The sequence below is a fragment of the Leptonotus elevatus genome, chromosome 7, assembly GCF_054856555.1.
Source record: "Leptonotus elevatus isolate MCC_2025b chromosome 7, RoL_Lele_1.0, whole genome shotgun sequence".
In the NCBI taxonomy this organism is placed as follows: domain Eukaryota; kingdom Metazoa; phylum Chordata; class Actinopteri; order Syngnathiformes; family Syngnathidae; genus Leptonotus; species Leptonotus elevatus.
Genome location: NC_141245.1, coordinates 10,249,112 through 10,468,203, shown reverse-complemented (window position 1 = coordinate 10,468,203; position 219,092 = coordinate 10,249,112). Strand labels below are relative to the sequence as shown.

Here is a 219,092-nt window from a genome sequence, read left to right as displayed (position 1 = left end):
ACTGCACATGAGTATATCATGTACTGGCAGGGCTTGTCAGCACACGTATGTACACATGCACACGTCTCATTTGATCTTCAATAAATCCATCTCCCACCATCCTCCTCTCATTCATCACTCAGCACACTCCATTTCATTTGTCTCCACCAAGCCGAGGCCTCGTCACAGCAGTGCAACTGATCACTTTTCTCCCCGTAGTTTTTTATTTATTTTTGCTTGATGGTTGACTTCAATTCTCCACGGGCTCACGTGTATCGTCACGTGAGGCGTGACCATCTCTCGGTGAAAACTGCGAGCGCAGACGAGTTGATGTCTGACGGGCGATAATCCGCATGTCCTCCCCCGGCTCTGATATTTTCCATCAGGGTTGCCTGGGTGCAAAAGAGATGAGCAGGATTGAGGATTAGATGTGATCCATGCAAATTAAAAGCTTGTGGAGGAGACCTTGCACGGCCGTGTGAGGACGCCCTTTGCGGGATTTTTAAGTGTGTGTGTGTGTGCGCGCGCTTGACATCACTCATTAAAAACATCCCATTTTCAGCTGTGTTTATTTTTTTTATTTTTACCCATATACATACAGTTGCATTCTATATTATATTTGAACAGTTAAAGTGTTGTTGTTTTTTGGGTTCTTTATTCCTTGAGGTCTCCCATGGCAAAATCCTGAGTAATCTCAGATCAGAATATGATATCTGCAGGGCAAATGTTTTGAACGGCGGGATTACCCAAAACACACTGCGAGCATCACCGCTGCATTCGGGTTTGGCTTCATAATCTGTCCTGAGTGACGGACAGCAGGCTTATTTTGTGAGAGATTTGCAACAACCAGGCCCAGTGTTTGTGTGAGAGCTCTTGACTTGTCTCTCATTTACATGAGAACTCGGTTATGTAAATATATGTAAACATGGCTCCTTCAAACCTCTGCATACTCACTGTAGACAAGCATCTGAAGAAGAACCTGTGTGTATGCGTGCTCTCGCACTTCCTGGAACATCCTTTAACTTCATTACAACGCTCCCATTAGATACTCATTTAGAATGGTATTGCGCTATAATCTAATCATGCTGCATTAATTATGAGATGAATCTATTATTAGTGCAAACAGCATGCATGTGACGTGTTTATACTTGCACTGAAGTATTTTCTTGTTTGTGGAGAGGGTGTGAATGACATGTAGGCAATTATAGCTTTATTAACAAACCTCTGTCAGGGCGATGTCACAGAATTGGGATCTAAGGGTCTCAAAGAACAAGTAGATTTCTGCGACTATGTTTACATGTAGTCAATAACCCTTTCAAAACATGCAGAGGTGGCAAATCCGGGTCCAGAAAGTAAAAACCCTGCCACAGTTTGGGAGCCCTAGGTGCTAGCTAGCTACCTCCCTAGCTAGTTCCCATCGTGCTTGTTTACCTGCTAGTGAGCTAGCGAGCTAGCTAGCATCAGGGGCTAAAGCCAAACTGTGGCAGGGTTTTTACTTTCTGGACCTGGATTTGCCATCTGAAAACATGAATATGCTCTTATGCAAATGTTTAAAATTCCAAATAAGATCTCTTGCGTATCCCTTTTCTAACCCCTCATATAAGTGTGGTCGGGGAACGCAACATTGGTTGTGTGTGCCCATGCGCCCAAGGAATCTTCTTTTGACTTGTATGTGTGACGGCCATCTTATGTTGCCACTCACTTGGCTACTTAACTTGAATGGCCTACATTGATTTTTCCGTGGCGTTTTCACATTATTTTCTGTCTCTATGGTGAAAATGCTACAGTGTGTATAAATACACACAAGGGATTTTGGCAGGTATCTCTATAGGAGAAGAAGCAAATAGCAGACCGGAGCAAGGACAAGAACAATATTTCAGCGCGAGGGCAGTCTGCATTTCTCCGATAAACAGGCAAAATTACAGCTAACATTCCATTTATGCACTCGGCTGCAGAACGAGGATTTATTTTACAACAAGAACGGCATGGTGGGTCACTGGTTATCACACCCGCCTCCCAGTGCTGAGGGCGTGAAATCGAGTCCGGGCTTTGGCCTTCCTGGGTGGAGTTTGCATGTTCTCCCCGTGCCTGTGTGGGTTTTCTCCGGGTATTTTTTTTTCTTGTGCTTATAAATGTTTCACTGTTTAATATCTTCATTGGTGACACGAAATTGCCCATAGGTGTGAATGTGATTCAGAACGGTTGTTTGTCTAGACGTGCCCTACGACATTTGACTGGTGACCAGTCCAGGCTGTACTCTGCCTTAAATTAGCTGAGGAGAGACTCCAGCTGACCTGTGACCCAAATGGGCAGACGAGGTATTCATCCCTATCCACTTATATGTTTGTTTTATGTTGTGTTTCTATAAAGCGCTTTGTGTCAGCTAAGACTGTTGATTGACTGATTACATTCCTCATAGTAAACATGTTTGAGTCTCACTTTTGCGATTTTGCTCTTAGCTATGCATAGATGAGTGATTTTAAAAATAACAAAATGCAATGATTTATTGTTAGATCACTCTAAGGCATACCCTAACTTTTTGCCCAAAAAATGATGAGATAGGCTCAAACTCACCCATGACCTTGGTGAGGATTAGCGAAATGTAATATGGATGGATGGAAAATAGAGTGTAGGAATGTTCAGCCTTCTGTCTATTCTGTTCCATCCTTTTTATCGCTCCCTCGCCACAAACTCATCCCTGTACACACACACACACACACACGCACACGCACACAGGTTTGTTTTACTATATTTGTGGGGCCATCTTATTGACTGCATTTCCTAGCCCCTTCCCCTAACCCCAACCATCAAAAAATGATTGCCCACCCCTATTCCTTACCCTAACCTCAACCATAACCCAATTCAAACCTAAACTCTAAAACCAAGTCTTGACCCTCAAAAAGAGGTCTATAGCTGTGGGGCCCAGCAAAATGGCCTCACATGGACAGGTGGGCCCCACAACTCTGTGACATGCCGAAATGTTGGCCCCACTATGTGACAAAAACAAGACCACACACACACACACACACACAGTGCTTTCATGCTGCACAAGATTGTAAACTTGAAATTTAAATATGCTCTCGCAGTAAACATTCCCCCGGCCTGTTTGACTTCTGACTTTTGTGAACTCGCTCTATTCGTCTTCCTCTTTCAGCTGCAAAAACAATCTATCAGCACTTTGCTTGTGTATCTCACCACACGCCTGAGAAGAAAGTGATGGGAATATATTGGTGTTTTGATAATTTTTCAACCTTTAGCGGGAAGTAAAGCGAAGAATGCATTTTGTGTGTTTGCAGGCTGAAGAAAGTTTGTCAACAGAACATTGGCCTGCATGGAGACATTGTGTGTAATCTTGACCATGTTTTGATAACCGCTAGCCTGACATGTAGATGAAAACGTGTCATTGAAGCAGTGAGAAAAAATGCTTGCAATTACAGAACTTCCTGATAAAAGCCACAGGGACAAACAACTTGATGTCACGTGTAATATTTCCCATTACTGTAAGTCACATTCCTTCTCAGTGTGGCCAAAAATGTCAAGGTCTTCAAACTTTTCAATGAAATTTTTGAACGAGTCATCTTTGTGGCACTATGTTATGTGTGATATCTGATAACAAACCGCTGGTGAATTGCTTGGCTTTACTGAGACTTTGAGTATAAAAAGACAAAACCTTTTGAAGGCAACAAATAGCTCTTGCAGAATTCTACAGCACCCAAGTAGCATCTAACTCAGGGGGTCACAAATATTTTCAAAACTGAGAGCTAATTCCTGGCTACTGATAAATGGGGTTACCAGTTATATATAAAATAGCTTACATTATTTTATTTATTGTCTTTTTCGTTACTTTTAATGTCCCTCCAACTAGGTTGTACTAAACAGCTGGGACAGAGATACGCTTACCATTTTGTCCACCTATATCTTTTTTGGGTCAATTTGACCCAACATTTTGGGTTGTTTTAACCCAAATTATTTGTATCAAAAAGTGAGCGACCTGCTACTTGGATCAATTTGACCTAATTTTTGGGGGATTGAAATAACCCAGAAAGTTGGGTCAAAGTCACCCAAGGTCAGTCCTTTTTTTTTTTTAAATATCCAAATTGGGTTGCTGTTGTTCTAAACCAAACAACTCAGAAAGTTTGGTCAGACTGACCGAAGTATAGCGGGTTAGACCCTTTTTAACCCAAACCCAGTGTACAGGTCCCCTTTGGACCCAAACTGGGTTGTTGTTGTTTTAACCCAAACAACTCAGAAAGTTAGATCAGACTGGCCCAAGTATAGTGGGTTGGCCCCCCTTTTTTATTTTAAATTATTTTATTTTTTTAACCCAAATTGAGTTGTTAGTTTACAACCCCCATATTGGGTCAAATTAACCCAAGTAGTGAATAGGTCCCTTGTTGTCCCATCCATCCATCCATTTTCTCTACCGCTTGTCCTCACAAGGGTCGCGGGGGTTGCTGGAGCCTATCCCAGCTGGCTTCGGGCAGTAGGCGGGGTACACCCTGAACTGGTTGCCAGCCAATCGCAGGGCACACAGAGACGAACAACCATACTCACAATCACACCTATGGACAATTTGGAGTGTCCAATTCACCTGCCATGCATGTTTTTGGAAAGTGGGAGGAAACCGGAGTACCCGGAGAAAACCCACGCAAGCACGGGGAGAACATGCAAACTCCACCCAGGAAGGCCAAAGCCCGGACTTGATCTCACAACCTTTGCACTGGGAGGCGGACGTGCTAACCAGTCAGCCACCGTGCCACCCCCTTGTTGTCCCAATTTTGTTTTTTACCTAACTGGTTTTGGAGTACATATTTCCCAACATCAGTGTCACTGCACCCCCCCCCCCCCAAAAAACAACAACAACAACAACAAAAAGGTTCGTCCTTTTTACATGCTCACCAAAATGAAGTTAGACTATCTCATCTTTCCTTATTGAATGTTTCACTCACTGTGGTGTTGCATTCGATCCCTCAAGACATTCATTTGGTCAAAGGAAATCAATAAGTGTGGTTACTGTGTGCCCAGTGATGGATAGCAGTTTAATAATGGGTTAGCGTGTATCAGTGTTCGCGCAGGGAAGGAAAGGTGATCGCGTTCCTCCTGCACGAAGAAGAATTTGAATGAAAACTGCACAAGTTGTATATTTTTCTAATTTTGTAATTATGTGTTAAAAACTAAAATGTGGGGTTGTCTTTAGTAGTTAAAAAAAAAAAAAGTTTATACCCTTCAAGGTCTTGATTTATTAATAGGTTGGTCCCAATACTTTTTTTAAATGTAATTTTTGTATCTTCTGTAAAAAAATTTGTACCAAATATCCTCCAAGGGAAATTCAACTAACACTCTGCTGTACACCGTTGATGTTACTCCACTTGGCTCAGTGGCAGAGTGGTCATCTCCCAGCCCAGAGGTTGTGGGTTCAATCCCCTGCCATTGTGACCATGTCAAAGTACCGATATCCTTGAGCAAGATGCTGAACCCCCAGTTGCTCCCGATGCTGCGTCATCAGTAGGTGAATGAAAATGTAAAGCGCTTTGAGGGTGGAAAAAATGTGCTATATAAATGAAGTACCATTGCAGCCCTTGAGCTGTGGGGTTGCTCAAGGGCACGTCGACAGTAGTCAAGAAGCAGAATAGCATCTCAGTAAAAACTATTTGCCAAAATCACAACCTAGAAAAATCTCACAAAAAAGTACTGTCATGAATTTACTCACAATTTTGCTTAGTAAGTGTGAATCTAGACCTTTTTAAATTGAACACCAAGCGATTATTCTGTTGTACGCAACGTGACCCGACACTTGGCGTGTTTCTGCACTAATCAAGCGTTTCAATGCGTAGCAGTGACTTTGATTAGGAGGAGGTGAGAACTGGCACAGGTTGAGTTGGAGCAGAGGCCGCCTTCCTTCTCCTCATCCTTCGGCCCTCTTGCCTGCTCTCTTCAAGCTACCAAGCTCAATTTGACATTTGATGAACCTGTTCATCCTAACTCAAGTCCACATCGCTATAAGGTTCTCACAAAACATCAAATACCAGCATCAAATATCAAATAGATTCTTGTCTGAATAGATAAAAAATATTGTGAAACGTGACCACTGTACGACTTTTTGGTAAAAAATTTGGAGGATTTATGTATTGTACTCATGTGTCCTCATTCTTGTGTCTAATCCTCAAAGTATTTGCTTCTTGTGTGACTCTCCATTTCTGCCCTTTCCCACCCTATTCCTCCATCCCGTGGTCTTCCTGATGGATCCCTCTGCCTCCGCCGGCAGCACTGGATTACCTCGGTGCACATGCGCACACACATGCACGCATGCATGCTCTCCGTCACACACTCATCATTTTTTCTTTTGCATTAGTGCAGCTGGCTGGACGTAGATGCCCCAGTTTCACATGGAAAAAAAAAGGGCCATGGCTGTGCATGTGTTTGTCTCGAGGTATCGGCTCTGGTTGGCAGTTAGCTCGCAAATGCACGAGATAGAAGTGTGGTATAAGCAAAGCAATGGCAAAAAAAAAAAAAGAGGCATTATCTCATAAATTAGGCTCAGCAAAAGGTTGCTTTTTACGTAGACTTGCTCATGTTAGCATTTGTGTTGAGCAAGCTTGTTGATATGTGTGCATTTTATTTCATGCAACCCTGACTGTAAATCTAATAGATCGATACGAGCTCTTTGGTATCGATATGATACGGATATTTACGTTAATACTACTTGGATCAATTTAAACAGTATCAAGTTAATTCCGTGGCCATTTTTGACTTGTCTATCTTTAATGGACGGGTTCCAAACTTCCAACAATTTGTAATACTGTATATGGCTCGGTCTCTTGTGACAGACAACAGATGTTGTTTCTAAAATTTCCAGCTTTATTCTTTATTTGGCCTAAAATGTTGTTTAGTAAAATGTTAGTGGCCATATGGTCATAGATGTCAAGTTCACTTGACTTAGACCATTTTGTTTTGAACTTAACTGCTAAAAATGTCACAGTAAAGTGCTGATCTCCATCCCAGTGGAGGTTGTGGGTTTACTGGTATTTTTTTTGTTCATTTTTAACTGACATAATGTAACAGCCAACAAGTATTACTAATGTTTACTGTGGCACATATATATATATATATATATATATATATATATATATATATACAGTGCTCAGCGTAAATGAGTACGCCCTTGTTTGAGTAAAATAAAAAAAATAAAAATAAAATGTTTTGATTGTAAAATGCTTTTGTTTTATTTGAGTAAAACTGAAAAATCAAATTTGTATTATTAACCTTACTTTCATGTTATAAGTTAACCAGATGTATATTAAACTATATATATATATTGTATGTATATATATATATATATATATATATATTAGTGATGGGAAAATGAAGCTTCATGAAGCACTTGTGATATTTTTTGACTCCCCTAGATGGTGCTCTTGGTTTAAATATAAAGGCTAGTGCAAAGGAAATTGATTACATTTCCACTGCATCTTTCAACCAAGAGTGGCATCGAGAGCAGTCAAAAATAGTACAAGTGCTTCATGAAGCTTCATTTTCCCATCACTAATATATATGATACGAAGAAGAAGAATTGGACACGTTTAAATCTGTTTAACTTACTTTTTAATGAATTGTAGGCTACAGTGTTTTTTTCCATTCAAAAAGACACAGTGCTAGTTTAGTAGAAATTATGTGAACATGTGGCTATATTTTCAATTGATGTTATGCTAGTAATATTATAGTGTGCGTGTGTGTTTTGATTATGCCAAATGTGGCGTGACATTCTAATCACTGCACAGCGTATGTTTCAGAAGCAGGAGAAACAAACAGTGATGGTTGATGGCATACACATACAGCTCGACGAGGCCCAAATAATGAAGTGGAGCTGCATAGCGAATGATTGTAGTTCCAATTGTGTTATGTTGGGACTGCTGTTTTACTACGAGGATAGGAGAAGGACGGAAAGGGAATATTTTGGATCAGTGAAAAATTAACTGAGGCATCTATGAAAGTGTAAATAAGCCGAGTGAGCAACAGAGCTTTAGAATTGCCACGTGAAATCCATTTCAGTCCACTCAGTGGGCGTAGCAGTATTTAACAAGAGACGACGTCACTGAAAACCCCCCTTCTGAATTCCACTTGATCAAAGAAGCCCTAAACGCATAGTTTCAATTGAGGAAATGGTGTACAACATTTTGAATGTTTCCCAGCTAAACAGAAGTAACCAAATCTGCTCCTGAAATGAAAATGAAACAAAAATAATTACAGATACGAGAGCTTTATTACCTATGCTGTATGATTCAGTGGGATTTGTTACACATTGAATTTTGACCTTGATCCTTAGTAACCAAAATGTAATCAACTGCTGAGAAAAAACGGTGTTGACAATCACAAATGTTAATTAAACATGTTCAATTTTATGATTGCATGTCTTTATTAATGTGGTGAACACCAAGGTAGGCCGATCCACGGACTGACTGTAAAGTGAAATGGAACAAACACCAATTAGAAACCGACTTGAAGCTGGCGGTGTTGCTGGATGGACACAAATGTTGTCCTTCTACCCTAGGGTGGATTTTCTCCCCCTACCCTTGTCGTCATATAGAAAAAAAGATTCATCTGGTCTGATAAGCCTTGTAAACCCGAGGCTACTAAATATGTTCTCTACCAAGTGTGACTCCGGCCTGACCTCGCTGCAAGATTTAAGATGGCCGAGAGGCAAACAAATTCAGGCCAGCTGGAGGCAATGACTGCAAGTGCGTGTGTGTGTGTGGTTTCAACCTCTATTTCTTTCACGGCAGTAAAGAGGAGTGCATTTGCACACTTAGCTACTCATGTACTATAAATAGAAACACAATTATTTCGGTCTGAGACGATTTCGGGGGGAATGGCTGTAATCCCCATTTCAGTACGGCTTCTGACCTGGATGATTGTCTGAACATAGGAGGGGAAAAAATGGCTGAAAACGCCTCCCCCCCTCAAAAGTAGACTCTTGGCTTGTTGAGTGTGAAGATTTTTGGGCTATCTTGGTGGACTGGACAATAGCAACACGTTAGCCCATTTTGCAGCAGCCACTAAAAAAAGTGCTCCGGTGAGTGAACCCCCCCATTTATCGGGGGACACGTTCCGGACCCACCAGCAAACTCCAGAGACTCAGTGAGCATCTGCAGTTGCTAAAAGTGTGTTTTGTTTGATCTGATTCTTCCTTTTGGCTACCGGACTCATGAACACGAAATGATTTGGCATCACTAAGCTATAACGTCACGCCTACTCGTGATGTCTATTGTAGGCTACATTGTTTATTTATTACTACAATATTATTTATTGTCTATTTGTTTATATTTCATGTTTACCAATAGATTGAGTCGTGTTTTCAAATGAATATAAGTGAGAAGGATTTTCAAATCATTAATCAAACATCCCAATTTCATTACAATTGGGGTTTGTAGAACTCTTGTATTCGATCGTATTCAATTGTACCCGCATTAGGCCTTGAGAGTGTTCCAAGTGTTTCTATAGAAAAGGGGAGCAGGAAAAGACAAGCAGTGCAACCTTGTTCAAGCACATTTATCAAATCATTTCAAGCTTAGAGAACATCTCTGGAGCTACTTAGCATTTCCTTGTCTGCTCTCCAGTATCTATTGCATAACCCTCGACTGAGGGTGTTTCATCAGGTTATATATTAATAATTCATTGCTTCAAGTCGTATGTTTTTGTTTTTATACGCTTTACTGTACCAGGTTCTTGCAATATTGCGTTTCAAAAGGCTGCAAGAAGTCAACGACAACAGTGTGATATACTTGCACCGTATTTACTTCAATTACTTTAAAAAAACTTTAAAGATAATAATGCCTGACTTTGACGATATAAGATCGGCAATAATTAGCAATACAATATGTTTATTATTGTGGTTGTAGTTTAGGTGGTATGATGTACAAGCTAACTGTTAGCTTGAATGATATGTTACGGTTGCAAACTCTTGCCATTTTCATTGCAGTAAATATGATTCCATTTCTATTATCTGAGACTTTGTTGTCATTTTCAATCACGGCATGCTGAGAGCTACGTCGAATGATTTGGTTTAGTTGGTTACCTCATTTAGCTAAATGACACAATCAAAATCTGGAGTTGTCAAGGAGACCGACTCCTTTTCATAAAATTAAAAAAACGATTAAATTGTTTTTCTTCATCCATTCCGTAATCATGTAAATGATTGCTTTTCTTTTAAAGGGGGAGGTGTGTGTAATCTGATATCCGTCAGAACAGGTTTACTGACGTCACTTAATTATGATCATATTTACGCAAGCAGACACACCATCTATCTATGAGAGAGGTCATAAAAATGACTGACATAACTGTGAGAGGCAGCATGAAAGAGTAGTAGACAAAGAAGTTTTATGGCTGTAAACTCTCTTTGCTATTTTGATTGCGGTAAATATCGTTCCATTACCACATCAAAATCACAGAAACCTTTTTGATGAACGTCACATAACCAAACCCAGAAGACCTAGAAAATAGGAGAGCCGTGATGGTTAGTACCTGTTTGAGTATTTAAGGCACTATGATGTCATTTTCAGTCAACAACAAGTGACAAAATGGCCACCCCCTATTCCAATGCAGTGATTGTTAAAAAAATAAAATAAAATAAAAAGGCCACCAAAAATGGGTGGATTGTTCTGCATAATTTATATTCCACAAATGCAGAGTTAAACACGAATGTCTTGTTTAGACTTAGGGGCGCATCGAACACATTGTAAAGTTTTTGACTTGACTCAGCCCATACAGATATGTAAAAATAAATATATATTCTTTTATACGCCTCCACTGTAAGTAAAAGCACTGCTGCCATAAACTACTTCTCACAAGTAAAATGTAGAGGTTCAACAAACGTTTACTGTCAATCAACTATAAACAATACCTGTTGATAAATTGTTACAATGAAAATAACACCAGCACACAATATACAGTATTCTTTTATTTACTTGCATACTGCTCAAGTGATGAATCATTTAAAATTAGCTCACTATAATGATTCAATTAGAAAGCGGTAGCTCGCTACCACCGAGGTCTGAAAAATCTGAGGTCACAATTTTTTGCAGCAGGCAGCAGACTACTACACAACTATGGCTACATGCTACTCTCGCCAGTAAAGGGGAGGAACACACAAGCTAAAATCCGCAACTGGAGATTTTGAAAATGTGATCGCAGTCTCCATTTCTGCAGTGACATTATGGTAAGGTTATAATTCATTTCAATTGGAGCCATGAATCCACAATGGAAGAATTCGTTCTGACTTGAATCCATTTAAGTCTGTCCCATAATGGGCAAAGTCTAGTATCTTCCATTGCTTCAAGGACACCTCACACGTCATAAGAGGAAATCATTTCGAAGTGGTTTCTTGAATATGGAAGCACATAGTGTACTCAATGCCATGAATTATTTAAAAACACTTCTGAAGGCGTTTAAGCAGGCATAAGTCAGGTATCATTAATGAAGTCTAGTGTGTATAGTTAAATAACAGAACTCATGAAATGATAATATATATTGCTAAAAAAAATGAAAGGAACAAAGTGTTCCCTTGTTTTGAGTAGTGTATAATGCATATATGTACTGCTAAAAACAATTCAAAACTATTAAGGGATCACTTTGTTCCTTTCATTTTTTGGAGCAGTGTATTAGTGATAATGAATGTGCAGAGAATCTGTGCTGTTAATTAAGAAAATGTCCATATTAATATTTTTTTTTGTAAGAGCTTGTTTATTTACATCCTGAGATGAGATTGGAGGTAATGTTTTGGTTTATTTGGGGGGAAAAATGTATTAACATTTTGAAAGTACATTTTCACTAAACATATTAATACCTCATAAGTCTTCATCGCAGCATAGGTAATAGGTAGTGATGGGAAAATTAAGCTTCATGAAGCACTTGTAATATTTTTTGACTCCTCTAGATGGCACTCTTGGTTGAAAGATGCAGTGGAAATGTAATTGATTTCCTTTGCACTAGCCTTTATATTTAAACCAAGAGCGCTATCTAGTGGAGTCAAAAAATATTACAAGTGCTTCATGAAGCTTCATTTTCCCATCACTAGTAATAGGTGCAAATACATAAAATCAGGCATGAAAATGGGTTGAAAGAGGAGAGAAGAAAATATTTCATATTCAAAAGCACCAATCTGACGCAATTTGAGAGAAAAATGAAGCAGAATGAAAAAAGAAAACGAATCAATGTATAATAAAGTGCTCTATCTATATATGGTCACATTATATGCCACGTGGGATTTTTAACTACATTGTTGCAATATGCCTGGCGGAAAAAGAGATGACAAAATTGAGGAGATAAAATCTTCTCTTGCAAAACTCAAAGAAATGGACACCGAAATACTTGAAATGAAAAAGAGCATCGAGCCACTTCTGCAGGAAATTCAGCAGTTGAAGAAAGAGACACAAGAAAAAGATTGACACATTGTCACCTTGGAACAAAAAGTGGATGATTTGGAACAGAATCTTCGAATCAACCATGTGATAGTTACAGGTAGTGATGGGAAAATGAAGCTTCATGAAGCACTTGTGATATTTTTTGACTCCCCTAGATGGTGCTCTTGGTTTAAATATAAAGGCTAGTGCAAAGGAAATTGATTACATTTCCCCTGTATCTTTCAACCAAGAGTGGCATCTAGAGGAGTAAAAAAATATTACAAGTGCTTCACAAAGTTTCATTTTCCCATCACTAATTACAGGTATCCAGATTAGACCGCGCCGGCAGTTCTGACCAGGTTTGTTGACAGGAAGAAAAAGATTGCTCTTTTGAGTGATAGCTACAAGCTTAAAGATAAACATGTCTACGTCAATGAAAATCTCACAAAACGAAATGCTGATATTGCCAGAAGGGCGCGACAATTGAGAAAGAATGGATTTATCAAGAACACATGGACAAAAGACTGTCGGATCTTCATCCAAACAAAAGAAGACCCATCTTCTCAGAAGAAAATACGGATCGTGAAAAGAGTGGAAGAATTGGCGGAGTTTGAGAGACAATAACTGCTATCGCTAACTCACATCATTAAACTGTGGTTTATGTCTCACCCAAATAAAATTACTGTAATATATAACTAATTAACCCAAACCTGGAGCTGTCGTGATTTGAATCATGTAAATATAGCACATAATTACTTGCTGACACTGCCAAGGTTAACTCTTGTTTATACACCTGCATTGATAACATGTATTGCTGTTCCGGTAAGAATGTAAACATTGTCTGGCTCTATTTCTTGTTTGGACATTTGCTGTAACATGCAAGGCTGTTTCCGGGATGCGGCTAGCGGGGGCTGGCCTTGGTGAGCGCTCAGGAATACCAAGATCTAAGCATCATCGGATGCTGGCTGAACTGACCAGAATGGAGTGAGCATTGCTGTGGACGCAGTGGGCAGAATGCAAGCCCATCTATTCTTCTGGCGTGAAAGCTGATCCAAGGTCAGCGAAGACGCGACTGGTGAACGAGCATGCGCCAGCCTTGGCTGCTCGCCTGGTTGGGTGGGCCTGCTGTGAACCGATTTACCAATTCCAAACGATTGGTACTCGCTGCAATTTACACACAGACATGACTCAAGATAAACTGAGCGAGGAGTGTGCAGACTTAAGTCTGGGATTGATAACAATATGAATCAATGACTATCATAATCAATGTATATGACTGATGCGTATAGTTAGAATCGATGGGGACGGGTTACTAATAAGCCAAGGCTTCTACCCGTCAGCCCTTCTTTCGGATGTCAATGTTGCAAATGATATTATGTGATCGATGTAACCTGTAAGAATGTGTCCGAAAAGAAAACAATTATGATTAATGATAACCACTGGTATATTTCCATGTCCTGTCCATACTGCTGGGTCCCTCACAATTGTTTTCCTCATCGGAGCTCCACAATTCACATAGGTCACCTATTTTGATTTAAAAAAAATGTCATGCCTATAAATTGATTAACTAAACATTCAAATTGTAAATTTGTGTGTAGTCGTCCAGGGGAACACTGTAATTGTTCAAATGTGATAATATTATGCTGAGGACGTCACAGAAAGGTGTCAAAGTGAACGGGATTGCGCGTCTCTCTGTCTCAAAGGTGCTTCGGCTTTCATTTTGAAGCTTTCCCAGTAGGCGGGGTCTTCCTCTGTCAGAGGTGAGGCCGCCGCGACGAGGTCATTGAACGTCAGCAGAGTGAAAGCAGTGGGTGGAGGAAGAGACGAGGTAGGATTCTAAAAGGGAACAACAGGAATTATGTGCACGGCATTTTGACCACAATATAATGATATCCAACACCAGGTTATAATTTGGAAACTGCTGGCTGCTCATCAATAATAACAACTTCAAAATCAAACAGCGATACTTACTGCAGAGTGTCCCAGTGCTACAGCAACATGATGATCGGCGTCAAGTAAACTCTCCTGTTCGCACAAACACCATAAAAGTCCAATCACAAGTCCAGCCATGATAATGTTAATGACAGTTAACTAGACAATAAGCAATTTTTTGAAGAAATTGCATGTGAAGGCTGTGAGGCTGAATGACAAACAAGAATTATCTGGAATGATATCGAATGATGTGAAGCATAATAAGTGACATGGAATGATATACAATGAGCTGGAAATAGCTGAGCACATTGAAATGGTTTGAATCAATCAAGAAATGTTCAAGTCGTCAGCAGGTAAACGCTGAAACAGTTGAAAGTTGGAACGGTTTGAATTGGTGAATAAATTGTCGTGGGAAAAGCAGAAAGGGGTAAGGTTTGAAGAAACAAGTAGGGAATGGACTAATAATCGTCCCTAAAGTCAAATGAATGAGTTAAATGAAATAATGTAAATGTGTAATGTTGAATCTGCCATTAAGAATGAATTAATGGTAAATGAGGGTACAAAATCGAGAATTGTGGCTAAGACGTGAATATTTGGAATAAGAAAAATGGAAGCAAGGATGGCCGAAATATTTGAAATATGTTAAAATTGGAATGACGAGAATTGGATGAATGATGTGGAAGTAGATAGATGCCAAACAATGGGAGGAATAAAAGAAAGAAATAACATGTGTGTGAAGGTCACAGCCTTCACACAAAAATAAATAAATAAATCCACACATCTAAAAATACTGTCAGTGGTTGAAAAAAAATGCACCAACCATACTATTATCAATTGCTAACTCTCTTGTGAGAAAACCTTGACACTAGAACTGCATTAGCCCTCGGCGACCTCTCGGGGGAAAGGACGTGACGAAAGAAACGCGCCGCTCTTTTTAGACGGCTCGTAACCTTTTAGCGGTCACATGTTAATTCTTCTGCCGGTGTGCATGTTGGCGAGGAGCGAGAAGAGGGGGAAGGATAACATCAGAGGGGGCAATATTGGAGGAGGACTTCAAAGGGAGGAGAGGACAGATGACGAGAAAAGAAAAGAGTATGAGGACGTGGAATAAAAAAAAGAAAGAAAAAAAGAAAGAGGAGCGAAGAACAATCAAAAAGTGAGGTTTTCTCTGCTTTGATGGAGCACGTCTCATCCCCTCGGACCTTGCTCTCAATCTCAGCTGTGTGAGACCACCTGGGATTCGCAGTGGACACTTCCATTAAGAAAACCACTGAGGTGTAGGTGTTACGTTTAGTTGACCTCCTGCCAAGCGTTGCACTGCATGTAATTGGTTGCGCCTCCGCCATGTTTGCAACAATAACATTTTAATACAGGACCTTCTTAGTGCTAATTCATGTTCTTAGCACCAACTGTTACAAACTACAAATACTTTTCATAAACAGCTTATGCCAAAAAAAAAAATCGCATTTTCAATCAATTTAGTAGGAAACGAAGGACGGCCATACAAGCGACTAGTGTGTCTACCACTCGGGTCTGAGGTTCTGGGTTTGAATCTCCACTCTGACATGTGGAGTTTGCATGTTTGCATATTGACGGTCAGGAAGTAAAAGCTAAAATTGTTATTTTGCATTTTTTGACCGCCGCAGGGAACTCCGGTAAGAAAGCACTTAAGTCTTCAAATGTACTCAACAATTTAACCCATTAAGGCCGGGTTTCATTTATTTATAAATATTTTTTTAATTAATTTTATTGCTCTATGCAAAATGACTTTTATGAGCAAATTGAAAAAATTAAATTGCAATAATTTCAAGCAATTTTAAGAAAATTTGCTATAATTGGGATATATAGGTCTTTTATTTTTATTTATTTGTATCTGTCATTGTTTTTTTAGGGGAAATTGTATGTATCATAATTAAGTGCTAATGGTATTGGCACTTGGTATCGCTGAGTACTGAAGTTTTAAGCATCGGTATCTGTCTCAAGACAAGTGGTATTGAACATCCCTAATGAGGAGATGATCTAGACAAACAAATAATTTTTGCACACAAAAAAAAAAGACTTAGGCAATTGTTTTAAGAGGGTGACGACGATATGTGGATTTTAGCTAAGTACTCGAGCATCCTCCCACATAAACAAAACATTTGTGTTAAAAACAATCAAAATGGGAGAGTGAATGGTTAAAAAAAATTTAAAGCCACAATTTGTGCTTACTTCCAGCATTTTGTTGCCGCTGTACACAGTATATATAATAATTTGAGTTAGTCCTGTCCAAACTCCTGGAAAATACGTATGAATGGGTATATAAAATAGTTTATTTGTTTATAATGATAACTCACAAAATCATTAGTACAACTGCATTCTATACATGCAAATTATACAGCAATCACAAAATCAATATTTACCATATTTTCAGCCTAGAATAAAAGTCACATTTCTTGGGGGGAATTTATTTATATATAATAAAAAAAAACTGAGACCAAAAACATTAGAGCTCGGACTCTCAAAATCTTTGTTCCCTAATTGTGTTGCCGCATGCATCCCAGCTAGCTTGCAAGCAAAAGCTGCGGGAAAAAAAGAGAAAGCTGGGTCTTCTCAATTAGCTCGCTATTTTAGCATGTGGTGTGTTGTCAAATATAGATCGCAATTATCTACCAAATATCTTTTGAACGTTTTGAGCAATGTTACCCATGATTCTTTTTTAAAATAGACGGTAGTGTTGAGTGATTTCTGTAACAAAATATGGACAATCTGTAACAGTTGTCAGCTCTGTAAATAGAAATCGAGTTATGTCCTTCCAAAGGCAAATATTTGAATAAACTGTCAGCTTCACATCTTGACATGAAACATGACAGCTTCTAGTTTTTTTTAACGCCGCCGCACAGGGGACATATGCAGCCGCAGGCATTTTGTGCTCCAGTGGTTCTTAGTTGCAACAATAACAAAACAGTTTGCAAGTTAGTACAAATGTCAAGACTAAATTAAGTACTTGTGACATTTTACATCTCAAAAGTCAATTCGTCCAGTTCTTACCCAACACACATACTCACTTCAAACAGCCAGTCTTCCTCGTCCTCTTCATCCAGGTGCATTCTGGTCTGGCAGAGCGCACGGGACTGCGTGAGGGCTTCAGACGACAGATGAAACTCCAATCTTTGCAGATTGAAGCCCAGCCCTGTGCCGATGGCCTTGATGAAACTCTCCTTCAAGGCCTTGACAAGAAAGAAAAATCTCAAGTCAGCTCAATGAAAGTTGCAGTTAAGATTATTTGCTAAATGTGTGCATCACTATGACTATAATAATAATAATAAAAAATAATAATGATAACACTGATTAAAAGTGTATTTATAGAGATATCCAAAAGATGAATTGTTTCTATGGCTCTGTGTGTGTGTGCCAATGAGCCACAACAGAATTACAGGCCTAATTGCCATGGCAACCATTGAGCTCTGACATTAGTCAAAGGTGTGATGATGACAGCAGAGCTTGACGTCGCTGTGCCACCCTCTCAATCTCACAGCTTTGCTTACCATTGCTGTTCCATCTGTGTGTGTATGTGAGTGTGTGAATAAGGGGGGGGGGCAGCGTTATGCTTCTCACACACAGTGAACACCCCCTTGCGCGACGTAGCAGCCATGCAATGTGACAACAAGGTTGTATGGTCGCCATGGTTACCCAGTGGCGGTAGAACATGGCGAGCTGCTGCTGCTCGGAGCCGGCTGACTGGATGACTCGCCACTCGTACGGCGTGAACTGGCGAGTCATGATGCGGAAGAACTCGGTCACGGTGCTGCTACCTGAAGGGCGGAAGAAATGGAGGGAAAAGACGGATGGGATCAAAAACAACAGAGGGGGTAAAAAGGACAGGAATCAAGTGAGATGAGTTTTGGATCAGATGCGAAGAGGCAGACAAACATTACTGCACTCTCACTAAAAGATTTGCCCTGTATTTTTTTCCAACGGTACAACAGTGACACCCAGTGGCCAAACTTAAAGACAAGTGCAATCCATTGCTAAATGCTGTAATATAATTATTATGTGTTGAAATATGTAGAGGGTTCTGGAAAGCTTTTAGATCAAGCGTCAAGTTACCAACAGCTATGAAGTAACATTAGTTCAAATTTGACTGCTGGCTTCCTTACATACCAGGCATCGATGTCTTCATGATGTCAACCCCAACTTGCATCCCCTTCTCAGCAGCAAGCACCGCATAGTCCCCCTGGTGGGAGATGTTGAAGCTCCAGGTCTGTGTAAATAGAACATCTATGTTTTCTCTAATTGTATGTACCTTCAATGATAACAACAGAGGACCATGCATTAAAGAGAAGGTATGTATCCAACTCCATACACACCTCTGTTGGTTGCGTAATAACTTCAACAGCTATTATGCAACCACTCGCCACAACATGACCATTTCCACAATATAATGCTATACAATGCGTTTACTAAGAAATAAGGTTCAGTGTCAGGCTAGTCGAGGTACACCCTGCACTGCTTGTCGATCAACCGCAGATATTCACCATTCACACTCATGGACAATTAAGAGCAGGACTGGAAAAAGTTTAGCGCTCAAGAGCCACATTCAAGTTTTAAAACCGAACAATTAGGCCAGGTCATTCGTAGATTAGGTAGAAAAAAGAAAAGAAAAAGAAAAGTTAAAAAAGGTATGTAAAATATTAATGTACATGTAATGAGCTTAATGAATGAAAACCAGAAGGCATACATTTGTATTAGCCATTTTAAATATATGCTAATATGCAACAAATATTACAGGAGTCTTGATATTGTAAATGCTTAGTGGGCCGGATTAAACAATGTAGACAGCTGTTGAGATCCTGATTGAAATCTTGGGGACTTGAACCCATAAGGCGGAAAAATAAAGGGACAACAAAGAAGAAGGGATCATTAATGATGAGGATGCCACGCAGAAGAAAAAGATATTCCCCTTGAATGACCAAATTTAAGAGAATCAGTTAATAGCTATAAACAACAATTCTTGGCAAATGTGTCGTGTCTTGTGATGGCCTAAAACTACAAGCTTCTAATATTCAAAACAAAACATGTCAATCTAACATGGAAGAAACAAGCAGGTAAGATGTACTTTTTTCAGTTGCTATAATTAGATAATTTTGCTTTTTTTGGGTTTGTTAGTGAGTCCTAATGAAACACGTCTTGCAACTAAAATCCTGAGCCAATACTAGCTAGATTTTCTTTTCTTTTTCTTCTCAGTACTGCAATTATTCAAGTAAATACAGCAATACTAAAATACTAAGATTTTTTTATTGTTCCAAGCTGATTTGATATTGTATATAATGGACAGTAAAAAATAATTTTGTACTTCGGTACTGTACATTTTCAGAATCTGAGTTTGGACACTACTGACTTAAGTAGTTGATTCAGCAATTGTCTTTGTACTAGATTTTTTTTTGTTTTACGTTTACTTCTACATAAGTACATAGAAGAAGAAGAAGAAGAAGAAGAAGAGTGTGAGTATTTTTGCCACCTGTGCATCACTCCACATTCCAACAACTGCAACACAATATCCCATACATAGCATGCAAGTAGTCACCAACTTGAAGCGGTGCGGCCAGGTAAGGCTTGCCTCTCGGAGACCGTTCCAGGCGGATTTGTGCCCATGGAATGTGCATCTTCTCGCAGACAAAACTCCTCAGCAGCAACCTGCCAGCCTGACACATGGACGCTTTGATTAGACTAGTAAAACTCAAAACGGTGGCAGCCCAATTACTTTGGCACGCGCTCACCATGGCTGATTTGGCATCTCTAGCGAACACAAACTTTGCTATACGGTCTTTCTCCTCCGGCTGAACACAGCGAGCAGCAAAGAGCCAGTCAGCCCTGCCAGGAGTCCACGATCCGCAGCGAAAAGCCCAGCGAACAGAACCCATCCGCTCGCCAGCCTCTGACATCTGGGCTATCAAGCAGAAGTTGTGGCCGTAAGATGTGAGCTTGCTAACGTTAGCATTACGAGTGTGTTACATGTGATCTCTGTGAATAATAATTAAAGTATCGTCGATATTCACAGCGGAGAAAAACGCTACGCGTTTCAAATAATATTGAAACGTAAAAATTAGCAGTAGGCGCTTTGTTTACATTTGAGCTTCACACATGCCCGGAAGAGAACAGGGAGATTTGATGATGTCATAGGAGGTTCTTGGTCGCTTGACCAATAGGACGCATTAAAACTAAGCACTGTTAATGATGCTTTCACTTGCTGGGGAAAAGTCGTAAATATTAAGCTCTGGTAAAAATAGCCAACAATCGACGTTGGTTGGTGAGTAATCACTCAGTCAGCCTTCGTGCTACTACTGCTAGTACTAGTACAGTAGTTACCCAGGGTCAGAATTAAATGGTTGGTCAAAAATCCATAGACGTAGCTAAAACAGTTCAAGCTAAAACGGCTTGTTTTGGCTCAAAAGACTTAAAATCTACACCAGAAATACAGGACTAGTATCCACGGTGATAGAAAATGTTGACACGGGTTAGGGCTCTCCACTAACGTTTGCACTGGTAGCATTGGTGCTGTCATTTTTTTCAGTTGGTCGCACCATGGCATCCACACAGGATTTGGTCGCATCCTTTTTTGGGGAGGTGAAGCATGAACATATTTGCCGATGTATAGTCTCAATTTGCATACAGTAGTTTCTTATGACGTAAAGACTGACAGCGACTTAAGATACGATATTTAAGAAAAACTCTCTGCATCAAGCAGCGGCTGTCAAAACAAGTTCATTATTTTACATAACTCTAAAAGAAGGCATTGGTGAAAAAAAGGCTTTTCTTTTATGTGAACATTATTTTGTTTAACACAGAGGGCCCAGCTCTGAGGCCTCCCAAACTTGTCCAAGTTCTTCCTGGTGGTTGGTTAAATCACTGCTGAGAGATAGAGCAATGTACATACAATACTTATTTCTTGTTAAACTTCATAGCTAGATTGAGCAAAGGCCAACATTTTTAACTAACATGCTTTAATTCCCATCGAAAGACCGTGTTCACTGACCCACTTCCTTGTTGTCCGTGTTAACTTTTGCTTCTGTCTTTTCTTTGTTATTTGTTCATTGAAAAGCCACACGTTGCGAGGCTTAATTCACGCCATCAAATATATTTCTAATAAGTTACTTATTGTTTATAACATCAGCGTACTGCGACTGGCTGGTGACTGGTTATGGGTCTACCCCGCCCCTTGCAAAAGACAGCTGGGATAGGCTCCAGCACGCCCGTGACCCTTGTGAGGATAAGAGGTTCAGAGAATGGATGGATCATGGAACATTAGTATTATCACTCAATGATGCAGTGTTTTTGCTGAGGTCATGTAGATTCGCAAAGGTCAAACTAAAATAAATTCAAAATACATTTTTATATCAAGACTACTATTCTACCACCTGAGCAAAGGTGCTGTGAAGTTAACAGTCCAGTATTGTATGCCAAAATGTTTAAATCGTGTGAGAGTTTTTTTCTGGATACTCCAGTTTCCTCTCACATTACAAAAACATGCATGGTAGGTTTATTGAAGACTCTGATGGCGACCACTCCAGAGTGTTCACTTTCACTGCTTTTCGCCCAGTCAGTTGGGTTAGGCTGTTCCCGCAACCCAAGTGAAGAGAAGTGGGATAGAGAATGGATGTGTTTATGGAAATCACATTCAGACTTAGAAAATGCCTATTAATTGCACAGACATTTGGTGAAGACAGCACAAGTAAAACAAAAAAATTGAGATTGTGAAATATTATGGGATGCAATCTCTAAAGGCCAAAATAACCAAGACCATGTTTTTCTTTTTCGGAAAGAAAATTTACTTGGATCCATCCATTTTCTTAACCGCTTATTCCTCACAAGGGTCGTGGGGATGCTGGAGCCTATCCCAGCTGGCTTCGGGCAGTAGACACGGAGTACACCCTGAACTGGTTACCAGCCAATCTAGGAGTTAACTTAGATATTGAAGTATTTTATTCGTCTTGTGCATGTTTATTTTTGCCATTTTATGTTCAAGATATAATAGACATATAAATGATAAAAAAGACAAGCACTCTAAATCTGTTTTTGTCTTCTTCTGAATATTGGATAATCGGAACACATAAACGTGTATTAAGAAACAAAACATGCTGATTTAGTATGCAAAACCTTTCAAAAACAAGCTTTTTGAAAGAGATTTCAACTGGTTAAGTGGAAACAATTTAACATGGAGCTCCAAGGGTTTTAAAGGGCATTTGGTCATCCCATTTAGTAAGATCGATGTGGATGCAATATTTTAAGGGTTCTAGATTTTCACAAGATAGCATTCTGTGAATGTTGTCTTTAAAGCAATCAGCAAAGTCATCAGAATTAAATGGCAATGTTGAGGTCACGAAGCATTGGATTTAAGATTTTATCAGCAAATGATGCCTGGCTGCATGAGGAGAAATGGTGTGTCCACAATAAACTCTATTCAGCTATAGACCAGCAGATGGCACTAGTAATTAAGACCCATCTATTCTGAAGCTTGGATGACTGCAGAAAAAAGAAAAGTAATAAAGTACAGCCATTTTTTCCCTTCCATCTTTATTGAAGACTGGAAGCAAACTTCCACAATACAACAACTTTTGTATTAATTATTTAGCAAATGCTAAATCCTCAAACAGGTGACTAGTTATTTAGTTTGTGACTTAAATGGGTCCTCACATTCATAGGACAACGTTCAAATTCTTTCTATGACTAATCCAGAGTGTACCCCGCCTTTCTTCCAAAGTCAGCTGGTATAGGAAAAAGATCTACGTCCACGCAAACAGTGGTTTTAAAGAGAGAGAGGGGAAAAAATTATCTACATGAGAACATTTGCCGGGGCTTCTCAAATGCATTTTGGCCAATCAGAAGCCTGAAAAATGTCAGCTGACTTGGTTGTGCTTTCTTATACTTGTGCTCCCTAATATTTGGAGAAATTCGCTTGTCATTGTTGGCAGTTTACACCAATGTCAAAAAACACTGTTACTCCTCACACACAGTAAATTCTGTGGAGTAAATTTGACTCTAAACAGAGTCTATTTGGTCCTACTCTATACAGTATTTGTGTGTATGAGAGAATTTGCCTATCCTATGAAAAAAATATATATATTCAAAAAATTTTCACTCAAAAATTCTAAATACATTTTGCAAGGAGAGATTTTAACAAAAATTTGACTAGTTTATTTAAAAACAAACAAAAAAAGTTACAAAACTTTCCGTTTTGGGAGACTGCCACACACACGTTAGCTTAGACCCAAAAGGAGACCAAAAATATGTCATAGGCGTCAACGAAGATTCCATCGGACACGAGCAATATACAAACACACTGCACGGCTCAGAGCGTAAGTAAGTTGAAGATGTGGGTTTGATCCTCAACCCTTGAGTGACTTTTGTTTTTTACTCTCTTCCAAGTGTAACTTTTGCTCTCTGTTTAGAGTGGGACCAAATAGACTCTGTTAGAGTAAAATTTGCTCTACAGAACTTACTGTGCAACACTGCATGCTCCCTCAGCTATATTTATTATTACTTTAGCACCCTTTATCTGTCTAGATAGGGTATTCACAATTAAGACGAGAGTAAAACAAAGCCAAATAAAAGCAAATACAAATACATATTTATGTAATATGTGATTTCCATGTGACAAAGTATGTATATTTAAACTAAAATAGCCAAAGAATGCTGAATACAAAAGAGGAACCATTTAAGTCCGTCTCCGTTTACAATCCAGATGGTACGTAATACGAACATTTATGTCCTTAATGCGGCGGCATGCGAGCAGCTCCTGAGTTGCGGTAGAAGCATCGAGGAGTGAGGATCGAGCTATGAGTGCTGCAATTCACAGGCACTCGATCCACCCCAAGTGTTAGCCTAGAGGTTTTTTTGTAGGGTGATTGTAGTGCAGCAGAGAAATAAACACGCAAAGACACTGTTCAGCTTTAATGTTTACTAGAAAAAAATAAAGGCAAAAACTAAAGAACTGCCATGCTGACATGTTGTCAGCCCGGCAGACACTTTTTTTTTGGGGTTGAAGCATGAAATGAATTAGTTTATTGATCTAGTATCAATATATAGAATATCTATTGTAAAATTATTTTTCTCGCATACATACAGTACAATTCCAGGCTGAAAATCTTCCGTCCCCTTTAATTATGTGTAAACACAAACATTTCTTTTTTTCAGAATCACTTTCATCTGTGCCTGACTGAATTCGGCTCACATGTTTTTGATGCAGGACTGCTACATTGTGACATACAAGTTAACAATGTGAAAGCCAGTTTTTTTTTTTTTAAATGAATTACTAAATGTGTACGGTCGACAGGCATAGAGAGGGAGAAGGAACTTTGCCTTAAAATATCAATTCACTTGTAAGCTCTTATTTTGTGCTAATAGCGTTATTTGTCACTTTTCAAAAGTGTTTTGTGTGGGGAATTGGGGATACAGCAGTTGTGTCAAAGTGACGCAACAAGAGGGCCAGTCAAAGTTGAAATATGGGGCAGAGGAAAGTCATGTGAAGTCATTCAAGACTATCATCAATCATTTTGCCTAAAGATGCTGGATTTTGTTGTAACGTCAACAATTTCAGAAGCTGACGTTTAGGGGGGTCTTTTTGGGTGTATTCTCCTAAATATCATATTTGATAAGGATGGGCATGAGAATCGATAATAATTGATCATTAAGAATTTGGTCTGATCGTGTGGAAATGTTTAATTGGCAATTGAGGCTAAATGGACTGCCCGGAGTGGCTCATTTTCTCGGTGCTCCCATTTCTCGTTGATGCCTCTGTTGAAACTTGGAGCTTTCATTATTCATGAGCCTGTTGTGACCAACCTCTCATTTTAGAGTAAGAACATGAAAACGATGCAGAGCCACAAGGAACAGATCAAATCCTTGTAACCCTTTTTGCTGTGCTCGGGCGCTCAACAACCCTTTATCTCTCTATCTGTATGTTTGCGTGTCCATCTAATGTATGTGTGTCGGTGGCGGTGCCAGATGAGCTTTCGATGTTGGGTGGGTCACACAAAGACTGTGGCATATTAATATTGTCAAGTTATCAAAAAAGCCATATAACAGAGTGTATGACATGGCCTCTGACAATCTGATCCATATTCTCTATAGATCTCTATAGACATATATATATATATATATTTATATTGATTTGTTTTTGTTTATAGCTATATATTTACATATATAATATGTAGATTTATAAAAACGATTTGATTTTACTTACAAGTAGTGGCAATTTTAGTTTGTACTCATTATTGCAATGAAATTATTATCTAACATGTTTAAAAAAGAGCGTGTGAGTTTTGCTACATGTTATTTACAACAGTTTTAAAAAGCAAGCTTTCTGATATGATGCTTTCATAATGCCTTGAACTGCCTTCTTATTACCCGAGATAATTTTTTTTAGACTACGTGTTAATATGGTTCAGATTACGGTAATCAAAGCGTTCACATTATCGATGCCACATTACTGACGAATGATTTGACACCAGGGCGACTACATTGGGACACTCGGTTGTTTGCAAATGTGCAAAGATTAATTTGTATATTTATCGAGCATGACTTTCGTATGACACACTTGAGCACTCTGTAGTCCACTCACAATCGTTTGCGACCAATTTAGCACAGTGTTTATGTTGACTGATTTGCTGTTTTTCTTCTCAGAAGAGTGGAGCCACTGAATTGGACATACATGATTCCACTGGCTGCTGAAGATTGTCGAGTTGTGGTCGTCACACTCTGAATTGCAGCATTGAAAGTTTGTGGATCAAATTTGATAATTGCTTTGGTCATTTGCAAACATGCTTAAGGTCCCACTGTGGAGTCTTGTGAGCTCATTTGACATCTTCCCATGTTTAGTTTTTCTTTCCATCTCTGTACATACAACCAAACCGTCAATATTGTTTTTAGCAAAAAAAAAAGTATTAACCACCTAATTAATATTTCTAGGTCATTAAGCAATTTGTGAAAGACGACTGATTTGTTACATGGCAATATGTACAAACCCCAATTCCAATGAAGTTAGGACATTGTGTAAAACATAAATAAATACCGAATACAATGATTTGCAAACTCTTTTCAACCTATATTCTAATGAATGCACCAAAAAACAATACATTAAATGTTCAAACCGCTGAATATTATTATTATTGTTTTTTTTCTGTACAAATATTCTCATTTTTAATTCGATGCCTTCAACACGCTGGGACGGGCAACAAAAGACTGGGAAAGCTATATTAATTACACGTTTGGAACGTTCCACAGGTAAAGTGCAAACAGGTGTGTGTCATAATTGGGTGTGATACAAGCATCCCCGAAAGGTTCAGTTGTTGACAAGCAAGGTTGGGGCGACCACTTTGTGAACTTCTTGAGTAAGGAGATAGTCCCCAACAGTTTAAGAACAACCTTTCGAAAACACACAATTACAAGGATTTCGGGGATTTCATTATCTACGGTCCATAATGTCATCAAAAGAACTGGAAAAATCTCTGCACGGTAACCAACATTGAATGCCTGTGACCTTTGAGCCCTCCGGCCGTACTGCATTAAAAACTGTCGTTGTTGTGCAAAAGATACACGCGCTCAGGAACACTGGGGAAAAACATTGTCATTTAACACAGTCTGTTGGTACATCTACATATGCAAGATAAAATTATATCCGTGGTCTGACGAGTGCATATATTTAGATTGTTTTTGGAAATCATGGATATCGTATCCTCTGGGCCAAAGAAGAAAAAGGATCACCTGGATTGTTATCAGTGCTAAATTCAAAAGCCAGCATCTGTGATGCTATGGGTGTCCCATCATTTCACCGGTAACTTGCACATCTGTGAGGGCACCATTAATGCTAAAAGATACATGATACAAATTTTTGTGTAACATATGTTGCAACAACGGATGCACCAAAAGGAACATTTTGCCAATTTTTACTATCATTGCATTTATTATAATTAGTTACAATTCTGATATTATTATCAAATATTTATTTAGCACTGGCATTTTAACAAAGCACAATATAAATTGAAATCCGCCCACGCCGCAGACATGTTGGCTAATGGTACGGGGTTAAAATTTTCTGGCGATGTTATTGCACTTTATAGTCAATGTAGTTCGCACGAGCGGGCACGGACGCGTGCAGTGCGGATGACGCGTTTGTATTTGGAGCGGGCCACGGTGCGGTATGGGGAGAGATTTGTCGAAAAAATATTCACACAAATAAGTTTGTGATTTTCAAGTTTTTCAGATCCACAATTTTTTTTTCGATTTTCACGTGTTTTTCAGATCCACAAATGTATCCGTGATTTTCACATGTCTTTTAAAATTTTTCTGTGTGCATTTTCCATGACTTTTGCTTGCGAGTACTCGAAAGTGCGTTTGTGGATCGTTGCGCACGCAAATTATATTTGAGACAAACATCACATGTTTCGAGACATTCACACGCTCACAAGCGCTCAGATATTCACATGTGTCTAAAGCCTGTTCCTCCGCCGTCCACGGGGAGGCAGTGTTACTGTCTTCATTGAACGGGTACGAGCCGTTTCTGTTTCTCGTTTAAAATTGGACATTGAAAAACAGAAATCGAGTCTTTATCTGACCTGTTATTATGTGTTTATTTAGTTTGTTTGCCTTGAGCTTGTTTTGCTTTCACTCGAAAGATACTCTTCTTCGGCTGTTACATTTTCTTCTTCTACGCCAATAAACTGTAGCTTGTGGCGGGGTGGTCACTATTTTTTAACAAGTAGACGGCACGGTATATGCTGCTTTGAAGACCCCCTTTTTCTTTTATCGCCCAGTTCATTAGACCCATTTATTTGTGTGAATATTTTTTAGACAAATCTATCCCCATAGTGCGGCACACTTAAAATTTGCACATTCACATATTGACCAACGTTTAAAAATAAACAAATAAATACATTTCTTATACGCATCAGCCAATCGGCTTCGGGAACGGATTGCAACGTCACACAGCGTCCTGTACAGGTCTGTAGTAACTCGGAGATAGTGGTATGTGTTAACTTGTTTAGAACTGTTGATAGCAATTGTGCTAGCATTAGCTAAAGTATTTAGCACAGCCACGGCCACCGTAATGCCAGCCAAATAGTGGAAGCGCTCGAGGGTTTCTAATCAGAGGCAAAAAGCAAGGTGCTGCAGGCGAAAGAGTGGCTCACCTGCTCTCTTTTTTTCGACCCGCTGAAGTGCTGTACAGTAGTTAACCAAGCGACGCCCCTCTCCTCCGGTGAGCGTAATGAAGCTGTTGCGACCGACCGGTACAAACTCACATGGTGAAATGCCAGCGAGGCTGACCCCGTCCGCCCCCCTCACGGGTTTGATTATGAAGTCAAACAGGCCCGAGGTTGCAGCGGATTTTTGTTTGCGTCACCACAACATCCTATTTCAGCCATATTCTTTCGGCTTTAATTTTATTTCGGTCGAATGCCGAAAATGCCAAATTTTGCCATTTTTGGTTGAATATTTTTGGTGGCCGAAAATTCGGTGCATCACTAGTTGCAATGTCTTTTTCAGGGACGTCCATGTTATTTAAGCAAGACAATGCCAAGCCACCTTCTGCACGTGTTACAACAGCGTGGCTTTGTAATAAAAGAGTGCGAGTACCAGACTGGCCTGCAGTCCAGACCTGTCACCCATTGGAAATGTTTGGCAACAACCGATTTCAACCAGGCTGTTGAGCTACCAAACTTGTACATCAAGCAATAATGGGAAAACAATTCCACCTACAGAGCTTTAACAATTAGTGTGCTTGGTTCTGAAACGCTCACTGAGTGTTGTTAAAAGGAAATGTGATGTAGCACGGTGGTAAACACACCCCTGTTGCATCTTGTTTGGAACGTGTTGCGGGCATGAAAAATGAGGGAATATTTGCAAAAAACAAACAACCAAACACAAAAACAAATTTGACCATTAAATAGTTAGTTTGTTGTGTATTCGTTCGAGTGTGAGTTTGGAAATCAGCGTATTCTGTTATTTATGTTTCACACAGCATCCCGACTTCATTTCAATTGGGGTTTGTATTCTAGAGCCCGCGTAGGCCACGCGTACAGCAACGTGGAGGTGTTGTCTGTACCGTAGTGGCTGTCTGCCCTGCTGCATGGGCCAAGAACTCATCCTGCATGAAAAGTAACAAAGCTTTGTCTTTCATATTTCAATTTCCATGGAAAAGTCTGTATTGTCCAAAAACAAATTCAGGCTTACAGTTTTGTGGTCTTCTACGAGCATACACCTGGCACTTTGCAGGCAAGATGACAGCCGTGATAATATGATCAACATAAATGTTTGTCTTTGTAAGGCGTTGTTGAGGGCTGTTGTTTACTGGCCGAGACTGTCCCATGAAGACAAGATGGGAGGCTTTTCTTCATCATCATGATGGTGGTTACAGCTCAGCGTTTTACTATCAGTTTGTTTGTATGAATCCCCCAAAACTTTTGAAAAAAAAAAAGTTTGCTGCAGCCAACTATTTCCATGATTCCACTTTCTCAAGTAAAACACGTCAGAGGCAGCGGGGAAAGATGTAAAAATGTATGGCATCTGAGGACAAAGTCGTGAATATGGACGCGATCCTTCAATGTGAGTCTGCATGTTGGTGTGTCACTAAGGCACAGCGGATCTTTTTTGGTTTTCAGGGCAGTCCGGAGGAGACCACTGCAAGGCCAGGGTGTCGGAGGGTGGCGTGGCCAGTGTGCACGGCTTTAGGGCAGTCTGGCATTAGAACGCGGCCGTTCTCCCCCACACTTCCTGTGATGGACAGACGGGCCTTGTTTCGCATGGCTTCAGAAAAAGACAGCTAAAGGTGGGGAAGAAGAGGAAAGAGGTTGGTCAAATTACGTGTGGAAAATGCCTTCTGTACATAAACAACTGCACCATAAGTGCACCCATTTCTTTAAACACGCACATGCATGCATTTGATATAATCATGCATGGGTCTTCACAGCTTGGAACCCACACAAGTACAACGTTGGGATGGTGCATTCACATCAAGTTGCCTCGGCTTCACTTGCATTAACCCCATAACGCCAAATGTATCATATTAAATAGAAGACATTCTGAGCACTCTATTTCACGAGTATAATATTTTGTTCCCATTAAAACCCTGCCGTATATGATTTGACACATGCATTGCACGAATAATCCATTAGAGGACAGTATCACTTATCTGATGGCTTTGCCAGCGACCTTGCAAGGTCGCCCCAATTGAGAAAGGTGAGACACCTTAATACTTATTAATAGTTGTTTATGTTCTTTCTGATTTTTGAAAATACTAATATGTTTGATATGTCTGTTTATTATTATTTTTTGACAGTTATAAATGTACGAATTTAAAGCATTGTGACCGGATGTATCAAATATGACACAAATCAAAAGTCATATGTGGAAGTTGATTTTAAAAAAAAAGTTTGTTCAAAAGGACCTATAAATACTATATTTACAAATAATCAGAATTGTCTTATATATTTCATGGTTCAGGCTTTATAAGGTTAATGTGATATTTGTTTTTCTATTTAATAGTTTTAGAGCAGTCCCCCAATCAATTTTAGAATTCCTGGTGTGAATGCACCCTCAAAATGGATCACACAGAAGGGCCATCACTACATTTGATGCTGACATAGTTGATTAAGGCAAAAGGTAAAAACAGGCAAAAAAAAAATCAACAAACAGACGGTTTGTGTTGTAGACATCTGCATTTTGTAGTGACCATGCTGTTTTGGGTGAGGTGAGGGAGGTTTGGTAGTGTGCGGGTTTAAGTGATTCCAAAACTAAGCAGGCTGTATTTTAAAAGATCATTTTTGGTAGGGTGAGGATTTGAGAAAGACAAAGGAAAACAGGAACGTGAAACTTGATTTGAAGGATTCCGATTTATAGAGAGGGAGTAAGTGACTATACTGCTCGGAGTAGGGGGGGACACTTCACATGGACAGGCTACTCCATGATGTTTCTGGACATGCTATGTTGCTAACTGTACACAACCCAAATAAGGTAGCTTACACTGTGCACTTATTAAATCAGCTTTACTTCATTTAATTGGCCTTTTTCAACATCATCAAGTAGCTGTGCTCATGAAGTGTTTGATGATCAGTTTTTCCCCTGCAGCGACGCTAGGCGGTTTTGAAGTTGCCAGGGCTGGATTAAATGAAAGCACCTCTTTGCTTCATCCACAACAGGGATGCACAGCTCCACTATATGAACATCTAACGTCAGTTGTTTTTGCAGATTCGCTTGAATGGGGATCACACGTTACGTTATCTTGTCAAAATGTGTAAACATTCCCGTTACGACTTCGCTGTTTTAATGTACTTTAATATTTTTACATAGTCTGGTGATACCCGTGGAGCGCGTGGAGTCGTTTGAAATGTGAAGAATGTCTCACATGGGTTTCCTTGGTGTGATTTCTATCACATTAGTGCTGAAAGTGAGAAAATAACTGATGAAAGCTGGTGTCTACACTGAAGATAATTAATTTGTAGCTGGAAGCCGTCATAGTTTAATGAGGAAATATGTGTGAAACAGTCGAGATCTGTCTAAAACCTTTAAACATGTTGTGTAAAGAAACTACATTGTCTCGCAGTTGAGACTCTAAGGGTTCCAAAGTTGGCTTTGTGGAGTTTGCATTGTCTCCTGCTGCTTGCATAGAGCATTCCAGAAACATATTATGCTCAGTTAACCCATGGGTTTGCAACCTGTGGCTCTGGAGCCACATGTGGCTCTTTAGTCCCTTTAATGTCATTCCCTATAGAACTCTAAAATAATTTGTAGAAACTATAATTATTATTTTACATATTCATTTTTATTTTTATTATATAAAATATTCATTTAATTATTTTTTAATATAAAAAAATGCCAGAGTCCAAAATGTTAATTGGTCAGAAAAAGAGAGACAGAGGTCTATGATTTTTTTTAAATGACCTAAAAATGTCCAAAAATAACCATAAAATGGCCCAAAAAACAAAACAAAAATGCAGAAAAGAAAATGTTGAAAACATAACTAGAAAATGTCCAAATACAAAAGAAGAAATCCTGAAAATTATTGTAAAATGTATATAAAATTGCCCCAAAAAAGTCAGTAAATTTATTTTAAAAACGGCAGTAAAGAAAATGTTTAAAAAGTAACAATAAAATGTTGAAACACAAAAGAAAAAAATCCTGAAAATTACTGTAAAATGTAAAAATAAAAAAATAAAAAAAGCTGGAAAAGTTGGGAAAAAATGTTGAAAGAGAAACTATAAAATGTCCCAAAATAAAAAAAAATGCCCCAGATTACCATAAAATGCACATAAAATTGCCAAAAATGTCAAATTGGACAGAAAGGCAAAAAAGTTAAAAAAGCTATGACAATTACAAAAACAAATCCAAAAACGGAAGACAAAAGGTAGAAGAAAAATAATCTCTACGTTTTGGATGCTGCAGATTTTTCTGTTCTGGTGGTCTGTGCAGATCTAATTAGCTCTTGGGCTTTTGACTAACACTAACACACTGTTTCCGTCATCACAATCTTCAAATGTTTTGCAGCTCCTGACAGATTTTTGGTTAATTGGCCTAAAATGGCTCTTTTGACAGGAAAGGTTTCCGAACCCTGGGATAACCGAAAATACCAAATTGTCTACAAGTGTCAATGTAAGTGTGATCTTATTTTCTTTTATTTATTGTTTATATGTATTTCGATTTTTTCCCTCCATTATAATCACCATATTTCTTCACTGATTGACGGGAAGAAATATTATGATTGTACTGCCTTCTTGAGGGGTGCTAAGAGCCAGTTTCAACTTTAAATTGGCGCCTTAAACAAAACATGCACTTCCATTGTACCACAATGATCTACAAGACAAGTGATGTTTTAACAAAACGACTGCATGTGTAGATGGAGTTGTGCATCCCTGCTCCATTGTTTTAATTATTGGCTAAGAGTACAATGCAGTTGTCTATTTATGTCATTAGCTATGAGCATCACCATTATTGTCACGTCATCATTTTCATCCTTATTTTGCAGCCAAAGACGGTGGAACCAAATCTAGCGGGATAACAACAAAATAAATGTACTTTAAATTTTTAGGCCAATAATAAACAAATATCCGAAAGAAGGTTTCATTAAAATTATAATAATAATTAAAAAATAATCGTCATTGGTTCCACAATGCTTGACCACGCGTACTCATGACCACATGAAGAACAACACGCTTCCGCATCGACAGGCTCTGGCATGAACATAAACCACAGACTACAGCACCACCATGACGACCACCACCACCATCATGACCCCACCTAGACGGCAGCCTCTAAATCCTACCCCTAGATCTTGACCCCCTCGGAGCCGTACACGTTGTACCCCTCCCTATAAGTGGCTAGATTCTGGGTGCTTGGGGAGGGGCTGGGGCAGTGGGGGGGACTAAGGTCCACCTTCATGCGTTTGGCTTCGGCCCGCGACTTGTAGCAGAACTCGACCAACGCCACAAGCATGGCGAGGCCCAGGCCGCCCACGAGGATGTAGAAGACCCCGGCCACGTTAGACAGGCTCAGGGCCTGAGACGACTTGTCCTGTGGAGAGCGGGGGGGGGGGGGGGGGGGGGGTGTTGGGTAAGGGGGTGAAGTAGAAGTCAATGGGGGATGTTGTCGATGGTTATCAGAGTGAAAGAAAGTCAAAGAAGGTGAAAACGGGGGGAACAAAATTGAAGAGAATCAAGGTGATATGGAGAGAGTAACAAAAAAGAGAAGGAATAGTAGCAGGGATGGGCAGAAGAGAGACAAGAAGGCACAGAGGGTTAGAGACCTTCAGTTGTGATTGATTTCTAGTCAATTCATATGCCAAAATCATGTCATGCATCTGGAATGATTCTGCATTATTTGCTAAATCATAAACAATTCTAAATACTTTCTACATCTACAATTACAGTTAGTACTTTTGCTGCTGTTAGCAATTCTATATGCTTGCATGCATTCAACATATCATTGTGTCAGAGCAGCTAAGAGTCTTTTAAATAAATGAGCCGGCATTTATCTTAGCAATGAAAACATTTCACACACCTCCAAAACATTCAAAGCAGCTAGCTTGCATCTTTTTACGATTTTGAAATGCAATCATTGGTATGAACTACATGTTGTAATGTTCATATGTTCATATTCTATCCGGTGGGTCAATAATTCTCCCTAAATTAATGTGTGTTTTTTTTTATTTATATTAAATCAGTTGTAAAAAAATATATATCTGAACTGTTGTTTTATGGTGCTGGTTTGTATGACAACAGTTTTGCAGAGCAAATTGACTAACTATAGGGGCTCGAGGAGTTATTTTAAGTATTTGTATCACTTTGTAACACAATTGAGTGTGTTTATACAGAAAATGACATTTGCTAAATTGTTACCTTTCCAAATATGACAATGAGATGAACGTGACCATAATCTAATGATAATCAGTAGTGCGTCGTCACCATTGTATTTCTGAATCTAAGTGCAATGAAAATGAGTTTGCCACAGATTGCTACAGAAACTGAACAGAAAGCGATGATCTGTTTTGTAATCTATGATGCTTTTTGCTAAATGTGATTGACCTTTAGCAATGATATTCAAAAGTAAGTAGTTTTTTCCCCCTATAGAGCACAATATTTTTGTTTGTCGATAAAGCAAACTGAGGTGTTTACTAGGACAGTAGTTGCAGTAATCTGGAGCATGTTGAGGATGAAAATTTCAGGCTAGCATTCTTGGCTGTAGCAGCGTGAGACTGACCTTACTTCCAGAGTCCTTGGGTCCACATTCTCCCTTGTCATACCACCATTTGTTTTTCAGTTTGTCTAAGACGCCCGCCTCGCTCAGTTTCAAAACGGCAAGGTTTACCGGGGTTCTTTGCGTGTAAAAATAACATAAATAACATCATAGGTCATGTTATTTTATGTTATTAAAGTCTTTCACATATGCATTGCACAGCTCAGTCACAACGTTAGCAAGTATTTCATCAGTTGACAGCAAGTGACCTAGCATGGATCCCACTGAGTACATGTGTGTATGCCCGTTGAGGAGGGGCTGGGGGGGGGGGGGGGGTGGAGCTACGCGAGCTACAGACATATGAGTGGGACCCACCTTTGTCACTTCATGTAACACAACCATACTACCCCGGGTGGTACTTTAGTAAACCACACGCAAGTACTGTCCAGCCAGGAATATTGCGCCCTGTATTACCTGTCAATTGGTAGCTGTGCGCTACGGCTGGGAACGACTGTGAAAGTGGAATGTCCGACATGCCACGATTAAAAATGCACATCAGGTAGGCATTGCCTTTGGCTTGTGGCGGTGTCAAATAATTTAACACTGTAATTCAACATTTCACACTTAGACTAATTTAAAAGGACCATTTTACTATTGTAACCATTATAATAGTATCATATTATATTATAATTACACTTCCACTGAGCTTCACCCCCCCCCCCTCCTTCTTAAAAATGTTCACACCTAAAGAGAGCTTGGAGTGCATTTAGCTTTTATGACTTTGTGTTCGTGTAACCATGTTTCATTAGCCATAATTCTGATATATTTTATTCGTATTTCCTCAATAGTATATCTATAATTTGATCTGATTGGTAGAAAGGATTATTCTGCTGCTCCTTTTTAGGTGGCAAATATGCCACAGAAACGCTTATATCTCACCATAATTCAAAAGTATTCAGGGCATATTGTTTTACAAAATTAATGGAAAACATTTTGAAAAACTAAACTCAAATCAGATTTTTTTAATACTTTAATTTCACTGTGCCAGTGTTAATCATCCCAGCTGCCAAGTTAACCTCTGATTGAAACAGCTTTCTATGATAGACTTTAATGCTTGTTTTAACTGCTACTTGAGTTTTCTACTTGAGCAGCAGCTATGCCAATTTGGCCTCTCTGATAAACGGTCTCTGCTTCTTCCGTCTGCCTTTCATTTGTTGCCTTCGTCTCTCCCCAGAGCACCGCTAGGGGGCGACCATTCCTGCCTTTACAGTACTTGCAAATTGTCCTCTTGAATCTATTCAACACAGAACCTCCTCATCACCTTGCTCTTTACTTTCAGAAAGAAATGCCAAATATGTTGGTTTTGGTACAGTCCTCTGTTCAAGTTTACAGCCACCGGATAAAAATTGAAAATGTTTATCTGGTAATAAGCTGAAATTTTGTAGCTATGTCAAAGGCTCTGAACCTTTTCGTGAGGAAACGGTGCACACTGTTCTCAGCTGCAACCTTGAGTCTACATTCAAAGCAGAAGGTCTCTCAGGAGGTTTTGGACATCACTTTTGCACTCTTCACCAGGGCAGATGCTTGCATTACAGCAGGATGAGGGCCATCGCAGGCTCCTCAGCCGGTGATTGACCCCCTTTCCCTCAGGGTGGATGGGGCTGACAGAGAGGGCTAACCTTGGAATCCCCTCCCCCGCTGCCACATTCTCCTTTGTCATACCACCACTTGTTTTTCAATTTGTCCAAGAGGCCCTGCTCGTTGAGCTTTAGCACGGCCAGGTTGACCGCATTTCTTAAAGTACAAAAAGGAGGAGGGGGGTGGGGGGGACATAAGATAGTTTGGTCAGAGCAAAGGATAGAAGGAAAGACAGACAAGCAGTGCCATGTGGAAGGAGGTGAGGGACGTGGGAGCAAAGGGAGGACAACTAAAGAAGGGGTTGGAAGGACGATGGGAAGCACCTCAGAAAAAACTCTCTTTCTCTGTTTTATTCTCTTTATGCAAATTCTTTTTATGCAAATTCAATCTGGATGTACTATCTGTGTCACACAGTGCCAGATTGCTGTTGTAAAGTGTTAACCAGGGCTGTAGCCTGCTGATGGAGCTCTTATCCCCTCCTGTGGCTTCACTACCCTCCAGCTAGTCTCAAATGTGTGTGTGTGTGTGTCTCTATGCACTTTCCCGCAAGCCTCCTGCTCACACCCCTGAAGGGATTGTGACCTCCAAACAAAATTCAGGGACATAGGCCTGGGTTTTGGATTTGAAAAATAGGTTTTAAAGTGGACGTTTTTGAAAAGTAGGCCTACTCTGGTGTTGTCCATAAGCACTGAACATGGTAGTCTGTTGAAGAGATGTGCATGGGTGGTTAGTGTGCAGTCACGGCAACTCAACCAAAATAATAATAATGTGGATCATAGCACGGTTGTAGAATTTATGCTTGTCCAGTAAAGTGTACATTTAACTACACTGATAACAGCATGATCATATTACGAGAACTTTAATTAATTATTATTTTTTTTTTTAAAACACACCTTCCTGTATTTATTTGGTTGGTCTCATGTAAGCATTTCCCTTAATCCCATCATACTGGCTGTGTGTTTTTGTGTCGTTTCTTGTCAGTACTCAACTATATGTTTGCAATTTTCAGCTGATCTTGCTTATAAATTCAAGGTTACCGAACCCCTAACTCTCTGATCCTTCTTGTTGAATTGAAGAATAATTTACAGTGGTGACGTGAGATTAGAGTTTATTTTGATCCACGACAATTTAAAACACATTTCCCCATTGAAATTAATGGAAATGTTATTAATCCGTTCCGGCCACCCCAACGAACTCAACAATTTAGTTTTTGTAGTGTTTTTCTTTTCAACGCGCAAAATCACTCTCTTTAATATTGTACTTTAAAGAAACATAGTGATAAAATAAATACATAGAAAGAAAATAATTAATTATTAATTTAATTACTAGTGATTCATTGTGGCTCCTACTGGCATGCAAAATTTGCATTTGGGGGTGTTTTGTAATGTTTGTTAGCATTAGGCTAAAACAAATTTGTCAGCTATGTGGCTGCCTTATTTTGTAAGTACATGTACAATTCTCTTAGTTTCACGTTTAGCTTGAAAATTCAACCGGGAGTGGCATCAAACAGCTTGAAGCCTCTTTATTAAAGAATTGTTTGCTACCTGCCAAACTGCTGCAAAGAAATGGCTGAACCACGGCTTGTATCAGGCCACTGGTTCCCCAAGGCACCATTGTATTTTGAAAAAAAGGAGTGAAATAGCTAAAGCAGCTGAGAACAAAAATCTTGTGAGGGTTTGAGGTCCTGGGAGAAATCAGAACACGTTTGTCCATGCTGTACCAGTTGCATCTTCTAACTTTTTGGGATTGCTTTGCGGTCAGCACAGCGGATGGAGCAGGAGCACTCCCAGGGGATTTTGGGACCCCTTGAAATGTCAACGCTGAAAATTGAAAATACCTAGTATTTTCTTGTGCCTGTCAGCCATGGGCTCTTATTGTCACTTTTCTTTCTCCCATTTTTGACAGTCTTGTGGTGAGGCATGACATCACCATATCTGCCTTAGAGCCAGAGGCTCTGTTTTCAAATTTCTTCTTGAGCCTTTCTGTGCGGGTATAGAATAAGTGCTAGAAATTGGATGCATTGTTATGTGAATTTTGGATCGTATCCGCCAAACTTTAGCTCATCAATTTAAGCGACAACCGGTAAAAGTACATCTTTTTTTTTTTTTTTTTTTTTTTACAAGGCATAATTATTGTGTTGTCTGTGTTGATTTTGAGGAAATAATTTAGCACAAGTAAAGAGAGTTTCAAGATATTGATCAAGACAGTGTTCTCTGGGGTGATCTAATCTACGAGCTATGATTAGATGATTAGAGCAATGGATGAAAAACAGTTCATAAACAGTCACATATCATTATTCAAAGCTTGGCTTCAAAATGAACATTTTGAACATGGGGAGAACATTCTTCCTCACCAACATGACACTTTGAGGAGAGGCAGCCTCACATTCAGGCTCCCAGACATGTTTTCACCTGCTAGTTCGTGTTTGGGTTGATTGAGAGAAACGAGACTCAACTGCAGATAGTCGTGGGAGGAAAGACCACACGCTCGCTGTCTGCCACCTCATAAAAAAATACATTATTTATTATTATAGGCAGAGGGCGTCAAACCCTAGCCACTGGTATTTGATTGACTTATTTGCACCACTCATGGGGAAAGTTATAGGACAGGCTTTTCTTTTTGTACAAAACGATAGTGAGAGAGAAATTGATTTGTCCAACCCCTTATTTCCCCCTCAGCAGACACATATCACATTGGGAACGCACTGCAAGAATATGTGTCAAATAAACAAGTGTCTCCTGAGGGGGAAACAACAACACATTTGTGACTTAAATTCCCTAAGTCAATCTCTGTTAAACTGTATCCACACTTCAAAGAAACAACAGTTGAAAGTTTGTGTTTGATCAAGTTGAAGTCCCCCGTTAGTCAAGCCCCTCCGGTCAGTTTCTTTTATTGCCGGTTCCTATCGTTTCCCCTTTTGGGTGTGGCTGCAGTGTGGCGTGAGGTGATTGCCCCTCCTCACAGTCACGTCACCAATCAACATCATCATCATTATAACGATCATCAATATTCACGACAGTGCTTTTGCTTGGAAGTGACACAAGCCAAGCAGACACATGGACAAGTGTTACCTGGAAGTTGACCCTGTGAAGAAACAAGTGTAAAGGAGGAGCAACATAAAGTGACACAGGACATAACAATGGCAAAAATATAAGTGACAAAGAGAGACACACAATGAGACAAACTAAGAAATTAGGACTCAAGGTGATCAAGACAAGCTATGATGATGTCTACACATTTAAACATGTCACTAAAGCTGCTGTTGGGTGAAAACTTTTTCTTTTTTTTTCGGGTGAGAAATAGTGGCATTGTTTTGATTTGTGGCATCCACTGATGAGGGTGTATCTTGCCCCCAAAAATAAAAAAAAATCAATTGTTATTAATTAATACACAAGTTTCCACCGGACAGCAGTGACAGTATTAGTTGTGTAAAAGGCACAGCAGGGTAGGTGGAATATCGCAGCAATAGCACAGTATCACTGTTGTTACTGTTTTCTATTGTTACACTATTCCACCTACCTTAACTGTGAGCCTTTGGGTGTAGCAATTCCATATCCTTTGGAGTCCAGGTTCCCCCCGACTTTCATGGTGTCACAAGGCTTGCGCTGCTCCGTGTACTCGTTCATGGTGGACTCCAGGAGGAAGGCGTACTTCCCCTTGGATTTGCGCACCCTGGCCACACCTTCCGCAGTGGTTTTGGTAAATACAGTTGGCTCGGCCGACTTCATATATGACCACATCTTCTCATATACAGCGATTTTGGACCTCTGGGTAGAAGAGGGCGGGAAAACAGAGCAATAATTAAGTCATGTGGACGATAATTGAACATTTCACGATACGACCCTAGTAAGGATAAGCAGTACAGAGAATGGATAATCTGTTGATTTTTATTTTTTTTTAGCAATCAGATGCAAATACATCATTTGGATTAAATAGGTAATCAGCATCCTTCACGAATGACTACAGAAATCAGATATATTTACTGTTGAGAGGTGTTAGATTTTTTGTTATAATGAGGATTACACACCTTTAACTCATTCACTCCCAGCCATTTTCACTGAAGCAACCCCCTTCACTCCCGGCTGTTTTACTGGATTTTAAATGATTTTGCAAGGCCCACAGAATATTGTGTTCTATTGCTATAAAAACATGGAACCTACCAAAATAAATATTAGAGTCTCTTCTTTCATCAGGAAAAAAAGTATATTTGTATCTGTTTCCATTTTGCAGCAATTAACAGCTAAGTTTCGTCAATATTCACATTCCTGGTGAAAATACCGACAAAAAGAGCTTGTTGCAACATGGCTCTGGCTGATCTCTTATACTCTGCTGCCATCTGCTGGCCATTTGTTTTTGTTTTTTTAATCAAATAACTGCCATTGCTTTAAGGCACTTCTTCATGTCAGAAACTGCATCAAAGCCTCCTGTATGCTCTTGCATTAAAAAACAAAAAACAAAATAAAATGTGTAAACACGCTTTTGGGAGGGGAGGTCAAAGTATTTAACCACTTTTTTTTTTTTTTTTTTTTTTTACACGTTTTTGGGATTAAATTAGTTCATGTCATTTCAACAAAGTAATTTAAAAAAAATTGACACTAATATTTTCTCTTTTACTGCTTGAAATATCGGTTATTGGCCTCCTTGACTACTAATCGGTATCGGCATTGGCCCTGGAAAAAACGTATCACTACATATGTTCCTTGTTCGTATGTTTAAGATTGTCCGACAAGTCTATTGACCGTTGCCCCCATTGTAAACAACTGGCAAACAGAAGTTGATTTTCATTTTAAAATGGTGGACTGCTACCCTGTGCTGGCAGTTTGGCTCATTACCACTCCTCAACGGCGGGAAATTCAAAGGGCCAGCGCATCAGACCCATATCAAGCCATCTCAGTGAGTTATCTTTTTGTGGCATGTATTGCATTATGCAAACTTCAAACATCACTCTCAAATCAGATGAAAGTTCCAAATGGCAGCCATGTTTGTTTGGTTTGCCGTTGCCCTTTGCCCATGCGGTTGTGAAGGAAGAGGGAAGGGGACGCTATACTGCACACAGACTGGTCTCTAGTTAGCTGAAATCGGCTAATAGATCAGAGCACCGCTACTACAAACATATATGTGTTTTTATTTTTTTGAGCAACACTGAAGAGTGATTAATTCTAGTGTAACTTAATCATTACATTACATTAGATTAGGGATCAGCCTGTAAAGCCACCTGAAGACGCACAGATGGCGCATTTTTTAAATTTAGTCTCAGTTTTAGCCTACTTTCAATCACGCTTGTTAGTTTTTAATCATACTTAGTCTCTTCCCATTTTTATTTAGTCAATTTTTAATTGACTACAAATCTAGCATTTTAGTCCAAGAAAACAATTGTATTCGTCTTGTTTTAGTCAACAAAAACTGTCACTGTTTTTAGTCTAGTTGTAGTCAGCACAATCATTTTACCCCTGTATTTTTTATTTAATTTATTTTTTTGTCACAAGATTATGTTGAACATTTTGGATCGAAAACTATTTCACATAAAATTTTCTCTCATCTTTTTGATGAAAAACAACTTCACACACAATTATAATAAATCAACAAGTGGCTACTATTGCGCCATGCTATGAGCTAGTAAGCCAGCATTAGTTACCGGTCAGATTAACATTATTGATGGAACGTTATAGTGACAGATTAGCAGAGACAAGATTTTACTAAATCAAATTTTTTTGTCTCGTTTTTTTGTTCATGAACTAAAATGTCCATACATTTTAGTAAAGTTTTTAAACATTTTCGCCTCGTCTTCATTAGTCGCATATTGATTTAGTCCCATTTATTGTTTATTAACGAGGGTTTTAGTCAAATCTAGTCTAGCTTTAGTACGGTGAAAAATGTGTGTTGACGAAATAATTTTGGTTTAGTAGACGAAATTAACACTAGCGTACAGCCCAGCTGTCTTCATAGATACAGCAAGCACAGGAGTCATGCTACACAAGCATTGCCTATTCCCGTGATTGTGTTATTCCCGACCAGACACCAATGAGGTGTGTGTTTGTGTCTGCGGCTTGTGCGTGACGGACACCTATCCCATAATAATGTCACTCACATCCAAGAGCACCAGCCGACCCCTCCCTTTACCTTTCTTTCTCTCTTCTCGTGTTATGATTTTGTTTACCATCCAAAGTCCACGATAGACGCAACCTTCATGCTAACAACCAAAAAATAAGAAATATCCTAACCTGAGCTGTATATCTTCCTATAAAGAAACTGAAAACTATATATAGCACATGTGGTTAACAAAGTGGGAAAGAAAAATGTGGCAACAAAACAAAAGCTTAAATGCAAGGGGAACACCCATGTCGTGTCATGGGACAAAGCGGCTCCATCCAAAATCTACTCGACTCGCTAATGCTAGTTAGCGCGCTACTCGCGGCACTTTTATCACTCAAAAGAACGGCTCCACGCTGCAAAAAAACCAACAACTTTTATTGGAATAACTTGATCGTGACTTTTTCCTTCTACTCTCTAATGTGGCTACAACTTAACAGTGTATCAGACCGTGTGGAACCACACTGCCCCTAGGTGGCCAAATCGGGTACAACATGAACAGCGCTCCAAATAAAGAAACATACAGACAAAGGCAAGACAGTATAAAATGATTTAAATAAAGTTGATTTTGGGACATTTAAAATCGATTCTGAATCGTACTAAATGAGAATCGATTTTTTGGCACACCCCTATTAATTATGCTTAAAATGACTTGTGTGATTAAAAACAAGTAGCAAACTAGGGCTGATTTGAATCGTGTCACAAATCTGATGCATAAGTGGTTAGAATTTTTTTGTGTGACATAGATACATCATTTAATTCATGATCTCAGGTTTTGGACAGGTGTGATACTGGTTTGGTCACCATGTGCATATTTGATGTTCTCAAGGGCTTACCTTAAATGTTTTGGTTTATGGTTTTATTGAACATATACACAAGAAGAAAACACAAAACACATTACAAGTATAAAATATTAGTTGAAGTAAAAAAAGAAATACAAAAATAGGAAGAAAGAAAAGAGTTTATATGTTCAAAAGGGGGAGGAGAAAGTAAAAAACGTATCTAGTCCTACCCCTTATTCGTTTTATGTTAATACAATGATAAGGTTAATGTATTTCAACAAAAGAAAAGTATAAACCTAGTCATATATACAAGTGCACTTTAACATACGCACATTGTTAAATTGTAAATGGACTAAGAGTTAGGTTGACATTTTACAGTTAATTTTGTCCTGATGGGCTTTGCTTTAATTTTCATTAATCATGGTTGCGGACAAATCTCACAGAGATATCTTATAAGAGAACATTTATAAATGCATTCTTACCAATGAAATGTGCATGTAGCATTTCTTGCAAACTTGACATGATAGCAATGTTAATTGTAAAAAATAAATAAAATAAAAATAAAATACTCTCACTATCTGTGAGGCAGATGTGCTCACCACTCGTCCACACTAATGTTGCCTATTCAGCAGTTTATTTATCAAAAATATTGAAGAGTGTTCAGAAGTAGACACATATTTTGATATCACTTCCTTATTGGATCTTATTACACATGTACAAGTGATTATAATGCGGCCCGTCGGTGTGTGCGTGAGGTTGATGCGGCAATGATGACTGTGCAAATATACAGCAACACGGAGGGGGAAGTCGTGCGACACCGTGATGTGGCTCTTTCCAGATTCTTGAACAATGAGTGAGGCGGTGAAGGAGGAAATGGATGCTGGAATTCACCTTCAAGCATCCACACTTTGAAAAACACATTTAATTATACACCGGCACACAAATGCGCTGAGAGGAGGGGATGAGGCTCGCACACAAACACTCACATGCATCCATAGGCCTGCGAATATGCTTATGTGCGCTCATTCATACACACACGTGTAGTCACACAAACAGACACAGATAATTAATGGTGGTGGTGAATCCCCCTCAGCTGTGGGGGAGTAAATTGCTTTTTCACCCTCCACAGATTTCAGCCTGCTCGTTATGTTGATGATGCCAGCGCTGTTCACAGAAGCACAAACTGTCTGCTTCGATAGCCCCCACCTACCCAACACCCTCACTACAGCTCATATCTTTTTAAATCTGCGACTTGGTGTATAAACACACACAATGAGCACAAGACTCTTTGGAATACAACGGGGCATGACTACACATGACGGAGCACATTTGAGTGTTTCCCCTCCAGACTCCGCTGCGAATATTATCATTACCAGCGAGTTGTGAATGAGCGAAGCCAAACTTGGGCTTCTCTCAGCCACTTGACTTCATGCCGCCACTCTCTACTGTGCCCTGTCTACTCTTATTATTACTCCACTAAGCTAATTATGTGCAAAGTGTATTGATGGGAAAATGAAGCTTCATGAAGCACTTGTAATATTTTTGACTCCTCTAGATGCCACTCTTGGTTGAAAGATGCAGTGGAAATGTAATCAATTTCCTTTGCACTAGCCTTTATATTTAAACCAAGAGCACCATCTAGGGGAGTCAAAAAACATCACAAGTGCTTCATGAAGCTTCATTTTCCCATCACTAGCAAAGTGCTCTCTCCCGCATTTGTGTGACTTTTGCCTGTGTGAATCACATACTACTTTTCACTAGTGGTGGGCGGATCGATCCAAATATCGATATTATTGATACCAAGTCAATATTGGTGTCGTTTCACCAATTAAATCGACCTTACTCCTATAAGTATGCCAAGACAATTTGTATAGAATAAAAACACGCTTTTGATTCGACCAAAATATTTGCATTTGGTGCATTTGATACTGATACCGTACGAAAGGTGTTTTTGCAGCTTCAGGTGTTTTTCCAGCTCTTGCTGTTGTCGTCTGTCAAAGTGAAGACACGCTCCCCTTTTTACTTCACTACACTGCTGACTTCCTTGTGTGCTTCCTGTGTCTGTTATGCAACTCAAGAGAAATAGTTATTCCCGGTGTTGTCAGCCTCATCTTTGTCAGTGAGTGTTGTGTTCTACCAGTTGTGTCGGAGACTGGATGGAAAACCCGGCCATGTTTAGTTTTGTGTTTGGTTGAATTATTCGATGCTTGCCACAATCAGGACGAATCGTATCGTTTCTTTCTGTTCCCTCCTTCTGCGTATGCCAGATTGAGAAAATAAATGTTTTTTAAATTCTCTGGGCGGCACTCTTTTTGCTTTCTTGCAGTTCCCTCCACAATTTGAGGCACGCGTGGTTTTATAGATAAGACCAGTAGTAAATTAGGTCACAGTGGTTTGTCGATCCACAGAAAGAAGCCAACAGTGCCATTAACACTTTAGCAACAATTTAGCTCTAAGCCAGGCACACTTCAGTGCCATTTCTACAAAGCTTTTCCCACTGAAATTTCTGGAAATGGCCGTTGATTTATTCTTCACCACCCACCTGGAGTGGAATAAATCAGTTTATACGCTCGTTTGTCATCGTCCTGCCTACAGTCAGAGCTGAATTCTTCTGCTCGGCTTTGTGTATAGCACTGCAAAGTCTGAAACCAGCTTTCTATACCAGGGCTACTGCTTTCTTCAATGCAGCTGTTGAATAGTGTGTTTTAAATCAAATCTTGCTGTGCACCATCACATAGCTTAATTTGTTTTGATAACACTTGTATAGCACTTTCTACCTGTTTAGGCTTTCAAAGCCTTCCACACTGACATCACATTCACCAACTGATGGTGCAGTCTCAAGGGTGGAGGATTGAACCCACAACCTCTGGGCTTGGGAGATGACCACTCTACCACTGAGCCATGCCGCCCCACATGCTTTTGTTGGGGTGCTGCAGTGCATAGTTAGACACACGGCCAAATCTGGTAAAGTGGCCATTTCAAAATACAATTGTTTACGGTAGAGAGAAGATTTTATTCCTGCGTTGCTTATTCATGGGTGAATTTGGCGAACACAAGACAACGCACTTGAGGTTTCCAAAATAGCATACCAAGTTGTGTTTTTTAACTCATTCACTGCCATTGACTATAGACGTCAAAAATTCATGTGAACTATTTCTATTAGTTTAACATTTTTTTCATTTCATTTTTTATGAAAACCTAGAAAACAATTTTTATTGTACATTTATAACAGATATAAAATTTGTGATTAACTATTGAAGTCATGCGATTAATTACGATTACAAATTTTAATCTGCATATTTTTAATTGTAACTAATCACATGACTTCACTAGTTAACTAACGATTAATCATACATTTTATATCTGTTCTAAATTTACAATAAAACAATTCTAGGTTTTTATATTCTTGTTAGCAAAAGTGGAAAAAAAATATAAATGTAAAAAAATAATTTTACCTATTTCTATTAGTTTAACTTTTTTTCCTACTTTTGTTAGCAAGAGTATGAAAACCTAGAATTTTTTTATTGGAAATAAACTAATAGAAATAGTTCAAATGAATTTTTGACGTCTATAGCCGTCAATGGCAGTGAATGAGTTACATGTAAATGATCAAGGGAATTAAGGCCGTACCCTGAAGAACTCCTTAGTAGAACCTGAGTCCAGCGTCCCATAGGCTATCTCTGTCTGTTTGGCCAAGTCTTCTGCACTCTCAATGGGGGAAACCATCCTCTCCACAGTCAGGAAGGCGGCGAGGTTGGCTGTGTAAGACGAGATGATGATAAGGGTAAAGAACCACCACACACCTCCCACAATACGTCCAGACAGAGACCTGGAGAGAAGACAGATGGAGATGGAGGTGGAGGAGGGAGAGAGAGAGAGAGAGAGAGAGAGAGAGAGAGAGAGAGAGAGAGAGGAAGTGTGGCGCAAAGGAAATGAGTGGGAAGGTTGAGGAAGAGAAGGACGTGCGCAACAGAAGGAAGAGATCAGGAAGGGGATTTGAGATAGATAGTTTGCAGGCAGATGATGAAGGACCAAGGAAGTGTGAAGGTTAAAGGGATAAAAAAAAATACATGAGAACAAGAGCGATGGGGATTAGCAGAGGAGAAAAACAGACAGGCTTAATTATTACTTTATTTTTGCAAAACATTTTCACCAACCGGGCACAGCATTATTGCCAAGTAAACGTCTTTCATCTCCAGAACCAGTTCAGTACGCACGATAACAAAGACTTCATGCAACTGATTGTCATCTCAGCCCCCTTCTAACCCACACACCCTCTCTTCCTCCATGTTTACTCTCTCTATCTCACAATTGAGAGCAAGCACATCCGCGTAAGTGGCAATTCTCTGTTTGTTTGCATGAAATTGTTTTTGCCACGTAAGGGGAGAGAAGGAGGAGTGAACACTGAACAAACTGACGTTCTTTTCATTTAAAGGCCTTGGAATTGTGTGCATGAAACGCCTCCGTAAAACTCGCACCCTTTACAAGCTGTCTATTCTCCGCGCGTTTGTCGACATGGAATGGAGGGACAAAATAAGGAGACAAGCACCATTGATTTCATCACTTATTTGGAAGTTTTGCCTCCTTACCATTTTTATATTTCCAAAAACTCGCTTAACCCATCAAGGCCTAAAGCAAGCGTCTGGCAAAACATGCCTCTAAAACCTAAGGGTGACTTTTGAGTTACTCCCGAAAACCTGAAGTTTTCCCGGAAATTCAACAATATTAAAAATAATTGATATCTCAGCTCCTGACGCAGATAGAAACATAATTCCAAAAGCTTTTCAGAGCTTACACTGAGGCGTTCACGCAAACCTAATTTATTATTATAAACCTTCAAAATATATTTTAAAAGAATCAACAAACAAATGTCGCATCTGCGGGTGTATAACTCCAAATCTATTTACCTTCAAGACTAAAGCGCAGTAATAACCTCGGGGATTTGAGTGGTAAATATTCATCACAAAGCCGTCAAAATTGACAACATCCTCATGATCTACAAACATATTTCTTAACAATATGTCACTGTCGACTCGTTACACTGATTTGAATTCCTCAATCGCGTCATTTATTTAATAACTCCCTCGAATCTGCATCAACCATGAACGCTCGAATAAAATTCCAGGACATGCTACGAGGCCCACGTCACCCTATCGTGCATATTCTGATGATTTTCATCGGCTAAGAGACCAAGAATTGGTTAAAACATAACAAAATGACATATCCGCTCTCCCAAGTTTAAAGGGAGAAGCGCGGTCACGCGCTCCAGGCCTTAATGGGTTAGAACGAATAAATTGAGTAAATTGTTTTTTGTACAATATTTCATCCACTCTATTTAGTAAAATAATATATACAAAACTACGGAAGCGTATTGCATTTACTTGAAACATTTTTTGGGGGGTTGCTTTGTTTTTTTGAGCATTTTTTTTTATTTTCTGTATTTCTGAATCTTTTTTTTCTGTTTTACAGATTTTTTTCTGTCAAAAAAATATAAAAAACCCCAGAAAAAATATTAATTTATAAAACAGGGAAAATTACTCAGAAAAACTGAAAAAAACCATTCAGAAAACAGAGGAAAATATATTTTTTTAAAACAGAAAAAAAATTATTCAAAAAACCAGAAAAAAATATTCAATTAAATGGGAAAAAAATACTTAAAAAAACAACGCTCCCCCCAAAAAATTAGTCAGTTTTTCAAGTGAATGCAATACCCTTTTATATGTATAAAAATGAAGTGGAGCCCTGTAGTTTTTGTCTTTTTTAATAGTTGCGAGAGCAGTTGAAACAGATGCTAAGGTCAACTAAATTGCTAAGTTGTCAACACTGACTGCTTTTGTAAACTACTGTAGCTCTTCGCAACCTTGTATGCACATCAGCAGAGATGTGCTTTAAGCTACAGAAGCTGTTGAACAGACACCCTTACATGACACACCCATACTCTCTCTGTCAGCAGTTGAATAAACCTTCATGAACAAGTCTTTAATTGTGTTTGATTGATGTGAAGCTCTGTCAGCTTCCAAAGATGAGTCAGCAGTACAGACCTGCAGAAATGTTTTTACTTATCAAGTCCTCCAAAGACAAGAAAATGTCTGGTTATAAAAATTGGAGGCAGCCGGAAGGGTCACGTCTGAAATGGAATGCGTACAACTGATACTCTCAACACTTCAAATGTGTCTCTATCTTGGAACGTGTACAATAAAAATGTTCTTTAGGAAAATAGATAAATGACTTGTCTAGCAGGGAATGCATTGCCCTTGACTTGTTTGTGTGTGCTGCCACAGAAGAGGAGAAGATGAAAAAAGAGGTGGTTATTAAACAGCATTTGGCCTTGCACCAAGTTAGAGATGACGTTTACCTCCTGGAGGTCGATGGAGTGTGCTTCATTCAGATAAGGCTGAGACGGAGAGTACACTTGCATGTGTGTGACCAAATGTGTGTGTGTGTGTTTCTGTTGCTGGGTGAGTCCTTGATTCCTCATGTGACACCGGCTTGAACACATTTATCTGACGGCGTAAAAGTGCGTGTTGGTATGCAACAGGCAACTTCTTCTACGGCAGGTCGTGTATCATCTATGATAGGCAACAGATTGCCTTCCCAATCGTCCGTTGTGAAAGATTAATGGCACGCACAGCGTTTGTTCCCCCCCACCCCCCCCTTCTCACACACATTTTCCTGCACATGACACTTTTTGAAGGAATGTTGTTTCTTTGCATGCAACACAAGAGTATTTTATCCCACGGTGCGGAACCAAGCAATTTAAATGTATACACTGCACGCATGGCCATGTGATCTCTTCCATTTTGTCTTTACCATTTGTCAATATTATTTCCCAACAGTCAACTGTGGTGTATTATTTTCTGTATATAAATGCATTTCTAAACATATGTTCCACACATCCTTATTTTAAAAGTTTATGGAGCTCCCAGGGTCATAAAATAAAGTTTTCCAAAATTTAAAAAATAACTGGATTGTTAAACTTTTTCTTAGGATTTACAGTGACAGTGTGTATAATTTAGTTCCATCGAGTGGTGAACTAATAGAATGCAACAACCTAGCGCACTACGGTGTCTCAGAGAGACCACACTTCACAAGACCACCACCCGTTACTACGTTCGTGAAGTTCTTCTCCTTCGGGTATCAGTCGCAGGAGGTAGAGCCGGCTGTCCAGTGACCGGAAGGTTGGCTGTTCGATCCCCACTCTCCCCGAGTCATGTGTCGTTGTGTCCTTGGGCAAGACACTTCACACGCATTGCATCCAGTGAGTGTCCAGAAAAGTGCTATATAAATCTGATGTATTATTATTATTATCCATCCATCCATCTTCTACCGCTTATCTGAGGTCGGGTCACGGGGGCAGCAGCTTTAGGAGGGATGCCTAGACTTCCCTCTCCCCAGCCACTTTAACCAGCTCCTCCGGCGGCATCCCAAGGCGTTCCCGGGCCAGCCGAGCGACATAGTCTGGAGAGACTATGTCTCTCGGCTGGCATGGGCGTCCTGGGTCGTCCCCGGGGCCTCCTGCCGGTGGGATATGCCCGGAACACCTCTCTAGGGAGGCGTCCAGGAGGCATCTGAACCAGATGCCCGAGCCACCTCAGCTGGCTCCTCTCAACGTGGAGGAGTAGCGGCTTACCCTGAGTCCCTCCCGGATGACCGAGCTTTTCACCCTAATATTATTATTATTATTATTATTATTATGTAATATAATTAGTGATTACTAAACCTATGATTATATTCAAAAAAATTACGTATAGGAATGTGCATTAAAAAATCGAAAAAAATGTAAACACTGTCGCTTTAACTCATTCACTGCCATTGACGACTAAAAACTTCAAAAATTCATTTGAACTATTTCTATTAGTTTAACATTTTTTTCCAAGAGTATAAAAACCTAGAAAAAAATATTGTACATTTAGAACAGATATAAAATTTGTGATGAATCGTGAGTTAACTATTGAAGTCATGCGATTAATTACAGTTTAAAAAAATTACTCGCCTGACGAGATGATTATTAAAAATTAGGAGCGTCGGGCGATTAAAATTTTTAATCGTAATCAAATGCATGACTTCACACGATTAAGCATAAATGTTATATCTGTTCTAAATGTACAATAAAAAAATTCTAGGTTTTCATACTCTTGCTAACAAAAGTAGGAAAAAAAGTTAAACTAATAGAAATAGGTAAAATGATTTTTTTACGTTTATAACCGAACAATGGCAGTGAATGAGTTAATATGTTTTAATTTCAAACAGAAACAAAAGTTGCAGAGAGTTCCCAATGTCAGCAGTATCTCTTACAAAGCTAACTGAAAATTTAAATAAATGGTTCTCTGAAGTTAACACAGTTTCAAATTGATCTCTTATCGGCCGTCAGATTTTTGAAAAAAGGTTGATGACAATATTTGCCAAAATAGGACAATGGCATCCCCACTTATTTACTACATTTGTGCATTTTGGTGACAGCGACTCTCATACTTTTCTTTTCTTTTTTTTTTTTATTATTATTATTTTTAGAATGGTCGTCCTGTCTGATCACGCGATTAGAATCATGTGTGTAAATTTGGGGTCAGATGAAAAAGTAAAAAAATAAATACATATTTATTACAATTTAAACGACAAAATAGAGGAATCTTGAGGAACAACGATATTACTAAATGGAACAGGAAATGCTTCCTTTTTATATTACACAATGTAATGTTTTGAGTTCCCCCGCGACCCTTGTGAGGACAAGCGGTTAAGAAAATGGATGGATGGGTGTTTTGAGTTCTTGTGGTGGAGTGAAAAAGACATCCACAAGTGCTGCAATTCCACACAAATTTTTAGTTTTTGTTTTAATTCAAGCTGCAATTGATTAAGCCCACTTGTACGTCACCTATTTGTTCATAAATAAATCCCCAAATATTAGACCAAACGTGACTTCGCATTACAAGATGAGTTGATTGACAAAAAATGGCAGTGAGTTGAGTTGCCGACCAAAACTGTGGCGCTGTGCAATGACAATACTTCTAGACAGCACACAGTAACAAAATTACCCAAACAACTGTTAAAACTATGTTCATTGTTACATAGAGAGGAAACAGTTGAAGTAAACTTAAAATAATATGCAGCAGATGGGGAACATTCAGGTAACATTAGTTGCAGTTTGCCTGCTGTAATTAGAGGATTGCGTAAACATGAAGTTGCCGCCTCGGGACGGGGATAATATCTGCAGTTTAGAAGTGTTTTAATTTGGAAAGCCACGGTAGTGCAACGACTTGTAATGTGCATAAATTGTATTGCATGGAACTGGGATTGCTATTCACTATATTACACACTATCCTGAAATGAGCTTTTATTATTTTTTTGTGACTAAATATGAAGCTACTGCTTAAGTACACTGCAAATGAGCTCTGTAATAAACTCCTGTGGTGACAAAATGCAGCTCTGTCTTTTCCAGTTTGGAAAAATTGTGTTATTCTACAAGCAGTGTTTACAGGACTTGCCCAAAGACATCGTCTTTGTAAAACTGCCTCCAAAGCTTCGAGCAGCAATTCGGAGAAAAGCTTTAATATATATATATATATATATATATATATATATATATATATATATATATATATATATATATATATCTTCTTACATCAACACAGTTTAAGTAGAAACTATCTAAACTTGTGTCATATGTGTATTTCCATCCATCCATTTTCTTAACCGCTTGTCCTCACAAGGGTCGCGGGGGTGCTGGAGCCTATCCCAGATGGCTTCGGGCAGGAGGCGGGGTACACCCTGAACTGGTTGCCAGCCAATCGCAGATATGTGTATTTGAGTTCTTTCAAAATCTGTCTTTGCCGTGACTGTAGTCCCTAATAAAGTCAGACACACGAGGGAAGTGTAAAGGCAATCTGCTTTGGGTCCATAAAGAAGCATGAAAAAAGCTCACGTTGTAATTGTAGGGCTTCTCAATGGTACGACTTCCCCAATCTTACCTTAACAGAAATGAATTTTGTCATGGGACCCGGCTTTGTCATCCAAATATTGGGCAAATTTTTAGTTATGAGATCTCTTTCTGTGAGTGAGTTAAATATTACTGGGAAATGTGTGCTTGCTTAAAACATTCTTGAATTTGGATGATGATGTGATGATGATGATGATGATGATGATAATATGCACATTGTTTGTTACTACAAATCGGAATTTCTGATCTATCACTATGTGGTCTGCTCGTTTTACTTCTTGCCCACTTAATATGACACACAGCACAATTATTTAATTACCAATGTTATTTATGAAATAATGTTGATAATGTGTTATATAGTCACTCGGGCCCGACCAATTCATTGGCCGGCTGATTTAATCAGATCTAACTAAACATTTTTTTAATTATTATTATTATTTTATATATATATATATATATATATATATATATATATATATATATATATATAATTATTTAATTATGTATTCATTTATTTTTTACATATTAACACAATACACCATAAGACATAACATGACATGCAAATAAGACCAAACACACATAAAGCAAAAATCGAGAGATTTTTGTCATTTTTTCATTCTTGTAACTAGTGAAACAGGACAAAGTATTGTCAAGCAATCAAACGTCTTGCCTGTAACTCATAACTTTATTGTTGCAAGTGTTAGGGGACCAAAGATCCTAAAAAGATCCAAACTGTTTAGGCTTTAACGGTCTATAAATTCTCCACAATAAAAACTAGAGCTTCTGACCATCTCACAAATGTCTTACCAAGCAGACGGGGAAGGCACGGGTACATTTACAGATTGGTTGCAATTAATTGTGTGATGGCTATTTAGAGGACTTCCCAAAAACTATTATTAGTGCATTGCAGTGACGTACAAGTGGATTTAAATTGCTGACTTTGTGACCAATCTGAATTGGTAAGCTTCAGTGCACCACTGTAGTTGGCTAGTCATTCCATTAGATGGATCTGTTACAATCATTAAGTATTCAGGCCACCCGGGGCCATTTAGTCAATACATCACACACGCACGCGCGCGCGCACACACACACACACACACACACACACACACACACACACACACACACACACACACACCAAACTGAAGATGTACCCGCAGCCAACAGCAGGCGCAGACGAGAAGCTGTAATTTCAGATGTTTATTGACAAAGACATCCAATTCCTCTGAGATGTTTTCTTCTGATCGGTTTACATCACTCTGCCGCACTTCTTCTCGACCCTCCTCCTCATCAGCATCACTTTCCCGCCTTTTATGCTAACAATTGCAGTCCCATCACCCAGCTGCCCATCATCGTTCTCGCTGCACCTTTTCTGCATTGACCTTGCCAATCAGTGACATGAACACCTCCCAAGTTCCCCACCAAAAAGATGACAGGCGTGTGGCGTAAATGTCTTCCTCAAGGTCACTCTGACAATGTGGGCCATTGTGTGTTAATGCTTTCATGTTTACTGCCACTCACCGCTGTGCATGTAAACACAAAGGCGCAGGAGTGTGCATATGTGCCACCACGCAGACACTTCTTGTCATGGGAAGTTAATTAATTAAGTTGAGGATTAGACAACGGATCAGCATGAGCGGCCTTGAAAAGGTCCGACGAGGGAAGATAAGGAAATCCTACGGAGAGATCGGATGCGATGGAATGTCGAATTGGAAAGGAGAGATCGTTCCCAAAGATAGATAAATATAGACGGCGCAGACTGTAGCGTGAGAGTAAAAGACCTGAATAGAAGTGAGTGTAATACTCAGACTGCAGAGATGACTGCAGCAGCAGAGCGCGAGGGACGCAAGCCGCATACCAATCATGGCGACTCAATACGCAGCACACACTGACTCGCGCGCGCGCACACACAGACGTATTCAAACAGCATGTGTCATATATTGTTTCCCCAAAGATGCTCATGAAGGTTACAAGAAAGAAAAAGTGCTGTATTAGAGAATATACAACAGAAGGTCAGGACATAGTTGAGCGAGCACAAGGCATTTTATTAAATAAAGATGTTTGCGTTCAAGCTATGAAAAGCTTTTACTTGTGAGGTCTTTTACCTTACATTATTTCCAGCTCCACCATAAATGTCAGCCTGAATATGCTGATCTCCACTGGCATGCCAGATAAGTGTCACCATGGTGATGGAGAGGGTAACATTTGAGAAAATATGAGCAGTTTTTTATTCTATGTGCTCATTCTGACCTCCTTGTACATTATCTTGACAGTGGATGCTGTGTGGTGGTGGAGGCATACAATTGGTTGCTATCATGGAATGGATGCAACTACTTGTTATTACCTCTGCCAAAGAGGTCGTGAAAGGTCAAGTTTGTTTATGTTTGGGCATGCATTTTGCATGCAGTATTGTACAAATATTGATTGGCTTAAAAAAGTTATGGAGAGGTCAAGGCATGAGGTTTTTAATTTTATTTCGAACATGTATATAATAGTACATATGTAAATAGAAAATATACAAATCATATAAAACAACAAACACAACATTAAAGCAACGAAAGCAACATAAGAAAGTTTCAGATTGGTTCACCCAGTCACGAGCTACACATTTACATATACATGTTCGAAAAGGAGTAGGAGGAAGTAAGAACTTATCAGATCCTACCCCTTTTAACATCCGTTACACAATAAATAGTAGGTATTGTATAGTAAACCAAAAAAAACTGCTAGTATACAGCTAATATATCTTGATTATTAACTAAGACATAAAAAATTAATTTGAACTATTTCTATTAGTTCAATTTTTTTTACCACTTTTGTTAACAAGAGTATGAAAACCTAGATTTTTTTTTATTGTATTAGAACAGATATAAAATGTGTGATTAATTGTGAGTTAACTAGTGAAGTCATGCGATTAATTACGATAAAAATCCATCTCAGGGGGCGGCCATTTTGCCACTTGCTGGTGACTGAAAATGACATCATAGTTGCTCATGCAGGGCTCAGGCAACGACCAATCGCAGCTCGGCTTAAACAGCTGAGCTGTGATTGGTCAACTTGAACTGCTGAGCTGTGGCTGGTCGTTGCCGCCTTCTGGGGTTCTGGGTGGCGGAGTGGTTACCGTCACGTGCCTTCGGTGCAGGTTGCCGCAAGTTCGCTTTCCCGCCTGGGAGACCATATATGTGTATGAGTGCACACAAAACAAAACAAAATGGCCGCCTTCTGATATTTATAAAAACGGTTGGATTTTGCTGCTTATCTCATATTCCATTAACACAATATTAACCAGAACACAGTATTTAGAAGAGTGGGGCTGCATAGAACATACTATTGTTAAGACATTTTTGGGGCGGTGACTTCCCCTTTAAGGAAAAATGCTATGTTGGGATGTATACATGTAGCTCTTTCTTAAAAATGATGTCATTGATTTTTGAAAAAATTATTATGGATCAAAAGTACTAGTTCTATTAGTACTTGGTATCAGTAGCGGTGACTAATCAAGAGTTGTGTACTCGTACTGGTATCGGTCTGAACAAAAGGGGTATCGCACATCACTAATCACATATCTAGTCTTGCTTTAAGGGCAGAACAAAAGAGTGCATTTTTAATGTGCAGTCAGTCTGCCTTCTTAATCAAGAAGTTCATCACATACAGTCCATCACCCTAAGCTGTTGCACAGCTCCTGTCGCTTAGCAACCATGAAAGCTAGTGGGCAGTCCTGAGTCGTGACATGTTTGACTCGTTGCAAGTAAATGTTTGCCAAGGTTAGACGTTTATAAACTTTCATGAAAACTTGCAGACTTAGCTGCATCTAATATTTTTTTTATAATCTTGGTAGTTCTCAGTACTGGGGCCAGAGCCAGGCTGCTTTTTATACAGACCCATTTTGACAAATTCTTAAAAATAACCAGTGGAACTTTGGGCTAGCGCAGCTTTCTGGCAGCTATTTGAATACAGACTAATTGCGTGCATTGTAACACCACCCACGTGACGAGAATTATACTCATAACAGCTTTAGAGAGTGGGTGTGTGCGAAGCAGGCGAGCGGTGAGGAGAGAGACAAAGGATGAAGAAAGTTCAGGATAAACAGTCTTTTTTTACAGTACAGCAGATGAAAACTGTTAATGCCTTAATATTAGATTGTTTATATAGTTGCCCATGTAGAATGAAGCAACTGGTCGTATTTAAAACACGCATTTTAGAAAGTATTCGTCTTTCAGCACAAAGTAATTTTAGAATGCAAAATAAGTACGGTATGTCTTTTTATTTTGTTTGGCAGTTGGTGATGACATGACAATTTCTCACGATTGTTGTTCTGGACTCATCTTAAAACCGTGTCCTGAACTAAACCTTTTCAACTTTTATTTCACTAACTTATGGTTGGGCAATCTAGCCTGAACATATTATAAAACATTGTTCACAAATATCCTATTATGAATTTTAAAGCCAAGCAAGTAACATGACATTATTCAAAACAAGTTTTGCTGTTTGGTTGTTTCCCTCTTCTGGTATTTCTCCTGATACCAAACAAGCTTTGAAACTGTTTTTTTCTCTCTACCAATTTTCCACCCCCAAGGTTTCACTTGCATCAACTGCTACAGAAATAATAGAAATAGATATTTCCTATTTACAGATAATATGAAAATAAGTTTATCCTATTGGGAAAAAAGTCAACATGTAAGCACATACACCCCCCCCCCCCACACACACACACACACACACACACACACACCCACACCCACACACACACACACACACACACACACACACACACACACACACACACACACACACACACACACACACACACACACACACACACACACACACACACACACACACACACACACACACACACACACACACACACACAGTCCCATTAAATTAACATTTTGAGCAATTTGTAGGCCTGCTGGTAGTGCAGTCTTTCATGCAGATGGCTTGGGTTCGTTTACTGACCAGTGGCCTAATATCTAGTCACTGCCAGTCCCGAGCTTGAATAAAAATTGGTGTATTGTGTCAGGAAAAGTATCTGACATTAAGAACTGTAAAAAATAAAATAAAAAACACCTTATGGGATGAGCCAACTGGTTAACGATTTAACTCCATGGATCGAAGTGTAACGCCACACAACCTCCTGCTCCCTCACGGTCTTTCCTCATGTAAAGTTGTACCGGTGAAGCAAATGACCTCCAAAAAATGTTTGCGGCTTAGAAGCACATTCATTCATTTCAATGCAAATTACGTATGTAAAGTAGCTCAGACCAACTATACTAATTTCAAGAGAGTTCAATGACAACATTGGAAAGTACTCTAGGTAGACAGCAACCCGGAAACAATTAGGCGGGCCAAACGAGCCGGATGGCTAGCTCAACTAAAGGTTAGCAAGCCTCGGATACCATCAGTCTTCCTAGCCAGCTTTGCTCAATGGACTATAAAATGGATTTACTTTGCCAGAGAGCTGGTTCCAGCGAGATGAGGAATTGTTCGGTGCTCTGTTAAATGGAAACGTGGCTAAACAACAAGATGCCGGACTCAGACTTTGAGATTGATGGACTACCGCTGTTTCGGGCCGACCGTGACTCCAGTTTGGGGAAGAAATGTGGGGTTGGAGTCTATATTTATATCAACAAAGGTTGTTGCACAAACAGTGAACTTATCAGCCATTGTTCCACAGAAATATATATATTTTTTTTTTACGCCACTGCTGTTTACATTAGTATGAACGCTAATGCTAATGCTAACACCAGTGTTGGGAAAGTTACTTTAAAAAAGTAATTAGTTATAGTTACTCATTACTTGCTTAAAAAAGTAACTGAGTTAGTAATTTAATTACTTCATAATAAAAGTAACTCGTTACCTGGCAAAGTAAATATTTTCACTACCTAATTTTTTTTATATCAAATAATTTGGATTTTTTAAAATATTATTATTATTATTATTATTATTATTATTATTATTATTATTATTATTATTATTATTATTATTATTATTATTATTACTATATTTTCATACAAGGAATTACAATTATGTCCAGGCTATAGTGTTATTTTTGTGAATATTTATGTTACACAAATGCCTCATTCCATAATGACATATCATATAATAATAATAATAATAATAATAATAATAATAATAATAATAATAATAATAATAATAATAATAATAATAATAATTCATTAAATTTGGAGTGGTAATGTATGTTCTACCACTGCCAATTACTACAGCAATCATAATAAGAATAAAAATAAAATACATACTGGATATATGGTGATTTGTGGCACATATGTCAACTATAGGTAATTTGTAGACAGTCCTAGCCAGTCCCTCCAGGATTTCACGGGCATTTTTTATGATTGTTGCGGGCTAAAATAATCAACAAGGTTGCCTATCTTGTTCTTTATTGCTGTTATGGTGCTTGCTTGTGGACAAATCGCTCCTCATGGCGGCCGTTTTTTGGCAAATCTCTACTGTTATTTTGATTAATGTCACTCACAAATGACTTCCAGGCGAGTGAGGTGGAATCTGCTAAAATGCTAAGCGAAGGTCCAAAAGGAAGACACGTCCGTCACGAGGTGAAACGCTTCCCGCGGCACCTCCAAAATAAAAGTCACCATACATTTCAGCTGTCAAGACACTTTTTTTGTGACGAGGTCCGACAACAACAGTGCCTCGAACTGTGCGCAAATGACATTTCAGAGCAAGAATGCCGCAAAAGAGCAACACACGATTGCACAACGTCTTGGAGCTTACTTCGAGCCTTGTAACTAATAAATGAATTGTAACGCAACGCATTTCACATACAATAACCGCGTTTCAAATATGGGGAGAATAATTAGATTAATTAATCCGTTTATGAAAAAAAAAATGGAGTTACCGAACGCCGTTAGTTTAAACGCCGTTATTCCAAACACTGGCTAACACTAACAAATTGCTACGGAGCTTCATGACACCATTAGCTCCACAGAGACATTTGATGTGATCACAGGTGATTTTAAACACGCGAAATTGACGGACACTCACAATGTGGGGGGATAACACGCCGGACTATGTGTACACAAATATACACGGGACATCCAGAGCTCATCTTGGCTTCTCCAACCATATTTCCACCATATACAGGCCCAAGCCTATAAACCAATTGGGAAATGTTCCAAGCACACAGTCAGGAGTGTCAAGATGTAGGTCATTTTTTTGGTGCACAAACTTGCAAATGGAAGCAGCTACTCAAGAAGGAGAAGTAGACCTGGAGGAATACACTGGGATTCATCTCAAAATGACCACCAAGACCATCACTAATACTATTTACCTGAACCAGAAGCCCCGGTTGAATGCTAAAGTCTAGGGATGCTGCCTTCAGGGCACACAAAGCATCAGCACACCGAGAAGCAAAATGATAACTGGCTGCTAAATTCTCATATGCTCAGAAAATTCAGGGCCACTTCACTCCAGTGACCCTCAGAGCATGTCGAAAAGCAATAAGTGCATCACAAACTACAACACCAAGGATTCACAATGTTCAAAAGAGTCCTCCCTGCCAGCTGCAGATGATGAAGCACTTTACGAAGCTGATCATTACGTAAATCAAAAACTCCATCGACGTCACTGTGGTCGATCCCAGTAGGCCTGCAGGAAGAATCGCTCCACTGAGGAAACCATCTCATCAGTGAGCATCATTCTATGTCTGTCACTGGGGAACTGAGTCTTGGACTCAACAGACCACATACGAACAGGATCCGCAACATCTATTCCTCCATCACCCTTGGCACGGATGGACAGCAGCCTCCAGGGCTGTGTTGAGCCCAATACACTACACTATGGAGCATCCGGAGCAGGGCACTATCTCTGCACATGCCCCCACCCCCAAAAAGTACAAAGATTTTGTTGTTTCTGCTGCATCCACACTTTGCTGCATTTGCATCTTTGCAAACATTGAAATTTCCCGGATCAAATTTTTTTGTACCTATTTATCTAAACTATTTTGTTGATCTACTTTTATTTGCACAACTCTTAGGACTTACTGGGCTAACCTTGGACATTGGGTATTGCATTTCATGCCATAACGTGGAAATGTGTGTTGGTATAACGATACCATTTTTTGAATTCTGCTTTTATTCGTTTTTAAATGTCTTAGTGGTCTTGGGCCATCTTATTTATCTGACCTGCTTTTACCGTATCACCCCTCGCGGCTCCTGAGGTCCTCTGGCAGCGGCCTTTTAACCGTTCCTAGGGTGAGGACCAAAACACACGGTGAGGCTGCATTCAGCCACGGTGGTCCTCACCTATGGAATAGCCTGCATCAGGTTCGCAGGGACATTTGATATATTTTATGAGGAGGCTCAAGACTCACCTTTTTAGTATGGCATTTAAATAATCTTTTTTTTTTTAACCCTTTTCTTTCTTTATTTCTTTATTTTTAATCATATTGTCTTTTAGCTTTTTTTTTTTTTAGCGTTTAACTGTTTTTATTTGGTTGTTACTAAGTTTTTAGCTCCAGTGTTTCCTCATGAGGGAGCCTCCGCACTGAGAGGGATGGCTCCTGCTCGATATGTTCGTTTAGTTGTGTGGCATTAAAAATTAACACGAATCTGAAGAAACAAACAAAAAAAGTCTGCCAAATATACTCAAATTAAACTGATAAATGTGATCAATCGCCCAGCTCTACTCCTGTGGTAACTAACCACAAAGATACTTTCAGTTGTATTTTTTTTATTGTTGTTTTATTCTTAGTGCTATTTTTCATTTTATGAAAAAAAACATCTGGTGGATGACAAAGGACATGGTAGAAAAATAAAAAAGCAGATATGTGACAGCTTTCTCTTTGCAAGATTATAATCAGGCATTTATAACTGCAGTAATCCTGTTTTTTATAGCAGTTGTGGTGTATTGGAGGTGACAAGGCCGTGCAATTTCGATGATGAACACCAACGTCATAATAAGTATTACATTATCGCAAGGACAGCTGCGCAAACAGGCACACGCACACTTGAGCTAAGAGAATGGAGAGTTTTTGTGTATATGTGGATAGTTGTGCAATTGCACAAAATCTATTCTGCATGTGTGTGCGTGTGAGGCCGGTGTGTGAAGTGTACTCTGTGTTGTCAGGCGCACTTCATGTTTGAATGTGAATGTTGATGCATGCAGATGGCACAAGTATTTTTTAGCATTGTGGTTGGAATTGACCTGTCATTTGCACAAAGTGGGATGGAGGGGGAGAAGACAGCTGTTGGTGAGCGAGGAATGAAAGACAATGAACAAAACTGAGGATGAGAGCAAAAGACTGGAAAAGTTATAGCAGAGCCAACTTTTACACAACATTACTCCAAATGTGAATTGCTGCTGTGGCTTGTTAAACCAGGTGTGAAAGCATAGCAGAGAAGAAAGAAGTCCTTAAGGTGAAAAAAGTTTGCAAAGACAGTTTGTTTTTTAGGAGTTGTTTTAGTGTGGCTATTAATGTTGAGTGAAGAAGTTTTTTTTTTGTCTAGAGGCAAGAACATTCTTTATATTCATCTGTTAAAGTCTGTGTCTAGGTTTCTTATGAATATTCAAATGAAAAGACTCAGAGCTGAATACTCAACATTGTCTAATCATTTTAGCATGACACACAAGGGAGATGTGTTAAAATTGATTTGTCAATTGATTCTCAAGAAATATTTTGGAAAGTTGTTGATCCATTTTTTGTTACATAAGGTAGATGGATGTAAAATGTGCAGCACAGTGGGTTAGTGGATCTGAGGTTTGGTGTTCGGGTTTGCATGTTTTCCCTGTACTTGTGTGTTTTTTCTGGATACTCCGGCTTTCCTTCTGCCCTCGTTCCAAAAACATGCGTTAGATTCATTGAAGACTGAATTTGCCCACAGGTGCAGGTAGAGTGTGAGTAGTTGTGATGCACCCTGTGTTTGGTTGCGACCAGTCCAGGGTGTATCCGGCCCCGCGCTCCAGCTCACCTGTGACCCTAATGAGGCTAAGCAGGATAGAAAAAGGATGGACGACAATGTGTACCCAATCATTTTATGAACGCACCCAAGTTTAAATTCCAATGAAGGATTACCTGTCACTGTCTCATTCTCTTCTTCTTTATTTTTTTTTATATTTTTTATTTTTTTGGAGAGCTCAGTTCATTAGGTAATTTTATTGATTTGACATGTCATCATCATTGCTCTCTTGATTTTTATGTATTTTAAAATTTTAAAATTTTTAATTTTTAATTTTGTAAATTTTGTAAATTTTGTAAATTTTTAAATTTTAAATTTTAAAATTTTTAAATTTTTAAATTTTTAAATTTTAAATTTTAAAATTTTTAAATTTTAAATTTTAAAATTTTTAAATTTAAAATTTTTAAATTTTTAATTTTTTAATTTTTTAATTTTTAATTTTTTTATTTTTTAATTTTTTTAATTTTTTAATTTTTTAATTGTTTTAAATGAATTTTTTTAATTTTTTAATTTTTTAATTTTTTAATTTTTTAATTGTTTTAAATGAATTTTTTTTTAATTTTTTTTATTTTTTAATTGTTTAAGTTTGTATTATTTTAATTTTTAAATTTATATATTTTTTATACATTTTTATCTCATTCTCTTCTGTCATCAATCTCTCCCTGCTGCTTATTTTCTTCTTTTGCTCTCTAAAGGTCTTCAGGATGACGTCCATGAATATTTCAATAAACTGCATTCTGAGGTTATCAATAATAGAATGCCATATTCGTATAAATATTCTAAAAATACAGCTGGACTCTGCCTCTTCAGTGGTTCATTCAACATTTATGGACACCTAGCAAACTGTGAAATCTCCCACCGTTGCTCACCCATATGGACACGGACGAGGGATTGTGTGCCCATGTTTCCTTTTGTACTTCCATATTTCACATTTACGGTGTGTGTGTATATTTGCACATATTCATACAGTGTCACGGAGCGGCAGCCCAGGTCAGTGCTAAAGTGAGAAAAGTGTTTGGCATTGTAAACAGTCTGTATCACAACATCATTCTACATGAGCACACATCCTGTACCTGCTCTGCCTGGATGCCTCAACACTTGGTACTTTGCCATTTGATGCACTTGTGTGCATTATTGTTTGTCTTTTGTGTTGCTGCCTTTAAACATTTCTGTTTTTGACAGATTTAGAAGCTGCAGTCATAAAACAAAAACCGAAGAAACAAAGATAAAACAAAAAAAACCTAGAATATAAATATCCCAATTGAAAACAACATGTACAGCTAGTGAGTAATAGGTTTGATTAATTTAAGTGAAATTTTGTTTTTTTTAAGCACAATTAACCGTATTAATATTTTAGGCCTGGTAGATGTACAAGAGTGTGCTTTATTATTGTGAAACACGGAGCTCCCTACTTTACTGTGTGTGTCTAATGCCCAAAGATTCTGAAGTTTTTCCCGTGCAGCCAGATGCGGCTCTCGTCTCAAATAGACATGTATTTTTAGCAGAGGATCCCATGGAGGAACCGGGAGGGGTTTTCCCTGACATGCACGCATGCACACTCAACGTCACGTATACCACATCTTCGGCACTCACCGCGGTGAGATGTCACAGCCTTGTTGCATGAAGGCCCCCAGTGAAAACCAGAGGGAGTTGAAGATGCCAAACTCATTTGGAGGTTGGTCATTGGGGCCCTGCTCTGTGGTGCCCTCCTCTGGTTCCTCAGCATGCCACTCGTATGGACTGAAGCGACTCACCTGACACAGCACAGGGGAAACAATGTCTTCAGTACCAATAGTGGGGAAACTAGATTAAGATTGCAGTAGATCTGTCAAAAAATATAGGATCACACTTTTGTTTGTGTTAGGGAACACATTTTGAGGAGCATCAGTTTAAGCAATCAACAGCACTTTGACAAGAACAAAGCCGTCCCCTTTATTGTGAACAGGATTGATATTTGACAAAAATCACATGAGTATAGTAAAAGTATTGTTTCACTGTTATTTAGTGCATTATTGATCACATTTCAGAAAAAAACAATTCAATTCCCGGTTAAGCATATTGAAATGCATTTTATCCTTATCCATCTTCTCATGGTCTCATAATGCCAAAATGTAAACAGCATGATAAAGAGGACTGCTTAAATACCAATTAGAATCGGACCAGGGATATATTTGGTAATTCATGGATCCTGTTGTGAATGTTCCTGTTAAGCTCCTTGCTAGGGAACAGCAAAAGACTTGAACAGATAGACACGTGCATTTAAAGTTCACTTAAGGTTATAGTACATTTTATGTTCATCCTAAAATTTTACCCAAAAGCTGGATATCCCTACCTTGTGATTAGTGTGAACAATGAATTCCTCTATTCACAATTGACATATTGCTTGGCATATGTGCCAACTGTCCAAAAAGTTTCACATAATTTCTCTAGTTTTTCTATAGTCTCTACTGTTAATAAATACATTCACTAAGGCTACATTCACACTGCAGCTCAAATCCGATTTATTTCACACATACTGTATCTGATTTTTTAATGCAGTGTGAACAGTACAATTCAGATTTTTTTTCAAACCCGACCTGGGCCTCTATCGTATGTGGATACAAATCGGAATACGTATGCGATGCGGCTGCACTGTGAATGCTCATCTGCGCACATCCGATCAATATGTCATCAAAAGCCTAATATGTGCTTTGCGTGGGCGACAGAGAGTGCTTGGAAGGGAGACTACTGACACGTCTGTGAATATATACCAAGCTGTTTTGAGTAAGTGTTACATTTTTATTTGTCTTTAATTTAACCACACTTGAAACATGAAGCATAAAGTTGACATTTGTGTCAATAGTAGAAATTCAGCCCTGCAGACGGTTCACCACGCACAGCAATGACGCAACGTCATCTTCCGTAGTCTCAATGAAATGAGGAGGTCGAGGAGTGTCCTTTCATTTCCCCAAAATATTTATACTTTTAAAAAAATGAGTCTGACGGATTTCTGTTGCTGTTTGTAAACAGTCCACCAACCAGGAGCGCAGGCGTTCGCACAGCTGAATTTGCATAATGTATGCAGACAAGACATATGAAACGAACTCCTAACACGTCCGTGAAACGAGTTAACCAGTCCACCAATCATTAGCACGCGTTGACACAGCTAAATTTGCTTATGGCACTGATAAAGGTCGCTTGCCTCGGTGACTTGGCTCGAGATAAAATGTTAAACACTGCAACGTGACGAGGTGTTTTGGGTTACACTTGTCACATTTGTTTTTGTAAAGTCAACGAGTACATAAAAAGATCGGATTTAACAAAAAATCTGAATTGGGCATCACACCCTGCAGTGTGTACGTAGCCTTAGTTGTATCCATAGAATCCAAGACGGCCTCACCATCGTCAACACTCACCAAAAAAAGCACCACGCTGACTCCGATGTAAGCAAAGACGATGCACATCCAAATTTCGTAGGCCAACGGGTCCAGGAAAGAGAAAACACCTGGTTTGGACTTCTGAGGCTTCTTAATCATGATGGAGATTCCCAGAGACATGAAGGGCTTTGAGAAGTCGATCACCTCTTCTCTTACCAAAGTGATGGTAAGTGGGGCCACTGCGATTTCCGCTTTCTGCAAAGAAAGAGGGGATTGGTTTTCTTTTGTATTTTAATGCAATTGATTTCCAGACAAGTACTTTTATCTGTCGTTTCCATTTATGCAAAAGTGAGAGAGGAAGAGGGGGATGATCATGCAAAGAGCAAGGACAATTGAATGGGCAGGTAAGATTAGTGGAGTTTGAAGTAGGAGAAAATGAGAAGCTGACTCAGTGCATAGAGATATAAAGAGGGAGAGAGTTTACAGTGCATTGAAGATTGATTCTAATAACCTAGTAGTGATGTGCAAACGGTATAAAGGAAGTGAGAGAGCGCAAACATGCAGAAACAATTGTGACACACACAAAGACAAAAAAAATGTTTTTTATATAAGTGGATGAGAAGATAAATCTTTTAAATGTGTTTCCCTTTGAATGCCTCATCTGGGAGCACACTGAGCACTCGGAACAAATCAAACCTGATTAGTCAACGTGCTGTTTCCTCAGTGTCACCTTCCATCAGGGATTGTGCAGACCAATTATTTCTGTTGCTGCTCTGCAACAATCTAAGCTTTCACACTTTTGCAAAGTGATGACTGACATTGTCTTGTCAATGCCGACAGCATAATTGGTCACCGAGCCAAATTCTTCAGGAATTACTGAACCCTTCAAGACCAATCTTGGCTGCGGGAAACATGCATGCAAAGCTTTTGATAAGCATATATAATGGGGCAGAGAGTGAGAGCCCAAGGTGGGGTCACAATGGCAGGATAAACTATTGTCCAAGTGGGACTGCAGTATCTTCTGTGCTGACTTTATGAACATTATTATTAAGTTGTATCTGTTTGTCATTTTTTATTATTGTTATTTATTTTTTTTAGCATTTGGAGTTGAAGTGCACTGAATAGCCTGAATATTGTCATTAGAAGATACCATTTAGAGATATGTATATACTAGTGATGGGAAAATTAAGCTTCATGAAGCACTTGAAAAATATCACAAGTGCTTCATGAAGCTTCATTTTCCCATCACTAGTATATACATGTACAGTATATACTGTATATATATATATATATATATATATATATATATATATATATATATATATATATATATATATATATATATAATACACAGAAACATTTGTAGAGAAATTGTCTCTAAAAAAGATTATATTCAGTCCCAGTCTAAACAGTATACTTTATATACTTGGAAGAGAGTAAAAATAATAATTGCCTATAAACCTATACAAGTATGCATAGTCACTCTTGTGTACTCACTCATACAGAGTACAGGTACCACTAGTGCTTTTGAAACATAAATGTGAACAAAGACATTTGTCTCTTTCCGACACACATGATGATTCCGCAATTTGTCAAACCGCCACAGTGTAGGAGGACTTACTCATTGTGAGATTGTTTAGTATCCGTGTCAGGTACAAGCAGCCTTCATGAGTACTTGATATTTTGAAATAAGATTACTATTGACCTGACACAGTAGTCAGCCATCCCGACTTATCATTTTCTGTTTTTTTTTTTTTTAATTGCATGCTATGGAAAATACATGTGGTCATATAATAGCATTTCTAAGCCTTCAAATCAAATGATGGCCCAAGACTTTTTCCACTTTGTGCTAATCAAAATATGATCCATCCAGCCTTACCCCATAAACAAGCTCGCCCACCATCCCGTTCCATATCTTCGTCTCTGGATCTCTGGCTCCGTATTTCCCATCAGGCACAATGGAGATCTTGTATTTGATTCCAATGTGTTTGGCGATCTCGGAGGCCAGATCCACACAGTAGCCCTCATACTGGTCATTGCCTTCATAGAGCTCCCAGTTCTTCTTCAGCATCACATAGGGGCCCTCCTACAAAAGCACCATAAGGCAAGAAAGACACCGTTTGGAGGTTGGTGATTGATGTAAAAAAGAAAAAGAAAAGACAAAAACAACAAAACAAAAGAAATGACAACATTTTCCAAAAGGGGAGAACAGATGGGAATACAAACAAAGTAGTATCAAGGACATTTATTTTAGCATAATGTAATCAATAACAACAAGACAAATACTATTTGATTGACTGGTTAATTGCTACATACGGATATTAGCTTCTGGTAAATATTGACCATCTTCACAACATAACATTTGATTGTGGTTATTTACAAGTTTGGCAACTATTGTACTGCAGCTAAAATACTGTACATAAAAAAAAACATTTGAGTGTACCTTTACGTGCAGAACAGGAGGCAAGGAGAAAGAGAAAGAACACTTTTTTTTCCCGAGGAAAAAACACTTAAGATTAAGATTATTATTTGATAAAACAGGATAAATGATTATTGTTTTTTGGATGCTTTATATGTGAAGTATTCACACTTTGTTGTGCCTTATGTCTCATTTGTATCTGCCTTGACGTGCCTCCCCTGGGGCGTGCACCTGCCTCAGTGCTACATTGAGAGGGAGAGATGTTCAACAGAAGGCAAAAATACAGGCGAGGGAAGAACACCGCTGCTTTGAAGGCGCTTTGTCAAAGGCAAAATGACTTTTTGAACGTACAGTTTGCAAGATGAAAGCAAAGCGTGAGTCGAATGGTTTGGTGGGGACCTTTTAAGAATTAGAAACACAGACGCACACACGCGGACCCACGTGCGCAGAGTGACGGCACATCTATCAGCAGTGGTGAATGATTGTATTATGGCAAAGGCTGCTGCCCTTGTAATCCAACTGAAGCAAGCCTATTAAATTGCTAATGAGCTCCTTTTAATCAAACACAAAACTCCTTTAATTTATCAAGTAGGTTTTATTTCAATTGTGTTGAAAATGACAAATTTTAGCCTTGAAATGTTCAAATGAGCAATGCAATGAAATGCGGAAAGGAAGAACTTAACTTAATGAAATTGCATTACAATTAGTAAGCTCAGAGGCAGACAGGGATTTACTAAAGCACAATAATCGTTTTTATATACAGTATAGTTACGTTAAGTTACAAACTTAATTGGTTCCGTGAGCTGAAACATTAATAAATCATTACCATTGAAATTTGTGGCAATTAATCTGTTCCAGCTCCAAAACTAAGTTATACTTATCTTTTTTTTCCTTCTCAATATGTAGTAACTTCCTGAGGACCCACAGCTCCTCCACTGAAAAAGTTTTCTTCTATTATGATGCAATTTTTTAAATGATTTAAAAAATATATGAATTCATTATTAATTAAATTAATATTGTTATTTTTAAAAATATATTTTATGTCTGCTTCTTTTCTAAATTATTGGTTGATGTTGGCATACCGATCCAGGGAAACTTATTTTTATGTGTTTTCTTTAAACAACAACAACAACAACAAAATTGTAAAGTGGGATGTCACTTAAAAGATTGTGCATTAAGCACGTTGCCAATGGTGGTGGTAATGGTTATGCAACAAACACAGCATAGATATGCGTATATCACAATTAGTATGTAAATAGAGGTATTTTTTCCCTATGGAAATTTTGTGCGTAATTGTTTGAATTGGGCGTAAAAAGGGACATTCTTATCTTGTGGTTGCACTTTAATGTAAATGTAATATATTCCTGCTTTATTTGCTATATAATTTACTCAAAACATCATCATTGGTAGGAAAAATATCAATGTATATACTGCATGTAAAGCATAAATTAATTAAGTAAATTAACCCTAAGTCTTTAGTTTTTTTATTTTGGATACATTCTTTGTAGGAAAGGTCAGAGGAAGAGATATTTTTTCTGTTCCAGCATGACTATGCCAAAGTACACAGAACAGTGTGATCTGGAAGAATTTGACATTTGGGATTAACTCGAACAGGCACGATCTCAGGTTCAGCATCACCTTTGACCTTTCAAATATTGTTCTGGATGAAAATCTCACCGGCACACTCCAACATCTTGTCGAGAGGCTTGCCAGAGGATTGAAAGTTATAGTTGCAAAAGGGGGCTAACAATATTTTATTACATTTTACTTCCCATACAATGGATGTGTAAAATACTTCTAGCATACGCATACTGCCTTCAGTTTTTTATTCTTCATTGGCTAAAATGTAACAAATAAAAGTTTGGACGATTATTTAAAAAAAAAAAATGGGAATGTAGTCTACTCCAAAGGTAAGCACACTGTTTTCTTAATTCAGTTTTGTTATTACATTACACTTTAATCAGCTTTAATATAACCATCACGTGAATATATTTGCCCATTGTATCAGAACACACAAAAATATTCATCCTCCAATGACATTAGCAAAAACATTAGTAGGTCCTCAGACACTCATTCCATTGACTCAACATGAATCATAAAATTAATGAACACCAGACGTGCGCCCTCAATCTAAGATGCTCACTGACTGGGAATATCACCCAAATGACATTTCGACAGCATATTATACTCATTCACAGTTTTATCTCATTTGCTGTTTATTTCAAATTAACATTCTTTACCAGCTTCACATCAAAATTGCACTGTTTTATTTGAAAGTTTTAACAATGCTAAAGGAACAACATGATCCTGTTACAAGTTGGCTAATTATATCCAGTATGTACAAAAAGCACAGTAGAACACAGACTAGTTTGACATTCTAGAAGATGTATGGAAGTTAGCATAAGATGAAATGCCACATCATACTAATTAATTAATACTTTATTTCCATGACTATACTATCAATTACATGACAATCCTGTGAAATCGCCGTCATTTTAAATCATTCTCTTCACCTACTGAATCATTTTATATTTTTAGTTTCTATATTTTCCTCTTCCGCGACCTTTGTGAGGAATAAGAAAATGGATGGATGGATGGATGGTTGGATATTTTCCTCTTGTCTCCTTTTCAAATTGCTCTCAAATTTATCATGTTACAAGGTTAAGTGGTTAAAGTTTAGTTAAGTGGTTTATCTATCTATCTCTCTATCTATCTATCTATCTATCTATCTATCTATCTATCTATCTATCTATCTATCTATCTATCTATCTATCTATCTATCTATCTATCTATCTATCTATCTATCTATCTATCTATCTATCTATCTATCTATCTATCTATCTATCTATCTATCTATCTATCTATCTATCTATCTATCTATCAGTTTGCCAGTTTGGTAATGTTTTGCTGCTCGAGGACAATATCATGCTTGGTAAGTGCAAAGTGCAAAGTCAGCATGTGACTCTAAAGAAGAAACAGTGATGTGTTGTTTGTTTAAATTTGGATAATAGTGTCCAATTCTGATTCCAATTATTGTTGACTGTAGATTTACATGTATTAGTGGGAGGGGTGGGGTGGGGACATCTTCTAACTCAACTATGTTGACCACAAAAACTGTCCCATACAAAAATGTCTGCCTCAAAACAATAAATAATAAAAAGAAGAACCATGGTTGGACACACGTACATTTGTTGCAGACACACGCACAAGTCTATAGGACATAGTGTAATGGCGGCCATTACGGAATAATGAGACATAGACAAGAGATGCCCAAGGTTTGGGGTCACTTTAAATAAAAAATGACATGGAAATAGATGAAAATAAAGTGTAACTACTTCCTAGCGGAGCTGGCGTGAACAAGACCTCGAGATATTTGAAGATTGACCGCGTCTGCAGTCATGTGGACTCTGTATTACTCCGTTATGGTGAAATAGAAGCTGAGCCGAAAGGCGACTCTCGATTTACTGATTGATCAACGTACTTTCCCCCCCTCATTAGCTAATATAATGAACCATCACTAGAAGGGTGTTTTTAGCATAGTCAATTTGCAAATGGCGATGTGTGTGAATGCTCCTGTCTCATGCCCTTCACCAAATGCAGCACACCGTGGTACATTTTAAGTACCCTAGTATTGAACAACAACCTCACAGTACGTACCATCTCTTCATTACCGGAGCAAAGCATTTCCCACTAAATCATTGTGCCTGATTTAAGTTGTCCTGCTGCAGTTTGAAGCTCAGCTAACCTAGCGTAGCTTGCTCCCCGCAGACAAAGTCCATCTCTATAAACACATTGCTAAGCAGTAGTGATGGGAAAATGAAGCTTCATGAAGCACTTGTAATATTTTTTGACTCCTCTAGATGTCACTCTTGGTTGAAAGATGCAGTGGAAATGTAATCAATTTCCTTTGCACTAGCCTTTATATTTAAACCAAGAGCACCATCTAGGGGAGTCAAAAAATATCACAAGTGCTTCATGAAGCTTCATTTTCCCATCACTACTAAGCAGTGTTTAAGTAAAGTGACCTAATTGTCATGAGTTTTTTTTGGTTTGTTATTGTATCTTTATTTGGAGGATATACATTATATCTGATATACTGCGTTGTGATCTGCAGTTACATTAGCAGACATCTGATTCATCAAGATTCAGATGCACATTTGAAAGAGACTGGATTCCAACCTGATTCCATGAGGTTTTTTTTCTCTTTTCCCTGAAATATGCAAGCATAGGGAAAAAAATGAGTTGAAAGATCTCACTTGAGCCTGCCTATGTAAATCCAGCCGGAATCATCATAGATTGAAAGATGAAGGGCTGGATCAATCCAAACAGGGCTGGACACTCTGAGAATTTGAAAACACGGAAAGGAGAGGAGGGAGCAACAAAACGAGTGACAGCAAATGATCTAAGCGGCTATGAAGTACAAAAAAGTTGGAGGGTTGAAATAGAGCCTTTGTAGGAGCAAACGGTTGAGACTGATAAAGCACAAAAGGTTCTCGATCCGTGCCAAAGAGAAAATTAAGACTTGCTGTTTGAGTCAGTATGCTCGATGGGGCAAACAGCTGGACATTCAAAGTCCAGTCATTCAAACAATCAGTTCAGCGTTACAAAACGCTAGACTGTCGCATAATGAATAACCAACGGCCGTGGCATTAAATCAGCCCGTGGGCCGTCCATTGCAACAGCCAGAGGGCCGAGCCAAATGGTCACAGCCTATTTCGGTCTGTCAGATGGATAATCAGTCCATTCATTCCTCAATTAGTCAAATTACAGCGCATAATCATGCACTCACTGATGTATTGGCCAAGTGAGTCAGCTTGATTGTCTCTGAGCTATCTAGACATAAAAAGGGCAAAACACTCCAACATGAACTCCTCTGTGTTGTGTCGCTTGGTCAAGTCAACTGTTTCTCTACCAGAGGGCCAAGTTAACATAATTATTTTCACCGAGAAAGTAACCTGTTTGTGCATGAATTGAAAGATTTGGCACAAAAACCTATTATTAGAACAATCAGAATAATGATGATGTTGCTGTGGGACAAATGCTGGTTCATGAATGCACTTACTGTAGTATAATAGTTTAGTAGTATGATAGTCAAAGTTGCAAAATCCTAACAAATTAGAGACCAACTAGCATGCTGTTGGATAGCTTTTGAGGTTCCACTATATACAGTGATTTTGTACATCCATCTGGTCATTTTCCCAAATGACCCGCACGAGGGTTGCTTTCTTATAAATCCTTGTGTGAATGTGTTCTGAACTTTTTTCAATAAAGTGCAAAATATGATTGCAGTAATCCAGTTGTTGTTTGTTGTAGAATAAAGCAGAATTACATCGTTTAATCTAATGTTATCAAATATTAAATTCTAAACACGCAAAACCCCAAACACAGCATTTTTATGAGCCATTAAAACAAAAGGCAGCATACAGCATTAATAAGACATTACAATGTATTTGTAATACAAACAGCAACTGCATGCTAAGCACTATGGGAAACGCCACACAACTTAACAATTGATCACTATTGCAGTGCATTTTGCCCTTCCTTGTAGTGTTTGTGATTTTAATTCGGTTGAAAGGCATGCATGCATGACTCACCTACGTGGAAGGGTTAGGCTAAGTGTGGAAATGGGCCCATATGGCAATTAATTTTTCAGGAGTCTATATGAAGTGTCAGTGTTGCAGTGATGGTGCTGAATAACAGCTGAAGAAGGTTTGACATCATTTCCGGTGGAAAAGTAAGGGGAAGGACTTTGTAGAAGTATGTTTAGATAAATTAAAAAGGATTTATTTATCGTATAATATAGTAGGCAACGAAGGAATTTTGGCCTTGGTTTAATGGCTCTCGGAGCTCAGGGATGGAGATGAAGGACGAGTAGTGCTGAAACGTAAGGCCTCTGTCAAGTTAACAAATGAAGGGCCGGCCTTTATGTGTTTCTACTTTGTCAATTACAGTCACAATTTCATCTGAGAGAGGACAGATTCAGTATTAGCCAGAGGTTATTTTATTTCATACACCCTCCAGCTTCCTGATCTTCTTGCAAAATCGGTTACTACCGGCAAATCATTGAAAACATCCATTTGTTCATTTTCTATAACGTTTATCTGTATGAAGGTCGCAAGTCAGCTGATTTTGGCCTCGTACATGCTGATTGGGGAGAAAATGGAAACTCTACTCAAGAGCACAGGAGCTGAAATCTTAACCTAGACCTGTGCGAACAAGTACTCCCCCATACTTTGCCCTCATTTAAAAACAATTTACTGTTATTGTTCTATTCAAGTAAGGAAGGCGTTACGTAACCCTTGAGTGCCTGTTGTTGAAAGCTACCATGCAGCAGGCTCTGTCATAAATCAGTATACTAAACTAATATGGGTCTGGACAAAACGCACAATAAAGTTAACAGTTCTCTAGTTAGTAGTAATGGGGTTGTTGTGATCAGTGATGAGTTTGTGCTTCCATGGTACGTGAAGTGCGTATGTGGGCTCACACCTCTCTGCACCATGGCACACAGACACATAAATGAAGTGAGAAATGTCGCAGATAGGATATTAACAAATACGCGTGAGATTCAATTTAACATCACTGCATTATTTGTTGGCTATTGTGGCAGTAACACTTTGCTTAATTAGATGGCCAAAAGCCGAATAATGCAGGCAAATGCAACCTAGCATCTAAGCATACAGTATTGCATAAGGATGTTTACATACAGTTGGAATTGCTGACAACATGCAGTCTTGATAAGATGCCGATGAGAAAGAGTGTTTTTACTTTGGCCGTCTTCATTGTTTTTTCTATGGCATCATCAAGGTATGGATTCTCACCAAAAGTACATTTGTACTGAGCAAAAGCCCATATTTATATAGTCATAAATGAATAACTATATTGAATATTGTGGATGTGAATAAAAAAAAAATCCAAATGAAATACACAACATTTGAATGCAGAGCTATCAGCCTTTGCGTCTTTCTCCATAGGTCGCGACTGAGTTGAGTTGCAGTGAGTTGCTGTTTCTTCAGTGTCGCAGCAGAAGCTTCTTCTTCATCAGAGGCTGCAAAGAGGAGGAGGTGGCTGAGCTAACGTTAGCCAAGGTCTGCTGAGGTATCCATCCACAGAGAGGTATGAAGGAGGCGTGAGAAACAGTGGGGCAGATGGAGTCAGGGGAGAGGAAGAGGACAGACGTGTTTGGGGAGAAAATGGGAAGACACATCGAAAAGACTTGTACAGTAATGCACCGACAATACCGTCCACCGCAAACCTTTTCTAAGCACATTTGAATTAAATGATGAGACAAATGATAAATTAACAATTCACACTCATCAGGCACACTCATCATGAAGTCAATTCAAGAGCTGCATGTTTTTTATCCTAAATAAGGTCACCAAAAATATTGGACATCTCCCAATATGATCCAGTGCAATTCTATATTACTTTAACTACAATTACAATTATAAAAAATAGCTAAGTTATTGCACCTGTCACCATGTCAATTAAAATGTAGAAAGGCAAAAAAATAAATAAAAAAAGTGTGTGTTATTATTGACTTTATGACAGAATGACACTTTGGAGTTTCTTTCCATTGAATCAGTTTGTCTGCCAAATTGAAGCGAACCCATTACAAGGAAAAGGGGTGGCCCCCACAAAGCGGCCCCAGATGGATGATGTCAAATCACTTTCACAAACACATTCAGCCCTCCTTTTTCTTGGATTGACACTGTGTCATGATTATTTAATTGGCAGTAGGCTGGCACGTGAAAGTCATTAGAAGCAACCAGACCGAGGTCACATCTGAATGGTGATCCGAGGTCGGTTTTAGATTTGCCTATTAATGAGACATTAGTATAATCAAGTGTCACTCCCTTGTGGCCACGCTCCGAGGGCTTGCTTAAACTTGTTCGGAGTTTTCTGAGGCATGAATACAAATTTGCTGCAGGACACTCACTCTTGTCTCCCTCGATTAGGCTGGATTTACACTACATGGTTCAAGTGACAGAATTGCGATGAACCGTGGCAGCCAAAAGAAGAAAACTAAAAACAAGAAATTGGATATCCTCAGAATGAAAATAGGCCACTTACAAACGTGGACAGAATTGCGAATATGTGCCTGCAGTGTAAGCAAACAAATCAGATATAATCTGTCAGAGTGAGTCTGATTCAAATACACCTGCAAACAATACAAATAGGCACATGAGCAAACACTTCCTGTAACTGTATTGTTATTGCTGGAAACCAGTGGTTCTTAACCTTGTTGGAGGTACTGAACGCCACCAGTTTCTCATGCGCTTTCACCGAACTCTTATTGTATTCTCTCTCCATGCAGCTTTACTCATTCACTCCCAGCCATTTTCACTGAAGCAACCCCCTTCGCTGCCGGCTGTTTTACTAGATTTTGACTGATTTTGCAAGGCCCACATATATATATATTGTGTTATATTTCTATAAAAAATATGGAACCTACCAAAAGAAAGATTAGAGTCTCTCCTGTGGGTAAATAAGATTGTTTTCAACATGGCCCTGGTTGATCTCTTATACTCTGCTGCCACTTGCTGGCCGTATTGGGAATTACTACCGTTGCTTCACCCATTCTCTGCAGTTCAGAGGCTGCATCAAACCCTTCTGTATGCTCTTTCATAAAAAAATGTAGAGATACGTCTTTGGGACACTTAAAACATTTAAAATAGAACATATTTCTATGTTTTTGGGAGCAAATGAGTTAAGGAAGTGTTCCTTTAGTGTTGATAGATAGCTAATTGTGCTGGACTAGAATTGCTCAACTTGCCATTGCAGTTAGGACGCTGACTCCCATTACTACAACACACAACTATATATTTATAGAGCACTTTAAAACAACCACTGGAACATAGGGGCAGCAGATACAATGAAAACAGCAGAGGCCCCAGAATTGAACCCTGTGGAACGCAATATGTGAGTTTCTTTGACGAAGGAAAAGAAGAAGAAGAAGATATGCTACGTTCACACTGCAGGCAAATGCGACCCAAAAGTAATTATTTTTTCCCCAAATGCGACCTGTATCTGACTTTTTTTATGTCAGTTTGAATGGTTCAATTTAGATTTTTTCATATCTGACCTGGGTCGCTTTCATATGTGGTCCTAGATTGGATATGTATCCGAATTTTTGCAATTTGACTGCAGTCTGAACGGCCCGGTCGCATATATCCGACCTTGACATCATGAAAAGTCCAATATGCGCTCCGCGCGGGGGCACGACTCGGGAGACGTCGGCAAAGTTGTTTTGAGTATTAGTTGTGACTTTATATTTGACTTTAATTTAATCCCACTTGAAACATGAAGCACAAAGTTGACATTTGTGGTGATATTAGTAATTTAGTCACGCAGACGGCTCATTTATTATGTGCAGCAAAGACGTAACGTCATCATAAGGGGGGAAAAAAAAGGAGAGGGATCCGTGAGATGAGGCGCTTGAACAGGCTCGCCTCATTTTCACAAAATATTATTTCGACCTCCTCCTGCATCACTCCTTTGTAGACTTACAAAAGTCTGTGGCCCTGACACACTGGACCATATGTATTTACTTCCGCAAACACAGAGTTGTGAGTGACATTGTATCTTCTTCTGTGCATGCGGGTCACTTTAGGGACGTATACGTTCACAAAGCAGACAGACTGAGGTCCCAATTAATAAGTAATATGAACGCTTACTCCAAAAAATGGGATTTCACCCAAAAATCGGAATTGAGCATTAAGACTTGCAATGTGAACAAAACCATAGTTAGTATGAAGGGATTCAAATGATAAAGCCACGACGTACAATCACAACAGCCACAAGTCGATTACTGAGCACATTAAATTCCCTGCAGCATAGATAGGCCAAGCAATGTATGCGTGATCACCTGCAGCCAATGATGGCCAAGCACAGTGTGTCATCACGAATCATATGATTTGGGTGTGTTTTTTTACCTCAACACGAACCCCTGAGATTGACTCACCAAACCCGTGAGATCTTTTATTTTATTTTATTTTTTCCCTTTTTATTTTATTATTTTTTTTCTGAGTTCAATCAAACCCGGATTAAGAACCACTGCTGTAAACAACAACAATGAAATGTTCCAGTACATTAGAGCCATGAAGATCATTGCCGAAGGAAAATAATTGCAGACGGTGGCCAACAGAGTAATGTTGACGTTAGCCTCATCAAAATTGATCAGGAAGAAAAATCAATCCAACGAAATAGATTACAACCTTTTTAGTTATTATGTATGATTTGGCCGAATGTGTGAACGTTCACTTCTGTTTTGCAGCAGCCCTATGTTTACATTTGTGTCAATGTTTCAGTGCATTTTGAGAAAAAAAAAGAAGTTTTGTGTTAATTGTCAAAAAATATATATTATGAGCTCTAAATTGTAGTAATGGGAAAATGAAGCTTCATGAAGCACTTGTGATATTTTTTGACTCCCCTAGATGGCGCTCTTGGTTTAAATATCAAGGCTAGTGCAAAGGAAATTGATTACATTTCCACTGCATCTTTCAACCAAGAGTGGCCATCTAGAGGAGTCAAAAATATTACAAGTGCTTCATGAAGCTTCATTTTCCCATTATTACTAAATTGGATAAAGGCACATGCAGTGTAAATCCAGCCATCTAAGCAAATGTTTCCTTGCTATTATAGTGTTGTGTATTTCATGTTATGTGGTTAGATATGATCCAGATTTGAGTAATACAAATACAACAGTTGTCCACTCCTTAAAAGTAGCACCATAATTATGCAGAAACATTACCATGATAGTCGTCACAATTACAGTCCGGTTCTCCATCGCTGAGCTGTCATTGGACAAGGAATTTTCATTCTGGACCAAGACAAGTTTGTCGATGTCATTCCAGTAACCAATCTGACCCCGGCAAGTGAGGGAGAAGAGTGACAAAGAAGAAATCATTCAATTAGTCAGTTTTATAGCTCAACTCAACCGAAAACACAATTACAATAAAGACAAGGAACAAACATGAATAAAACTAATAAAAACAGATAGAAAAAGTAAAAAGCTAACCAACAGAATGAGTCCGGCCACAAATTTCCCCCTGGAACTGATGGTATTGAGTGCGAGCGAAGAACTTTCAATAAAACGCACTACACTGTCGGAGGAACTGAAATGAGATGCTGTTTTATTTGTTGTCTTTATTGTAGGACTCCGTGTTTCGTCCAGTAAGAAAATATTAGTAGTAAGATCATTGTGATGAATGGATCTCGCTCGATGTTTTACGTCTTTGCAGACTTTTATGTACGGCAAGGTTAACTGTGCCGAGATGCTCCCAAATGTACACATCCAAGGAAGCTCTGATAACGTCGACGGGAGCGTTTCTTCACCAAACGCCTGTCACAGATTTTTTTGTTCTATGCTTCCTTAGACTCTTTCTGCATCTCCCCTATACTGCTTGCTTCCGTATGAGTCGCTGTTTGTTTAGTGAGGAAGGAGGATATGTTCCTACATTGGTTGGTTGTCACTTGTACAATGCTTAATTTGATCTCGCTATGCAATTGAAGTGCTCTGTAGTACTGTATGCAGGACTTTGTTTACTTTCCAGGGACAAAGGGTAATTATGTTTGAAAGCAGCATCTTTTATTCACGGCAGAGCAGCCAAATGTTACAGCTCATTTGTATTTTTGGTAGAGAAAGTCTGAGCACTATCTTCTTGTCTCTGTCACACTGATTGTTCTAGATAATTAAGAAAATCCTGGGTCAGATTGTTCAAACAGGTTGAAAATGAGCAAAATCATTGGTAGATATTAGCAACATGTGTCGTGCTGTCCACCTGGCCAATCCCCTTGCAGCAGATCAAGCCAGAGAGCCCTGATGCTAAGTGAGCTTGTCCGGATTGAAGCATATCACAACGACGTACATATCAAGCGTCGATGGTCAATGTGTCTTGCAATTCACATGAGTTCTCTCGGCTAATAGCTGCCTTTTCATCAATGAACAAGTGCTAATCACACTTTGGTTGGCTAGCCCACAGCTCTAGCTAGTCATTTGAGAGCCCAAGGTTAACACAGTGAGGATCCCCTCCCCTTTCACCTATTTGTCGAAAGGTGAGTTTTGTGATTTAGGCCACTATGTCCTCCTTTTGAAATCTGTTACAATGATCTAGCATCTTAAGTTAGACGACTAATATTTACTACCAAAGCTTTTGATTATTAATGTATATCATCATCTAAAAAACGTGAATTTGAGAAAATTCTCCTTTTCCTTGAGCTCGATAATTAAATTAAAATTAAAATCGGAAATCAGATTTTTTTCAGGCTGAAAGACATGACGTCATAAAGTAACCCAAAACGGTCATTGTAACAATACATTTTGACCTTTAATGCCTTTTAATTTGCTTGTTTTGTGCCTGTCCTTGACTTAATGTTTTCCCTGAGATTGTTTTTAAATGCCAGGGTTTATGACACCAGAGAGGCAAAACACGCATACCTAAGACACAGCCTTTGTTCCTCTGATCCTTAAGTTTTTTTGTTGGCTCCTTTGCCTAGTGTGACCTTGTGTTTCCTGCTTGCCAGCTTTTGCATTTTGACTTGAGTTGGAGGATACATCAACATTTCCCAAGCTTTCTGACAGCCTTTGTTGTTTTGTTCCTCTTTTCTCCAGCAACGCGTCATCTAACACTGTCAGGCTTTATTTTCAGAGTAATATATCATTCTAAAATGATGACCGATAAAAAAAGCCTACCTTGCGTGGTCCGTTGCTTTTCAGCTCAAACACATCCATGGTATAATTGATTCTCCGACCAAAATGATCAAACTGGATATTGCCAGTCAGGCCCTGAATGCGCACCTGGATTTAGAGTACAAAAAGAGACATGTCAATCCAAAAGACAACTAATGTAAAGTTGTTCATGTTGTAAATGTATGTACTGTAAGGATGGCTCATATAATGAATTCCCAACACTGAGTAAACAGTATAAGCAAGCAAATTAAAGCCAATTGTAGCCTTTCAATCAATCAAAACCCCAACTTCAATAAGCACCTGCTTTAGTGCTCGTTCCATATCAATTCCTTGATTCCACGGAGCTGCGGGATTGGCCAAGCAGTCTCCAGCATTCCCCCGTCGACTTATGTCAATTTTTTGACGGCGAAGAGTGCGAAAGGCTTCAGCCATCACGAGCACACCATCATATGTTAAGGAGGAAGTATACTGAAGATTGAAGGAGAGAGAGAGAGAGAGAAACGCACATCATGTAACCAGTGTGTGTAAATAGGAAAAAGTAGAGAAGCTAATGAAGTAGATTAACTTGCAACAAAATGAGAAATTTGAATCTGAATAAGGAATGAATATTGGTAGATGTTCAATATATGATCTATTTGAAAAGTATGATGATCATGACAGGTCTGTTTTGACAAATTCATTAAAAGTACCACACGCCCCAGCAGGGAACTTCATTGCACTCATACAGCTGCAACACCGCATGCCAAGCCTCACGCAGACGCTCAGGTGGGGGCACTCAAACACACAGCAGGCAGCCTTGGCTTCACAGCAGAAACAACTGCAGGCACGGCGATTGGAGGATAGCGAGAAGTGAGACGACAAAGTCAGCGGATGTGCTTCGCACCTTAACAGGTAGCTTTCTCCTTGCTGACATCTTGATTTGAATCCCTTCAAGGGTGCAGCAGGCGGCTGCGCAACGCAGTTATCGTCTTTTCATTCCTAGCTTTTGGGTGTATAGTATAGAAGTATAGAATCTTGAATCTACTTTTAGATGTAGCTAAATGTAGTCATAAAATATCTTAATATTTGTTTAATTATATCAAATGTGCTTACATTTATTATATTTTTGGTTTCAGTTTACAAATAAATACAGCTGGCCCTAATGAGTGAAATAAGTGCCTGGGTGCCCCCAAAATTCTAATAAATGGTAACCTTTAATCTCATCTGGCAACCCAGCTATAAATAACCTGAACCAACTAGATCCAGGCAAACATGCAGTGCACGTAAAAAGCATTCACAGCACTTGACTTTATCTTTTGTTACATCACCGACATATTCCAAAGTAAACAACTAAGACATCATGGTATGCACACATTGTCTTAACCCTATAAAGCCTAAACCAAAATCAGATTATTTGTAAATAGAGTATTTATTGGTCCTTTTGAATAAACAATAAAAAAAATAAAAATTTTAAATCAACTTCCACAAATGAATTTTTATTTGTGTCGTATTTGATGCATCCGGTCACAATGCTTTAAATGCGTATATTTATAACATGTCAAAAATTTAATAATAAACAGATAGATAAAACATCTTAGTGTTTCCAAAAATCAGGAAGAACATTTTCCACTACGTATTAAGTATAGGTTTCTCTCCTTTCTTAATTGGGGCGCTGGAAAAGCACTCAGCTGTGTAATACTGCCCTCTAAGTCCTCACAAGGGTCACGGGGGGCGCTGGAGCCTACGCCAGCTGGCTTCGGGCAGTAGGCGAGGTACACCTGAAATGTTTTTCTCTAATAATTTGGTGAATTAATCCATTTGTTGTCTTCTCAGGATGGATACAAGTTTTTTTTTTTATCCCTAGATTCTGCATCTTTTGTTCTATGTTTGAGAAACATTCTATATAGAAGATGTTTTTTCTTACAAGCATTTTTCAACCAATTTGTCATCCAAGGATTATGAGTAGTATTTTTTTCTGCTTTGTGCATGAATTGTAATCTTTTTACAATATTTATTATATGAATGCATGCGTGAAATAATTATAGGCATCATTTAAGTCTATATATACACATGATCCCAAATTCTGCCTCTATGAGCAATTAAAATGAAAAATAAGGTTTAGACATCCATCCATCCATCTTCTATACCGCTTAAGGACATGAAGTCATCACATCAGCTTTAACGCAGGCTGTGGTAAAGTAAAAATAATAATAAAATTAAATAAAAGAAAACTATTTTAGGCATGGATAGGTATTAATCAATACATCCCATTGTCTCTCTAATAAGCAAACACTGATGTGATGACTGGTGTCATGCAAAGCAAATATATGTGAAAATAATGTGAAAAAACATTTGTAAAAAAGAAAAGAAAAAAAAGCCATGTACTTGCGGTGGCATATGGCTGGCAATTATTCTACCTGACGTCTATATATTACTTAACCAGGTCACTGATCATTTTTATTACATTTTAGGAAAATCTCAATGCACGTCGGGACTCATTTCAGGGCACACCGGCACAGAATTACCGGGTAAAGACATTTTGATTGATGGCTGAAGACAGTTAGCTCAAAATCTACTTCCTATGTAAAAGGGGCCATTTCCATCATAGTGCATTTCACAGAGCGCAATATTAAACTAAAATACTGCTTGACTGGCCCAAGGCTAAATGAGTGCAGGGACTCATTTCACATAATCCTCCACACCGGAGACCTATCACCTCTCCACAGTCACTCCATGTCCTGGCATCTGTAAGTACCTGGACCAAAATAACATCTAATCAACACATTCAAATCAGATAAAGACTAAACTCTGCTTGCAAACCTTGAAAGTCATCTGTAGAGTTTCCTGTTAAGTAGCATAGAACCCTTCCACTATGAGCAGATGCCAATGCTAAGTTTGGTTTAATTTATGCACCTCCAAATGCCAATTCAGATTGACAATAACACAAGTCAACCCAGAGCTACGTTACCAAAAAACAGAGCTAGAGCTAAAATTAGGCTCCAGACTGTTCAGCACTTTGCAGCAACCCAATGTGAAAGGCATAGTTTCTATTGTTAAGAACATTTTACAACTGTAGCTGCTAACTGTTAGTGTCTCACTAAAGTTACTATGAGAAAATGGATGTCAACCCACCAGGGAATTCAAGATTTGTAAGGGCTTAATTCGGTAGCTTTGGTGACTACGTTTACTGGGGTTGGGCACAAACCAGTGGTGATTTGATTGGGCCTAAATCACCAAGTCACAATTTTCAGATTTGATTCACGACCAATCTTACAATATTGTCATGTCCTGTTTGAGATGGCTTGTAATTATGTGCCTCTCTCTTTCTAAAAGGGGAAGTCAACCCAAACGACCAATCACAGCTCAGCTTCAGAAAAGAGGTGACTGGTTGTAGCCAGAGCCTTGAGAAACTGTGATGTCATCTTTAGTCGACAGCAAGTGGCAAAAATGGCCGCCCCCTAAGATGGATAACTCAAATTCCACAAATGTAATATTAATCAGAATGTCATGTTTAAACTAGTGAGGTCACATATAACATATTATTGCCAATAAATTGTTAAGGTTGATTTCCCCTTTAACTGTACTGGGGTAATTGATTATTTTATTATTAATCACAACGCCTCTGTTTCATAGTACACAGTCTGTTAAAAGAAAAAAATCGCTTCTACCTGTATACAGCCATTGTGTAACTACGAAAGGCAACACTTCCGAGTTGTATTCTGCTTTGCTCTCACTGAACACTTTCTGCGCAAATATGTTTTGCAGTTGTAGTTCATTCTCTGACCAATGACAGCTCTTTATTTTGGAATAATATATGATTTGATTGTGATTTGGAAGCCATTCAATGCTGTCAACACAATTAACAAATCAGGATTTAGAGGGAAAGTCCAAGCCCAAGTGTTTATACATGACAGGAATCTAATATCCTCCTTTTGTTGTGATTTTCATCAGAATGAACAGATCATACCAGGATTGTATTTAGAGTTTACATTTTCCTAGTATCCCTAAAAATAACACTGGTGGTGATCATATTTATTTTTCATTGTATTACTTTTTTAACATCTTATAACATCACGATTTTAAAAATTATTTTCAGATTTCACAATAGACATTTTAATTAATTTGTTTGATTTTGTACATAACTGACTCGGTGTTACATGAGTGATGACATATTTAATAGGCTAGTAGTAAAAATATGTAAAATGCTTTCAAAGTAATTTTACAACAAATGGCCATAAAGAAAGTCGTGCTAATTGTGTACCATCTTCACGGTGGCAATTATTTATAGACAGAATACCATCAGTTGTGTTTATTTTGTGAATCTGTACACATGTTGACCGTGTCTATTCATCATAAGCATGCATAACGATGGCTTCATTAAGATACTAAATGTTGTGTAAGCTGCAGATGAAAATTAATGCGGCTAATAAGGATCCATCCGCTGAAAGTGAGAATGCTAATGAGTCAATTAACGCTAGTGTTTGGGTGAACAATGAGATGCCAATAATAAAGAATATCATCATCAATATGGACTAGTCAAATATACTGTGGCAGTCATTAGAGCCATTGCATTGTGCGTGCATGAGTGTGTTTATTTTCAGAATGCTTAGGATTTGTACGTGTATAATGTAGATAAGTGGGCTCATTTCCAGTTAATAAGGAAATAAAAACCAGAACCGGCTGTAGTCCAAGTCACAGATCAATGGAAATGGGAAAAGGAAGGGGAGAGGACACTTATTGAAAAGAAAAAGAAAAGAAGGGATGTAGACAGTAAACACATGAGTGCAAATACAGAGAGGTGAGGATCTGACAAAGAAGTAGCGAAAGCTGGGATCAGGTGAAAAGGGGTGGGTGTGCATGCAACGTAGCAACGAAAGTATAGGCCATATGTTTCTAACAATTGAGCAATCAATCAAGGGTTGTATATGAACCATTAGTTCCCTTTGAGTTCCCATTCTTCATCTTACAAAGACATGTCGGACAATTGTAAGCTTCCAAACTCACAAATGTTATGGATGAATGGACAAAAATTCAACACAGCCTAACATCTTGTACAAAATATTTCCAGATGAGTGGGCACTGCAAAACTTTTTCTTCCTGCTCTAGAGTGGATGTTTTTAGTTCTGTCGATTGATTTTAAATGGTTATTGTTTTAGAAATAAATTTTTTTTGTAAATAACATCTTAGCAAGTTCACACTGCTACATTCGTCCAATCTTTACTTCTTTTGGGTTGTGGGATGACTCTTACCTTGGGTGGGCTCTCTGACCCAGGATATTCCCTCTGATCTAGTTTGTTCCAACGCTGCATCAGTTTTATGACAATAGGCTTGCTAAAATCCACCAGCTGAAAACCAGTCACATTGGCGCCACCGTGCATGAACCTTTCCAGAGAAATGTCTTTAAACCCCTGGAAGGAAACACAATGACAAAAAAAAATTGGTTATGATCCACTTCCACAGATCTTGTACCAGCTAATCATACTTAGCATACTCGCATAGGTTATCGACACTATTTATTCCTAATTAATATGGTGTCGCTTCTGCTGCTTGATAAGATTTCACGCAGAGCACAGCCCTCTGTGGTAGAGTGGACATATATAGAGTGATTCATTTAGAAACGAGGTAGAGTACAAGGTAGAAACAGGTGAGCTTGTTCCTGGACTGATGAAAAGTAATTGTTAAAAGCGTTGAGAGCTTTTTCCTGCTTGACCTCGTCTTCTGGCAGTCTTCTTCACGGCCCCCGGTGGGAGCGACTGAGAGATTAAAGATGAGGCGTTGCTAAATTGACTCTAACTTGTTGAATCAAGCGACAAAATGCAGCATATTACGAATCAATATTGACATTGGAAGACTGCGATAACAATGCAACTCAGGCATATGATCTGGAAACTGCACAACACATTGCAATATAAGGCCAGCAAATAGCTGAAGATGTCTTACCAGGTTTGCTATGATGTAGTGGTAGCCTTTTATGTGTTTCCCCACACTGACTGCCTGAAAAAAGATTGACAAAGTGAAACACATTAGGATTATGAAATGCTAGGTTACAAATGACAAAGTGGATTATGGACGATGATGTAGTCTGCATGCCAGGACAGTAGTTGACATTTGGTTTTAAAAAACGTTCATTAAAACTGCAATTACACACAATGTAATTAACACGACATTCATGCTTTGAAACAGATAATTCCTCCCAGGGAAACAACCGAGATTTTGGCCAAGCATCAAAGCTGCATGAAGCTACTTATTATCTTGGTTAGTTGGCCATTGTCTTGCCATTCTATTTCTACATGGCTGTTGGCTGTTTGTGTGATATCATATTACATGCGTGTGTCTTTAGCACAGGAGAAAACCTGAGCGGTGATACTGTGCTCAAAATTCTGCATGCTGTGACATTATAATGCATTAATATCATAATAGGATCAATTCATCTGTAGCTATTAAGAAATAGTGATTTCTACCACCCTCTCATATCAGCATCCACCCCCCCCCCCCCCCCCCCACACACACAAACACAGAGTGCAGCTGGCAAGGCCTGACGAACAGAGAAGTGCATCTCCGAGCAGGGACGCCAGCCAACACAGACGGCCATTGTGACACGAGTTTGTGTCTGTTGTAAACACTAATGTGTGTTTGTGTATATCTCCGTCTGTCTGTTCACTCACCATAGAGTCCAATTAAAAAGCAGTCTGTGTGTATAGCGTGTGTAGTTCAATGGCTATGCGCATTCCAATGCTAATGTGTGTGTTTATTTTCTTCCATTCACGTATGCGGCGTGAGCCCTAGATAGTTGCATTCATGGAGAATGCGTGTGTCTACGGAAGCGTGGACGGAAGACTGCAACTGCCAATGTGGAGTAAATATTTTTGAACGGTGAGCGCGTTCAAACATGCTTGCAAATACGTTCGAACATAATTTATCCTAAATTCTACAAACATAGCATATTGTCCCATAATGCCACAGTTACTTGCACATTCGCAGGGGGAAGAAAACACTTCTTTTTTTCTTTTTTTGGGGAGTATTTTGCCCTCATCATAGCATTACGTTAGAAAATTGAATAAAAAACATTGGTTATTCCTAACTATTATTATGTATTATTTAGAGGTGTCAAAATTAGTTGTTCCTTTAACGCCACACATTTTTTTAACGTATGAATAATGACCGCCCCTTACTTGGAAAGTCTGTACTGGGGGAATTCAGGTCACAATGCAGCAGACACGTCCACGTCAACATTTAACATTAATACATTTAATAATAATGCATATATTTGTGGAGACTGGCGTCAAGTTGAATTTTACCATTTAAAAAATGTGCAGAATTTCACAAGTTAGGTCATGTTAAAAATGAGTTAGCTCTTAATATGAAAATAAACATGCACTAAGTTGTCAACAACGGCTTACAAATGCAATTATGTCATCTATTGGCAGAAAAATTACCTCAACACAAATCAATATCATACTTGTTTTTTTTGTTTGGTTTTTTTACAGTAAAGTACAGTACATATTTTTAATTTTCACTCAATTTTTTGAATTCATATGAAAGTGTTGTATCAATGACTAAAAGAGTCAACCATATTTCTACTAGTTTAACATTTGTTTCCACTTTTATGTTAACAAGAGTATGAAAACATTTTATTGTACATTTAAAACAGATATAAAATGTGCAATTAATTACGATTGAACATTTTAATTGCCTGACACCCCTAGTATTATTAGGTGTTGACTTGCGCATACGTAATTCCATACCTCGTGGCATTATGGGAAAATATGCTAATATGTTTGTAGCATTTAGCCTACAAGTACGCTGAATGCACTTGTGAGTATGTTTGAACTGACCTTGCGAGTACATTCGAATTTATACTCGAAAATACTCGCCAGTCAAAAATGTTTACTCCACATTGGCAGTTCCACGCTTCTGTATGTTTCAGATTCTTCTCACTGTATCATGTATTTATAGCTTTGGTTTTCCAACTTTTTCTGCCACGTCATCCCTCACAAGCCAAGGAAAATAACTTGACCCCCGCCCACCACACATGTATTATAACTACTACAGTAAAAACAAACAAAGAAAAAGTGTGAACATTGATCCTCAAACTCATTTTGAATAAAGGTCAGTCAGCATCAAATTCTAACATGATCAACCTCCAACAGCAGTGGTGCAATCTAACTGGCCTGACCGGTTCAGAGGGCAGACAGTAAATTAACTTATGATGTTCTGTGTAGCTCATATTTCTCCATTAACTTCAGGGGGGAAATTAATGTTTTGTTTCATTCAAATAGGGCATGCTGCCACACATTGCCTGAAGCTGACAACTAGCTGGCAGACAATTGTGATGCAATGGAAACATCAAAATGGAAACGTGCCATTCCTCCATTAATTACTGTAATTAATAATGTTCTGGAGAGTCTACTGTGCTGGCAAGTTGTAAAAGTTTTTAATTGTGTTAATTAAGGGCTTTTAGATTTGGTTCAATTCGGTAACATCGGCATATTTTTGTGATATATTTTTCCCCTGACATTTCCTTTTGCAATAAGGTATGCCCATTGTCCTCAATGGACACACGTATATAGACAAACAGCCATTCACACTCACATTCACACCTATGGACACACTGTAAAAAAAAAGGTGGAATCCCTGAATAAAACACTCAAGAAAATGTAGAAAATGTTTATTTGGTTAATTGAAGACCTTGGGCTGTATTTTTTGGTGCCCAGCGCAACGTGCAGACCAATCTGCATAGAGTCGGGTTCGACTGACTGTTAGTTTTTTCGCAAGTTGGTGCAGTGTGAAGGATTTCCAAAAAGCATTTTTTTGCGCCATCCTGGTCATGAACACAGCCGATTTGGTTCACAGGCAATTGAAGCACCTCCTCTCATTCTCTTTAAATACTGATGGCGGGAAAACCACACTGACTTAATTATCATGCATTCAATAACACTAAAAAAGGCAATGTAAACATGCGGAAAAACGAATATGCTCTTACTCGGGTTAAAAAAACGGAATTCAGAATTTTAATTTCACTGCATGTAAACGTAGTCACTAACCATACTTGCATATAGATAGCAAACTGAAACATCATCAATAAACATCAGTGGCAGGACTACATGTTAGGCAGTGGGTCAGGCTGGGCCGGGCCAGTGCGCCGAAGTCAAAATGCCAGGGCTGATTTTTTTGTGCCAGTCCAGCCACGTTCTAGTCCAACAGCAGGTCAAAGAGTGCACAATAAGCAACTGCAAGCAGACCTCCACGGGCCTTCCGCAGTGTGTGATGGTTGTTTGTTTACTATATATAAGCCTTGCGACTGGCTAGCGACCAGTCCAGGATGTACCCTTCCTTTCGCCCAAAGTCAGCTGTGATAAGCTACAGCTCACCTGTGACCCTAATTCATTAAAATTGATATATAGCGCCAAATCAAAAGAGTAGTTGCCTTAAGGCACTTTTCATATGGAGCTGGTCTGATGTGTGAAGAGACCAACGGAACCCCCACATCAGCAAGCACTTAGCGACAGAGGCAGAAAAAAAATTAAAATCCCTCTGAGGCCTCAACCAGACCCGAGAGAAAGAGAGAGAGAGGAAGAGTGGAAGGAAGCATTTTGAACCAATTGCACAAGCCACTATATGATACAGTGATTAGTCGTATTAATGGCATTAGTATTTCTAAATTAATTGTAATAATTGTAGCAGAAGAAGAGGATAAGCGGTATGGAAATTTGGAGAGTGGATGGTTGGATGAATGGAGAATAATAAAAAAAGAAATTCCTAATAGTTGTAGTATAATGCATTCAATTGACTCAAGAACACAATTACTCTTCATTATGTACAATAAATAGTACGTTGTAGTACATTGACAGCACCTGTTCAAGCATGCTCTGTAGTCTCTCTGGCTCCAGGTCAATGACAAACTTCCTCTCTTGACGGCGGTCCAGGTCTTCTAAAAGTCGTCGATATCCAGCCTCGTTGAAACTCTCCACACAGATCGCACTCACCTGAGTTAATATAAATTCAAACAAATTAGTCAGGAGACAAATGTCCTGTAATCTGATCACAAAATTGCAAAAACAAATAACAGAAGTTTAGATGACTGTATGGTCATGCAAACCACTTTGTATACACGCTGCATGATATGTGTGTTTATTTTGGGCCGTTTCCAGAGTTGTGTGTGTGTTTGTGCGTCTTCTTACCTGCCAGCCGTTTTGGCCCGCTCTCTCCATGATTGCCTGCAGGATCGCATAACCTAGACAAGAAAGAAAATGGAGAAGAGAAAATAGAAGCAATTATATTTTGCCATTTTTACAAAAAATGTTAATGCTTCATATTCCCATCAGGGTTCAGAAAATGTTTGATTTCATCACAATTACAACACAGTGAGCGCATATTGACAATATCAGCAAAGTGCTTGCAGGTGTGCATTAAAATCTAGCAGACTCATCAGCCCATCTCATTTACCGAAGCAATAACCTGAAGTCTTGTCTTCCAAGGTGGAGGGTAAAGCACTTACCGTAGCATCGCTCACAACAATCCTCTCTTGACCAACACATCATGTACACGATGATGTGCCAAACACTATTAGACTGTGTGTCAATGGACGTTTCTTGTTTCTGGTGCATTCAGTAAACACAATGTGGAACGCTCTGAATTTAAATGCAGTAAAGGTCAGATAAATTACATAATTTGAGACATGGCATTTGTTATGTGGCATCCATGTTGAGTTCAGATTTGAAAAAAAACAAACACATTGTGTTTGACTCTGGGTTTGTCTATGGGAGAAAAGCAAACTTTTTTGAAGCTGAGAGAAGAGGGAAAATCCATCAGAGCTAGTGCACAAACATTAGGCATAGCCAATACAGCAATTTTAAATGTCCTGAAAAAGAAAGAAACAACTTGTGTACTGAGCAACAGACAGCAAACAGGGGTCTATTTCACAAAGCAGGTTTAGTGAGAACTCTGGGTCAAGAAACCCTGAAATGTGGGAAACTGCATTTTCCGTTTAAGAAAGGGAGGTAATTGAAACCAGAGAAAAAAAGGTCATTCTAGCCTGTTTCATAAAAAGAGGTAATTTAAGGTCTTGGTCAGTTACCATAGTAACTTAGTTCCATGAACCAAACCTGGCCGGTTGCAGGTTTTCCACAATGAACCTCGAGGTTTTCTTTGTCCCCGCCTCCTTTCAGCCACATTTCCTCATTTATAAAGTCCGCTGCGGCGAGTTTTTGCATAAATACGCCTATAGTCTATAGCGTAAAGTCCACTTTTGTCACGAACATGGCATGTCCTTTTGACAATGACCCTATTGATGAAGGATGCCGCATTGTTGCGCAGGGAATTAAATATTCGTCGTGAAATTGTTATAAATATGCTGGCATTTCCGTACAGTTATTTTTTGAGCGTTACCGTTTCACATCACAGTCCATCATCTACATACACAACTTAATCCGTCCTTACATTTGCAACATTACCAGCCGTAGTCATGCGCTCACGTCACAGCATATATTGTGTGTTGCGCTCCGTTTTTTTTCTTATAACCGTTCGAATAATGTTTTTATATTTCATCTTAAGTGAAGTGCGCTTCTCCCCTGCAAGATTGCACCTAAATTATATGAATTAATGAGTTACCAATCAACAGGTTTCCCCTGTAATATTATTGTTATTGCAAAGGACTACATTTAAATTTACGCATTGACCCGAGCAGCAACGTTCTCCCACGCAGCCTCCTCTATGGGGAGCCGCTAATGAGTTGCACTTTTTTTTCTAAAGACATGTTCAAATTCGCCCTATGATCGCATTAAGATTTTCAGTTGAGAGGGGTAAAAAAAAATAACGCGGAAGCAGAGGGCGCCGCCGCACACTGCGCTTCCCTGGAACGGGCTCATTAGTCTTTATAGATGACGTAACTCATGATGGTAGCAGTAGAATCAATTCTGAAGTCTGAAAATTTAGTTTGTCGGGCATCAGGGGAGGAAAGTGTGAGGTCTGCTTATTTCGAGCCTTGTGTTGTATTCAGTTATCTTCAAAAAGGCAGTCCATGTATTAGCTCTCATTAGGTTGTGCATGTGCACCTAAGGAAGAGTCCAAAGTGTGTACCTACCTACTGTATGTACACAATATATAATATACACTGAACTGTATACTGTATTTGTATTCAGGTAAGTGTGAAGCGCAGTAGTCAAGTGTAAAACAGAATACAGTGTCGCTGCCCATTTTCCAGCAGCAGAGCCTAATGGGAGCCAATAATGTTGGTTCCTTCCTTGGCCAAGTGAGCACGACTACAAGTCTAAACATCCGTCCTTTGCTGCATTTCTCCTTCATTTCCCTCTCATTCTCTCCATTTCAGTCTCCTCCCACTTCTGCTACGTGCCACTGGATATCAACAGATGTTAAGTTGTGATATTATTCCTTACTATTCTTTCTTCCACTCGTTGAAATCACCCCCACCTCCTCCTTGTTTTTCCGCCAAACTGCCGTAACCGTCTCTTTCTCACCGACTTGTTTGTCCCATGCCCTTCTCATCTCACACCTGTCCTTCATGCTTCCTCGCTTTCTGGCTGGCTAGCCAACTTGACTGACTCTTGTGTTCCGCCTCTCTCTTCACTTTCATCTCTCATCACCAAGGGTACGAACTCAGACAGCCTGGGCCAAGGGAGGAACAGACACGCATAAACACAAGCGCACACACAACACGGCTCTATACCATGTGACGTCTGACCTTTATTTCCTCTCTGTGCTTCGAAATTGCTCAGAAGTTCTTGTGCATTATGCGATGGTTGCATAATGGCTGTCACCACTATGTGCCTGAATGACTAAAAGTTTGAATATGTACAAAGAAAAGATGTGGAATGCAATGTACTAGCTGGATGCTCCCACGACTGTTTCTGCCAAACGGGTAAAATGAGGAGTATATTGTATATAAAAAGTGATTTGACACCCACAATTTTATCAAATTTGAGATGAATTACAAGTGTAGCTTGCCAGAAGACAAAAATGATCTCCACCTATAACCTATAATCCGTTCAGCAATGCAATTTTGCAGTTTTTGAAAGATCTCTAAGGGCTGATGGAGCATTCACAAGAAGGAGTCATGCTATTATATAAGTGACAATATGCCTTTCAACTCTGTATTTCAGTGTGTCTGGTTCATTTCAGTGAATTGTGACAATTGGTGCAGACCTCTCCCAGAGAGTTTTATACAGGTGTACTGTGTCAATTTTTAAACTACACAAGGTGTGCATGTCACCTCCAAATCAAATTTACCCTGGAACGAAACATGACACGGATGTAATTGTTGGTTTTCACAAAATTATCAAAGTAATAGATTTATTTTTTGTAACATTATATATTTGCTTGTGTTAGGTCTTCAATTCAAACTTCATTTTGCGCTTGCCGTTCTCCCCCAAATTTCACCAGGTGAAAACCATCACAGCTACCTACAGTGTAATTTTTTTTTTACGGCTGTCCTTACCACTTTTACGTTATGCCAACAGCATGCACTAGTTGTTATCATGAATGAAAATACAATTCAGCACCCACTATTTGGGATTTTAGTAAAAGATCGCAATCAACACACTCACCAACAACGGTTGCGGTTTACTATAGTGAACAACTCAATTTCACACCAGTTATTTGAGAGATCAATTGTGAGTGTAGGTGCAAATAAAAAGCCCCGTTTATAGTGCTGTGTCGTTTCAACTTGACAACATGCACTAATTAAACTTGATTAAAAAAATTAATAAAATAAAAAAAATATATATATATTTTAAATACAAAACCATCATCAAAAGCTTATAAGGTTCCACTGGCTTTGATGTTCTTTGAAGTCTTTTCAATATTGTTGTATTTGATATAACAAGGTTTTTATGGAATGTGGGAGGAAACTGAAGTCGGCTAAATCCTGGGACAATAAGCAAGCTACAAAGAGCGCACCATATTCCAGTGGCGAGCGGTCAATATAAGCTACAAATGCGGTGCATGCCCAAGCACTTCAATAAAATCATTGAAAATATTTATCTGACAGTGTCCTCTATTATACAATACCTTAGTTCTACTGTTTTGCTCTTAAATACCTGAGTAATTTGTCCTGTTTTCGTTGCGGAAAGCTGAAAAGCCGACAGCTTGTTTTGCGCGTGCGCAATGAGATATCAAGTTGTGTCAGTTCGTAGAGGCTGTTGTCTGTACATGCGTGTTGTGAATGGCAAAAAAGCTCTCAGTGACGCAGCTTATCTGCCACAACGCGCATGGGCTTATTTGAAATGTTCTGCGGTTAACAGTCTGTGGTTCAGTTCATCGCCGAGTCACTGAGTGCCATTTTCCCAGAGAACTTTTGAGGAAAGGAAGAATCGGTCGTCCTGCTGAAGTAATCATCACGAAAACAGGGAAGAATTTCGTCCGTCACTTTCAAGCCACGTACGAGACACATAAATGGCTGTTCACAAGTTAGCAAACTTAAATGTTGTCGCTGCACTGTCATTTTTTCCTCTCCCGGTGTTACGCTCCACGATGTTTTGTGGCCGTTTGTTTGTTGTTGTTTGTTAGTGGTTGTGAGTGGCGAATGCAGGCTGTGTGAGCGCTCCTCCCTGATTGGTCGACCTTGTCCCCGACTCTGTCCAATCAGGGCAAGGGAGGAGCGCTTGCCGTATTGGCCTCAGGTGCGGGGCTAGCTGTGGTCATTAGTGGCCACAGCTTAAAAGGATGGTGGTTAGGTCGGGAGCGTTCTGGCTGTTTGTGTGTGTTTCCCCCCGTTTGTTCGTCCGTTTTGTAGCCAGCCCTACCTGGGCTGTGTGTTTGTTCCGCTTTCCTTTTGTTTTAGTGCAATTTAGACATAAGTTTGTCCGGTCATTTTTAACCCACTGCTCATTCGTGTTGACATGCGCCATAGTTCGTCCATTCATTGATCAACCCATTATTCATTCGATCTCCAGCAAGTCAGTTTCTGCTTCCACCATGTTAAAGACTGCGCCTCGCACGTTCCGAATTTAAAGGGAATGAGAGAAGTGGCTTCCATTGGCCGCAAATCTGTGTTCACTCCCACAAAACAGCACGCTATATATATATATATATCAATTGACTCGCTTACAATAATAGTAGAAAAAGAAGTCCTATCTTCTTTGTTTGTGTCTGCATGACAATGCCTCCCAGTGGCCACGGCGGGCACACCAGAAGGAGCAGCGCAATGAATTGGATTGCAGCATTAAATAGCATTCATGATTCACAAACTGTTTGGTTCTTTATGTTCAATTTAATAATAATATTACCCTTATGTTTTTATGAAGTACAACATTGTGCTAGTTGTCCTCATTGAAAAACATAAATGATCAATAGAATTTCCATTCATTTCAATGCTAAATGTTCTTCAATGGTGATTTGTGTTACGAGTGTTTTGAGTTAAAAGCGTGGTCACTGAACAAATTAAACTCATATCTCAAGCCACCACTGTATTTGTATGCATTTTGTGTGCTTGTGGGCTCTCTCTTTACCTCTATCCGTATCGTAGAGAAAGACAAATCGGCTCCAGTCGTAGTGGTCCAATAGGGACAGCAAAGCCCCTCTGATGGATGGCCGCAGCTGCAGGGTAAACTGGGCCTCTCCTTCGGTGGGGAAGCTGGGTGTCACCAGGCTGATGTGCAGGGCCCCACAGAATGATGTCAGCGTGTTGACTGAGCGTTTGTCATAAAGGCCGAATATGGCGAAGACACCCCTTGAATACTGAGAACAGACTGCGAGGGAGGGGGTGGAAAATGGCGGAAGGAAGAGAACGGTGATGAAAAATGATGGAGGGAGGCGGATGAAAGAAGAAAGAAAAGGTGATTAGAAACACTTAACGAGCACACATAAATACAATACTATGAAGAAATATAGTACTACCTTTACATTCAATGCCATTTTTCATGCAACATATAACATACCATTGGAATATGCAGCTATACTAAATTTATGTTTGTATTTATTTCAAATGATTATTAGAGTATCCAAACACAAAACTAGAGTCAATAGCAACAGCAAAATAAGCTGTCTGGCACAGGCAGTGAAAACTTGGCACGTTTCATAAATCTGGTGATGTGGCCAGATAGTATAGTCCGTTATCTTGCAGTGTGTTTATAAATATCTAGCTAGAAGAAATTACTACTACTATTCAAGGGGAAGCCATTGATTTTAACATTGTTTTCAAGTTTATAGCTTCTTATCCTTAATTAAGAGCAGTGTTGGGAATAACGGCGTTTAAACTAACGGCGTTAGGTAACTCCGTTTTTTTTTTCCATGAACGGACCAATTAATCTAACTAATTATTCTTCCCATATTTGAAACGCCGTTATCGGTATTGTATGTGAAATGTGTTGCGTTACAATTCATTTATTAGTTTCAAGGCTCGAGGTAAGCTTACAAGACGTTGTGCGAAACAGTCACAGTTATATCATGCAAGTCTGGAGTTGCGCTGTTTTCTGACGTAAATCAATCAATTAACATGTCGTTAAATGCGTAGAATTATAAACTGAAGATATATCACCATACTCTCTTAATTGAAAGTGTACAAAAGTTTTTCAGAGAGATCAAGTGGAAGCTGATGATTTTGAGGAGGAAATGGAGTATTTAATTTTAATTTTATTTTATTTGAAAGGGACAATACACATTAATGAACAACAAATTAAGTTGTAAACATGCCAGATTCTAGCAGCAGTTGCTAATTTGCATCTGTAGTAGTTATAGGGATGTAACGATATTCGAACATCACGATACGATATGAAAGTCACAATATGATAATTATCACAATATTGTGGGGTTTGGTGATACAAAAGTCACAATACCTGTATAAAAAAAAAGGATCTCATACTAAAAACATGCACACAAGATTGTGCTTTTGTACATTACAGCAAAAAAAAAATATTATAAAAATATTATAAATATTACATATAAAAATACGTAAATATAATATATATATATATATTTATATATATTGAGGCACTTACTTGCTAATGCAAGCACACATTGAGTTCCTACACATATTGACTCGGTACTTCATTTGACCATTAGCGTGGATTTTAAATATAGAAGGGCCAAAACATGCCTTGTGAAAACTGCACACAAAAAAAATAGCCACCAGAGGGTGGAAATCAACCTAACTTTTTAACAGATGTGCTGCTTTTAATATCATAACATTACGACGACAATATATTGGGGCAGTTTTAATATCACAATATTGCCATTATCGTGACATCCCAAGTCCATCCATCCATTTTCTTCGCTTGTCCTCACAAGGGTCGCGAGGGGCGCTGGAGCCTATCCCAGCTGGCTTCGGGCAGTAGGCGGGGTACACCCTGAACTGGTTGTCAGCCAATCGCACATCCCTAAGTAGTTATTTCAATGCTTTTGGCCATGAGAGCATTAAGCACTGTATATTTCATAGCATTGGTGATTTATTTTATATATTATTATTTTAGCCCGCAACAATCATAAAAAATGTCCGTGACATCCTGGAGGGACTGGCTAGGACTGTCTACAAATTACCTATAGTTGACATATGTGCCACAAATCACCATATATCCAGTATTTATTTTGTTTTTATTATTATTTCTGTAGTAATTGGCAGTAGTAGAACATACATTACCGTTCCAAATTTAATGAATTATTATTATTATTATTATATGATATGTCATTATGGAGTGAGGCATTTGTGTGACATAAATGTAAAAAAAAACACCCTAGCCTGGACATAGTCCTTGTATACAAATCTAATAATAATAATAATAATAATACTATAATACATTTTAAAAATACTTTTTTTTTTAAGTAGTGAAAATAGTTACGTTGCCTGGTAACGAGTTAGTTTTATTATGAAGTAATTAAATTACTAACTCAGTTACTTCTTTAAGCAAGTAATGAGTATCTATAACTAATTACTTTTTTAAAGTAAGGTTCCCAAACACTGCTTGAAAGTCATGTACGCAAGTCCACAAGCACTACCACCTTCATCAAAAACGGCAGGCTCACTTTGAAATGAAAGTTGTTTAAAGACACAAACAGGCCCTTCTTCATTTTCCCAGCATTTACTGGCTAACGTCACAAATGGTGTTTCTTGTGTTCGTGTTTTATGGTCAGAGTTTTGAACTGGAGCTGCATCCAGCATCATAAGTCACTCGCCACCTTATGATACATCACTTTGGAGTAAACAGTGAGTCTGCAGACTTTGCTTTTGGCAACAAGCGGCTATCACTGGGTACTTCATCTTTCTTTTCTTCTCACATCTGTCAGATGCTCCATCCATCCTCTCGCTCTCTCTTTCTCGCTCTCTCTGTCTGCCTCGGCTTGCACCATGAATGTTTCTCCACGCTTGCCTCCGCTTTACTCGCCTTTGGTTCCCTCCTTCCCTCCCTCCTGGGACTCAGAGTAATTCCATTATCAGCTCTAAGCCTCAGTGGGGGTAAACAGTGAGGGACATGCGGCTTTGACGCGTCGCCTCGTGGCAATTAGACAAAGCTGAGACCTCTGCACCCAGCAGGCGATAAGGCGGGATTTAGTCTTTGATTATGACACAAGCTAAATGTCTGTCGATTTAGAAAACTTGCATAGAATGTTCCTCAGCTGAGTTATTTAATGCAAGATGAGTCATGGTATCCTCTAAATCAAGTACAGGGTGATATGTATTTAAAAAAATATATTTTCTAAAAATCTTTCTTTTATAGTATAATGTACTTATTGTCAGCCAATTTCAATTACTGTCTTACATTATTTCAAGTTTTACGTCCAGACAATATTGTCCAAAATAAAACAAAGTAATAATAAATAAAGCAAACAAATAAACAAACTAAAAAATATCCCTGTTCGCACTATATTGCAAAAAACACTGTCATATGCAAACCAACTGTAGGTCCTCCTCCTCTTGCTTAATTTAATTTTGTACAAGTTTGTATTTGTACTTACAAAATGGTGGTTATAAGCAAAAGGTCACAACTAAACACTTTTGTTGCTATGAGTTTCAATTGGTCTCATGTAACAGCCCCCCAGTCGACATGAATTATTCCTATGTGGCTGGAATTTTTTCAGCCTACGCCAGGTTTGTCCAAACCTTTCCCTCAGAGGGCTGCATACAGAAAATTAGAAAGATCCAAGGACCACTTTGAATTTTCTTTATCTTTTTTTTCTATATATATTTTTTTACTTTATCTTATTAAATACTGTAAAACTAGTCAATCAGTCAAGCCTCTATATATTGTTTATATAATGTTAATTAGGAAAAACTGCTACTTTAAGGCTTTCTGTTAAAGGTATTAAGGCAAATAGTTTAGGATTTTTAATTTGAATTGTATTTTTTTTAGGTTTTGGGGTGCGGTAGCCCTGCATGTATCCCACTAGAATAGAGCCCTCCACTGAGCTGCAGCTGAATCTGCACATTTATAACCAAAACAAGAAACATTTTATGTGATATGCTCACAAATCGGACCTCGAAACTAAGCAGAAAGTGGAGGAAACCATTTTAATTGCTGAAACTGAATTATATTTATTCTTCACACTACAGGGCTGGACCAGCCATCTGGCATGTAGGGCAGATGCCCGGTGGGCTGTGGTCTTTTGAGACAGATGCGGTGCTATTTAATTATTATTTTTCCTCCATTTTACCCAAAGAGACGGGCCCACAATTTCAAGGGAGCGGCTCAATAATCCATTTACAATATGGGCAGCAAACTAAAACAGTCAAAAATACATTAGTTTGCAGAGCTTCGTGGTGGCCAGGGGTGGTCACTAGTCGGGTCAGGCTGAGCCGGCATGCCTAAGTCAAAATGCTAGTGGAATTTTTTTGTGCCAGTCCAGCAGTGTTATAAAGATACATAATGGTCCTATTTTACCTGTTAATTTATTTGTGTTTTTGCATATGTAGAAAGCTTTGCAGTAGCATTTCTCACATCTCCCCGCTTTTTCAACATCTACACTTGTGCCCCCCACACATATTTATAAATTGTTTTAATAGCATTGAGGGCCATGTCAATCTTAAGTTATAGTACATGCCACAGCCCGCTGAAAGATTGACGGTGGGCCACAAATGGCCCCTGGGCGGTTAGTTTGGACACCACTGGCCTACACAGTGGCTAAAACAGAGTCTCCAAGGCCGGTGCTTGTGAGCCCATATCCAGCCTGTTTTCCACGGTCCCCCTCTCCAACATACCTAAATAATTGCAGAAGCCTGATAATGATCCTGATTATTTGTTTCAGGTGTGTTGGAGGTGGGAGACATGGAAAACAGGCTGCATAGGGGGTGTTGAGGTCCAAACTTTGAGACCCCTAAACTAGAATGACCTGGTGCCTTCATGTCCGAACATGTGGATATTGTACTCAGATTTTTTTTTTCCGCCCATAAAAGTTACCTTCAAAGGAGCCGGCAAACATTCTGGTCGTGAGCATCTTCATATTTGACAGAAACTTGCAAGGGAAATAACTGCCATTCATTTCTGAAGGCATTTGGCTGATAAAAGATGCTTCTTAGAGGAAAAAGATGATGTCCTCACACTCTCTGTGGGCAAACGAGGATCCACATACAACTGCATTTTTTTGACAGCTTTGTTGAGGAAAATGACATTTCCTTGCTCTTAGATGAATTTTGATTTTGTGTGTGTGTGGCAAAGCATTTGAACCAAATACAAGTAAGTCTCTCTCTGAATTCTGTTCCCAAGCCAGATTATGTCATTTTATGGAAATTTTACGAAAGCTACCGGTCGAGATGGAGTTTTGAATTCTATTTTTCCACACTCCTCACGGGTTTCTATCAATTCAAGCAGAAGGGAATGATGTTTGCCTTGATGCAAAACATTTTCTTTAAATTCAATATGCCCAGGCTTAGAGACAGCATTTTAATAAGCACGCCTACCTGAAATGTATTGAAATCTCAGTATGACTCAGTCTGACATCACCTGGCTGCCGTCTCTTACTTTCCTTCATGTTCTCTCTCTCTGATACAAATCTGCATTGTCTTGCTCTCAGCACAAAGCCTCTAAACCAGTGCAAGGCTGCAATGTGCCAGACAGGGGCCTCGTTGCAATAAAACATGCACCAAAACTGCCTCATAAGCTTTAATGACCTTAGGTGGTGCATCAGCACCACAGCCGACACATCGGACACAATAGCTCTCCTGGGACCTCACGGGTACTCTCAAGATTAGCATTTGTTTAATTTCTTCTCTTGTTCCCGTGTCTTTGCCTGCTTCCTAATGACTTTGCACCGTCATTTGTCTTTCTCATTCTATACTGCAAGTCTCTATTCCGTGGACCATACAGTATAGTGAGCCTTGAAATGTACTTTGCAGCTATCTCTGTTTTTGCAGCTGTTGCTCTGCAGAGCATTCCCCTTTTTGTTTATTCAGGAAGCCATGTTTTAACAGCTCAGGATTTATTTTTTCAGGTGAATAATTGCATTTTGTTTAACACACTCATAAATAAACCTCATAATTATTTACTGTACCCTCTCCTACAGTGTCGCAACAGACACATTGTGTACTGATAGTCATCTGCAGACTCACGGGATAAACATTTACTGCACAACGTAAACTATAAAGCAGTGTATGGTACATTATGTTTCATGTGCAGCAGATGACTGCAATCCTTTTCCTATAGAGCTGAACTGGAGTCTGACAGCTGACTTTTGGTGGGAGGTGGGGTACACCTTGGACTGGTCGCCAGTCAATTGCAGGTCACATACTGTAGAGACAGGCAAAGATTCACACTCACATTCCCACTTATGGACAGTAAAGCGTCTTCAATGAACCTAATGTGCATGTTTTTGTAACGGAAGAGAAGGCCGGCCAAGACATATACTCAACGGTAAAGCACACGTGCTAATCGCGCAGTCACTGTGCTGCCTGCGGGTATAACAAAATCGGTATATTTCTCAAAATGTTTGAGACGTTAATTCTTCCTTTTCCCAGTTGGTTCAGAAACTGGTCACACAGATTTACCTTTCTAAACAGTTTGAATGCATAATAACCAACTCCCCCTCTGAACATTGATGTTTGGTTTTAAGTACTCCACTGCTGTTGATACAATCCCTACGAAAATCGATTTTTTCCCCCCTTCATTCCAGCACATTCTATCCAAATCTACAGTCTCACTCGCAGTAAACCAGAGTCACGTGAAACTGGAGCCTATTCCATCTGACTTTAGGCAGACTTTCGAACAAGGTGCCAGCCAACAGCAGGGGAAATACAATTACCGTATGAATATAGTAAAAGTTAAAACGGCAGTAATGCAATCTCCAACTGCAGATTGTGATTAGCATTGAAATTAAGACTGATATGGTGCACATTGTGAAAGGTCAGAGTCCTCCGGTGATGCAATAGAAGCTTAAAATTATTATGCTAAAGCATCTGGCACTCAGCGCCCACAGTATTATTTTCAAAGTTTGTTGCCATAAAGTTGGCCTTGGACATTCTCGGAATTAATCCACTACCTCTTGCTAGCGTTATTTTATTTAGCATTTAATGAGGAAGAATTGTGAGCTTTCCACCTCTGAGATTTTATTGGCGTCGTTGTCAGTTGCATAGTGCTTAGGGAGCAATGACTTTGTGTCTCTCTAGTGGTTCACTCTCTTGCCTTGTGTGCAGGCAGACTGGGTTCACTTCTGAATCAGTGACAGAGTGAATATGAATGGCTATCTCTTTCTATGTACTGTACTGTATATGCACTGTGATTGACTAGTGAACAATCCTGGGTTTTTTCTTTATTTGACCAGAAGTCAGCTGGGAAGCACGGTGGAACCCGGTACACAAAAGCAGTCAGAAGATGGTTGGGATGATGGATGGATTTTGAAAAGGTCCGCTGTCCATAACAATACACCATGAGAAGTGGGGGTACTCCCAAGGTTTTGGGGCACTCCACGTAAATAATTTTCTAACTCCCCTGTCAGTCATGGGCTCTTATAATCATCATCACCACACAAGCACATTCTAACACCGACCCGCCTTTACAGCACTAGAGTAGACCAAGGTGCGTTGTTTAATAGTGTATGAGTATGTTAACTCCCTGCACAGATTTGAAATAGTTGAAGTCACAAAGGATCAACTACTCCAATGCACATTTAATGACACCATAATAACTTATACAAGTGTACATAAGTAGCACTATGCAGAGAATATACAGTAAAACTGGGAAAAATCAATACGCAGGCAGGGAAGTTCAGACACCTTATGGATTTCATATCTAATGCTCTCAAATAGAAAGTTACATGGTCAGTGAGAAGCAATGTCTTCATAAATTGAGAGTGAGCGTTCTGTTTTATAAGGAATTTATTTTAAGTCATCCAACATTTTGTATGGTCTGCCTCACCTCCCTATTTTTCCAACAAGAGCTTGCTACAAGCACACAAAAACGCAGGGGCCCTACGTGTAAAGACATTTATGTAAAGGAGGTCTGACAGTGGGAAGGGAGTATTTAGGGGGAAAGACAAAAAGGGCATCTCGTCGGTACAGAATCACAAATTACAGGGTCAAGATCTTGTAAGGTCGTAATCACTCCAGTTACAGACTAAATCACACATAGGAAGAACTGCGTTGCTATATTTGTGGATTTTCCTGATTGTGGTGACCAAAAGCCCATATTGATTGAACAGGCTTTCCCCCAGTGTTTTATAGCCTGGCAGTCCGCCAGGTATTTCTTGCCCCACCGCCAGGCTAAGCATCCAACCCCCATGAATAGTAGAACGTCCCCAGCCGCCATGTAACAAGGCACGAAATAAGCATTTTCGCATTGCAGTTTGCAGGCAAAATTAGCATTTTGTGCCTCATTAAAACACATTGAAGAGCAAAACAAAGAATCAACCACTTAGACAGTCTATAGGCTTGAGTTGCTACACGCACACGCGTTCAAGTGAAGCAACATATCAGTCGGAGGTCGAGGCTCGCAACGAGCTTCGGCTGGCTACTCAAACAGCCAAACATGTTGTGGAGTTGCTTCTCTTACTATGCCACAGTGTGGGGAAATAAAAACATTCTCGGACAATAACGAGCCGCCGGCATGGAGAATGGTGAGCAAGGAAGTTAGCATATCTGGTGAGTCTTTTGTTTACATCTCTTGAACTATCAACCATCCTAGCAATTAGCAGCCAGAGTAACAAACTACGGGCACCAGACTGACTAGCGAAGTTCAAACTATATTTTTTCTGTCAGAGCAGGCGCTCCTCTTCTGGATCCATTACAGTGATTAAGCTCCATGCCAATACTAAGTGCTAAGCTAACCTAACCTGCTAGCTAGCACGTTTAACAGGAATTATTAAGTGCTTGTATGATTGTGTACAATTTCACGTCTGGCTGGAATCGCTTTATAGCGTAGTGTATCCAACTTAACTTAACTACTATAACTACTACTACTACTACTACTGCTACCCCACAACCCTCCAACCCATTGATTACCAAAGGACAATATAAGTAGGGCTAGGTGACGATATGATTGAGAAATGTGATAATAAGGTGACCAACTTTGAACTGTGATCATATTTACACGATCAGAGCCAATCAAAAGGCATTTCCTCTGTGAATAAAATGTTTAAGAGACCTTACCTTAGTTTACCAATGCTTTAAAATTGGTATTTTAAAAATAATCTAAAGTTGTGATAATGATCAACATTTTTAAAACAACGGAACCACCTCCTCCAATGTCTGCAAATGGTGGCTGGTCTGCAAATAATAAAATACTTGTCTGAACTGGTCCGTGGCACAAAAAAACGCTGGGAACCACTAAATTATGGCACCAAAATTATAGACGAATAGTCCTTTAATTCTAAACATGTAACCATACACTTGCATAATTGTTGCTCTTTAAAGTTTGGGCCGTGTGTCCAAATGCAAGGCTGAATGTGAGGTCAGCGAGGTGAGGGACGGCTGGAGAAAAAGCTCTTGGGTAAAACTGACACAGTTCACTTCTTTATTCATTTTGATTATATATTTCCACTCCCCTGCACCTGTTCCTGCAAGCTCCCTTCCCTGCCACCTTCGTCTGCAGGCGTGCTCCCCCTGGCAGCATGGAATACACGGTCTAAGAATAAAAGCACTGATTGGGGAAAATGAGTGCCAGAACCTAAGATAAGATAAGTGTTGTCGCAGTTAGTGAATATGCTAATAGTTGCTGACATACGGCCATTTCCCCAATGTGGTCCGAGGGACAGTTAAAAATAGGAAATGGCATGGTTATTACAATAGTTCTGATTCTCATTAAAATACTAAGTAGCTCTTTTGGACCCTCAGAACCTGAACACTATTTGTTCCCGCAGGTTGCTTGACCTTCAAATTGTTTCGGTATAGACATGACTTAGAAATACTGTCCTGGTTGTGTTTTAAGTAATATTTTAGGTTGCAAAGTTAATTATTTTGAATTGAATTGAACTGATGTTCTAGTATATAATATTAAATGCTAGCCAAACAACTTTGGAGTACCTCTTTTGATAATTATAAAATATTGTTTAACCATCATAGTCCTATTGTTGATTTTCCTCTTTGGCTTCTTGGCCTATAAAGGATATAGCTGTTACCACTTTTTTTCTCTCTTTTGTTATACTCCAGGTTCTGAATTGTTGTTCAACTTTTGGAGCATATTTTCCTTGAAAAGTTGCTCCACCGCCAAACTGTTTCTGCGTGTCCAGCATGGAAATTATAGAGCGCCAATTAATTCAACAAATAAGTGTGATGTGAGACCGTTTGTCAACCAATCAATGGACTAAGCTGATGTGTCTTGCTTCATACTGTAGGTACTGTAACCACTGCGGTTAGTAAAACAATGCAACAGAGAGTCCAAAGAGTGATTAAGTACCAATCACTTTTTAATACCTAGTTGGAAAATACCAATTCAAAAAAAGGTCTGTTTTACCAAACTAAACTGTAATGATTGATGGAAATGACGCTTGGGACAGTACAATGTATTGTTGCAGAGACATTTTTATTCCGAGCAGTCATGGCAAGCATGCAAATTAACAAGATGGGAGAAAGTCCCTCTGGTGTACAGAAATACTTTCTGTGTAGAATTTGTATGGTGTCTAGTTTCCCTCCAGTAATCCAAGACATTGCTAGAGTCATGTGGCTCAGAATTGCCCTTTGTTGTGATCTTTATTTTGACAACTGCATCTTCAATATGCAACCTGTCTATTTTTGGGGAAAAGTATGTTCAAAACAGGATCAGAGGTACAGAATACATGGTTTTCTTCTGAACTAACAAATGGCAAATGGTAGACTTTGAAATTGACCTTTTGGAAAAATCCATTCTCCGCTTTTAATATCCGGCTGTGTCATGCTGTAAAGCATGACACATCAGTGATGCTGTCCTTAGCTTTCACAAGTTACATGGTGGGAGTTGTCATAATTAGACAACAATGAATATGGATTAAGAATAACAAGCAAAACATGCAAACAAGGAAAGGGCTCTTGATTGGAAGTTGTCGTCCTGTCTCTCTGGACATTAATCATTTATGAAAAAGCAGTTTGTAGTGTTCTACATGCCTGGCTCTGACACTAAAATCCTGTTTTATGATTCCATGACTCAGTTATTATTTAAATACCTATAGCCAAATAGTCTAATTAAAATCTCCACACTTTATAGTATTCAATTCTAAGCATTATAATTATTTACTTCTTTATACATTGTGGTATTTCACTCTATTGTTTAATTACTTTACAATCCACCCTTTGTTGTTTCAGTGTTTACAAGCTGCAACTTTACAAATTCATACTCACATGCCAATTGTGCCAAACATGGAGAGACAACTAAAGAGACAAGTATGTCCATCACATGTACTCATAGAAGAGCAGAGCATCTAATCTTTACGCTCCGCTATGCTAAAGATAAGTCCGAAACGGTCTTTTCCCAAAACAACTATATGCAATCAGTGCAGGTGTGGTTGACTATTTGTAATACTTCTTGGGCCACAAATTGATCATCAGTATTTAGTGAGACACTTGAAAGCTGTTTAGCAAAGGTGTTAAACTAAAATCCCCTGAATGCTGAGAGAGCTGGTTAAGAAACCAAGACTCAATATATTACTGAGCAACGTATCAATTAGTTTAAACTGCATGTGTGAAACTCAATAAACTCGGAGTGCTAATTAGCGAACCGCCGGGCTTGCTGTTCAGTTTCCATTGCCCTTGTTATTTTTTGTGTTTCGAGGATGGGTTGTGACTGTGAAGACAAATTGTGTATTTTTACATATTTGTCCACTAATTCTGATTCTGATAAACATTTTGAAACAGCTTTATGCCCTCTGAGTTATACAGCCAATGTCTCTTTTTTCAAGGTAATACATATAAAGTATCCAAAGGATATATGTTCACTGAGGTATGTTCTAAATATTGTAGCACAAAAAGAACCTTGTGGCAAAACAGCTGCGATACCTGCATGACAGTGGTTTAACACATGGGGACTGTCACGTGATTTGCGGAATTTGGACCCAAATGCAGAGTAAGACATGGGACTTGGGAAACAGAGATATAAAAATAAAAAGTAACAACAGAGAGCAGGGCTGGATTCCGATGGCCTCAACAAAACACTTGATGGAGAAACTTCAATTGAGAGAGCAAGGCTGCATTCATGGACGCAACTTTGAACACATGGAAAAAAACATGGAAGAAAGTTTGCAATGAAGAGGAGGGACAGGAAACCTTGACGTGCTTAGAGTGAACTTCAGCTAAGGAACGTTGACATACTGACAAAAGTGTATTCAGTAACTCTTGCTAGGACAATGCAGAAAATTCTGAATGACAAAAGGCTTACATGACAAAAAAAAGGGACTTGGCAAACTAAAAGCGACTAATACAAGACCATAGCAACTGACGTTATCATCATAATGGACATAGTAACTGCCAAATAAGTGTGCCTAGATCAATAGACAAACTAAGAGTGGGCAATACATCATCGTCATCATCATCATCATCAGGGACATAGTAACTGCATAGCATCAATGAGGTCTGCAGTCAAAGCTAGATGAGAGAGCAGGTGGAAAGACAATCATACGGTGCAGATCTTCACTATAAATTTGTCAAAGTTAAAGCGTTAACTCATTGATTAATTACAAAAAAATTATCACATTAATCATGAATTAACGCAGAGAAATCACACTATTAATTTTGACCACAGATGATACTTTAGCTTGACAGCGGATGGTTACGTTAAAGGTAGAACAGGTTGTGTTTGAACCATGAACTACATGCATTCAAGTAAAGCATTTACTAAATGTTTGCGTATGACATTCAGAATATTTGTTCATGTCAAACTACTGGGGTAATTGTTTTCATTTTAAATTATGCAGGTTAATAACTAATTAGAAAAAGAGGAGAATGAGAGTGGCAAGCACACGAGGAGAGGCGGGTTTTTACTGAACTGGGCATTTTACTTTCGTTTTTCTTCCGCGTTACCTTATATTTCATAAAAATCGCCATGGGGTCAAAAGGTAACATTTAATCATTGTATGCCTATAGTTAACTGTAAAGGGCTTAACATACCGTGGTGTAATCCCTTTAAAAGGTTAGTTTGAGTCTGGAATGTTTTATTTTTATTAGGGATATCAGGCGATTAAAATTTTGTGATCGTAATTAATCACATTACTTCAATAATTATATTATCATTAATCATTATTAATTCAATATTTTTATATCTCTTCTAAATGTACAATTAAATGTACAATAATGTTTTCATACTCTTGTTAACATAAAAGTGAAAAAAATGTTTAATAGAAATATGAATGCCTCTTTTAGTCATTGACATAGTAATTTTATAATAATTCATAAAATTGAGTTAAAATTAAAAATATGTACTGTTCGGTAAAAAAACAAGTGTGATATAAATTAAGGTTGAGGTTATTATTTTTTGCAACGAGGTGGCATAATAATTGCAAGAATTGTAAGACATTGGTGACAGCACAGTGCATTTTTCTTTTCATATTAAGACAGAGCTATCTAATCTATAACCTGAAGTAACGTCAAATTCTGAATTTTTTTTAAATTGTAAAATACAACTTGACCCCAGTCTCCATAAATATATGCATATTATTAAATTGATTACTGCTCAATTTTGACATGGACGTGTCTGCTGCGTGACTGGAATTCCACCAGTACAGGCTTTCCAAGTAAGCGCCGGTCATTAATAGTGCGTTAAAAAAAATAGTGGGGTTAAAATAACTTTAAATTAACTCAAAATGAACACTCTAAATTTGACACCCCGCATTTGTATTATTACCAGTTGGGATAATTGTTTCAAGATCCAAGTGCGTGTGTGAAACAGCGACGAGGAAGCCTAATGTGACACATAAGCTTTTACCCCTGTAACCCGGTCAAATGTAAGCGCTACTAACAGTAGCTCAGATCTAACGGGCCTTTCCTGTATGAGCAGCCATTCATCACACACACATGCCCCGCTGATATCGAAACCATTCATCACTGCAGACAGGTAGATGGGGAGCAAGGAGAGCAGGGTGCCCACTAGACTCATACAGTATGTAGGGAGTCTGATGTGGTCTTCATGCTAACTTGGTAGACTTGGCAAGCGAGCCTCTCCTGTGGCATGCTTTTTCATTTAGCTAGCAGTTTTGTCATCTTGCATAAACCTTGAAGTATGCTCATCTTGCCAACTCCACATTGCCTGACTGCCTCAGGGCCACTAAGCCTCTTTTTTTTTTTTTTGTAGCGTCCTCATTTATCTGTAGGCATTTATGAAGTGGCCGCTTAATGATCATGCATGGCATGAGCATAATATAGAAGCAAATTAAAACTTTGATGCTAATGTCACATAGAGACTATACAATATGTATCAGTGCCTGTATGTGTGGCAAACAAGTAAACGGGCCCTGCAAATTTGGCCGCTTTTCAACTAATTTCACATTTGAATGCAGCAGGGAGGGCTTGGACGAGTGTCCGTTGCCAGAGGTGGTGGTGCAGCTGGTGCCCCTTTCATGGGAAAACAAAATAGCTCCGTTTATCACACCCGGCTCACTGAAAATCAAAAACGTAGATCAGAGAGACTCAAGGTGACTGCTTCCACTTCCTGCGTAAAACAGTCATGTTTCATCAAAACTTGGACGTTATAAGAGCAGATGTATCTATACATCAAAAGCTAACACTTGAATGTGTGTGTGTGTGGTCTTGTTTTAGTACATAGTGTGGCCAACATTCTGAGATTTCAGAGTTGTGGGGCCCACCCACCGAACTCACCCGTGTGTGTGTGTGTGTGGGTGGTCTTGTTTTTGCACATAGTGGGTCCAACATTCTGAGATTTCACAGAGTTGTGGGGCCCACCCACCGAACTCACCCGTGTGTGTGTGTGTGTGTGTGGGTGGGTGGGTGGTCTTGTTTTTTTTACATAGTGGGTCCAACATTCTGAGATTTCACGGAGTGTGTGTGTCTTTGCATCTTGGAAGCAATGGACTACAGGAGTGTTTTCAAATGGAATTTCCTGATCGTATTAAAACAATCTTCACAGTACATTTAATGTTTGTGCGCAAGCCCTTTCAGTAGATCCACAGTGATTGAATGCACTAGATAAACAGGCGAGTAATTTAACAGAGGGAATGACATCCCAACACTCATTTCACCTGCGGTCTCACGCCTCCACTCATTTATGAATTCCTTATTTTTCCACTCGTCTTATTGTTCTCTCCAGCACACCATGGCGTGTTGTATCCTTTGGCCTCTTAATCCTGCGCTTGTCCTTCTATACAATTGGATTTAATTTAACATGTTTTCATTCATTCACCTCAAATTCGATTCTGGTCAACAGAAGACGGAGGCTGCTGTGACTTCTGTGAGGTGGGAGCGGTGGGCTCATGAATGCACAAGAGGTGGCTTGATCACCAAGGCTTGTGTTCTTGGATTGAAGTGTCCTTGAGCAAGACTCCAAATACCCTTCAGTGACACGTTTCTGCGTATATGTTCGTGATTTGTTATTCTCTCTGAATATATAAGTAAAAGGTCTCTGCCCTTGTTCTACACAGTAAATTCGGTATATTTAATTTGACTCTATTTAGATATGGATCAAATAGACTCAGTTTTAGAGTAATATTTACACTTGGAAGAGAGTAAAATAAAGAATTGGAAAAAAATGAAATTAAAAGTAACTCAATGTAGAAACAAACTCATGACCTTCAGCTTGAGAGACATCTGATCTACTCCTAGAGCCACGCAGCTCCTTCTTTCTCCTAGTATATCGCTCATGTCAGCTGCAGCTGATTCCATGATTGCATGGTATCTTCCTCTCCAACAGACCAAAAACGATATTTGGTCTCTTGGAGAAAAGCAAAACATAGGAAGGGCATAACTCAGGTTGTAGTGTAGCAGTCTCCCAACCTGAAGGTCGTGAGTACGAACCTTAACCCTTGAGTGAGTTTTATTTTATTTTTTCCAATTTTTTATTTTACTCTATTCCAAGTGTAAATCTTAGTTTACTCTAAAACTGAGTCTATTTGGTCCCTAACGAAATAGCTAACTACATAATTTACTGTGTATTTTAATAGAGATATAAAGAAGGCCATGACATGTTTGAGTACATACCGTGTACATTCCACATGCCACATAAACTATTCAATTTCTTTTTTATGAGGACAATATGAAAATACGAAATGCAAATACAACTCATTTGGCATTTTTTTAAGCGCTGCATATAGCATGCAGCTTAGAGCAAACGTTGCAAAGCAGCCCAACTCAGTGCTGGTCCCAAACTCATATAAACATGGAGGGGTCAGATAAGACATTGTTACGCACGTAGCTGTGTCAAAACACATATGGAATTGAACTTTAAAGATTATAAAGCAGTGCCCTTAACAGGATCATTTGGAGAAGTTTTATCCAAAATGGCAACCCCAAATAGTTAAAAGCTGTGAAAAAAAGAATAATTAAATAAGATTAGGGCTGTCAAAATTAAAGCGTTAACTCAGTGTGCAGCCAAACTTGGAGGAGTTACTGGTGGGAAGATGAATAAACATGGACTGTAAGTAGTTTTACTTTCTGATTTACTGGCTTGATGCCTGTTAGAAACCTTAAAAGTAATTTGCAGAGCCAAATTAAAATTGCATATTAATTGTACGTCTTACAAAATACAATGCTGCTGAAGTGTGGTGATCCTGAACATGTAAGCGAGAAGTTCTGAGAATTGTTTCCATGAGAAAAAATGGATGGCTTGTAAATCTTTCTAAATATACTTTATACTTGATGATTTTACATTAATTCCAAGATTTTACTCTAGTAAATAGATGTTACAAGCTTTGAAGAAAAGAGAAGAAGCAGAAGCAGAAAAACATGATTAATCACGATTAATTATGAAACATTGTTGAAAAATTAATTGTTTGACAGCTCTAAATGAGATGAACAAGGCAACAGTGGACTTCAACGGCACTAAAAACGAAAATTATTTTCGTGCCCAACGAAAGTCAAGCGGAAAGCACTGTTTAACTCATTTAACATTCAACTGTTTAATCGATGCGGTTCCACTCATTCCCCGTAAATTCAACACGAAGAGAGCTCCGCGGTCTTCATGGCATGTAGATGCAAGAGATCAGAGTGCGCAAAGTACATTTAAAAGATCTCCACTTGTAAAGTTGGCCACTGCCGATAGGCATTTGAAGACCGCCTTCCATCCTTTGATTGTGTTCCGTTTAGTTTTTGCTAATTGTATAAAAGCATGTAACGTCAGTGGCAGCAGGGCTTGGTCTGCGTCCCCTGCAAATATCAAGGGATTACTGTAATGAGCATTGTAACATTGTTGCTGTAATATAATGTCAGCGAGCATTATTATCCATTTAAAGGTAGAATTTAATAGAAAAAAAAATCACTGCTCATATTGGATTTTACGGAATATACCTTAGTTGTACCAAAACGTATTAGCCAACGACAGCATATTAACTTAATAAGTAAAACAAGTGAAAAAAATGAAATAATTACTTGACATTTCAGTTCTCTGACTAGCTGCATATGAATATTGGGAGATGGCATACCAAAGACAGAAATTAATTCAGAAAGAGCCATGCATGTATGTTTGAGATATCATAAGCATGTCATTGCTTTCTGTCAATCACCTCACAGTCCAATATGGGGTACGTTTTTGGTCTGAGAAAAGCAATAGCTGCCAGTAGCATTTACACAACAACAACTATTATACACGCGAGTTGGTTAGTGATCTCAGAGTTTGGCAAGAGCTCTCTTCTCATAGCATTCTAAATTCCTCAGTTTGTCCACACTTCTTCACTCTCCACTCCCGGGAGTGCACACACACATCCACAAGCACACACCCCCACACACACACATACGCTGCAGGGTAGCAGCACATTGAACAGTCTGTACTTGTCCCCAAGCACAAATTCAACCACTGCTGATGAATCCTAATCACATTCCAATTAATTCTTCCCAACTAATGCAGTCAGGTGCAATTCTATATGAACGTGCAAGCCTCTCAGTTTGGCTCTGGCGAGAGTTAATAAAAACACATGCACTGGTAATCCTATTTTAATCACATAAATCTGTATACAGCTCACTTACGACAATGCTCACACCTGCTACATCATCTTGCCGTAAGCCCTGATTCCCTAAAAAAATAAGAAATAACCTAATCATTTCCCAGCGGACGAATCCTGAGGGCTACTATGGATTCACAGTCATTCATCCGCTGACCACTGCTTTTTCCAGATGATTGGAGCCAATAACACAAGTCATGTGTAATCTTCAAATTTGTACACATTTGATATCTCATTGGCCCAACTGTATTCCTTCAATTTTGAAATGACAACTTTCTTTCTCTTAGATTTTAGGTCATTCAAAAGACATTTTTATTTGAACTTCAGGTGGCAGTGGTATGTTTGCATTTACGGGGTACCATGAACTGGGCTTCAAAAGAGTATTCTCTCTATGCGGTCTTGTAAGGTAACGGTACAAATTGTCAACCTCTTAAAATAATTAATTAAGTCATTTTCTTTGCTTTTTTGGGGGGGCCTAAATCATCTCCTCATGATGCAAATGGTTAATTTTTTTGTGTTTCCTGAAAAATCAGAAAAATTACTTAGGCGATTATTTTAAGAAGGTGTAAAAATACTTTATTACTGTACTTAAGTAAAAAATAAATAAAAAACTAAGTACTGTACTTCATTGTTCACAATTGTGGCATATTTCCCTATTACTACCAAAATGTAGACTTTTACTTCAATACATATTCCTTAACCATCTCCGTTACTTGTTGCCAGCTAATAAAATCACAAGAAATTATTTATTAGTGCAGAGCTTTCAGTACCTATAAATGAGGTTTTAACCTGTCTGGATACCGTATAATTAGTAGTTTGGATATATTGGTCTGTTAGGGTCTAGTATAGAACAAACTATAGCATTCTTAATGTGGTAATCCCCCATTATATCGCGGTTCAATTTTCATGGCCCTGCTATAAATATATATATTTTTAACTGTTGTTACTCCATTTTTGAATACTGTTTGTACAATATGTATGTATTATCTATTGCTCTCTCTCTTTCTCTCTCTCTCTCTCAATATATTATGTAAAAGGATGTAAAATTGTGTTAGTAATTATACAGCAATTATGTAAAGGCATATGTATTGTTTTAACAGACTATTTCATTATTTCAAGTGCCGTAAATTCTATAAACACATGCCTAGAGTGTATTTTACTAGGTTATTAGGTTATTTCTATATCTGTGCAATATATGTGCAGCCTGTTTAAATGCTAAGCAAGGCCATAAACAGTGGCGCGCATTATAAAAAGCAGCATTAGACTGTGACTACATAGGGCAGCGAGAATGAATGTGGGCTCGGGGGTTGCAATCAGTAGTGTTCCAACTGAACAGCCACTTTTAAGATGCCCTTGAACACGGCACTCAATGTTTTATTGGTTTGCTCAGGACAGTGGAAAACATGACAGTAAAGGCCGGGGAGAAAGACACAAGCGAATGAATGAATGTCAGCTGCATGAATTCACAATTACAAAAAAAGCACAAAGAAAGAAAGGTTTGAAATTTACAGAAGTATTCCTTACCTTTGTCTGCCTTATATTGCTTGTTTTTTTTTGCAGGGTTTCTTTTGGTATAGTAAACAGTTACAAGTAGGCCAGCTAGAGTTAGTGTGATTATGCAAAAACAAGCAATGCACAAAAGAAGATTCCATTTTGGTGAGGATCTGGATTAGTTTGAATATGTAAGAGTGAACAAATGTACTTACACTGTGCGAATCTCTGACACCTCCCACCCAGAATAAAAATGGCACTACCTGTCTGCCGTTGCCCAACCCCTCAAGGGATATAGTATTACACACGTTTTTCACTTTTGTTTTGGCACTCTACTGAGTGACACAGTCATTATGAGCTCTTGAATGTTAAGCAATCTGACATAGTTTTTCTACACACTAATTGTATTACCGTTGACATACACAAGGGCCAAAAAATTGGCTTGCCGGGACGGGAACCTGTGTAAAAACGAGACAAAACAATAAAGCCGGTGAAATCCACCGAGATTCGGGACACACGGCTCCAAACCAGGACTGATACTTCGGCATGTCTGGTCACCCAAATCACAAGGGCACATGCAGAGACAGAAAAACATTTGCATGCACATTGACACTAAGTGATAACTGGTGTTACATGTAATTGAATTGAAACGCTCATTGGGGCATCCTTTCTTGGCATTTTGCAGGCAACATCAATAAGAGAATGGAGGCAGACTTCTCTGAATGCATTCAACTTACAAATGTCAGCGTGTTCATCAGCAAGCTTATAAATAAGCATGTTCAGAGCGGTATCTTCATAGCCAAATTGCAAGGACTTGGCTCCATACTTAACGTCGCTCTCGGGGCTATGATTTCTGCATGCAGACAGTCACAAACAAACAGTAGATAACTGCACACACAAACCCTTGTATTTGATAGTATGTGAACAGACATGCAGGATGTTAACAAATGATTTGATAGATGGTTGGAGACAGACTCACGCAGGGAGACACATAACAATGATCCACTGCACTGCTGCCTATGCAATGAATAGTAGTAAGAACCCAATGTTGGTACGATTAATAAAAAAGAGACATGCTCCCCAGCTCACTGTGTGGTTAGTGTGCAGTGTTTCTCCAGCATCGTTTCTCCCATCTTCCATTTTGTCTCAGCTGGAAGCTTTGTCGCAACCACTCCCTAAAGCACACAACTGGTAATGCTCTTTTATTTATTTCTTATTTAACTAAACATCATTAAAAACGAGCTTGGAGTCTTTTGCACGGTGGTCTACCGTTGAAGTGATTTGAAGGCTGGATAATGTTCAAAAAGATTATATCATATTATTTGTTAAGCGAGTGATTGATATTTCATGGTTGGTTCAGTGTGAAAATGGTGTAAATGGAGTCATAGATTTGAGATTGCCTGTTTTGATCGTAATGTTTATCTTTATCCAGCCAGCCATTTTCTGTACATTTTGCACTCAGTAGCGTCGCAAGTGAGCTGTAGATTATCGCAGTTTACTGGACGAGAGGCAGGGCAGAGTCGGGACTAGTCACCGGCCACATCTATGACAATTTACAGGGTTCCTAAAGACACTAATACACATCCTTTTTTTTCTATTTTATTTCAGACAGAGGGGAGGCAATCTGCATTTCACAGCTTAGGCTTTGCAGTTTTTCTAAGCATGTCTTCCCTTGCCAATGACTCGCCAATTGATATTGGAGGAGCATTGCTAATTGCCACCTGACACCAAACACTTGGGGCCCTGCCGACTTCGAGTTGTAGAGCATCCTTACACTTTGTTTGAAGTCTTTCAGTATCCACTAAGTGGAACCTTTGTTGATGCTGAGTTCCAGATCCTAGATGGACTTTCCCTGTTTGCATTAACGCCTGCTCTAAGAGCTTAGTGTTTTTATCAGTGGTGGTAGTAGGAGCCGTCTGTTGTGACTTTTTTCAAGAACAGATCCTGTTTGGAGAAACTTGCCATTGAATTGATAGTGTTTATTGTACTTCAAGTTGGGGCAGTGTGACGGCGATGAAGCTTCTCAAACTCATGAAATGCAGCCGAGGACCTCTTGACAGGCGGCAATTTTGCAATGATTCTCCAGTTGGTGAGACATGCACAATGAAATGTCATGCTTATAAAAATCTGCTAAGTTAAAGCTGTTGAATACTGATGGCCTCAGGACTGATGAAATGAAATTTTAAAAAGAAAGAAAGAAAGAGAGTGAGAGAGAGAAAGAAAGAAAAAGAAAGAAAGAGAAAGAAAGCGAAAGAAAGAGAAAGAAAGAGAAAGAAAGAGAAAGAAAGAGAAAGAAAGAGAAAGAAAGAGAAAGAAAGAGAAAGAAAGAAAGAAGGAAAAAGAAAGAAAAAAAAGAAAAAAGGAAAGAGAGAGATAGAGGAAAAGAAAGAAAGAAAGAAAGAACGAAAGAGAAAGAAAGAGAGAGAGAGAAAGAAAGAAAGAGAAAAAGAAAGAAAAAGAAAGAGAAAAAGAAAGAAAATTTTTGACCCAACTTTGAGTCAAGAAATGGGTCTTTTAGTGTAAAACAACTCATAAATATTGGTCAGATCCTTAACTTGGGTCCCAAAAAAATTGGGTCATTTTGTACAAAACAAAGTTGGGTCAAATTGACTCATAAAGTGGATTGGTCCATTTTTGATCCATAATTGGGTTACTTTTGACCCAACTGTTTTTGGACGTGGAAAGAAACCAGAGTAGTCAGGGAAATCAAACACAAGCATGAGCGAATATTAATATTCATTAAAGGTTAAAGCCAAAAGCCTGTTGGTTTGTCAGTTGCACCAATTACAGTATATTTGCTTAGCTTGTCCATAGTGACTAGTATACAAGAACACAACTTCTCAAGTCAAACATGGACACATTCTCTCTCTCTTGTTTTTTTTTTTTTTTTATCTTTTTTGTTACGACAAATACAATCCTAACCTATTGTATATGACTAAACGCAGTCCATTGGAATCATGCAGCATCTCTCCTCTCCAGATCTAATCAGCCACTCTCTCTCCCCAGACGACTCTTCTGATGATATTACCTTCCCATATGGAGAATATTACTCTGGTAAGCCATCTGTACTATCATCCCATCATCCCCTCCGGCGTGTGACCATGTGTGCGGGACTATGTGTTGCGAGGGAACGAGCCCGTGGGAGGATGGGTGAAGGAACCAGACAACGTGTGTGTCAATAGGTGTGTGATTGAGTGTCTGATTCAGGGAGAATTTAACTGTGTGTAATTATAAGTCACTGTAACACTTCCATGATAAGACACTGTAATAATCTCCACCCTCTTATCAGTCTGCTTGATGATTTTTGAAAGAGTATCTGACACTCTCTCAAAAACACAATCAGCCCTGTTTGACAATATTAGACAATAATTGATATCACTCAGACAACAATAAGGGTTATGTTGGATTGAAGTAACGTTCTCACTAGATTTGCTGCAGAGATGATTTGATAAAAGTGCCAGTGTTATAAACTACAATCTTTTTTGTCAAGCTGTGTTGGACCCAAACGGTGTCGCTTCATAAAAAATGTGACCATTGTTACAGTTTAAACAACAAACAGTCGACGTTCACCTTCCGCTAGCATGCTGTAGCTGCAATATGCTATCGTCAATGAGGAAAATAATGCAACGTTTTGCCTGAATGGAATGACACAGGAACGAGTATGATGTCACATCCGCATACGGAGGGCGGGAAATCCGAACCCGAATCCAGTCTGAAAACCCATTCTGAAAAGCCAAGGTGTTGTTATAATGTGCTAATTAGAAGATGTTCAGTCTTAAATGGTCAAATAAAAAGGCGATTGTAAAGATCTTTTGGGGCAAATTTCTACATTGAGCAGCTTTAAGTAAAAAAAGGTCTTCATTTGTTTTTTTAATAAAAAACAAACTTAAATGTCGCAGTTAAAAATGCACTTAAGTGGTTTGTCGGTATTTGCTGAATATAACTATTAAAGTAACTTGTGATCTAATGTAATAACTTTTAAAATCAAGTAATCTGTAAGTAACTAAATAACTACTAAGTTACATTTCAAAGCAAGGAATCAGTAAAGTAACTAAAGTTACTTTTTAGGGTAAATGGGCAACACTGTAAAATGGTAGTATGGATGAGTTTTTAATGAGTTTTTAACTCATTCACTACTCATTCATTTGATTGCTCTAAACGTCAAAAATTCATGTGAACTATTTCTATTAGTTTAAAATGTTTTCCCACTTTTGTTAACAAGAGTATAAAAACCCAAAAATAAGTATTTTTGTACATTTAGAACAGATATGAAATTTGTGATTAATTGCGAGTTAACTAGTGAAGTCATGCGATTAATTACAATGAAAACATTTAATCGCCTCTTGCTCCTAATTTTTAATTATTCATATGTTTTAATGAATTTATGGCAGTGAATGAGTAAATATTATATATTATTTATTAACTTCAATTTCCAACAACAGAATGCATCAGGCCCAATGTTAAGCAGCCATGCCAACAATAATTTGATAAAAGCATACAGAGAGATATTCCAAATGTGGTGGTTACCTTAGAAACTACAGGGACACCCTAAGTCATATTTATATTGGATACCTTTTATAAAGCACAACTAAACTTCATCATCATTGTAAAGACTTGATATGTTATTAAAAACTTTTCTCTCATTCTATTTTTCAATCATATCTAATGAAGTGTAATAATACAATATTATGTTCTCATTTCTGTCTACTTCCCAAAAAAGCTTTTCAGAGTGGACTGCCTAGTTAACATTGTGTAATTGCTGCTAATGGAGGGCTTGTTGAAATACATTATCATTAGGAAGAGCATTTGCTGCCAGACATATGGACACAGACGGGCTGAAAATAGAAGCCTTGCAAGTAAATTTTTTCCTTAAAAAAAAACACACAAAAAACGAACACTACCCCAATCAGTGACCTCTGTGTCAGTTGGAGAAAATTAGAGGCTGCATGAAAAACAACAGCAGCGGGCTCCTCTAGGCACTTGGTGAACCCATTTAGTGCACAGCCTCTGGTGACTCCTCCAACTAAAAGGGCCCCAGATGGGATGAAATTTGACCTTGTTTTGAACTCTTTCCACACTGCCAAGAGGTAATGTGGATGCTCAGCTAGTTTTCATTTACCAACTTAAAGCCTCTCTAAATGGCGGGATGATACAGGCTGGATATTGGATTTTGTCCTGTTAAAACTATCTGATTGGCAATAATAATACAATTTAGCCCTCAAGTAAGAACTTAAGTTGAGAATCATACTAAATGATGGTATGCTGGTTATAAGAAGGAGGATAGTATCTTTGTCACTACCATGACAACCCCAGATCAGCTTCTAATATTGCTGGACCAGCCTGGATACATTTCGTGTCCAGCAAGCAACCCCCCCATAGCATGTAGGGGTGTCGCGATATATCGAATCGATTCGATATGCGGCCGAATTGATTTTTAAACAATTTTGTATGAGAATATTCAACACAACGTCTTACTTAGGGTTACGATTTACACATTAAGCATGGAAGAATGTTATATGAATGGAACATTAAGCCTTAATATTTGATTTCAGTGCTGTTCAAACATGAAACAGACTGCAACCTGTTTGTTAAATGCAGTGGCTCAGTTAGAAGCCTGAATTTTCAGATAAATACATTTTCCTTCAAATCTTACAGTGTACAAGTTTACTGATAGTATTTTCTAATCATCTATTTATAGATTCGCATCGGCATTAATCGATATCTAATCGAATCGTGACCTATGAATCGTGATGCGAATCGAATCGCCAGGTACTCAGAAATCCACACCCCTAATAGCATGCATTGTTTCTTTTCCCTTAATTACTTGCATATTGTATGTCTGGGTAGTCTTGATTTTCAACCATACAATTTCCATGTCAACGTTGAATAAAAACATCTTGTAAAATTAATGGCACGTCCAATTAGTTTGTGATGCTGTTTGCTTGTTGACCAAGTGCTCCGAATTTTGAGTCGACGAATATCACTCTCCACAAATCATCATCTCAACCGGGTGTCTTCCTTCATTTTTTTTTTGCCATCTCCCAATGAGACACATTCAGGAGAGTTGACACAACTTAGTTTCATATTTGATCTTGTTTTGCCTTGACGCATTTCAGGACGATTCGGAAAAAGGGCTTGAAGTCTCCTCGCGGGGGCCGCCATTTGTATCGTGGTGCTGGGCCTTTCAAGGAGAAACCTACTGGGCTGCTGCCAAGGCACAAAACACACACTAGTCATCAATTATTCAAATGTATCAGGAATGCATACAATCATAAATAACCCCCAGATAGGTAAAGCAAGGCTGCTACAGTTTGTGTTTTTTATAATGCTACACGTGTATGTTTCCTGTGAAGATAAGAAGGCAGACGCAAGACGAGCGGAAGGGTAAAAATAGAAGCCAAGGAGTATCCATCCATCACTGTCTGAAAGGCCCAATTGATTATTGCGCGTGCATTCACGTGTGCGCGGCACACACGCTCTTTGACACACTCCACTTCCACAGCCGGAAGAGGTTAGAGTGTGAGTGGGCAAACTGTGATATACACACTCACACATGCGCCGACACAGACAGGTGAACCAGCAGGCCAAAAGAGATAAATACCAACGCTGTCCGATAGACGCTGACCTATAAGCAAACACGCAAACGTGCCCATAGCCGCTCGACAGCCGCCTCTCGGCCTGGCATACGCATTCGAGGACGAGTACACGCATCTGCGCTCATGTGCACTCATATCTCCCCGGGCATCTGCCCCATGTGATAATCACCACAGATTGCATAATTAATTGTTTTCTTTCTATTTCCATGAAAGCATTCCTCTCTTCAAAAAACCAGCGGCCCTTCTCGGATAGATTTAATAGCTTTTTGCTTCTTGCTTCTTACTCTGTCACTGCGTGTTTGTAAGCATGATGAATTACCTGGTGGACTCTATTACCCCTACAGAATAGCAATGGGCCATTAGGGATGCAATGCTTAAAGGCTGACTCTGGCTTTGAGGCTTGTGTGTTTGTGCTATCATTGAGTACACGTTGCGGTGTTGTGCTGTGTGCTTGTATGCGGCCGACCTACGCGTGTCCTGAAAACAGAATAGAAACAGTAAATACAACCGAGCCAGGGGTTGTGTGTGTGTGTGTGTGTGTGTGTGTGATAGGTCATGCTTCTCATCTCTAAATGTGTGCCACCATGTGACACTTATCAATATTAACTCATGCCCTTACTTTCATCCACATCAAAAAACAATAAGCACAAATACATATACTGTATATATTTTCAATTTAAGCAATCGATTAATCTGTTGGTTATTTTTAATCGGATTTTAAAACGCTTAATTTTCCACCTTTTTTTTTAGGGACATTATTTCAAATGGACAGTGGTCAAACTGAAATTAATTATGATTTAGTTACTAGTTTGGTCTTGGAAAATCGGCAAACATGTTGAGCGTTGTTTTTTAAAATTAATTGTTTTATTTTGTTTCTAAACGAAGGTAACCAATCCGTTTTCATGGAGGACTACAGAAATGGGAAAAATATTTACTGTTGAGGATCTGGAATTCCAAACATTTAGACAATAAAAAAATAATAAATCTAAGTCATTGCACCTCCATTATTAAGGATGTATCCATCCATCCATCCATTATCTGAACCGTTGACAAAAAGGACAGTATTTTATTTCTTTATTTCTTTCTTCATTTAATTTTTACACATTAGCACATTGCAACACAAGACCAAAAAAACTGATGCTCAATTGTCTCCAAAAAAAGAAAAGAAAGAAAATGGTGGAAAATCAACCAATATTTGCAGCTTTTTCTCTCTGTTAAACAAATGCTAAAGGACAAAGTATTAAAAAACAATAAAATGTGTTGCCTTTTTTTTTTCAACCAATTACTGTAATCTGTTATCCGAATTTTATCGTACCAAATATCACAATTAGCATCAGGCTGGGAAAAAAAACAATTTCGGCCATGCCTTAATTATTCATGTTTATTATGTTATAAATGTTTTTTTTTATGAAAAAAAGGGAACATTTATTAAAATAGGAATGTACAAATGTTTAAATTATATACGTATGTGTCTCCTTTATGTTTTTTTTTTTTTCATTGGAGGTGGGAAGTATTTGATAGAAGATGGCTTTGGAAAGTTAGGTTTAAATTCTTTACATTTATGTTCATTCATTTGTACTTTCTTTTCTTCCTTTTGTCCTTTTTAAAGGCAAAATAAAAACAATTGAAAAAAATAGACATGATGTTACAGTTTGCAATTACCGGTAACAATGTTCACGTGAATACACTGATCACGTTAACAATTTTGCATAATAATTAGAAAACAGAAAAATATCAATATGCAGCATTTTATTCCTATGAATATCTGCCTGCAATGTGAGTGCTCTGTCACCCAGAAATGTTCTGCAGAGCCGCAGCCACTTATCAAAATAGGATACAATCAAAGATGAGAATGAGAAGCTGTAAAATGCTGAAATATGCAACACTTGTGTTTGCCATTACATGCTCGTGAACGTTTATGCTTCTCAGCCTCAAGACACAAACTGGGAGGAATAAAAGACGCAAGAGGAAAGTCAGTAAATGCAAATGCTTTGATTAGAACATGAAAACAAGAGCGGCGAAATGAGCGAGTGAGGGACAACACAAAGATGTTGTAGGCAATTACAGTGAACACGACTCCATTTGGGTCTAAACCTGTGTTCAGACTGAGGCGGCGTCTACCACTTAAAACCCACTGCCATCTCGTGTCATGCTTTTCATCTTGCAAAAGCTGCTGTGTAAAAACAAAAAATATGATACAATTGATGTTTATATTTGAATCCTCTTGCCCACATCAAGAGACCCTAACGAAATGTGTGTGTGCGTGTGTGCGTGTGTATGCAGTTATGGGTCAAAGAGACCCAGTCTGCTTATTATACCAATGAAGTCAGATTACCTGGAGGGAACATCTACTCTGTGGGCGCATGCTGTAATGACATTATTTACTCCTCATTACAACCAAATCTGGACAAACGGGCAAGATAGCATTGGACTGGGCCAGAATTCATCAAAATTCATCCGCGTCCGGATCGTTATCAGGCTTCTGCAGAGCTTGCTGATGATCTGATCATTTGAATTGTGTTGGAGGAGGGTAAACATCAAAAGCAGCGGTCACCAACGTAGCCCCCAATGACTTTATAGCCCATGGGCCACTTTATTATTAGTATTATTTTTTTTTAATAGCTGACCAGTGAGGGGATACTTTGATTTTCCAGGAATTTGAGTTGTGTTATTTCAGCAGTGTGTATCAAACTGGCAGCCCATTCAAAAGTAGCTCTCAGACGTCAAAAAGTCGGTGACCCCTGTTGTCAAACATGCTGGCTAGGCGCCCGCAAGGATCGGAGTTAGTGACCTCTGTACTAAGACATCGACGCCAAATAAAGTAATCCTTACTAATCCAAGCAGTTGTTGTCTATGTATTATTGGACAGGATAGAATAGAATAGAATAGAAATACATTTTTATTTTGCACCAAGGAAATGGAAATGTGTCTTTGGCTTACTAAACAGTACGCTAATAACAAACAAATAAATAAAATAAAATGGGCGGAAATATCTATCTCTAATATTCTATATATATTATGATATTTACAAAAATCGGTGTCATTTTCAAGGCTGCCCTTTTGTTCCATTCTATGGTCCCGCTGCCACTGATATGAATTTGGCGGCGATCGGGCTAGTTGCTAGCCGAAGCTAGCAAGATGAGGCTAGCCCTGATTCATGCACCCGTGCTCTTTCTGTGTGCTGGTCACATTTTCTTTTTGCACCATCGCTAGGGATAGACCAATTATCAGCCAGGCCGATTATCTGCGCCGATATTTGGCATTTTGACGAATATCGGTGTCAGTCTTTTTCTTTTTCTTTTATCTGGTGGCCGATAATAGATCCATTTAAAACTGTGCTGATCTCAGGGAACTTTTTATTTCGATTTTCAGTTAACTTTATAAGAGATGCTGCTGACCCAAGGAACTCTCTGCATATTTTGTTTTTGTTTGAAAGTAAAACAAAGACACATGTAAGTTTAACATTTCGCTTATTTTGAAAACTATGGAGAGCTATGATATTTACTTGTGAATGAGATTTTCATTTAGTTTTTATGACATATTGATGACCCTAAGAGCTCCCTGAATTTTTTTTTCAAATTGTCTAAGATTTAAAATAAAATAAAAATCAACATTTTGCAAATCTGAAAAGTTGTTCAGTAAGACATTTGAACAAAGTTAAGAGTTGGAGTTTGTATTTTAACGTTTTTACTGCCAAAAACGATTAATGTCGTATCGTAAAATCCTGCCAGTGTTGTTTTATTTATAAAAATATTTTCATCCAAAGTGTGGAGCAGAAGTGTGTCACATACGGTAATGAGCTTAAACAGTTTTTGCTATGTTTATTGCTTTCAAATCAATTGGCATTGCACCACTGTACATGTTTCCTATGCAAAATTTCAATCTTGGAACGTAACAATCTAATGAAAAGTCTCACTGGGTTGAAAAAAGTCTTTTACGCAGAGTTGTGGGAGAAGCTTCAGACTTGGAAGTGTCTAAAACTCTGCATTACGACTTATTGTCCTCCTGCTTCATTTCTTGCCTCAAGAAACTGCAGACCGACCAACGAGAATTTCATTAATATGACTTTCGATCCAGCTGTGAGCACCAGAATCATTTCCTCGAAGCTGCTACAAAGCTTTTTGGCTATTATAGCTTCATCTTACAATATTATGCTCAATATGTGATATCAGTGCAAAACATCATCCCATCATCAATCATGTCTTTTATTCTCAGGGCTGAGTAGTCTGTTGCGGGTCTACAAACGCTGTTCCCACTTTAATTAACAGCACAGTGGGCATGTTGACAAATAGATCTGTCAGAAGCAAACAATTCCCTCAAAATTCGGATAATTATACGACCCAACTATTTGATTGATTGAAAGTGATTCATGCCTTGGATGAAAGCCTGACCAGATAATGTAGCTCAGACTTTCAGGCAAAAAGAACAAATGAACTCTCGCTGTCCTACAGTGTGTAAAGGAATACCTGTGGAAGTAAAACATCCTCAGGGTTCAATGACTGGCAGACAATAACATAGAGAAATGAATGAAGAGAAATAATTAGGGATGGGCGAGTACTAGGGTTTGGTATCAATACTAATTTACTGAATCAATTTGATTTAAAAAATCGATAACGATTCATATATTTATGCAACATCAATTATTCTAAAATATCAAAGACATAAAGAAAACTTCACAAACATTAAATTACCAATTCAATTTTCAGGTAGTAAGTGGTCGAATGATTGAATTTATTTTTGTTGGTGAAAGTATAACACGTCATTATCACTTAACATTGGCATCAGCAAGCATGAGATGAAATACTATTTTCATCATTTTAATTCAATAATTGTAAATATAAATGACAACGATTCTGAATGGTCTGAAAGTGCAATAAATCAAGTATTTTGTAAATGCAAGAAAATATTTTTGAAATTCCTGAAAACAGTAAATTTCAAGAAAACAGCAAGGCAAAACAATAACCATTGAGGCATTTAAAATTCAATTTTCTTAAAAAAAACATTGAGACCTTTAAAATTATATTTCCTTATGAATGTATGGGGGGGATTTAGATTAAAATGATCTATTTATGGCTTTATGAATTGTTAATAGTCTATGAAAAGGAAAATCGATTCGATATTGATTAACCAATTTTTTTTATAACCCAGTGCTCGCGAGCACCAATACCAGGTATCCGTATTATTACCCTCTTGTGGCCGTTTTATGACCAGAAAGTAGAAAATATAAGAATAGAAAATTGCCATTTATTTCATGCAATTTTAAGGAAAACATGCAATACTATATAGCATATATAGTAGTGATAGGAAAATGAAGCTTCATGAAGCACTTGTGATATTTTTTGACTCCCCTAGATGGTGCTCTTGGTTTAAATATAAAGGCTAGTGCAAAGGAAACTGATTACATTTCCACTGCATCTTTCAACCAAGAGTGGCATCTAGACGAGTCAAAAAATATTACAAGTGCTTCATGAAGCTTCATTTTCCCATCACTAATATATATATATATATATATATATATATATAATATATCATTGTTTTTTTTTTTTTTGAGGAATTAATTAATTAATAAAAAAACTTCTCATCTTGTCATGTAACTGCCTTATTTGATGCTGATAATTATTTATTTTATTTATTTTATTTATTTTATTTATTTTATTTTGTTGTATTTTGTTATTTAAAAAAAGAAGAAGAAAAAGAAAAATAGACACATTTAGACACATTTAATCCTGCTTTGATAGGACAAGCGGTTAAGAAAATGAATGGATGGATGGATGGACATTTTGAAGCACCGCTGTTTTTCATAACTAGCAGCATCAAGTAACGGAGGAAACTTCTACTTTCAGGCTGACCCGATTCACCTGATGATAATTAATACAATTGATTCCAAGTGGCACAATCAAACAGGCATAGTGACAACTGTCAAGGCAGTGTAAACAGGAAAAAACACATTCAATCAGAATCAAATCCTCAGATCGGGATCAGGCCTAAAGTGTTGACACGTTCTCCATCCTTCCCTTCTAATGAAAGAGTTGAGTCTAACAAAGAAACAGACTTCTTGTTTATTGGACTGCTAAATGAAATCAGATAAACAAGAGCAAATGTACAGCCTCACTGCAACACAAGACTTGTTCTAATAATATTACTTCCAAGTTGCTCGATTGGGCTGAGGCTACAATAACTTGATTTGACAAAGGAACACTTAGCAGGGAACAGTTAACACGCCGCCAGTGAGCCACCTCGCGTAGCTATGCGCGCATACAAAAGAACACAGCACGCTATTAAGTGTGTAGTTGTTATCGTGGATTAAAAGAATGAGCTGAATTTGAAACTGGCACCTTATTGAGATACTGAACGACCAATGCGTGTGTGTGTGTGTGTGGGGGGGGGGGGGGGGGGGGTGTGTTGAGCAAAGAGAAAGTGGTTGACTTCATTGATGAGAAATAGCTATCTTTTATTGCTCCATTATTTTAAGTTTGACTGCTGCCGTCTTATGAGACTGATGTTGTGTTAAAATCCTCGAACCACGTAGAGACAATTCTCTAGCCGACAAGTATTGCCTTTCTTTGGCAGTCCGTTTGTTTTGTTGTTATGCATTTGTTCATGGTAAGCGCTGAGGATGGTGGTTCATGCTCCTGCCTCACACTTGAGAGCTTCTGGGTTTGAATCTCTACTTCTTGTGTGCACTTTACAGCCATTGTTTCATCGCTTGGGTTTGTTATACACTTGAATGCAAAATAAAATTGAATCCGATTGTTTGATTAATTGATGGGAGTTATTGATTAATAATGACAGTCCTTTGTGACAGCTAAGGCTGTTTGAAAGCGCTATATAAATAAAGATGACCTGACTTGATTATTTTATATATTGTTCTCTGCTCCAGCTCACTGCAACCCTTATGATGACAAGAAGTATAGAATATAGCGGGATTTCGTGAATGAACACAGTCAGTACTAACACATTAGTTTAAGCATGAAGGAACCCAAAATGCCGCAGAACTGACACACGCCTTGTCATCTTGAATGTTTTCCTGTTGATCCGCTCCACTCACACACACACCCTAAATTGCCATGCAAAACCATGATACATGTAAACTAGCTCGCAATGGTGAATAATGGTGATGGTCAAAAGAATAAAAAACGAGGCAAGAAAATTGAAGTGTTTTTCTGTGAAGTGGGAGTAAAAACCAAACAGCAGAGGGCTATAAAGAAAACATTTAGTTTTTTCCCCCCAGTCTTTATTTGTGTGTCATGAATACTCACAATAAACGGCATGATTTTTCTTTGCAAACAGCGCGTTGTCACGGCAACAGCATGCGATGAAATAAAAAGCTTTCAATAACTTGTCTTAAACATCTTTAGATGAAACACGCAAAGTTTGAAGACGATCGGATACATTCAGGGAGAGGAGTTTGCTCAAATATGACCTCTATAAAAGGACAAAAATGAATTTAAAATAACGTCAAAATGGTGGACTTCCTTTTAGGTTTGACTTTGGTTCAAAGTGATTAAAGGCTTCGCTATTGAGCTATTTATGAAAATAACACAATAAATCTCTAAAATATTGATTTGTATGCCAAGTCTATGTATGTGCAAAGTTTCATGCGCATTTGCTAAGCTTTAGACCCTCAAAAACAGCATCATGTTTCTGTACAAACAGCACATCGCCATGGCAACAGTGTGCGCCAAAATTAAAAGCTTTCAATAACTTTTCATCTTAAGCATCTTTAGATGCAACACCCAAAGTTGGAAGGCAATCGGATACAATCTGTGGGAGCAGTTCCTTAAAATATGACTTACATAAAAATCAAACAAAAATGGCGACAGATTCCAAAGGAATTAAAAATGGTGGACTTCCTGTTCGGCTTAGCATATGGCCATAAAGGACTTTTGTGTACGTTATAGGCTACTTCATATGCCTCCCAATTTTCAGAGATCTAGGTCAAATGTACAACTGAGAATGCTTAGTTAAGAAGGAATTACGAAACTCAAAGTTTGATGCCCCACCCCTGTCATATAGTTTGTCGAAAAGCTAAGATTGTTTTCCCTGTTGTTGTCACAATATATATGGCAAAATGTGTATCAACTGTGATTATATGATGGACCACTCTCTGTGATAGTGCTAACCACCGCGTTGAAAGAACATTAGAATTGAATCACATTATACAACCTTCAAACTGAAATATTTCAGTTAGTAGTGGTGCTCTTAAGCTGTAAATGTGAAACGAATCTATCGACTCAATTTGACTTCATGCCCTGATACCAGAAAACTCATTTAGTATTTGCTAACACCGTCAACCAGCCACTTCTGTATGTAAGTAACATGATGAAAAGCAGGCTCGATGCATAGTAAATCTCCTCGCCCTGCCAGGTTTCCAGATATAATTTCACTCTATTTCCCCTGTGTAGCCATTAAGAAGACGTATAACCACAGAAAACATCAGCATTAAAGATGATCGTACAGTGTGCTTACAGAGTGTCTCACATCATCTACACAAGATGGCTGACCCATTAAACGGGAGGGCTGACTTCCAAAGAGGTATGCTGTATTGCAAATATATGGTAAGGGTTTAGGCTTGACATCCGCACATCCATTTTCGAGACGGCTTTTCTCGTTCAGGGTCGTGGGAAGCTGGAGCCTTTCCCAGCTGACGTCCGACTAAAGACGGACTACACCTTGGGCCAAGCATGACATATCAATACAAACGCTGTATGTTGACTACCATGAGTGCTTCATAGACTCCATCTAAGGTGAGCTAAAAATATTTCATTTACTGTATGCACCTAACACATTTCTAAGGTTGTTTTCCCCTGGTGGCTAATAGTTTTTGTCCAATGTCAGAGCTGAAACATGTTCTCTCAAAATGCCACCTTTTCACCCTTTCAAGGTGGAGTCTATCAGACAGACATGAGTGATTTTACAGAAGGCAAAATTTTAATGTTGTACATTATATAGAGAAACGTATATATATATATATATATATATATATATATATATATATATATATATATATATATATATATATATATATATATATACACACTTATTAACTCATTCGCTGCCATTGACGGCTATAAACGTCAAAAATTAATTTGAACTATTTCTATTAGTTTATTTTTTTTCCACTTTTCTTAACAAGAGTATGAAAACCTAGGAAAAAAATCTTTATTGTACATTTAGAGCAGATATACAATTTGTGATTAATCGTGAGTTAACTAGTGAAGTCATGCGATTAATTACAATAAAAAATTGTAATCGCCTGAAAATTAGGGGCGTCAGGCGATTAATTTTTTGTATCGTAATTAATCACATGACTTCAATAGTTAACTCACGATTAACTACAAATGTTATATCTGTTCTAAATGTGCAATAATTTTTTTTTTTTTAACAAAAGTAGATTTTTTTTTTTAACTAATGGATTTTTTTTATAGCCGTCAATGGCAGTTAATGAGTAAATGATGAATGAATGATTGTGGAGGGAATCTGAATTTTTCCTATTATAAAGATGTCTGTTACTTTGGATCCAACTTTGGGAAACGCTGTTTTCCGTTTTAGCATAAATGAACCCGAGTGCACAAAACAAGGTCCATCAAAACATTCCTCAGTATGATGTATAAGAACTTGACCTCAACCACACCTTTGAGTGAAATTAAAGCAGATATTGTGAGCTTTAAAAGCCCTTTATTTCTGACCTCACAAATGGCACAAATGGACACCAATCTGACAGAACCTCTTGTTGATGATCGTAACGGAATATAACAGGTATTGTAGTGCATGTTATTATTGCTGTAGGTGAGCTTTTTACATACATCACTTCCTAAGTGTTCAAATACGGTGCTGAGCTCACTGGTGGCACTCTGTGGTCATGGCGCGGTTTCGACCCCACCCCCAATCCCCAGGGGGGAAAAAAATATCTTGGGGAGAAAAAAAAAGCCAGACTTCAAAAGAGAGCTCTGTTTTTTGTTTCATTTTCTACCCATTCAGAGGAGGCATATGTTAAAATAGTTTTAATGTATGGCATCTTTGACTAAACTTTGAGTATCATTTGAGTATCTTTGCTGTATAATTAAAAGATGGTCACCCTAACTAAAGGTGATAGCTGCAAATTTCACTCATCCATTTCCTAGTTTGACTGAAGAGCAACACAGAATACGAATGTGCCAGTCGTCTGCAGGTTAAATGTCTGCCGATTCACATACACACAAAATGTGAACATCTGCGCCAGGGGGGAGGAATTTTCCGAATTTCAAAGTCCTTTCCTGGGAGGAGAAGATCGAGAGCGGGAACATAATGTGTTTTTACAACATACAATCTGTCTATGACAGTTAACAACAACATTTACAGATTGCACCTAAATGAGGCAGACTGGCTCACACCAAATTATCCAAACCCAATTAAACTCAATCTACAATGTTCAGTTCAAGCCATTACCTTCTGATGTGTGTGTGTGTGTGTGCTTGTGTGTGCATGTGTGTGTTCTATCATTTGTTATAAGGGCACCAACAGTGACAATTATGGTCAAGTCAAGCTTGAATATTTGATTGGAGAGAATCTGTATCATAATGTCCATACTGCCGATGAAAAAAAAAAATCATTTCGATGGATACGGGTTGCCATCATGTTTCACTGTGTTCCTGATAATGTGTCGCTACATCATTTGGAAGTGTGACCTAACCACCATCAAATGTAAAGACCAGTATTGTGTTCAGAAATTAAGAGCAGAGAGAGGCACTTCACCGGGTCACACAGCTTGAAAGATAATAAGATGAATTAATCAAGCTAGTATGTAAATGCAATCTGTTCATCAATAACACATAAACAGTATTGATTTAAATGATTTTCAATGGCACAGCCTAAAAGGAATTCATTAAACGAATGAGGTTACGGATCTCTGCAATGGTCAACCACCTAATCCACAACACACGCCACAATCATGGCTGCCGTGGCTACACAATAAATATTAATGATCTTAGTTTGAACCACAAATGAATTCAAATTGAAGAATGCTGACCATGCTTACCAAAGTTCAGTGCATTCGTGGTTGGAAACCCCCGTCCCCACATAAGTAATTCTTTGTTGCAAATCCTCTTGGTCGCTTTCTTCTCTGTTCCTAATTCACCTCAGCTTTCTGTCCAAATGGATTCTTTTTTTCACCGCTCATGCACGTTCACACGCTCACTTGATTATACTCCCATGACTCAAATTGACACACGCTTGCACACAATTCATATTCCACATGAGACACACAAATAAACCGGTCTTGGTCACACCAGTCCATATGCATTATTTTCTAGAATGGAGATGAAACACTGAGCTCAGTTGAATTTGTATACCCATCCATCCATTTCCAGCTTTGTCCTGATTAAGGTCACATGTGAGCTATTCCCATCTGACTTTGAGGAAGTGGCAGAGACCCCCCCTGGACAATTCTGAGGGCTCTATTTTCGTGTCCAGCGCAAAGTGCAGTCTAACTGTTTGCACGGGTGGAGTTTTCTTTCTTTTTGTATTCCCTAAACTAGCACACGTATAAGTACATTTTCTCCGTTGTGTTAGGGAACGCAGCCGACTCCTGGCTAATTGAAGCGGCTCCCCTCATTCACTTTAAACCCAGCTCAGAGAGACTCTTGCAGTTTACATGGCAAATAGATGCAGGAGATGAGCACACACAAAAACCATCACCTTCCACCCCCGATCATGCAACTGTGTGTGCTAAGATTGTAACTCCAAACCTCTGAACGGTGAGTTAGTAGCGCTAACCGCTAGCTCACTGTGCTGCAGCACTTAAAAGAAACACATACGGTATATACCAAATTCAAAGACTACAAAAAAGCATACTATACACTGTATGTATGCGTCTGAACAGCAAATAAGCGGAAACGATACAGCAGCTGAGGTTATACAGTACTTGAATGTGTGACAATGCGAGCAGGAAATGTGATTCCTTTAAAATCATCTCTTCACGCTTCTTGAATACCAGAAAAGAGAGAACCTGGCCAAGGTCAGCGGGAGAATTCCCTATTCTAATTCAGAGGCATTGCTCACCACCCGGAGCAAGAGCCATGGATTAATTTAGAGATCCATTCACCACGCCCGTGCTCAGGGAGAGGCGGCAAAACGTGATGAGGACTAAACGAGTAGAAAAAGAGGGAAAGAAATGAGGTGGAAAAAGGCAAGGACAAAAGTGAGGAGGAGGAAGAGGATGAGTGTCTTGGAACCAAGAGACAGTAGAAGTGTTTCTGCTTGTTGACTGTCAGACGCTTGAGTTAGAAGAGTTTCATTTTACAGACACTTCTCCCCTTATGGCCGACTGGCAGCAGTGTGTATGAGTGTGCGTGCGTGTCTGAGAGTATTTGACAACACAAGCGCCAGAAATGTAACGGAAACAAGAGCAGAAAAGAATACAGGGAGTAAATTGAGGGCAGTAAAAACAAAAAAAACTGCACGGGTTTAGCACGTTTCTGGGACTGTGGGTTCAAAGCAGGGATCTAGCTGTTCTATGTGGAGTTTTTCATGCGCTCCATGCGCAGATGCTACAACTTTGTCAGACCATCCAAGAACATTTTTAGGTTACTTGAGTACTCTAAATATCAGTAGGTGTGAATGTAAGTATGAGTGGTAGTTTGTTGCTACTTGCAGTATGTGTGCTGTCATTGCTGGGATTAGCCCCAGCTGACCTTTGGCGCTACTGAGAATGACATCTGCCCACACGGCGGGGGGTGGGGTGGGCGCGACTGCCCTCTCCGCTCCGCTGTCCGGCCCCTCTTCGGCGCCGGTGCCTGGGTGCGGGTGGTCCCCGGGTCGGGGGTTGGGGGGCTGCCGGTTGGTCGGGGTGGGGTCGGGGGGGGGGTGGTGGGGGTTGCAGGGTGGGGGGTGCTGGGGGTGGGGGGTGTCTGGGGGATTGGGGACCTGGGGGCGGCTGGGGCTGGGTTGGGGTGGGTGGCGGGGGTGGATGGGGGGCGGGGGGTCGTGGGGGGTGCGGGGGTTGGGGGCCAGTGGGGTGCCTGGCGGGCCTGCAGTGCCCCGTCCTGCTGCGTTGGGTCGGGGGCGCGGGCCGTGTTGGGGCGGGGGGCGCTCCTGCTCCTGGGTTTGCTCTCCGGCCGATGGCCCTGGCGGGGCCCGGGGGTCGTCCTTTGGCGCTGCCGCGGCCTGGGGGGCCCTGGGGTGTTGCGCTTGCTCTGTTCCGGCGGGGGTCGACGGCTCCCCTCTTTCCCCTCGGGTCTCCTGACGGCGGTGTTCGGTTTAGGTGAACGGTATGAGATTTTTTCTAATAGTTTTTTTGGTGAGCTAACAAATACACGCACGCACGCACGCACACACGCACGCACGCACATACACATACTCACCCACACGCACACAAAAAAATATATATATAAAAAAATAAAAATAAAAAAATAAAAAAATTAAAATATATATAAAAAGAAATATATATAAAAAAATAAAGAGCAATGATGATGACATTTCCGAATGAACAATACTGAGCTCTTTATAAAAAAAAAAAAAAAAAAGGAGAATGACATCTGCCACACATTTCCACAGAGCTCAGAATCAATCTGCCTGCACCTTGATCAAATTGACTAAAATCGCATTACACTACCTGTGCCAATACTTACACGTGTTCCAGCAGGCATGAAGTTTGGTTTCCTCTGACATGTGCCAGGCGTGATACGGAATGAGTGCTGGCCGGAGATTGGAAACTATTTTGAATTGTGACCAAAAATACATAATGTCTCCTTTTTGTGTGTAAATAGCTAAATTATAATAATTATTTATTATATGGAATTTAAATGAGTCAAATTAATATATCCAGTGAGCAGCTGTTCTTGTGTGGAAAAAAATGCCTTATTGATTGTAGGTGTCAAAGGAGAGACTGGAGATGATTGAAAAGTGGCGATGAATCAAATAACAGCTCGTTACAACTGGGGGATGAAAAAGAAGATGGGCTAATGCCATAGCAGCAATCGCTCCAGTGAGCAAAAGAACAGGAAATTGATACTACAATTCCCACAAGCTCTCCGGTGCTAGACAATATGAGGTTGCTACATGTCGCCGATCTGATGAGTCTTCATTTAATCTGTAACATTGGGATCATATCCTGCTTTGTATCAATAGTTCAGATTGCTAGTGCTTGGGATATTTGCTTGCCTTGTTTGTACTGTAGGCTGCAGTGGTGCTGAACTCCCTTTAACTCATTCACTGCCATTGACGGCTATAGACGTCAAAAATTCCTTTGAACTATTTATATTAGTTAAAAAAATGTGTATATATGAAATTTATGAAAACCTAGATTTTTTAAAATTGTATTAGAACAAATATAACGTTTGTGATTAATCGTGAGTTAACTAGTAAAGTCATGCGATTAATTACAATAAAAAGTTGTAATCGCCTGGCGCCCCTAATTTTTAATAATATTTTCTTAAAAAAAAAAAAAAAGATTATTAAATGTATTTATTTTTTTGTTTGTTTAAAAGAAAAGATCATTAAAAATTAGGGGCATCAGGCGATTAAAATGTGTAATCGTAATTAATCGCATGACTTCACTAGTTAATTCACGATTAATCACACATTTTATATCTGCTCTAAATGTACAAAATAAATCAAGATTTTCACACTATTGTTAACAAAAATGTTAAACTAATAGAAATAGTTTAAATGATTTTTTTTTTTAAGTCTATAGCTGTCAATGGCGGTGATGAATGAGTTTTAATGATGAGAGAAAGTTTGAGCGTACCTAATAAAGTGGGCAATGAGGGTAGATTGTTGTTGATATCCAATTCCAAGATGCATAAAGAAGATTTCAAAGATCATATTGGTCTGCAGATTTTTCTACCCAAAACAATTTTGCCCATTGCTAATATAATAAGTAGATATGCCTCGAGAACTGAAGCTTACCAGTTAGATTCATATTTCAAATAATTCCCTGTGTTAAAGGTCTGCTTTGAAATGAGATTTTTGGAGAAATTAATAGAGACATGCTCTGCATTTTGCTTTTTGATGCGAAAGTATGGGCACAATTTCAGTCATGTACGTAACTAACTACAAGATTGACATCTTGGTTCCTACAATTGACAATAATAATAATAGTGATATATAGTTCATGTTTCTTATCTTAAGAGTCACAATGTATCAATTTGCTCATGTCGATACATCATAAAGAGAGTGAGACATTAATATTCATATTCTGGAACTCTCAATTTCTTCTCTGACCAAATGTATTTAAATGTTCTGACCTCACATATTTATTCAGCGTTAATCTTTCACACCCCCTCAATAAAGCAGAGAGATTAAAAATACTGAAACAAGCCAGCAGAAATCTGTTTGAATTTTTTCTTATACTGCACATTTCTTAAAAAATAAAAAAAATAAAAATTCTTGGCAGCCAGAGATATATTTGTGTCTGAAGCGAATAAAATGCTTCTGCAGCTTTAGTCGACATTTGCTTGTGTAGCATTAATTAGTCATTACTTGAGGACATAATGAAGATGCAATTGTAAGTACTGTTGTTATTTTATGCATGAACTGTCACTGTGGCGCATTGTAAAATGCCAGTTGGATTCTTTTGTTCTCTCAGAACACTTCACACCCATTTAATGCAACAGCAATGCGATTCATGCTACCCATAATACAATAGGATGCAATTTGATATGTAGTCACTGTGTTCCTTCCCACTTACACATCCTTAAGTCATTTTTTGTGTGTGTGGAGTGAAATAAATAAATTGACAATAAATTATCCAAATGCTATTAAATGACACAAATGTTGTCCAATTAAATGATTGGACATGAGTTACACGACACCATATGGATTCATAAATGCATGAGTATCAGTGGGAGTTTTTACATATTTTTGTCCTGGAGTGATGGTATTCATATCACATCATGATTGAGCAGCTAATTGGTATTATTTGTTTCAGACTTTGAAGCAACAATTCTTTGTATACCCTAAAATATGAATTCCCACCTTGACCATTCTAAAACTTTAACTCACATTTGTAGTAAAACTACCAATTGAATGCTGCATTTCCGGGCCACGTCCTGAGAAAATGGAGCATTTTAGCTGCTGAATAATACCAAGCTGCTATACATGTTGGCTATGCACGACAATCGAGATTGGACGATATTTTGCATTTTATGCAAAATCGGCGATCGGCTGTAATGTCTTAATTTGCCCGATCGATCAATGACGTCATTGATTGGCTCCGCGAAATAAGACATTATGTGTTATTTTTAATTAATTTTTTAAGAATGTAATTTTACCCCCATACATTTTAATTGGTGTCATTTATACGTGGGTTTTTGCTATTCATGGGCTGGGCCAGCCCCTATCCCCCGCAAATGGCGGAGGTCGACTGTAGAGTAAATATAAAAGTTTTTAAAATCGATACAGTATATTGCTCCAGCCTTGGTGATCGTCTCAACCTGCCTCCCACTGACAATCATAAGATGGTAATGTAATGTAATTTACACTCTCTAAATATCACACACCACCCTCCATTATTTTTATTATTTGTACAAATGTTCATTTATTTACATTGCAATGGTAAAACAAATGTGGTAAACTCCACTCACTCTGTTCTTCCACAGGTGTGGTAATGCTCGCACAAGAGCAAACTGTCACAACGTTTGGACACACTTGCCACACAGAGAGACCCGAACACAAGAAATTGTTGACTGGCCATTACAAGCACCACAACCGAGTGAAGATTTACTTTAAGCACCCAGTCAAAAGAGGATATTAAAAGATTAGCTTCAAATAACCAGGGAGGAAATCAATACACAGAGGAGCTTCTGCCAATCAGATCAGACTTCTTTTATGATGGTATAAACAAGTATTTCTTGATGCTGGAGTGTTAGCACCAATTGGACAATATAGAGTTATAGACAATATGTTTTAGAGCATTCAACATTCCATTGATATTTAAAAACAACAACAACCAAACAATCTTGGGAAAAAAAGTACAAAATATGGAATTTTGCACAAAAAAAAAGACCATTTAAAGAGCAGAGCTGGAGATATGCCCCAATTTGTTATGCTTTTTTTTTTGTGTAGAGTTCTTGCATAACTTTAAGTATACATTCTGATCAACCATGACCAAAAAGATGTTTTTTTGTTTTTTGTTTGTTTTTGTTTTAAAGAGGACAGACCGGCAGGAAACCGACCACTTGTAGATAGACTTTTACACTCTCTATTACTGTTTGAAGGTTGTTGTTTTTCATTGAGCAATATTATGAATCACGCAAACAACAAAAACATTTAAGATTTAGCATACAACTTTATTATTCAAATAAAATATTAACTAGGCAGCAGACATTATAATCTAGATTAAAAGCATTTCTGAACTTGTTGCCAGGCAGAATTTGTAGAGCATAGCCTAATCGGTGAAACTAGGCTTTTTTTAACTAACAGTAAACTTGCCTGACCCTCCCATGTATTTTTTCATTTGAGACTGTTTGTTTTTATCCTATATGTAAATTTGGATAAATTATTATTTTGTAATGTTTTTAGGGGCCTGCAGTAAGTAGATCACCCTATGTACACAAATTGAATAACTTCACTGTAATCACTCTCCACACACTCATAATGCTGAGTCAGCACTGGATTGATTTCTTTACATTCCCAAGCTCCAAATATTGAGTAATATTAAGCAAAAATTGTATGACATAGTAAAGAGAATGCTTAGATACTCACATGCATTGGTGACTGCAAAGCTGTTGGCTGTCTCTATATTGTCGACATGTGGGACCAGGTTGAAGGGGGCTTCCGTAGCGTTCGGGCTGGTGTTGTGAAGGAAGATAGCCAGTCGGAAGGCTGTGTACTCCTGATCAGTATTCCTAATGAACAAGCCACCTAGGGGAGTGAGACAAAGGAAAAGGTGATGGAGAGGAGAGAGAGAGGAATGTGTGCCAAGAAAGATTAATGAGGAGAGAGTGACAAAAAAAGGAGAGGGAGAAAAAAACCAAGATCTTCATTACCATTTGTAAGAAAAAATGTCACTTGTATTTCAGCACACATACATAACCATGAAAGAAAATCCATGGATACAATTGCTGCACATTTCATTGATGAAATAAAAAAAAAGGGAGCGGGATGTAAGGGTAGGGGGGAAAAAATAGAAACAACTAGCCTGTCAGAGGTCAGTAGCCAAAAAGATAATGAGTTGGAGAGGAGATAACAGATAACAGAGGGAGGCCAGATCACAAAAATGTCAGCCCCATACGGGAAGAGCAGAGGCCGCGCACAAAAAAGGAATGGCCATGTGGATACAAAATGTCAGTTGGCCTTTTAAAATGAGAGACTCGTATCCCATCGGACCAAATGAGAATGTGATAAAAGATCAAAGGAATGAGACAAATCCTACTATCCAAAACTATAAAAAGGGGAGCAAAGATTTTTGAGAGAGAATGAACGTTTGAGCATGCGTGTCTGTGAAGAGCAGAGTGCCACAAACTGTAGGCTGCATGCAAAGAAAAGCTTTTACAAATTCACAGGGAGTCCCAGAGGGGCTCTTTTATGAACTAAGCCACAAACATTGTAATCTGACTAACTCCAACAACTATGCTAATGAAGTGAAAATGAATAAAATATGACTTGTATCATTAGTACAAATTCAATCGGAGAATAAACACATGCACACAAAACAGGAAATCAACAAACGTGGGGCGGACAAATGTACAAATGTCCTGTTAATCATGACATAACCTTTGGATAAGAGGGTGGGACCTTGCGGATGAGAGCCAAAATCACTATTGTACATTGTAAAGGTAAGACATGACCTTATGATGATGACGTTGTCAGTTGCTATGCAGTTGTTATGGTCTTGTAATAGTCACTCTTATTTTGTAGTTCTATGCAGTTGATATGTCCCTTATGATGATGAAGTTGTCAGTTGCTATGCAGTTACTATGGTCCTGTAATAGTCACTCTTATTTTGCAGTTGCTATGTAGAAACTATGCTCCTTATGATGATAAAGTTGTCAGTTAATATGCAATTATGTCCCGTACGACGATACAGTTGTCAGTTGCTATGCAGTTGTTATGGTCTTGTAATAGTCCCTCCTATTTTGTAGTTCTATGCAGTTGCTCTGTCCCATATGATGATGAAGTTGTCAGTTGCTATGCAGTTACTATGATCCTGTAATAGTCACTCTTATTTTGCAGCTGCTATGTAGAAGCTATGTTCCTTACAAGTTCTTCAACAATAACGACCATATTGGTTATTTTACCCTGCACCAAAATACGACCAAGTGTTGCGTATTGTAGTTTAGCGACCTCTACCGGCCATGTTGTATCAGCCATGTTAAATAGCGAAAAAAAAGTAACGGGAATGGAAGCCGGGCCTTCTGGTCAGAAGACGAATGTTTATCTTACTGAGCTAACTGGCCGGTAATGACCATAGTGTTTATTTGTTACTGTTCACATGTATGTCAATTCGCCGTCAGATTATGCAGTTGCTATGGTCCTGTAATAGTCACTCTTATTTTGTCTAGTCATTCCTATTGTGTCATGAAAGCTTGTATTCTGTCATATGGAGTTGTAACCTTGGTCTAGCTGGAGTTTCTGAGTGACACTTTTGTCAATATGTCGAGGTTCCTTAGCCGAGGTTTTCCCTCAGCACGTTGAGGTTTCCTATCCCTCGTCTTCCATGCAAACGGTTCTCTTGCTTGTGTTCGAGGTTGCGTCCATGTATCAAGCCCTGCTCTCTCAATCGAAGTTTCTCAGTCAAGTGTTTTCTTCGAGGTCATTGAATCCAGCCCTGCTTTCTGTTGTTACTTTGTATTTTTGTAAGGAAAGACTCCCTGGCTCCCAATTCCTGTGTCTGGTCTGTATTTGGGTCCTAATTCCGCACCTCACGTGACAGTTATAATTATTGAAAAATCTGTGTTGTCATGTAATACACAAATTATTCAGCCACTAACACACTTAACACAAATCACATTGTATTAAAAAAAAATCTGTGGACTTAGGATCACTACTGTTAACTGTAGGGGTAAAAATGCAGCTACAAGAACTTCTATATGATGAAAGCGACAATCTCTATTCCCACAGGCGCAGACGTAGCCCAACGAAATGTGGCGCCCAGGGCGAGATTTTTATCGGGCTCGCACCCTCCTACATTGCTGATTTACAGACACTTATAAATTCAAAGAACATTGTGCTTAATTTATAAGATAACCTGTCACCCTATTTACATGCTTCATACATTACAACGAAATACCCAAAAATCTGGGATCAAATATTAAATAACTTTTAACCAAAATATAAATAATGAATAAAAAGTAATAATAGTAATAATAAATTATCATTAATTAGAAGAACAAAGATAGTGTTGTAGTGTTTCACCCGCAGGTGGGTTAGTTTTATTAATAATGGGCATCTGAAAGTTTTATAAATAACTTTTTTTCCCCTCAAAAATATACAACTGTATTACTGTAAGATCAAGACTTTAAAGTAATAGTGTTTTTTTCTTCTTCTGTGTGGCCCTTACATTCGTTTGCAATGTTGAAACAGAAATGGGTCTTCCCCAAGCGGTTCCCGCAATCATTCACGAAAAACTAATTGGACTAGTCCAACACCCCAATTGATGAATGAATGTGTCCCAAAACTTTTGTCCATGCAACGTTATGGTGCGTATTTGTATTTATTTTCCTTTTTTTTTTTTATGGTACGTATTTGTATTTCCTTTCCATTTTTTTTTTACTTATTTTTTTCAATGAGATCACCCTCTGAGATTTGCTCAATGCTTCAAGGTCTTAAGTGATTGGAAACAAAATGATTGAGCTCACTTTTAACCATAAAAGAGTGAAAGAGATGGGCAGGGAAGAGGAAAGATGACAAGGGAGGAGTCGGCAGGCAGCACATAATGAACGGAGCCATTATGATGACGAGGTGCCATCTACCTTTGTGTGTGTGTGTGTGTGTGTCTTCCCCTCACTGGGCGTTCATCCTGCATGCTCTTTTTACTAAATTTATCGCAGATTATAAACTCACACTTATCCAGCATGATAGTTAAAAAAGAAAAGACAGGGAACTCGCATGTTCAGGGAAAACTGGATAACTGATAACAGAATAATTGGACTGGCATGAAATGTGAAACAAACATGAACAGATGTATTCCTGGCATTTGGAAGGGTTCTATTTCTGGATTGCAATGCGTTTCGGACGGTGCTCAGGACTGCAGTGGAACCTTGAAAGTTGAACGTCACTTAAATAGTACGATTTAGGATTTGCCCCAAAATATTTTGAACAAAATTGGCCTGTTAAGTGTAACGCACACAATTTGAGAGTTCAAACTGCCGTCATGTAGTGATGAGAAAATGAAGCTTCATGAAGCACTTGTAATATTTTTTGACTCCTCTAGATGCCACTCTTGGTTGAAAGATGCAGTGGAAATGTAATCAATTTCCTTTGCACTAGCCTTTATATTTAAACCAAGAGCACCATCTAGGGGAGTCAAAAAATATCACAAGTGCTTCATGAAGCTTCATTTTCCCATCACTACCGTCATGCATGACATCACACAAGACGCCAGCAAATCTGAGAATCTTGTGTCACTTATTCCAAAAGACGGACAGCCATCATTGACCTCGTGCACATATTATGCAAAACCTTTCACAACCTCAATTTAGCAGCCATAAAAGGGTTAACGCCGCCATGCATCGGTTTTGCTTTTTTGCAACACATTCTGAATGATGGATGACCGTCATTCCTGAGATCATGCAAGATGTCAACAAATTCTTCAAATCCTTCAAGAAGTTCACCTACCATCAAAGGATCAACTCTTTGCTTTTCTTTGATTTAGTGTGGCTTTTGCCAGATTTATTCCAAAACATAGGCAATAAATAATATTTTTTAGATTCTATGTAAACATTAGGAACGTAATGATAACGGCAATATCGTGATATTGCGATATTAAAACTGCCACAATATATTGTTGTCGTCTTGTCACGATATTAAAAGCAGCACATCTGTTAAAAAAAAAAGTCAGGTTGATATACTTTTGTGCAGTTCTAGCACCCTCTGGTGACTATTTTTTTGTAGTGCAGTTCAATTTTCACAAAGCAGGTTTTGGCTCTTCTATATTAAAATTCCATGCTAATTGTCAGATGAAGGGGAACGTAATACAGTGTTTCCCACAGATTTGAAATCTACTTGGGTGGGTGGACTTCGGGGGGGGGGGGGGGGGGGTGTTCCCAGTCCTGTTATTTGCGTCTCCTCTAACCTAATGCTCCATAAGTGAGTGACGGCGAACTAATGTTACATGCGGTTTATCTGGTTGTGAAATATTTTTGTTTTAAAAAACTATATTTTTATAAAATTTTCTTGAAATATATATGGTGGCCAGTTTACTTGAGTGGCCCGTCCAAGTATTAACATGGTGTGGGAAACACTGTAATATGATAATGAAGCGAGTCAATATGTGGTGCATTAGCAAGTAAGTGCCTTAATATTAAGTGTTATTAGAGATTGTAGGTGGTTTATATGCATTGCTGTTTTATACAAAGCACAATAACAAAGCACACTAGAATGGTATATCAAGTTTAGGTTTAACAGTAGTTTACTCACTGTTGTTTGACAATTGAATTAAAAAGGTGTTAGAAGTTACTTAAAAATCGCCTCTACAGTTAATAAGGCTTTGTGATGGTGAGTTACTTGGGAACTGATTAGTTTAACGTCCATTATTTAAACTGTGTGGAATTTTTCACTGGTAGTATAGTGGTGCATGTTGCTGCCGTTTGTGCAGATGGTGCAGGTTCAGTTCCCAGTCAGTGACCCAATAACCAGCTGTGGACTGTCCCAAGCAATGACAAAAAAATAATAATAATAATAATCTGTGTGTTTTGTTAATAAGGGTACAAATGTAAAAAATGGTACCAAATAAATCATACAATTGGCTGGCTATGGCTATGGCGACCCCGGATAGGACAAGCTGAAAGTTGCAACATACTAACAACATACAATCCAAATACAGCGGATGGAAGAGCGATTTAGAAAATCCTGCATTCGACTTTCGAGGTTCCACGATACTACAGTTCCCTCAAACAGAATCAATGTTTGCCAAGTCCAAGCATGAAAAACGCAGAGCAAAGCTTTCTGTGAAATTACACTGCAAACGTATCTAACACTTCTTAAGTGAACAACTCTGCTGGCAAACAGAAAGGTCACATATATATAACCTTTCGCAACTATCAGCAGCGTCTGCACGCAGGTCCGCACATGAACTAGTGTTTGTATACATGCCACATGCATGGGCGTGAAAAATAATAACAGCACATACAAAACCACATTCTATGAAACAGCATGAAGCATGTAATACTCTAACGTGGTTAAAGGTCCCCTGTAAGTTATGACCCTCAAGAATCATCCGCCAGCCGCTCTTTTACAGCACCCTTGGCTCTGTGAGCACACAACACATTGCACAATTTATATGATGTGTGTTCAGGAAGCAACGCTGACGTGGAGTGGATGCAAATCTGCAAAAAAAATAAAAATAAATGTTTAGCATATTAAGTTTATTGGCAGCTGCAGGTACGGAGTCAAGGAGATGAATCCCATTATAGGACCTCCCAACTGCCCCCCACTAGGAGTGATGCAGTGAATTCATTATCACACATTTGACTGCGTGCCTGTGGCGTGTGCGCGCCACACAAGCTCGCATGCACGTGGGTTCATCTGCAACCCTGACCGCTCACTATCTTGCAAACTTTATCACTTTTTTGGTTGCTGTACTTAGAAAGAAAACGTTTTGCTTTCACAAGAAGGGAAAAGAAGGAGAGCTTGAGGGTGAGAGAGACTGAGAGAGAGAGGGAGGGAGGGAATACTGCAGTGTCTAAAGAGAGATAAGACTGAAGAAGGAAAAAAGCTTTTTAAATATTCACACACAGACAAACTGAAACACTTTGTATGCATTTGTAGACCATTTATGATTTTGAGAATGAGTTAGAATAAAGAATCTTGGCCAAAATGTTTCCATGCTGCATTTTTGTTTCTTAAATACATTTTTCTTGAAGACTTTGAAAAAGCACATCTGTATGAAAAAACAACAACTCACCAATCTGCACCGAGCTGGGGAACGCTCCCGTCGCCAACCCCCAGAGGACGGAACACAAGCCCAGAAAGTGCCAAGAGAAAATATTAATCCTCATGTTTCTTCACTTGGGTCCCCTCAAAAAGTGTTGAGATACATTGACAGGGATGAAGGGGGGAAAGACGGCAGGAAAATGACAGGAAGGTTTTCTCCGTGTACTGTATGCTTTGTCCAAGGCAGTATTCCTATTCCATGGTGCGCTTCTAGCGGTTCTCCCCCCCTTGCATGCACAGTCCGCTCAGGAGCGAGCAGTGTGTCCGGTGCACATGGAAAGACAGGCGGGAAGGAGGAGTAAGGGAAAGTCGCTGCAAGATTGGCGAGCTTGGAGAGCAGACTGCATGGAGCAACTGGACATGCGCGCCCCCTCCTCCCTCTCTCCTTCCTTCCCTCCCCTCCCTCTCCTTCTTTCAGTCTCACACACTCTCACGCTCTCTTTCTACATCATATACTTTCTCCTTCCCTGCTGCTGATTCAGTGTTCATATGGAGAGGCGTGGATTACGTGCGCCACATTTACGCACTTTCTACACGCTTGTAATCATCGGCATTTATCCACATAAGTGATGTCAAATGTCTTATCTGGTTTATTATTGCTGCGTGAGTCAAAGAGAAAAAAACACGGTCGTTTGTTTCCCTTAAGAAGTTTAAATGAAGGGTTCCTTCTGCGTCAAGCACAATCCATCCTGACGCATTGGTCCGAACCAGTTTCTGTCCCAGACATCTGGCCAGAGAAAAAGACTAAAAGTAAATACATTTGCAAAATTGATCAATGTATTAAGGAGACATTATGCTACTTAATGTGTTTGTTTGCACTTTATCATACTTAGAAATATTATAACTAATGCTGTGGCTGGGCAGTGTAGCTCCATATGTATTGCATAGTTTTTCCATAGGGTCCGTCATGCCATGTGAGTTACGGAGTTAAGACCAAATCATAGACAAGACACAAGAAGTGGGAGTTCAGAGAGGTTTTCGATGCAAAATTACGAAGCAAGGCTGGATTCAGATGGCCTAAAAAAATAAAATAATTAACACTTAGAGAAACCTTGGCTTTGAAACCTTGATTGAGAGAGCAGGGCTGGATGCATGGAAGCAACCTTGAACGCATGGAAGAACAGTTTGCAAGGAAGAGTAGCGGCAGGAAACCTGATTTTGCTGACAAAAGTGTCACTCAGAAACTCCAGCTGGGGAAAGCATAAATCCATATGACGGAAGAAAGGCCTGTATGACAGAATAAAAGTGACAATAACAGGACCATAGCAATTGCATGTCAGCGGACAATTGCATCATCATGATGAATATAGCAACTGCATAGCAACTGACAACTTCATTACAAGGACCATAGCAACTGAGAACTTCATCATCACTAGGAACATGTCAACTGCATAGCAACTGACAACTTCGGATTCATCACAAAGAAAATAGTGATTGCGTAGCAACTGACATCACCGCCACAAGGAACATAGCAGTTGCATAGAAACTGGCAACTTCATTAAGGAACACAGCATCTGCATAGCAATTGACAACTTCATCATCATAAGGGACATAACAACTGCATAGCAACTGCAAAATAAGAGTGATCAGGAAAAAATAAGTGACAAAGACATCCTCATAATAAGGAACATAATGCAAGACTATAACAACACAATGACCCAACCCAAAACACAGTCATAACAAGTCATCCATTTCATGTTGTACTTATTGGGACCTAAGTGAGATGGAGCCTATCTCTATTGACTTTGAGGAAGAGGTGCACCCATGATTGGTCACTAGTCAATTTCTTCCACATAGACAAACAACCACTCACTAAATTGAGGGAGACAAGCTAAGCACTGCATCAATGTGCCTTTGGTAATCAAAATCCTAAAAAAATAAAATAATACAAATCTTTAAAAAATAAAATAATAAATTAACATACTGCCCAGCCATGTGCCATGATTAAGGAGTCTGGACCCCATCATTTCAATGCCACAAATTGAAAATATTATTATGGAGGGCCTCTGCCAGTCATGGTCCTGAGAAACATCATACATTTTTCACTCTACAGTGCCAATGTCTATATGAATATTGTCCCATATACATGCCTCAAAAACAGACAGACCAACCAGTACATCCATTATTTTGCAACTTGTTTTAAAGACATTGATGTGTGCGTGTGTGTTTTTTTATTTTGCTTCGGAAGGATAATAGTGACCAGGTGACCTGCACTGATATCGCAGGCTTTCAACACTGACATGAACTGTCCATGGTACTGAAAGCAAAATGTGCACCAGGCTGGATGCTCTCACTGCTCTCACGCTGTCCGAGAGTATGCATGTATTTTACTAAACACGATCAAATCAATCACTTCATTTATATGTTCTTAATATATTCCCTTTACAATAATGCAGATGAGCGGTTAGCATGTCTGCCTAACACTCGCAAATTACTGGGTTTGAACCTTGGCCACGGCCCATCTGTGTAGAGTTCGCACAAAAGTGCGTGCTCTCTCTCCTCGTGCTTGTGTGGGTTTACTCCAACTACTCTGGTTAACACCCACATTCGAGAAGACTAAACTGTCAAGAGATATTATTAGTTAGTGTGAATGTTTTTTTGTCTATATCTTGTCTATAATTTTCTGGCACCTGGGGCTCCAAAAAATTACTGTGAAATAACAGATAATTACTTTCTTGTAAAAACACAGTTTTTTCTACAATTAAAGTACAGTTTTTAACTGTAACTTTTAACAAGATTGTATGTAATATGACAGTATATGACAAAAAAATGATATGCTTAATCTTTCAAAACATGGCCCTCTCAAGCTTTCCTCTTTACCTATTTCTCATTAGATATGCTTTCAAAATAAATGTTAATACAATGAATGCTACCATCTAGGACATTGCAGAAATTGTAGTTATTTTCACTTAAACAAAAAAAAGTTCTCAATTCACAAAGAAATTATGGTAAAATTACACATTTTTAATGTTAATTTCTCAGTAAATATAAATGTTTTTTTAGTTTTTTTTAGGGGTTTTGAAGTTGAATTTGACATTTTATTCCATTAAATAACAGACAAATATTTGCAAAATTACGATACATTTGTGAACATATTTTAACAATCAATGTATGTATTTTTAAAGGAGTTTTTTTGTAAAAGCACAAAAATATTGTGTTTTTACAATTACAGTGATTTCATGTTATTTTACATTTAACATGTAGAGTCAGAGTTTACTTTTGTAAATTAAATAATATTTTTAAAAATAAAGAAAAAAAATGTAAAATAAAAAGTAAAATTCTGATTTTTGTTTTTGTTTTGTTTTTTATTTACTGTGAGTATGTTCACTGCTGGATTGTGACCAGTCCAGGTTATACATCGCCTCTTGCCCAAAGTCAGATGGGATAAGCTCACTTACAACCCTAGTGAGCAAATGAAAAGTGCTAATTAATTTCCACATACCCAGCAAGGGTCCAGGGTTCTCACTTGTGTTACTTATTAATGAATAATTAATAAATGATTGGCAGCCTCCACCATCATTATTTCATCAACGCTGCAGTGAATGGTTGCGCAACACATTGGGTACCTTTCATACACATGTATGAAGGTGCTGAGAACCATTTAACCAGCAATTGCAACTCTTCCAAACATCCCCAATGCATTTTGGGTACAACAACCATTTCTCTATTTTTCATAGCTTTTCAAATGCTGCAAATTGATCGTGACCCCGGGACACATTAGTAATGCATAGAATTCTGAAACGTTTTGGTGAAAATACTTTTATTTAAGTCAGCAGGCATCTAGAAGGAGCAAATGTTGTTCTTTTCATTGGGGGTCATTTCGATGTATTTAGCAGAAGTGCCAATACTCGTACTGTTCGAAAATAAAACAAGTAACAAATAAGTATTTATAATTCAAATGAGTACATGGTATTCTTATCTAGTACATATTTCAGTTATTCTGAATCAATATGGAAGACATCCTGAGTTCACAATATAATGCTGCTGTCTATGTTTGATGTACATGCAGTACATCTACTGTACGTCCAAGCTGTTTGAATGCAATCCATGATGATTGCCTCCCAGGAATTCATTCTCCCTGCCTAGCAAATTGACCCGAGTCGATGATGTGGTTCACAGTCAATATAGCACCTAGGTAATAAAGACCCATCAGCACAGTCTTACCGGCTATGATAATTGACACGCTGATGTTTGCTTTGTGCTGAGGCTCAAACCATATTGAGTGTAAATCAACACTGCGGTAGTGGAGTCAAAAGTGTTACCTTTCATTTGGAGATTGTTTGGTGGAGCTTTTTGCTCACAGCTACGCTTTACCGCTAGCTTCTTTTTTTTTTCTTAAGTAATAAAGTTAATTGGTGGTGTTTATGTAGCACTCGCTTGTTCCGATTAATACATACCTATACTTGTATTTCTTATCTAATTTTAGCTCTCTGAGGCAATATTTGAAATCAACATTTCAAGAATACATTAAAAGCATTAAAATCACAGCAGCAAGTCACTGATGGACTCGTCACTGCTCCGCTTCCCAGACAGCATGGGTTCACTTCCAATTTACTATTGCTGTGAATGTGAGTGCTTTCTGATTGACTGGCTATCAGTCTAGAGTGTAGTCCAACTTTTGGCTAAAGTCGGCAGGGATGGACTGCAGCTCACTGTGACCCAGAACAAGATAAGCATTATAGAAAATGGATAGATGGAACACAGCAGCATTTTTATTGCTTACCTGTGCTCGCCGTTTCCAAACCTTGGAGTTGGCCTTCTGACAGATGCTAGACTAAAACGTTGGGTAATCTCCTTGGTGAGGATGTGTTCATTTGCAGTCCCTTCCATGAGGATTTGAAATTGAAGGTCAATTCCTTTGTTTTTGTTGTATCCTGAAAACATTTGGGTTGCAGATCAAAAGATGAATATGAGACAAAAGTTCAAAGGTCCAGCTTTTATTTTGTGGTATTTACATCTAAATGTGTGTTTGTGTAATCCCCCGATTAGTTCGAATGCATTTTTCTGTAAATTGAGAGACACAATGGTTTTGGAGATTTCAGAATTCAAGTCAGTCTTCAGTATACAACATAAACAAATGACTTGATCTTGCTGTTGCAATACCTTTGGAGGGGACTGTATACTGTTGGATTGAATTGAAAATGGGCAAAAATAGGATGGTTATTATCCATTTGCTGCAATAAAAGTTTCAAATTTGTATCCAAGATTTGGTCGAGGTCAAAAGTTAAAATTCTGCCAAGTCTGTCCTTATGGATTTCCCTTTGTGTAGTGGCGCACAGTCACGCTCTAATAAAACATATATTTAAGTCCAAAATGTCTTGCTGAGATGAAGAACTTAAATATTTTGTGCTCTGATTGATTAGTTAATGGATTTGTAGGTTTGTAACAATGTTTTTTTCCTTCAAGTATAATTTGTTTGCCCAGCATCAAGCAGGCGACAGATGACGCAGATTTGGCTGCTTTGTTCCATTCTTGCATAAAGACAATAGTGGCACTGCGGAGTCTACTCCCATTGTCTCTCATCTCCCATCCTTCCTATGCCTCTTGCTCATTGCCTTTGCTCTCCATTTGTATACAAAAGTAAAAACAATTGCTCATAGACAACCTTATGTTTCTGCAATTACGTGTAACAAGAAAACACAAAGTGCTTTGAAACCCAATGTCTTCCCATGTACTAACAATGTTAAAGATGACTTAGTCTGTCAGCTGTCATCCAGCTTATTTGTCACCTCTCCTGTTTGAAAGGTGACCAAAATAATCCTCCCGCCCGCCACTTTCATCGGCAGTTTCTCATCCGTCTTTACATTCCTGCTTCCCTTTCCTGCCAATGGGATGAATCATCAATCTGAATGTCCTCCCCATTCCGTACCCCTCCTTTTTTACGCCCGCCTCCATATCACTTCTGCACTTGAGCCATCCGCCCTGTGACTTGTCCACTTAACTGTATTTCCATCCCTCCACAGACTGCGGCTCTTTCGGCATTTCCTACAATCCATCATTTAAGTAATATCAGTGTATCCAGTGACCCTTTCTTGTCTTGCTATAACCATTATCTTTTTTTTTCACCCACTAAAGCCTTTAAACTTGACAGACTGCATCAAGCAAAATTACGTCTTTTCTCTTATTTCCGGCTAAAAGACATCTATTTGACTCCTTTTGCCACTCTTTTTTGTTTGCTAATGTCTATACTTCACGCCCCTGTCTCTTCACAACTCCAGAGGCTATTGGGTATCTTGGAGAGAAAAAAAAGAACATTAGCAGATACAAATCAATTGATGGTGCGACAGTGTACGTTACCTAAGTAAGGTAAGAATCAATGAGAGTCAATAACAACTGGTGAAAAGTGCATCTATAACACACGCCAGAAGTCGTTCAGCTCTTGTGATTTGAGATGATTTTGTCATTGGATGATGAATTGCATGTGTTTTTCTCATCTCTGGGTGAAAGCAAAATAATTCCTAACCAGGCCAAATTTTTAGCTAACTGTAAAAGTGAAAATGTGTCAAAATTGCCCTTCTTTTGATTGTTGTTGTCAAAAGTGTTAAAACTAGTGGTGTCAAAATTAGTGTGTTCATTTTGAGTTAACTTAAAATTCCTTTAATGCCACTAATATTTTTAACGCACGATTAATGACAGCCCCTTACTTGGAAAGCCTGTGCTGAGGGAATTCCAGTCTCAACGCAGCAGACACATCCACGTCAAATTTTAGTAGTAATAAATTTAATAATAATGCATATATTTGTGGAGATTGGGGTCAAGTTGTATTTTACAATTTTAATAATGTGCAGAATTTTACAAGTTTCTTTATGTTAAAGATTAGATATATTTTAATATGAAAAGAAAAATGCACTGAGCTGTCACCAATCTCTTACAAATGCAATAATGCCATCTTGTGGCAGATATATTACCTCAACACAAATCAATATCACACTTGTTTTTTACAGTACATCTGTTTAATTTTAACTCAATTTTTGAATCATTATGAAATTATGTTCTCAATGACTAAAAGATACAGCCATATTTCTATTAGTTTAACATTTTCCCACTTTTATGTTAACAAGAATATGAAAAATTAGAAACATATATTTCATTGTACATTTTACTGTTCATTTAGAACAGATATAAAATGTGCGATTAATCGTGAGTTAACTCTTGAAGTCATGCAATTAATTGACACCAATAGTTAAAACCCATGCTCTTGGGTTTTAGAAAACACCATCTTTGGTAATAATAATGATAACAATGATGAAGATGATGTTAATAATAATAATTATAATAATGAATAGTGAGGTACAGTAGCTCTTAAACTCAAACAAATAAATTAATAAATTTGCCACATTTTTGTATCATTTCAACACCGTATCCAAGCAATGTCATTTTCATGGACAAGACAATGCCAAACCACATTCTGACATTCTGCATGTTACAACAGTGTGACATTGAAGTAAAAGAGTGCGACTACTGGACTGGCCCATCAGCAGTCCATCCTTACCTGTCTCCCGTTGTTGAAGTTGTACATCAAGCAAGAATGGGAAAGAATTACAACCTGCAAAGTGTCCTCAATTCCCAAACGCTTGTTGAGAGTTGTTCAAAGGAAAGGTGATGTAACAGTAATAAACTTGCTCCTGTCCCAGCATTGTAGGCATCAAATGGGTGAGTATTTATATATTTAAAAACAAAACAAATTAATAAAGTGAATTAGTTTGAATATTACACATCTTGTCTTTGTAATGTATTCATTTCAATATAGGCCGAAAAGGATTAGCATACCATATTCTGTTTTTACGTTTTACCCAACATCTCAACTCAATTGGAATTGGGGTTTGTAGAAACTTTATTTGAAAGTTATTGGAAACAAAATCTTTACTATCAAAAGAAAGCCATCTTGATTATCTGTTCTAAACCTTAATAGGTGCAGTTGTTTTGTGGCTTTTCTCTAAGTCTTTACATCCCGAAACCCCAAACCTTCAAAGAGATTTGCAAGGCTTTTTGGAACGTGATGAACTGAACAAGCACTTCCATTAGAGTTCTGGACTCCTCTCAATCTCTTGCGGATCTGTCAAATTAGGCCATTGGGTGTTGATAGAGTGCGACTTGTAAATAAATGCTATTGTGGTTGGATTCAGTAACAGAGTGGCAGCGTGCGACATCTGGATGACTGGCGGCAAGAATTAACGTCAGGCTAAATTACAGATAGAGGCCACCGGAAAGTACTGTAGCGAGTAATTCAAGGATTACACTCATGTGTCGTGTTTGTGTTCAGCCATTGTTTGCTTAGTACATAAACTTGGGAAGGAATTTAACACCAACATTTATACTCATTGCACATGTCAGTACTGAGTAAAAAATAGATGCTGTGTTGTTTCAGCAATTCTTGGGGCATAGTAACAGTAAATATGAAACTGGGTTTACTGTACAGTATCTGGTTATTAAATCATTGGTAAAACAATTCTAATGGTCACCTAAGACTTTTGAACAGAAGAGTACTTGCCAGATATGCATCAGAAATCTCATTAAGAATAATGAAGGAGGTTAATTAAAAATTGAATTGTTGAAGCCGCTATCAGATTCTGTCATTATCTCTCTATTTAGATTGTGCAGGTGTGCCTAAATGTGACCAATGAGCCCTCTCACTGACATTGTACATTAAGGTTTATAAATAATCCCTCATGTGGCAAGTCTCAAATCTATCACCTTAGAACCAAGCAATGATAAAACAAAAATAATCTTTGGTTTGATTGAAAAAAAAAACATGTAGTAAATTAAAGAGGAAGTCAACTCCCCCAATTTTTTTGACAATATTATGTTCTATGCAGCCCCACTGGTCTAAATATGGTATTCTGGTTAATTTAGTGGAATAAGAGTTAAGTAGCAAAATCCAGCCGTTTTTATCCTTCTCTGGTGGCGGCCATTTTGCCACTTGCTGTCGACTGAAGATGACATCTCAGTTGCTCAGGGCTCAGGCAACGACCAATTACAGCTCACCTGTTTTCTGAAGCTGCGCTGGGATTGGTGGTTCCCTCAGACCTGAGCAACTGTGATGTCATCATCAGTCGACATCAAGTGGCAAAATGGCCGCCCCCTGACATGGATAAAAAAGGCTGGATTTTGCGTCATAACTCTTATTCCACAAATGTAATATTAATCAGAAGGTCATGTTTAGACTAGTGAGGTCACACGTAACATATTATTGTCAAGAAATGTTTATGGTTGATTTCCACTTAATCACCTCCTGCTGCGGCATTTAGATGCAGTGCTTGCATTTATTTTTCAAGGTGACTTTTGTACTTATTGTACTTGTGAGTCAGCAAAATACGCATGTGTATTCATCCCAAAAAAAAAAGTACAACAAATAGTGTACTTTTATACCCAATGCAATACATTGTATTGTATCAGTGTGATACAAGGAGCTAGAGGTTTTGCACATACAAAATAGAACACTTCAAAAAATATCGGAACTCATTCTATTTCTGAAAGGCATAACTTAAAACTAACCTTGAGCCACATTTCTTTGCATAAATAACCTTAAAAGAATGACTTTGACTACATAATATCATGCTTGATGTTAAGAAGAGGGTGGTTTTGATTTACAAAGGCTGGCATGAAAACATGCACATGCTGTAATTAAATACTTCCTGCCCACACATGTGCACATGTTTATTAGTTAGAAATAGCAGACATTTGGATCTTCCCTGTGTTGAGTATTCATGAACACCTGCCTTCTTCAAACATGCCTCGACCATAGGACTATATATCTAGTTACGTCGCTATAATTATGTGTACATTACATTTAATAGTATTGGATGATTTTTTTTTTTTTCAGTTGACTGTACAAGTATGATGGACTTCCCTGAAAACATCAATCTGTTATATAGTATAGGCCTACTGTGAAAGACATTGCATCCCAATATTGATCTTTTTTCCCCTCCATCGAACCTTTCCACGAGAAAGCAGGATGGAGTGTTATGGGAGGGATCCTATCTATTCCTCACAATGTAAAAAAGGGGGTGTGGCATGGACAGAAAGATGCATCCAGGAAGAGGTTTTCAACTGCTGTGTTGCCTTCGTGCTTGTCCCCCTCCAGCGCCATTAGCGTATCATTAGCAAACATCTGAACTCACAGATGTTGAACTCTGTGCCTGGCAGGCTTGCTGAGAAGTTGACACAAAAACAGAGCAGAGTTTGTTCAGGCAATCCCTGATGTCAACCCCGCTGACCCGAAGCCAACCTCAGTCAGCTGATCAACCAGATGGTTCCCTCCGTGAATCAAATAGGATCATGCTGCATACCTTTCAGGCATCTTAATTGTCAAATGTCGTTCAGGGTGCCTCCGATTGGCTGGTGACCAGGACGGCTGAATGGATGCATGTCATTCATACTTGCAAACGATAATGGCAATATTGTGATATTAAAATGTCCACTATATTGTTGTCGTCATATTATGATGTTAAAAGTAGTGCTGTCACTAGTGATGGGAAAATTAAGCTTCATGAAGCACTTGTAATATTTTTTGACTCCTCTAGATGCCACTCTTGGTTGAAAGATGCAGTGGAAATGTAATCAATTTCCTTTGCACTAGCCTTTATATTTAAACCAAGAGCACCATCTAGGGGAGTCAAAAAATATCACAAGTGCTTCATGAAGCTTAATTTTCCCATCACTAGCTGTCACTATTGAATATTTGTAGAATCGATTACTACAAGAATACACCTTGTACCGCTCCCGCTGATACGTCCACAACCAACCCCTTTTTAGGTCGGACCAATGGCGTGGGGGAAACAAAGAAATGGATGCTGCAATTCTGTTCTCGCAGAATTACTTTGTTGAATGTTGAACAGCGAGAGGTGCTTGGTGCATTTTTATGTGGTAGGGACGTTCGTGTTTTTTTTCTTTTCCTAAGACAAGACCATCGGTTGCCGTGATTGGTCAAAACAAAGTGCACAAGATGACGCATCGTCCAATCAGCTCAAAGTATTTTACAGAATGTCCCTCCTTTCCCGAACGGATCTGCCAAGTGAAGTTCCAGATTGAAAATGTGAAGAACTCCCTTGAGTGAATCACAATTATCAATCTGGCATGTGAGGTTAAAGTGGATTCCGAAAGCATTTTTTTCTCTGATTACTGTTTATTAACCAGTGGTTGGTGTTTATTTCGTATTTCATATTCATATAGTGATTTAAAAAATGGGGGGATTTATGTTGTACTATGCTACTGGTTCGGTCATTGTTTTCCAAAATAAAAACAGACAGATGTCTTATTTTGATTAAACATATAAGATAATCGGTCTTCTTTCATGCAGGACTACAGAAATCAACTATTGTTGATATGCTGAAATCAGAAGATTCGGACAATTTTTAATTAAAAAATAGCGCCAAACGATTACGCGATTTTAAAAATAGTTGGAGATTAATTTGATAATCAGTTACTTGTCAATTAATCAATTAATTTTAACAGCGCTAATTAAAAGCATCACATCTGTTAAAAAGGCCTTTTTTTCTCCAATTTGAGCAGTTCCAGCACCCTCTGGTGGTTAGTTTATTAGTGTATTTTATTTTAAACACGCATGTTTTGGCCACCCACGTTTAAGTTTAGACTCAGGCAATCGCCAGATGAAGGGAAACGCAACATGTTTGAGTTCCTCCACATATGGACTCAATTCACAATGTGTGCGTGCGTTAGCAAGCAAGTGCCTCAACACTAAGTGTTATTAGTGATTGTAGGTTTTTTATGTACAAAGTACAATGAGGTCAATGTTGTCTGTACTATTTGAACTATATGCATAATTATGACCAGCTAATTTGCATTGTATAGAAGATACATTTACATGCAATTGCTCATGAAACTTTGATTTATATTATGTGTTCCACAGAAAGCAAACATACCTCCTTGCCCACAATATCGTATCATGACATCCCTAGTCTCCATCCTATAACAGTAAGCATACTTGCACTTGTATTGGGACCCTATTTGTATGAGTGTGTGTGTGCATTAGGCTGTGGACATCCACCTGCTTGCCTTTGGAGATGACTGCTGTCTACGATTTGTCAAACAGTCAGAACCAAGTGTACATTGCTGGAACCTAGGCTGAGTATTTAGCCAAGGTGGAAACATGGTATAACCGTGTAATCATTATCCAACAGGGAGCCAGGGTGGTGTTGAGTCATTTTGGCAACCAGCCCGTTTCAGTCATTTTCCTGCAGGGTCAATGCATTGTCCACATGGGGTCACTTCAAAGAAGTTTGTCGAGGACAACTACAAATACATGCAGATTTTAGGACAGTAAGTGCAGCATGAGAGGTTATGCAGTACAAGTGATTGAGATAAAATGTGTCTAAGATATATCATTACTGTCCAACGATATTCTTTTTAAAGCTACTTTATTATGATTTTAGCCTTTTCAAGAAGTTGTTTTTTTGTTTTTCAGACGAAACCTTTTGTTTATGACTCTAATGTTTTCCAGTAATTTGTTCAATAAATGAATGCCCATCTTAACTGAAAGTATCAATACAATACTTTGATGACATGATGTTAGCATTGTGGAAACACTTTGTTGATTAATAACTGTCCAGGTGATGAACTGTTCTGAAATACATTGCTGTAAAACTGACAATTTTTTCCCCAAAACAAATCGCATTTGCTTCCTTCTACACTCCTACACTTTCTTTAAAATCTTCAGACATTCTCATTGACTGACTGATTTTTACTGTCACACAAAAAAACCTTCAAGTCAAGAACAATGGCATGCAGTAAATGCTATGCAATTGTGTGAACATGAAGAGAAAAGTAATTGTTGCAACGCTATTGTGCGCCCATTTTCTTTTTCTCACAATCACGCATTTACGCTAATGATGTTGACATTTTTTTCTTTATTCTACACTTATTATTCTTCCATTAGCATTTAGAGAGCTTCATAGGAGCACAATACGAGTATCCTCAATGGACGCAAACTCAATCAAAGGAAAGTAGCAATTATTGTTATCATACCAAATCTTAAATACTAGACTTTTTTTATACAACGGTGGCACAATGGACGGTAAAGCAAATATGTAGAAAGTATAAGAATATTTTGCCATCGCCTTAAAAAAAAATCATTAAATGCATGATGGTCTAACATATAAAAAATAAAATTATCATATAAAAGTGTTTGTATCTCATCCTGCCTTGCAATGTGCCCTTAATCACAACATGTTTTTTTTAATCATCATTATAACAAAGTGGCTGTTTGTTGCCCGGGAGGCAATTTTATTGCAAGGTAAATTTAAATGTTTTTCCTCATTTGTTTCATAACCTTTGCCACCAGTCGCAGTAGACCCATTCCAATATTGGAATTGTCCTTATTTTGAACTTCATTCAACTTTAATGGAGGTGTTGTTTGCCAATCCACTACTATTAGTGGAAAAGGGGTGCACATAAAAATGTTGTTATGATCCCCAAATGAGCAACAGAGGTTGTTCTTTGGTGCTAAATTTTTTTTCCGACCCACTGACATCATGGTTGAACTATTGAACTTATGGCACATCTGGCTAAGGTTTATTATTAATATGTGCCGAAATTGTAATCATTTGACAGCACAAAAATCATATATATATATATATAATTTTTTTCCCTTCCTCATTAAGAGAGAAGTGCAACCATATCCAACTGTACTTAATTAGAGCCAGCGGGGAGCTAAATGCCAAGCATCAGTCAGTGGTCCAGATCTCTATCGTCATATCCTCCCATCTTCATTCTCATTTGGTAATTTCTTCATTATTCTCACACAAATCCTTGTTTATTTATTTTCTCTTTGACGTTTACAGAATTTCTTCTTTGGTTACAGAATCACTTTTCATCCATTTCGCCCGCCATCAAGCTACATTGCAGTTATCTCTGCTTCTCAATCCCTCTGACTGAGTGTTGACTGCGAGCTGTGGGAGATGTCACTAATCTTTCCTGACCTTTGTCAGGAGCACTGTGTGTGTGGGCATATGAATGAATAACACGCCTATTTATCCTCTTAAATAATTTACACAAACAGGAAATGGGCCATGCCAATTTTAGATGAGTTTAAAGGTGAGTCTTTCCACTGCAGTTCATGGTATTACGTTAAAAAGAATAATGCCAAAACAAAAAGGAAATGCTTTCTTTATTTATTTAATGTGGGGAAAAAAAGACATTGATTATGGTACTATTTGAAATGCTACAATTTTAACCCAAAAAAAAAACATACTGCACAAAAGTCACTGATAGTGCAGTTGTTCACTCGCCTAAACGTCATGCAGACAAGCGTGGGATAGTTCCAACTCAGTGACCATCCAAATACCCGTAAATGGATATCTGTATCTGCAATGTAAAAAGTGTACACATACTTGTTCAAATGACAATTTTTTATGATACAGTAATATGAGATCAAGATAAGCCATTTCAAAAAGTTTCCCACCACTGTGACCCATAACCCCACAATTAAAATGAATTACATTTATTTCACGTTTCCATGTGGGGAAGTAAAAATAACCAACGGAAATGTAACTGAGAATGTCACTATAATAATTAAACAAACACATTGAAACTCAGGAGTCAGTACACACCTGGCCGTCACTCTTTAAAATCTCCAAATAAAGTTCTGATGTTCTAGTAGGCTTTTAGTGACATTATTTTAATACTTCCTAGCAGAAACCTGAAGGTCTTGTGCTAACCTATTTGGAACTGTTCATAATTAAAAAAAAAAAAAAAAAGGATTAACAAAATTAGAAAACAGTGAATCACACTTGATCACTCTATGAATACACAAGATCACTTACGTGGTCCCACAAAAAAAAAGAAAACAAAAAAACTGTATCGGCACATTGCACATGCATTGTATGAAAAAGTGTAGCACGTGCACACATGAGTTGAATAGTACATGTTGAGAACAGAGCTGAAAGAGTACCTTTGAAATGCTTAACATGGTTGAGCGTGCTCTCTCTCTCTCTCTCTCTCTCTCTCTCTCTCTCTCTCTCTCTCTCTCTCTCTCTCTCTCTCTCTCTCTCTCTCTCTCTCTCTCTCTCTCTCTCTCTCTCTCTCTCTCTCCAGATTCAGGCTGTCGGTGGTTCCGGCCCGGTAGATCATTTTATTGATCCTGCTGGCACTGATGTGGCTCCCCCAGCACACCACAGCTGGGGCTGTCACTAGACAAATGCCTTGCTGTTTAATCCCTGGCATCGCGAGAGCTTGGGTGGTAGAGGCCCCATTTGCATCACGGCTGAGGACTCAGTCTTCCTCTGAAGTTGGCGTCTGAATTAATGGGACAATCCATCTTGCCCCCTTTGGCCCTGCCACATCTGATCTCTCCCCTGTTGGCCAGGATCAGCAAAGAGCAGTTGGTGAGGGGCAACCATGTGACAAGAGTGGCTGTTCTAATGATGCTTTTGCCCTGGCACAATTTCCAGCCCGAGCTCTGGGGAGCGTTTTCTGAAAAGACAAATGGGCCAGATGTCTTGTTGAAAGATGACATTTTTAAACGGGCTCTCAAAAAAGGGTTTGATGAAATTGTGCTATGTCTAATTATTTTAACATTGCTCCACTCCAATGTGTACATTGTCAGAAGCTTGTGTTCTCCAATTTGGTACTTAAGAGTTGATAAAGCAATATGTTGCCAATTGGGAACAAACCAAAGGACATTCTGTGAGAAAGCTTAGTCAAGTTACATGCAGCGATGTTGACTTGCATTTCAAGGGAATTTCTTTGATGTGGAATCATTCATGACAATTCCATAAGTTGCCAGGATAAAGATGGAGAGTAAAGAAGAAACTTTTGGACTTCCAGTTTTATTTTGAATACAAGGCAGTGTTAAGACCCAAATTGGCGTCCACCCCAAACCTTTTCTGCTTGCTTTCTTATGGGGACGGGCAACTTAAAGAATGAATAGCTAATGTTACTTCTTAACTCATTCACTGCCATTGACGGTTATAGACGTCAAAAATTCATTTGAACTATTTCTATTAGTTTAACATTTTTATTCCACTTTTGTTAACAAGAGTATGAAAACCTAGAATTTGTTTTTTATTGTATTAGAACAGATATAAAATGTGTGATTAATCGTGAGTTAACTAGTGAAGTCATGCGATTAATTACGATTAAAAATTGTAATCGCCTGACGCCCCTAATTTTTAAAAATCAAAAAAAAAATTGTAATATAATCTTTTCTTGAAAAAAAAAGATTATTAAAAATAAAAAATAAGTTAATTTTTTTTTGTTTTTTATTAAAGAAAAGATTAATAAAAATTAGGGGCGTCAGGCAATACATTTTTTTAATCATAATTAATTGCATGACTTCACGATTAATCACAAAATTTATATCTGTTCTAAATGTACAAAAAAACAAATGTCTATGTTCTCATACCCTTGTTAACAGAAGTGGAAAAAAAATGGTTAACTGATAGAAATACTTAAAATAAATTTTTGACGTCTATAGCCGTCAATGGCAGTGAATGAATTAATAAATATGCAAACGTGTCCACCTGCAACCCAGAACCTGTAATCACCAGACTACAAGAACAAGAGACGGAGGCAATTCTTGTCACGAGGCAAGCCGGCAGCTGCCATCGAGGACTACTGTATAGTGGCAATCGACTTTTAAAAGTCAATTCCATTCAATAACGTGCAAATCCAGTAAAATGATAAAGAGGAGATATTCATTGCCGAATAATAAACTTTGAGTGTGTTTTAAGTTAATTGACACTTTTTTGCATTGTATTTTTTGTATTGTGCTAAATTACTAAAGAACTTACAAGGGAAAATCTGTCTGCACATACCCCGGACGTGTCTGCTCATCTTCGAGTTGATGAGCTCATGCGAGAGCTTTGCTTCGGAGGACTGGATTCTAGTATGGTGGTGCAATTGAATATTTAAGTATGTGATGTTCTGTATTGAAATTATTGGCATAGAACACACACACAACAAAAACCAAAACTCTTAAATGCCTGATTTTTCAGCTTTTTATGTGAGGTTTGTCACATATAAAAACATATTTTAACCCCTTCAGACCCATCGATGGTCCCAGTGGACATGACACATTCGCATGTCTAAACCAATAAAACGCATAATTTGGATGATGTCAACACCTCTAGTTCATGATTGGATCTTACATAACCAATCACAATCGCAAGTTGATTTGCATGATGTTCATGTTAAAAATGTTGCATTTAAGCTTGTAGGTTTACAACACACGTTACAGCCATATTATCCTGGCGTCCTCTATATCAACTAAAAACATGAGCTAATCCTTAAAAAAAAAATCCATGTTGTTCTTATGTGGGAAAAAGAGTCAGAATCAGCATTAAAAAATACATTTTGCGAAACAGGAAAAAAATGCAGGTCTGAAGGGGTTACATTTGAAAGATCCTTATGTGTGTAGTCTCACACAATTTACACAATTTAATTTCATGACCTAAAAAAGGCAAAACAGGTCAAAAAGTTATTAAAAACAATTGAAGATTAGCATTGATGGCAGCCAATCTGGGGGAAAAGGAGAAGTAAAGAAGAAAGTAGTGAAAATAGTTACGTTTTTTTCACTACAAAGTAATTCAATTACTAATTACTTTTAAGTTACGCTCCCTCAAGAGCGGCACAAGGGTAATGTAAATAAAGTCAAGTTGCATTTTGCTAGTGATTCGATTGACTGGATTATTCACAAAAACAGCATCTATCATAGAACAAGGGGGTGGAGTGGGAGATGCTACATATTGTAAATAGCATAATAATATCACATTGATGGCTGTTGTGTCCTTTCAGCCACTTCTATTATCCCACATTACCCTATGGAAGCTATTCATTGCAGATTGTTTCATGTGGATTTTTCACTCTAATCCATCATTCAGATCAAGCACCGCACCACCAAGTGTGTTTTTTTTTTTTTTTAGTTCAAGATACAAGTGGATGGAAATAATTGTTGGTGTGCTTGGAAAATAAGTGCTGTGGCCAAGACTTCAATGCATTAAGCGTAAGTCTAACGTGCATTTCTTGCCCAAAGGCTGCGCTTTGTGTATGTTTGTACTCTTCTATCTTGAAACAGGTAAATGAGACATGAGATGCTGCTGCGCGCTTTGGTGTGCCACGCCACAGTATCCGTGCCAACTCGGAGGGAGAGAGAGAGAGAGACGGAGAAGAGCATGGGAATGCAGTGAATGAGATAAATGTTTTTTCTTCAAAGGAACTCAGCCTGTGGCGATGTTGCTTCGCTTTTTTCCCCCTCCTCGTTTAATTAAGAAAGCAATCCCTCCTTCCCCAGAGCTCACTCCTTCTTAGTCTGACTCGTTCTGGCGGAAGCCACATTTAATAAATGATCATGGCGATAATGCAGGGTGACGGGGAGTAGCGTGTGGATGTATGCTGTCTGGCTTTACATGCTTGTGTGGCGTACGTGTGTAGTCACACTCCGCAGCCTTGTTACAGTAACACACAATTAAGATTTTACACATTCCACGGTAAATTAATAATGGTGAATACCGCAGAATAGACTTTGCGGTGACAATGGGAATCCCCTATAATCATTTAAAAGCCGTGAAACTTGTCTTTAACCTACCAGATTATCACAATTTGTCTCTCAAAGAGTAGCAGTGAAGCAATATGCATCACAACATGTCAACCTTGTTCACTTGATCTGATTACAACATTGACATATTCATTAAAGGGTCATGATTTGTCACACTGAAGGATTCACGTGAAGCCACAACCCAAATGTTTTCTTTCCAGCTCACTGTCAAACGTGATGAGCAAATCGGAAAGGAAAGGAAATTGTCACACTTAATGGAGGTCAGTATTTGGGTTATTCCCTTTTGGGAACAGAACCGAACAATGGAAATTGTTTGTGGCGGTTGTTTCCTTATGGACAATGCACACAAGCACGTCGCTATAGTCTAATACATTTTCAGAGGCAATATTTTTGTGTAGGGTTCTTTTTTTATGTGGCCCATGAAACCTTTTTATTGAGCACTCATGAAATGGCGACCACAGAAAGCTATTGATGTACATCTTGTAACGCATTACTTTTTAAATAATATTTATATGTAGGAGTAAAAGCGCCACGCTGAAGAGAAAATTCATTACATGATGCATATAGGCGATTGACTGGTGACCAGTTTAAGATGTACGCCACCTCTTAAAGATGAAGTCGAGCCAAAAAACGCGGTATTCTGATTAATATTGTGTTTGTGAAATATGACTAAAGCAGCAAAATCCACCCGTTTTTATCCATCTCAGTGGGCAACCATTTTGCCACTTGAAAATGACATCACAATTGCTCAGGGCTATGGTAACAACCAATCAGAGCTCACCTGCAAATGTCACATGACTAAACTCTGAAAATAGCTGAGTCGTGATAGGTCGTTACCAGAGCAACTGTGATGGCATTTTCAGTCGACAGCAGGTGGCCAAATGAGATGGATTAAAACAGGTAGATTTTAAATTCTTATTCCATAAGCACAATATGAATCAGTATGTGACATTTACATTAGTGGGAGCGCACATAACATATTATTATAAAGATTTTTTTTAGGTTAACTTCCCTTTTAAAATGAGATACAATACAATTACCTGAAATCCTAATGAAAACAGTGGTACTGATAATATAAATAAATGATGTAACATTCACTGCCATTGACGGCTATAGACGTCAAAAATTAATTTGAACTATTTCTATTAGTTTAACATTTTTTTGTATGAAAACCTAGAATTTTTTTTATTGTACATTTAGAACAGATACAAAATTTGTGATTAATCATGCGTTAACTAGTGAAGTAATGCGATTAATTACGATTACAATTTTTAATCGCCTGACGCTCCAAATTTTTAATAATCTTTTCTCTTTCTTTTTTTTTATCGCGTCAGGCGATACATTTTTTTTATTGTAATTAATTGGATGACTTCAATAGTTAACTCACGATTAATCACAAATTTTATATCTGTTCTAAATGTACAATAAAAAAAATCTGGGTTTTCATACTCTTGTAAACAAAATTGGAAAAAAATGTTAAACTAATAGAAATAGTTCTAATTAATTTTTGACGTGTGAACGAGTTAAGAATATAATCTGAATTGTAGCAGAAAAACATTTGTACAACATAAGCTGTAATATTATGAACATAAATCTGTAATGAGGATCTGTTTTGTATTTATCTATTAGTATTCTAACGTTCACAAAAAATGAAATATCGGGTGTTGGCGCATCAATAGTATGCAGTTTAATGTGCAAAGAACTACACACATTGAAATGTCCTCTTACCTGAGATTGTTTAACCTGAAGTGATATGATCAAATTATTATATTTTGCCTGATACATTTACATCTAGCCAGAGACTGTGACTACTAATTTTACACGGTTACAGCTCATTGGGTTATTTTTACCTTAACTATAAAACTAGACTTTTTGAAAGATTCCAACTTTTTAATTTACCTCGAAAACGCAACAAAATAGCAAATTTTTCTCGTAATTTTACCACTCAATTATTGTTAATTATTTGTGGTTTTCTTAAGTTACCTAATATGGATCTTTGCCCTGTATAGAATAAGGCTTTGCTCAATGAGTAAAGCATGACGTTATGATTAATAATGCAGTCCATTAGTGTAATATTAAAGCATCAAAGTGTATGAAGAGTAGCTGGCCACTCTACAAATAATCCAGGACGACATTTGTGGGGGGTGGAGTCCTGGTAGTCAAATAAACAAATAGGAGGGAAACAACAAATGGAAAAGGAGGAAATTATAAGAGTAGCTGCAACGCAACCAGCATTTTAAAGAAGGGAATGAAAAAGACAAAATATGAGTGGAATAAAAATGGAGAACAAGGTTTAAAAATGGGCCAAGACAGTTGAATGGAAGAAATATAATAAAATAAAAAGAATGTAGAGAACGAAAGAGGTTATTGAGGTTAAAGAACAGTGGATGGCAATGTTGTTGAGGGAGATTGAATCTAGAGAATGGTTACCTATAAGGCTGCAAAAAGGAATGTGATAAAAAAAGAGATTAAGTTGGGTGAAGGGAACTTTTAAACCTTTTAAACTTTTAAACCTGTCAAATAATTACAGATTACTTAATGTTCAATAAAATAGATCAGCCTTTCCAAAAATTTGGGTTGGGCAGGGTCAGTTTGAAAAGGGCTTTACTGTTAAAGTACCAAGCTATTAACGCTTTTATTGTCAATTTCTTGTGTTTGTAAAACTAATATAAATTGTGCTAATCATTAACATTCACTGCCATTGACGGCTATAGACGTCAAAAATTCATTTGAACTATTTCTATTAGTTTAACATTTGTTCCCACTTTTGTTAACAAGCTTACAAAAACCTCGATTTTTTTTCATTTGTATTAGAACAGATTTAAAATGTGTAATTAATCGTGAGTTAACTAGTGAAGTCATGCGATTAATTACGATTAAAAATTGTAATCGCCTGACGCCCCTAATTTTTAAAAATCAAAAAAATATATACATATATATATATTTTTTTAATATTAAAAATTAGGGGCAGCAGGCGATTAAAATCTGTTCTAAATGTGCAAAAAAAAATTCTAGGCTTTCATACTCTTGTTAACAAAAATGGGAAAAAATGCTAAACTAATAGAAATAGTTCAAATAAATTTTATACGTCTATTGCTGTCAATGGCAGTGAATGAAATAATTTGCATTTATGTACATGTTAATGTTAATGTAAACATGATATAATATTCGTGTAATGATGGCCTATGAGGTGAAACACTGTGTGTATTTACATAAAATATTTCCATTAAATCTACATTTTGTCAGGTTGGCATAAATGCAGAAACTCAGACCCCAAAGTAGCAGAAACAAAACAATCAAACAGGATTTATTAAACCAAGGGTGTACAATAACAGTGAGATTCAATACTAAGTAGGGATGGCCCGATCACATGGTTGCCGACTCGATCGTAATCGGACGTTGTCTCCTGATCAGGACTCGGATAAATATATTAGTTTTTTTGTTTTTTCTATAACGTGTTATTAACGGTGGCTGACTGGTTAGCACGGCCGCCTCCCAGTGCAAAGGTTGTGAGATCGAGTCCGGGCTTCGGCCTTCCTGGGTGGAGTTTGCATGTTCTCCCCGTGCTTGCGTGGGTTTTCTCCGGGTACTCCGGTTTCCTCCCACATTCCAAAAACATGCATGGCAGGTGAATTGGACACTCCAAATTGTCCATAGGTGTGATTGTGAGTATGGTTGTTCGTCTCTGTGTGCCCTGCGATTGGCTGGCAACCAGTTCAGGGTGTACCCCGCCTACTGCCCGAAGCCAGCTGGGATAGGCTCCAGCAACCCCCGCGACCCTTGTGAGGACAAGCGGTACAGAAAATGGATGGATGGATGGTGTTATTAAATCTGAAGTTGGGCGGTGGCAAAGAGTGACACTTCGTTTTTCCACACAGTGCCTGCGGCATGGCGTGACACTAATAATGCCATCGAGTAGCGGCGCTAAACAAAGAAATGGCATTGATGTATTTGAAAGCAGATGATAATAAGTTATTATCATCTTTAATGTGGAAAGCGGAGACGGTGCGACTTGCACTGTGTGCAATGTGAGCATTTCGTGCGGCGGAAAGGATATACAGTAGATGCGTTGCTTCCCCGCTGCACTTCATTGACGGACAGCCAAGCGGCCCCGCCGTCGCCATTAAGCACTGGCAACTTGGACGTGCTTCGTGCCATTCCGGCGCATTGAGCTGCGGGCGTGCTTCGTTTCACTGCGGTCAAGCCAGTCTCCACTCGAAAAGACCGTGTCAAGCAGGCCGCCACTTATTTTGTTGTTACTCGACATTACGGTAATGAGCCGCAGACGAGCAGCGAACGCCACTTTCAAAATAAAAGCTTGATAATTCACCATACTTCACTGTCAACACACCTAATTTAAAAAAATCATGTGAAAATGAACAATTCCATATTGAAATACCACACTACTCCTGGAGGGACTCTTCACATTGATCAGTACCCAAGAAGTCAAAAAGGTTGCTGAAACCTGCAGTCAGGATTCTTCACAAGCAAACAATAAATTAAAGTTTATGATTGTGTCATTTAAAATAGAGTATTATTATCTTTGTCGATTTTTGTTGTTTTGTTCTTGTGACTGGTGAGCGTGTATGGTTACAATAACAACAATAACAACAGCAGTGGTTATTACAGCTGTTGCTGAAAGGTTACAGTTGCAGCGAATGGGAAAAAAAACAAGTGTACATCCTTCATCAACTGCGGCCTTGCAGCAATTGTGGTGTTGGCGTTTTCTATAGATACTTGAATGGGGAAGAACCTCAGCAGGGCCCCATCAGATAAAGGAAAATCAATAAGGATATATTCTGTACATACCTGGGAACATCACTGTGGCAAATGATTCTGTTGTGGCCACGAGCACTCCATGAAATCGTCAAACAGCAAAATCTAGAAGGAAAAGTCACGGCATAATGGAAATCAGAAAGATAGAATGAGAGAAAGACCAATAAATAACAGCTGCCTCGCGCCGCGATCTTTGCAGGACAGTTAGTTCCCTATGCTCACCTGTATTTAATTTATCACTCTCACCTCCTGTCTTTCTACGTGCCTGATTCACCCCCCCCCATAATGTCATTTAATAATAATAATAATAATAATAATAATAATAATAATAATAATAATAATAATAATAATAATAATAATAATAATAATAATAATAATAAAGCTTAAATCAGTTAACATGTCGCAAATGTAAATTCTCGTATACAGTGCAGTTGTCCTCAGAAATTTAAATACATATCTAACGAGAGTATATCATCTGCTTGTCTCGTTTTAATGTTTCTATATATCAAACACAATTCTTCTACTCGTTATGCTTCCGTTTAAAGAATTCCTCTCATTTTTTTACATTCCATTTTTTATTGATTCCACCTTATTACAAAAGTCCTATTTCCCGTCTTCATGTTTATCAATAATAAAAAAGTGTTTGTCCTACTGTCCAGGCACATACACAACTTTGAAAGGATGCTTCTGAGATTTTAAGTTCTTCCAACTTAATAAACTTCTCAGTTAAGTCAAGGCAAAATGTCTGTTTAGTAGTGATGGGAAAATGAAGCTTCATGAAGCACTTGTGATATTTTTTGACTCCCCTAGATGGTGCTCTTGGTTTAAATATAAAGGCTAGTGCAAAGGAAATTGATTACATTTCCACTGCATCTTTCAACCAAGAGTGGCATCTAGAGGAGTCAAAAAATATTACAAGTGCTTCATGAAGCTTCATTTTCCCATCACTACTGTTTAGTATCAATATATTATTAAGACTGCTGTCTTTGTTTTAATTTAGACCAACTTATTAAAACATGTATAAACTACTTTTTTTTTTATGGATGGACAGCCCTTAATTTTAATTCACTTTTCATTTTTTAGAGTCTATGCTACTATGCCCCTCACCCAAAGTCAACTGGGTTAGGCTTTAAGCTAGGCTCGGTTAGGCTACGTAAGACTTTATTGACAACAAACCGTTTAATACAACTGAGAGATGGATGGATGACAATAAAATGTGTACCATAGTACTGAAAACCTACTGTTGAAGCAACTACAACATTTTACAATAATTCATAGACAAAAAGCATTATTCCCCTAAATTGTTATGAAAATCTAGACTTGATGATTATATGCAATTTGGGCCATTGTCAGTTTTTAAATGGGTGGGAGATTACAATGATGATGCTCTCCCTTACCAGTGTTTAGTGTAGCCACAGCTGTGCACAGCTACTTGAGACACTTCACAAGATGACTTGCTCACTTCCTTGTAATAGCAAGTGAGATAGAAGTGAAAGATTTTCTGTTATCATTGAAACAAGGCATCTCCCTGGACGAGGACCAATCGCCACAGTTGACTAGTGGCAGTCCATCTCTTTTTCACATTAGCGCCAAATGTGACCAATGGGACAATAAATGCCATTTGCTGATACCTGTAACCGATAACTGTAAAGCAGTATTCAGATTAAATCCTGACCGCTAGTCATTTATTGATCTCAATTTGGAACAATCTAACAAAAATGTACCTCTTACTGGGTTTCATTGTCTGGTGCTGATCATGTGCATATGTGGACGCAGACAGTGACTTGAATGACAATCGGCAACTAACCGGAAGCTTGAATTCATCGATAATTGGACTAAATTATTCAAAGCTTCGTCCTCTGCCCCCGCTGTCCACGTCGCTCCTTCTCAGTCAAGTACAAACGCGCCCTGTGGGCTTCCTGTGTTGACAGGAAGAGAGCGGCTTTTCACAGCCGGCCAAGACACACAGCTGAGCGGAAGATGAGCCCCCATTTGGAGATGGTCTCTTCACAGCCGTACCCCCCCCCCCCCCCCCCCCCCTCTTAGTTTCAGTTATGTCCTGTGTCTGGACTCTGAATAAACACACTTACCATCTGATTTTATTTATTTTTTGCCTCTCTGCAGGTTAAATCGCCAAAGTTTCTCGTTAAGTGAGACAACATGCCGCCTCTCTATTTCGCTGACCAAAAATGACTTCCATCAAAATGTCTTTTTTGTCCTGGTTATCCCATGTGTGTGAATGCAGAGTTTCTGCTCGTTATGTCGACTCTGCGTTCCTCTTCCTCCTCCTGACTGTTCTCTCCAGGTGACTCGAACCTTTTTCCAAGTTGTTTTTAATTTGATGTCTTGTTCTTCAGACTTAAATCTACATTCTTTAGAGACTTGTTAAGATCTGGAAGAAAACATGCTGGCTGTGTGTACAAACAATTGACGTCTTTATCACGTTCTGAACCTGAACAACGCTTCATGCTCCGAAATAAGACCATTAAAACCAACACTTTACAATCTTGCTCAACTCATTAATGGCTTATAAACGTATACATTTTCTATTGCTGATTTCATATCATTAGTATTGCTTAACCACAAAAAAAAGTCTTGTTTTTGTTGTCCCACAAGTTTTAGACTTTGTTTAATATTAGGTATGTAACGATACCCAAATTTCAAAATATGATATTGTCACGATATGAACCTCACAATACAATAATTATCACGATATTATGATGGTCTTGCCAATATATATAAAAAAAGTTCATAATACTGTTCATATCATCCTCTGAGTTTTCTGCTATAACCATGACACTATACCAGTATGGTTGCTCCCCTCTGCCATCTTGAATTACTTTGTAAACAATGCACAGCATATGTTACTATTGGCTTAGCAGCGTAAAGTATCATAGTCTTTGTAGTTCATAACGCTTTGCTTGGCTGAAGTAGGTGAAAAGTAAAATTTTGTGATGGAGATGTGGTGCTTTAAATATCGTAGCATGACGACGACAATATTGTGGCAATTTTAATATCGCAATATCACTATATTGACTTGCTGTGCTCTTCTGTTGCCATGTAGTAGGTATGAGTACTGATATTAGATATCGGTACTCGTGACAGCGCCCTCTTGTGGCTGTTTTACTACCAGGAACTAGAAATTAGAAGAATACTGTAGAAAATGGCCATTATTTTTATGCAATTTTAGGAAAAACTGCTACATTTGGATCTAAAGGTCTTTCTTTAAAATGATCTGTCATATATGTTTCAGTCCTGCTACTTGCGTCTCATCTAACTGCATGATCCACAAGTGAGTGACGGCGAGCTAATGTTATATGTGGTATATCTGCTCGCGACACTAAAAATAAAAAATATATATATATATATTTATTTATTTATTTTTATTAAATTTTCTTGAAATCTACTTGGGTGGTGGCCAATTTACTTGGGTGTCCCGCCCTCGTATTAACATGGTGTGGGGAAACACTGCTTAACTTGTACATTTACATATTGATGGTGTTTAAAATTTGAAAAGTTGTACGTGAAAGAGGTGAAAAATTAAAATAATAATTTATTGGCAGAAATTGTGAGGCCCATGGCCCTCCATATTTGGACAATGCCATCCATCTTGCTGCACATGCTGGAGCTGATCCCAACTGTCAGGCAACTTGCAGCGTAGCTGGCCAATCCCCGAATTCTTTATCTTGAGTAATATTGCCTCATCCTTTTATTGAATAAAGCAATGTTTCAGATGTCTTTCAAGGGCAGCACGGCTCGGGTGTTAGGATGCTTTCCTTTCAAGCAGTAGTTTGCGCATTCCATACCCCAAATCCCTTGTGATCATGTAAAATATACTGACATTTTCTGCACCCCCAATTAAGTTAACTCGAACGTCTGAATCGGAGTAATATTAAAGTTCTCGTTGAGCAGAAATAGTCCGATCATCCTTCGACGTGCTGAAATATGACATCTATTGCTTTATAATAATAGTCAGGTTGCCACTTAAAGACACAAACTGAAGTGTTTTGAGGAACATTTGTTTGTGTGAACGGCATGTCTCAATCATCCTATTGAATGTTCTTGATGTGTAGCACAGCCGCAGACGAGGTTATGACATCAATCTCCAACACCAACCTCAATAGACCATAACGTAATTTGGCCACCATATGAATGGATCAACACATTCAGTGTTCGCACATTGTATGTCTCCCTATGGGTCTTCACTTCATTTCAACAAAACATGTCAGGCAGCTATATACAAATGATTTTATTCATGATGTCAAATTGGAAAGAGTCAACTGTAGGTTTGACAATATTATATGAATTGTACTGCCGTCATTGTTTATGGCCTTGGTTGGTAAACAAAGATATACTACGCATTGCACAGACTCACAATTGGTCCTGTTTTTTTATAATGAACAATGGATTGACTTTTTGTGACAACTTTACCGTGCAAATACCAAATTTAGGCGACTTTAAATATAAGTGCTGCAAAATATTTTTCGGGCATAACAGATGTCATCAGTGTGACCATGGGTTAAAGAGACCATAGGAATATGAACATTTGTGAGCAAGACCTCGGAGACACGCTAACTATTAGCATCATGGTGAATGCAATGAGCAGAAATTTGAGTGATTGAGTGGGTGAGTGTGTTAGGTGACAGCAGTGTGATGGAAGAAGGGGGGTGGGGGCGGCAATAGAAAAGGCTAAGACTTGAGCCAGTCGAGGGGAAATAAGAAGGGATGGGATGGTAGATGCGTATGAGGGGCAGTGATGGGAAATGTCAGGCTAGTGCAGACAGAGGAAGTGGACTTTTGGAAGGCTGGAGAAAAGCGAGTACAATATGAGGATGGAGGGAAAAGGAGAAAAAGACAGGTCACCAGTTTTTTGTTTCTGAATGAGTCTCTTGAGGCCGACACGCAAACGTACACACACACACATTCGGAATGTTTCATAGCTTCCATTTGCAAGATTACATCTTTCAATTAAGACTGAGATGATTGTCTCTTGGTTCCTGTGAACATGAGTATGCGTGTGTCCAAGATTATATATTTCCAAAGCCTCTCCCATAAAGCCACTTTTAAGGCAAACAGAACAAAGTAAAACATAAATATTTTTTTTTTAAATATGTGCAGTCCAATAAAAAAAGTGAATCAAGCAAGAGTATGTAGCCTACGGCAAGAGATGTAGTTTAACTTTGTCAAGTTAAACACGTAACTAACAAGTGTGAAGCATATAGCCACAGTTTTTCAAACTTTGTCAATTTTGCTACAATGCAGTGATTCAATTGTAAAATTCCCATCACTCCATTCATTCTCTGTACTGCTTCTCCTCACTCGGGTCGCGGGTGTGCCATTTTGAGGTAATTCCCCGAGTATGTGTCAGTCTGACTTTGTGTTCCTGCCAGCCCTCCGTCCAGCGGGACAGTCTCATCAGCGGCTCGTTTGTTATTCAGTCTAGCGTGCCAGACACTGTAGCGGGGCTGGCATATGCCAATGTTTTTCATTTTGCATGAGGCAAAATACAAGCAAAAATGTAGCTTGACCAGAAAAAAAAGTCAATTGGCTGCCGACCAGTCCCGGGTGTACCCCACCTCAACTGGGATACCAACAGTTTTACTGAGGATAATATAGAAAATGGAGGGAAGGATTTTAAAATGAGCTAAATATTTTACTGTCTTTTCGACAATTAAAATCTAATTTCAGATGTGACGCGTAATAATAGACTACTTTTTGTTGCTTGTACTGTTTTATAATATGAAGGATAAGTTGGACATTCCACTCTATTTAGTTCATTCAAACGACTGAATAGAGTTCCGGATGTTGACATCATGCATCTAACAATGCGCTGCAAATGTAAACAACGCCATTTTGGCAGGATAAAAAGCTTGGTGCTCCCCACCCTGTGAGTGAAGGGAGTTGTCCGCCTCGGTGAATTCAAAAGGCAGGCTGTGCTCTCTCCGATGTGTGTGTGTGTGGGGGCGGGGGGGGGGGGGGGGGGGGGTGTTTTGTTTTTTACGTGTGATTGAGCACTAAAGTGAAGATTTTTTTGTGTGTATTTTTTTTATATATATGTAGGACGCTGACATGATAGCAAGGACAATACTGCTTTGCCAACATTATTGAAAACCTCATCTTTCATCTAGAGTTGTCAAATGATTACATTTTTAAATTAGATTAATGACATTTTAGAATTGTGATTAATCACGATTAATCACTTAATTAAAAAGGCTTTTTATCAACATTTTTTGGTCAATCAAATTTGAAGAACACCTGTTATATGTTAATTCTTTCAACATTTTATGCTATGAGGACGTCTTCAACATTTTTGATCCACTGTTATACTCTCATCCTAGTTCATCATTTAATTACTTGCATAATTACCCCCCCCCCCCCAAAAAACTATAGTTTGACATGAACAAATATTCTGACTGTTATACGCACACATTTATTAAATGCTTTACTTTAATGCATGTAGTAATGCTTTTTGCTCAAATCCAACATGTGCTACCTTTAACGTAACCATCCACTGTCAAGCTGAAGGATCATCTGCGGTCAAAATGAATCGTGTGATTAATTTGTGTTAATGCATGATTAATGCGACATTTTATTGTGATTAATCAGCCAGCACTACTTTCATCAGATGTTTTTATCCAGCATTCAAGCAAATTAATGTCATTTTCATTGAATTAACTGTATTTCTACTAATAGCCTAAGTCACCCTGAATGTCCACCGCTTATACCAAGTTAGATGCCCATCAACATCGCCCCTGGTGTCACCTTGGTGCGATTGATCTGCTTTTTTTCATCTTTTTTCACTGGAAGGATTAAGATACCGTAAACAAAAGACTTCCAACAGAAAGATTGAGTGATTTAACCCCTCAATACCAAATAATCATTGATAAACACTAAGTTTTATTACTGTTTTCCACGAGCATGGCGGCGTAAACAAATTAGTCACGTGACATCCTGATATTTATAGGTTGTTTAGTGGGAGTTTGGGGAAATATTAAAGTACAGTATTCTGTCATGAAGGATGTAGGTTTACAGATGTGACGAACATGCTCAAAATAAATTTTATGGACAATTTCGATCTTACGCCACAAGTCAAAATAGTCACCGGCAAAAGCAAGACAAGCCATTCGTTTTCACCGTGTAAAGGAAACTTTTGGAAATGTCAGAAATGCCCGGATGTTCGGAATTATCCTTATCTTGCCTTAGTCCATTCTTTCTGTATGGTGTGATTGTTTTATGATTGGCCAGGATTTGCTGCACCCTTGAGTGGTCGCCATGTAACATTGTGAATCATTACAGCCGCAGTCATAACTGATTATTGCTATAGCTATATTTAGCATGCTTATAGTTTAGGAAATAGAAAAGTACATTAGTATCATTGGCAGAACTGACTTGTGTAGCTAACTGCAGGCTTTTCCACTTGGGGGATAAAAGAGACGTACTCAGCAATTTAATTTGTGGGTCACTTTGTAGATCGAAAGATCTTGGTTTTTTTTTTAAATCCAAAACTAGTTCTTACTAGTCAATGCTGCTAAAGGCTGCAGTTGCAAATACAATTGCAAAGTTCAGCTGAAGGTTTCAAGGCATAATGTATTAATGCACAGTTGAAAACAAGTAAGAAAAAAAGAAAGTGATCTAAATAGTACAAAAACAAAGTTGTTTCTGTGAAAAGCAGATGATTTGCTTCGTATCACATAAATTCCGCTACTAAAACAATGCCCAGAAGTAACTGGCCTCATATGCAAATTTATTGAATACTGTTAAATTGCAAACTGCAAAAAAGAGCCATAAGAATTATAAATCGATCAAAATATACAGAGCTAACTCATTCTCTATTTATTAAACCCAAATACAATGAAATTCTACGACTTTGTTGAATTAAAAATAGCACAAATAATGTATAGAGTACACAACAATCTACGTTGCCACAGTACTCAGAAGCTGTTTGAAATTAGAGAGAGTCCTTATAACATAAGGGGTGTCTACAAAAAAATTAAAACAAGCAAAGGTGTGTTTATGTAAATTCTGTTAATTTGTAGAATGATTTTGGAAGTGAAACAGTCACTTGCTGAATTTAAAAAAAATTGTTAAAAAAATGTCTTACATCAGTCATGAGCTGTTAAAAAAATATATATGCTGTAATTTCTTTGGATGTATCAGTATGAGTGTAATGAAAATTGTATATGTGAGAATGAGGAAATGATTTATAAATGTATTATGTTATACGTCTATTAATTTTATGTATATATGTCGCTGGAAAATGTGCGTATGTTAAAGTGCACTTGCATATATGACTACATTTATACATTTACTTTTGTTGAAATACATTACCTTATCATTTTATCAACATACAACTAATAAGGGGTAAGACTACATAAGTTTTTAACTTCCTTTTCTTTCTTCCGATTCTTGCTTTCTTTTTTACTTCAATTTATATTTTAGACATGTAATGTGTTTTCTTTATGTTTATATGTTCAATAAAACTATAAACCATTGGGGGGGAATTTTTTTTTTTTACTTTTCACTAGCTTTAACTTGACTAAGTCTAAATAGGAGCATCTTTTTGTTTGCCCTCTAGAAACTTGACGGTTCACCGTGACATACTCTTGAGAATAAAAATAATACTGTATACTAATATTTCAATTATTGACCAATGCATGAACTTTAAATTAGCCAGTGAAGGGATTCAAGAGAATAGTGTTGATTGATTGTGGTTTTCATTACTTTTTTCTCTTCATAAACAATGATTTTGCTTTATAAACGATAAGATATTGCAGTATATCTTTTTGAGTTATTTGCAGCAATGCCTGTAATCAAATGTCAGCTTGTTCTTCATATAGTTAATTCTAGGTTGTTTGCCTATAATACACTATGTGCTGCACAAACAGACTAAACCAAATGACATTTCTCCCACACGAGAGTGGGTGATACAAGTTCATCAATCTGAAACAAGCATTAATTTTCTTTGTCAGCACGCAGAGCAACAATTCAGGTCAGAGCAGAACAAATGGAGTGTAAGTTTAATTGTAGTTATTTGAATCCTGTCACATGTTAAAATGTCCTATTACTAAAAGTGCCATAAAAATATGGTATGCGTTGTAAACAATATACTAACAGTATGCTACTCTTAGACAGCCGATATTTAAGTATACACTTGCGCAGTCTTCAATAACTAGCTAAGAATGCCCACACACACATTTATAGACAAAAATGCTTCTGTTTTGGTGTCTTTTATGTCTGTGTGCCATTATCATTTTGTTTTAGGTTTGCTGCGTGCCCTTTCGTCTTCACTTTTGTTTCATTCATATTGAGACTGTCATAGCTCGACCATTCACACATAAGGCTGCATATATTAGGGGTGTTCGATACCACTTCTTCTTTCAGACCGATACCAGTCCCAGCACTCACCTCGTGAGTAGTCACCAATGCCGATACCAAGTAGCAATACTACTAGTACTCTTTGGTACATAAAATTCTTCACCCCAAAATATGACGGATAGTTTAATGAAAAATCTTTATATCCCAATATAGCATTTTTCCTGAAAAAGGCGTGAAATTAATGACAATTTTTGATTCTTCCAATTTCTAATGTATGCTTCCTGATGGTTAAGCAGCCACAAGGGTGATAACAATATCGGCCGCCGTCGTTGTCATGTTTCAGTTTTGTAGGGGTTGGAGTTTTGTTTGTTTTGGGTGTGTTTGTCTGTGATTGGTCTTTGTCATGTGTTCCTGAGTTCTTCCCCTGTCTCGTTATGTCTGATCACGTCCACCTGTATGTCTCTTCCCTTCCCAGTGTGTGACCAATCAGTGATTACTGCGACCGTCATCGGATCCAGCGCCAGGCGGCAGAGACGCCGCGTCCGCCTACGGATCACGCTCTGACGGCGCACGCCCTGAGGCTGTCTTCTGCCCCTGTATGTAGTCCGGAACTGGCACTATCCAAGGGCAGTATTCACAAACCCGTACCCATCCCTGCCCTCCCCGTTTTGGCCTGTTTTGTTTAGGGACGTCTGGGAGCCGTCCCTGTCATGTTTTGGTTTTGTATGGGTTGGGGTATTGTTTGTTTTGGGTGAGTTTGTTGTGTTTGTCTGTGATTGGTGTTTGTCATGTGTTCCTGAGTTCTTCCCCTGTCTTGTTATGTCTGATCACGTCCACCTGTGTGTCTCTTCCCTTCCCAGTGTGTGTGACCAATCAGTGACCTTAGCCTATTGTGTTCCCCAGGTGTGTTTCATTAGTGTTGGCGTATTTAGTCTATTGTGTTTGTCCAGCCTGTGTGTGGGAGCATTGTTGATGTCGACGTTACGTGTGGGAGTCTGTGTTTTAAGCCTTTGTCTCAGTCTAGTTGTCCACGTCTAGTTGTCCACGTCTCAGTCTAGTTGTCCACGTCTCAGTCTAGTTGTCCACGTCTCGGTCTAGTTGTCCACGTCTCGGTCTAGTTGTCCACGTCTCGGTCTAGTCGTCCACGTCTCAGTCTAGTTGTCCATGTCTTAGTGTAGTCATCCACGTCTCAGTCTAGTTGTCCACATCTTAGTGTAGTTGTCCACGTCTCAGTCTAGTTGTCCACGTTTCAGTCTAGTTGTCCACATCTTAGTCTAGTTGTCCACGTTTCAGTCTAGTTGTCCACGTCTCAGTGTAGTTGTCCACGTCTCAGTGTAGTCGTCCACGTCTCAATGTAGTCGTCCACGTCTCATTCTAGTTGTCCATGTCTCAATGTAGTCGTCCACGTCTCAGTCTAGTTGTCCACGTCTCAGTCTAATTGTCCTCACAGCCAAGTCTTCTTTGTGCTCATTGCCACAGCTAACACAGTCGTCCACGTCACAGTTAAGTCATCTTCGTCTCAGTCCAGTCGTCCACGCTCTATCAAGTTGCCCATGTTCTGTCTGGCCAGCCTCCTCTCGCCCTGGCCCGTCTTGGCCACCCGTCTCCTCTCGACCTGCCTCGTATTGGCGACCCGTCTCCTCTCGCCCTTGCCCGTCTTGGCGACCGGTCTCCTTACATAACTCTCCATTCTTGTCTCCCTGCTCTTTCTCCCCGGATTTGGATCCACCCTCTCCCGCGCACACCCTATCATGACAGTCGTGAATACGATACCTTGAAATAAGGCTGGATATCAGCTCAATATCGACCAATATCATATCTGGTGTTGGTATTCACCCATTCCTTACATAAATCTAAAATCGACACTCTTTATTGACATAAACATACAGTATTTGTCATGCATTACATGGCTTCTGTGGAATATACTAGAACTTGGTCACTGTTGTAGGAACAATGAAAATCAGTTAAACAACTCTCAATTCCCCGTATTGAGGTAAGAAATACTGTACTGTATAATTATGGAATTATCAAAAATACACACCTATAGTTATTGACCTATAGGAGAATATCTGTACTCTTATATGGTAGTAGGGTGGTTATTTCTGATATGTTATTCCAATAATTTATCTATTTAATAAAAGCAAACTCGGACACAAAATGGTTTGCTTTAGAGCTTAGTGAACTGTAAAAAAGAAAAGCATTAAGAGTGAGAACTTGGGTGAATTCTATACACTTTCTGTACTGCTAAACTTAGACATTGTCATAGGTTTGGCGCACTAATGCATTAACCATGTTCTTTGTATTTCGAGGTAATTCTTTCATATTTAATCCTACCGGCACAAGAGCAAACTCGACGAGACTAAAGCCCAGAACACAGAAATCCCATTTTAAGTTTCTGAGAGTGGACATGTATTCATAAAAATGTATTAATATTCTGGTGTCTTCTTTTACTGGTTGTGCATTAGTAGGGAGCATTGGCAGATATGTGATATAATATTAATAAACCTCTTCATTAGTATGTTACCACCTAGAAGGGAATGGTTCTTCTATTTAGCTGCCATAAATTTCTGTTCCCATCCTTTCATTTTCATCACATAAGGATGATTATTTAACATTTGGCTGTTGCATGAGCAGGAATGGCTAACTATGAATACTAATAACATTGTTTATCAGCAAGCCCACTCGCGAGAGTTTTTCTGAGAAATAATCACATCTGAAAGTCATTATAATAATAATATCCATCCATCTATATTTCTATTGTGCTCGTCCTCATTTGGTTCGCTGGTGAGCTGGAAACCATTCAAACTGACTTAGGGCAACGAAACAAAATGGTCGCCAGCATGTATAGAAAAATCTGTCATTTACACTCACACCGATGAACGATTTGGAGTCTTCACTTAAGCTACCATGAACGTGATAAAATGGTGGATTACCCAGAGAAAACCCGACTGCACACACGAAGGGCAGAGTTGGAATCCCAACATTATCATTGTTCTGTGAAAACAAGGCTTAGACTCTATCAGTGGGCAAATACAGCACATGATGACACACACATACGCACACACAATGCTGCAGGGAGCTTGATTACAGTCATTATCAATGTGGCAGCAGTGTCGGAGTAAATTGTGTCTGTGTTATGTACAGAAGAGAGGCGTGTGGGGAGTTATTAATGCGAAACTTGCTGAACATTTATAGTCCAATCAATATATGCTGTTGATAAGCTTCTTCACATCAATGACTGCTTGTTCATCCCAACACGCATCGACCCAAAATTGCCTGCACATGTCTCTTTCACTGTGTATCATATATTACCTTCTTTTACAGGGTCTGGCATCAAACAGCACGCGCCAGCAATCAGCAAGAGGTGCTTCTCTTCTGTGTGCTTCTTGTGATTCTTTGAGAGAAACATCATCTTATCAGAATCAGATGTATTGGTTAAGTATGTTAAAAATACAAGGAATTTGTCTTCACAGTCACCGCCCGTCCAAGAAAGAATGAAAAATAATAGTGACTAACAGAGGGAGACAGAACAGTTCGCTTTAGTGCTTTGGTTTCATAGGGCGCACTCACACAACCAACCGTACCGTTCTCTGGCCCGCCTCTCCCAATCGTGCTGAACTGCGGATCCGAACCGTACTAAGGTGCGGATCGATTGCGCTCACACTACCTATTGAATCCGGACTTTAGCAGCAAGCGTGCTTGGGCACAATACAACGGCCCTAGCGTGAGTGCGCCCTAAGATGTAAAACAAAAAAACATTGTGAATTTAAAGGGAAAAAATACAAGGCCCAAATTATGCTTCTTAAACGGAGCATTAGTAATTGTCCCATAATAGTATTAATATTATCTGACTTCAATCTGTGAAAATATAAAAGTGTCGGCATAATATTTTGGATTTTATTGACATTAAATTCCAGATCGTCCACATAATCGAAAATGTCGAACCGAACTACAGCCAAGGTCGGCAGGACGAATTGGCTTCTTATCAGCAAAAGATGGAGCTCCGTGCCGCGGACACCTGCCGCTCAAGCAGCCGATGAGCTCGCTTGTATCTCAAGGCACCGTGGCATATTATTTGTTTTGAACTGCCTATTTCCAAAAATGCGTCTGAAAGCAAGACGTTCAGATTATGGTACGACGTTGATGTAAAAAGAGGAAATCACCCAACCCCAGTCCCTGTCTAATTAAAGACCAACTGTGCTTGTTATCGCAGTGTGGGAGGAAGCTAGAGTAAATACATAGGCTATAGTTCGCAGAAGCACATGGAGACCATTAAACAGTCACAGTCAAAGGCTCTCGTCCAGATTCAAACCTGCAACTTTCTTTGTGTGAGGCGGCAATGCTGACCACCCGTACTGCCTCATATTGATTACCCTAAACACATTAAGTCGAACATTGGCAGGCACATACCGATTCCGACTTTCCAGCCACGGCAGGGGTGTCTTGTTTTGTGGGGAAATGGTCGGTATGGACAAGATTAATTATGCCTGTCATACTGGTGAAATTGAAACTGAAATTGTGTCCCGTGAATGACATATAAAACACGTCCCCTCTCTGCCTTGTCATTTTGGATGAGACTCAAATAGTTTACTCTGCGATAGTACAGTCTGTTCCACAACTGCTGCACTTGAATGTGTTTTTAGCCTGAGGGCACGCACATGCCAGCCATGTTGATGGGTTTCAGTTGAAGAATGCAGATTGCATTAGATTGACTTAAAAAAAAAATGTATTTTGTCAACACATCTGCTGGTATATAGCCACATTCATAACTGCATCTCTTAAACATCAAAACCATGCTCTTAACTGCATCTCTGATCTGCTATCTTTATTAATTAGCCATCATATTTTCATTTAAAATTATCCTTTCTATACATATAATCCATAAAATGTGTGGATGTTATTAATATTACATTTAAAACAAAAATAATCACAATTAAGCATGATTATTGTCATTGATGTCATTGATTGTTCCATACCTGACCTATTGCATTGAAATGTGGGGGTGTTCTGGCAAAACCTACACCGTGACCGAACCCATTTTTCTTTTACAGAAACGTACTATTCGTGTCATTTTCGGATGTGGATACAGAGATCACACTAATCCAATATCTATACAACTAAAAACTTTAAAAATGTAATGAATTGATGGAGTTTAACCGCCTTAAAAATTGTACAAAGCCCATCATGAAATTTGACCACTTAACATGCAAATCAAAAAAAAAATTTTTTTAAGGGAAAGTGAGTACAAATTAAGAGGAACAGATATTTTTTCCAAACCTAACTACAGAATAAAACGAAAAGAACAATGTATTTCAACTCTAGGTGTCAGTTTGTGGAACAATCTGGATCATAAAATTAAATCATGTCAGTATATTTGTATTTTTAAAAAAAATTATAAAAGCACAATTATTGGAAAAATATATATAGCACAAGGTCATGCCGTTGAATTATTTTGTTTAATTGTTGTACATTGAAAGCGTCTTGACTGCTTGCTGTAATTTATTTTTGTCTTGATCTTTTTTTTTGTGATGATCAGATATAAGATTTACTTGAATTATTGAGACCAAATAAGACATGTCAGATAGAACACGTTCAAAGCATGACTTTACCAATGTTACCAATGCGACTTTGGGCACCGGTGCCTCTACTCAACCGCAAGGTAAGCGAGCTCTGGTTGAGTAGAAGCACCAGTTGGCTAAAGTTAAACTGTGGCAGGGTTTTTACTACATATTTCAACCATCACCAGCCTAAGACATGAAGATAGACCTGGATGGACAAATAACATTGCCCCAGATGTTGTATTGTGGTCTGACGAGGCAAAGAAAATCCTCCTTGTCGAACTCACTGTCCCATGAGAGGAGCACTATGAACAGACCTTCGAAAGAAAGAACGGCAATTACCAAGACCTGCTAAGTGACTGTTGGGAGAAAGGATGACAGGCATGGCTGTCACCAGTCGACGTTGACTGTAGAGGATTCCCTGCTCAATCAGTGTGGAGGATGACCATCTGGATGACAGGAAAGGAGAGAGCAGCTTGCAGGATGTGGGAGGCAGCAGGAAGAGGACAGGAGCAGGAGATGGGCTCCGATTTGACCACCACCTCTGGCCGAACGTCAAAAGGCTTTTGTGGTTCGGGGTCGAAACACCCAGTAAATGATGGGTACCACCTGATGACATTAACCCCAGCCAAGATTCATGCATCAAAGTGTATGAAAGGTCCACTTGTAATTATAATCATGAAGTAGCTAAAAATGCATCTTTCATTAAAGTTTTGAGTTGATCCAAATTTTTTTTTTTTTTTTTTTTTTTTTTTTTTTTTTGTTACGGCATTTTGCTTTTGTATCAAGGCATACAGGCTCTTGGACCCAAAGTAGACTCAACAAAAAGTGAAAAATCTAACCAAATTTTATAACCCGGAGGAGCATGTAATACATGAGAAACAATACAGAGTAACAAACGAAAAACAACTAAATAAATAAAATACATTTTAATAGGACTTGACGTCAAGGACGCACAGAATCTAAACCCTAGGAGTTCAGTGAGCCAGATTCAGAAGTTCGGCGAAGGCCAAGATACACACCCAAATCATATGATCGGTGATGACGCCTTGCTGCAGGGAATTTGGTGCACTTAGTAGTCCACTTGTGATTTCTTTATTATTTTAATGATAATCCCTTCATACTATCTTGAGTATAAATAGAAAGAAAGAAAGTGATCATATGGTGTTCCACAGGGTTAAATTCTAGGGCCTTTGCTGTTTTCATTGTATCTGAAAGAATAGAAACTGAAAAATAACCCTTTTTCTTTTACATGAAATTTTTCCAGCATTCGTTATCTCTTTTTTTCTTCCTATTTTTTTTCAACTTTTTTTATTTTTATTATTATTATTTTTTTAGAAAGTCTTACCCTGCACTGTATGTCTCACTAAATGTCCTCCATGTTCCTTAGCAGACTCATGTTCATCTTCAGAGCATGATGTCCAGTCTTCCCTTTAGCTCTTTCTATTGCAGGCACTCTTTTTAAATATCCTTTTATGTAACTGCCGCAGTCGCTCTCTCTCTAAGACATTAACCCCGAGGGGCTCAAGTATTGCAGCAGGGTGGCCATTGAGCAGCTTCTTGGCACACACAAAATGAGACAAGGGCACATGTTCTTCATAAAAGGCAAGAAAAAAAGGTCTTAAAAATAAACACACAAAAGAGGAAAAGAAGGAGTGGATGCAAGATACGTGTGGTAGACTTAAAAAAAAGAAGAAGCCACATTTACAGCAATTGCAGTTCATTAGAGCCAAGAAGAGCTGAAGGCCATGTGACTGAACAGGACACTGAAATGATGAAGTCTGTGCTATCTTTGTATGACATTATTTTTGTGTTTAATATTTTTTTTAGGCAGAATGGTCAGTAGCCTTTTGGTTAGCATGTGGGCCTCCCAGTTCTGAATGTCTGGGTTAACGTGCACCTTATTTCCCTGTTCCATCACAGTTTCCCGGATTTCCTTTTTCGCTCTGTTTAAAGTGTTAACTTCATACTTTCAACCTGTCCCCTCATCTCCAGTGTCACTTTGGATCTTTTATTCCCTCTCCCTAATTGCCTCCCTTATCGTCGCCTGCTCCCACTTGCTTAGCGGTGGTTGACAAGCCAGTTACAGCTTGCATGTTGTAGAAATCACATGGTGTTCCTCTGTGACTATCTCCTCGTGCTTCTCAGCTCTTACATTTCTGACGTCTGCTCCTTTTATGTTGTGACAGCTAGAGAAAGTTCTCATTTTCTGTTTTCTGCAAATATTTCCTTTCTTTCGTGCAACCTAAACAACTCATAAGCAACCTTCCTAATATGTCACAAACAATACAATGGTTTTAATAATAGTCATAACAGTAATTTCATATGTGCACTATACACCAAACAGCAACAGCGTCATGACCATTTGCACAATGTGATGATCCGCTGAAAAAAAAGAATACATTAATTAATTAATAAATAAGTAAATACATTTAGGACGTTAACATAAGACTCTTTGGTTGAAAATGCACCATGATGCACTACGTTCTTTGCATACACCAATGTATGTTTAATTAAATGACGCAACAAAGTTACACAGGTGTTCGTCAAAAAATGTGAATATCCTCGAAAAGTTGAATAATTTCCGTAATTCTATAGATTCAGGGCCCACAACTTAAGTGATTTCAAGTATTTATGTGTTTGTTTTTAAATTATTTGGGCTTCCAGCTCACAAACCCCACAAAAACAGGATGTCAAAAAATTTGAATAATGTAAAGAAATCACCATGCATATTTCCCAGTGTTTTGAATGGGGAAAAAAAAGTTTGATGGATGGATGGTATTTTCAAAACGATATGTCAATCTTCAATAGTTGGTTGGAATTTGTTTGCCTTATTCACTGCCTCGATGCGCCGTGGCATTGCCTGGGGGTCTTGGAAGTCAAGGCTTTCTTGATGCTTGCTGTCAGCTCTTTGTTTTTTGGGTCTGGTGGCCCTCATTTTACCTCTTGATAGTACTGTATTACAAAAGGAAAACGAGAGCCACACTAAAAGGACCTTAAAGGAACTATTTTGTAGATGTGAGGATTCCACTTGACAAGTGATGTTGAAACTAATTATTTTACTTAATTCTGTTAAATTTAATGACATTTAATTAAGGAAGCAATAAGTTACAGAAGAAAGCTTTATTTTAATGTACAGTTTGTTTTTCATATAACCGTTCAACGTTATGGGTGATTAGCAGTGGGGTATAAAGCATTTTTCAAAGCTGAATTTGTATTATTATAATTTTTTTAATGTTAGCTACAATTTTAAGCCCTTAGGGAACCCCTATTTATGCCACATGGTGTTTGGAAGATTAGCAATCTTGATATTTGACAACGAGCTCTCCTCATAGTTGGAATGGTGAGGCGGCCACTGTTATTCGAAATTAAATTACAATTTCAATTATTACACTCCACAATTACGAAATCAACACAATCTTAAAAAATAATTATAATGCTTATTTTGAATTGAGTTGTTTTAATGAATACATTTGCAACTTTGCATTTTATTTTAAAATAACAAATTAAAGACATTTTGTTTCATCCAAAAGGAACTTGCATAATTGTAGTGTTTCAAATAATTTGATTTGTCTTAATCTATTTTATGTTTGAACAATTTCCTGTTTTGCACCAAAACATAAATGATTGTCCTAATCATAATTTCAATTATTACCAACATAATCATGATTAATATTTTCTTCATAATCGAGCAGCCCTAACTGTGGGTGACACTGGCTGGCTGACATTTTGAACCAGCAAAAGAAAGCAAGTAAGACTTTTTCATTGATGGATTTGTGAGATAACATACAGTTACCAAGCATACCAAGAGCATTTTATTCATTTTGTTTTTGAATATTGTAGGAACAGCAGAAGATCCTGGACTGTTCTAGGATGAATGTGCCCCATTGCATTCAGCAAGGTCCATAGAGTTGGAAGAGTTTGGTGTGAAAGAAATGTTTTGCGAGCTTACGAGACAGACCATCTTGTCCAACGTCAGTGATTTCCGACCTCACAAATGATGTTGGCAGGTGTACCTACACCTGCCAACATCAATGGTTGGCAGCTTGTTGCACTTCATTTTTCTTTTTTAAATGTCAAAGGCATCTGCTTCTGGGAAGTGCATTCATTTAATTTCTTCTAAGACTGAATAAACATCATTGCTTTAAGAAATTCATAAATGATCACTCAGTCTCTCCTCTCCTCTCATTTCTGCTAACGTCTACTCTCTACACCATTCTGTGCTGAGGAACCACAATGCTTGTTATTAACTTTCTTACACCATTTATCTCCCTTTCACCAGGACCATTACCGCCTCTGCTTTCTGTCATCTCCTCCAAGCTGGCCATCTTTCTCCCTTTGTGTCCTTCGCACACATCATTTGTTTTAGTCTCATCACTCTCTGTCCCACCAAGAGCAGGTACGCTCAGCACCCTCAACCTGACATTATAGCCCACTAGCTCATTTTAACTCCAGAGTAAAAGTGCAGTGTATAGTCTGTCGGTGAGTAGGAAAGCGTTGAAAAACGACGCGATCATTCAAACGGATGATTTGAAATTGAAACAGATCAGTGACAAACAAAATGTCTTTGTCCCCAGACACAAAACACCAACACTTAATTGCTAATTTTGCAAACACACTCTCAAAAACACCTTTAAACATCTTGATTCGGTTCCCTAGTTTTTTAACCACCTGCTAACGTCCTCAACACACACGCACACACACACATAGCTGTAGCGCAGTGATGTATTATTAAAGAAACCCATCCCTTTCCTGATGTGTGTGCACCCGCGAGTCCACGTATGTGTGAGTGTGTGTGCATGCGTGTGCCGCTGCACATGAACGGCCCTGCCATGTGATGACCCTTCGTCACCTTTCAGGAAGCCATGAAAACACGAGAAAGACTGCAGAGGATTAAGAGCAGGAACGAAAAGTAGGTCACTCCTGCATCATAATGAATGCTATTGAGTATAATTTAATTATATGAAAGATTAGATTCATATCTCAGTGAGCTCAAAACGTGGAGAAACTGCAATTGGTTTGAACTTAGCTGCATGTGTGATAAAGCTACTTGTGTTTTGTACTTTTACTGTTTGTTGACTTACATTCATTACCCGCTGTCTTAATTGTGCCTCATCTAATGAGACACAAAAACTTAAAAAATAATAATAATAATAATGAAGCTCAGTGGAAACTTGTGGTGTCAAATTTGTACTGACCTGCGCCCTTGTATGTGGAGTCCACACACAAGACCTGGAGCCTGTATCAACAGGTGTGTTTTTTTCCCCTCGATTTAGCGTTACATTGTAGCTAGCTAGCAAAAACGTTAGCCTAATGTTACTTGTTAACTTGATCGATTACATAATAATGGCTGGGCAGAAAAGCTCGAACTTTTCCTCCTTTGAAAAATAGCCTGCTGACCGAATCAATTGAGCAAAATGAGCACCCAAAAAAGAAAGACAATAAAATGGACAATAGCACGGTGAAAAAGAAAGATACTGCATTTCTGCCACCGCCATGTTGTTGCGTTGGTCCGGTCTGTTCAGCTACAAAACCGTTTCCTTGGTAAAGCGGTATCTCACCAAAAAATTATCTTCATCATAAAACTCAAGAGGATTGAGCCTGTCTCTCAATTTTCTTCAAGGAACTAAATTATTTTGCTCTAGCCACATCAAAAATGCAACCATAGTTAAAGTTAAACCTTCCCATATTACAGTTTAAAATTAGTTCTCAATCACCGTTTAAACTTTAGTTTTAAGTTCTGGTGCGACAGAATCCAATTTAAACTTGGTTTAAGAGTCAAAAATATACTAAGGTTTAAAGAGAAGTTTAAAGTTAATCTGGTGCAATTAAAACATGATTTAATCTGGTTTTAAAGTCAAAGCCTTGTTGGTGCATTCCAGCGTAAATGCATATGTGTGAATGTGAGTGTCAATGGTCGTCTTTCGCTATTGGCCTGCTTTTCTAAGACCCCAATTATGAGAGGGGCAAAAAGTGGTATCGGACATCCAAAGTTGTCACTGTCACTTTAAAAAAGAATTGCTAATCTGGTTACAACTGAGGATTTTCTTCAGAAAGAAACACTTTTGTACCTATTGTATCTCATTACACCGTGCAGGTTTTCCTGCAGAGCAGAAAATTGCTACAAAATTAAAAATATTCATCCAGTAAGTGTATATTACCTATAATCTTTGAATCAAATATACAATGATATATCAATGAAACCTAAGTGAGGTTAGGCGACCGTACATGCTGTAAAATGCAATGCAGTCAATCCCCTGGAAAGACTTTATCTGAAAAAGAAAAGAAAAAAGGGGAAAAACCTCTGTAAAGTATGTGCATGTGTGTCATGTGTCTCTCCTTACCTCAGCAGTTTGGTCCCTCTTCACTTGTTATGCTTCAACCATTCCTTTCCACAGTCGATGTGTTTCCTGCCATTGTAACTAATTCGCTTGTATGTGAATGTGTTTGTCCCTATCTAAGGTGCAAATACTTTCCATGACCAGGTCAAGCCATTTTGTCATGGGTCACTGATGGCTTTGTGATAAATGTTCAAAAGGTTCATGTTTGTTTTCGGTCTTCATGTGAGAAAAGAAACACAGGTCATGTGAAATGGATGAGCACTTACCTATGAAACAACAGCTTTACTAAAGTCCTGCTTTAGGCTTATTTGTAGGTAGACCTGTTTCTCTTTTGTTTTCACTCCATTATCTCAAATAATGGTCCGTTTGTCTTCATTCCAAAATCAATATAAAAGCATAAACAGAGTTATTAGGTCATCAAAAGTAGGGATTGATTCAAACAGCCTTTAAGGCAAAAACAACAGTTTTCTGCTGCATCATGCCTAACTCTGAATTTATGAGACATGCCTCTACACAACACAATCTTCAATGAGTGTTGTTAAAAATCAGACAAAAAAGGTGCTCCTTTACCAACAACAGTTTAATACATAGAGAAACTTTTCTCAGTTTTTAATTTTTATTAAAAAGTTGCTATTGACGAATGGCATGACTTAATGGATTACAGAACTACTTTAAAACGATGGTCCTAATTTAGAGTGTTTATGCTGTCCAACTTTTATGAAGTGGTCATTCCTTAATATAGCAAGCATTAAGTATTTCCTAGCATACACCTATTACAGGACTGTAGGTGCATATACAGGTGGATTTAAAATCCATCCTCTATTTAATGATTACCCGCCAAATTTCATCGGTTCCAGTTGGCCTCTCAACATTTTTTGCTGCTTCTGCAAGAAAGCATGCATGCCTGTGAGCGAGTACAAGAAAAGCCTACAAGAACAGCTGAAATGTACTTGGAGTCAAAGGCACTTTAAATGGTGGCAGGAGTGTGCGTTATAAGTTATAAGAGGTGTGCACATGAACATGTGCATGTGTAAGCACATGAACATCCTCCATCACAAAAAAAAGTGGCTTTGATAGTTGAAAAAGCTCCGAAATTAACTTGGTCACATTTTTTATATCACAAAAAAATATTATATTATATTATATTATATTATATTATATTATATTATATTATATTATATTATATTATATTATATTATATTATATTATATTATATTATATTATATTATATTATTACAAGTACATTTTATTTCTGTTGTATTTTTCACAGTTCTTAGTTTTGTGGCCAAAACTTAGCTAGGGCATTCCTGTGTGAAGCTTTCTGTGCTTGCATGCATTTTCTCCTCGCCGGTTTCCTTTCACGTTTCAAAAACATGCATGTTGGGTTTAAAATGGCCTTCATTTTGTATTAATTTTATTCACTTAATTATTGTCCAAACCATAAATGTTATAATTTTTTACTCTTAAATATTTGGCATTCATTATAGAAAACATTTGTATTGAATTGAAATTCATTGTATAGGGAAGCATTTCCTTACCATGCATATAATGATAAATGCTTTGATTGATTGACTGACTGACTGACTGACTGACTGACTAAAGCGTGCATAGATCAATAGACAACTTTCTAGCACCATAGATGTTGACATTCTCAAAGGTAGCTTGGCTGCTCATTTCCTTTACCACTCTTACCACCATGCAGGTTAATGTTAATAATGCTAATCCTGGAGCAAGGTTACTCATTGATTACTTATCAAATTTTCATTTTATTCAGCATATTATTATGCTTTATTTGACCTCCAAAATCTCAAGGGGTGATGGATGTGTTTGATGCACGAAAACTTACAACAAAGACCTCTTTGATCATGTGTTCCAAGAATGATAATCAAGAAAGGTAATTTCCTTCTGCCGGAATGTCAACAAGCTAAAGCGCTCCATCTCTACATTGCCAAAATGCACACGCAGCCACTAAGCATTGAATCAGCATCATCAAACATGATGTCACCAGGACTCTGGTGCATCATAAACCACATCCTCCATGATCAAATGTGTGTAGCTCCCATACACTCACTCAATCTCTCTCTCTCTCTCTCTCTCTCTCTCTCTCTCTCTCTCTCTCTCTCTCTCTCTCTCTCTCTCTCTCTCTCTCTCTCTCTCTTGTAACTCTCGCCAAGTCAATTGGGAAAGGCAGTAGCTCACCTGTGACCCTGAAGAGGATAAACGGTAGAAAATGAACTAATTAATGGATGATCTAAATATCACAATGCCCATCCTTCCTTGAGCTGCTGCTCGATGCAGCCCAAAGAAATCTCACACGCTCTCTAAATGTGGAGGTGCCTAATGGAATAAGTATGTTATTTATTTGAAGACCAGCAAATCGGATTCATTTTAGTTCTACTAATGCATCAAGCACTTGCACAGCACAGATGGGGGAAAATGTCCAAGGTGACGGTTGAATTCAGCTCAAGGTAAAGTGGTAAAAAAAAATAAAAAATCCTCCTATTCAGCTAAATATAGACTCATTAAAAATCTAGAGAGGAAGAGGTTAAGAGTGTCGTCGGGGAGAAGAGTTTTTCAGAAATACAGCCAGTGAGATTAGAGTGAGAGAACAGGAAATGCATATTTAGAAAGGATACTGATTTTTTTGTTTTGTAGCAAAGGGTAGAGTGGAACTTGTCACTTGCATTGCCTCAGCTACCAGCCTTTTATCATTATATTGTTCTCTACTCATATACACTATTTAAACTGCTGGGTCAAAAACAACTAAATTTTGTTCAAAAATTGGAACGACCCATTACTTGGGTCAATTTGACCCTTTCTGGGTTGTTTTAGTACAAACCCGACTTTCTGGGTTATTTTGGTACAAAATAACCAAAGTTGAGGTCAAAGTGACCCAAGTAGCGGGTCGGTCCAATTTAGTTTGTACCAAAATGTGTGTTATTTTTGACCTAGCAGTTTTAAAGAGTTTCCATTGTGATATTTTACCTTCATTCTATGCTAACTATAATAAGTACATAGACTAAGGCTATTGGACTGACAAAACAAACTGATCCAAAAAAAAGTATATTACATAAAAACACATTCTTCATATTCTTCAGCATCTTCAACCAAGCTGTAGTCTAGAGGCCCTATTTTTATAGACAGGCACCGGGACATGGTTGTATCTGCAAGTAACCATCCTCAGCAGCATGTTTTGCAAGTGGAGATGTTCTTGCTGATCTCCTGCATCTACATGGCATGTAAACCACTCACAGCGCTGAATTGAAAGAAAATGAGGGGAGCCGCTTCGATTGGTTAGGAGTTGGCTGTGTTCTCTCCCACACGTTTGGGAAAATACCAAAAGCAAGAAAACTCCGCCCATGCGCATAGTTACATGTTATGACACATTACTGCTTAACAGTAAATGTAGATTGGATATGAATGAGAAATGATTCAGAGTCGGTGTCAAGACGCAGACATCGATATATAAGTCTTGTAATTCTTAATGCATGTCAAAAGGGATTTTCCACATGAGATATTGCTTCACCCGACATGTCGATAATGTACCAAATGTGAAAAGAGGTCATGAAGGGGAAAATGTCCCTTTGGCAGGAATTTGTGAAGAATGAGATTAAAATGTAGAGAATGTAGAGGTCATGCAGGCTTATGCGGTATAATGATGTCTGGGCGGTGCTAGGGTGCACGGCCATGTAGATTCCTTTGTAGATTAGAGCCCAAGCCCATGAGCTTGGCGCACTGAATGACACCAGATGAGCTATATGAGACAGACAAGTAATGGGATGAGGTCAAGCCTCTGAGGCCAAGAGCAGCTGTTGTGTAAAAGAGCCGCAGAGCAAATGTCTGACTGCACAACAAGGGGAACCTTTGAGGTACACACACTGACAATATACTACAGCCGTGCACGTGTATTGACAAATGAGTAAACACGTATACCTGTCCATGACTGCTGATTATTTACAACACAGAAAATGTAAACTGGGGTGCCTGCTAGCAATGCAATGGTAGCAGTCAAATAAAGATTTTAATAGAGAGTGTGAATCAAATCAAATTCCTTGGGGTATTAATTGAGGGTCGAAAGTTTAAACTTCCTTCCTCCTACTGCTTTCATAGGTGTCAGCAGGTACATTATCTACGTTGCAATAAGTACTTCTAACTAGGATTTGCTCAGTTTGTTTTTAATGTTGATGTTTTTATTTTTTGCATGTTTAAAATAATAATTATTAATGATAATAACAGTAAATGTTTTGTTCTTGTCTGTTCTGATGTTTTGTTTGAATTTCAAGTCATCTTAATGAGTAATCCTTATAGTTCATTTATATGCACAGTACATGCTAATATCATGGAACGACATGATGTTTTTGTAAGCTTTGGCATTTATTTTAAGTGGATGACGCAACCACCTGACAATTTGGTCTCTGCTTCTGTTAGTATATTGAGATGAAGACTACTATAGAAAATGGGGCTTTTTTTTTTAAATTTTTTTAAACTACAGCACTCTTGCCTTCTGTCCAGCAATAAGGGCAATTAGGGTGCTTTACTGCTGCTCTTACGGTATTTTACAAGCTAGTACGTAACTCTATATAACACCAATTAGTGCACACAAGTACAGATACACAGCTATTATCCAATCTGATTCATGTTCATTCTACCGAAGTGTACACACAATTACTATATAATAATATCATATATAATAGTTATTAATGTACACATTCAAAAAAAAACATGTGGAATGTCTTGACTGTGAGGCAGCATGCGCATCCCCCCAAAAGACAACCACGTCAAGCAACCCAGGAAGATAATTTTCTTCATTTTATACTGAACAAAAGCCAAATCGTATCTTCATATTATTATGAATCAATTCAGGTTTATAATAGGGTTAGGATGGAACACACGGTACCACTACTATAAGACAAATAGGAAGGTGTTGAGTCATGTATTATGTTATGGGTAAGCAGCAAGATCTACAACCATTGAATGTGGTTGAAGATCGTCTTTTGGGTAGGGTGTGTTTACAAAGACCACATGGTGCCCCCAATATGACCTATCTTCAGTTGTGTGCCTCGGCTTCCACGAGTGTTTCGGCTATTTATTCACGAGACACAAATTTGTTTGGTTGCATTGTAAGCATTGAACAAATATGTCAAATTCAATCTTCTTTTTAGGCCACCAGCAGGCTTTCGGTTTCCAGAAAATTGTCCTCAAATCCAGCTTGAGTTTTTTTTTTTGTGAGTCGCGTTTTTGTTTTGCTGACAGCTGTTTTTCGTTTTTCTTCAGATTTGGCCTCATCTGTGTCCTCATCTGAAAAAATGCTTGTCCACAGTCAGCTATCCATTAATCGCCTTCCATCTTATTCAACTCTGTATTGCCATCGCTGTTATCTTAAATTTTAAATGAGGAAATATGTCATGAAACCAAAATAACACAGGATAGTGAATCTGGTTATAACCACCACAAAATGTGGTTATCATTTTAGCTAACACGTTGGCCCAAGACTAAAAAAGGCTTCCATCCTACATCAGGAAACGGCAACGGCTCTGAGGAAGACTGGAATGTCTACACAAGAAATCCAAATCTATCAAATTTCTATGCTGATGATACTCTCATTTTTGAAAGTGGATACCAGCAAATGGAGTAATACACATGAGCAAATAATAATAATAATAAACTCAGCTTTTGATGTGTGATTTTCAGGAAGCATTTAATAGTTGATTGCATGTAATTCTCAAGAAATTGCAGTTGTTCTAGAGATGAGAGTGATGCCATCACTTTGTCTGGAAGAGTTTTATAAATGAATGAAAATGTTCGGTTTTCATTGCTTTTAATGGGACAAATTCAATGTGTGTCGGCATGTGGTTCAATTTGGCTGACGCTTTGCACAACAAATAGGAGGCATATGTGCCCTATGACGTGTGTGGTGTGTAGACGGCGGCGGGACAGAACCCAGAAATGTACACAAGTAGTGGGATTTTGGACAGCTGAACGTGATTGCGTGCCAGAGAAAACTGTTTGCTGCTGAAAATGTGATGGAATGTGGACATACTGTTAATATGTAATGCAGTATACTAATAATACTAATAATACTAATAATACTAATAATACTACTACTAATAATAATAATAATAAGAAGAAGAAGAAGAAGAATATGACATCTCATTAATTTGTCAATTAAGGTGTTGAGCTATATTAGCGAACCAGAATTTTAGCTCACTGGTAGCACTCTGTGCTCCCAAACACAGTATGGCATCTTTTGGGGAAATCAAAATATGGTCACCATTCAATAATCTTGTTTGATCGATCATTACTTAGGGTGCACTCTAAAAATTGATTGGTTAAAAAAAAAAATTGTCTCGTAGGTTAAGATCATATTGACTTGATTAACCAATAGATTGGTCAGACATTTACCAATGACCATTCCGGGTGTTTACGGGCATATCAATTTTATTGGTTAGCCAAGCAACCAATGATATTGGTTACGATAGAAAGTAAGTCTAGATAGATCACTTGGAAATATAATAGTTAATAAATACATTTAGAATACAATAAATTGATACAATAAATTAAATAATAAATAAATAAATACAAAAGTGATTACACTATATTGTAAATTATTATATAAATAATATAGTGTTTAAAATTGTAAATATTTTGTTTAGATCACTAGGTGTGACCAGCTCAGTGAGCTAGTGGTAGAATGTCTGCCCTGAGACCGGGAGATTGTAGTTTGAATCCCTGGCTGGGTCATACCAAAGACTATAAAAATGGGACCCATTTGCCTCCCTGCTTGGAACTCAGCATCATTGGTTAGAATTGGTGGGTTTGATCACCAAATGATTCCTGAGCGTGGCCCCTGCTGCTGCTCACCGCTCCGTCGGGGGATGGGTCAAATGCAGAGAACAAATTTCACTCCACTTGTCACGGGATTCCTGAAAAAAATATCAGCCTCTAACACAGATCAACCAATATCTTGGCCAGAATGACAAGTTTGTATCGGTAAAGATCTTATTGTTTTTTTTTAATGTTGACATGCATGTCAATTCACCGTCACGGACTAATGGTTGGAGTTAGCATTAGGCTTTCAGTGAAGTTGTTCAGTACACGTTACGTCTTTACATGGGACACTAATGGTTGAGATTAGAAAAAGGCACAGTGAGGTTGTAGACCGTAACAAAACATGGAGTCAACACTAGGAAAACACGTAGTCAACACAAAAACCCTCAATGGCCATTCAGCTGCCTCAGATAAACACTCATCTTCTGACCAGACAGACCGGGTTTGATTCTCAATTGTGTATTTTTGCGCTGTTTAACATGGCTGATAGAGGTCGCTAAACTAAAATACGTAACACTTGGTCGTAATTTGGCACCTTTTCAAAACGACCTATGTGGTCGTGTTTATTGGAGCACTGCCTCCTTATATTAGCTTGACTTTAACCTGGGATGTTGGTTAGTGTTACTCTAGATGTTCCAGGTATTGTTACAATTGTTACCTCTTTGGGCAAACTCGTCATTGAATTCTACTTCATCGACTCCTGATTCCAGACCATCTCAATAAAAGGTTGTCTTATACAGCCTTGTCCAGGCTGTCAGCTTGTGGTCATTCTAACCTCAGCAACCACATGGATCCGATTTGCTGGATATTTCACTCTTATGTAGATCTTAATGCTATTTTAATATTCAGCACACGCTGTTGCTGCATTTGTTATAATGATGCTGTTGAGTTCACTCGATCTGTACATGAAGTTGCTCACAGTAGACGCAACATCGTTGATTAAATTGCACCCCACAAGACAATGATCTCTGCCACCTTCATTTTATCACATCATCTTTTTATTACATTTCAGCAAACGCCACTCTGTGTGAGTTCTGCCGGTCAATCAACTTGATTTCTCTGAGTCCTTGGTCCCTGTTTCACTCACTGCATAGATAATCTCCCTCATACCTAAATACATCTTGTTCTCAAATTGGCCCCAAGGAAAGTGCATTCTTTACATGGCTGGGAAAGCTGATGGCATTAAATCAAGAATGAGGCATTGTACCTTACGTGTCAGATTGAATGCGATGATGAGGTATTACTTTTTTACTGCAACTTTCCTGACGTGAAGTGTACACATGCTTTTCATTTGCTTCCCCTGAAATTCGTGCATTTCAGAGTGCACTGCTGACTCATTTTTGATTGCCAGAATGACACATTCACTGAATGACACTGACCTTCCTTTGGAAATGGAAATGTTCACATACTTCGCATTCACAGTTTTAAAGTCACTTTTAACAAACCGCTCACATTATTAAAATTAACCCTTTCAAAGATCACCCTAATGAGAATTTTCTTTTTTTATGCTGGTGTGATATTCTACAATTTCTAATTTGCATCTATGAGTATAATAGTTCATTATGAAAATAGAGGATAACGTTGGTCCCCTCTTAGTTATAACAGCATTGCCTGAATAGATGTGTGGGTTTTTATAATGCTGAAAAGAGGTTAGTCAGAACTTGACAGGCAGGTCTGCGTGCCAGGTTGTGACTGAAGGAAAAGAGAGAACTTAATGCGGGATGCCTTGACTTGGCAGACTTGCATGAAGTCTTCCAGACTGAACTTTCACAAAGATTAATTACTCTGTCATTCTTTTTTTTGGGGGGGGTGAGGGGAACTTTACTAAATCGATGTCACTATATTAAATAGGAGTGCTCATCAAGGCGACACTGAGACTGAGTCACAGATACACACAGTCTGTTTCTTAATGATACGCTATGTCAGAGTCAAGGCGGGAAGATGGATGCAAGCAAAGAACAACCCTGAGGAGAATGAGTTTTAAGTTTGACTTGCACTTCAATTGTGTTTGTGTGTTTGCAAGCTCGTGTAAAGAAGGTTTATCCACTCCTGCTAATAGCTGTTCTTTTATTGGCTTTGTGGGGCATATCAGCAAGCAGGCACAGCGGCATGAACGTAAACAAACTTCATCTTCACACCCAAGTGGATCAGCTACACAAATATACACAGATTTGCTCACAAATATCCAACAGAGGTTAAAAGGACCGCCCCCCCTATACATTTATGCACCACACCACACATTTGATCAAGCCTCAGACGAACTGAGCGAAAGAAAAGAGAAGAAAAGAAAACATAAAAAGGACACAAATCTAAGGGCATTATAAATGTTGACTGGTGAAGGCAACATCATAAGAAAGGAAAGTTTATGACAAATATGGAAAAAGGTGTGCCTATGCTGTGTTCATTTGAATACCAGCCCCAATGTGTATTATGTCGGTACATATTTATTACTTGGGGAGTTTGCAATGAAACTGTTGATGAATAAATAAAAATAGTAGAAACAGTCAGCCATATTTTCTGTCTGATATATAACTGAATCAGCATATTCATAGTAAAACTGCAACAAAATGATGCTGCACTGTTCATTTTATTTATTTTCCAGACCAGGGATGGGAAACTTAAATGATGGAGGCGACCACAACTAGTCATCCTTGCTACTAGGGGGCCACATAGGACCACACGCTTCCTAACCAGATGTATGACATTTTTTCACAAAAATCAACTCACTCCAAATTTTCATAATGAAGTTGACCTACTATGTTTGTGCTGCATAGCATTCAAGAAGCTTTCCTCAAAAAATGTTTAGACCTAATCAATAGTGATGGGAAAATGAAGCTTCATGAAGCACTTGTGATATTTTTTGACTCCCCTAGATGGTGCTCTTGGTTTAAACATAAAGGCTAGTGCAAAGGAAATTGATTACATTTCCACTGCATCTTTCAACCAAGAGTGGCATCTAGAGGAGTCAAAAAATATTACAAGTGCTTCATGAAGCTTCATTTTCCCATCACTACTAATCACGTTGCAATATATGGCGGTATAAGACCTGGTGCATGTGCAATGTCTGCCATCTAGTGATTAATGGTCATATTATAACAATATACACTTTCGACTAGGGCACCAAATCACCCAATTTTTTGGGGGGGACCAATCGAATGTGTTAAAAATGGCCTTTCCGTTTTGACAATGTAATGTTAATGGATCAACAAACATGCTTTTTTCGAGGTGGGGGTTCTGAAAAGTCATGGTTTTGTAGATGTGAAGATTCCCCCGGACGCCATCAGCAATATACAAAGTGTGAAGCATTAAACTGTGAAGAACTGTAAAGAATGGGAAGAGAATACTGTCATTTCCTAATAAATGAATGAGATGCGAATGAGCATCAGGCCATTGCTGTTTAATGGCTGAATGTAAACAACCCAGGATAAAACTTGCGTGAAGTGTTTGTATTACAATTATTTATTAGCTAATTATTCTTTTCCTGACAACTTTTAGTGTACCATAATGCATAACACTATTGTGTCTGAGCTTTTATGCAGTCAGTTAAAATATTTATTTTATTTGTACCAGTGTATTGTTGTTTGTATTATAAATTCAACTTGCTTGATGTGTGTGATATTTGATGTCACTGTGCTTATATTCGCACTCAATGTCACATTTCTGTTCTCTGCTTGCCTGTTCCGCCATTTTGTTTGTGCTTCTAGTTTCCTTGGTGAATGTTGTGGGCGGAATGGCCTGCTGTCCATGAGAATCAATTCAATATTTAGGTGCAGCACAAGTGAAAGGAAGGTGCCGGATTATTAAATTGCTAAATTATTCTGTCATTGCCTGTTTTGTGTACTTTGCTAGTTTAATATCCAGCTGGCTTTGCTTACTGCTTGTTCATTAGTTTGATGCATGGAAGTACTCTTTTTTTGGGGGGGGGTAGAGTAGATTATGTTTGCCCTTTCTGTGGAGTGTTCTGCTGCTGTGTGTACGTCCACCTCTTTGAGCTTAGTTTTCTACTAGTTTTTGCCATCGTTCTTTATTCGTTAACTTCATTTTGATTGCCATGTTTATCGTGCTTCCTTGGTTGAAGAAATTCAGTTTGATTGCACTATTTTTGTTTGGCCTGCTTTAGGGTCGAAAATTTGCCATTGACGCCTCTTGACACGCAAAGCCCGAAGGTATAGAATTCTGGGCCCATAACCTACTTGAGTCATGAGGTATATCTGCGCTGAATTCTGCAAATTTCAGGTTTTATTGCCAGAGAGAGGGGCTAACTCTGTACTGGCTAAAACACACAGACGTGATCGAGGGAGTATGAGGATGTTAATACATTCAAAGGAATTGCAAACTCCTTGTATGCTCTTCAAATATATGTAAGACACTGCTGACTCAGTGGGGGTGATCAAACATCAATTTGCACAGATTCTCAAAGTCTTTATCGCCTCCTGTTTGGTCTTTTCATCTCCATCTTGTTTCTCAGCCCCATTTCTTGTTCATCTCCTCTCTATGCACGATGCATATTTTTTTTTCAAGCATTAAGGCTTAGTGGAGCATAAGATAACATTGTCTACGATGGTAAGGTCTTATGTACGTAAACTTTATATATATATGTATGTATATATATATATATATATATATATATATATATATATATATATATGAAAACCCAAAAAAATCTAACTTCCCAATGAATATTAATATATTTGCACAATATACCCTCTTGTGGCAATTTTACGATCAGGAACTAGAAATAAGAAATTGAAAGAATAGAAAGTTGATATTCATTTCTTGCATTTTTTTTTTAGGAAATGCTGTATTGAGATATATCTTTAGGTCTTTCTTCTTTACTTTATCTGACAGTTGTTTTTTTTTGGGGGGGGGGGGTACTTGACATCGCTCAAAAGTTGGAACAAAAAAGTGGTATCAAACATCCGTAGTATTCATTCATATTTAGCATTTTCTAGTTGTAGCTCGGGCCTCTGCAACATAATTTAATAATCATTAAGTGAGGCTCATTGCACACACACTTGCTCAACATTGGCTTAATGATGCTATTATTTGGTTTTGCCTCATGCCACGACAAACAAACCAGGACACAGCTGTTGCTGTTCATCTACAAATGTGTTCTTGTCAAAAAGTTAACAATATGCTACAGAAATTAATATTCCAGTCAAGAAATAATGTCTCAGCTAACTCTGAGCGAAAGGCAGACCACACCCTGGACTATAGTCACCATTTAGGGGACATATAAAGATAGACAGCAATTCACACTATGGAAACTAAACACACATTGCCTGCACCGAAGTGTACTATTACACCATAAAAAAAACACCTGGAATAATAAAACCTCAATATTTGTAACATTGTGGCTACTACTACTTGCCCCAGTCATTTTTAAAGGCGATGCTAACAATGTAAAAAAAATAATAATAATAATAAAAAAAGAGAGAAACAATAAATACTCAAGACTCAAGCAAGACTAATTCAAATGACCATTGCCTGACGTTTTTGTATCTGTGCGTATTTTATGTCATGCTAAAACTAATTTTGTTTCGCATAGTAATAGCAATGTTTCCATTGCATTAAATTACTGAGGTCAGGGCTCTTACGTTGTGCTACACCAAACTCGTCTAAGAATGCCTTTTGGCATGTGTTATAGACATTGTGGCACAGAATTGACTAAAAATCTCTTCTCAAAATTACTAATTAAGATTCATGAGGAGGTAATCGCTCTAATCAAACCCTCATTGATGCATTAATTGATTGAGCAATGTAGCTAATACATTTGTCTATATGTGAATGTCCAGCCATTTACTGTTCAATCAATCAATCAAACTTTATTTATGTAGCACTTTTCCTGCATTAGAATGCAACTCAATGTGCTGAACAATTAAAACATTCAAATTACAATAAAAAGATAACCCATGGTTTCATGGTTTAGTTTCCTCATCTATTGCATACCGATCCTCAGTATTATTCCACTCTTTCTTTCTCATGTACCACGGGTCATTATTCTTGACTTGTCATCATTGTTACATTTCATTCTTATTCTTCCGACTTCCACCTCTACTGTATTTCTCCCTCCTCAAATCTTTGTTGGACAGTTGAAATTGTTATTGCTTTTAGTGGTGTGGGTACGACACTTTTAATGCCAGATACTATGTTAACATGTTTCAGAAGTTCTGCAGATCCATTCAATAAAACGTTTTTCTTAAACTTTGATTTTGGCATCACAGCTCATGTAGTTTGCATCCATATGAGTTTTCACGACAAAACTCCAGAAATATTCTGGCACATTGATTGATGACAAAGTTTAAATAATCAGTAGGAAAATTTAATAGGCATCAATAGAACACTCTGGCAAGCACAATAACGCATCACCTGTTCCCGTTACTTTGTCTTGTCCAAGTGGAGCGTTCAAGGAAAAGTCCTCATTAATCAGATAAAAAGCCAGCGTGTTGTCAAGAAGAAGAATGAGTCATAGAATATGATGTGAAACTGGTATGTGGGAGGACCAGGACCGCTCAAAAGCTACACAACCTCTATATTTAAATGTCGAGTATGAGCCATGGATATTAATTTAAATTTTGAAATTTGAAAAAAAGACCACTCTGTGAGACGTTGACGCTGTCATTGAACAAAAGAATGCATTATATGAAACAAACAGACTTGATATATTTCACATTAGTTTCCACAGGGCTTTTATTTCAACTTATGCCCCAGGGGGTTATCAAAACTGACAGGAAAAAACACTTTCCACCCCATGCGGTCTGACTCTAAAAATGTTGCAGCTACTGTACAGTGAATAAGTGGGGAAACTTTGAATAATGGCTTTGAATAACACCTTGAGTTCAATTTCAAATCCACTAAGGCAAAAGGATTTAAAAAATTGTCATTGTCAGTGTAATATAATTACCTAGCCAACTGTATCATAATCAGACCATGCACCCCTTTGATAATTGTCGCAATTTTAAGTTGTCATCATGTAATCATGCCGCCATTCCAAAATGTGCTTCGACGGATCAAGGCTGGCTACTAGCCTTTTTCAGCAGTAGCAAAAACATCTCTTAAGAGGGATGACAGTAAAAAGGCCTCTGACAACTGCTTCGAACAAAATCCAAATCAAAAGGTGTATTTAAATGAGTGATTTTACAAACATAGCAACACGGTGGATTTGACTGGTTAGCACGTCCGCCTCCCAGTGCAGAGAGCGTGAGATCGAGTCCGGGCTTCAGCCTTCCTGGGTGGAGTTTGCATGTTCTCTCCGTGCTTGCGTAGGTTTTCTCTGCGTACTCCTGTTTCTTCCCACATTCCATGGGCATGCATGGCAGGTAAATTGAACACTCTAAATTGTCCATAGGTGTGATTGTGAGTGCGAATGGTTGTTCGTCTCTGTGTGCCCGGCCGGCCCCTTCGATTGGCTGGCAACCAGTTCAGGGTGTACCCCGCCTACTGCCCGAAGCCAGCTGCGATAGGCTCCAGCGCCCCTCGCGACCCTTGTGAGTACAAGCGGTAAAGAAAATGGATGGATGGATTTTATAAACATAATATGGTTAAGTTTTCATTGAAAGTGTCTGTTATAGTGCAGTACATATAAATGTAACAATGTTTATTATTGTGGTTGGAATTTGCTGTATAATGTATAAATTCACACCATCAAACTGACAGCTGTTTTAAAAATTATGGTGCATGCAGTGACTGTTGAGTCAATCAAAACTGAGCATTATAGCCTAATTATATAATATTAGGCTATTTTTTATAGCTTCTGACACGGGTCTCTTTAGATTGCACAAGCACAATACATTTTTTATAGGTGAAGGTGAATGAACGTATTTTACAGTGATTCTAATTCATTTAAATTATGACTGTGAAATAAAGGTGCAGGATGCCGATCGACTTCCTATTGGTTTGGCCTAAAATAGGTTTCCCTACATCATTGTTCTAGATAAAAAACTGGCCTGAATAAAATCTTCAACTAAATATGCTGGCGAAGTTTCACATTATATTTCAAGTCTTATTCCTCAAGTTACGTCGTACACGACCAATGCCATTTCGACTTTACGCAGCCCGTGCCTTGTCACACCATTTTAAAGTTGTATTGTTGTTACCTCCAGCAACGGACGTCCATAGAGCAGGTCAGCTCGCCATCAGGCGCGTCACAGTCCCGTGTTTAAGTTTCCATTAGCTACGCTTTGCCCTCCATCAGCAATGAATGTCCATGCGGGAATACGAAATATTGCTTCCCGCATCTTTCGGGTGGCGCAAATATGTTTTTTTTAAAATTACTGTACAAAGTATTTTGATTTAAATATCAACTTTAACGGTAAAATTCAACTTAAATCCAGATTCGTATTATGTCGCTAGCATAGGAACGGAACTCGTCCGTAACTTGAGGACTCGCTGTATACATTTAAACTGTTCATTTTAATCTTTCGTCTTACGGCTTTTAAGTCCGCTCACTTCCACTGCGGCATTTCACCATAACACGTACTGTACTTCCAGTTGGCAAACGGACAAACGATCTTCACCATACAAATCCTTCTATGTCTTTTGATCAAGGAAGAGTAATTAACGGTAAAAGGCTTGAATGATTACTTTGGCCTTCTTCTCTTCCACCATGGTTTGAAATGTGTGAGAGCACCGTCCATAACTTACATTTCAACAGGTAAGTTGATTCAGAAATAGACATGGTGGAAATTCAGACATAGTTAACATGACCAATGAGGGATTGGCCTGGGAGGGGCTGTTAGATCAGTTTGTCATAGCTCTCTTCATGGGAATTTCCAACAGTAGAGTTTCCCAAAGTACATCTCAGGTGTTCTGCTGCTTTAGCTAAAACATCCCATCTGAGTCACGGCTCCTTTTGGGGATCACTGAGAAGTTATCCTTCACCATCACAGCATGGAATTGTCATTGAGCTTGAAGTTCCTTATCAGTTAGGGTACCAGTGACCCAGTTGTGAGAAAAGCAAGCTTTTGGAAAGCGGCTCACCAGTTTGATCCCTTAAATTGGCAAACGCAGCTAAGACAAAACAAGGCACTAAAGGCAAAAACTCACAAGAGCAGCAGAGCGAGCCCGCTTGTTAATATACCAAAATTCTACTGCATGAATACAAAGTAGGGCAAAAGGGATGAATTTTGTTGGGATTTTGTAAATAAAAATTACATCACTGACCTGTTTCCACATGAAAGCTGTAAAAATTGAATATTCAGATTTTGCCTTTGAATATTTTAATTGGGGTAGAAGCGTTTCATCTATCCTCACCATTTTCAATATTAGAAAGTGCAAAATTAATATCATGAATGAATTCACAATCTGTTACTCATGCGCTCAGTTCCCACTCAGCAATGGTGTGAATGTGAGTGCAAATGGTCCTCCATCTGCATTCATGTGCCCTAAGACTGGCATGTGACCACTTCAGAGTATAGTCCACCTGTTGGCCCAAATTGCCTGGATAGGCCCCAGCTCACCTATGACCCTGATCTAAATAAGTGGTATATAAAAGGGATGGATGGGTGGATGGATGGATGGATTTCACAAATCTTGGGTTTGGTTTGGGTGCAAGACAGCTGGTTGCACCCTGCTTTGGTCACCAGTTAAGCACAATACACAAAGAAAAACAATAATTTGGTCATGCAAGGTTTTTATAATGTGAAAGGAATTCGTAGTAGCCAGAAAACCCACGCCTTTGGTCTGAACTCTCCTGAGTCCTTTTCATCCATCCATCCATCCATTATCCATACTGCTTATCCTCATTTTCAAATGTGAATGTGTCTGCTAATCTTTTTACTGAAGCAATACCACTGTTTTCTACACAAGAAGATAACACTACTTCAGGGCATGTATTTGTTTAGATGTTTTTTGTTTGTTTGTTTGTTTTATCCTGTGTGCATGTTTCAAAGAGATGTGACGGATACATGTTTAATAGGAAAGAGTCTAAAGCCAGGCAAACACAATCTTAATTGTTTGCTATTTTACATGTATTTTAAAAACACACACCATTAACATGTCATCCACACACATAAAGGATCAGACTATCATGTCACGTAACATACTACAATTCTCTACAGGCCGCCACCATGAGGATTAATAGGCCATTACAGGCTACTTGACATTTCTGATGCCCATTTCTTCTGCAGAAAATGGGAAACATGACCCTGCAATGGGACACCCAATCCCACGTACACACACATGCACACTTACAGTATACGATATCTATAATCCTTCTATATCAACTTGGATATTTACCTGCCATGGCTGAAATGTGATATATTGACTAGATATAAACGACATGCTATTTACATTTCCCTACACACACACACACATTTTACACAGTGAGCACATTTTGGTTCTTGCGAACGCTTGAATGGAGTTGAAGCAGTGATAAAACACAGCTTAAAAGGTCACACGTGTACACACATTTTTCAGTCATAATACGTTTGTCTTCAGTGCAAAATGGCTGACATTAGAATTTAAATGATATGTCCTGAGGTGGTTAAAGTCCCACTATATCACTGTCCTATCTTCGGCAACTGCGTTCCCCGTTTTACAATAGCAATTTAAATCATCCAATAAAAGGTGAAAACGGCTGATTGAAGTTGTAAATTTACAACAATGATCCATGTAAATTCATGGAGTTTATAATCTATACAACAAGATGTAAGTTCTCATTAGGGTGAATTTAGTAAAGGCTTTATTAATTTGATTGATGTATCCAGGCTGTGTGATTCTGATGGGGTAGTTTGGTACCCGCTGGCTTGTTAGCCGGTGATGTATTGCAGCATTTGAACGCTGTCATTCACCAGTTAGCTATTAAACTAATTAGCTAGCTAGCTAGCTAGCTGCACGTGACTCCAGTTTAATATAACAGTGCATACCTGTGAGTTATTTTCATTGACGAGCGTTATGAAGATAATGTGCTATTTTAACTTTAACTACATTTCTATGAATATTGGAAGGATGCAATGAAATAGTTTGACATATAACCAGCAAAAAAACAGCCAATTAACAGGCATGAGATTTAATGTGACCTATTGTAAAGCGCTTTGAGCACCATATGGTGTAGAAGGCGTTATGTAAAAAGTAGTACATTACCCATTCACCGCTAAATACAATGTTTCGCCTTGATCACTGTCATTCAGTGAATCTTACAATCACAGCCATTAGCCTTTCACACACTTTATAGTGAAATTATCAGGAGTATACCAAATTTAATTATTAAGTTAATAAAATAATAATCCGTCCATATATTTTTTTTTAATGATCGGCAGGCAGTAGCTTGCTTGTCAATGCATAGTTGCAGACAGTGACGTGCGGTCAGGATAGGCAAGGTAGGCACTGCCTACCCCAGGCTGAAATGAAAGTTGAAACCGTTTGTTTTTTTCTATTTATGTTAATTATTTCTTTCATTTCAGAAAAAAAAGTGACAACATTTGGTGATTTTCATACCTCAATTAAAAAGGACTCATTACTTCCTCTGGCTTGAAGGCAAAAATGCTGCAAAAATTATCCTCCTGAAGGCACACCGCTACTGTGCTTTTCCCAGCCCTGTCTGCGTAGCGATGTTAGTTTGCGCATGCGTAGTCAGTTTCCCAGTAGAAAAGTCCTTTACGCAAATAGGCAGATCGCTACGCAGCTTTTTTACATCGCTGTATTATTCGCATGCTTACGTATGTTCGCACAGTGCATTCAAAACACACTTAGCGCACAGCAAAGCGGTAAGATGACGCAGCTCTGGAGAATACAAAACGATTTTCACGCCATTCTTTTGAGGGAAAACGTCAGCTTTTGAAGAATAAGAGACCAACGCTTTAGCTCCCGGATCTTCAGCAAAGGAAGGGACAAAGAATGATTCGTACTTTTCACAAAGAATGCTGCAAAAGAAAAGATTGGCATCTTGTATGTGAGTATCAAGTATCTCGAGGTCAGGCTGAGTGTCCTCTTTTTTTGGAAGTGAAAATATGGTCACCCTAGGATACGTTGTACACTCGCCTGCCGACACACAAATTTGTAATTGGTGTGTGCATCTCAATTTGCGACTGCCTGCCAACCCAAATCTAGAGCTCACTGCACGTCGCTGGTTGCAGATCTTCCACTCCCTTGAAGAAGCTGACAAACAACTGTTATTTTTCACCTTTAGGCCAAATAAAAATCTGTAAAATGCCGGCTGTGTGCAAAGGAGATGGAATGTGTGGATTAGCATTTTAGACCTGAGGAATTGTAAGTGGCATTCCTTTTTTATTGTTTTTGCATGCTTGTTGCTAACCATCGACTGAAGCTGATAACATTGTTTGGCATGTAGTAATGCGAGACCACTGACTGTTGAACAGTAGATCAAATTTGCAGATTAAAACACCTGTGAGACATAATGATATGTAAAGTTAAAACTCTGAGTGCGGTTATACTGACTATTTCCAATCAAATTGCTTGGTTGGAACTAACTGTTGTATAAAACGGATTTTCAAATTGTATTGGTTATGGCAGCACATTATCGTAGTGGTTAACACATCTCCTTCACTGTTCATGGCCAATCAAATTGCTTGGTCGGAACTAATTGTTGCATAAAATGTATGTAAAATCGTATGACAGCACGTGTGCCTCGCAGGGATTTGAAATTCGGCTGGATGCTTGCTGCTTGTGTGGGTTTTCCCTGCGTACGTACACCGGATTCTCCCCACATTCCAAAAAACATGCAGATTAGGTTACGGGTAAAGGAAGACTCTAATTTGTCTATAGCTGTAAATGTGAGTGGGAATGGGTGTTTGTGTATGCTGTATGTGCCCTGAAATTGGCTGGCGACCAGTGTAAAGTGTACCACTACTCTCTCCCCAAAGTCAGCTGTGAAAAAAAGGCAGCACAGCTCACCCGTGGCCCTAATAAGAACAAGTAGTATCGTAAATGGATGGATGGATGGATATATTTCTCATATAGAACGGCACAGCCTAAACCCTTTTCTATGTCATAATGAATTATATGTCCAGTTCTTTGGTAATTAACACACTTCCCTTTTGTCATTCTTTTTTTGTGGCAGACAACACAAAAAAGCAAAGAAAAAACAGCTTGTGAAAGTTAGCATTTCAAGGTGAAATAAGATGACATCTCACATTATTATAAAGTATGATGAAGATGTTTTGTGACTGTTTAACTCCATGTTGTGCCAATTTTACTCATGACATGCCTGCATGTGCATTACCTAATACCAAGCATCAGACATGAAGCCACACTAAGTCAAGATAATTATGAAATTATGATATTCATTTGCATTTACAAAATAATTTCAGTCTTGAGCCTTGTGGGCAAACTGCGCATTTTAAAGATTGTATTTAAAAGGTCATTAAATCGGGTGCTTTAATGTTCTTGTTGTGACCACAAAGGATTTTACTTCACATTCTGCGACTGCTGTATGCTCGATAATAAGCAGCTAATACAGTTAAATCACATCAGCTCTGTCAGAGAGTTTTTTTTACGAGCACCAATTAGTTTGTTCACGTGTTGCGTTTGCGTTTGTGCGCGTCTGTAATATGTGCTATTCATGTGATTCATGAATGACTCGTGCTTGGGTGTTTGTGTATTACTGATATTCATTATGAACGTCTGTTAAACACTGAGGTAGCTAATGCGTGCAATAATTTCATTTCATTTAATATCTGCAAAGCTGTCATCATAAACAGCTGTTGTATATATGCATAATGATCGTGTGTGTTTGTGTGCGCGAACGTGTATGTGTGGATGACACTTCCACAGGTGCAGACTGCACCAAAATCAGTAGTATTTCTCAAACAAAGTGATCCACTTTTAAAAACTAACATACTGCATCTTAGGTAACTTGATTTTTTTTTTACTACATAAATTACAGATAATAATAAAATTATTCAAAATTATTTCCAACATTAATGTGACCTATAACCTTTGCAAGTCCAATTTTTTGGAAAGGCGAAGTAAAAATAAACAATTGAAATAATAGTTAAGCAATCATATTCAAGCTGTTGAATGGGAGTCAGCACACATCTGCCACCATTTAAATTGCCTCTTATTAACTCAAAATCAATTTCAGAAGATCTCGTAGGCTTTTCCTGATGATTTTTTTCCCCATTCTAGTAGGAAGTTTTGTGACTTGTAGCTTACTTGGAACTGTTCATAATTCCTTCCACATCGAAGGCCAGCATTACCGATGAAGAAAAACAGTCCCAAAGCATGATTCTGCCATCACCATGCTTCACTGTAGGTATGTTATTATTTTGGCAATGAGTAGTGTTGTTTGGAATTATGGCCAAAATGGTCAACCTTAGTTTTTTTATACCATAAAAACAAAGGTGGGGAAATGTGTTATAGTCACATTGTCACATGCATAGAGGCAGTGTAGATTCAGTTCCCACATAGTGATGGTGTGAATGAGAGTGTGAATGATTTAAATGTACCCTCTGATTGTATGGCAACCAGTCCAGCAACGGGTGGACCAAGTTTTTTATGTGTAATTTCAACACGCTATTACATCTTCAGTCATTTTTTTTTTAATTATGTCGCAGCAGCTCTCAACATTAGAAGTAAATGCATCACTGTGGGTGTTGGAGGCAGTGCATTTGCGACACTCAGATAATCACAGTGATGCTCCTTTTGATGAATGAAGCTTACTGCGTATATTTTGTCCCGTGGTAATATTTTGAATGTAAGGACAGATGCAATCAGCGATGATGGTGATGTGTTTATATGCAGCCTGCACAATACTACCTACTGTATATGTGTTACTAGATCATTTGACTACAGACAGCTTTAATCCCTCTGACCAGTGCTTGTCATTTCTTATTTCACTGACTAATTAAATTTATACAATGTATTCAAATTCATACAAGCACAGTGCATGAAGCCAGCCTCGGAAAAATTTCAAGCATCATTACTTGCATTGTGAAACACAGATACACGTGTCCTTCAGGGGAAAGTCCCCTCATGTAATAGCACAGATGGAACAAGCCCTGGAGCAGCCCACCAAGGCTCAAGAATAGGAGTTCTTCTTCTTGCTGCACGTGGCTGCTCAAGCAGCACCCTGAGCATCCCTCTGTAAGTACTTATCGTCACCGAGCACCGTTATGAACCACTGAGAATAGCACCATTTATCAGCAGAACTCGCCAACTGGAATCCCTGTCACACGCACCGATTTTAACCAAACTGTGAAGGGTTTCCACAACAAACCAAAAAGAGTAAAGAATAAAGGTACTGTATTTTTCGCACTTAAAGTCCTTCCTCCAAAAGGTTGGATAATGGTGAGTGCATTGGTTGTTTACAGCTGTTGAACTGTCAACCAAGTTAGCATTTAGCATTATCTAAAGTAATAACACAAACACTGGTCACCAGATTGACTGTATAAACTCCCCCCCCCCCTTTCTTATTTAGCAGAACTGCTGCAAACTTTGAAAACTCCCATTATATACGGAAAAATATCCACCCATTCTTGATTGTAGCTTCAGTCGTTAGCGTGCACGGATTAGCCACTCTGAAGTAACAAAACAGCGTTGGCCCCTGGGGCGTTGATTGACAGCTCACTTGATCCAATACATAGTATTCACTAAAGTCACGGGATCGCGAGTCTGCCCCTCATGTTGGGGCAACTTTTTAGGGAGTTTGCTTTGCTTCTATTGTGTTTACTTCGAATGATTATTTGTGTAAGCAAGACGTATACGGGAGATTTAGCTGAACATTCTTTGCAGCGGTACACGTTGAAACATTTGGTTAGTGGAATTGATTGTATTACTGCCCGGATCCGACGACATTGCAACGTATGCTCTAAGGTAGAATGGCTCTCAAAACACAGACATTATTGGATCTTCTGTACTTTTGGCTTTTATTGGTTGCTATGTGCATTTTTCGTTTGTGAATTCGAGGTCAAGAATCTCGGGTTATTTTTAAACCAAGTTAGCTACAGTTTCCCAACCGCGCAAGCTACTAGCGCTAGCATGTTACAATAACAAAAACAACATTGTTGATACATCACTTATTTTCATACACTTCAACAATTTCAACTTTTGGGCTGCCGGGAAAGGAAGATAAGAGAACTTAAGGACGGTCTTTGGAGAGATCTCAAAATGGAACATCTTGACCACAAATCTATTTTTAGCCAGAGCTAGCCACGGCTAGCGGCTCACATATCACGATCACATTATGGTAAAAGCATTTTTACTATCTTACACTTACACTTACACTTACACTTACACTTACCTTAATCAAAATGGTCAGAACACACTTTGACTTTGTCGGTTGGAAATCCTTTTGATGTATCTTTATAATTCCGGACATTTTGTCACTGCCATTCGACATTCAATGGACTGGCACACAATGTGGGGCAAATGACGGCATGTGTATACTATCTAGAAGTGTCATTTCATTTCATTTCATTTAATTCATTTTGAATGAATCAAAGTAACTTGTAGTAAGCAACACAAGTGCTCCCTCAGCATTTGCTTGCGTTGTATTGCTGGCCACTTGCCACACCAAAGGTGTTCTGGGTCGTTAGGTGGGAGTCGGTGATGTCATGTGAATACTATGTATACACAAAGGTTTTCCCAATCATGAAGCTCACAAAAGTCAATGAAGAGAAGACCCCTTTGCATCCTACAATGGGCCTTTCTGTGTACTGGAGGGTGCCTGGAAATCCTCATCACTTTTTAATGATTTGATCAGTTTTATTCAACAACTTGCACGTTAACAATATCTTGTGAATTCATTTGACCTTCAAACCTATGCATAGTCTGATGCCACTTCTTCCTCTTATCACAGCACTCATGTCATCTCTTATTTAGCTCACCGTCCCATGAAAAATGTTCCCCCTTAGCACACTGGAGCATCTTTTAACACATTAAATGTAGCTCAAGAGGTGAGGAGTGTTCTAGAAGAGAAAAGTTGCATTTATACAGCCTTTTATCAAGTGCTGTATAAATCCTGCAGTTCTTGCTTTTTCACCTGCTGTAGCATATCATAAATGTTGTAAAAAAAACAATCAGTTATACAGAAAAAACATTTCCTTTATAATACCATATCCCCCCCACCACCCTGCATTTACAGTTTTTTTTCTTTTTTTTCTCGCTTGGGTGCATTTCTCAGCTCAGAAGTGAGATTGCTAACTACTCAATTCAATCTTCACATCATTGTGTCTCATGTGCTAATCAAAAAAGCAGTTTGTCATTTCTATGTGTGAGTTGCAAATGCTTTTCTACAACATTGCAACTAGTAATGTACAATTCTCTGCTGTTGTCATGTTGAACAAAATGTATTACAATGGGTTTATGGGTTTGTTTGTTTTTTGTTTTTCTCACAGTCCACAACATTTTCTCACCATTTCTTTATGTAAGTTGTTCATTCTTAAACGTCACTGTTACATAACACTCCTTGCAATTGTATTGTGTGGCAAAACCGGGTGTCACTTTTATGTTGAACAGTGTTGTCAGTATCTACTAAATGTAACTATTAAAGTAATTTGTAATCTAACGTAGTTATTTTTTAAAACAAGTAATCTGTAAAGTAACTAAGTTATGCTTAAAATCAAGTAATCAGTAATGTTACTTTTTCAAGGTAACTGTGGCAAAATTGCAAAACCTTTCCCAATTCCCACCAAATGCTTTTACAAGATTGAACATTTACATGTCGTACTAATTGATGCTACCAAAGAGATATCGATTCAAATGTTTGTTTGCAGCTTTTGAGAGAAGTTTGGAGATTGTTTTCCCCCTTTCTCATCAGGTAAGAAAAAGTAACTGTCATCAATTTTGTAAGACATATTTTAATGCTCTTTAATGCTATCATTGGATTTTGCAACTGTACCTCATCAAGTGTCCGGTGAGTGTATAAAAGTAGAATCATGCGACCTACTCCTGTTCTTTCCTTCAAATAGAATACTTCTGTAGCTTGCTGGAATTTGGGTCACTTATAAACCTCAAGCATTCGCTCCCGAATATGAATATCAAAACAAGCCCAAGCCACATCCCCCAAACATTTGTGCAACATAATCCATTTCTGTTTGTATGCATGCTATTTTTCAAAGTGGAGATATACTGCATACCTTGCCTCTAAATCTGGCTCTGCTGGAGTTATTGTTCAAATAAATTCAAAAATATTGGCTCTTGCAGACTCAAAATGCCACCGTTGCAAAAAAACAGGCAAAACCAGATGATTCAAACCCACTTTTTGTCTTTTTGTGTCTAAGTACAAACATGTAGGTAGGAATGTCCAACTTTTCCTATTGGATGTACATAATATAATAAGTATAATTGCGGACAAATTCTCACCAAGGTAATTATTTGAGGGTTGTTGTTTTTTCCTTAAAATTGTTGCACATTTGTAACTTGCTGTAACTGAGGAAAACACCAGTGGTCACATTTGGTGCATCCAGAACTACTAAACCCTCCTTACCTGACACCGAATCAAAGAATGGAAGGATGAAGAGAGAATCAGGGCTCCGGAAGCAACAAATGAAAGTGATAATACACAGACAGATTGGGAAATGCAGACGTATTTAAGTCCTTCAAAGACACACATAATGAATTTTTTTTCTCAATTTCAAACAGTTCCCATGTGTCTTATTCAAAAGTTTCAAACATTCTTCCGTCAAATATTAAAACACACTTTACACATCCTATTGCTTGTCTTGCGATTTGCCTGCCTCTATCATGCAAGTCTGGAACCAAGTATTTTTGTGGTGGGGGGGGGTGGGGGGTTATGTGGTAGTGCAGGGATTGTTCGCCCATCTAATCTAAATCTAGCTACAACCGCCTCCATCCATTAATATTGGCGTGTTTTCCACTCGATCCCGGCGCGATTTACCTCCATTTACTTGGAAGTACGTAAGTCGTATCATTCATGTCCTGTACAACATTATACTATTAAAACAAGAGGGGCGGGGGTGGACTGGATAGTTGTCTGATCGTGCGATGTAAAAAAACACACACAATAAACCAACACTACAGATGTCGTTGTACGCTGTTACAAAAATGCCTTCACGTTTTTCATTAGTGTTGACTATCTGATCTGATCTGTTGTCTTGCATGTAAACGCTCATGCTCATGTCGCAACAGTAACCGGAAACAGAGTAATTCATCATAGTCTACGAAGGGGCCATCACTGGCATAATTCAAGATCTCACTCTCAACCACACAACTAAAACACTCTTGTGAGCATCAGTACCGTGTGTGAGCGAAAATCATTTCAGTCGTGCGAGAAAGAGAGATTCACTTGAATGTATATACACAACACCGGGATTTCATTTGTGTGCCTTTCAGATGAAATGGAAGCCAATTAGGGTTAGCAAACTCAAATGTGCCTCTTCAAAGTAAACTAGTTCACCTCACTAATGTCTGTTTCAGTTGTGTCTATGAGAACATTGCAGTAGTGTTTGAAAGGTATTGCTGAATATCCCCGAAGGCCCCCAATAATAGTCTCTGTCATATTTGAGGGTGATGTTTACTGCAGCTCGTTTGAATATTGTTGAGTTCATTGTGACAAATAAATACCAAAAGTGATGAATTTGCTGAAGTCATGCATGCATAGCAAGCGCTGCGACACACCCGTGTATTCTTCATGGGGCACCGACTGTATAGATACTTTTCTCCAGTGCATGTGCATTTGAATCCCTGTGGGGTACTCTTAAAATCATTTACTTTTAATTAATTTCCTCTCTCTATATTAATAAACGATATAATCCCCTAAGTGGTTCTAATTTATTAAAGGTGCTGCATGATTCATTAGCCAATTGCTGTGTAATAGGGGGAGCTTTTTGCTTTGTCAGCAGAGCCCACAAGTTGGCAAGTTCATCCCAGAAGTCAAAACAACTCTTAAAAGTGCAAGGTGAGGAAATACTGTACACAGACCTGGAAGGTCTTCTATAGAAGTGAGAGACAGTCAACCTGATACTGTGCTGATTTAGCAACCAGTAGATTAGATTGGATTTAGATTAGATAGATAGATAGATAGATAGATAGATAGATAGATAGATAGATAGATAGATAGATAGATAGATAGATAGATAGATAGATAGATAGATAGATAGATAGATAGATAGATAGATAGATAGATAGATAGATTGATTGATTGATTGATTGATTGATTGATTGATTGATTTAAAAATGTACTTAACAATATTTTTTGGTGGTGAATGTTCTTCTGTTAACATCCCTTGCTGAGACTGTTCCTTGTTTTTGGATGATACAAAAAAAGCTAGAAAAGGTCAAAGGCTCGGCAAGGGAATTTACGACAATAAGTACTGCGTTTGGCATCCATTTCAACAAGTTGGCAGAACGGAAATCATGCAATTCAGACATAATAAAGCCATAAAAATTACGAACAAACGATGTTTACTTACTATTTTTTCACT

General features: G+C 38.5%; 2 protein-coding genes across 9 annotated transcripts; both read right to left on the bottom strand.

The window, feature by feature from the left end:
- Window positions 1-10,913: 10,913 nt before the first annotated feature.
- aasdhppt (aminoadipate-semialdehyde dehydrogenase-phosphopantetheinyl transferase) lies at window positions 10,914-20,445 on the bottom strand. The gene is made up of 7 exons (XM_086081549.1): window positions 20,066-20,445; window positions 19,877-19,990; window positions 18,450-18,549; window positions 17,979-18,100; window positions 17,354-17,515; window positions 14,346-14,399; window positions 10,914-14,210 (listed from the first exon to the last, which is right to left on the bottom strand). Exons 1-7 carry the CDS (start codon window positions 20,228-20,230, stop codon window positions 14,040-14,042), a joined length of 888 nt encoding a protein of 295 aa, XP_085937675.1. The 5' UTR covers window positions 20,231-20,445; the 3' UTR covers window positions 10,914-14,039.
- A 3,783-nt stretch (window positions 20,446-24,228) lies between these two features.
- On the bottom strand, window positions 24,229-147,755 carry gria4a (glutamate receptor, ionotropic, AMPA 4a). Of its 8 annotated transcripts, none has more exons than XM_086080988.1 (18): window positions 147,393-147,755; window positions 141,032-141,190; window positions 97,289-97,528; window positions 92,006-92,058; window positions 91,679-91,810; window positions 87,765-87,818; window positions 87,074-87,232; window positions 82,146-82,313; window positions 81,849-81,953; window positions 79,908-80,018; window positions 68,618-68,824; window positions 66,778-66,993; window positions 64,976-65,136; window positions 47,147-47,345; window positions 40,164-40,411; window positions 36,686-36,800; window positions 33,708-33,845; window positions 24,229-30,102 (listed from the first exon to the last, which is right to left on the bottom strand). In XM_086080988.1, the coding sequence occupies exons 1-18, from the start codon at window positions 147,484-147,486 to the stop codon at window positions 29,938-29,940; spliced, it is 2,724 nt and encodes a 907-aa protein (XP_085937114.1). In that variant the 5' UTR covers window positions 147,487-147,755; the 3' UTR covers window positions 24,229-29,937. The 8 variants fall into 8 exon arrangements, with proteins under 8 accessions (XP_085937114.1, XP_085937115.1, XP_085937119.1 ...); XM_086080989.1 differs by lacking the exon at window positions 36,686-36,800 and adding an exon at window positions 35,031-35,145; XM_086080990.1 differs by having other exon boundaries at window positions 29,953-30,102; window positions 33,598-33,845.
- Between the last annotated feature and the right edge of the window lie 71,337 nt (window positions 147,756-219,092).

What these genes read in the sequence shown, in the direction of transcription:
- aasdhppt (XM_086081549.1), bottom strand. Translation starts at nt 20,230, where the DNA reads ATGTCAGAGGCTGGCGAGCGGATGGGTTCTGTTCGCTGGGCTTTTCGC. An exon ending in ACCTGGCCGCACCGCTTCAA is followed by an intron (nt 18,550 to 19,876) that starts GTTGGTGACTAC and finishes CTATTTACACAG; the next exon opens with ACCTGGAGCTTCAACATCTC. An exon ending in CCATGTTCTACCGCCACTGG is followed by an intron (nt 17,516 to 17,978) that starts GTAACCATGGCG and finishes TTTCTTGTCAAG; the next exon opens with GCCTTGAAGGAGAGTTTCAT.
- gria4a (XM_086080988.1), bottom strand. Translation starts at nt 147,486, where the DNA reads ATGAGGATTAATATTTTCTCTTGGCACTTTCTGGGCTTGTGTTCCGTC. An exon ending in TCAGCGTGGTGCTTTTTTTG is followed by an intron (nt 65,137 to 66,777) that starts GTGAGTGTTGAC and finishes GTGCTGTGTCAG; the next exon opens with GTGAGTCGCTTCAGTCCATA. An exon ending in CCGAAGCCAAACGCATGAAG is followed by an intron (nt 30,103 to 33,707) that starts GTGGACCTTAGT and finishes CCCCACCTTTAG; the next exon opens with CTGTCTTTTTCTGAAGCCAT.